The sequence below is a fragment of the Cervus canadensis genome, chromosome 20 (assembly GCF_019320065.1).
Source record: "Cervus canadensis isolate Bull #8, Minnesota chromosome 20, ASM1932006v1, whole genome shotgun sequence".
In the NCBI taxonomy this organism is placed as follows: Eukaryota; Metazoa; Chordata; class Mammalia; order Artiodactyla; family Cervidae; genus Cervus; species Cervus canadensis.
Window position 1 is genome coordinate 40,078,835 of NC_057405.1, and position 250,904 is coordinate 40,329,738.

A 250,904-nucleotide genomic window follows, 5' to 3' on the forward strand; every position below is an offset into this window, starting at 1 on the left:
AGAGACAGAGAGAGAGACACACACAGAAAACATAATGGAATGAATATGTTATTTCCTTACTTACAGGCAGGCTTCCAAAGTTAGTCCTCTAGTTGGTATTCATTTGTGATAAACAGGTATAACAGATTATATCATTGATAAAGCAAAGCATCAAAATGTAAAACACAAAATGATTATATTGTGAGTTTTTTGAAAATTAGCAAATAGAAATATCCATTTATACTAATTTTAGAGAAAAATTTGTGTCTAAGAACTAGGCAGCAAATAATTTATCTTTTAGAAGAAAACTATTTATGCTTTTATAAGAAAACCAAAAAGCACAAGCCATAAATTCCCGTTGAGTAGTAACCAGGACCACAGAGTGAAGATCGTGTGTGACAGACTTCAGAGCAGTGAGCAAAAATCTGAAATATGGACTCCACAGGGGCACCTACTACCAGATATTGCCAGTCCTCATGAGGAAGACGGTGGTAGTCGACAGAAGCTGGCCCTTCAGAGAAAGGAATCTTTAAGAAGAAAGGGCATCCGCTGCCTTTCTTAATTGAAGGCTAGATTGACGTGGGCAGGCTTCTGAGGGAAATGTTTGACAATGTCAAATGTGTGTGAAGCCTGATACTGGAGACTCAGCTACTCATGAGTCAGAGTTAAACGGAGGAAAGTTTTTAATTGCCCTGGAATGCCTTCTGTCATTTGAAACGAGCTGGATTGCACCATTTCTAAATAATCAGTTGGTAAGCCAAACCTATGGAGTGACTTTCAACCTTTGGTTAAAGAAATGAGCACAGGCCATTTAGAGAAAGTAAGGAGGACAGAATGAGATTTTTCCATGACACAAATAGAACACAAACAATTTAAAATAAAGTGAACAGCAGTGCTGAGATGAAGTAAGATTAACGAACTAATAGTTCAATTGAGGCTTTTCCTGTGATTCTGAAGACTAAGTTTATCAAGTGAGCTTCATTTCTAGGTTATGTGATGGGATTACAAGGTCAGATGAAAGCAAATGCAATCAAATAGTCCCCAAGTTCACTTTCAGTGTTCCTCGTTTCTTTTGTATTTCTTCATTCTAAAGTTTAATAAGCCAATTCTTTACACACCTAGTTTGTTTTTGCCATATTTCTTCACCCATGAAGCTAAAAGTAAAGGATTTCTATTTACCCGCTAAGCTACTTCAACCAAGGCAGAGCTTGCAGTTTGTTAGCTAATATATAAAACTGTCTTATATTATGACATTCTGTCCCCCACCTTCCCTCCTTTTTTCCCCCAAACAATCTAGTTGCTTATTTATTTTTGCCTTCTATTAAAATTAATATGAAAACTTATAAAAGTTACACCTATCATTATTTTAAGGTCAAGTAATGAGTACTTTCTATCCTAATTAAATACCTATAAATTTACTCCCACTCTGTATGAACATATTATATTATATAATTTTAATTATTTTTCTTCTGTTTAACACCAATTTAGGTATCAGCTTTTCAAGTGTAAGCTGTTCATATCTGTAAATTAAGAAACAGAAGATCTTACGATGTGATTCTAACTTTACTTTCTCTCAAATATCCCTAGTCCTTAAGAAATAGGTTACGGATGATAACTGGCTACTTACTTCCATTTATATCTCTATTCACTACTCTATAAAAATTGGCACTGAGCAAGGCAATGTAGTATGATCTTTAAGTAATTAATTTTTTAAAATGAAATTGTTTTTTGATTTTTTTTTTGGTGGAAACCAAAAGTCATAAAAAAGCTCTCCTTGCCTTCTGAATCTTTTTTATATTCTAAAATTCAGCATAGATGACAATATCTTGCTCAGAGTCAACTACAGAGTATGTCTTAATGATTGTTAGTTTATGATAACAGCTGACAGAGCAGCTAGATATTTTTTTAATGCTCTAAGAATGAATATTTTTGGCTGCTAACTTGAATATTTAGAATATCTAGTGAAAATCACAAGGGGTAATGATCAGTATAATCAGGTTGGAGACGCAGCTTGGACTAAATGAAGCATTTTCTAGAAGAAAAAACTTTTCATGGTTTTTCATCAACTTATTTAAGACCAAGTCAGTTAATAATAATGCATATAGGAACAAGTGTCCTTGTATGCAAAACCAAAATAAGCTTATTTGTGCTGATCCTACAGTAATGAAAAGTATGAAAGTATATCCGAAGCTGTCACTGAAAGAAGCGAGAATCATCACTTTTAGGTCATCTCGAAAGATCCCAATAAATTGGTGAGATCCTGTTAAAGCAAATACATGTTAAAATGAGAAAACCAAAAAAAGAAGAAAAGCAAATGTATTGTTTGTAATATTTTGTCCTTTGAATATCCTGAAGAATGAGATGTGTACCTTTAGAAGAATGTCAGTTGCTTTGCTTTGGAAAGCTCTCTGAGTTCCACTTGAAACGCAAAGACATAGTTTATGAATTGGGTTTCAAATAAGTCGAAAAAGTTCTAGTAACTTTTCAAAATGAGGAATATACTGAGTTCTTAATGTCTTAAGAAAATTCATCAACTCTTCCAATAAATGGATTAAAAAACTTATTACCCCGTAAACATGTTTAGCTAGAGTATTTTTACTCTTCTTTTTGTTTCTAGTATGACATGAAATTAGTCATGGGGAATTTAAGAGTAACATCAATCACTAATCTTGCACTGTAGTCTTGTTTGAACATTTTAATGTGAGTTCTTAATGAGTTACACAAGGTATTACTGTTTTATCAGTTAACTACAGTGAAAGACTACAAAAGTGATTGACAAACGGAAATTCAAAACACAATGCTTTTTTCAAGTTAGAAGCCATATGGCGATACTGAATGGAGATGCCTTTGAGGGCAAAGTGAGGAGGGCTCTGCTTTTAGGCTACCTCCTCCCCGCTGTAAAAAATAGACACCAACCCAATGTTCTAGGGAAGTCCTGGGAGGAGCTTGCATCTTCCCATCAATTTTTGTTGTTGTTGTTTAGTAGCTAAGTCTTGTCTGACTTTTTTGTGACCCCTTGGACTGTAGCCTGCCAGGCTCCTCTGTCCATGGGATTTCCCAGGCAAGAATACTGGAGTGGGTTGCCATTTCCTCCTCCAGGGTATCTTCCCAACCCAGGGACCAAACCCATGTCTCCTGCGTCATCAGGTGGATGCATCACTGAGCCACCAGCAAAGCCTTTCCATCTACTGGTGGACCTAATTTGTTGTGGTTCCCTTTACCTGCAAATGGCATTGTAAGCCATAAGTCTTGCCTCTTCAGAAAGGTCAGACTTGAAGTCAAAAGCCTCAAGTCTAACCCTAGGTGTAGAATTTTGTATAAATCATGAGTGTTACCTGGAATTATTTCCTCTTTTGTGAATTAAGATTGCTTACTCCCTAACCCATTTATTCGGCTGGTATATGAACACTTTCTTTTGTAGGAATTGGGCAGCAAATACAGAACTGCCAACATGCAAAGAATACAGCTGTTGTAGACTCTTCTGACGTTAAAGCAACACGTGTGACTTTGCTTTCTGATCTCTGAAGTACCATGCAAATTCAAGAGGTTCTGGCAACCAAAGGCAGCAAGTTAAGGCTAAAAGTTTAAACCACAAGCACCCGTTAGGTTGAATGTGAGAATAAAATAAAAGATAAGTGTAGCCAACCTCTGATTATTCACAGATTGGCTAGAGTGTGTGATTATCAATGCCCTTTGATTCCCCTTCTCCTTCTAACTGCTAACTATTGAATATTTCTCTGCTCATTAACACCTGTCTAGTAGTGGGAAGGTGAAATGCTAATCAGCCAATTTGGCTAATTGTTGGCTGCTATGATCCTTTTTATTTTTTTGAAGTTGAGGTAGAGAAAAGTTGAAATCTTTTATTAAAATATGAGCTATGGACTTCTAAACTTTATACCACCTTTCCTTTCTTTTATTGCATAGATAAATTCAGATATTTTGTTTTCATGAAAGTATTGAAAAGAATGAAAAATCTAGTAATTCATCAGTTCTCAAGTGTCAATACAACTTTTCATTACATATTTCTTATTGACCAGTGTTTGGAAAATCTTAATCTCCTACAATAAAGCTTCAGGATTTAATAGTTGCAACTTCAAGTGTAGCCCTATATAAATAACTGCTTTTGCTAAGTGGATTTAGACCAATAGAGAAACAACTTGGAGAAAATGACAAGACTACCCTCCCCTTTGCTCTTGGTAGACATTACAGGACCCTCCCCACACCAAATAAGGGGATGAGGAATGTTCTGAGCATTAAGGGCACTAAGAATAAATCTGAACTATTATGGATAAGATTACTTCCAACTCTTTATTTTATGTTTTCTGACATAGATCCCCAAATCTGTAATTATCTAGGGAAACTGCGGGGGCTTAGGCAGTACTTTTGGTTTCTTTGCTTTTTTTTTTTTTTTTTGGCCTGTCTCTCTTTGGGACTAGTGAACTGGTGTGTGTGTGTGTGTATGTGTGTGTGTTCCTCTAGAGTGCCAAAAAAAAAAAAAAGTGCTGAAGAGTCCTAGGGAGATGAAGCTATTTTTATTCGAAGCTGATACTTCTGCCTGAGCCACAAGTGCTGCCTGGAAAGGGCTCAGGTTGTTTCCAGGGGGAGAACTCTGCAGAGAAGAAACCAAGTTCAACAGGACAACAAAAGAGCAGCAGGAACAGCCAGGAAAAGGAAGCGACCTCCCGCTTTCACACAGAGCCCCCATCAGAGTTCTCCAGTCCTAAAGTATCCTGCAGAGTGCCACTTGACCGGAATTCTTGCCTGCCTTTTCCTTTCTCCAACCACCATGACTGAGATCACGGCTGAAGGTATTGCTAGCATTTTCCAATAGTATAGACTAGAGGGTAAAAAAAGGTAGAAATTGACAGTCCCATTGATGGTCAATGTGTCCTCTTAGAATGTTGCTTTCAGAGAGTTATCTTGATCATTGATTCAACATGGGATCAGAGAAGTAGGTTTGGGAGCTGAGAAGTCTCCCAAACTGGCAGGTCTCTGTGTTGGGGAGTGAGAAGAGGTTTCTCTGAAATTTTGCATGTGGAAACTGTTCTTTGTGATGCCAGAGTTCCCACTAGTTAACAGTTATCACCCACAGCTCTATAAATAGCTATGGTCATACAATGTTAGGGCCAATATCTTACCTAGCAAAAATGACAAGGTTTGGGTACAAGGCTAGAAACCACAATGACCTTAAAATGTTGCACTTAATGTTTAAACCTAGAGAATTGATTTTGACCATTTTCACTTTATGAAATGTCAACTTGGAGATCTTAAATTTGTTTATACTTTTTAACTCAAGTATATAAATATGCACACACACATATATAAGATTTATATACCTAAAAAATGTGTATATGTGTAGGTGGGTATTCAGAGAAAAGGTTTGAAATTGCACAAAATCACTGTAGATCAGTATGATTCTAAAAATAAAGTAATTAAGCTTTTGCTTTTGATTCTTTTCACACACTCATGTCTTTTACCTCTACATGATAAATTCTATATGAAAATCAATATTTTCTGTTTCAATGCTTATTCTGAAAAGGTATATGTCACAGCTTAATTTTTACCTCTTTATTTTTAGACCATAATAGCAATCATTTCATTCAAATAGAATGTATGCAAAATATATGTACATATGTATATGTGTGTGTGTGTATATATATATGTGTGTGTGTGTGTGTGTGTGTGTGTGTGTAAGATTCTTTAAAACAACCTGAAACAGTTTGAATACAGACACAATCCAGTTCTAGTTGGGGTAAAAATTTGGGAGGTGGATCTAAAATTTGCTTCTGACAGCTGTAAGCAAATCAGACAGGTGGTGCTCTTCACAGCTTCCAAGTCTAATGCTGAGTTGGTTTGTTTTCAATCAGACAACTGAAAAAGAGAATGTGTGGTTTTGGATCTTTGGGCAGACATTAGAATGGGCACACAGTGATTTCAGAGTTTAAGACTTCCAGTCAATATTTATAAGGAGAATTGTCTTACTTTCACCTTCCACTAACAAATTTAGTCTAGCACCCAAATTAATAGAAATAATTACTGAGAGATTGCTATGTATCAGGCATTTTGCTCCAGACTTTATGTACTTATTTATACCTCACACAACTCAATTAAGTTGGCATTATTATCTCCATTTTTCAGACAGAGAAACTGTAATTCAAATGTTTGGAGACTTGCTGAAAACCACAGCATTGCTAAGATTAGAAGTCAGCTCCCTTAAATCTAGTTTGTGTTTTTTCATTTCTCTACGAAGATATCAAATTTACTCTTTACCAATTTTAGTTCACAGTTTGCTAGCTCAATATAAATAGCATTTTTCCGTATTCCTTAGATATTCTGCATCATGTGGCCTTTAGATTGTCTTTAAGAAGTCCATCTATAGAAATGTCTCACTTAGTCTTGCACAAGTTGTTAAATACCTGTGAATATGTTTCCCTTCCTCTGTGTGGGTTGTGAACGGCCGACTGATTCAGGGTCACTTGGCGGAAATGTTTTTTGCTGGCCTGTGGATTATGCTCTGTAGGCCTTTTGCTCTTGATTAATAAACATTTTTACAGGAAAATTCCTGATTATAAAATAGAACTTATGTTTCTGTTTTCTCCCTGTGGAGAATTTAAGGGATTCTCAGAAGACCTCTTGTCACCTGTAAAAATCATTGAATTAATAATAAATTAAAAATATAAAAATACCATCTAGGTCCTAGATGATGAGCATTTCCTGTAGTCTGGCTTTAACCGTTCATAGGATCTTTGTCATTTGAGTTTCACGGATTAGTTATACACTTTTTTCCTTTTCTGGGATGCCTTATTAATCATATTTCTCAAATGATCATTAGACTGACGACTCAGATGAGCTTACCTTTTAGGGTTAGTAGCATAGTCGTTCTCTGTGGCCATCCAAAGCGTCCTGCCTGCTGCTCTGCTACACTCTTTTTATTTTGTCTTCATGATTCTCACTTTTTGTGCCCCAGCTACAATAGCCTTCCTTCAGTCTTCTATAAAAGGTGTACTTTTGTGCCAGGACCTTGGCACAAGGAACAAGTTGTTCCATCAACCTGGAATATTCTTTCCTCTCATCTGTTACAGTTCTTATGCTGCCACTTTGGACGCATTATTGAAATGTAAGCACTGCATTAGTAGTCTTAGACATCTACTGATTGATTATTTTTCTCATCCACTGATCACAAAGTAAACAAACAGCTTGTGGCACTTAAGACAGAGCTGGATTAGCTCCTCAGGAAGCTTAAGGCCACTGTCCTCACCTGTTTTTGTAAAACTGAAGGTCATGGATATTATATGGCTCTCTTGTGGTCATTGATGATTGGGGGAGGTCTGAGAATAGTGTTCATGTTTTTTGTGGTACTTACTCAGCTATGATGCATGACTTACCTGTTTACCTTACTGAGTTCCTCACATAGATCATCACTACATGTCCTAAGCTGGATTATTTCATCTGACAGAAGAAAGGAAGTAATGGAATTGTGTTTCAGGTACAGAGCAATAGATTAGAACTAAAATTAGAACAAATTTGAACCCCAAAGGACATTAGGGAAACAATATATTTGATTCTAGCTATGATAAATTAATACAAATAATGATAATGATAATAACAACTCACTTATTCAGAAAACATTATATGTCAGATGTTAAGCTTGTAATAATGACCATTTAAACCTCAGGACAGCAAAATGAGATAGATACTTTTATCACTGCTGTTTATAGAGTAGGAAGCTGAGACTTAGGTTAGAAATTTGGCTGAATTCACACAGCTATATACAATGTAGCTAGGATTCACACCCAAATCTCTGACTCCAGAGTCATGTTGAATACTTCCTTTTGTTATGTGAGACTAGTACTTAGCCTGATGTTAATTCAGAGGTTAAGAGGGACCTGTACTAGACCCCTGTTCTGGTTTGGACCCTGCTACATTGGTTAGGTTAGGTATAGCTCCAGACTCCAAACAGCACTAAAACTTAGAATTATAAATAGCCTTGTACCTTCTTTCCAGAGGCCCAGTTATTCCTAGACAAGTGCCAAAGTTAGCTCTGCCTCCTGAGGTTCATATGAACTTTTAACTAGTAATTTCAGCATCTCTATGACAGTATGTATCACTCAAAAGGTAAAAAGAATTTTTGAGTAGTTTTGATAACAAAGTAAAATTTAGTTAATTCTTAATGACTTTGTTGAAATGGTGAAGACTTTTTAAAAAGTAAAGTATGTAATGTTTTCAATTTGCCAGTTAACTAATACATGTCATATTATGTTTTATGATAATATTCATATAATTGAATCTCCGGGTCCAAGAACCCTCAGAATATAGGAAAATATAAATTTTGTGCAATAGATTCAACTTGGTAGACATCCTATATACAATTAAATTAGCATTTGCTAGAAGAGTTAGGAAATTCTTTTTTTTCCAAGATTTTTTCAGACTTTCAACTTCTGAACTATTATACAACTTCAGGGTTCAGAAGGGTTTTTGTACTATGTATGGAATTCTTCTCTTACTATTAGTTGAACCACATTTTACTGTTCTGTAACAGACATTTGAGACGATTTGATGATCCAAATTTAGAGCAAAAATGGCCATTTATTTTATGTGCTGCACTGATTTAACACAAAAGTACCCATTGATGAGCTCAAGAGAAAAGAATTAAAAATTCACAGCCAGAATGTTCAACAACTACGCACCCAAGTTATATTATCCAGAGTAACAGATGGTGGAATTAAGAGGAGAAGATGCAACCTACATCATGTCTATGTTTATCTCACCAAACCCAGGAGTGGAGATGACTCCTGGGCGGGAAAGGAGACCTAAGTGGAGATGACTTGGGTGTGGGAAAGGAGGAAGAGGAAGCACTAGGTTCACAGCTTAATCTGTTCTGGGTTATGTTCTCCTGATCAAGAAAAGCAATGTGCCACCTACAGAATATCATTTTTAGCTCCAGGAACACATTTTAAAATTGTCATTGACAAGCCAGTACACTCAGAAGAGGAGGACCGTGATGGTAAGAGGTACAGTGAAATAAAAAGAACTGTTCTCAGTCAGATCCTTTAATTGAAGGTTAGATTTTTTTTTTCATTTTGTAGCACTAGAGGGCACTGCAAAGACCCATGGATAAAGAAGTCTGGAAGCCACAAAAAGGGAAATTGTGGGTGAAATATAAGGCAAGCATAACCAACCATTAAAACAACATCTAGAACTGACTCTTCTGACTAAAGACAGGGAAAAAAAGCAAAAGCAAAAGAAAACCAATGAAAGAAAAATAATACAACCTTGAATTTTCAAGAAATAGAAGAATGCTGCTGCTAAGTCACTTCAGTTGTGTCCGACTCTGTGCGACCTCATAGACGGCAGCCCACCAGGCTCCCCTGTCCCTGGGATTCTCCAGGCAAGAACACTGGAGTGGGTTGCCATTTCCTTCTCCAATGCATGAAAGTGAAAAGTGAAAGTGAAGTCACTCAGTCGTGTCTGACTCTTCGCAACCCCATGGACTGCAGCCTACCAGGCTCCTCCGTCCATGGGATTTTCCAGGCAAGAGTACTGGAGTGGGGTGCCATTGCCTTCTCCGATAGAAGAATGAGGAATACGTTACAAACAGCATCATATTATGCAGTCAGCACAACCCAGGCTATGGTAACCTCTACACCACAAATAACCTTCAAGTTAAGTTGCTAGGAACGTAAAGAGATACCAAGGAAGCCTATAGATTGAAAAAAATACAAAAACAGCAACACACCACAATGTGTAGAATTATTAGATCATGATTCAAACAAACTTAAAAATATCTATGAAATAATTGGAAATTTGATAGATGCTGGATTTTAGATGATACGAATAAAGCATCACATTTATGGTGGAATAGTAATATTGTGGTTATGTTTTGAAACTACATATTATTTGGAGATTGTTGTTGTTGTTATTCAGTCGCCAAGTCATGTTTGACTCCCTGCAAGATACATGTACTCAAATATGGATGAGATGACATAATATTTCAAATTTGTTTCTACATAATATGCCAGAGAAGAAAATAGATGATTTGTTAGTGTGGTAGGGATTGGCCATGAATTAATTATATTGGAACTGATGAAAGAGTACATAAGGTTTCATTATAATATTCTGTCTACTTTTGTAAATATTTGAGCTTCTCCATAATAAAGAGTTAGAAACAAAAGAGCAGAGCTGATGTTTTTAGTAAATAAATTTAAGAAAACAAATGTTTGTAGTAAATATAAGGTCAGTGACTCTCTTGGTCACCAAATTTATTCATACATGCAAATCACTCTCTAATTGAACAGTCTGTAGGTATTGAAATGGAAACCAAAACTGCTCATTTTAGAGGGAAGTGTCCAGAGACCTCCTTTATATTTGTAACAACATACCAGGAAATAATGATTTTCAGATATGTTTATTATAATATGGAAATCTGTTGCTTAGTTTCATAACATTTTTCGGTATTATTAGTGACATTAATGAGAGACTTTAGTTAGCAACAGATCAATCTTGAGATGGTCCATGTGAAAACCTGAGAAGAGATTAAAAACCGGATCAATATGATGCAAGAAAAAATAGCCCTAAAAATGCTACTGTCAGGAACATCATATTTACTGTCAGGGAATGTCAAAGTCTTGTGTGACTATGTCTTTTAAATATTACAGAAATTCTGAAAGGCAGATATCACAAAGACCTCATCAGTCTGACTAAATATCTCTATCTACTCTTTAAATTGAATTTAGAAAAGAGAAGAAAAGCAGAGTGTGAAAAACAGTGGCCCATATATTAACAGTTCACTAAAAAATCAGAGAGAAAAGCAGTACAGAGCTGAGGGAGGGCATCATTAAAACATTAAAGGCAATGTGATAGAGTAGGAAGTGTGTGGAGTTTCAAGTCAGAAATCCTATTTAAGCCCTAGGTCCACTACTTAACCTTAGGTGGTCTGGGAGGATGGGGGAGGGGCCATACCCTGGTTAGTTAACCTTGGTTAGTAGTGACTAGTAGGACCAGAGGAAATTTTCCAACTTTTTACAAGATTGTGCTCATTGGAGAATTAAACTTTTTTTAGTTGTTCAAACCATCCGTGATACAAGAATCTGTAAAATCGGTAGTGAAAGTAGACAGAAAATACATCTTTGTAACGTCAGCCCTAGTTGGGTTTCATTAAGAAGCTTTTCCTTGTGGCTTGTGTTATTATTTATGGTGCTGACTCTTCCCCCCTGCCCCAAGCACACAGTACTCATGGAAAAATGTTCTCCTTTTCAGCTTAAATGCTTCTTAATTTTTCCTATTTATTTTTGCTCATCATTGTGACTATAATTTAAAAAGCATGCTACTTTTACAATGCAAAAGTGAATTGAGGCTATTCTAGCTATTATTCTAAAAGCTTAGGAATCCTTAGAGAGTTAAAGTCTCCAATGCTGTTTACATTAATTTTTAATCAGTTAACAATATTTAATATGAAAGAAACTTAAAGCAGTGCGACTAAGCAATTTTAAAATCATCTGCATTGACTTTTGGGTTGAATATATCAATATGAAAGAGAATGCATAGATGGTTTAGACATTCCAGCCAAGCTTTTAGTTTTATAGTTACAGAGTTTAAAGTTTTATTATTTTCTTTTCTCCCTTCAGATAAAAAAAAAAAAAAACCTTTGGGGACATGCTTAATATATTTTTAAAAATGCATATTATTTAAAGTAACATTTAGAAAGAGCAAATTAGGGGGGAAAGCTTCATCTGGTAACTATGCATTAACATTATACGATAATTCTAAGTTTATGAGTTTGGGTTCTGTTCAACTTAAAGTTCTTAGAAGATCTGTCAAAGTTTTTTGCTCTCCCTATTTCCCATTTTCTTTCGATAATATGAGTATCATGCATAATGTCTGATAGGAAGTGCTTATTTGAATGTCACATAAACATGTATTGCCCCAAGTGAGGGTTATGCAGAGATAGATGAACTTCCTGGTCCAAAAAGATAGTATTTTCCATCTTCAAAGGAAGTTAAAAAGAATATCCTTGGCAAATGTGTAATGAATGAAGTCCTGCTTCTCTCTGTACAAGTTATGCTCTCTAAACATCAAACATCTCCACATCTCCATGCCCCAAGTCAAGCTGTCAAAGGCGCAAGGAATTTACGATTTTGAGAGTTCCTTTGGTATGTAAATGAGCTGTTTCCTCATAAACCTCAGAGTGTGTCTCACAAAGTATTTAAATATTGCATTTAAATGTATATAATTCAGATATTTTCTAAGTTAGTTTCTATGGCAGGGGCTGGGGCACATGGTTTTTCCTTAAACAAGTTAAAGATACAGTCTTGTAACCTAGGAGAAGGCAATGGCACCCCACTGCAGTCCTCTTGCCTGGAAAATCCCATGGACGGAGGAGCCTGGTGGGCTGCAGTCCATGGGGTCGCTAAGAGTTGGACACGACTGAGCGACTTCACTTTCACTTTTCACTTTCATGCGCTGGAGAAGGAAATGGCAACCCACTCCAGTGTTTTTGCCTGGAGAATCCGAGGGACAGGGGAGCCTGGTGGGCTGCCGTCTATGGGGTCGCACAGAGTCGGACATGACTGAAGCGATTTAGCATCAGCAGCGGCAGCAGCTTGTAACCTAAAGGGGAAACTTTTTTTTAGATGGCATGAGGCTCAATTCACTATGGCAGACCCACTGTGGTAGACCGGTTTTATCCTTGCTACTCATTTATTACATCATTCTCCTCTCCGTGACACAGGTTCCTGAAATGTTGAGAAAAACTAAACAAGGAAGAGCTCTTAATATTTAAAACTTTGTTCAAGGGCATTGGTGAGCTGGTGGATGGGAAAGAATCAGTTTCCACTTATTTATATAACTTTCAAAGTACATTTTTAGCTAGCTTTCCCTGGAAAATTTATTTTTGCTTTTTAAAATAAAATCATCATGTGATTAAAAGAATTTTCTGTTTGTGGTAGACATTTGATACAAATGTCAAGACAAAAATGGCAAATATTATATGATACTCTTTGACATTCAGTGTTGGAGTATTATTTTTTTCTGTGGTTATTCTTCTTTTTTTTTTTTTCTGTGGTTATTCTTATTTAACTTAGTGTAATTGCCTGGGGAAAAGCAGTGTACTATAAAATCTATGTTACCATTAAGATGGTAAAACATCAAGCTTGTGAATTTAAATCTGCAGAAGTATTAGGTGTTGCATTTAGAGAAAAACAAAATACATTTATTAAAAATATAGTAAAAATCTACAATCTATGGTATTATCAGCCTACAAGTGTATTTATAAAGCAGCAGGTCAAGTCAAAAGTTCAATTGTAGTTGATATTTTAGCACATATTACACATCAGACTGAATGCCAGACAATGGGGATGTGAAGAAGGATAACACAAGGTCCCTGGCTCTAATGTAGTAGATTTAAAAACAAGCAGGAAAGAGAAAAACTAATTTGGACAGATTTAAAAACATATGACTTCAGTTGGAATTTATGAATGATGAGTGTTTAGTTTGGTTGAACCAAGTCATGCTGCTGTTCATGTATCTTATGATTAGTGAGCATAGATCAACATTTGCTGAAAATAGTAACTTCAGAATGAGTCTTCTGTTCTTGACTGATCAGTTGCATTGCATGCACTGTTGTTGTGAAGGTGGCAGCCTTGTGACTGGCCAAGGGGTAAGGGGATCAAGAGTGGGTTTGATCAATGCAGAGATGAAGAAAAAAGAAATGGCTGGTAGGTGAGACTTAGTGGTTTGTGGGAAGAAACCCTAGGATAAGGTACAGAGTTACCTGGCTTAGAAAGTTGGTAAAACCCTGTATTTTTGTTAAGGTACCCTATTGCTATATTGAATATTGAAAAGGTTGAATGTCTCACATGCCTGATTTATTTTAAACTGTTTTGATTCCTGGTTTTTCCCTCCTATTTAAGTGTTCTCACACCATATCTCCACTCCTGCTTTTGATCCTAAAGCACTCTACTTTGAGCTAGTTTGTATTTATGGAGCACTATTTCCAATTCATGAAGAAATAATGAGATAATACTAACTGTCAAACAGGTACTCACTGAATATGTTTCTTCAGATTAATAGTGAAAAATAAGCTATAAAAATTAATTATATGGTCAGTGTTGTGCTAAGTACCGTGAGAACTATTGTTGGATGCCAGTGGTCTTCTCAAGGTGTCCTTTGAAGTTAATAAATTAAACAGTGAAGCAAGGCAAGAAGGTTTTCAAAGTGCTAGGGAAAGGCCTTTTTCAAGAAAAAGATAAAGGGACATGATCCTTAGTCTAAGGTTCAGAATATGTGAACAGGAATCTTTAATCTAGCTATGACTAGATTAAAGCAATAAGTTAACAGAACCCTCTGGAGACTTTATTCATAGTAATTGGAAGAGTTATATTACAAAAAAATAGTTTTTGAAAGTTGCCAGATCATTTCAGTTATCTCTTGAATTAAGTAGATAGATTTAACTGTTGAGTTTCTGTTCTGACTCTCTAGATTTGAAATGTCTTGTAGGTCTTGCTTAGAGTGAGTCTAGAATGGGTCCCTATCTTTGAGTGACACAGGCTGGCAGTACCCAGGTGTTTTGGAACAGAACATTTTATCTTTGTTCCATCAGTCTGTAATTCACCTGTGGATACAGAGGGGCAACACTTCTGACATCCCAAAGATATTCATTTTCTTAGTAAGTACTTACTTGTTTATATTTTGAGTATTTGCTTTTTCCAGTAACTTTATTCAGCTTGAGGATGAAATGTGAAATATTTATTAATCTAGCATTCAAGGAAAGATGAGATAGTTGTATATTAACCATATGATACAAGTTTAGAAATTCTAAGGTACCTAAAGTAAAAGTACAGCTAAAATTAGAAATAAAAAAAAAAAATTGTGAGATAGATGTTTTGGTTTCTTGTCACTCAAATTTAAGACAAAGTTTACATATATGAAAGAACTAGAGAATGAATTAATATATAACAAATAAACAAATTAGGGTTATGAGATATGATTATCAGGGAAAACTGAGACGCAGGAGAAGAGATGGACTTGGTTGACCAGGGACTATTCAAAAGGAGTAGAATTTAACTTAAAACTTGAAATATCTTTCTAATAAAAAGATAACAACATAACAGAAAAGCAAATAACTAAGTTTTTCACCAACATCCCTTGATGCTAAAAGTTTCAAGTTAATTTATTTAACAAACAATTAATTTATTTAACAATTAATTTATTTAACAAACAATTATTCAATATATTTTCTTTAAGTTAATATCTTGTCTTCAAGTTCTAAGTTGGTGAATCAAAGCTGGAAAAGACATACTCTACTGACATTGGGGGCAGAGAAGTCGTTCCTAAACATTGCAGGACAATTTGTCCTTACTGTGATTTTGACTGCACATACAATCCCAAACATTTTCCAGTGGCGGTGCTAAATCACAACTCAGTTAACAACCAAGAATCTAAGACAGAAATGAATAAAGGTCCAAATAATTGTGAAGGAGCTAGCATCAAAGTACTCACTTATGAGAAATCCCTGGCTTAGTTATCTTCCAATTTTATACAGAGGATTCTTTAGGTCAATATAGAGGATTTGGATTGGTAGGAAGGTTTTGTCAATAGTCTTTAGTCAGTTACCAACTAAGACTTATTATAGCCATCTAGTTCAATGATTAGAAAGTTATTTGGAAAAGACCCTGATGCTGGGAAAGATTGAAGGCAGGAGGAGAAGGGGACAATAGAGGTTGAGATGGTTGGACGACATCACTGGCTCAATGGACATGAGTTTGAGCAAGCTCCAGGAGTTGGTGATGGACAGGGAAGCCTGGCGTGCTGCAGTCCGTGGGGTTGCAAGGAGTCGGACACAGCTGAGCAACTGAACTGGACTGGGTTGAACTGGGATAGAATGAAATTCTTACTGAAAAAAATCTATGTCTGGTTGTCTTGATTTGCTATATTTAATTCTATAGTAGAAAGAGAAAAAGCACAGTAATTTTTAGGAAGTGTTAATTCCTTAAAACATGATAATTTTAAGGGTCAAAGAGATTCACAAGCTAAATGTGATAACACAATTCCCCCTTGAGAAAAATCAGTGAAAGGTGATGGCTTGTTTTCTGTGTCCTTGAGCTAATGAACTGAGAAGTGACAGCATAATTTGAGGAAAGGCACAGGTGGAAGCAGCTCTGATGGGTAAACTGAAAGTCAGTACTTTGCAAAATTGCCTCATATAGTTTTACAAGTTAAATTATAAACTTGAGGGTGGATTAAATTTCTTTACCTGATAGTCACCCTACATTATGGCATATTAAATTCTGAGTCGACTTAGAGACTTCCAGTGTGTGTGTGTGTGTGTGTGTGTGTGTGTTTAACTCATTTGCTACACTACCAAAAGGTCAAGTAGAGACTCACTTAAAATTATGTTGTTATATAAGACTTATCTGGAAGCCAAAATGCACAAGAACAGTATCTACAGGTGACCTGCTAATTAGATAGCAGTGGCAGTTTTTGAATGATACTGTCCAATTGATTTTCAAAAGACCAGCCATCGCATCATTTCAGTGTTAAAAGAAATAACATGAAACATTATAGATTTTAAAAAGTTTAAAATTTTTTCTTTAACATGCTTTTAAAAAATATAGACACAGAAACCTGCATACATCATGTATACATTTACATAACATTTACTAAACATTAGTGGAGTTGAGCCACAAAACATACATCCAAATCAGAAAACAACACTTCCATGACCTCTGAAACATATTCCCATCTGCCCAAGAATAGACTGATTCTCGCTGACTTTGCTTCCCAATCAAGACTACTGTTCTCCATCTCTTCCCCCATAAGGAACAACTATCCTTAACGGTTCTTGCTATATCTTTCAATATCATATAGTTTAATTCTGCCATGTTTGTTCTTTGCATAAATGAAACCACACAGCATATATTATCCTATTTCCTGCTGCGTTAGTTAGCACTGTTTTTATTACTCTTCTGTTTGGTTGTATGTAGATGTGCATGCGTGTGTGCTAAGTCGCTTCAGTTGTGTTCGAATCTTTGCGACCCTATGGACTGTAGCCCAACAGGCTCCTCTGTCCATGGGGATTCTTCAGGCAAGAATATTGGAGTGGGTTGCCATGCCCTCCTCTTGGGGAATCTTCCTGACCCAGGAATCGAACCCGTATCTCTTGAAGTTCCTTCACTGGCAGGCGGGTTCTTTACCGTTAGTGCTACCTGGGAAGCCTGTATGTAGCTGCACTTTATGTTATTCTGCTTGCTGCCCAGTATTTCATTGTATGAATGTTATAATTTGTTTATCATGTGGACTTTTTAAAAATTGAGGGCTATTATGTGCCATATTGCTGTAATCATTTATCTTTTTTTTAGTTTTATTATTCTGTGGTTTTACTCTCAATACATATCATTCCATGGCATTATACTGTGTGATAAAAAAGTGCATTAGGCATGAAGGAGACACCTTTTTCACTCAAATTGAATACTGTGTAGATTGTCATTTAGCTTATTAAATTCAGTTATTAGCTACTTGAAAAATATGGAGAAAGGTGACCTCAGTGGACTTCTACTAGAAGTGTCCCAGCTTGTTTTTCAGAAGAAGTCAACCTAGCCTAAGAAAATTCATATTTTCTGAATCATAAACTTTGAGAGCAGAGAATTGCAATCTATGTTTTAATAAACCTTTCAGATGATTCTGACACATGCTAAAGCTTGAGAACTACCTTCCTAGTTAATTAAATACAGACTTCTAAGCAAGTTCCTCTCTATTTCCAGTTATGTTAGAAATAAATATATAAATCATAAATCATGCATATAGTGTAGAGGCTTAAAATTAATACTCTAGAGCTGAGGATTCTTATGATCAATTAAGATCAATTAATTGATCAATTAATGATCAATATAAGGACTTGTCAGATATATAGAAGTAATCTCCCAAAGATGTGGTATACATATATAGTGAAATACTACTCAGTCATGAAAAATAATGAAATAATGCCATTTGCAGCAACATGGATGCCACTACAAATGATCATACTCAGTAAAGTAAATCAGAAAGATAAATATCATATCCTATCACTTATATGTATAATCAAAAAGATGACACAAATGAATCTATCTATGAAATAGAAACAGAATCATGTATGTAGAGAATAGACTGGTGGTTGCCAAGGGGGGCAGTGCTGGGAGAGAGTTGAGAATTGGGAGTTTGGGATTAGCAGATGCAAACTGGTATATGTAGAATGGATAAAGAGCAAGGTCCTACTGTTTAGCATAGGAAACTATATTTAATATGCTGTGATAAGTCATAAAGGAAAAGAATATGAAAAAGAATACATACATATTTGTATAACTGAGTCCCTTTGCTGCACAGTGGTAATTAATCCAACATTGTAATTCAACTATTCTTCAATAAAATTTAAAAAAAAAAAGAAAATCACCAAATGTATCTGAGACTATATAAGCAACATCTCAAGAACTGACATTTAGACCTGACATAAAAATATATTATGTAATAAATATTTATTAAATATCATGCCTCCTTATTGCCAATCACGGTGCTTGGAGCTGGGCTAGTAACAGCAAAAAAGAGTTCCTGTTTTCTTCTATGCTGATGTAGAAAACATCTATCTAATGACCATTCACCCTCACCAAGTTCTACATGTTGATCTCTCTGGCACTGCCAAGTATGACTAAATTCTTGGTGGTCAGGCTCCTTTTTTCTAGAATACCTAGTACATTTCTATTCAATGGACATGAGGTTTAATCAGTCTTCAATGACATTTATTCAGATATTGCTGCTGTTCACATTCAGGTGTAACTTAAGTTTCTAGTCTGCTCTCCCTGCTTTTAGATCAAGACCTCATGTCTTTAAAAGAAATCCGCTTCAGAAATTTAATTTTATCCATTTCATGTTCATTTTGTCAACTGAAACCCTAAAAAAAGATCCTATTCCATGGAAGTAGATTTCGATGGTGTAGAAAGTCAAACTCTGCCTCAGTGAGTGAGAAAAGAAGAATTAAGAGACACCCTCATTTTATACCCTCATAACTAGTATTTTGTTGTTGTTCAGCCATCCAGTCATGTCCAGCTCTTTACGACCCCATGGACTGCAGCATGCCAGGCTTCCCTGTCCTTCACTATCTTCCGAAGTTTGCTCAAAGTCATGTCCATTGAGTCGGTGATGCCATCCAACCATCTCATCCTCTTTCACTCCCTTCTCCTCCTTCCCTCAGTCTTTTCTAGCATCAGAATCTTTTCCAATGAGCCAGCTCTTCACATCAGATGGCCAAAGTATTGGAGCTTCAGCATCAGTCCTTCCAATGAACATTCAGGGTTGATTTCCTTTAGAATTGACTTGTTTGATCTCCTTTCTGTCCAAGGGACTCTCAAGAGTCTTCTTCAGCACCACAGTTTGAAAGCATCAATTCTTCAGAGCTCAGCCTTCTTTATGGTCCAGCTTTCACATCTGTACATGACTACTGGAAAACTAACATTTTACTACCTCTAAAAATGAATGTGAAAAATTTCTATTTGTGAAAATTATGAAAGTCATGAGTATGATGGACTATTCTTTTTTGTTTTTCAACTCAGTTTTTAATTTAAGTTTATTTTGAATCAAAATGTAAGAATGCATATAAGCTTTGTGGATATAACTGGAAAAATTCCAAATAGGTTGCAGTATCTTAAATCAATGTCTTTCAAAGTGTGGTCACCAGACCAGCAGCCAGAGGCATCAGCATCATCAAAGAACTCATTAGAAAGATCTACCATTCTAATTAAGTTAGTAATAGGTATATACCCCATATTTTCTGAATCATAAACTTTGAGAGCAGAGAATTGCAATCTATGTTTTAATAAACCTTTCAGATGATTCTGACACATGCTAAAGCTTGAGAACTACCTTCCTAGTTAATTAAATACAGACTTCTAAGCAAGTTCCTCTCTATTTTCGGTTATGTTAGAAATAAATATATAAATCATAAATCATGCATATAGTGTAGAGGCTTAAAATTAATACTGTAGAGCTGAGGATTCTTATGATCAATTTGTGTTTATGTGCCATGTGTGTGAGCTCAGTTGTGTCCACTCTTTGAGACTCCATGGAATTTTCCAGGCAAGAATACTGGATCCAGTATTCCTGGATCTACCTGACCCTCTGTCCATGGAATTTTCCAGGCAAGAATACTGGATCCAGTATTCCTGGATCTACCTGACCCAGAGGTTGAACCCACATCTCCTTCGTCTCCCACATTGTCAGGCGGATTCTTTACCATTGCGTCACTTGGGAAGCCCTTTATGCGCAATGTATCTTGTCACTCAGTCGTGTCTGACTCTTGTGACCCTGTGGACTATAGCCCATCAGGCTCCTTTGTCCATTTGCATTTTCCAGCTAGAATACTGGAGCGGGTTGCCATTTCCTCCTCCAGGGGATCTTCCTGACCCCGGGATGGAACCAGTGTCTCCTGCTCCTGTATTGCAGTCAGATTCTTCACCTCTGAGCCGCTGGGGAAGCCTTATGTGCAATAATAAGATTCTTCTCATTGATTATGAAATCTAAAGAATAGAAATGGGGAAAAAAATCAAAGAAAGTGAGAGCTATTTGTCTGGATAACAGTGAAGGTGTATGGAGCTCAATAGTCCAATATATGCCTACTGAAACTTACCTTTTGTCAATCAGCTTTTCCTCTGACCATATAGAATTTTTTTTCCCCCATATGCTTAGTCTCTAACCTTTGCATTCTTCATTTCTTTATTCCATCCTTTCCTTTTTATCCCCATTTTTCTTGCTTTAAGCTCCCATCATTTCATACTTGGAACCCTATATGTGTCCCATTTTATTTTTCACAAGTGGCAGGAGCAGTATGTGTGGTATACCACCACATATACGTTTTTTATAATGAAATTTTGATATCTTGATTCTTCTTCCACTGAAAAGTTAGATCTACTTTCCCTCCTCTTGAACCTAAACAAAACTTTGTGACAGCCTCAGCAAGTAAAATACAAGGAAATCGATGCTATATGATTTTCGAGGATAGATCCTAAAAGTGCCAGGCATATCCATCTTGCTTTCTTGGGATATTTACTATTGAAGTCATGCTATAAAAAAATTCAAGCACTCCAGGGCGAGTCACATAATGAGAGGAACAAGACCTTTGGCCAATAAACCCAGCTGAGCTTCCAGACAAACAGCCTGCACTAATTTTTCCAGCCGTGTAAGTGTGGTATCTTCAAAATGGATCCTCCAGTGTCAAGATGAGCCAACCTCATCTGAACACTTGTGGAACAGAGGCATGATTTTGCAGATTTCAGAGCAAATTAAATAAATTATAATTGTTTTAGGCAATTTGGGATATTTTGTTATGTAGCAACAGATAACAGATATACTGTATAATCTTCTGTGTAATCTGATCTCTAATGCATCTCTAATCCATGACTACAAAATTAAATCCATACTGTATTATCTTTTGAATAAAGGTAACACATTCAGTGTATAGTTGTTTCATCCAGGTTCAACATGATATTCAGCAATTGTACAATTGTTATACCTCAGGTTTATTATTCATTTATCCACATATTCATTCCTTTCAAAAATATTAAAGAAATGTTAACTATTATAACATGTTCTAGTCACTGGAGGTATGCTTATGGAAAAAAGGAAGAAGAATACAAAGGAGGAGAAGAAGTTCCTGCTGTTAATATATTCTGAACAAATTCTCAATTATGACCCTATTTGGAGATTTTGCAAATGGGAGTGAACATTTTTTTTTTTGTTTTGGTTATAGTGCTTAAAAGATGTCCTGGTTGTGGGCCAAGGAATTTAAGCAAATTTCCATGTTTAAGATCCTCAACAATACTTTGTTCTACTGAGCAGGCCTAAACACTTTATGTTGAGAAGTGCTCACAAAATGTCTGTGGATACAGAGAGAATATTAGTTATGGTATGCAAAATAACTGTCCTCAAAAATATCCATTCCCTTATCCCAGAACCTGTGAACATGTTATTCTACCTGGCAAAAGAATTTGCAGATGTGAGTAAATTACACCTAGAGGTGAAGAGATTATCCTATACAACTGGGTGGGTCTAATCTAATCACATGAATCCTTAAAAGTGGAGAGTCTTTCCTGGTTGTGGTCAGAGGAATATGTGACGTCAGGACTTGACCAGCCACCATTGGCTTTCAAGATGGAGGAAGAGGCCATGAGCCAAGGGATGTGGTAACCTGCAGAAGTCAGAAAATTTGCAGAGATGCATTCTTTCCCCTAGAGTCTCCAGAAAGGAGCATAGCCCTGGAAATGCCTAGATTTTAGTCCCTGGAGACTCACTGTGGACTTTTATACCACAGAACCCTAACTTAATAAATTTGTATTATTTTAAGCCACTGAGTTTGTGATAATTTGTTATGGCAGCAGTAGAAACTTAATATCGGAGAAGGCAGTGGCAGCCCACTCCAGTACTCTTGCCTGGAAAATCCCACGGACGGAGGAGCCTGGTAGGCTGCAGTCCTTGGGGTCGCTAAGAGTCAGACATGACTGAGCGACTTCACTTTCACTTTTCACTTTCATGCATTGGAGACGGAAATGGCAACCCACTCCAGTGTTCTTGCCTGGAGAATCCGAGGGATGGGGGAGCCTGATGGGCTGCCGTCTATGGGGTCGCACAGAGTCGGACATGAGTGAAATGACTTGGCAGCAGCGGAAACTTAATATGCCAATGTTTGTCTGATACCTGCAGCTCTTTCTTGGGCACTAAGAGACAAATTTCCAGAATCCTCATAAAAATTTGACATAGAATAACTGCAAAATTTTTCCACCAAAATTTTTTGCAAAGGCACGTTTTAAAATACATAGGTCTCCCCTTTGTATAAGAAACCTTAGACTAAAAAGGAGTCATCCTCTCAAGGTGACAATTGGTACAATTAACATAGATTAATGACTAACTAGGTTGGTCTTTCTGTAGAAATGTTTGCTGACTTTTCTTCCAATAAATGGAGTTTCCTAGTCAGTAATAACTTTCTCTCTAATAACCAGCAAATTTAGAGAGGCACTTCATTTTTGTTCATGTTTTTCAGAAATGGACAATTGAAAATCATAGGAAAGAGGAGCAATATTTATTTCTTCTTGAAAGCTCTACAGTTAGTCTGCTTCCGTTCAATTCTATGCTATTTCTGACACACAAACTGTGATTTTTTTCTATAATCAATAGCATTTGCATATATGTGTTTAGTTGCACAGAAAATATAATACATATTGTCCACAGTGCCTTGAAAATTATAAAGTAAACTTCTTTAAAATGTTCCCTTAGCTCTTAAGTGAGGACACTTTGCCCTTCTTTGGAATGGGTATCCTTCACCTTTCCAGGTTTGCACACACCAGGAAGCTATGTACATTTTCCACTGGATAAAAGCCTATTAATAGAAAGCTGACACTGCTGCAGTTAAAAAAAAAATTCAGGTCAGAGATTAATTTCATGGAACCCACAGTCGTGTCAGCTAAACATGATCTGTTTGTGGTAGGTAAAAGATGTGAGGTTACTCTGCTTACTGTTCAAAGTAAAATAAATATGTCTTTCTTTTATACTCAGATTTTGAAACTTTCCTTCTTTTGTTTGAGACTTTTAACATACCCTTGCATAAAGTTTCTGCAGATTTTAAACTGCTGACACAATCTTTGTGCTGAAACATCTTCCAAATAACACCCATCAAAGAAAAGAAGTGGTGATCACATCATGGGATTCAAGATGTGAAAAAAGAGGAAATTAAAATTCTTGAAGTAATAAAAGTTAGAAAAGTTAAACGTGGAACTATGTAAACAAAATTAGATTTGCAGGAAAGCAAAGTTTCCTTAGTTTGACCTGAAGAAACTGAATGTCCATTAAAGGGCAGAATGCTGGTGGTTATATCTTTGTTGATAAATATTAAAGGACAATTTTTAGAAAGGAAAGAAAGCAACTTCAAAGTCAAATTGTAAGTGATAAGAAACCGTAAATGTGTAATATTTATACAGAATTTATGCAGTATAAATTCATGTGAAAAAATATTAACTATACATGTATTTGGGCTTCCCTAGTGGCTCAGCGGTAAAGAAATCTGTCTGCTGTGCAGGGGGTGTGGGTTCAATCTCTAGGTCAAGAAGATCCCCTGGAGTGAGCATGGCAACCCACTCCAGTATTCTTGCCTGGAGAATTCCATGAACAGAGGAGTCTGGCAGGCTACAGCCCATAGGGTCTCAAAGAGTTGTACATGACTGAAGCAATTTAGCATGTGAGCACGCGCCATGCATACATGTATGTATCTTGTGATGCAGAGAATAAAATGTGAATTTAAAGTTGTAATTAATATGGAGTTCCTAGACCATACGACACTATGAATAAAGCACTAAGAGGAAGTATTTGGTAACTGTATCATAAAAAGTTATGATTTCATGATTGATATTCTTTGATAAATGTATTTTAAACATTTATTTAAAATATAATAGTAGCTTAAGGTCAGCAGAAAATAATATTTTTATTTTAGAATAATTTTGTAAGTATACCTTATTTTCTAAACTTTTCATTCATCTTTGCATTCATATTAAAAGGATCAACCTGAGGTTATTTTAAATGATAACCAAGTATTGTCCCATGGTAATATTAGTATGTCCTTTGAATTGTGGAGAGTTTGAAGTGATTTATACACACCTAAGCCATTGCTTCCCAAACTTTGATATGTGTATGAGTCACTTGAGGCTCTCATTAAAAGGCTGATTTTGATTCTGTAAGGATGAGATGAGGCCTGAGGATCTGCGTTTCTAACATGCTCCAGTTGACGGGGATTCTGCTTGTACCTGGATCTCATTTTGCAAAAAAAGATCTAGAGCATTTCAAGGGATGATTGGGGAAGAACTCTGCTTTTGGTCTTAGTAACTAAGCTGAAGTGAATAAACCAATGAGTATCCTGGGAGAGAGGACTAGGATGAGGAAGAACATTTTTTAAAACTTGTTTTTCATTTGACTGTTTAAAGGATATGTAGGAGTCTTTATAATAAGAAATGTTCATCATTCTGGCTTACTTGTATGCCATCCAACTCATGTTTATTATCTGTTTGTAGTGGTAAGTAGTTTAATTTCTGACAAATCTTAAGAAGAGTTTTTTCACCCTTAAATGATATTTCTTTGTTGCTTATGATGACTTAGATTTTGCAAAGGGATACAAATTGCATGAACTTTTATTTAAATGCTTTTGAACACTTAAAAATTAATAATTATTATCAATTTACAGTCATTGAATATCACTCAGTATTTGGTTTTAGGCTTCACACTTTCAAAATGATCGAACACATATCTCTATATAATGCACTGTAGACTATCTCTATGCTTACCTTTTTAAAGTTTCAATCTGAATAAATGAGGTTTTAAGCAGATAACATAGCTGATTAATAATGTTGATGACATTAATTGATTAATGCTGAAGGAGATTATGTTTTCTCTTTAAGATGATAGGTTTTGAATTCCTTATAATAATTAAGAAACATCAAACTTGCAAAAATATATTTAAATACATTTACTCATTAAACTGCTGGAATTTCTAAGTTTATTTCAGTTGGAATTAAAAATGATTCCTGGTATAAATATAGATTGAGACTTTGTTCATGTTAGTTCTGGCATCACTTGACCATCCCTAAATCATGAGTGTTTTTTCTAGCACACATGTGTTTGAACCATGTGAGTCTTAGATTTGGTCACTGTCTAACATTTTCTAATATCTCCTGAAGTGAAGGATGATGCAGTTGCCTTTCATACTTATTTTAGGTCACTATTCACCAAATGTATCACTTTTCCTTGTTATTTAGTGCATCTAATTTTATCCTTACGCTGAATTCAGTTATTGACTGTGTTTCTGTGACTAGAAAGTATATTATAATGATAAAATAGTGAGAATTGTGAGAAAGTAGAGTTGAAACAGTTTTCAAGGTCATTTCAAACAATTTCATGTTGAACTACAAGAGTTATTCATGTTATAAAATTATGTGCCTGGAAACTACTTCTAGTCTTTCTCCTGTCCCTAAACAGAAATATACTTATACTATAAGAAATGTCAAAGAAAATGAATATCCATCTTATGGTTAAATATTTCCATTCAAGGGCACTCAACATTTTTCCTTAGAAAGCTATTTTTATAATATACTCATGTCAAGATGTCCTCACCTAAATCTCTTCTGTTAAGATTTAACACAATTTCCTCTTCTATTTTTGAACTTGAAAATAGCAGGTCACCATTCTCTTTACAGTGACCCTTTGTCTTTTAGAACACTAATTTTACATTGTTCTAGGCTTTTTACTTAACAATTTGAAAGTGCCAAGAAGAAAAGAAGATATTTCTCCATATGCTGTACATTGTTTTTCAGTCATTTAGTCATATTAATTTCTAACCTATAAATTCCATATAATGCTATTTTTTGAGAATGTATAGATGTGATATTTCAAGCATTTATTTATAGATAAAGCAAAGGTGCTGACATAAAAAAAGAACCCCCTCCCCCAAACCAATCAAAAAGAATGTCAGCCTTGATGCTGTTTGTGCTTACTAACTAACTACCGACTTTGTGAATTGAGAATGTTTGATGAAAAAATTGTGTGAGATCAATCAGTCATAGATTTTAAACTCTTGTCCTCCCTTGTACTCACAATGTGATTCATGTTAGCTTTCTGAAATGCAGTTTTCTTATCTACATTAGAAAGGTTATAATGACACTTCATAGGGCATATATAAGCATAGCTCATTTTATTGAGCTTCACTTTATTGCTCTTTCTAAATCTAATTTTTTTTTTTTCACAAATTGAAAGTTTATGGCAACTTTGCATCAGATAAGTCTACCAGCATCAGATAAGTCTACCAGCACTTGCTTACGTTTTGTCTCTGTGTCACATTTTGGTAATTCTCACAATATTTCAGATCTTTTTTTCTTTTTTACTATTATTCTATTTGTGATGGTGGTTTGTCATCAGTGATCATTGATGTTACTATTGTAATTATTTGGGGGCAACACAAAGAGCACCCATTTAAGACAGCAAACTTAATTGATAAATATGTGTGCTCTGACTGTTCCACTGATCAGCTGTTCCCCAGTCTCTCTCCTTCGCCTCAGCCTTCCCTACTCCCTGAGACTTAACAATATTGAAATTAGGTCAATTAATAATGCAGTGGCCTCTAAGTGTTCAAGTGTAAGGAAGAGATTCATTTCTCTCACTTTAAATCAAAAGCTAGGAATGATTAAACTTGATGAGAAGCACACGTTAAAGACCAAGATAGGTGGAAAGCTAGGCTTCTTGTACCAGTTACCCAACTTGTGAATGCAATAGAAAAATTCTGGAAGGAATTTATAAGTGCTACTCTAATGAATATATGAATGATTGGAAAGCAAAACAGACTTATTGCTGATATGAAAAAAGTTGGTGTGTATAGGATATCAAACTAGCTACAACATTCCTTTAAGCCAATGCTAGTCCAGATCAAGGCTCTGACTTTTTTCAATCCTATGAAGGCTAAGAGAGGTAAGGGAGCTGCAAAAGTCTGAAACTAGCAGAGATTATTCATCAGGTTTAAGGGAAGAAGCCATCTCCATAAGACAGAAGTGCAAGGTGGAGCAGCAGGTGCTGCTTAGAAGCTGCAGGAAGTTATAATATCAAAATCTGGATAAGATAAATTCATGAAGGTGGCTACACTAAACAACAGATTTTCAGTGTAGACTAAATAGCCTTCTGTTGGAAAAAGATGCCATCTAGCACTTTCCTAGGTAGAGAGGGTAAATTAATGCCTGGCTTCAAATCTTCAGCAGACTGGCTGACTCCCTTATTCGGGGCTAATGCAGCTCTGGTGTGTGCTTAATGCTGTCCTTAGTCACCCAGTCTTGTCTGGCTCTTTGCAGCCCCGTGGACTGTAGCCCACCAGGCTTATCTGTCCATGGGGATTCTCCAGGTAAGAATACTGGAGTGGGTTGTCATGCCCTCTCCTCCAGGGCATCTTCCCAACCTAGGGATCAAACCCAGGTTTCCCCACATTGAAGGTGGATTCTGTACCCTCTGAACCACCAGAGAAGCCCATAAATACTGGAGTGGGTAGCCTATCCCTTCTCCAGGGGATCCTGGAGTTCAAATCCTGACCCAGGAATTGAACCAGGGTCATCTGCATTGCAGGTAGATTCTTTGCCAGCTGAGCTACAGAGAAGAATAATAATGCAGTTGGTAACTTTAAATTGAAGTCAGTGGTTATTTACTACTTTGAAAACCCTAGGTCCCTTAATAATTATGTTAAACCTAATCTACCTGTGCTCTATAAATGGAACAATAAAAGCTGGATGATAGCACATCTGTTACAACATGGTTTATTGGATATTTTAAGCCCACTGTTAAAACCTACTGCTCAGAAGAAAAAAAAAATTCCTTTCAAATATTACTGTTCATTGACAATGCAGCTGGGCACTCAAGAGCACTGATAGAGACATAGAAGGAGATTATGTTGTTTTCATCCCTGCTGAGAAAACATCCATCCTGAAGCCTATGGATCAAGGAGTCATTTCGACTTTCAAATCTTATGATTTAAGAAATGTATTTTGTAAGGCTATAGTTACCAAAGATAGTTATTCCTCTGATGGATCTGCTGCTGCTGCTAAGTCAGCGTCAGTCGTGTCCGACCCTGTGCGACCCCATAGACGGCAGCCCACCAGGCTCCTCCGTCCCTGGGATTCTCCAGGCAAGAACACTGGAGTGGGTTGCCATTTCCTTCTCCAATGCATGAAAGTGAAAAGTGAAAGTGAAGCCGCTCAGTCGTGTCCCACTCCTAGCGACCCCATGGACTGCAGCCTACCAGGCTCCTCCGTCCATGGGATTTTTTTCCAGGCAAGAGTACTGGAGTGGGTCGCCAGTGCCTTCTTCGTCTGATGGATCTGGGCAAACTAAATTGAAAACATTTTGGAAAGGATTCACCATTCTAAATGCCATTGAGAATATTTGTGATTCATGGAAAGAAGTCAAAATATCGACATTAACAGGAATTTGGAAGACTTGAGTCTAGCCTCAGTTTGGATGGCTTTGAGGGCTTCAAGAATGAGTGTAGAAAGTAACTACAGTTGCAGTGGAGGTAGCAAAAGAACTGGGATTAGAAGCAGAGCCTGAAGATGGGACTGAGTTGCAATCTCATGATAAAACTTGAATGAAATGAGTTTCTTCTTATAGATGAGCAAAGAAGGTGGTCTTTTGAGATAGAATCTGTTCCTGGTGAAGATGATGGGAAGATAGGTTCTTGAAATGACAACACAGGATTTAGAATATTACATACACTTAGTTTATAATGCAGTGCAGGGTTTGAGAAAATTAACTCCAATTTTGAAAGGAGTTCTACTCTGGGTAAATTTATCATCATTTAAATGCTATCATTTAAATAGCATTGCAAGTTATAGAGCAATCATTTGTGAAAGATAGTGCTAATAGATTGGGTAAATTTCATTGCTGTGTATTTTACAAAATTGCCACAATGACTCCAGTCTTTATCAACTACCACCCTGATCAATGAACAGCTATCAACATTAAGCCAAAACCTTCCACCATTAAAAAGATGATGGCTCGCTGAAGGCTCAGGTGATGATTAATATTTTTTAGCAGAAAAGTATTTTTAAATTAAGGTGTGTATATGGTTTTCTGGACATGATGTGTGTTCAATCACTCAGCTGTGTCCAACTCTCTGTGACTCTATGGACTGTAGCCCACCAGGCTTCTCTGTCCATGGGATTTTCCAGGCAAGAATACTGGAGTGGGTTGCCATTTCCTTCTCCAGGGAACCTTCCTGAACCAGGGATTGAACTCACGCCTCCTGCATCTGCTGCATTGCAGATGGATTCTTAAAGCCACCACACATGCAATAGACTTAGTGTAAACATAACCTTTACATACACTGGGAAAACAAACAAACAAAAAAAATCACATGGCTTGCTTTATTACAGTGAACTGGAACCGAACCTGCAATATCTTTGACATACGCCTGTATATGAAAGTGCCCAGTACTGCATGACACATACTAGGACAATATAAACATTAGTTTATTTATTTTCTCTTATATTGATCAAACATCTTTATGGGAGCTTTGAAGAATCATGCATCTGTGTTGGTGTATGTATAAATCATACACACATGCAATCAATAATACATAAACATTATTTTTACCTCTGTCTACTCAGATAATAAAGATTATAATATTCCTCTAATTTACAAAAGTTACAAAAGGGTCAGTTGTTTCATTGTTCTTTTTTTAATTCCTCCTCACATCTTGTGAATATAGTGTAACTTTTGTTCTTCTTAGTCTGATTTTCTTGACTATTCTAAAATTATTGGCATTTTTTTCAGATTTAAAATTTATAATAAAACCTCTAATTATACATAAAGTTTTTGCATTTGAATTTTCTTCCACATACTAATCTCATTTTACTATTTCACAAGAATTATGAAATTCCTGAAATAATTTAATTCTTCCAGTTCTAAGAACTTGTACAAATAACTAATGTAAATTGCATGTTTCCAGGCGTAATTCAGCTTGGCAGGCCCTTGTATAACTTTTCTGTTGCTGTGTAACAGTATTACCACAATCGAAGTGACTTAAATCACCATATATTTATTTTCTCACATTCTCTGTGTTAGGAATCTAATCTGGGCGTTACTTAGTTGGATCTTCTACTTCAAGGTCTCTCAAACATGCAGTAAAAGTGTCAACAAAACTTGAAGTCTCATTTGAGGGTTAAATGGGGGAAGGATCTCTTCCAAACTCACAAGGTTATTGGCAGAATTCATTTTTATGACCATAGGACTGGCCTCAATTTCTTGCTGGTTCCTGGAAGACCCTGTTGGCTAGATGTTGCTGTCAATCCCTAGGGGCTGTTTTTAATTCCTTGCCACATAGGACTCCCAACATGACCAACAGGAAAAAAAAAAAAAAGTCTCCTAGGAAAATCAGGTGTTACGCTATTATGTAAGGTAACACTTGATCCTTGGAAGAAAAGCTATGGCAAAGCTAGACAGCATATTCAAAAGCAGAGACATAACTTCACTGCCAAAGTCCATATAGTCAAAACTATGACTTTTCCAGTAGACATGTATGGATGTGAGAGTTGGATCATAAAGAAGGCTGAGTGCTGAAAAATTGATGCTTTTGAACTATGGTGCTGGAGAAGACTCTTGAGAGTCCCTTGGACAGCAAGATCAAACCAGTCAATCCTAAAGGAAATCAACCTGAATATTCATTAGAAGGACTGATGCTGAAGCTCCAGTAGCTTGGCCACCTGATGTGAAAAGCCAACTCATTGGAAAAGACCCTGATGCTGGGAAAGATTGAAGGCCAGAAGAGAAGGATGTGACAGAGGATGAGATGGTTGGATGACATCATCAACTCAATGGACATGAGTTTGAGCAAACTCCTGGAGATAGTGAAGGACAGGAAAGCCTGGCGTGCTGCAATTCATGGGGTCACAAAGAGTTGGTCGCAACTGAACAACAGCAACAATAGTGTACACATTCCTTCATTTTGTTGCATCCTATTGGTTAGAAGTTAGTCCCCGGTCATGTCTACAATCCATAGGAGATTATGTAAGGACACAACTATCTGAAGATGGATATTACAGAGGTCATCTTAGAACTTGTCTGCTACAGCCTCTAGAATTCGGGATCTGATCTTCAGTTGAATAAGTCAGAAAGCTGTTTATTAATCAGGCTTAGTTGAAAAATTAAATCTTATGAGACTGAGTTAAGACATGAAATATGCTTTTATTTAATTATTTATAAATGGTTTTGCTTTCCCAGGGACCATAATATTTGGGTTCAGTTTATTTTAGTCCCTTCCTGCATTTAGGCACATGGATAATTTAATTAAAAGAAACTTTACTGCTAGAAATAGGACAAAGGAATTTTCACAGTCCTGAGGGATGTGTCTGAAAATGGGAGATTCTCATGGATTAGGACTTGTACCACTAAAATACAGCTTCTACAGTGACCTAATTGTGACGACTGGCCAGTTTGGTACTGTTAGGTGGGGTTGAATGAAATAGAAAAATTTTTTCTTGTTCTAGTTTTTTCTGGTTATCACATCAGATCTTTCATGGATCATTTTATCAAAAGCTTTGCTTCAACATATCTTCAAGATGAAATCTGATTTCCTAGGTGTATTTGAATCTAAGAATCCCACTTGGGTGCTCAGGGGAGCTTAATAGTGTTTACCTTTCGTTAAGCACTATGAAAAGTCTTAGGGACTAGACTTTTAACCTTGTTCCCGGAAAGTCCCTATACTTGTATAAAAAGAAAAAGTAGGGTTTTGTGTTCTTGTTATGAATTAACTTCTACTCATTCCTCAAATTTTATCTTGGTTGTCTGTGCCTGTGTTTAAGTCTCCATTATAAGATCTTATCATGCTTCCCTGTTAGCTCAGATAGTAAAGGATCTGCCTGAAGTGAGGAGACCTGAGTTTGATCCCTGGATCGGGAAGATCTGCTGGAGGAGGGAATGGCAACCCTTTCCAGTATTCTTGGCTGGAGAATTCTGTGGAGAGAGGAGCCTGGCGGGCTACAGTCCATAGGATATTACAGCACTCATGTCTTCTCTGTAGCTTTTATTATGATGCAATTGTCCATTTGAATGATTATTTCATAGATGCCTACGTTACTTACTAGTCTTGGCCCAGTGAAGGCAGGCAGAGACCATAAGGAAATTTGCTCACCTTTTGATCCCAAGTACCTAGCAAAATGCCTGGTGCGTGCATGTGTGTGTGTGCACATGCTCAGTTGGGTCTGACTCTTTGCAGCCCCATGGACTGTAGCCTGCCAGGCTCTTCTGTCCATGGAATTTTCCAGGTAGTCATCTTGAGTGGGTTGCCATTTTTTTTTTCCCAGGTGATCTTTCCTAGCCAGGGATTGAACCTGAGTCTCTTGGGCTTACTGCTTTGGCAGGCAGTTCTTTACCAGCTGAGCCACCAGGGAAGGGCTTTGACACATAGTTGCTGAGTGAATGCATATGTGAGCATCTGGAATGAGAGTTTTCAGGCTCAAAACTCTCCCTTTGCCATATAAGTGATGTTATCAAACCACAGGAAGCAACAGAATAGCCCTGGTTTGATGCTGAAACTTGTGTTAAGGAGTAAGAGAATTCATCATGAGAATGGCTCTTGACTAGGGCTTAGCTATGGTGCTTTTTGATGTAATCATTTTCAACTTTTTCTTATTTAATATTTTTAATACCTGGCCATTTACCAAGATGCTATTAAAAATAGCACTTGTTAAACTTCAGTATATTTTTGGATACCTTTAATAATTATTACATAGTCTGTTAGACAAAATCAACTAGACAAATAAAAATTAAAGCTGTATGTAAAACCATTTAAATTTATCACTTAACACTTTCTTCTCTGGATTGCAACATTAATTAAATTGACTAAAATTGATCTTTCAATTTTAATTTATTGAAGTAAGTTATTTTCATAATTTCTAGTTTGAACTTTGTTCTTTTCTTGAAACTTTATATTTCATCCATCCTTTGAACAATCATGTACTGAGCACTTCTTTTAAAGCCAGATATTGTAGAATATGATAATGATAGAGATTAATGGGGAGAACAAGCAGGAATTTTAATGTAGTATAATGAGAACTATAAACTTTATATGAGAACAGTTAAGATTTATGTATATAATACCATGATAGCATATACATGAAATGCCAGCCCATGGCAGTAGCGAGACCAAAGTAGCAACATTCCCAGGAAAGGATTCCATTAGAAGAGATACTTTGAGGAGAATCTTGAACCAGTTACAATCAGCTAGGAGAATACCAAAAGGAGGACTGATTGATTTCCCAGTTTTGCTTCATCTATGTCTTAACAGTTTTTAAATCCTCTAATGTATTTAATAATTTAAGTCATTCAAACAATTACTTTGAAATTGGCAGGATAAATTTATTCTTTTTTAAATATCCAATTAATATAATTTTAGGTATAAAAGTAAGAAAATACAGTTAATATCTTGAGTAATGTCTATAATTTGATTTCTTTCATAAAAATTTACTGAGCATCTGTTTATTTCAGTAAATATAAATTTTCATTAGTATTTGGTTGGCTGTATTGTGTTTCATTATATTGTTTATTTAGTCAGTTCTTCTATTTTGGGCATTTAAATTGCTCAAATTGTTTGTTATTATCAACAATATGGAAATAGTCATGTCTTTGCTTAGCATAATTCATGATTAATTACTTTGTAAAAATTTAAAGTATGATTTGAAGGTGTGTGATTTTTTTTAAGCTTTTGGTAATATGTTAACACATTTTCCTCAAAAAATGTAACCTAACATTATTTTACTTTAACTTTTTGAGAGAAAATACTGTTTTATAGATTTATTTTCTTATCCCATTTTATCAGTTCTAATGTTTTTCCAGGTTTTTTAATTGAAGCACAGTTGATTTACAATATTCTATTAGATTCAGGTGTACAACACAATGATTCTGTGTTTTTACTGATAATACTCTGTTAGGAATTATTACAAGAAAATGGCTATAATTCCCTGTGGTTTAAAATATACCTTTGTTGCTTATCTATTTTAAACATAGTAATTTGTATCTCTTAATTCCATACCCCTAAGTTGCACCCCCTTCCCTCTCTTCTTTGGTAACTACTAGTTTATTTTCTGTATATGTGAATCCATTTCTGGTTTTTTATAATCTTTTTTTTTTTTAGATTTCACATATGAGTGAAATAACACACTAACCCTAAAATAACACCTGATAACACACAGTATCTGTCTTTCTCTGTCTGACTTTTGTCACTAAGCATAATACTCTTCAGATCCATCCTTATTGATGTACATGGCAGAATTTCATTTTCATGGCTGAGTAATATTCCACATGTATAAATATATGTGTGTGTATATATATACACACATATATGCACTTGGGTTGTTTCCATGTGTAAGCAATTGTAAATGGTGCTGCTATGAACATTAGGGTTGTGTATCTTTTTGAATTAATGTTTTCATTTTTTTCCAGGTATATACCTGGGAGTAGAATTGCTGGATCATGTGGTAGTGTTATTTTTTGTTTTTTGAAGAACTTCCATATTTTTTTCTGTAGTGATTGTACCAGTTTGCATTCCCACATCCTCTCCAAAGTTTGTTATTTGTAGACTTTTTGATAATATCCATTCTGACAAGTGTGAGGAGATATATCGTTGTTGTTTTGATTTGCATCTTATCATATATATGTTAGCTATCTGTACATCTTCTTTGAAAAAATGTCTATTCTAGTCTTTTGCCCATTCTTTGATTTGAGTTGCATGGTTTTTGATATTGAGTTATATGAGCTGTTTATATATTTTGGATATTAATTCCTTATTGGTCATATCATTTGCAAATATTGTCTTCCATTTTGTAGGTTGTCTTTTTGTTTTGTCAGTGTTTTTTTCTGGCATGCAAGATTTTAAGTTTAATTAGGTCCCATTTGTTTATTTTTGCTTATATGTCTTTTGCCTTAGGAGACAAATCCAAGAAAATATTGCTACAATTTATGTCAGAGTGTTCTATGTTCTCTTCTGGGCATTTTATGGTTTTAGTTCTTATATTTATGTTTTTAAAAGAACACTTTTTAAGACATATTTTTTTCACTAAGCTTGCTGCCTTGGAGCTTTTTCTGAGAATTTTTCTAAAGCTGTTGAAATTTTCATGTTTTATAATCATACTCTGATTCTTCATTATTCTGTGACAATCAAGTACACTAAATATAAGTTGTGTTAAGGAGGCAGAATATAAGAAATAACTCTTCACATATTTTTGAACACCAGTCCATAGATAATGCGTGCACTTAGAATTGGGAAAATACAAGTATAGGGAAGTGACCATTCACTATAAATGCTTGAAACACGAAGGCAGTGAAGACTTGAAGGCCTGATTCAGTGGCTCACCACTGGGCGATGCTCTCCAATGGATTCATTGGTATTGAGTGATGACAACCTAATGGTGAATGTATTTATACGTCACTATTGGGCTTTCCCTGACATTTTCATATAAGGCTCTTTTTGGTAGTACTTGCAATGAACAAGAAGGATAGAATGGGTATTTTAACCTTGACATTTTTTGCAGACAAGAAAACTGAAGCTCAGATTAGTTCCTGACTCAGTGAATAATGATGATAATGATAACACTTATATTTTGAACATTTATATTGTACCTAATGCTGTGCTAACAACTTGCTAGATATTGTCTCATTTAATCCTTATGACAACTCCATAAGACTATTATTATCATCATTTACACATAAGAAGCATGAACACTGCAGAGGTATAATGACTTGCTTAAGAGGTAAAAGCTTGTGCATTTAAATACTGCATTTATCTCAGGCTTCTAAGTTCAACCTCGTGTTTTCACTTGCAGTCAGTAAATTTGGGGGTGTATTTTGGCATCTTATTGACACTTACCTCTTTTTAGTAAAAGTTATTTTGAAAGCGTGAACCCAATATATGTACCTGATGGGTTAGGTGTTTAGAATAGAACAGGCTATTAAGTTGTGGAGCAACTTATCAGTAAATAAGAAAGAAGGTTCCATATTTTCTTAAAAAATAAAAATATTTTCAGGATACAAGCCAGAACTTATAATATTGGCAAGTAAACATCTTTTATTGTAATAAAATTTTAGTAAAATACAAGATGTGGATCGAGTTTGGTCAGAAAGACAAAATCAAGTTTTATATTTTTGCTAATTGCCTCACAGATAAGACTAAGTCAGGATGTTCATTCCTAGTTCCAATTGTGTGTCTATGATCTTAGTTTAGAGTATGTTCACGATTCATGAAAAAAATCAAACTTGGACAGAAATGCAAGCATGTGTTTTTCTATGTCTTTCAAATTTCTTTTGTGCTGATTATATTTAAAAACCACCATGCAGGAAAAAAAGTCACAATGAATAGGATTATGGTTGTAATTAGATTTCAATAGCCCCATGATCTAACCATTTTGTTATACATTAACCTCTGGAATAAAAAAGATCTGAGTTCTAGATACTTGAAATTTAAATAAGAACTGATATTAAATTGAATAATACATCATAAAGTCAAAATTTAATTTTGTATTGCTGCATAATTTTATAAATCTAAATTGCATGCTTATTTTAAATATAATCACTGTCCTTTGGCTAAAGAAATAGTATGAAGTCATTATTATGGAATAAATAACATAATGACTAAATTGTGCCTTTGTTGTTGTTTTTGAGGTGTTTATCCTGGACTGGACTGTTGTTACCAGTCCATAGGGCATATGGAAATTATGAGAGTCTTATTTTGAAAACAGCAGTTTCCAAAGTCTGTCTTCATAAGTGCGGGGTGAGGGAAGTTTATGGTAAGTATTATGAATTTATGGAGCTCAGTTTCTCTTTGTTGCTAGCAGCATCTTCATTCTTTTCCCTTCATTTGGTGATAGATTGAGATAGGGTAACTCCTGGAGTTAGCTGAGTTGGGGGAGGCAATAGATTCAGTTAAACTTGAACCTTTTCTTTTTATTCAAACTCACCTTGAAAACATATTCGAATGTACATTTATTTCATTAGAATATAGACAGCTTGAGAATAGGGACTATATTTCTAGATCTTAGAACCAGTGTCTGACATATAGTTGCCTCAGAAGACGTATAGTTGCCTCACTATTATTCTTAATGTTCTAGTTCAAGCTGATATAACTAAGTCTTAACTATCTGGGTTCTGGTCTTGACACCACTGTTTTCCAGTTGTTGTTGTTGTTTAGTCACTAAGGCAAGTCCGACTCTTTGCAAGCCCTGAACTGCAACACATCAGGCTTTCCTATCCTTCACTATCTTCTGAAGTTTGCTCAACTCATGTCCATTGAGTCGGTGATGCCATCCAACCATCTCATCCTCTGTCGCCCCCTTCTCCTCCTGTTCTCAGTCTTTCCCAGTGTCAGGGTTGCTCCCAATGAGTTGGCTCTCCGCATCAGGTGGTCAAAGCACTGGAGCTTCAGCTTCAGTCCTTGCAACGAATATTCAGGACTGATCTCCTTTAGGATGGACTGGTTGGATCTCCTTGCAGTCCAAGGGACTCTCAAGAGTCTTCTCCAACACCAAGCTCAAAAGTATCAATTCTTCGGCACTCAGCCTTCTTTATGGTCCAACTCTCACATCCATACACAACTTCTGGAAAAACCATAGTTCTGACTGTCTAGACCTTTATCGACAAAGCAGTGTCTTTGCTTTTTAATATGCTGTCTAGGTTTGTCATAGCTTTTCTTCCAAGGAGCAAGAGTCTTTTAAGTTTGTGGCTGCAGTCATCATTAGCAGTGATTTGGGAGCCCCAGAAAATAAAATCTGTCACTGTTGCCATTGTTTCCCTATCTATTTGCCATGAAGTGATAGAACTGGATACCGTGATCTCCATTTTTTGAATGTTGAGTTTTAAACCAGCTTTTTCACTCTCCTCTTTCAGCCTCTTTAGTTCCTCTTTGTTTTTGCCATGAGAGTGGTATCATCTGCATATATGAGGTTGTTGATATTTCTCCCCGCAATCTTGATTCCAGCTTGTGAGTCATCCAGCCTGTCATTTCACATGATGTACTCTGTGTCTAAGTTAAATAAGCAGGGTAACAATATACAGCCTTAAAGGATTCCTTTCCCAATTTTGAACCAGTCCATTGTTTCATGTACAGTTCTAGCTGTTGCCTCTTGGCCTGCATACAGCTTTCTTAGGAGACATGTAAGGTGGTCTGGTAGTCGTATCTCTTTAAGAATTTTCCAGTTTGTGGTGATCCACACATTCAAAGGCTTTAGCAGATGTGTTTTTGGAATTCCCTTGCTTTTTCTATGATTCAGCGAATGTTGATAATTTGATCTCTGGTTCCTCTGCCTTTTCTCAATTCAGCTTATACATCTGGAAGTTCTCCAGTACTTTTCACAAAATCTCTCTGAGCATCAGTTTCTCTTCTCTCAAGTGAGAGTGGGATTAGCTTCCCAGTCTTCCTCAGGAAGATCAGTTGATATGATTCATATGAATTTGGATTTATAAATTCTGAAATGTTGCACAAAATATGATATTGCTAGCCCAACAAACAAATTAAAACTTTCTTAATGGTTATTTATTACCTACTGACCTACAGTTTCTCTGTCCATATTGACCAAGATGGGGACTGCCACAGGTTGTGGCCTGCAGAATACCTGGTCAAAGAAGCAAGAAAGAGTATTGTCAACTAAGAAACACAGAAGGCTGCACATAAGAAAAGGTTTATTTGGGGGTCTTAGGAATCACAATTTGGAAGACATATATCAGATAAAACGAAGAGTATTCTGGAGAAGAGAAAGAGTCAGAGGTTTATAAAGGCAAAAATTACAAGGTTGTTAAAATTGTCTGATAAGAATTACGACTGACTCTGATGCAAGAAGGGAAATATTTGTCCTTAAGGGACAGATTGTCATGAGTGGTTTAGGGTAAATGTCCATGAGTATCTGGAACACTGGGCAGATGTTCTAGATGCCTACTTTAAGACTGTAAGTGGACAATGTTTAGATTCCATCTAGGCTAAGATGTGCGTAAGTCACACCCTTTCTCAACAGCCTCCTGGCTCATTTCTAGGGAGCTCTCTTACCAGTACCAACTCCATTTTGATTTTCCTTTCACAGTATAAATCTAGCATGTTCTCTCTTCAGCATGCCGTGAGCTCTGGTGTAGCCACTGTGAAGGCTTAGAAAGGACGGTTCTTTTGTTTAGTACAAATGAGTCATTTAGAGTATCTGGAGCCCTGACCAAGACCACCATTGGATTCTCTTACACTTGATTTAGTGTTGAAGAGACATAGTGCCTACCATGATGAAACCTGCTTTCTAAGGTACAGAAAGGACTGCAACCTTACTCTTAAATCCCGGTGGCTAGGTATATATCACGCTTGGGTGAGCAAAAGGTGTCAGTGGTGATATAACAAAGCATTATGTCGTTCTTAAAGAGCTAATCAGTTTTGGTCCTTAGAAGTCAGAGTGCCAATGGCATTTTTTCTTATTTATAAAATGAGAATTCTGTCTCCACTATACATCTAGGAAATACATAATTTTTGCACTAAGATCTTTATTAAAAATCTATATGCAAATACTTAATATGTATCACCTCAAATTTGGTTATGCTATACTTCAGATAGTCTTTCTTGGCCTGTCTTGTATCCTAATGCAAATAAACTTGTCAAGTATGGTTAGTAAGAGAGACTTAGGAAAGGGTAAGGAATCAAGCGGATGTAGCACAGTTTTTAAAAAAATATTTTCACATTTGGAAAGTTTCAGTTGTGTTGAGTTATTCAACTGGTAAGTTGAATTTCAGTAAGTGGTATCCAATAGATACCACTAAAAAGTCTGCTCTCCAGAGTTTATGTTTAGAAAGCAAAAAAAGAGGGGGGGCACTAGAGTTAGTTCTGTACTTAGGAACACTTCCCAACAACACTTGTAATTATCTGTGAATGTGATGGTAGTTGCTCTCTTTTCCTCAGCCATCTTCTTCACTATGAGTTGGTAATATTTTTAACACAAAGCTCTGAATTTTCTTCCCATCTCTGCGTGTATATCTCCACCTAACCAAAAGTAGACAGATGAGGGTGAGAAGCTTCAGGGAGCTTACGTTCTAACTGGAGACCCACAGGCACCTGCAGTATAACATGTGCTTATGTGCTCTGTTGTGTCCAGCTCTTTGTGACCCAGTGTAGCCTGCCAGGCTCCTCTGTCCTTGGAATTTGTCAGGCAGGAATGCTAGAACAGGTTGCCATTTCATGCTCCAGGGGATCTTCTCAACCCAGGGGTTGAACCCACATCTCCCGAGGCTCCCGCATTGGCAGGCAGATTCTTTTCCACAGAGCCACCTGGATAGTTCTCTAGGTCTTAGATAAATGCATGGAGCAGGTGGTCTGAAAGCATTAAAAAGAGACATTTTTAAGTCACCCTGGAGGTTTATATATAAGACTTTAGAAAGATCTGAGGCTTAAGCTGACTAAGACTTGCGCCCATTCCTCATGTAGATAATATACAAACATATTAAAAAGCATGAGGATGTCTACGGTTTTATTTGTATAACAATTCAGCTGCATAATATTAGAAAGGTTTTGATGGGCATACTGAGACCATAACCAAACTTCATAACATGCTTTAATTAAAATGGGGAAATACATTTGTGCTCCAAATAACCACCTTATGAAAAAATCCTTCGGGACCTAATGCCTGTTTAGAATAAAGAATAGCACCAAATTGTGGCAGAGATTATCAAAAACTGCAGTACTGTGCTTTTTGTAATTGGCAGCAAATGCATTAAAAACATTATGAGTTTTTCATATGAATGAAAATGCATGATTTTACCCATTATGCATTCTGAACACTGGTTGGAGAAATACATTCTGAGTTGTTTACATCTGTTGGCCTTATTTTAATGGTAGTTATGAATGAGTTGAACATCAGTTGTATACTTTGCAATGTAAAGTCTCTTTAAAGAGATGAACCTCGGAGCCTCCAGGGCTTACATTCTCAGTTATATAACCCCAATTATTATATACATGAAAAAGCAGTTTAACCTTTGTACTTCAGAATACCATGTACAGAGCTAAAAGAATGAATGGATGGAGCTAAAGTAATTTTCCTCCTAAGACGTTTTAAGAAGCCATATTTTTATGGAAGCATGTTTATCACTATTATCAGCAATACATTAAGGTAGGGGAGGTTAGTAATAGAGGGAAAGGAGAAAGCTATTGTGCCTGACACTGTGCTAAAAAATTTATTCTTCTTGACAGTCTTCTGAGGATTTTAATGATCTCGGTTTTATACATGAACACTAGGGTAGAGATAGTAGTAAAGAGAAAAGCCAGGATTCAAACCTCAAACCCAGTACTAAACCCTACTTTTCTGTCACTGTGTCATACGCCTCCCCTATACCTCATTAGTCTTTTTAAATGTTAGCTTAAAGTATTTCCTGATTTTAAAACCACTTAATATACACACACACACAAATATTTTAAATTTTATTTATTTATTTTTGGCTCTGCTGGTTCTTTGTTGCTGCACGCAGTCTTTCTTTAATTCTGGCGAGTGGAGACTACTCTTGAGTTGCGGTGCAGTGCCTTCTCTTGTTGCGGAGCACAGGCTCAAGAGTCTGCCACTTCAGTAGTTGTAGTACGTGGACTTAGTTGCCCTGAGGCATGTGGCATCTCCCCAGATCAGGGTTCGAACCTGTGTCCCCCACATTGGCAGGCGGATTCTTAACCATTGGACCACCAGGGAAGTAACCACTTAATATATATTTTTAAGTTCTTACTTTATCTGTTACTCTCCTCCAAGAGCAGGGATTGGCAAACTTTTTCTATAAAGGGCCAAACGGTAAGTACTTTAGATGTGGTGGGACAAATGATCTAGGTTGCAACTACTCTATTATGTACCTTAGCAGGAAATCATAGAAATAGACAAAAGACAAGTCATAAACAAATGAGTGTGTTTGTTTTCCAATAAAACTGAGTCCTGAAGAGAGAGTAAGAGGTAAGAGGGACAACTGGATGAAGTCATTTCGGTCTTAGGCTGCAGACGACTTATATGCACAGAAAAGAAAGAGGACACAGTGTATCCCAGGAATCACGGAAATTTGGAGTTGGCCAGAGTATATAAAGGGCTTCCCAGATGGTGCTAATGGTAAAAAACCCACTTGCCAATGCAGGAGACATAAGAGACACAGGTTCAATCCCTGGATCCCCTGGAGGAGGGCATGGCAACCCACTCCAGGATTCTTGACTGGAGAATCCTGTGGACAGAGGAACCTGGTGGGCTACAGTCCATAGGGTCACAAAGAGTCGGACACGACTGAAGTGACCTAGCACGCACAGAGCATATAGACGGAAGGGCTGAGTGATGGTAGCCGGGGTTGCCTGAGACTCGGTGTGTGCAATTCTTTGTGCTCATGCCTTTTGTCAATGTTAGGGTTAGGTCTTGGTAGATAACAGAGCCTCAAGGGTAGAGATAACAGTAATATGACCTGTTGGTTTTCTGTCATCCGCTTGAAAACCCTTTTAATGCACTTAGGACTTTGCTGTTGGTCACATTCCTTCCATGGCACTTGCTGAGCACTGTGGTTTTCCTTGAAGAGTATCACTTTTTCACCCTCAGCTGGTCTTGATCATTGTAGGGGTGGGACTTGACTTACATTTTCAGAGACTTGTAGGTAGGTGCAGTGACGCCCACGAGGTCCCTTAGTCACTGCTCCATCCCAGTCTTCTGCTGTTGACCTGTGGCATATTCTTTGTCTTTTTAAAAAAATATGACCTGACAAATCCTTTCTAATTACTCTCTCCCGTCAGAAGAACCAAAGCCGTCTTTAAAAGAAGACTAAAAGAATATCTGAGTGCTTTTTAGTTTCTCATTTAGGTTTGTAAATCTATTTATGGAAAATCCACTTAACAGCTATTCAGTCTTTCATGTGGATCCATTGCAGAACCAATTGATTTTGTCCCATTCACCAGTGACTTTATAGATCATAGAATCTGAGGCATGCATGACTATAGAAAGGGCCATATGAAAAATAATAAAATTCTATCTCTTAAGTGTCACCTCAATAATGAGTATTTTTTAAAGAAAAAAACTTCTATTCATAAGGTCTGTGAGAAGTACAAATGAACAGTAGAATAAATTAATAAATGATTTCATTAAAATGTTCTGCATTACATAATCAGGACAAATTTTATAGATTATTTTCAATTTCAATTTCATGAGAATCAATTTGTAGGACACCAGGGAATGTTTCTATTCTGCTCTAAACATTTTTGTAGTACTGTGGAGGCAATGGATTCAAAAATTGTCTTTTTTATGAATGAGGAATTATGGTTCTCACAGACTGTTTACCTTAACATTGTTTCTATATTACAGAGGCATATTTTGGGCTGGTATCATATTCTAGACTTATTTTTCTAGCTTGTTTGTTTTAGGCTTCGCAATTATTAGTCCGTCTTGTTAGAGAATGAAATTTGATCATTTGGCAACTGAGAATTCCTTAGGATTGACAGATAAATTGAAAAGTTTGTTTCTTTTTTAAATATGAAAGATATGTTATCTAAATAACTAAAAAAAGTTCAGATTGACTTTTTGACATTTCACATTATGAATTTTAAATTGTTTCTTAACCTAAAAGGATTTCCTGTAGTGTAAGTATTGAGGCTAGTATTGGGTTGGCCAATAAGTTAGTTTGTTATTTTTCTTTTCAACCTTATGAAAACCTCAAATAAGCTTTTTGGCCAATCCAGTGGATTTTGTTGAGTAAATTTTCTTAGGATCAATCAGCAAATATTATAGCCAGGATTTTACTCTGCATAATTGTGTTTATGCTTTAGGCATTTTTTAATTATTAAAATTTTTTTTCTTTTTCTTGGATTAGTGAAAGAAGCATTCTTTGAAGAAACATTTTTACTGTAAATATTTTAACTTAGCTACAATTAAGCTTTTTATGATGTTATAATTAAATTAAACAAAGGCTATAACCTATAATAAATTTTTATCTGAAACACCCATAAATGTTGATTCCTTTGGCTAAAAGTAAAATGTGTCATCTTTATTTGCATTAAAGTTTATGGATTAAAGGAAAAGGAATAGAATTATTTAACTGCTAAATATCTAGTTAAAGTGCTTCACTCAAAATGCCAGCAAATTTGGAAAGCTCAGCAGTGGCCACAGCACTGGAAAAGGTCAATTTTCACTCCAATCTAAAAGAAAGGCAATGCCAAAGAATGTTCAAACTACCATACAATTGTACTCATTTCACATGCTAGCAAGATAGTGCTCAAAATTCTTCAAGCTAGGCTTCAACTTAAAGTAGGCTTAAAACTCAACATTCTAAAACTAAGATCATGGCATCTGGTCCCATCACTTCATGGCAATTAGATGGGGAAAGTGGCAGATTTTATTTTCATTTTCTTGGACTCCAAAATCACAGTAGTTGGTGACTGCAGCCACAAAATTAAAAGATGCTTCTTGGAAGAAAAGATATCACAAACCTAGAGAGCATATTTAAAAGCAGAGATATCACTTTGCCAACAAAGTTCTGCATAGTCAGGGCTATGGTCTTTCCAGTAATCGTGTACAGATTTGAGAGTTGGACCATAAAGAAGGCTGAGTGCTGAAGAAATGATGCTTTTGAACTGTGGTGCCTGGAGAAGACTCTTGAGAATCCCTTGGACAGCTAGGAGATCAAACCAGTCATTCCTAAAGGAAATCATCCCTGAATATTTACTGGAAGGACTGATGCTGAAGCTGAAGCTCCAATAACTTTGGCTACTTGATGTGAAGAGCTGACTCACTGACAAAGACTTGATGCTGGGAAGGAATGAAAGGAGGAGGAGAAGGGGGCAACAGAGGATGAGATGGTTGGATGGCATCACTGACTCCATGGACCTGTTTGAGCAAACTCTGGGAGACAGTGATGGACAGGGAAGTCTTGCTTACTGTGGTTCACGGGATCACAAACAGTCGGATATGACTTGGCGACTGAATGGCAAAGACATTTGGTTCAAAGGATCTAGTATTTCAATTTAGTGAAAAATGAATAATTTGGACAAGTAGTGGCCTTATTGTAATTACCTTGGGTTTTGATAGTCTATCATTTCATTAAAATATGTTGATGGCATATGTCTGCCTAACCTACTATGTTTGTGTTTAGCTGTGCATACAAATGTTTAAATACACACACATACATATATTTGTTTTTTTAATTTAACATTTCTCTAACAGAGAGAAAGTAATCAAGAGCATTATTTCCAGAAGTAATTACTTGAATAATTTCAGTTACCTTTGGAAGCCAAATGCTCTTTATGAGTCACTGTGGCTTCTGAAATGACTGAGTTTTATTCCGGGAAATAACACACACACACACACACACACACACACACACACACACACACGCACACACCCAGAAAATCTGGCTTGTGTGGTTGTCTTTCATTTCCCTGGAGCAGAGATGCTTTATAAGCCTAAAGCAACATAATTATGATCAGTTTTAGGACTAGAGTGTTAACAGTTACGATTTTCTTATGAAAGTTGCCTTAGCAAAATTTTTTTTATGATCTGATTCTTTTTACAATCTCTGGAGTCTTTTATAGGAGGCACATTTCCGCAGAACTAAGATGCAGAAAAGATTTGATGCCATCTTTGAAGAACCTCCTCTAATACTGAATCAAAGGGCTTAATATTCATATTTGAATATTTAATGCATTTCCCCTTTTGTTATAACATTACAAGGGAAAGTGATTTTTATGCAAGAAAAATGATCCCTAAATTGTTTCTCATTTCTCTTCTCCTCTAAGATGGAGAGAGACATTGGATGGCAAGAATCTTGTAGAGCACAACGGTGGAGCTATGTTCCTCCAGCTAAAGCTGCTTAGTAGTTTCTAAAAACACATGCTATGGGGCAACCACAATTTTATAAAGCTCATTTTACCGAATTTGCTATGCCTTGGTAATACTAATGCAGCTGCAATGGTTGGATAAACTTAGTCAAATAAAGCCTATAAAAATGCTCAATCCATAGAAATAACTGCTCTGAGTGATCTAATGTCAGAAATATGGGTCTGTCAATAGTAAAATCCTATTCAGATAAGCTTTTCAAATGATAGGTTAGGGAATTTCACCATTCTGTATAATACTGACAGACCCAACACATTGTGGTAACCCTGGATTAACTCTGAGGAAAGTGGCCCTTCTCTCCCAGTCCTTAACATGAATACCAAAGTCAAGTCTGTGTGTGCATGCTAAGCTGCTTCAGTCCTGTCCAGGTCTTTGTGACCCTGGGGACTGTAGCCTTCCAGGCTCCTCTGTCCATGGGATTCTCTAATCAAGAGTACTGGAGTGTGTTGCCATGGCCTCCTCCAGGGGATCTTCCTGACCCAGGAATCAAACCTGCGTCTCTTAATCTCCTACAATGGCAGGCAGATTCTTTACCACTAGTACCACCTGGGAAGCCCACCCAACAGTAAATACCAAGTAGATTCTTAGAGAATAATGGCCTAGTTTTCCATTTATTTCTTACTCCTTGAGGTGCTGAGGATATAATTTTATCTTCAGAATACAGAGTAAAATGACTGCTCTTCTGCTCGATAAAAACTGAAATGTAGATAGGTGTGAAGGGGCTAAAAGGAAAAAGTTAATCCATTCATCATTTTGTTTATCTCTTTGCTTTCTCATATTTTTTGTATCAGAATTTTAATTGCAAAGAGAAAAAGTCTTTTTATTAGTTGCCAATGAGTGGCATCCTCCTTCCATACAATTTAAGATCAATTTTAAGTCTATTTGGACAAATGATTCAGAGAGTGAAATGTTAGAGACTAAGCGATACATAATACTTGAAAGCTCTGATAATGAGTAGTCTTCAGAAAAGACTCCAAAGAGTCTTTAACTCTTCAACTGGTTCTCTTTAACGCCTCTGTTTCCGTTTCCTTTCATATCATATGTGCAGCTTAATCAGCTGTTTCTAAAACCCTATAAGTTCCCTAGAAGATTTGTATAAAGTATTGTTTGTGTTTACCTAATTGCTTGCATTTTTCAAATATGGGCATGGATACCTTAATGTTCCTTTCAGAAATACATAAAAGAGCTTCAAGCTCATTTGAAAGTCCTTTGAAAAGCACAGGAAGCTGATTTTTTCCCTATAGAGTGGATGATTTTTTTAAAAAATCCACAGCAAATCTTCGCTCTCTAATAAATTTTTCAGACTGTATTTTATTCATAATATGTGTTTTTCTTCATGGGGTATATGGACTCAGTTCAGAAAGATGACAGTTTGGGCTAGGTTATTCTGATTGGTTCTAAACCTATCAAATAGCTTAATGAAGATTTGGGTTCAAGTTAAACAAAATACAATATCGTATTATAATGGTGTCCAATTCTAAGCACACATTTTTTTTCTCACAAAATTTAAGTATTTTACTTCACTCAATATTAAAAAATTCTAAACAGAGAAAATGAATAAAGAAAATGGTACATGTATATAGTGGGCTATTAGTCAGCCATAAAGAAGGAAATAAGATAATTTGTAGCAATGTGAATGGACCTAGAGATTGTCATGCTGAATAAAGTAAGTCAAAGGGGAAAAGCCAAATATCATATGATATCACTTATATATAGAATCTAAAGAAATGGTACAAGAGAACTTATTTACTTGGTTTCCATGGTGTAGTGGTTATGACATTCCCCTAACATGGGAAAGTTTCCCCCATTTGAAACCATGCAGAAACAGAAGGGTATTTTTGGGATTCCCTAGTGGTTCAAATGGTGAAGAACCTGCCTGCAATGCAGGAGACCCGGGTTCAATCCCTGGGTTGGGAAGATCCCCTGGAGAAGAAAATGGACCTACTCCAGTATTCTTGCCTGGAGAATTCTGTGAATAGAGGAGCCTGGTGACGAACTTATTTACAAAACAGAAATAGAGTCACAGGTGTAGAAAACACACTTACGGTTACCAGGGGGGAAAGAACAAGGAGGAGGGAGAGAGAAACTGGGAGATTGGGGTTGATCAATAGACACTACAATATATAAAATCGATAGCTAAGAATGACCTATTGTATAGCGTAGGAAACGCTTCTCAATACTTAGTAGTGACTGGTATGGAAAAAGAATCTAAAAAAGAGTGGATATATGTATAGGTATAGTTGATTCAGTTCACTGTACAGCAGAAACTAATGCATTTTAAATCAACTGTACTCCAATTAAAACTTAAAAAAAAAATCTGTGTCTGCTTTTAATCCAAATATGGCAATAGCATTAATTCTGGAGTGACCATAGACAGTGTCAGTTTATATTACTAATAATTACAGATGCATGAAAACAATGGTACATCATTGTAATTTTTATTTATTTTAAAAGCCCCTGAGGTACTCAATAAAATCAGTTATGTCCCTACTTAATGATTATATACTCTAAAATATCCTTAACCATATACATGCACATATGAAAGTTTTATGCTATTGAATTATCACTACTTTTCCAACCAGTGGATACAAATTTCCTTATAAATAGAAAACACAGGTTTACTTTTATTTATATTTGTGTGGTGTGAGCCTAGTTGCTTCAGCTGTGTCTGACTCTTTGTGATCCTGTGGTCTGTAGCCCACCAGGCTCTTCTGTCTGTGGGATTCTCCAGGCAAAAATACTGGAGTGAGTTGCCATGTCCTCCTCCAGGGGATCTTCCCCACCCGGGGATGGAACCTGTGTCTTTTGTGTGTCCTGCATTAGCAGGCAGGTTCTTTACCACTAGTGCCACCTGGGAAGCCCTTATTTATATATAAGTATGTCAAAAATGTGGACTTCCATCATAGCCCCGTCGGTAAAGAACCTGCCTGCAATGCAGGAGACCCGGGTTCAATCCCTGGGTCGGGAGGATCCTTTGGAGAAGGAAATGGCAACCCACTCCAGTATTCTTGCATAGAGAATCCCATGGACAGAGAAGCTTGGCAGCCTACAGTCCATGGAGTCAAAAGAGTTAGTCACAACTTAGAGACTAAAGCAACACCATGTCAAAAATAGGGCTTCCCTGGTGGCTCAGATGATAAAGAATTCACCCACAATGCAGGAGACCTGATCCCTGGGTCAAGACAATCCTCTGGAGAAGGGAATGGCTACCTACTTCAGTATTCTTCCCTGGAGAAATCCATGGATAGAGGAGCCAGACGACAGGTCACAAAGAGTCGGACATGACTGTGACTAACATTAACTATGTCAAAAATAAACCAGGTTGATTCATGAAACAATTGCCTAAAAATTCACTCAGAGAAGTAAACTTGAAAGTATTGCATTTCTTCAAAGAACTTGAAAGTTCTTGCATTTCCTTAAGTTTCCTGAAAGTAGGTGATGCAGTGTGAAAAACCAATCGTTTTTATATGACTATAGTTTTAAGCAGTAGCATTCCTTGAAGTCATTATTATTATTACAGAGTACCTTCAAATGAAAAAAGTATAAATATGCTGTGTGCTCTTTTGGGTCAGGGAGGACTGTTACACTCTCTTAATGGAAAGAAAATAAAAGCTATTGTGACACCACATTGGTAGGATTCAGACTCCTCTGAGGTAAAAGCAGCTGGAGATGATTAATTCTTATAGAAGAGTTGATTTCCATGAAAATTTAAGAAAAATAAAGTAAAAAACACACATTTGAGTCAACAAGTTGTGGAAAGTTAGTGATGTTGAAGCATTGAATTTAGGATTTTTTCCCAAATTGAAATAGTAGGTTCATTACTCAGTCCTTTTCTCTTTCAAGGGGTTTGTAATTCAATGCCAGTGGGGCTCTTTAGCAGGAAAATTTCCGGAGCTAGGTAAAGCATTTCAATTATATTTGGCACAGGAAGAAAACATGTCAACCCAAACATAAAATACTAGAAGATTAATTTCTCAAAAGAACTAAATATAGCTCATGGATCTTATGTCTATTCTATTTAAATCATATTTGCTAGGAACCAGTGTCTAATATTTCTTTGCCTAAAATTGAATCCACAGAATTTGGGAGATTTTCTGTCAATCCTGTATTCAAACTTCAAACTGAGAAAATCAGACACCAAAATGACTTATCTTCTTGCATAAGAATTTCTGGGCTCATGAAATCAGGATGGCTTATTTTCCTGAAATGAATCTGACTGAATCTCTCAAAATCATTGCCATGAAAAAGTCACATCGTGGTTCTTGTTGATTAATTTCCATCACTAAGCTTTTCCACTGACATTTTGATTTGGGTTACTTGGGCATGTACTGGTAGTATGGGGCCATGGCCTTGATTTCCTTTAATTTAGTATGAAAGATATAGCTCTATTAAAATAGCTTTGTCTATTAAGCTTAATTATATTAACATTTGTTTGAGTAATTTTTAAATAATCGAACAGAAACTTGCAGGCTATGGACTGAATTGTGTCCCCCATGTTCACATGTTGAAGCCCTATTTATTCCTCAGTGTGATGATACTTGGAGATAAGGTGTTTGGAGGTAATTAGATTTAGGTTAAGTCATAGAGGTAGAGCCCTTATAATGAAATTAGTTCCCTTATATAGTGAGACAGTATAGAGCTTGCAGAGCTCTCTCTGCCATGTGAGCACCCAGTGAGAAGGCCGTAATCTGCAAGCCAGCAAGAGAGTCCTCCCCAGAAACTAACCAGGCTGGCACCCTGATTTAAGACTTCCAGCCTCCAAAACTATGAGAAAAGCAATTTCTGTTGTTTAAGGCACCCAGCCTGTGGTATTGTGTGATGATCCCTAACTGACTAGGAAAATGCACCGTCACGTATTTGTAACTTGATCCTCAGCACTTTTAGTCATCTGCACACTTATTCTGCCTAATCTGCTTGTAGAAACCTCTCCCAGATGTTTTACCTTTTGGAGATTTAACAACCTTAATAATGTTTTAATTGCCTCATTGGAAAGGAGTGTCTCTTCTTAATTATTGTCATTATTTAGTAAATAAAAGCTTTTTTAGTCAAGGAAATTGAACATCTTTTTCTCTGCCCCACTCATGTGTCCTCCTCTGTGGAAGCCTTAATTAATTATTTTGACCAACTAAACTTGCCACTTCTTTTGAAATGCACCCTGAACAATTTTTTTTAACTTTAATTTTTTTTGTTCTATACAATTTTACTTTCCATTTACAACCCTCACAAAATATTGGCTATTTTCCTTGCATTGCACAAAACAACTTGGAGCCTATCTTACACCCAGTACTTTGTGCTTCCCACCCTTTTATTTCCTCTCCCCCTCTCCCCACTAGTAACCACTAGTTTGTTCTCTATATCTTTAAATCTTCTTTTATGTTATATTCATTAGTTTGTTGTATTTTTAGATTTTGTGTATAACTTACATCATATAGTATTTATCTTTCTCTGTATGAATTATTTCACTTAGAATAATACTCTTCAAGCCCCACCTATGTTGCTGCATGCTGCAAAATTTCTGAATAGACATGCTTTTACTTCTATCAGTAAACATATATCTTAATTCAACATTGTCTCATGTCATAAAAATATATTTTGGTTTATATTTATTTCTGGATCAAAATTGTCAGAAATAAAACCCACTGGCCCAAACCCAGAGAATGGACTTGAAGACACTAGGTGCAGTAGGAAGCAAGGCTTTAATGATGGTCTTGCAAGATCGGGTGTCTGGTGAGCAGGCACAACCAGTGTCGTTACAACAAGCAATTTTGTCTCCTAGCGTGCAGTTGCCTCCCCCAGTTCCTCATTGGCTGAGTACTATGGGGTGAACAGTCTTCTAGGATGTTGCCTAGATTTATTCCCTCCCTCCTCCGTGTTTCCTCCTTTCCTGTGCACCTATCCATTCTTAGGTTTTGCATTCATCCATAGAATGAATCTGCGTGAAACCCTATTCCTGTTCTTCTGTTTTGAACTCACCAATAGAATGAACCCGCATGAAAATCCTAGGCATCCCACCCTCCCTTTGTTTGCCCAGACTTTCCAGTTTTCTAATCCTTACAAACACTACATACATCAGTAAGCTGTTAGGCAAGTTTGGCTGGTAGTAATTTTTCCGCTCAAAGCCAAAAACCCTTGAAAATGGACCACTTTAAGTTTTTTTTTATTTCTTATAAATTCATTGCATCCTGCAGATCATTCTAGCTGTAGAAATAGATGCTATTTATCATGACATTTTCTTTAGTTGATTTTCTTTAGCAAAATTTATGAATTTTTTCATACTAAATAAGTATTTATTGCAGCCACACTGTGTAAAATAAGTGCTGTGCTAAGGTCTATGAAAGGGTAAATGACTTGCTTCCAACCTGGAACTTTGCTGAAAACAGAAGAAAAACTAAAGAAGAGTTGGGATAATTTCATCCATGTATTGTGTTAATAAAAAATGTTATAGAATTGTAAATAAGAACAGTAGTGTTCACTTAATAAGATCAGGGGAATATCATTATGGAGTTGAGATTTGAGGCAATTTTTGAAAGAGAATTTGGCTTTGAAGAGTGGAATTTCACCAGAATTGAAAGAGACACATGTACCCCAATGTTCATTGCAGCACTGTTTACAATAACTAGGATGTGGGAGCAATCTAGATGTCCATCAGCAGATGAATGGATAAGAAAGCTGTGGTACATATACACAATGGAATATTAGTCAGTTATTAAAAAGAATGAATTTGAATCAGTTCTAATGAGGTGGATGAAACTGGAGCCTATTAGACAGAGTGAAGTAAGTCAGAAAGAGAAACACCAATACAGTATACTAACGCATATATATTGAATTTAGAAAGACAGTAACAAAGACCCTATATGCAAGACAGCAAAAGAGACACAGATGTAAAGAACAGACTCTTGGACTCTGTGGGATAAGGCAAGGGTGGGATGATTTGAGAGAATAGCCATGAAACATGTATATTACCATATGTAAAATAAATGACCAGTGCAAGTTGGATGCATGAAGCAGAGCAGTCAAAGCCAGTGCTCTCAGACAACCCAGAGGGATGGGGTGGGGAGGGAGGTGGGAGAGGGGTTCAGAATAGGGGGGACACATGTGCACCCATAGCCAATTCATGTCGATTTATGGCAAAAATTGCCTCAATATTATAAAGTAATTAGCTTCCAATTAAAATAAATGAATTTAAAAGAAAAAGAGTGGAGTTTCTATTTAAAAAAAAAATAGAAATAAAAAAGGAATTAATCAGAAATCCTTACCCACTTTAGATTGGTAAAACAATGTATTTTAAGTTCAGTACATTTTCAGAAAGTGAATTCTAGTTATGCACTTATCATTGGTTTTCACCTTTAAATTCAACTCGCTATTTGTCAGAAAACAGGTTTTCTGAATGGAGAGGAACTGCTGTGTCGAAAAAGAAAAGTTCAAAAGGTAGGGGAAAAATAGGCTTACTGGTGCCAATACAAGAAGAGACATCTATTACCTGGCAGTAAAGAGTATGGGGAGGTGAGCTAGCAGGTCACAGCGAGAGGTCACTGCCCAGGGAGAGAGATCCTGCCTCTCACCCAGATCACAAGGGAGTTCTTCCTAGAAAGAACACTTTAATATTAAAATTTGACCTTGACCAGAACACCTCATTTCTTTAGGACCATAATAGCACAACCACTTAAAAAATAAGAGTGAGATTTGAGGTTTTCTTTCAGAAATGATTTAAGAAAAAAAGAAAAGCTAGATATTTAGATCATTCTGACTGATCATCACTCCTTATGACACAAACAAATGAAGGAAAATAATTATTTACATTCCTAGCAGAAGCAAAACCATCAATCAGAATTCCTGATGACTGGTAATGTGGACTCAACCAAATTAAAAGAGTTTATATATTCTCATATAACTGGAAAGTCCAGCGATCAATCTGGCTCTAAACATAGCTGGCACCATGAACCCACATGGCAGTGTCTGGACTCTGCCTGTTTCCATCTAGCAGCAGACTTCAACTGGTGGGCTAGAGAGCGACTGGCAGATCCTACCAGCTTGGCAACCCCAGCAGAAAGAGTGTCCTCCATCAGTTCCATGAAAAATGAGGTTTCTGATTGCCTCATCCCTTCACAGTCCTGGGCAAGATGAAATACTCTGATGGCCAGGCTTGTCTTAAAGGCCCATTGCTATGGCTGAGGGAGGGTTCATTTTCTAATCTCAGCCCTGGAAAAATAAATTCACTTGCAGGAAGAGTGGAGGCAGTGGGTAGGTAGGAAGGAGTGGTAGATAATATAAAATAGAGGTGTGTATCTCTCCATCTCCCAGGTGGTGTAGGTAGCCAAATCATCCTCTGAAATATTATAATAATCACATGCCCCAGATCTGGGGGAAAAGATGGCAATTTAGGACTTCCATTGAAATTGGCAGGGGGTCAGTTTCTGGTTTAAGACAAAAGCAGTTTTTACCTTGAAAGAATACATAGTTTCTTTTAAAGTGCTTAGAATTTACATTCTTCTAAAAATTATGTTAAATTACTACTCATGGCTTACTGATATTACACACACATATATATATATATCAATGAGAATATCTAGGATTATTTTGATAAAGATTGTTTTTGTGAATTGTCATGATTTTTCTTGCCCTCAAAAATCCATTTTCATTCAATTTATATATATAAGAAGAAGCATGATTTAGATGTTACAGATCTCTATGCATATGATACATAGACATTTTCATTGTAGTATAGTTGATTTATTAATACAATGTTGTGTTAATTTCAGGTGTACAACAAAATGATTCAGTTATACATATATATACATATATAATTTCTTTTTTAGATTATTTTCTTATATAGGGTCATCACAGAATATTGAGTGGAGTACCCAGTGCTATATAATAGGCTCTTATTCGTTATCTATTTTATATATATAGTGTGTGTCCATCCCAGGCTTCTGATTTATCACTCCCTGACACATTTCCCCTTTGATAACCATGTTTGTTATCAAGATTGGATTTATTTATTTATTTATTTTTTGTCATCCTTGCACAGGGGCCATGCTAATCTTCTCTGTATCGTTCCAATTTTAGTATATGTGCTGCCGAAGCGAGCACTCAAGATTGGATTTATACATATAGACATTCTTCAAACACTAGGATTAATAAAATATAAAAGTTAAAAAATGTATAAATCTTTACTCTTCAACTTTCTTTGCTTAAGGATCTTTTCAATAGAGTTTCTCCAAAATTGTTACTTACGTGCATGTTTTCTGGAACACTGAAAAATATAGTAAAGGTCATTCTTGTAATTGGGAATTACATTCTTAATATAATTTTGAAATGACATTTTTTTTCTTGGATAGTATATACTCCCCCTGTCTTCTGTGCTCTCTAATTTTTGAAGAAAAAATTTAGTGTTAGAATTTTCCAAAAACCACATCTCACAATTAAATGTGAATTCATAATTAATGCTTTTATAAAGTGGATATGCAATATTTTATTTATACCATTCTAGAGTATGGGCGTCTTTCTTGAGCATCCTGGAAAAGTGCATTGCTACTGTCCCAGAGGAGTAATAATGGTCAAGTGTGCATGGCGGTTTCCTCATCTGATTAACAAGGCATGAGGAGGTTAAGTGAGTTCTTTCAGAAGGCTTGTGATTTATTCTTCAATGCATAACCTGTCTGTGAAGCTGGTCTTTGGAACCACTACATAGACAGCCCCTAATTTTATTTTATAGAGCAGAGTCTCTTGGCCCTCCAGCCAGAGCCCCACTTCCTTTGAAGCTGATTCTGGCTATCTGGCAATCAAAGTAATTTGTATGAAATAAAAAGGAAAGGAATGGAAAAGTAGTCATGGAAAATAGTCATTTACCTTACTGTTCTGCTTCAGTTGTGAGACACCAACTTTCAAGAAGCATCACCCATGTCAAATTACTCAGTAATATTTACCTCTCATTTTTTTCTGCCGTATCAATAACTAGCTCTTGTCATCTTCAAAGTGCTTCTCAAACATTAAATAATCTCAGATTACACACTCTGTTCTTTTCATTTATCTTGACCAGCTGTCAGAGAAGGCAATTTATTTCCCCTCAATTTTATTCCTCTTGGCTGTACATGTGTGTGGCTTCTGTAAATAAATGTGAATGGAAATTGAAAGGTACAAGCTAGTGTGTTTCCGTAACAAAGGCAACACATAATTTTCCTTAAACAAAATAACCTTCAGATTACTTTCAAATTGCTTATGGTTTTGTTGTTGGATACTCAGAATATGTTTTCATCACTTTTTAATCTTAATTCTTAAGTAGAACTTATGAAGATGTGAAGATAAAAGAAATCAAAAAGATTTTAAAAATTGCTTAGTGTTAACTTTATTTTTTATTTATTTAAAATATCATACCATAATTGTTTAGGCAGTACTGTAAGGTGAAATAATATTTAGAATATACATTAAAAGCAGTTCTTAAAGCATTTAAAAGTCCTATTTTAACTCTAAACTTGCATTACTTCCTGAATTTATAGTTTCTCATTTTTTTCTGATAAAAAGGAGAAAATGTATAAATTCTTACTATATTAAAATTTTCTGTCTTCTAAAACTGTGACCAGGGTTCAACTAATTTTGTATCAAATTTCAGTAAGTTATTCATTCAGTTTCAAGCTACCAAGCAGCTGTGTACTACATTGTCTGCAGAAATACTCTCTAATACACAGTTCACTGAAGTGAATCTGAAGAGCAAAAGCAATTCTTCCCATGTTCTTTATGTAGCTGTAGTAGAAAGCCTTCTGAGGTTAAAAATTGGGAGATTAGCAACATATCAGCTTTCAGGTGGGCCTCTCCTAAACACTTACAATTCACTTATTCTCCAGAAAATCATTATTCCAAAGATTTGATTCACTTGTAGCCCCACTTGAGTCTTAAATCGCATTTCAAAGCACTTCTAACATTCATCCATTTTCAGAACTGCCATTTAAAAGTGATGGGAATTTGGCACCAAAATCAATGAGAGGATATGATATGAGCTCTTTCTAATTTTTTCTTCTTTGAACACCATCTCAAGTACAGTCTGTGAAATCTGTTTTTTAAAGTTATTTTTCCATCTTGGTATCATTTCAACTAAATTGAGTTCTTGAGTTTGAGATATGTATTCACATAGTTTTTCAGAGAAGGAGATTCATTGTTACTATTGTTAATTTATACCTAAAGTTGTTTTAAAATTTTAATTAAATGTTTTTACTGCTGATGTTTCTCATCAGCTTTTTACTCTTAAAAATGTATGCCTAGATTTACCAGTGTCATCTCAAAATAGTTGCGCTAGTTATGTCTGTTTATTATTGTTATTTAGTCGCTAAGTCATGTCCTACTATTTGTAACCCCATGGACTGGAGTCCACCAGACTCCTCTGTCCATGGGATTTCCCAGGCAAGAATCCTGGATTGCCCTTTCTTTCTCCAAGTGTTTGTTATTAATGCCTACTAATATATGTATGGGCTTCCCTGGTGGCTCAGAGGTTAAAGCGTCTGACTGCAATGCAAGAGACCTGAGGTCGATCCCTGGGTTGGGAAGATGCCCTGGAGAAAGAAATGGCAACCCACTCCAGTATTCTTAAGCCTGGTGGGCTACAGTCCACGGGTCCCAAAGAGTCGGACACAACTGAGCGACTTCACTTTCACTTTCAATGTATGTATACACTTGAATGTGTTTGATTTTCTTTCCCCTAGTCACTCTAGATTTTATGTCATTTATTTTATTTTTTTTTAATATATAGGGGAGGTAATTACCATTTTATGGGTAAAGAAACAAAAGGGTAAAACTTTATTAACTAGAATACTTAATTTTGCATGTGGTATTTTCATTTCTTCCGTCAACTAATTGTCTTATGAACTGGATTTATACTTTAAGTATCTGGTGTACACATCTGTATGAGGGTTCAAGCTTTATTTTTGTACTTTTAAAGAATTCAGTTACACTCATTATTTTTGTACTATAACAAAAGTGACTATTTTTATTGATCATCTCTCTTAATTTTGTTAATAGGGTAAAACAGCATCCATTAATATGAATCAATTAAAATACATGTTCCTTTTTTCCTATATTAAAAAAATATATTGATTAGAAAAGACAGTGAGGGAATTATAACATTCTTTTTTTTTTTCTGGTCCGTTGAAAGTGTCTTAGCCTAATGTATATGCTTATGAAGTGGAAATAAATGTCTGCATTTATTTAGGAGTTAGGCCCTCAACCTTTGCTTCCAAGGTTAATCTTGCACTTTTAGGCCTTCCTTTTAAGGACATTAGTGGTTATAATCCTAGCTGTGGAAATGGTGGTCAGTGTAATGATGATAATAATGAAGATTATTCTAAGAGTAATTCCATCTAGGTGAAGTTTATTTTGTGAAAAATGTCAAAAAAGTTTCTGGTTAGGAATGGAAAAAAAAACTTAAAAAAAATTTTAATGTCAAAGAAGCTTGAAAATTTGCTTTTTAAAAAAAGAAATTGGGAATATAATTTAGAGATAAAATTGAAAATATTTTCCTATGCATATTGAAATATGATTAATCAAAATTTTCAATTTCCTGATATGTAATTCTTTAATTGTTACAGACAGTGTAGCTCATATTTAAAGTATATGAAATATGTTGTTAAGCTGTGATGTTGGCAAAAATATTTGGATTGTTAGAAGTGTTTTTTCTCCTTAGTACTTAGGCATTTACTTCATTCACATTTGTGTAATTTCTGGTTGGTCTTCAATTGTTCTTAAATAAAACATGATGTATTTATTTCAAATTATCTCTATGTTTCCTCTTGAGATAACTTTCTATGAGTAAAGTTTATCGATATAATCATATATGCCTGCTCTACACTGAGGGGCAACTTTCTGGGCATGCAAAGGCAGCAACTTTACAGGAGAAACATGAGTTACAAAATTTTTAAATGTTTATACATAAAAATATCATTAAAAAGAAAAGGTAAACAGTTGAAGGAAAAAAATTGTAACGTAAGTTTAAAGATTTAAAGTAGTACTATCCTATAAGTGTGTATTTATTTTTAAACATGCATGTATACATGCCTGCATACATGTAAGTACATATAAGTATAGACACATGCATATATGTATATGTACATTTGTTGTTGCTTTAATCATGAAATCGTGTCCCACTCTTTTGCGACCCTATGGACTAAAGCCAGTCAGGCTCCTCTGTCCATTGGATCGTCCAGGCAAGATTACTAGAGGGAGTTGCCATGCTCTCCTCCAGGGGATCTTCCTGACCCAGGGGTTGAGTCTATGTCTCCTGCATTGAATTATTTACCACTGAGTCACCAGGGAAACCTATATATGTACATATACATATATATTAAACAAAATACTTACATATACATTATATATATGTACATATGAACACAATTTAATAAACCACCAAAAGGAGCTTTCTAGAAAAATGAACAAAAAAGTCACAAGATAAGAAATATAAATGAAGAATAAACATATAAAAAGCTTATCTCTAATAATCAAAGAATTGCCAATGAAGTTAAATTATCCTACTATGTGATTACACATATTTTGAACACTGGTAATACCCAGGGTTGTCAAGGATAAGGAAACAGACCACTGGCATATACAATTTTCTAAAATAGACTTTCAAATATATGCATATATTCTCAAAAGATATAAAAGTAATTATTTTATTTACCCAGAAATTCTATGTTCAGAAAATTCTCCTAACAGAAAAATCATTAATAAGTGCTGAGAAAACTTGTGCCATGTTCCAGGATAGAATGCTGTTTGACCAAGTGATGCATAGCCACAGAATGACATGCATGTAGCCACTTACGTGGTGTTTCATGGAATACATGCAGCAAGAAAACATGTTTATTATATATCGCCTAGTAAAAAAATAATGGAGAGTATGATGATGACTTGTCAGGAACAAATAAAACATGTTTATGTATTTATTTGCATGTGCTGAAAAGTAGGTATAATTAGAACAATATGTCAACAGTTGTTTTGAGGTGCTGAGAACACAAATCAACTATTGTTTAATAAAGAATCCACATAATTATCTATTTATTTTGCTATTTTTTATATTTTTGAATTTTCAGTCATAAATGTGTAGACTTTTAAGAGCAAGTATAAAAAGTTTTTGGATATAATAAGATTTTCCAACATTAATCTCTTAGATCTTCTGTGCCTCTTTCACAAATAAAAATGAATGACATCAATAGAGGGTCAATTATGCTGTTAAACCAGGATATCCAAAAGGACTTTCATCCATTTGAACTATTTTATCCCTGATTTTGTTTTTCTCCCAGAGGAGATATTTTGCTTGCATTTAGACCTGACATATGAACCTAAAGAAATGAAAAAGGTATTAAAAAGCAACTTGACCAAAAAAGCCATTGCCCTTGATGGTAGTGGATAAAGGCAGTGGTAAGGGAGATGTAAAAATGATTGAAGGTGATGACAAAGTTTGTGGCCCGGATGGCAGTATTTATGGAACTTAGGAGACTAGGAATGCCGATTATGAGGGCCTATGGGTATCAGAGTGGAGGGTAAATGCTGAGGAAGTAAAAATGTGGTAATGGACAGGGAGTTTGGCCCTACCACTAAGGAGGTGTATTCTGCCATAGAAAGTGCAGTAAAAGAGCTATATATACTTATATGGTCTGTGTTTTGTGAGGGTTTTTTGTCATCAATATTTGATGTGAAATTCTAAACTGTAATTCTCCTTTCTCAAATGTTTAATTAGGAAATGCATCTACAACCACAACTGTGATAGACAGCAAGAATGGATCTGTGCCCAAGTCACCTGGAAAAGTGCTGAAGAGGACAGTCACAGAGGACATAGTGACAACATTCAGCTCCCCAGCAGCCTGGCTTCTGGTCATCGCTCTCATCATCACATGGTCAGCTGTGGCCGTTGTTATGTTTGACTTAGTGGATTACAAAAACTTATCAGGTAAGGTCTGTGAAGTTTGGCTCTTACGTGAAAAGAAGCAGTGTTTTCTCCAGCTGGAGTTTTGTTTCTCTTTGCCCCACAAATAAAGCATCCTACTACAAACATGCTTGAAGGCCACTGAGGCCAGTTCCCATCTTCACCTTTCCTTCTTTTCTTTGTCTATTTTCCTCATAGATCTCAAATGCAGTCTTATTTGAAGAGCTGATCAAAAGCTGAATACTGTAGTCCCATGAGGATAATGATTCCGAAGCATGGTGGTGATGGATATTTGGTTTCGGAATAGGGATTTTATCAACCAATAATAAAGGATAATTTGTAGATCTTATACTTGGTTAGTACTCCTTTATAAAGGAGTAAAGTGTAAGGAGTAACATAAAACTAAACCAAACCAAATAAAGCACTTTTGGATAAATGGAAAATTGTGTAAGTCCCCTCACCATCTGGTTCCAAGCTTCCTTCGCAGGTATTCTCTTTGCTCCTCCCATTGCATGCACACCCAGTCACTCGGTCACTCAGCATACTCAGTCCACCCCATGGACCAGCAAAAGTAGTGGAGTGGGTTGCCATGCCCTCCTCCAGGGGATTTTCCCAACCAGGGATTGCACCCACATCTCCTATGTCTTCTGCATTGGCAGGTGAATTCTTTACTACTGAGCCACCTGAGAAGCCCTTGCTCCTCCCACTAAAATACCCTATTTTGAGTTTTCTAATTATTTGTAATGAGATACTATGACCAGCCATGTGTTTTTATAATTTGAAGTGAAATAGGTATAGCACAGAGCTTCCCAGGTGGTGCTAATAGTAAAGAACCCACCTGCCAATGTAGGAGACATGGGTTCAATCCCTGGGTTGGGAAGATCATCTGTAGGAGTGCGTGGCAACCTACTCCAGTACTCTCGCCTGGAGAATCCCATGGACAGAGGCACCTGGCTGGCTATAGTCAGGGGATCGCATAGAGTCAGACACGACTAAAGTGACTGAGCACATACGCATGCACGAATATCACAAGTAACGAAATTTAGATTTTCACTGTGGCCTATTCAATATCTGAGTATGCTGTTCATCTCTTTGTTCAAGGTCTTTTTGTATTTTTCAAATTATATTTGTTTATTTCCACATCTGCTATGCTCTATTGACTGAGTTCCTTGAGGGAAGGAATCAGTCAGGTGCTCTCTAAGTATTAAATGAATTGATGAATGAGTTTATGCTGATGCCTTTGTATCATAAGCAAAAACATTTCATCAACCCCTTAATGTGCTCGTTCATATTTGCACTGAGCACCCCCCAACCCACCTGTTCTTTCTTTAGTAGGAATGGAATCAGTAGAATGCAGAAACTGTTAAGTTGCATTCTATACACTAAGAGATCCTCTATTTCTCATTATGGTGTTTTGCTTATTCAACAGTTATTATCATCAAGTATCTACTATATGTGCCAGAAAATGACTAAGTAAAATGACTTAGTCATTTAACTAAGTAAAATGACTAAGTAAAAAAAAATTAACTAAGTAAAATGACTAAGCTAGTAGGAGTAAGGGGAAATCATAAAAATATATGCTTGGATTTATTGACATGGAGGTGTGAATGAGTTGACTCTGCCCCCATAGCATTGTAGCTGGGCTAAAGTGAGCATGCGCATCATAAAACAGAGAGACAAGTCCCATGATGTCAACCAAAGCAAAAGGGCTGTTTATATAGAGCCATAAGCATCTGCTTTAAATAGGCAGTTGTTTTGATACTTTGTGTAAGGCAAGCTCTTAAGAGAATATACTGTTAAAATGTGAATAATATAAAGTATGACCTAGAATTTTAAATGAAAATCAGTTGGTTACATTCCTCTAGGAGATTTCATTTCCCTTGAGCCTAATTGACTGTGATATTTCATCCATTCTTTTTTAGAATTTCATTCATTCAAATTTTAGAACCAAATATGGTCATAAAATATAGTTCTTCAATTTTTACAGTAGATGTATTTTAGAATTGAATGTAAATCTAATATTTGTAAAGTTAATATTTTAATAAGTGTACTAAAGAAATTACTATTGAATTTGTCCTTAATTACTTGATAAAATGAGCAGCTACATGTAATTAGACTTTCAGGTTAGATTATTTGAATGCAAGATACACTTATAGTCCACAGTAGAGCTTCCTTGGACTATTGCAATGAGGAACTATGGATAATGCCTCTGTTACTGGTATTACATTTGATTGGCAAAAAATAACCTCTTTCTTCTTTCGAGAAGTGCTTATTAAGTACATCTTCTTTGCAAAGACTCTTCCTCCAGTTCTCTGTGTTTATTAATGATTTAACCATCTCTCCATTCCCTGCAAAAAGAAACTGGAAGTCATCTTTTCAATCTGCTGGGCACCTGATCAATCACCATACTGTATGCCAGCCAACCTTCACACCCCTCATAAATTTGCTTCCTCCTCGCATGGCCACGGTCTCCATTACTACGCTTTAGACCTTGATTGTCTTTCAAGGGTGCTAGTGCACTTTCTTCTTGCCTGCCTCATCCAGTCTCTCCCGTTTAACATTGCCCTTAAGGTATCTTCATAAAACACACATTTCATCATGTATTTTTGCCAAGTACAGATTCCCTGGCATGAAATTCAAGTCCTTGGCTTAGCCCTTTATTTTCATCTTGTGATTCCGCTCACGTGCCCCGTTTGACCTCCCACGGCTCTCACCTGTTTTCTTTGCCTAGGAAAACATGCTGTCTCACTCCTCCCCGCCTCCACTCCTTTCCCCATTCCACGATCCAGTATAGCAGAAAGTGTACGAAAGAGGCTGAGAATGATTACTCTGGTACTGGATTTCCTCACTGTTATTAATATTAAGCCTGATCTTGGAACTTTCTAGCTGTTGTGATGTGAGAAAAGTTGCTTAGAATTTCTTTGCTTCTGTTTCATCATCTAAACAGTGGGGATAATATAAGTTCCTAGACAATAAGATTATTAAGGAAATCATTATAAATGAATTTATTTGTGGAGTGTTTAGAACAGAACCTGGTTTATCACAAAGTACTGTATACATTTTAATATCACTAGTAAGAGATTCATTCCTCTTTTCTTGAAGGATGGATTCATCCCTTTTTTGCTAAACGTTTCCGGATTTCCTAGGAAAAATTCGCTGTGCCATGCTTTCCTTTTCTTAGTCCCTTATGGGCACTTGCATTATCAGCAGCTAACACATTGTGTTATTAGTATCTGTTTACTTGTCCATCTCATTCAGAAACTTAAACTTATTCAAGGAAGAAACTCTCTTATTCATCTCTGTACATGAGTGTCTGTCACATAGCATATTTTCTGCTGTATATTGCTTAAAGGAATGAATAATGCTGATATTTTGATTTTGAAATAATTCCTTAATTATGAAGAAATAAACATTTATAATAAAAATTTTATTAAAGCTGGATGGCTTTTGAGCAACTTTAAAAATTAATAAGTAATTTAATTTTTAAGTAGTTTTAATTTGACAAAATTTTGTGTGTGTTAGTCGTTCAGTTGCATCGTACTCTTTGCTACCCCATGGACAATAGCCCACCAGAGTCCTCTATCCGTAGAATTTTCTAGGCAAGGGTACTGGAGTGGATTGCCATTTTCTTCTTCTTCAGATTTTGGGACTTCCCTATAGCTCAGTTGGTAAAGAATCTGCCTGCAATGCAGGAGACCAGAATTCGATCCCTGGGTCAGGAAGATACCGTGGAGAAGGAAATGGCAACCTAATCTAGTATTCTTGCCAGGAGAATGCATGGACAGAGGAGCCTGGTGGGCTACAAATTTAACAAAATTAGAATAAGAAAATTAAATATGTTTATAAGATGAAATGATACTTGTCATATTTTGTAATAGTCATCTATGGCTGCATAGTAAAGTAAGAGGTTTAAAGAATAATAACTCACCTTACACAGTTTCTGTAGGTCAGGAATTTGGGGATGGCTTAGGTGGGTGGTTCTGATGTAGGGTATATCTGAGGTTGCTATGAAAATGTTGGCTGTGATTGCAGACATCTGAAATTTTTTCTGGGGTTGAGGAGCCATTGGCAAGATGTCTCACTCATTCAGCTGTCAAGTTAATGCCGGTTTGTCCTCAGAACATGACACCTGGTGTCTCCAGACTGAGTGATCCAAGAAAGAGCAAGACAGAAGTCACAATGCCCTTTATAACCTACACCTGCAAATCACACACTGCCATTTCTGCAAAATCCTTTTGGTCACACAGTTCATCCCTACTCAATGTTGGAAGAGACTGTGCAATGGTATGAGTGCCCACAGGCAAAAATCACTGGGGCCAATGTGGTGCTTGGCTCCCACATAGTATATTGTCAGAAAGTTATATTGCCAAGTTATGTATATTAGGATAAATGCTTATATCTAAAGAAGCAGCGTTCGATTCTCTTACTTGACAAAGAGAGACAGGTGAACAGAGAAGGATGGTGTATTGGAATGGCTGGTATAATGGGACCATATCTAGGAAAATAAATATTCTTCAATGGATTTGAAGTCTTAAAAATCTCAAAACTGAAATTCTCAAGGATATATATATATGTGTGTGTGTGTGTGTGTGTGTGTGTGTGTGTGTGTATTCTTCAAATAAGAAATTCAAATACTTTTTGCTATAAAATTTGAATAATTAACTTCTAGAACCTAAAGAGTAAAAGTTTAAGGACATTGTATAATTACAGCATAAAACTTCTAACTCATATTAACCACTGGTTGGATAGGATACATACACTTATATTAAAAATTCTGATTTCTTTTCTCCATTTATTATGTTTTTAACCTCCCTTTTTAATGTTGTTTTTACAACAACAGCGTTTTTACAGAAAAAAAAATCATTCACTTCACTGAGAACTTCAAAATGCAAATGATTCTCTTATGTTTTTAATGCTATTTTTAATTGGTACCTTTCAAATATTATTACTATGATGAGGCTTCTATGCTGCATGTCTTTGAAATATGTGTTGTTAATGTTTAAAAACAGGTTGGTGGTAGAAGAAAGCATATCAGAAGTAGTTCTGAGGGCCAGGCAGGTTTACTATCCTTGGGCTCTGAATTACTCTCTGGCACTGGAGAAAAGTAGATAAACAACTCCAAGATATTAAAAAATGTTTACAGAGAAATGAAAATCTGTTTTCATAAGCAAGTACTGGATTGGGAAGAATGATTCTCATCTAGGCAAAATTTTCTCAATTCCTTATTTTCTGAATTTGATTTGGTTGATCTGTGTATAATCTACTTGTGAAATACTAGTAGAAGTGGCTTTTAATATGTGCTTAATTCAAAAGACTGGGTTCACTTATCTCTATAGCCTACAAGTTAGCATTACTAGGTGGCTACGTTTTCTTGTCTGTAAACTAGGGATGGCACCTTGATTCCTGGTCTGCAAAATTTGTGACTTTGCTTCATCTTTTCAAATAGGACACATTTTAGGACACCAAAATCAGACCAGATAAGAGATTTCACCTACCCGTCACTTCTTACTAGATGTAATGTTGAAACACTATGCCAATAACTCTATTGTCTACTTTGATCAGAGTAGAGTCACTATAAGTAATATAAAATAGGGAATTTATTTTATGTGACTTGCATATTCATGGGAGCTGATTAAGCAGTCTAGATGAGGCTGTTGTAATATATCTGGTACAGGGTCAGAAGTCAACAGAGTTGAAGATAGGGTAGAAGAGAAACATATCTTTTTCTTCTCTCTTTCTAAATTCTTGGCTAGGGCCCCTCTAGCAAAAGACAAATTAACAAGAGAAAGGCATTCAGATTTATTTAATATAAGTTTTATGTGACATAGGAGCCCTTCGTAAGGAAATGAAGACCTTAAGAGGCAGTTAGACCTGAGCATTTTAGTGCTTGATTTGATGAAAAGTGGTAAAAAATGTGACAGGACCAAAAAGGGTCTGAGCTAACTGTAGCGAGCCGGAGGACACAGTGAGGCCTGTTCATTCAGATTTCTCTGGACTTTCGGGGACAAGGACATTGCTTTCCTCTGGGCATAGTGGGAGCCCTCTCACAGGAGGGTTTTATGACCTGCTTCAGAGGAAGATCAGAAAATTCTTCTTGCACATGCTCTTTGTCTAATTCTTCCAACTCTGTATGCTGTGGAGCCACAGATTGGGGTAGCATATCCTGAACCCCTTCACTGAAAAGGACAGATGGAAATAGAATAGGGGAGACTAAGGACGAATGGAACCCTCGTTTGGCTCTTACCACCTCTAATTACGATGATGTGGGTGAGCTTCAATATAAGCTGGTGCTTTCCACCTTGGGAGCACACAAGCCTTAGAGCAGGGTTTCAAGATGCTGAAGGAGGAAATCCAGTGGGAACTCAGAGATGCAGGCCAGTGCTGTCACCGGCCAAGATCAGCCTGTATGTTGGTCTTAATGTGCATTGCATGAGAGGTGACAAAGCCTACTCTGCACCACCCTTCAGAGAACAGACAGTGGCTAGGACTTCTATTTTGTCTTCCACAGCTCCTATAAATCTCTTTCACACCCAACGGTTACCTGGAACATTTGTATAAGGGAATCCTGGAAACATAGTCCGATTAGAGATTAGACAGCACACGAAGCCACACCATAGGATGACTGTATCGTCCAAAACAGGACACCTGCAAGAGTGGAATGGAGAGCACAAGACTGCTAGAGGCCTTGCCCCCAACCTTCTGTAGACTCAGCCAGGAGGTCCTTCCAGAAAACAGAGGGATGTCCTGATAATTTAATGACTCAGGATCAGAATTTGGGGTCTTTGTTGGTACTCCTTATAGACTTCTTTGTCTTATTTACAGATGCAAATTTCTCTCTAAACAATAAATGCAAGCAAATAGGATTGCTAAAGAACTGACTACACACTTAGAGGCCTTTGTGGATGTTAATGATTTTCCTCCAGGTCAGAATGTACAGGAATAAATTGTAGTGATTTGTGGCTTTTCTTAACTTAAGAACAAGGGTCATAATTTATTAGCATCTTCATCCATAAGAAGGGAAAATCATTATATGGCTATATCCGGGGAATCTCAAAGCACATAAAGTGATTTTTTGCAGGCATTCCACAAAATATTTCAAAACAATTTTCAAAAAATAGAGAAGATAATCTATGTAAAACATACCTGCTTGGCACATAGGAAGCACTCATTAAATGTAACTTGAATTTGAATCTTATTACCAGGAAGTAAGATCAGTAATCTGAGAAGAGAGCCAGCAAGAATATGATGGTAAGAAGCATCAATTTCTTATGAAAGTCTTGCAGACATCTCCTGATGTGCCTTTTAAATAGATTTTCTAATGAGGTGTGCCATTTATCTACTGCTCTTGAAAATTAATTTCCCTGATTTTTCTTCCCCTGGCACTTAGCCCAGTAAAACAGGTGCACTGTTTGTCAGGGTATGAGTTTAGAGGAGCAAAATGACTTAGGGAAGACCCAAAGTCAATCAGAATGTTTAAATTTAACATTTAATAGTTATGTATATATGTATATGTGTGTCTCTGTGTGTGTGTGTACAGAAATGACTGTGTGACTGTATATATATGAATATATTATTGCATTTCAGGAGACTTGGAAAACTGGAACACTAAATGCAACATTTTAGACTTTATCAGTTCTCCTGTGTACTGAGTTTTCAAGAATAGTTGACATTTTGTGTGCTTCTTATTCTGATTCAAGTCTTATCTCCAACCCCACATTTTCTGTTCAGTGTCCCAGGCTTATTTAGTCCTCTTGGTCACCATATCTAAAAGGATACATTTCATTACTTAATTCCAATCTGCTCTTAAACACCTTAAGGAGATAGCAGTTTTTGTAGTCCAATAGTTCGCAGATCCTAATCAAATTTTGTTGATTCTTCATGAAATGAAGAGAAAGATAAAGAAAAATTTATCCACTTTAAAGATGTGTCCTTATTTCTATTATTTATATATTTTTTATCTTAAAATTCTCTTTTGAAATGATGATAATGACAGGTACTGTTTCTGTTACAGTTTTTTAAATGACATTTTCTTACAAAATAAAAAGTTAGCAATTCGATGTTGGGCTCCAGGTTTTTGCTGGTGGCAGTTTTCAAGGTCAGAAAAACCCAAATTTGATACCAATGCTCTATTCCATTCATTTGAACCTTGGCAAATGATACTGTATATTTATAAATGCATCTAGTTGGATACAATTATAAATCATATCAAATGTTAATACCCATTTTTCAATGGTCCAACTATTAAATATCTTTTCGTGCTGTGCTTGGATTCACTTCCTTAGTGAAACCTTTTCTGAACTTTCAGTGTAAATCAAGGTACTCTATCCTAATTCCCCATTATATCATTTACTCTACTCACAGCACTTATTACAAGTTGTATATCTTTGATTGTATGTGATTATTTATTTAATATCTCTCTTCTCCACTGATCTGTTAGTTTTGCAAGGAAAGTGACTGTTTTATCTGCTTGATTTTTCTAGTACTTAGAAGTGTTTAGCACTGTGAGCTCAATAAACATCTGAATGAATGCTAAGATGAAAGAATGAATATATAAGTAAATAAATAAAGGAAAATGTGGTAGCATTTTTTACACTCTGAATGCTGAGTAATGAGCATAGTTGTTCTTTTTGATGACTTTGAAAGTGTTAGGATTCACTTTGTAAACTTCTGTTTCCCTGATTGAAACTTAAGCATCTCACAGTAAAGATTGTCTCATTTATCTTACTATTCTTGTTAGCCTGCTGACTGCCTGCCACACATTGTTCAGTACAATTTGTATGAGCTTAACAGGAGTTATTTGCTAAGCATATATAGCCAGCAAACAAGCAAAACCATACGACAGCAATAATAAAAGAACACATGGCTTTCAAGACCCGAGTGAAGTGGTGGAGTACAGGCTCTGGACCGAAGCCCTCACTGCAGTTAGTAGCTCTGTAGCCATAGAAGCATGAGTTGTCTGTGCCTCAGTTTCATTCTCTGTAGGCAATGATAGTATCTGCTTCATGTGGTTCTGTGAACACTGAATGAGGTAATATATACCAGACACTTGGAATTTTGAATGGCACATAGTAATTGTTAGATAAATTGTAGTTAGTATTATTTTAATTTATTCTTCATGACTTTAAGCATATTCAGTGTTTCAGAAAGATGAATAGGCATATTTCAAAAAGATGGATTGACTACATGCTTTCCAATTTTAAATATCATTTGAATATACATAGATTTTCCCAGTTATACAATAGAAATACAATGATTAAAGTATTCTATTTTATTTTCACACTGAGGGAATGTTCTAGCCTTTCTGAAATAGTTTGTTATTTTTGTATGATAAGTAATAAGTACATAATTCATGACCATACATGCTACATTTTAATGTGGTGAAAATAACTTTAAAATTATTTCTTTGACTAACATAGTGATAGAATAGCTAAAGAGAATGTATAATCAAGAGTTTCTCAAACCAAACCTTGACTTGATGAAATACATGTTTATTAAATCATTGGTCAGAATATGCTAATTGCTATGTTAACCTCAAATTTAATATCTTTCTTCTTCACTGGTCTGCTAAGTTTATAACATACTGATCCAAGTAAGTCATATAACTGGAGTACTATGGTATTTTAACTCTTCTTCTGCTACCAGAAAATTAACTCTGTAGCTTGGAAAAAAATATGTAGAAATTTACTAATATAAATCTACAGAAAATTTGCTTTCTCATTCCTTATTAATTCATGTAACAATTGGATTGTATTTATATTTCAAATATAATATACTTTTCTAAGAGGAAGAAAGTTAATTTTTTCAATTGATATAATAGCATCCACACCATGCTTATTAATAAAATATAATAGGACTCTTAAATTTTTCTATAGATGCTTGATAAGAATAAAAAGCAACAGCCAAAAGTTGTTTGTGATTTTTATTTCAGAATAAAAAATGCCCTTGGATATAAAATGACATGGATCTAGCTCCAGCTAGCTGGAATTATTCCAGGCTTAAACATCTGCAATGCAATTTTGCCAGCAAAAAAATTGGTTGATTGGGGTCATATTGAGAAAGAAAGGTGAAGTGTACATTTATTTGCATTAATGCTTCTTACTACCTCAAAAAGTAACAGTTGAGGTACAGTAAAGGACAACTTAGAAACATACTGTGAAACTGTTTAACACCGACATAATCACACGATTTAAACTAAAGTTGCTTGTGTTTAATTTTATTAAGTTTCCACACAAGTGCACATTTCTAAAATATTTAACTTGGTTAATAGTGAAGATGAGTGTGGGAAAATTTCAGTTGCAAAAATGTTGAAAATCAGAAGGAAAATGCCTCAGATGTTGAATGGCAAAAATTAGAGCTATACTCTGACTATTCAGATGTAGATTAGAAAAAGTCACAGTCATTTCCTCAGGCAGTCAATAAGACAATGAACTCACTAAGTCAGTCAGTTCAGTCGCTCAGTCCTGTGGGACACTGCAACCCCATGGACTGCAGCACGCCAGGCCTCCCTGTCCATCACCAACTCCCGGAGTTTACTCAAACTCATGTCCATCGAGTTGGTGATGCCATCCAACCATCTCATCCTCTGTCGTCCCCTTCTCCCGCCTTCAGTCTTTCCCAGCATCAGGGTCTTTCCTGATGAGTCAGTTCTTTGCATCAGGTGGCCAAAAGTATTGGAGTTTCAGCTTCAGCGTCAGTCCTTCCAATGAATATTCATAGACTGGCTGGATCTCCTCGCAGTCTAAGGGACTCTCAAGAGTCTTCTTCAACACCACAGTTCAAAGGAATCATTTCTTCAGCACTCAGCTTTATTTGTAGTCCAATTCTCACATCCATACGTGACTACTGGAAAAAAGCATAGCTTTTACTAGATGGACCTTTTTCAGCAAAATAATGTCTCTGCTTTCTAATATGCTGTCTAAGTTGGTCATAGCTTTTCTTCCAAGGAGCAAGCGTCTTTTAATTTCATGGCTGCAGTCACCATCTGCAGTGATTTTGAATCCCAAGAAAATAAAGTCTGTCACTGTTTACATTGTTTCCCCATCTATTTGCTATGAAGTGATGGGACTGGAAGTCTTGATCTTAGTTTTCTGAATGTTGAGTTTTAAGGCAACTTTTTCACTCTCCTCTTTCACTTTCATCAAGAGGCTCTTTAGTTCTTCACTTTCTGTCATAGGGCAGTGTCATCTACGTATCTGAGGTTATTGATCTTTCTCCCAGCAATCTTGATTCCAACTTGTGCTTCCTCCAGCCCAGCGTTTCTCATGATGTACTCTGCATATAAATTAAACAAGCAGGGTGACAATATACAACGTACTCCTTACGAACTCACTAAAATTGCTTGAAAATCAGGATCCTAGTTTTTCTTTGCTTTAAATGCGTCTAAGTATCTACATCTGCGAGTATTTTGTTTTTTTTTTCCAAAATTATAACTCAAATGTGTTTTATTTTTTAGTATCTGATGCACTTCAGGGGCTTTGTGTTCACCCTTTATCTTTTGCATCATTCTCACTAACAGATGGAGCAGCCTGACCTTGCAATCTAATACGGGCAGTATCCAGAGCACAGAGGGAGGAGAGAGAGACAGGAAGAGGATGATGAGAGAGGTGGAGAGAAAGGGAGAGAAAATGATTTGGGGATATGTGTTTATCAGGAATATTAAAAGATATACTAAGGCAAATTCAAAATGTTAAGAATATGAGCAAAAGGTGATTCATATCAGACTGCACCAAACCACAAGTGGTTAGCAGTGCTCTGCTGACAAGACCTTGGAAAAAAACTTATATAGAGAAGTGTGCTGTATGCTGTCGTGTCTGACTTTTGTGACCCCATGGACTGTAGCTAGCCAGGCTCTTCTGTCCATGGGATTTCCCCAGCAAGAATACTGGAACAGGTTGCCATTTCTGTAGAGTATAGTTCCGGCGAGGAAGAAAAGGAAAGACGACCTCAACAGAAGTAGGTTACCTTTATTCAGGCAAGGAGGGGCGACAGTCGGCCTGATGACCAGGCTGAGCGCCGAGAGGGATCAGGGAGGCTTCAAACTTATAGGGAGGTTTGTGGAAGCGATAAGGGAAATGTTAATCAGGCGGGATATTTTGAGTATTCTTTTGTTGAGATGACATTTGTAGTTGGGCAGGGGGTGATAAGTCTTCTGGGCAGGTGAAGGGGGTGCAAAGTTCCCGGACAGGGGGCGATAAGTCTTCTGGGCAGGTGTAGGGGGTGGAAGGTTTCTGGACAGGGGTTGATAAATCCCAGATAGATGCAACCGGCCTGGAGCATCAGGGTGGAACTAAAATTCTGTTTTGTTTTCTCCGAAGTTAGATGATTCAGCAAGGGGCCTTTGAGACTGTTGTTCTGTTTTCTAGGCCCAAAAGACTCCTTCAATTTCCTACTCCAGGGGATCTTCCTAACCCAGGAATGGAACCCAGATTTCCTGCATTTCCTGCATTGTCAGACCGATTCTTTACCAGTGTACAGCCTAGGAGAAATTGTAAAGTATCTGCCTGCAGTGCAGGAGACCAGGGTTTGATCCCTGGGTTGGGAAGATCACCTGGAGAAGGGAAGGGCTACCCGCTCCAGTATTATTGCCTGGAGAATTCCGTGGACAGAGGAGTCTGGCAGGCTATAGTCCTTGGGATCACAAAAAGTCGGTCAGGACTGAGTGACTAACACTTTCACACCTAGAAGCAGGGGCAGAAGCAAAGGAAGGGAGTCATTTGATTGGCTGCAGCCGAAGTCTTTGCCTTATTTGGGAAGGGCTAGTTGACTCTTTGCAACTTGTTGTCCTTAGATCTGATTTCTTAACCTTGAGGCATTTAAAGGCTTTAGTTTTTGTTTGCTTACAAAGGCTGCTATGGTCTTAGAACCACCTGTCTAATGGCTTTCTAACAGAGAAGTACAAGTTACTGCTTCAGGAAGATCTTGCTTTTTAAAAGGGATTATTACTCTTAAAGAAATATGTGTGGGGGGGAGTGTGGTATGATAGGAGAAGGCCTCATGAAGGTGTGTTTTCAATGTTGCTACATCTAAATGTTTCTAGGTTTAAATGACATCTCATTCCTGTATCTTCAGTCTTTGCTGTATTCCCTCTTTCTGTTCTACATATGTTTATGTGTTTTCTAACTTGAAAAAAACCGACAAATTTCCCTCACTTCCCTATATCCCTATTTAGCTTTTAATGCAAACCTTTTGTTTCTGTCCCTGTAGCCAAGCCCCTCTAAGAGATAATCTGACAGTATTCTATCACTCTGCTGAAATGCTTCAAATATACACTTGATTTCTAAATAAAGAAATGGAACAGATGAACAAAAGAACAAGTTGCATAGTTATCTTCATCTCAGTTAAATCTTGCAGTACTAGAACTGTTGACTGACACTTGCTTGTTAAAAACATGACCTCTTATGATTTTTATTCTTTTCCAATTGTTTTTATTTTATTTTTATTTAAATGTTTTATTTTTTGTTGTATAGCCTGTTAACAATGTTGTGATAGTTTCAGGTTCACAGGAAAGAGTTGGGGGGAGAATGGACACATATATATGGATGACTGGGTAGCTTTGCTGTGCACCTCTTATGACTTATAAACTTCTTTAGCACCATTAGCTCCTTTCCCCTGTTAGACAATACCACCTTATTCCATTGCTGTGGTGACTTTGTGTTTCCCATACAAGTGATGAGGAAGTTGCCATCATATTTAGCCTGCTTATCTTCAATATATGGCTTTCAGTCTAATAACAGGGTCAGCCCTTCCTTAAAATGGTCAGATAGTTAGATTAAAGCCCAAAAGCAGTGATACAGTTCTAAACAATTAAAGCATCCAAGGTAAGTTTTAAGAAATGCATTCTTCCCACCATAGGAGTCAGTAAGTGATTTTTATCTTGAAAAAAAAAAAAAAAAGAGCTCATCAGTGTTTTTATTTTCCTCTTAATTGACCTACTTGCTCAGAAGTTTGCTTATAACTGACCTTCACACATAATAACTTCCCAGTTCACATCTTTGTCCCTAATCGCTCCCCAGTTTTAGAAAGATAATCAGATGGAGCATCAAACTCAAAATTCCTCACTGGGCTGATTGTATTTCTTTCTAGGCCTGCCTCCTAGATTCCAAATCCAGTTTCCTGTTTCTTCAATTAGAAACTCGAGACTCCTCACACTCTTTCCCCACTACTCATGAACATTCAGTGATCAAAAAGAACTGATTCAACTTTCTAAATGCCTCTTGATTCTGCTTGTACTCTGACCTTGTCTCCATAACTCCTGCCTTGCTGCTGCTGCTGCTAAGTCACTTCAGTCGTGTTAGTTTCCCCCAAGTTGTTAGAGTAGCTTCATATTTTCTCTTTGCCTCTAATCTTACTTCTGCCTCCTTGCTCATTCTTCGGCCAGACTACTGCAAATTGAAAATCTCATTTTATTATTCCCCTGTTTAAAATTTTAGATGTATTCCTTTACATGTAAGTATGTATATGAAAGAAATACATGAAATAATGAAAGGATAAGTCAATATTAACAAAATTAGGTAGCTGTCAAAAGAAGAGGACACTACAGCAAAGGATCAGAATAGCAACACAATTTTCTTTCTTTCTTTTAAAATTATTTATTTATTTGTCTACGACACCGGGTCTGAGTGCAGCACTCGAGATCTTCAATCTTAGTTTCGGCATGTGGAATCTAATTCCCTGACCGGGGGTTGAATATGGGGCCCCTGCATTAGGAGCACAGTCTTGGCCACTGGACCAACAGGGAAGTCCCACAATTTTCTTAAGATGTGCTCTTAAATGGTTTTTGACTTAGAACTCATAAACAGCTTTTTATATTTTAAATAATTTAAGCCCTAAAATCTGAAAACACACTGAAGTAAATGAATCTAACTATATATGAAGTTATTGGCATAACCAGAGAAAATAATTACTTCAAGTAACTTTAAAACATACAATTCAGACTCTCTGTCCTTATTGTGGTATAGTTCAAGTACAAAAAGAAACAAAAAGAGATCTGAAACTCCATTTGCTGCTTTTATTGTTATTAGTATTGATGTCATTTCATTTGAAATTCTTATTGGTATATGGTAGAAAAAATGAAGTAATTAATTCAATCAATATTATTAAGAAATGAGATTTTCAACAGAAGAGAAGAAGTGTATCATAGCTGAAAAGGTGGGCGAAAATTCCAGATTTTATTTGGAAATATCACTGTAAACACATGCCTTTTTTGAAATTTAATATTTCTTGCCACAACAATCCAACTCAATGAGAACCGCTGCTGATCAGATTTTAGTCTCAAAATACCATTTCCCAATAAAAAGAACCATGACTCCTTCAAGAAGTAGCTGATTCCAGAATTTGGGAAAAGAAAGATAAAAACATACTTTGGACATTTTTTGACCTCAAACAAAAAACTACCAGACAAATGATGGAAAAGACATGTTTATTGAAGTATTTATGAATCTTGGATTAAGAATTTAAGCATCTAAGATTTGCTTTAAAATATTTAGTAAGCCAGAAAAAAGAAAAGGGGTGGAAGAGAAGAAATATATAACTGTGAAAATGTTGATAATTATTGAAGCTACATGTGGTGAATTTGTGTTGTGTCCCTTTGGCTAAGCTAAGACTGTGTCTTCCAGAATTCCCTTGTCTGCATAGTTGTGGGTTTGTGTGAGCCCGAAGATCCATTGTGTGGGACACTTGAGAAGCAGAGGCAAGCAGGACCACGAAGGTCACTGCAGCAGACCAGGCACGTTTGCACACGTCTGTTGTCACTGATCCCTCGGCTCACCTTGCCGGCCTGGTGACAAACAGCTCCTCCTGCCGCAGCCCCAGCTCCTGCCAGAGCCTCCTTTTGGCTTCGTCAGTCCTGGCCGAGGTGCACAATTAGCTCCATGCGAAGCGTGACAGCTTCTCCTCTTTGCAGAGGGAGGCTTGGAGGTCATACGACCGATGCAGTTTCTGTTGTGTTATCAGCCTTTCCAGGCCCCAGATTCCACCGCCTCCTTCACTTTTCACCCCGTTTTGGTTCCCAAGTGCCTCTTGTTCCCTGTTCAGACCTCAGCACCACAGGCATTAGTAAAAATCATTCATAATGTGGTGACTATTAGAAGTACCGTAGGAATTTTATGAATCCAGCTTTTTATATCACCATATTCTGAGGGTCATTCATTGAGGGTAAGGATAAGAGATTATAAGGAATTTCACCCTCTCTACGCTATCTGTGTAAAAATCTAGTGGAAGGAAAATCTATACAAGAGACACTTGATATTGAAGTTAAATTATTTATGTAATTCAGGGCAGGAGATTACATACAACTTTTCACAATGTTTTTATACTTTTAAAATATAACATCTGTTATTGAGTATGGCATTATCATGGTCCTCATTTGTAAAAGATGTCATTTAAACACATCAAAATGAGATTTCGTCATGCACTTTTCTCTGCAAAAACATATGAAAGATGCTGTATAGGAGCATCTCACAAATTACTCATAACTTAATTGTGTTCCTTTGTGATAAGTCACTTTAGTCATGTCTGACTCTGTGTGACCCTGTGGACTGTAGCCCACAAGGCTGCTCTGTCCACGGGATTCTCCAGGCAAGAATACTGGAGTGGGTTGCCATGTCCTCCTCCAGGGGATCTTCCCCACCCAGGGATCGAACCCAGGTCTCTTACATCTGTTAGTGGTAGGTGGGTTCCCTCCCAGCAGTGCCAACCCAGAGTTCCTTCTCAGAAAGGAACAAATCTAATATTTATATTTCTTGCTAAATGACAAAATGTAAATTAATACAAAAATCATTTTAACCTATATATTCAATTTCAAAGAAATATTGCAACATAGATTAAATTTCATATTTTTGTCCATGTGAGAATCTGTTACTTAATGCAAAGCATGTACTACGGTAGTTGAATTTAATTTTCTTTGGCCTCTACTCCATTTTATTATTATTTTTACCTTTGCTTCTTCCAAACCCATATCAGTCATATCCACTCCTATTAACTCTTCACTGTAAATCATTTTGAAGTGCTACTATAAGTGGTTTTAAGGAGAGGATATTAAAAAATGGGCTCTCAAAATACCTCTTGGATAGACAAGCTATTTTTAGAAAAGCTATTTTAGGGCCACAATTTTTCACTATGTTGGTTACAACAAAAGTGGCTTACTGGATGCCAAAATATCAGGTGTTCTCTCTAGAACTGAAGCAGTCATACAAATATATAGTTATTTGCTGAATTTTTCAAGAGGAAGTAATGGGAATATTTTGTAATTCCAATTAGTGTAAGTTTTACAAACTTCATTTGAAAGGATGTAAATACAGTTTAGAGGTTAAATATGAAGGAATAATGTTGCTATATCAAACATTTCTTGAATTTTTGACCTCCTTGGATGTGTTACTTCTCATTTCTTGTATTGGCATTATCTTCAATTTGAAATGAAATAGAGAATATGAAAACAATAAACTTGCAAGAGAAAAAAGGAATGCAAAAGACTATCAGAGCTTGAATGGGTCTCCATTGTGATGATAACAGCTAAAGATGACAGTTCTGACATCATTGAGTTTAGCCAGATATGTTCAAGGCTGTTGGTCTAACTTGTGAGAAATTTGGAAGTTACTTCACGCTGGACCTAGAACACTTAAAATATAATATCTTGAGTAATCATCACTTTGATGAAGACAGTGACCTTTCTGCTGCTGTTTAGTCACTCATTTTTAGTCATGTCTGATTCTTTGCGACCCCGTGGACCATGGTCCACCAGGCTCCTCTGTCCATGGAATTCTCCAGGCGAGAATACTGGAGTGGGTTGCTATTCCTTCTCCAGGGGATCTTCCCGACCCAGGGATCCAACCCAGTTCTCCTGCATTGCAGGCAGATTCTTTACCACTGAGACACCAGGAAAGCCCAATAACCTTTCTAGTAGATGTGAAAGCACATGTTTTTGTTCATTATTTCTTAAATGTCTGTGCCTAGTATCAGTAATGCTGGAGACTCAGGGGCCCAAAAGAGTCAGAGGGCAAGTAAATTCACTGAGTGCTTTTTGTTTCTAATGTGTCCTGGTTAAAAATAAGCTGAATCAGTATTTTGACTTTATATCCTTAGGAAATAGTTGACTATTCTGAATGATGTGAAATCTCAAGATTTCTTGTTTAACAAGAATTTGTGTTTTCTCAGTTACATTTCTGCATAATAAGAAGCCTGATAACATAGTGGAGGCAACCATTATTTTCTGACAGCATTCAGATCATTTAATCTTTTTGTCTTGTTTTTCTTCCCTGTGTTTCCCTTCCTCCACTGCTGATGGGTGACTTGGGAATGGGAAACCACATAGATAGCTCTATTTTCCACTGGTAAAGTTCTAGGGAATTCTGTTTACCCTGAACAAAAACAGTAATATCTCAGGACATCAAGCAAAAATTATTGTGTAACTCAGAGCATATTAAATGATGCATAATTTGCTAATATTTTTCTTACCTTGATCAAAATTTCACCAACAGAGATGAAGTGTTCAAACACTTAATGGCAGAAAAGGAGAAGCTAGACATTTCAAATGTAATAATTTCTTTAGGTCTGGAATCACCACTATATATTATGAAATAACACCCCTCACATATCAAAACTAGATAGCAAACCCATAAATGGCAGCACTATGTTAGTTATTGGGCTTCCCTGGTGCCTCAGCAGTAAACAATCTGCATGCCAATGCAGGAGACACAGGTTTGATCCTTGGGTTGGGAAGAATCCCTGCGGAAGGAAATGGCAACCCCCTACAGTATTCTTGCCAGTCCACGGGGTTGCAAAGAGTTGGATGCCACTTTGTGACTAGACAGCAACAACGTTAATTATATTATGTTTCAGATATTTCATATAATAAATGCAAAATAATTTGTGTTAAAAGAATTTTATATTTTAGTCAACTTTATATTGAGTACTAATATGTGTAAGATATACACATCTGCATATATGTGAGTGGAATTTTTTTCTCACTTAGGTAGAGTTTATGACACTTAAAAAATCCTTAGCTCAGGTTGGATCCAAATATTTAGATGTGAATATTTTCTGGGAGATCAGAGGCAAGCACTAGTTGTTTCCTGAGTCCTGAGGAAAGCAGTGTTTGGATTTCGCAGACTCTGACAGTGTTGCCTGTGAGGACGTGGGGACTAAGTGATCACAGGGTGATATTTATCGCGGTGCACACTTACTGCCACGCTGCACTGTGCTGTGTGTGCTCCGCCGTTTCCGACTCTCTGTGGCCCCATGGACTGTAGCCCGCCAGGCTCCTCTGTCCTTGGAATTTTCCAGTCGAGAACAGTGGAGTGGGTTGCCATTTCCTACTCCAGGGGATCTTCGCAAGCCAGCGTTGAACCTGTGTCTCCTGCATTTCCTGCATTGGCAGACAGATTCTTTACCACTGAGCCACCTGGGAAGCCCAGACTACCGTATGTGTGAGTTAGATGATTCTGAAAATTCAGGCAGTTCAGTTCAGTTCAGTTGCTCAGTCGTGTCCGACTCTTTGTGACCCCATGAACCGCAGTGCGCCAGGCCTCCCTGTCCATCACCAACTCCCGGAGTTCACCCAAACTCATGTCCATCGAGTCGGTGATGCCATCCAACCATCTCATCCTCTGTCGTCCCCTTCTCCTCCTGCCCTCAATCTTTCCCAGCATCAGGGTCTTTTCCAGTGAGTCAGCTCTTCTTATCAGGTGGCCAAAGTATTGGAATTTCAGCTTCAACATCGGTCCTTCCAAGGCATACCCAGGACTGATCTCCTTTAGGATGGACTGGTGGGATCTCCTTGAAATTGAATTAATAATTATCTAACATTTGCTACATATTTTGCTGTATTGTAGGCACTTTACACCTAAGAGTTTATGTATAGTAAGGTTGAATGAAGCTCAATAAATAGCATCTGGCAGAGACTTATGGGCAGAGGGTCAGAAGATGCCTACAAGCTTGGTTGTGGGATGGTTCTCTGGCCATCCTGTGGAGTGACTCAGAGAGACACTGTTGCTCTTTCCTTCTTTAAGGAATGCAAGAGGTCAGCCTTATAGTGGAGGGATCACTTCTTTGGGAATGGATACCATGCAGTCAGAACTAAGGTCCCAAATATCCCAGGGGCTACTGGAAATGACAGTTGTGCAACCTTTGAAGAACTTGAGAAAGATGAGATCATACACGGTGCCTGCTGCTGAGGGGAGGAGAAGCCACTAACCCCAGATAGCAAACTGGAAAGAGCCCTTGGGTCATTCAAAATTCAAAGGCAATCTTGCTTCTCCCACAATGACATTGATTAATTACCAGGCACTTTCCAATGTGCTTTGAATGTATTATCTCATGTAATACTGATGTCAGCCTTGTGAAGTATTGGTACTCTTATTGTCATTTTTCATTCTAGCAAACTGAAGCACAGAGTACTTTGGTTTTGTATCATACTGTATAATACTGTTGGCCAGAACTAGACATATTATAAATTGAGGTATGAGAAGGCTGAATATAGAGACAACAGGCATAAGGGGTTGAGGTCTTAGCTTAGACCAGTGACTTCAGAAAAGGAGACATATCAATGAATTTTGTAGATATGGCAAAAGTTAATTTTCTCAACACCACACAGCATGCAGGTGGCATAAACACTAGGACTAAGTCAGATGAATAAAGCACTCACTCTAGTTGCCAAATTTAAGAGGCTCCAAGCAACTCAGTAGTTAAGATGCCAGTATTTTAATACCATCTCTAATATTTAAAAACTAATGCAAAAATTTGGGATAAACAAAATTGTAAATAAAGACAGATGCATTATTACTGATTTTTTCCTTTTGTCTCTGTCTTCATTATTGCATAGTTCAGCACTAGATAGGGCAGCTGAACTTGAACACTGTCATTCTGAACTCAGAGCCCGTGCTTGCAAATGTCATTTGCTGATGCTTTTCAGGATTTGAAAGATAAAGAGCCAGTTATATGTAAGACTGATGGTCAAAGATAATGATGAAATCATAAACTTTGTTCTTTAGGAGTAAGGCAGAGAAAATGACTAATTTAATTTCCTGTGTATGTTCTCATTTAGAAATGAAGAATCTATATAGTTTGGCTTCAAAGACACTGGATGAATAAAAATCTTATTTAACTTAAAACCTTTCCTTGACTGTCTTGCATCTCTTGGCAGTCTTTTATCAGTGCCAAGAATCCGATTACTGATTATAAGGAGCCTTGCATTCAGTGGTATATTTTTCTGTAAGAAACATAAGAGACAATTAAAAGTGAGTTGAATATTGAGAAACAATTCTTATCTCATATAACAGAAGCTCAGGAGGTAGGGAGATAATTCCAGGATCTCAGTGCCTCAGCAATGTCTTACTGAGATGTTGGATGAAAATACATCATACTCTAGAACCTATTTTGAATTCATGTTTTTGTTTGTTTGGTAGCAGTATTGTATAGTAGTTGAGTCATAATCTGAAGACAGCAAAATCTGGTTCCATTACTGACTAGCTATGTAGCCTTAGGCATCTTATTTACATTCCCTCTGTCTCAATTTTGTCTTTAAAATAGAGATGCCTACCTCACTGGGTTTTTGAAAAGAATAAGTGAGTTAATGTACATTTAAGCTCTTAGAATTGTATCTGAAAGGTAATATACACCCTAAAAGTGTTAGCTACTACCATTTTTATGATTATATTTTTTATAGTGTATGTAATTTAACTCATGGAAACATGAGAGGTAGGAAAGTATGATTAAAAAAGAAGGCATCTATAAAAGGTTTAGTTGCATTGTATAATATTATTCCCACTGATGTAATTTGGATGTGATGTCTGAGAGAGGGAATCAGAATTAACATGAGGACTGCTATCTTTTTTGAGATATATCTATCCCTATATGTTTTTAAAGTTGTCATTCATTTGACTGAAAATCAGAGGCTGGTCTCAAGCCAGCATTTTTTTCATAAAAATAACGCAGTTGACAATTTTAGAACCCTACAATATGCATGTCTGCAAAGTGTATGTGTGTGTGTATATATATATATATATATATATATATATATATAGTGCATTTAAGCATAAGGATAATTAAACTATCTATTTTGTTGGATTTTATTGTTAAGTTCCTCAGTGAACACTTAGAAAGAAGAGGAATGGGGAAATGGTCTCAATCTATTCAAATCATAAAAATCCCATTTGCAATATTCTTCCATTAGATATAAAATATACTACTTCTAAAAATGCCTTTAATGGTGCCAGGACAATCCAGTTTCTTACATATAGTTCTTTTAAAATTCTCAGTTGCAATTATAAAATTCCATTTCATTTCCTTTCTCTAAGGTTTAATCTCACCTTTCATAGTACCATGTCTTATTCACATGAAACCCTCCAGAATGCAGTGAAATAAGGTCCAAAGAGTAAAGTTATGCTGCCGTTGATTCATGGAAGTACATTTCCCTGGGACTAGTTGTAACTTGGCATCCCTGTGATGGGCTGTGAATCCTCTGAAACAGAACATAAAATTAAAATTTTGCTCAGAAGTCTCCTCTCTCATATTATTTTCCCTCTCTATGGGATCTTACCCATCAGCATAAAAATAGAATATTCTTCCCTCTTGAACAGTGCTAACAATGAAAACCCCACTATGGTTCCAGTCCTTCAACTATTGCCCAATCTCTGTCATTTACTTTACAGTAAAATATATTTATTATCTGTAAGTTCTTCACATTTGGTCTTGAATGTATTTCACTGAAATTGCCCTTTGAAGGTTACTAGTGACATCCTCATCATTAATAAAGTCTTAAGTTCTATTCTAAGTCTTTGTCTTTCTTGACTTATCAGCAACATTTGCCAACTGCTCACTTTATCCTCACTGAAACAATTTCTTGACTTGATCTCTAGTACATCATACTCTCTTTTTTTCTTTCCTCTCTATTAATCTGTCTCTGTGGGTCTCTTTCTCTGTCTATCTCTCATCCCTCCTTCTCAGAATTCATTGATGATTTTTCTTTATCTCTCTGATTTGCCTATCTTCTTACTGGTGGATTGTTCCTAGTTCCACTTCCTTAGCGATCACATAGCTTTGAGTTCTTTCTATTCTCTGTTGAACTTCCAAATTTCTATCTTCAACTAGAACTTCATTTTTGTAGATCATATTAAGCTATACAGATGTCTACATCTCCACCTAAAGGTCTAATTGACAACTCAAATTTAACACGTTTAAAAATTAGCTACTTAGATACTCTGCCCAACAGACCCTGTTTCTCTCTAGTTCTCCCCATTTCGGTAAACAGTAGTTTCATTCTTCCAGTTTCTCAATCTGACAGCCTTGAAGTTACTCCATACCTCTCTCTTTCTGTCACATCCAGCAGCCCATACTGTCAGTCTATGCCATCAATTCTGTCTTTTAAGTACATTCAGAATCCAATCACACCTCATCACACACAGTTACCACCTTCTGTATGGGTGATATAGAGATCACCATCTTCTTCCTCTTGGATTATAGATTGTTTCACTTGGCTCCTTATCTTCCTGTTTCCAACCTGGCATTCTTTCAATCCTCAACATGGCAAATGAAGTTATATAAATCAAATCACTTTTTCCTCTGCTCAAACCTTCCAGTGATTTCCTATCTTAATCAGAGTAAAAGCTTCATTTTGGCATACTTAACCTTTAGATAGTATAATATGTTGATATAATTCTAGTCTCTTAAGATATCAAAGGAAGAGAATCCCTGAAAAGCTTAAGTAGTTTTTAAAATTAAGAAAGACATAAATCTAAAAGTTAATTATAGATTGTTGAAAAATCAGATGCAACCCAGACCATATTTCTGGCTAGATCACATTTTCAATCAGATCTTAAAGGCTACCCTTATTCCTTCAGAGCAATTTTCATGTAGCTAGAATGAAAATAACAACATGTTGGAAACCCATAATATGTCTATTTACTTGCTTGCATTTTTATTATTTAATCTTTCATTTTACATACAGTTTATATCCCTTAGGATATAAGAAAGGAAAGATTTACAGACTTCAATTTTTTCCTAATACTATCCATTGAAGTTACTAGAAGTTCAAATGCTTTTTTTTATTTTTAGGTACTGGGATGTCTAACAAAGATAAAACAATTGAATCTAACTGAAACTTGATATGATTACTACCTTGACAATTCTAGATATTTCCTGATGTATCATAAATCATAATAAATGGACCTATCAATTTTACTTTAGTCATAGCTATCTTAGTCAACTCAGAACTTACTGTTTGTCTAAAAATATACAGAGCCATTTTTCCATGATGCTTTCCAGTACAATATAGACCAACAATGATTTCTTCTGTTCAGAACATCTGTAACTCAGGATTGCTACAATTTGGATAACATAATACACATTACTTTAATTCATTCTTAATTTTTCCCTGTGCTGAATGCTTACTTGGATTGTAAACTTCTCAAGGGTAACCCTATAGTGTTTGGTACCAGATGTACCCAATAACGTCTCTTTTTAATTGAACACACCTGTATACTATGACAAAATTAATTTCTTTTTATGAGCAAAAGAACTATTTCCAAGCAATATTTAAATTAACGAAATTGACATATTTATTGTGTTAAAAGAATAAATCAGGAAAATCAGCTTTTTTTTTTGTTTCTTTGGGAATAATTGCAAAACTTTTCTTTGTTTTTAATTACTTTTAGCAAGCTCTATTTCCAAGATTGGCTCAGATCCTCTAAAACTTGTACATGATGCTGTGGAGGAAACCACCGACTGGGTCTATGGCTTCTTTTCTTTGCTGTCTGACATCATCTCATCTGAAGGTGATGAAGAAGATGATGATGATGGAGAGGAGGACACTGATAAAGGTACAAAGAGCACAGAGACATCCAACTGCTGGGTCTGCTATTTGATATGTATAATAGTAGTTCCCTGGGGGCTCAGACAGTAAAGTGTCTGTCTGCAATGCTGGAGACCCAGGTTCAATCCCTGGGTCGGGAAGATCCCCTGGAGAAGGAAATGGCAACCCACTCCAGTATTCTTGTCTGGAAAATCCCATGGACAGAGGAGCCTGGTAGGCTATAGTCCATGGGGTCGCAAAGAGTCAGACACGACTGAGCAACTTTACTTACTTACTTAAATTTCTACACAAATGCGCACTTGGGTCAAGCTAAACCAAAATGAATACATTTCTGAGTGCAAATTGCCTATCAACAGGTTGCCAAACTCAATAAATTGGTCTTTATGTGGCTTTCAACTTATAGATTATCTGCCATTATGGCAAAGATATCAAAATTAAATGCTATATTAGAGTACTACAGAGAAACTTATTAGGCAAACCTACAAAACCACAGCAGAAACTCACATTTATATGCTTTTTCAAGAAAGAAATAGTTACTATTTCCCAAGTTTGAAATAACAATAGTAAGACTAATTATGCATATATATATATTATACATAAAATTTGTATTCATAAATAGCAGAAAGCAATCCTACTAAAATCATGATGAAAGTAAATTGATTGAAACAAATGGAGGTAAATGTCACAGCAATTATGCAACTAACCTATTTACTCTCTGTTATATATAAATGAACAAAAGGAAATAACAAACTTAATCCACATGTAAACTTCTATTAAGTGGATGTGAAAAGAACAAGTACTGTGATTCTGCCTTTTAGATGACATTTTTAAGATCAGCTTTACTCATCAGAACTTGCGTATTCAGCCTTGACTACCAGGAAAGCTCTTATTATTTTAGCCCTTTCTATGACTTTGTCTAAATTTGTATTTGCTTGGCCTCTGTCAGAAGTTGAGATGAAGAGCAGAGCACTGAAATGAGCATGATATACAAACCATAATGTATAATTTGGATAACTGCCACAATTTTATTGAACTCGTAAAAGTGAAACTATCTTAAATAAATGTACATAGGCAAAGTTTATATTAAAGCTTGGAATTTGGAAGGCAAAGTAATATATAGACTACTATTATCAAAATTAATAGATGTTTTATAAAAGAATGAACAAAAGCAAATGGGAAAATTGAGAGGCAATTTTATGCTCTGCTGAAAATTTTTCTAATTTACTGTTTTTGTCTTCATTTAGGAGAAATAGAGGAGCCTCCCTTGAAAAAAAAAGGTTAGTTGTTTCACCTCTGCAAAAAAAAGTATTTTTTATGGTAATGTTGATTTTCACCATGACTCAAATAGATTTTACTTTGTTGTGGACTTAATTTGTTTTTTTTTCTTTTTCTTCAGTTATTATCAGTATTTTATTCAATTTTAGATGAGAACTATCGGACAATGTGGCTGATATAATATGGAGGAGAATAATCTTGGAGGCAGTATATATCATGTGTCCTCATAAAGCAATTGAATCATCTGAGTGTGGTTGATTGTGGTTCACAGGGATCCCTTGAAGGAATAATCAAGGTCTTCAGTCACTGAATGAAATGGTCACAAATCCAAAAGATGGGAGCAATATAACTGGGAAAGGGAGTTAGAACCATGAAGGAAAAGACTCAGAGATTTTACAGGAAGGGGTAGGAATTATGTCTAGAAGGAATAATAGAAAGCAAAGTATAGTATCCTGAGGTTTATTTTGTATGAGAGAGAAACATAGAAATCACTCTTAATGCAATCAGTTATTGTTCCACATAACTAATTGGAGAAGGAAATGGCAACGCACTCCAGTGTTCTTGCCTGGGAAATCCCATGGACAGAGGAGCCTGGCGGGCTACAGTCCATGGCGTGGCTAGAGTTGGACATGACTTAGCACCTAAACCACTATTGTTCCACTACTGTTCCACATGCTGATCAGTAGCTCTTGGGTGTATTTGTTACAGAGGGAAACTTGCTGGCTTCTATTGCTATCTCCCTAGACCTATTGTGGATGCAAACAGTAGGATCCAAATTTGGAGCTTTGGCCTTGCGTAACAGATGATGATCACCTCACTGTTTGGAATAAAATCTGCTTAGTGTATGTATGTTAATTTGGAAAATTTGAATTTATAACTTGTCCAATAAATGATAAATTAAGTAGTGAAACTCAAATGTGGGAATGCCATCTAGAAATGAAAGTGTTTATGAAACTATTGAGAGGAGAAATACTACTCACAAATCCATGATGAGAACCCAAGAACTCAGACTTGGTCATCAAATCTGGGTTTCGAGACTCTAGATTAGTTTATAAACTTCTTGGGGTAAAAAGTTAAGTCTTTTTATAGTGGATCTCCAATGGATAGTGCACAGAACATAGTCAAAGTTTAATATAATGAGTTACTAGTCATAGTCTGGAAATTACAGTTTATGTATATATTTAGTCTGTTTAGATGTGGGAAAGAGGAGGACAAATGTTTTCCTACTTATAAATTAAATTCTATGAGAATATCATATAAGATCACATTCTTCATAAATCAATATCTAGTATTTAATATAGAATCTGTTCATTACTTTTGATTTGAATTTCCTGGTGGGATTATTTTAAAATTAAGTTTTATGAAATGTTTACCATAAATGTCAAATGCACATAAAGCTGTTCGTTGTTTCTTAAATTATTGCCTTACTTTACCAAATCAACAGAGAAACTATTAAATAATTGTTTAGGATGTTTTTTTTAAATGTCAGTAATGATCATTAGTTCAAACAGTCTAAGGGATATATATGTTTAAAACCATGTACACTAATGCCTTCAAGGATTACTAGAAAGAGAATTGACTAATATCACTTGAATATATTTTCTTAATATTATTGTTCACAGAGTTACATGAGAAAATGGACATTTAGAGAAACATGTTATACACCCTACCTTGTTACAGAACCTGTATAATAACAACCCTTAGTTGAAGTGGACCAAAGGAAATATATTTCACTACAATTAACATATTTTATTTAAAACCTTTTCTTTTGTAGAATCGTCATAGAAATGAGTTTTTAATCAGCATGTAATATTTTGCAAAACATTTGTAATACATATTCTGCTTTTAAAAGCATATTTTTGTATTATTATTTGGGGAGAGATTCTATGAGCTTATCTCTACCTTATGGATTATTTTATAAATTTCACATTTTAAAATTGTATTTTAAGAATTTTTTTTAATTTTTATTTATTTATTTTTTTGTCATACATTGATATGAATCAGCCATAGATTTACACGTATTCCCCATCCCGATCCCCCCTCCCACCTCCCTCTCCACCCGATTCCTCTGGGTCTTCCCAGTGCACCAGGCCCGAGCATTTGTCTCATGCATCCCACCTGGGCTGGTGATCTGTTTCACCATAAATAGTATACATGCTGTTCTTTTGAAATATCCCACCCTCACATTCTCCCACAGAGTTCAAAAGTCTGTTCTGTATTTCTGTGTCTCTTTTTCCGTTTTGCATATAGGGTTATCATTACCATCTTTCTAAATTCCATATAAATGTGTTAGTATGCTGTAATGTTCTTTATCTTTCTGGCTTACTTCACTCTGTATAAGGGGCTCCAGTTTCATCCATCTCATTAGGACTGATTCAAATGAATTCTTTTTAATGGCTGAGTAATATTCCAAACAAATATTTTAAGAATTTTTTATTGTTTTTATATAATCTAGAATTATATTCTCTAAAAATATGTGATTTTCACCTGTCTAAATGAGTATTAATCTTTTCAGTAGTACTCTTTCCCATGCAGATAAATTGAATAATATTTAACCATTTTATACTACCTAAATTATCAGGTTGTGGCATTGTTTATTTAACTGTCCTGTGTCTATATGAAATATTTTGTTTATATGTGCTAAAAATGTTGGTTTCATTTGTCCAGTTCTAGCTATTTTTACCAAAATGAAAATTCAACCACCTTGTTATTTATGAGTGGAGTTTGCATTTCTAATTTGATAAGGAATAATTGTCCAGTCACATAATCTCAGGTTTATAGGATTGATTATTAAACAGGTTATTAATATGGATGATTCTTTAGAATCTTCTCCTCTGTGGTTTATGTTGTTATATATAAATATAGCTTTAGGATATTAAATGTAGTACCTCAGTTCAGTTCAGTTCAGTCACTCAGTCATGTCTGACTCTTTGTGACCCCATGGACTGCAGCATGCCAGGCTTCCCTGTTCATCACCAACTCCTGAAGGCTACTCAAACTCATGTCCATTGCGTCGGTGATGCCATCCAACCATCTCATCCTCTGTCATCCCCTTCTCCTCCTGCCTTCAACCTAGTGTCTTTATATTCTTTACTCATATTTATTTTTCAGCTTGTCAAAATTTAAATATTAAGTCCCTTTACCAAACACTCCAGGATGAGGATCAAAGACACCAAATCATTATAAAATATGTATTTTTATCATTTAATTACTTAAAACTTCTAACTACGAAAACCAATGCCATTGTAAATCACATATTCTAGAACAGTTCCATGCTATGTATGGTGGGTGTGCTTTGTTTACCTGGAATCACCCTGTTCAGTAGCATTCCTCACAGCAGGGTAAACATGGCTATGTTATCACCCCATCTTCTAAGGGATAAATGAGTGCCAATAGCATTAAAGGAATCAAATTAATTTGTATGCTTTCCTAAAGCTGATCTGCCTAAGGACATCTCCAGAGTTATCAAATATTCTATGTTACAAAATAAAGAAGTGCCTTTCACCCATCATCAAATTGCTAGAATGTCAACCAAAGAAGCCAGTAGGCTGCCCTGTCCTGTCTTGCATATATCTGCTAAAGGAGAGTGGCGGTGCTGACACTTAGTTGTTCTGTGTCATGATGGGATGGTGTGAAGTCAAAAATAAGGTAGAGTCAGATACAGGCGCAATGACAAATTTCGTGATTTTGCCTTTCATTTAGCTGAATAATGTGAAAGAATGCATTGCTCTTGAGGGAGAGTCCCTTGAGAACAAAACAAAAAGAATATGCATAGGAAATAAACACTGAAAGCTAAAAATGGCTTTTAAAAATTTAAATGTAAGCAGTTCTTTTCAGTTATTTTCAATATTTGTTCCTAGGAAGTATGACTGCTTTGAAAAAAAAAAAAGTACTTTGAAACAACCAAAGCAGTTTGAGTTTAACACTGATTCTTTTAAATATAACTGGATATTTTCTAAGGCAACCAAACTGTTAAAGATGTGTTGAATAAACCCGTGGATGTCAAATTTCTGTGATTCATTTCAGACTAATTCTGAATAATTCAAAAAGAAATTTAAAACCTAATTTATATAATTATATTATGAAATATTTAATCTAATTGAAGTCAGACCTTATCATATTTTATTTAATATAAAATGCTTAATATTTTGTGAAGGGCATGGCAACCCACTTCAGTGTTCTTGCCTGGAGAATCCCATGGACAGAGGAGCCTGGCTACAGTTAGTGGGGTCACAAGAGTTGGACACAACTGAGCCACTAACACTTTCATTGACAAAAAATTAAATTATATACTATTTGCAGGACCAATTCACTATGTGTATGTGTGTGTGTGTGTTTATATATCTATGAATGTATGTGTATATATGTGGGCTTCCCTGGTGGCGCAGTGGTAAAAAATCCACCTGCCAGTGCAGGAGATACAGGGGATACAAGAGACATGGGTTCAATCCCTGGGTCAAGAAGATACCCTGGAGTAGGAAAAGGCAGCCCATACCAGTATTCTAGCCTGGGAAATTCCATGAACAGAGGAGCCTGGCCAGCTACAGTCCAGGAGGTCACAGAGAGTTGGACATGACTAAGCGACTGAGCACATACACATACACACACACGTATATATATATATGCATAATACATTATGCAACATTTATTCATTATATGTATTTTCTACCTCTTATTAACAAAAAACTCACTATATGCTAGTTGCTCAATAAATATATGTATCGCTTCTCGGCCTTTTGGCTAAGATCAAGTGTAGTATCTGTTCTTATCAGTTTAATAAATATATGTAAATGTATGGATTTAATATATATTCTCTTCTGCCTATAAATTTTTTTCATGATATCTAACAAAATTATAGGAGTTAATTTCCTTTATATTTAAAACTTTAAAAATTATTCCCTAAAGTGAAGCATCAGAATTTAGTATCCTCCTCACATATATATTTCAGGAATATCAAACTTTCAAAAAGACTCTTAGCTTTATAAACAATTCAAAATTTTACCTCACATTAATTCAAATAAAATAATGTGCAGTAGAATAATGATTTGTCTTGTTTTATAATATGTTGTAAAGTGAACTTATATTAACTCCAAATAATTTAAACATTTTCATCTATTTATAATAATTTATCTTCTGAGTATGTTACAAAATTTATTGCTTCATAATAATTTCCTAAAAATACCTGCTAAAATTGTTTTTGAACTGAAAAGCAAAATTATATTTTTTTTGACAAGGAGTAAGTTTGATTTGTTCCATGTTCAGTTCTAATAGTTATCAAACTAACTCCTTGTCAAAAAAAAAACCAAAAACAGACTGGTTCCAAATAGGAAAAGGAGTATGTCAAAGCTGTATATGGTCACCCTGCTTATTTAATTTGTATGCAGAGTGCATCATGAGAAATGCTGGGCTGGATGAAACACAATCTGGAATCAAGATTGCCAGGAGAAATATCAATAACCGCATGACACCACCCTTATGGCAGAAAGTGAAGAAGAACTAAAGAGCCTCTTGGTCAAAAAATAAATAAATAAATAAATAAAGAGCCTCGGTGAAAGTGAAAGAGGAGAATGAAAAAGTTGCCTTAAAGTTCAACATTCAGAAAACTAAGATCATGGCATCTGGTCCCATCACTTCATGGCAAATAGATGGGGAAACAGTGGGAACAGTGGCTGACTTCATTTTTGGGGAGTCTCCAAAAATCACTGCAGATGGTGATTGCAGTCATTATATTAAAAGACGCTTACTCCTTGGAAGGAAAGTTATGACAAACCTAGACAGCATATTAAAAAACAGAGACATTACTTTGTCAACAAAGGTCCATCTAGTCAAGACTATGGGTTTTCCACTGGTCATGTATGGATGTGAGAGTTGAACTATAAAGAAAGCTGAGTGCCAAAGAATTGATGCTTTGAGCTGTGGTGTTTGAGAAGACTCTTGAGAATCCCTTGGACTGCAAGGAGATCCAACAAGTCCATCCTAAAGGAGATCAGTCCTGAGTGTTCATTGGAAGGACTGATGTTGAAGCTGAAACTCCAGTACTTTGGCCACCTGATGTGAAGAGCTGACTCATTTGAAAAGACCCTGATGCTGGGAAAGACTGAGAGGAGGAGGAGAAGTGGACGATAGAGGATGAGATGGTTGGACGGCATCACCCACTCAATGGATGTGGGTTTGGGTGGACTCCAGGAGTTGGTGATGGACAGGGCGGCCTGCCGTGCTGTGGTTCATGGGGTCACAAAGAGTCGGACATGACTGAGCAACTGAACTGAACTGAACTGAACTGAAGTTTGATTTGAGTAAGAAATTTGAAAACAAAGACTGACTTTGCCCGTTAGTTAGCATAGCAAACATTTTCCATTAGTTAACATAGGAAACATTTTCCATAAATTAATTGAGCAGCAGCACCAAAGTTTAGATGAAATATACCTACAACAAGAATTACATCTGAAACATAAAGCAATATCACTTTTTCAAAAATTATTACAGTTTACAAATTTTATTGAGTTATAATTAACATACAACATTATGTTAATACAACTTAGTGATTCATTGTTTTTATGCATTATGAAATGATCACTGAAGTAAAACCAGTTATTATTCACTGCTGTACAAAGTCGTAACAATATTGACTATATTCCCTATGTGTACACTATATTCCTATGATCATTTATTTTACATTAGAGGATTGTACCTCTTAATCTCTTTCATCTATTCCAATTGGCCCTCGCCCCCTGCCTCCCCCTTGTAGTCTCAAGTTTGTTCTGTCTGTTGGAATCTAAAACACAAACAAAACATAGTAGAAACAACAAAAACCAAGCAATCCAATTTAAAGAATGGGCAGAGGAGTTAAATAAACAATATTTTTAAAACAAAGTTTAAAATATGTGTCTATTTAACATAGGCATCTTAGCATTTTTCTGTTTCTTTTTTCAAAAGTAAAATACTGGTTTCTCTCAAATCAAATTGATTTTTCTTTCATATTCCTATATTAGCATTCATGTGATACTGACTTTTGAGACTGCATAAGCATTCATAAAAAGTATAATTTTTGTTGAGTATAAAGCTTTTTAACTTTTTTGTACTAACATGTCTAAGTACAACATAATGGATTATACTTATCTCTTTTTACAGTTAATTTTTACTTAAACCTTAGTCTGTGATAAGTCTGTATATAATAATAATCATTGCAGCATTTATGTTCCTTGAAATACGTGATTTTAGAAGACAATAATTGTCTCTTAACAAGAAACTACATCTTATAATGTCATTTCTTGACATTCAGCTTTAAAGTTAAGGCAGCATACTTTTAGTCCTTCAGAACCATATATACTCGTTTTAGGGGGAAGGAAAAATTGGTCTTCAATTTTAGGGACATAGAGACTGTATGAGATAAATCATCACCTGCCTTTAAAGAAAGAACCCAAATCCCCTCTATATTATGTTAAATTTCCTTTTTTCCCAACTGTTTGCTCTATGAACCAAGGAGCGTCTTGAAGTTTGAACAGGACTCAAATATGAAGGCTGATATTCTGTGAGATTATTCCTGATGCATGCCAATGGCAGAGAAAGAGGCTCTTCTTAGAGCAAAACAAATTACATCTCCTTATAATTGTGTTTTAAAATTTCCCTAAAGCTCCTGGGGTTGAAAGAGTCCAGTAAATTTAAACTCAGTTCTTTCATTGTGTATTTTTCTCACTTTATTGAAATCTGCAATAGCTCTTTGCAGTCAGGGTGAATAAGAGAGAGCCAGGAAATTTGAGCATCATAAATATTCAAGACTCTAGGATGAGGCCATTCAGAAGGTTGTATCACGTCATCAGGAGTAAGATAGATGGACACGTTTCTGTGCCAGAGATTTCAATGCATCAATCTTTGCTGGCAGCTTTGGTGCCTTACACCAGGCTGAACATAAAGTGTCTGAAAAATACTGTGCATGAAAAAAGGAGGAAGAATGGAAAGGTGACTAAACTTGTTAAAATTCATAGCCCCAGAATATTGGTTACCAGGTTGGCCCTAGTAACACTGTTAAGTATATACATTTATCTTTGGACTGCTTATCTAAATAAGTCTAGATCAAAACTCAGCTCCATTACTGCACTACTGCATATTCCCCTTAGGCTGCAGAAGGAACTCAATGCTTTATCTTCTGCTTGTCTTTCCCAATATTGATCAGGCTTGTGAGGACAGGAAGCAAAACCCGGAGAACAGACAGTGGGCCTGGAGATGGGATTAGAATGAAAAAGACTGAGGAGGCTGAGGTAAAGTGAGATCTGACGAATGATCCAGAGATTCACTTTGCTAGGGAGTTGCAGCTGTAGCAAATTGTGGATCCAAAAGAGCTCATTTCTACCAAGGCAAGCAAACTGGAACTAGAATGTTGGATATAATGATAGTAACACTGGAGCTTAAAGGAGCAAGCCTGTTAAAGCAAAGGATTAAATTTTGGTGCCAACATCACAGAGAATAAAAAGGCTGAGACAGCTCAGCTGTGGTCTAACCATTTTAAGTAGTTCCTTTTGGAAATAAGGTTGGATAAGTAATTTAAGAGCCTATGAATGAGAATAATATTCAAGATGCCAAAGGAATATTTCACGCAAAGATGGGCACAATAAAGGACAGAAATCGTAGGGACTTAGAAGCAGAAGATATTAAGAAGAGGTGGCAAAAATACACTGAAGAACTGCACAAAAAAGGTCTTCATGACCCAGATAACCATGATGGTGTGATCACTCACCTAGACCAGACATTCTGGAATGTGAAGTCAAGTGGGCCTTAGGAAGCATCACTATGAACAAAGCTAGTGGATGTGATGGAATTCCAGTTGAGCTATTTCAAATCCTAAAAGATGATGCTATGAAAGTGCTGCACTCAATATGCCAGCAACTTTGGAAAACTCAGCAGTGGCCACAGGACTGGAAAAGGTCAATTTTCATACCAATCCCAAAGAAAAGCAATGCCAAAGAATGTTCAAACTACCACACAATTGCACTCATCTCACATGCTAGCAAAGTAATGCTCAAAATTCTCTAAGTCAGGATTCAACAGTACATGAAACGTAAACTTCCAGGTGTTCAAGCTGGATTTAGAAAAGGCAGAGGAACCAGGGATCAAATTGCCAACATCCTTTGGATCGTCGAGAAAGCAAGAGAGTGCTGGAAAAATATCTACTTCTGCTTTATTGAGTATGCCAAAGCCTTCGACTGTGTGGATCACAATAAACTGTGGAAAATTCTGAAAGAGATGGGAATTCCAGACCACCTGACCTGCCTCCTAAGAAATCTATGTGCAGGTCAAGAAGCAACAGTTAAAACTGGACATGGAACAACAGATTGGTTCCAAATCGGGAAGGGAGTCCATCAAGGCTGTATATGGTCACCCTGCTTATTTAATTTACATGCAGAGTACACCATGCTAAATGCCGGGCTGGATGAAACACAAGCTGGAATCAAGATTGCCAGGAGAAATATCAATAACCTCAGATATGCAGATGACACCACCCTTATGGCAAAAAGTGGAGAAGAATTAAAGAGCCTCTTTATGAAAGTGAAAGAGTAGAGTGAAAAAGTTGGCTTAAAACTCAACATTCAGAAAACTAAGATCATGGCATCTGGTCCCATCACTTCATGGCAATAGATGGGGAAATAATGGAAACAGTGAGAGACTTTGTTTTTTTGGTTCCAAAATCTCTGCAGATGGTGACTGCAGCCATGAATTTAAAATATGCTTACTCCTTGGAAGAAAAGCTGTGACCAACCTAGACAACATATTAGAAAGCAGAGATATACTTTGCCGAAAAAGGTTCATGTAGTCAAAGCTATGGTTTTTCCAGTAGTCATGTATGGATATGAGAGCTGGAATACAAAGAAAGCTGAGTGCTGAAGAATTGATGCTTTTGAAGTGTGGTGTTGGAGTCCCTTGAACTGTAAGGAGATCAAACCAGTGGATCCTAAAGGAAATCAGTCCTGAATATTCATTGGAAGGACAGATGCTGAGCTTGAAACCCCAATACTTTGGCCACGTGATGTGAAGAACAGACTCATTGGAAAAGACCCTGTTGTTCAGAAAGATTGAAGGGGACGACAGAGGATGAGATGGTTGGATGGCATTACTGACTCCATGGACATGAGTTTGAGCAAGCTCCCGAAGTTTGTGAAAGATAGGGAAGCCTGTCGTGCTGCCGCCCATGAGGTTGCAAAGAGTCAGACGCAGCTGAGCAACTGAACTGGGTGAGAGTGTGTTAGGTTTATACGTTTTTTAGATTCTTCTCTCTTCGATTCTGCATGTTCCCTCTTTCAACATCATGAGACACTAAGGTGCTGCATTGAATTGCCAGCAGTTTGCTAAAAGTTTTACCTATTCCAGGTTATGTTTTTCCTTTTAGAAAGGTTTGTTGAAAAATGCAACAAATGATTTTAAAAAAGCAAAGCAGAAAAACCATCAGGGATTCTCAACTCTGCATCAGATTCAAATGTTGTCCTAATTAAACTTATTTTTTCCAGAAGAGACTAAAGCCCATTTCAGACTGGCTTACTGGAAAAGGTTATTGGTTCAAGTGACTAAAATTTACAAAAGTAGAACTGGCTTTAGGGATGTCTAGATACGGCTTTTTCTATGGTGTTATTAGTAAATCTTTTCTTCTCATTTACTGATTCTGCTTTCCCTTGTCTGCTTTGTTTGCTTGATTCTCTGGCAACCTTTCCTGTCCTGGTTGCAATTATGGTTACCAGAAACTTGAGGCCAAAATTACTTACTTTAACAACTCTGGAGAGGAGCTTGTGCTATTTCCCATCTGTTTCAGCCAAAGCAATGTAGTTGACTCATTGATCCATATTGAGTAACATACTCTTATTACAAGCAATCAGGGGGTCAGGGATGTGCAACAAGCACTTTGTCAAGACCTAGGGAATAGACCCACTCTTGAAACTAAAAATTAGGTTTGTGTGTTTAGTCACCCAGTTGTGTTCGACTCTGTGAAAATTAGGTTTAGTATCACCCAAATACTTGTATTGATATTGGAAAAGGATTAGTTCCTAAGACTAAAAGAGGGTCACTGTTATAAAAATTGATTCCATTAGGAAAGTTACAAATATCCAAAATACCTAATTTTTACTTTTATTTTTATTTTTAATTTGAAATCCCAGATCACTTCCCACCTCAGAATTTCCAGAGTTTGAGTTGTATTTTTTTTTTTTAATCTCCACAGTGTACTTCTAATGCACACTCAGGGTGAGAACCATTGCAACCCAATGATTAATTCTAAAAATAAGGGGTTTGGGGGTTTCCCTGGTGATTGAGTGGTTAGAGCTTGCTGCTTTCACTGTCAGGGCCTGGGTTTGATCCCTGCTTGGGGAACTAAGATCCTCCAAGCCCTGAGGCAAAGCCAAAAAAAAAAAAAAAATTAAAAATTAAGAGGTTTTGGTGGCTTAGATGGTGAAGAATTTGCCTACAATGCAGGAGACCCGGGTTTGATCCTTGGGTCTGGAAGATCCCCTGGAGAAGCAAATGGCTATCCATTTGCCTAGAAAATTCCATGGACAGAGGGGTCTGGCAGGCTACAGTCTATGGAGTTGCACAGATTTGGACATGAATGAGCAACTAACATGTGTTGTGATACCAGTAAGGGAGACAGTTGAGGGTAAGTGGATAACTGCATATTTTGTTTACACATAGTGACTGTTTTTGTATATGAATTTGCTGTTAAGAAAATACTAAATTGTGAAGGATAAAATAAAAACTAATTCTATATCATTGTTGCATTGACCTAGATCATTGAAATAACTGTTGATAATTGATGCCCATCAGCTGAACACATCAACATTTTGAACATGACTGAGATAGCCTCAAATAAACACAACAAAGAGATGTTTGTGTTAGTTCCCTTTCTGCTATTAACCTACTATGGTTAAATTACTTAACCTCAGTGGTTCTCACATCTGTAAAACAAAGATGCTAGATTTACAGATGCCCAGGTCCTTTCCACCTATGATTTTTTTTACTCTGTTGTTGAATTGTGCAGTCATATGTTAATAATTTTTCTAAGGGTTTCAACTGGACTAGGACCTTGTGACTCAAAATGTGCTTAATGGGACAGTAGTTTTAGCATCAGCTGGGATTTAGGAATGCAGAACCAGGCTCCACCTAGACCAAATGATTCAGAATCTATATTTTAGGAAAATTCCCTAGGCAAGTCATATTCCCATTAAAATTTAAGGAATATTGGTTTAGACAGTAGGTTCTACTTCTGACTGTGGTTCTGAAACTACTTCAGAGTTAATTTAAATTGGAGATTCCTAAAAGGTTTCTCACCATGAAAAACACATACATTTGTGCTATAGCTAGGAATATGTTTTAAAATTTCTCCAGATGATTTTGACGTATAGCCACATTGATCTTGTCTAGTATATCATCAAATATGAAATACACATATGAACCAAGCCAAAACTTATCCAAATCTGTAAACTCCACCAGTAATTATCTTCAAAAAGGTATTATTTAATCATTTCCACCTCTGTCTGGTTTATGAACACATGGGAAACAGTTTCTCATTTTATTTTGTTGTTGTTCAGTCGTAAAGTCCTGTCTAACTCTGTGACCCCACTGCCTGCAGCACACCAGGCTTTTCTGTCCTCCACTATCTCTCAGAGTTTGCTCAAATTCATGTCTATTAAGTTGGTGATGATATCTAACTATCTCATCTTCTGCCATCCCTTCTCCTTTTGCCTCTAGTCTACCCAGCATCAAGGTCTTTTCCAATGAGTAGGCGCTTCACATCAGGTGGCCAAAGTATTGGAGCTTCAGCATTGGAGCAACAGTCCTTCCAGTGAATATTCAGAGTTGATTTCCTCTAGAATTGACTGGTTTGATCTTGCAGTACAAGAGACTCTAAAGAGTCTTCTCCAGCACCACAATTCAAAAACATCCATTCTCCGATGCTCAGTCTTCTTTATGGTCCAATTCTCACACTCATACCTGACTACTGGAAAAACCATAGCTCTGACTATAAGGATATGTGTCAGCAAAGTGATGTCTCTGCTTTTTAATACACTGTCTAGGATTGTCATAGCTTTCCTTCCAAGGAGCAAGCATCTTTTAAATTCATAGTCACAGTCACTGTCCAGAATGATCTTGGAGCCCAAGAAAATAAAATTTGTCATTGATTCTCCTTATTCCCCTTCTATTTTCCATGAAGTGATGATACTGGATGCATGATCTTAACTTTTTGAATGTTGAGTCTTAAGCCAGCTTTTTTACTCTTCTTTCACCCTCATCAGGAGGCTGTTTAGTTCCTCTTCACTTTTTGCCATAAGAGTGGTATCAGCTGCATATCTAAGGTTGTTGATATTTCTCTCAGCAATCTTGATTCCAGTTTGTGATTCATCTAGCCCTTTGTTTCACATGATGTACTCTGCAGATGAGTTAAATAAGCAGATTAACATAGATAGCCTTGTCATACTCCTTTCTCAGTTTGGAACCAGTCAGTTTTTCCATGTCCAGTCCAGTCCATGTTGCTTCTTGATCTGCATACAGGTTTTTCAAGAGACAGGTAATGTGGTCTGGTACTCCTGTCTCTTTAAGAATTTTCCTCAAAAAAAAAAAAAAAAAGAATTTTCCTCAGTTTTCCTTTGACTGATCCACAAAGTCAAAGGCTTTTGCATTGTTAATGAAACAAATTTTTTTTTTTTTTTGAATTCCCTTTCTTTCTCCATGATCCAACAAATGTTGGCAACTTCATCTTTGATTCCTCTGCCTTTTCTAAACCCAGCTTATACATCCGGATGTTCTCAGTTCACATACTGCTGAAGCCTAGCTTGAAGGATTTTGAGCATTACCTTGCTGGCATGCGAAAGAGCACAATGGTTTGCTAGTTTGAACATTCTTTGGCATTGCCTTTCTTTGGGATTGGAATGAAAACTGACCTTTTCCAGCCCTGTGAGCACTGCTGCATTTTCCAAATTTGCTGACTTTTTGAGTCCAGTACTTTAATAGCATTGCCTTTTAGGATTTTAAATAGCTCAGCTGAAATTCCATCAGCTCCACTAATTTTGCTCATAGTAATGCTTCCTAAGGCCCACTTGATTTCACATTCCAGGATGTCTGGCTCTAGGTGAATGAACACACCATCATGGTTACCCAGGTCATTAAGACCTTTTTTGTATAGCTGTATATTCTTGCCACTTCTTCTTAATATCTTCTGCTTCTGTTAAGCCTTTACCAATTCTGTTCTTTATTGTGCCCATCCTTGCATGAAGTATTCCCTTGATATCTCCAGTTTTCATGAAGAGATGTCTAGTCTTTCCCATTCTATTGTTTTGCTCAATTTCTTTGCATTTTTTCATTTAAGAAGGGCTTCTTTTGTCTCCTTGCTATTCTCTGGAACTCTGAATTCAGTTGAGGATATCTTTCCCTTGCCTTTTGCTTCTCTTCTCTTTCTTTCCTATTTGTAAAGCCTCTTCAAATAACCACTTTGCTTGGTTGAATTTCTATTTCTTGGAGATGGCTTTGGTCACTGCCTCCTGTACAGTGTTACCGACCTTGTTCTTAGTTCTTTAGGTACTCTGTCTAGCAGATCTAATCTCCTAAATCCATTCATCACTTTCACTGCATAATCATAAGGGGTTTGATTTAGGTCATACCTGAATGGCCTAGGGATTTTCCCTACTTTTTTTCAACTTAAGCCTGAATTTTGCAATGAGAACCTTACGATCTGAGCCACAGTCAGCTACAGGTTTTGTTTTTGCTGACTATATACAGCTTCTCTGTCTTGGCTATGAAGAATATAATCAATCTGATTTAAGTATTGACCATTTGGTGATGTCCATGTGTAGAGTCATCTCTTGTGTTGTTGGAGAAGGGTGTTTGCTATGACCAGCGTGTTCTCTTGACAAAACTGTGAGCCTTTGCCCTGCTTCATTTTGTACTCCAAGGCAAACTTGCCTGTTACTCCAGGTATCTCTTGACTTCCTAGTTTTGCATTCCAATCTCCTGAGATGAAAAAGACATCTTTTTTTGGTGTTACTTCTAGAAGGTCTTGTAGGTCTGCATGTGTGCCTATGTGCTAAGTCATTTCTGTCATGTCCAACTCTGCAACCCTATGGACTGTAGCCTGCCAGGCTCCTCTGTCCATGGGATTCTCCAGGCAAAAATGCTGGAGTGGGTTACCATTCCCTTCTCCAGGGGATCTTCCTAACCCAGGGACTGAACCTGAGTCTCCTGCAGCTCCTGCATTGCAGGCAGATTGTTTACCACTGTGCCACTGGGGAAGCCCCGTAGGTCTTCATAAAACCTCAATTTCAGCTTCTTCGGCATCAGTGGTTGCAGCATAGACTTGGATTACTGTAATGTTGAATGGTTTGCCTTGGAAACGAAGTAAGGTCATTCTGTCTTTTTTCAGATTGCACCCAAGTACTGCATTTTGGACTATGAGGGCTGCTCCATTTCTTCTAAGGGATTCTCACCCACAATAATATATATAATGGTCAGCTGAATTAAATTCACCCATTCCTGTCCATTTTAATTCACTGATTCTTAAGAAGTCAATGTTCAATCTTGCCATCTCCTCCTTAACCTCATCTAATTTACCTTAATTCATGAACCTAACATTCCAGGTTCCTATGCAATATTGTTCTTTACAGCATCAGACTACTTTCACCACCAGACACATCCACAGCTGAGCATCGTTTCTGCTTTGGCCCAACTGCTTCACTCTTTCTGGAGCTATTAGTAATTGCTCTTCGCTCTTCCCCAGTAGCATTTTAGACACATTCTTACTTAAGAGTGCTCATCTTCTGATGTCCTGTCTTTTTGTCTTTTTATATTGTTCATGAGGTTCTCCAGGCAAGAATACTAGAGTGGGTTGCCATTTCCTGCTCGAGTCGACCATGTTTTGTCAGAACTTGTCACTATGATCCGTCCATCTGGCTGGCCCTGTATGGCATGGCTCATAGCTTCATTGAGTTATATAAGCCCTTTCATCATGACAAGGCTGTGATCCATGAAGGTGTTCTCATTTTATAAATGGGGAAGATAAAATTTGCAGAGAAAAATAGGGAAAATACAAAGCAGAGAGGAAAAATGAATTAACCAGAAATTACTGGGTTTTTGTGGAAAAGGAAATGGCAACCCACTCCAGTGTTCTTGCCTGGAAAATTCCATGGACAGAGAAGCCTGGCAAGCTACAGTCCATGGGGTCGCAAAGAGTCAGACACGACTGAGGAACTCACACACACACACACACACACACACTGGGTTTATGGAAAAAATGAGATTGCACACACACATATATATGTTTTGCAATTTTTACAGGGGTCAATACTATACAGTGCTGAGATTATTCGTTTTCTTGAAAAAGTTTTGCTTATTTTAGAAAATTTTGCCAAGTAATCAAACATACAAACATATTAAAATAGGATTATATATGCTTATACATATGTATATAGGTATGTATGGGCTTCAATAACCCTGAAGGAAACTGTCCTCAATATTTGCCTATCACTATACCTGGAATGTTTCCTCACTTATTCAAAAACACTAGATGCATTAAGTAGGAGAAAGTATTCTTTTTCACCCTTCATTAATGGTTAGTAGTGCACTTTCCTCAAAATTTTTGTTTATCAGTGCACTGGAAAATTATAAGAATCATTAAAATACAAACAGCTACACATCATTTGGTATATTTATATAAAATACTGAGAATTCAGCAAAATATTCTCCTTCAGCATTTCTTAACTAGCCACTAAAGAGATAACTAAATTTGTTCAGTTATTTATCTGAACTTTTGTGTCCTAATAACAATTGGCAAAATCTTACAAGTGTAGATTCCATGTTCAAGTGAATAAATAATTTGAATTTTTAATATTAGAATAAAAATTATTAAAGATATTTTATATTGTCTAGCATTTGTGAGATATATTGAGAAAACATCTTGACAAAAGGCATTATTTAAAATCCACAACCCTCAGAACAATTTAATAAACTGGGTTGTCATCTAAAAGAATTAGGATGGTTGCCTTGGTGACAGAGATTATCCTTTCAATTTCTTGAGTCTGTCATTTTAAAATCTTGAATAGATAATATTTTTAATTTATTAGCAGTGTGTCATATAGAGAAAAAAATTGTGTGCTTTAAACTATCCATGTAAGACTTAAACAAATTTATAAACTGCTCAACAATAAACTGTGTTATGATTTTAAGTAGAATAACAATTTATAATAAGTAAAATACATGTAATATAACAAAATAATTCAGTAAGTCTTTACTGCAGTAAACTCATTCTTTGGACTTATTTAGGACAATCTATTTTACTAATTCTGGTCCCATTCGTTGCTGCTGCTGTCAACCTTCCTATTTGTTTTTTGTACATATGGCTGGCCTCTCTTCCTAAGTTAAATGTGAGTGTCAATCTCAGAGAGTCTTGGGAAAATTGGTTAGTCTGTGATTAACACTGCACCCTGGGAGATGTAGAGCTTAGATAAATACATTTTGATGGAATTAAACAGTCTGAAGATGAAGGAGGATAACCAAACCAATGAAACAAATTTTCATTTCTCATTGGGAGTTTTAAAGATTTTGGCTATTATGTGCTGCATGTTCCTGAGGAGAACGAGAAAATTCACCATTATACATAGAAGTTCCACTTTGGGCCACCAGGAAGATCACTAAAATTTATATCTGTCCTCTTAGGTATCCAACAGAAATATATACAACAAATGCCAACATGTCACTATTCTACATATACAATACCATAAATATATAAGCAGTGTTGTTACACAAAATAATGCAGATTATCACTTAAATGCCATAATCACAAATAGGAAAAACTGAAATGAAATATTCCTTAATATGTAGACCAAAAGAAATAGAAATTTTTACCCCCTTCAAGTTAGACAGGATAGCATATCCCACTTTAAAACCTGTTTCAACTTCTTTTTTCTGTTAAAATGAACATGGTTTTAATTGTCAATATTTTATTATAGGTATAATTGTCAATTATATATGTCAGTTCATAGTTGATATCCTGTGTGTAAGCATCTATAGATAACTTAAGGCAAAGTATTAAAATGCTCAGTGCCTTTAATTTGATTATTATTTAGCTTTTCAGTGTTCCAGGAAAACAATATTAAAAAACCCTAACTTATTGACACCCATGTTGATGACTGTGGGAAAAAATGCTTTAAAAATATATTGGTAATATGCTTTTAATTTTCTTCCATATCTTTGTATGGCTTGATGCTGTATTTTTATTTCATATTAGTCTTGAATGATATTCCATGTCTGGAGGCACAACAGTGTATTTCTTCACTTACCTGCTGAAATATACCTCAGTTGCTTCCAAGTTTTGACAATTATAAATAAAGCTCCTGTAAACAAATAAGAATAAACCCTACCTTTTGTGCAAGTGTTGCAATTTACAATATCTTTCATATACATTTTAAAATTTTCACCAATAGTAAAATTATGCAACTTTCTCCAGCATTTCTAATAGAAAGTAAAAAGGTTGAAAAATGCAACATTTTACTGTCTCAAAATTTTCAACCACACGTATTTTAGTATTTAAGTCGTTTGAGCATTGTGTCATAAAGAACAGGTGAAATACTATCTACCACAACTTTCTTTGTTGTGTAGGAGTTAATAGTTTATAATTTTACTCAAATATTTATTTTTTAACTTAGTATGTATTTATCAAGTAGTATGTGCCAATTATTATTGAAAATTTACTGTGAAACAAAATAGACATAATTTTTGCCCTCAGAAAATTTAGAATTTAGTAAGGGAGACAATAATAATAATAGCCAATATTTACATAATGTTTATCAGATGTCAGGTGCTGCTCTAAATCCTTTACATTTTAACTTATTTTATTCCTCATGTGAGTCTATGTGGTTGTGATGGTTTAGTCACTAAGTCATGTCCAACTCTTTTGTGACCCTATGGACTATATAGCCTGCCAGGCTTCTCTGTCATTGGAATTTCCCAAACAAAAGTACTGGAGTGGGTTGCCATTTGCCTCTCCAAGGGGTTTTCCCTATCTGGGAACTGAATCCAGGACTCATGCATTGCAGGTGGTCTCCTGCATTGCAGGCAGATTCTTTACTGAGCCATCAGAGAAGCCTAAATTTATGTAGTAGGTACTATTATAAACCTCATTTTCCAGATGAGGAAATGAAGTTTTCACAGCTAGTAGGTATGAGAATTATATTTGAAGGGAGCAGATTGACTCAAGCATTAATTATCTTCAACACTAAACTGCATTTTAGTACATGCCAGCAATGATACTATTTTTGTGTAGATCTTTTAATAGTTTATGTGTCCAGAGTTTTCTAACAAAATGCATTTTAATTATGCCAGAATTTTATTAATTTATGTCATTTTAGTATGACAGTTATTTAGTATGACAGTTATTCAAATAATCGTTTAATGACTACTGCAATCCAGAAATAATGAATACTCTCAATAATATTAATGTTTATTTTTTTCTCAGCATCATAATAAGTTATTACATCTCCTTCTCTTGTTTCTGAGCACTTCACAAGTCTGATGCTGAGACTAATACTTCTTCAGGGACGTTGAACTGTAATCCAATTACTTATTTGGCATTGGACTTTAGAAAAACAGCCTGACCTAGGAGGGTATATTTTTTATTATCTCCATTGAGTTATAACACATGAAAGCCAGAGTTTAAATTCTCTGGATTCCTTTAATAAGAAAAATGTCTAAATGCCTTTAAAGCCTAGCAAAGTGAGATGAATAACAATGAGAATCTGAAAGAAGACTTATAATTTTTTCTCCACTTCTCATATTTACACATACTTCCCTACAGATAATGAGAAATGTGATTGAGAAAGTCAGGACTAGCGAAAGTAGTTGGAATACACTTCCCATTTCTGTGGAAGTAACCTGCCCTTCTCTTAAGTACCCCTTGTATCATTACAAACACAGTAAACGCTAGTGGAGAACTGATTCATATCAGTTAAGGTTACCAATAATTCAATAAAGCGAAGGGTTTCCTTCCATTGCTTTCTGACGCACTGAGATAACTGTCACTCTTTCCCATTTGTTTTTCCCTTCTCCAATTATCAAAATTTTAAATTGACCTCTGTACCTTTAAGGACCTATGGATAGTCTGACACCTGGGACTGAAATACTTTGACTTCCTGCTTTTTAAGACACAAAGCAATTTCTCAGGTTTACTGTTACCAAATGGTTTATCATTCCAACTAGACTTACCTGAGACTTACCACATTCTCAGAGACACTGGACTGTAACCTAAAGTAAAGCACATACATTTGGAGGTAAATAATGACTGCTTTGACCTTTTTCTTTGTCCCTTGTATCCAGAACTGGCTCAGGTTTAGTGAACTATTTTTAAGGAGTGTCAAAGTTAAATGAAACTTTATGCTACTATGCATTACTGCTGTGTCGCGTAAGTAGAGGCATTCCCCTGTCTATAGACATTATTGAATAACTAGAAGCTAGTATTAATATATGAAATTTTATTTTTCTTTGAGGTTTGCTGGAAGACATAGGGTAATAAATTTCTACTTTACTGACTTGAATCTTTAAATTTAATTTTCTGTTCTCACACGAATGGCCCTTAGCTGGCAAGAGCAGTTGGGAGTAAGAAATTAGGCATTATCTGTTTATGAGAAAAAAGATCTTTCTGAAGTCTAAATTGGTAGCATGCTGTTACTCAGTTGGGCAGGAGCCTGGATGGTCATCATTTCCTGGCTGAAGTATAAGGAGATAGAACTGGCAGGCACACTGTGTGGAGGCTACATTGGCTTCTTTGGACATTTGATAGCCATGGACGGTGACAATAGTGATGTAATACAATCCCCAAAGAAAATGTAATGTTGCAATAAAACATGCAGAGACATTTAACTTATCCTTAAGTTTGAAAAGTAGGGGCAGAAAAATTTTCCTTCTTCTCTTCTAGGTTTTTTGCTGGTCTAGTAATTAAATTGATATAAGACAGACTAAAAGGAGAAAAGTGAAGTTCATACATATGGGAACCCCATTAAAAATATGAAACCCGAAGGGCAGCCAAGTGTTTAAGACTTAGATGATTAGCATCCTGAGCTCAGGAAAGGGAGAGTGGTCTGAGAATACCAAGGGAAGGAAGGCCTTTCAGAAGAAGGGACGATAGATGTTTGGAAAACAAAGATTGTCCTGTCTTACAGATAAGTTTCTTGTATCTCTGGTTATAGCTCTCTCTTTGGTACAGGCCGTCTTTCCATGTATATTTAGGCAGTTGAGGGGAAGGTAAAGAGCTTTTTCTGAATCTACTGGGCTTTGATTGCCTTATGCCGAAGAGATGTGTTTTACAATAGCAAAATCAGTTCCAATACAGAATCATCAGAAATAAATTTCTTTTGTCATCTATAAGCAAAGAAATGTATGTATGTATGCCTTTACAAAGTTGGTTGTACCTGTCTGCACTTACATGTACAGAAATACTAAGTCTTCAAGAGATCATCAAATTTAAAAAACTGTTGATGATGTTTTTGCAGAACATTGTCTATGTAAGTCATTATATTTCACTGTTAGCTGTAGAGATTTGTATGTTCACACACTGTATGTGTGTGTGTGTGTGTGTGTGAGTTTTAATCTGGGAGTCCCACTTTCAAAAAAGACAGTGGAGCTGTCTTAGTTTATTGAAAGCTGAAGCTCAGAATCAGAAAATGTTAGGACTTTGTCCTTGAGACTGTAATGAGCAGGACCCTCAGAGGCTCCCTGGACCAAAAGCCTCTCTGTATCACCCATTTCTTGTTTGTAGGGGAAAAAAGAAGCTTTAGTCTCTGAGGCCTTCTCTGAGTTCCAAATTGCAGACTCAAGCAATTACTAATTAAGGAAGTGAGGAGACACAGAAAAGTAGTCAATCTAGAAAAGTAATGATAGCTTCAACAATAGTTCAGTCTCAGAAGATGCAACATTTCATATAAATTTTTAATTTAGAATGTTTCATCCCATTTCTGTATTCAAATTAATCCCCTTTGAGAATAAGAAATTATTTCTTAAGGATGACTCCCTTGGTGCTTGCAAAGACCACTCTAAATCTTTGACCACTCTGAGTCATTTTACTTAATCGGACTGAGTTATACAAGGCACCAGTCTTCTTCATTGCTTCTGATGGTTTAAATAGGAGGGAGGAAGGAGAATGGTATGGGCAAGGGAGCATTTTCAGTTTGGCTTTATAATTCATTTATAGAAGATTTAACCCTGTAGATGACCTGAAAAGATAATTTGCCCTCCTCAGTACCAGACCAGTACTGTCCAAAACTAATAGAGTGTGAGCCACACGTATATTTAAATTTTTTTGAGTAGCCACATTATAAAATTGTAAAAAGAAAAAAAAAAAAAATAAGAGCTTCCCTAGTAGCTCAGCTGGTACAGAATCTGCCTGCAATGCAGGAGACCCCAGTTCAATTCCTGGGTCTGGAAGATCCCCTGAAGAAGGGAATGGCTACCCAATCCACTGTTCTTGCCTGGAGAATCCCAAGGACAGAGGAGCCTGGTGGGCTGCAGTCCATGGGATCACGAGGAGTCCGATGTGATTGAGTACAGCACAAAAAGAAAAATATGGAATTAATTTGAATAATATTTCTTATTTAATCTATAGTATCAGAGAATTTCTTCTTTCTTCCAGGAAACCTGTTATTAAGACCTTTCAATAGCATCAGACAAGCCCACCCAGATGATCCAGAATCATGTTATTTAAAAATCAGTAAACTATGAATTTTAATTATATCTGCAAAATACCTTCACAGCAACTTCTACATTGGGCTTCCCTGATAGCTCAGTTGGTAAAGCATCTACCTCTAATGTAGGAGACCCCAGTTCGATTCCTGGGTCAGGAAGATTCTGCTGGAGAAGGGATAGGCTACCCACTCCAGTATTCTTGGGCTTCCCTTGTGGCTCAGCTGGTAAAGAATCTGCCTGCAATGCAGGAGGCCTGGGTTAGGAAAAACTCCTGGAGAAGGGAAAGGCTTACCCACTCCAGTATTCTTTCCTGGAGAATTCCATGGACTTTGTAGTCCATGGGGTCGCAAAGAGGTGGATACAACTGAGCGACTTTCACTTTCAGCTTCTAGATGAGTGTCCATTTGAATGATTTGGGATCGTAGCCTAGCCAAGTTGACACAGAAATAAAACCACCACAATATGTCCAAAATAATATCATTCCAATATGTAATTAATACAAAAATTATGATATATTTTATTCTTTTTAGTATTAAGTCTTCATAAACCATTATGTACTTAGATTTATAGCGCATTTCAATTCAGATTAATCACATATCATATCCTTAACATGTACACATGTCTAGTGGCCACTGTATTGGGCAATACGGGTCTAGACAGTGACAAAGAGTGATTAGGCTATTGCTCTAAAGATATAACTTGTCAATAAAGGTCATTTGACAGTATCTAATGACATTCTTTGTGGTCATGACTAGGGGTAGTGTAGCATCTAGAATCCTTTAATAGGGTGCTGTGGTGCTCAGCACTCCACAGTGCTCACAATAGCCCTGCCCACCTCCAAATAATGACTTTTCCCAATCCAAAAATCAGTAATGCTAGGATGAGAAACCATGCTTTGGAGTAAGATCTGGAGACAGAAGGTAGAGATTAAAAATAATAATAATGAGAGATGCTGGAAGGTAAATGTTTCCTATGCTCTTTGGAAATCATTCCACGAACCTTGAAGACTTTCTTTGTTTTTTTTCCAGAAATATAGCTGGAAATCTTAACTTCTCTGTATCTCCATTGCCATTTTCAAAGTCATGAAGGGGATAAGAGTAGAAGAGTGGCTTTATAGATAGTATAACTGATTAATGGGGAAAATGAGGGGAGGAGATCTTCACAATGTGATGATTTCTTTAACTGGTGAATGAAAGAAGCTGTCTTCTCTGAAGATTTCCTCTAGTTGATCTTGATTTTAGACATCCAGAAAATTTATAAAAATGCAAATTCAAACCTACAAATGGAGAATTTAGAATATGTACAATAATTAGCACCATTTCAGACCATCTGTGGAATAAAGTTGTGATAAATAAATAAGTAAAACTCATTAGCATTTTTCTAAGAAACACCATGGTATTTAAGACCAAGTCTCTTTTCAGAGGTAGTAATCATATTTGCAAACTCTAATCTCAAATTTGCTTCTGTCTAAGTTAACTACAAATTCAGAATTAACTATATTTTCTGAGCCTTGGCAATGTATATATACTGAGCTAGCAGCAAATTGAATATATTTCTTAAAACCTGATATTTAGAAAAAATGTAACAGCTAACTAATTCTATGAAATGTGTCTATCTGCAGGCAGTAATTATTGGTTAAATGCAATGCCAAATTTTGATTCTAAACATGGCTTAGAGTCAATACTTCTGAGATATATTTCTTATTAGATAGTTACAGTTCATTTAACAAATTCTTAATTTAATATGTAAAAACTAAATCTTTCTAAATCTAAATGACATTTTTACTAAGGAGTCTTAATTTGTATTGAGAGTAATTGAAATAAAATGTAATTATAATTTGTGATCAGATTTAGCACTGAAAACAGTGGCAACACTTATTGATGTAAGTTTTAAGCTTTTTCAATAACTCTAATTTTTAGGTAGCTTCAAGTTTTTCCTTATAAGTCCTAAAACTTATATCAATAAATGAGGGATTTATGTGGCAATATGTTTCAATGATTCTTTCCTTTTAGATACCTATAAATTTGTTGAATAAAATAATTTGGACTTCATGGTAATATTATGACATTTAGATCATAGTTGTGATTTATATTTTGTATGTTCTCAAAAAGAGTTTTTAAAAGCAAATCATAATATTTCCTAGAAATACACAAAGAAAAGACTGAAAAACTGGAGAAACCTGAAAGGAAAATACAAACTAAAGGTAAGTGTTGAATTTTGTGTTTAATCTTGTTTTTTTCAGGGTATATATTTTGTACATTTCCATAAGAGAATGGAAAATTTTTATATTTAGTGCCCTTTTGTCTTAATTTTTCATAGTGTTTAAGTAAATTTACTTCTAGGGAAATTCTCTAGAAATATATAATGGTTAATTATTGGCTCAAAATAACTTCAAAATGGGTAACAGTCTTTCAGTTATTTGCAGTCAGCTTTTGTTTATTAAGCTAGGACCACAAGCATATATTTTGACCTATTAGCAAGCAATTTTCCTTCTTTAATCAGTTAATATAATAAATCTGAGTTCGGTTCTTTTTAACTTCAATGTTTTTATGCCATGCAATACCTTTGAAATCGTCAGCATAGAAATACAAGTTTTATCCTATCTCACTGATGACTGCTGTGGTCTCAGAGCTTGCTTATACAGTCTTAAGGGGTAGATGGACAATGACAGTGTGATAATTAATATCCTTTTCAACTCAACTGAATCTAGTGACTGAAATCTTGTGTTTGAGGCATATTAATAATGGCCAGCATTGTCTTGCTCATCTTACAAGCATCACTTTTCTAGCAGTGACCCATGTAGTCCTACTGCTTAAAAAAAAACAAAACACTTATAGGAAGCAAAAACGTTCAAAAGGACATGTTTATTAATATGCCCAAGTTTCCCCAATGGTCAATCTCATGTGATACTGGGTGAGCCAGAGCAAAAATAAAAACCTCTTTGTTACTGAATTTGTGTGATACAGACTGAAAATGAAAGAATTTTCCTGGATAAAAATTGAATGTTGTCTAATATTTATTATGTCAAAAACTGACTAGTACAAAATGATCTGCACAAATATCAAAGTTGCAAGTAGTAGTTTCATATAAGCTCTAATTAAGCTGAAATTATACCAGTATGTGACTCTACATTAAAATACCATGTTTTCTTTTTTAATATATTTCATGTACTTCCTTTTTGTGAAGAGTTCAAATCATTCTGCAAATATTATGTCTTTAATCCTAATGTTTGAATTGGTTCCAGATTGGTCAGCTAATCTTTATACAGTCAGGGACAATGAAGGTTGTTACTCAATTGAAACCTATTTATATTTGGACTTAGGGAACTAATGTCTTCTTTCTGCTCCCCTTCCCTTTTTGGTTCTTAATTCCTTCAGTCAGGGAAATTGGATACAGCTCTTGGCTATGGATTGACTAAGCTAGCCATCACTGAACTGGTTATGTGTTTCTATCGGCTGGAGGTTAAACAGAAACTCAACTGGTTCCACATGATTGGGGTGTCTGCTGTTTTATCTTGCAGACTATACTACTAATCTAATAGCAGTGCTGCTGGAGTGGATGTGGTGATCCAGATGGTACCATTTGCATTTTGGACCTGGCTCTATTAGAATCCTGCTGTTAAAGACTTTGAGCAGCGGGCTGTAGAGTGGGTTTATTAAACGAGTGAGTTTTGCATAATTAAAACAGTGAATCTGGCTGAAGTTTAAAATAAATTTCTGAAAGGCTGGGCTAGAGATTAGTACCTGAATATATTTCCTGAATAGATGAAATATATTTTGGGAAAGTGAACATTTCTCAAGAAAGAGAAAATAGAGCTTCAGTTGTTCAACAGTGAAATAGGCTTCAGAGATACTTTTTCTACAATTTTTTTTTTTTCGTGCAAGTATGAACAAAAGATTTCATTTTACTGCTTCGTTTCCTCATCCAGGTAGAATAGGATAAGACCTGCTTTCTGTTCCCAAGTAGTTTAGTGAAAATAAATGTGGTTTTATAACTGCTCATATGTATAGATAAATATTTTCTCTATGCCACATTCCATGTCAGTTATGGTTATGTATGATAGATAGTTAGGAATTTGTTATCAAAGCACTTTGAATTCTTATAAGGAAAGGTAGAGTATATCCAAGCTAATAGTAGCCTGCAATGATTATAGACAAGCCAGCAACTAGCTGAATCTAAAGAGACATGTTATGCAAAAGCTGGTGTATTAACTTCTGTTGCATAATATGTCTTCATTCCTCTGTATTCTTTGTCCTAAAAATTAACATCACCATTCACCCATCTTATTCAAGCTAAGAAGTTAGGAGTCATTTTGACCTGAAGTGGTACTCACCCCTGACTGGACCTGGGTGGGTTCTAAAGTATATATATCCAGGCCTTCCCTGGTGGCTCAGTGGTAAAGAACCCACCTGGGAATGTGGGGGACATGGGCATGACCCCTGTTCCAGGAGGATCCTATGTGATGTGGGGCAACTAAGCCTGTGTGCCACAACTACTAAGCCTGTGCTCTAGAGCCTGGGAACTACTGAGCCCATCTGCCACAGCTACTGAAGCCCACGTGTCCTAGAGCTCATTCCCAGCAAAAAGAGAAACCTCCGCAATGCAAAGCCCACACACGGAAACTAGAGAAAAGTCTGTTCATCAGTGAAGACCCAGCACAGCCCAAAATAAAATCTGTAAAATTAAAAAGAAAGAAAAGAGGTTGTAATTTTTAAAAAATCCAGTAAATAAATAATCCAATAAATAAATAAGTATATATATATGTCTATATGTCCATGCAGATTCCATCCTGGTTCCTTTAATGTTTGGTTTGGGAGGTAAGGCTGAAATTCAAGTCAACCTCTTCAGATGACAAGTCATGGTTAGAATGTAGTCAGTTAAACTCCTGGCCTAGAGTTCAAGCATATCCCACAGAAGTTCTCTGGGACCAGCCAGTATGTTAACATAACTTACACCTGAATATCATTAGGTAGAATGTGCACCCACAATTTACCAGTCTCCTCCGTCCTCCCATCACTGCTGGAGTAGATGTTTATCTGCTTTATCTCTGAGGGCATTTGAGTTGCAGTCCCTGACATGTTGGTGTCTTTCAACACCAAAGCCCAGTCCTGCTTGGCCCCTTGTCACTCCCTTTTCACTCTAATTTAGTCCATTCTCACCTCTCCTCTCCCATTACTATCCCTTCTACAATCATCTACCAATTAGGTTGTGACAGTCACTTCTTAAGTGACTTCTGCATTAACCTCTCAGGCCTCCCCTGCATTAGACCACCAGGCAGTTCTCTGTTCATGGGATTCTCCAGGCAAGAATACTGCAGTGGGTTGCCATTTCCTTCTCCAGGGGATCTTCCTGACCCAGGGATCAAACCCAGGTCTCCCTCATGGCAAGCAGATTCTTTACTATCTGAGCCAGTGGAATGTGTGGAAGCCCACATTAACCTCTCAAATCCATACTAATCATACTCAGGGGCTTAAATCCATCTGTTGTCATCACCGTGCTATATAGAGAGTTAACAGCCACACTATCTGTCATGAGATAAAAGGCCCTCATTATGATCACTAACAGATAGCCCTACACATTTCCAGCTTTGTCCACTTCACCAGTTACCTTCCTTACTCTGCAAACCTCCTCATCAATCGCTTCCATCCCCACCTCTCTCCTTGCTCCGCACCAGCACAGCAATCCAGACCCCACCAACACCCCCAGCCCCATGCCACAGACTGAACTGTCGGGCAGTCCCTAAGCCAGCCCTGCTGCTGTCTCATAACTCTGTGCTTTTATATGCCTGTCCTCTTGACCATCGGTCATAGGGCAGGCTTCTGCTCACTTCTTTGATTCTCAGATGGAAAGTCAAATCCTTCAGTAGGCTTCCTTTGCTGTCGCTCACTCTGTGGGCATTTAGTTACTTCCTCCATGCTACTTTACATCCATGCCTTCAGCCTTTAAAGCATTTTGACACCAAATTGTAAATGTGGGTATGTGGATCTAACTCACTGAGAGAAGAAACAGTTTGGCTTATATATTCTAGGTCCCTGTTGACATTTGCTCATATGATTCTGTGTTTCCTTATCAGTGAACAAAGAGATTCAGACTCAGCAGTCTCTCAGGATCAGCTCAGCTCTGCGTTTGTGTGCTTTTGTTAGATAAAAAATCATTCTAATATCCTCTGTCCCAAACAGTTGCCTGATGTGGGGATTGACCCCTGCTTCAGTTCCCCCACTTCCCAAGAGCAGGTCCAGTCCTGCTAACTCTGCTGTTTCCCCCCTACTTCCTTCATCCTACTGAGTTTTGTGTAGTCCTGTATATTCTTTTTCAGTGGTCAGGTATTCCTGCCCGCTCTCAGCTGGTGTTCTGCAAGATCTCCTGTGTCTGAAGGCGTATTCCTGATGTGTCTGTGGAGAGAAATGTACTCCACTTCCACCTACTCCTCCGCCATCTTCTGTCTCCTCAAAAATCATTCTAATATCTCTAAAGTGCTAAACATCCAAAACACACTCAACATATGTTGAAACATCAATGAATTAATTAATAAAGCATTCAATTTCCCTATTTTGTTAATATTGACTTGATTTTGATGGAGAGCTATTTCATATGCCATTTCTGTGTTTATTTTCAAATATATATAATTATGCAACTTTAACTGGGCCACTGTAATGTCAAATTTGTTTGGTCAGAGGCAATTGAAGAATTTAACAGTTCCATATTAAAACAAAAACTATCTGTAACATGTAATCAGAAAAACCCACAATAAGTGTATAATATAATAATATAGGTTAAAGTAATACAGATTAATTTGGACACTTTGGAAAGTACAAAAAAAGAAAGAAACTAGCAAAATTCAATTATCCAGTGAAAAATAGTAATTCATTTTTTGCTTCTCCCCCTTTTTTTCCTCCATGTGTTTACTCTTTTGAGTATTATCGTATTTCTTTTTCAGTCGCAAATTGTTGGTTTCAGATAACAGTAGGCTTCTACCTAACTATTAAACATGTCAATATATTCATAGAACAAAGTAAACCAGAAAAGACTAGAACTTGATGATAAACATATAACTAGGTGAGAGAATTTTGTCTCTCTAGAATGACTCCTAGACAATAGAAGGGCCTTTTAAGCATTCAGAGCAATAGGTGTCTGCTTCATCCACTTGGGTTGTGAAGTGTTCATGTGGAGAACTGACCTTCAGGAGTAGGAGGTAATTTACAAGGCAGAGTGTGTGCTGAGGAACAGCATGTAATTAACATCTGAGTAAGCCAGTTGGTAGGAATGGAGGAGTGACCTGGCAGACAGATGGTGTAAATAGAAACACTGGCTATAGACATTAGGCAATAACACATATTAATTTATTTATTGCATTTACTTTGTGCCAAACACTGTACTGAGCACTAAGAATTCAAAGAATAGGACTGAATCCAATGAGAGACCTAAACAACCAAGTACGCAGTGCTCCAAAAAGAGATGTCCTGGAGGAAAGTGAAAGTGTTAGCTGCTCAGTCGTGTCCGACTCTTTGCGACCCCATGGACTATAGTCCACCAGGCTCCTCTGTCCATGGGATTTCCCCGGCAAGAGTACTAGACTGGGTTGCCATTTCCTTCTCCAGGGTATCTTCCTGACCCAGGGATCAAACTGCTGGTCTCCTGAATTACAGGAAGATTCTTTTACAGTCTGAGCCACTAGGAAATATCTTGGAGGAGAAATGCTATTTGAGGAGACAGCTGGTTGCCTCAGTTTCAGAGTAGGTTTTCTGGCATGGCCTTAATTTGAGATTTAGGTGTGCACTCTAGAACCTTAAACGGAAGATGTAACAGCTAGTTCAGGGTGTCAGTCCTCAAGGAACCCGGTAGGAATTCTGCTAAGGGAGCACAAGAGGAGTCCAGGGATTAGTGTTAGTATTAGTTTACTAGGGCTGTCGTGACAAAGTACCAAAAACTGGGTGGTTTAAAAGAACAGAAGTTTCTTGTCTCCCAGTCATAGAGGCTAGAAGTCCACAGTCAAGGTTTCAGCAGAGTTGGTTCTTCACAGGACTGTGAGGGAGAATCTGCAGGCTTTTCCCAGCTTCGGTGGACTGGGGTCGGGGAGTGAGAGAACTGGAAAGGTGTGCTGGCTTTCGTTGGCTTGTAGACAAATCATTGCAGTTTCTGCCTTCAGATTCAAATGGTGTTTCTTCCTGGGTTTCTGTCACTTCTTGCTGTGTTCTTCTTTCTTTTTTTTTTTTTTTTCATTTATTTTTATTAGTTGGAGGCTAATTACTTTACAATATTGTAGTGGGTTTTGTCATACATTGACATGAATCAGCCATGGATTTACATGTATTCCCCATCCTGTTTCCAAATTTCCCCTTTTCATCACAACACTAGTCATATTGGATTAGGACCTGCCCTCCTGACCTCATTTTAACTTGATTACCTCTGTAAAGACTCTGTTTCCAAATAAGGTTACATATCTTTTCTCCATAACATAATTAAACCTTAACAGTACCACATGCATAAAGTCAGCAGACCTTTTTAAAAAAGGGTTAATAGAGAACAATCATCCTGATTGACTGGTTTAGGATTGTTTCTGAGAAACTATTATAGGACTGGAATCATAGACTGGCAAGGGATTTGGCTGAAGCTGAGACTCAAATGCCAGAGAGGACAGGGCATTAAAATGTATCTAAATATCCTGGAGCCCTTTATGAAAGAGCTCTCAAGTCCACAGATTAATTTAGTCAGCCCATGTTGTGTAAACTTACTTTTGCCTTCTCTCAGCTGGACTTAATTGACTCCTTAAAGTGCAAAATATATTTTATTTTCTTTCTGGCTGCTGTGTATGATAAACCTGGAAAATGAGAAGGCCCTATACAAAGCTATACTTCTCCTCCTCCATAGTGATTATTCTTTTATGAGGGAACAATTATGGTTCTGACTGAGGCTATGTAGCCCCAGGTGAAGGAGAAATTACTCCTACAATTAAATCAGATTTGGGAGTAACACCAGTCCTTTAGAATTAAAAGATCTATTTTGTGATTGAAAGCGTATGTATCAGATGAGCTTTGTAACTTTAGATAATTTGCCTAATCTTCACTTTAATACATAAATAAGTGTAATTTTACTATGAAAAAGAAGTGTGTGCATTATTGTAGGCTAAACTGTCGATAACGTGCTCAGGAAATCTAATAGCACACTTTGGCACATAAGAACAAGTCTGCACAGGACCTGGGATGGACAAGACAGCATGATCTTGTGGGGAGAATACTAGTTTAGTAACAGAATAACTATGTTTTTATTCTGCTCTACCGTGGACACTTAGGCAGCTGTATTTTCTTATTCATGGACAAAGAAATTCAGGCTAATTGATCTCTTAGGTTCTCCCAGCTCTAAAATTGTGTGCTTATGTTAAAAATGATAAATTCTTCCTTTAAGAAAAATGAAAAATACAATCATAAAGAACTGTTTCTCTACTCAAGAATGCTTTTCTACTGAGTTCATTATCATCATTTAAAGTGTGTAGATCATTTTGTCTTAGCACAAAATGAAGATTCAACACATTAAAATTACAAAGAAGAAGCACACAGGAAGAAGCATACACTATCCAGGAGTACATCTGGCATTTTTATCTAGTGGTGGCTAAAGCAAAATTTTTTAAAATGGGTTTAAAATGAATGTGTATCTTGCTCTTTCATAAAAAATGATGAATGGAAACATGAATATATATGAATTTTATGAAGCTGTTTAAAATGTTGACCTATTTAAAACTTATAAACCACTTCCGTGCTAATACCTCCCACAACAGAAGTGCCAGAAATCTGAGAAATAGATCAGTTAATTAAAAGAAAACTCGGTGAGGGGAACTTCCCTAGTGGTCCAGCTTTTCAGACTCTGCACTTGCAATGCAGAAGGTGTGAGTTTGGCCCCTGATCTGGGAACTAAGATCCCAAATTCCAGACCAGGGAATTAAAATCCCAAATGCAGTGCAGCATGCCAAAAAATAAATAAAAGTAGTGATAAGAATAATAAGGTATTTTTAAAAAAGAAAGAAAAATCAGCGAAATCTGTTACAGGTAATTGTGCTTCCCAAATGAAAGTGAAGTGTTAGTCCATCAGTTGTGTCCAACTCTTGGTGACCCCACAGACTGTAGCCCACCAGGCTCCTCTGTCCATGGATTTTCCAGGCAAGGATTCTGGAGTGGGTTGCCATTTCCTCTTCCAGAGGATTTTCCCGACTCAGGGATGGAACTCAGGTTTTACACTTTGCAGACAGATTCTTTACCATCTGAGCCACCAAGGTGCTCCCCAGATTCTTTTACAGTTCAAAGGTAATGGGCTATCTGATTCTTTTTGCTTTAGATACACAAGATTAGTCCTGTCCAGTAGCTCTGAAATCAAGTATGAGTTCCAGAGTTTTGTTGAATTAAATTTTCTTGCTAACCATCAATTAAAGAATAGAGTAGCCTATATAAATCAGTAGTTTAAAACATTCGATGCCACAACTTTTGAGTTTGAACTAAGAGCAGAGAGAACTGCAAAGGATTCTGACATCCTGGCCCTTGATGCCTACTGCTTGGCCCCTTGGGGGTGTAGTGCCCATTAAAAGAACCCAGGGTCAGCTCACTGTGAGCTGATACACTTCAGAAAAGGACACAGAGTCCGCCTGGCAGGTTGCCAGGACCGAGAGCTGTCAGAACACAGCTGGCAGAGAGAGCTGGAGAGGGGACACACGGGGAGGACAGAGAGGCACACTCTGGAGTTGAGCTGAGCTGAATGTTCTGGTCAGGGAAAGGTCAGAGTCTGGGCAAAGCGCAGGAACAGCGGGGCCATGCCAACTCAGATGCCAAGCATCAGGTCCGCTCCAACTGGTGTATTCCGTTTGTTTTTAATTATCAGCATGCCGAAGGGACTTTTGTTTCTTGTAAATAAGGATGACAAACAAATTAAGCTCTAGCAGGTGCAACAAGCTTATTCTGCTCTGAGTTAAAACTGTCCTAGCTAAGATGTAACTTGCCAACAGAGCTGGTGACGAGAAAGGTACCTTTTTCTTCTTCCATATGAAAACTTCTGTGAGTTCTAAGCAAAGAGACGCAGGACCTAATGTAACTGTTGTGGCAGATTGCTTTTATTTTAGAGGTATTATTAAGGCAGTTATTGATGGTGCCACTGTTTTGATCAAAGCAATATCAAACTTTAGTGTCTGAGCTCAGTCTTGACAAAGTTTCAAGTTTTCATCCAAGGAATTTCAGTGGCTGTCTGCTGTGGTGAACAGCTCCCTAGAGCATGTGGTTCCAGCTGCTTCACTGAGCAGTATTATGGTACCATTTCTGAGGAGGATAATGAAATTTCAGCATACAGGACTGTGTCTGTAAATCAAAACTTAGACTGTGAGGAACTGGATTTTTCCCCAGGGTAATAGGAATAATGCATTAATATGCTAATTTGAGCTGAAATCAGCCCCCTTGCTCTTTTGATTTCATATTAATTCTTCCATTAATGCCCATGTACACGTCAATCGGAAAATCCTTTAGTGGAATGGACAACCAGCTGTCCAAGGTGCCTGAGGTCTGGTCCTTCACAGAAGCAGAGACACAGATTAGGTTGTCTCCTGGGGGTCTAGCTAACCAGGGTTCCAAAAGCAAAGCTTATCTCATGCAAACTTCCTTTCCTCTAGAGAAACTTTGAAAGAGGCTTTGTTCTTGCCAGGACTTTCTTTTGGTTTTCAGCTTAATTAATAGTGATCCAAAGGAACCAAAGCTATCTCCGGCCATGTGTGAGTGCTGAGGTCCTCTCTTATTTTATGAGGTTTTTATATTGAACTTAGAAAACCCAAAAGAATCATTGAACGTGGAAAGTAAAAACAATGTCTGGATGATCTTTTGTTTCTTCTGTTTCTCACTGAGATTTAATTATTTAAGAATTTTTTTAATGTAAAAAATGTTAATGATTGGAAGCAAGCAGTGCATATTATATCTATACAACATCACCAGTAAATAGAATTGTACTACATGGTGAAAATAGCTCTTCCTATAATATTTTAGAAATTTGCTCATTCAGGAATATCTAATGAGTCCACCATGTGACTGATACCATGTGATGGCTAGGATAAAAAATAAAATATTAGGGCATAGCCTCTAAAAAGAGTTCACCTTCTTGGGATAAGTGGAGATGAAAGAACACTCTGCAGAGAAAGAGGCATTTGAGTCAGGCTGAAAGGGTGTATGAACAGAGGAAATGTGGGTGTGAGAAATCTAGAGAAATGTAGGTGATGGCACAGCAGGCAGAAATGCAAAGTTCCATTTGTTTATGGAACTCCAAGCATTTGTTATAGGTGGAATGTAAAGTTCATGGGTAAATTCCTCATACATAAGACTGGTTTGATAAGCAAATGTCAAATTACTGGAATAATAAGATATTTTTATATTTGATATAGTACCTACCATGTGACAGATTATCATGCTAGGCAAGGAGGGAGATACTAACACTTTATCAGATCAACATATGATCAGATTTTCATGTTAGGGAGGCTACTCTGAGACTCAGAAAAATCAAAATCTAAGTGTTCAAGACACTATTCAGGATATTATTGTAATGACATTTATAATAATAATATACCCAGGAAGGATATCATAGTCCATCTTTTGAAATGGTCTCTTTCCCTTTCTCCTTCCCACTCCCCTACTAGGTTAATTTCTTCTCATCATTCACATACTTAAATCTCATTTCTACCAGCAGACCTTTCCCAAGCACACAGACTAGATTAGGTCTCATTTTATACATTGATATGCTTCCCTGAATATTTTCTTCACAGCAATTATTCTAACTGCAATTAACTACCTTTGTAATTACTTATTTAGCATCCATCATCCATTGTTGACAAGGATGAAGTCTGTCTTGACTAGCCAAGTCTTTAACACATAGCCAGTGCTCTTTCTGTGAAAGTGAAAGTCGCTCAGTCATGTCCAACTCTTTGCGACCCCATAGACTGTATAGTCCATGGAATTCTCCAGGACAGAATACTGGAGTGGATATCCTTTCTCTTCTCCAGGGGATCTTCCCAACCCAGGGATCAAACCCAGATCTCCCACATTGCAGGCGGATTCTTTACCAGCTGAGCTACCAGGGAATCCCTAACACTATCCCTAACTCTAACCCAATTTCTATGTTTTAGTGTAAATAAATGGTAGGTTGGGTATGTAATATTGGATAGAAGATAAGTAAGAGGAATATTTAAAGGTAGAATTGAAGAAACTTGGCAAATGAACAAAAATGAGAAAGAAAAGATGAATTCTGGATGAGTCCCAAGTTACTAGGTTGGATAATTGGAGGTGCCATTAATAAGAGTTACGACTAAATTATAGGGAAAGATTATGACTTAAATTTGAGCCCTACTATATTAATTAAGTGAATCATAGCTCATATTGAATTACAGTTTGTTTTCTTTGTAACAGTTTGGCGTCATTCTAGTCTCACCTCAGTATAATTTCAAGAACTTTTAGTGAGGAAATTTTCTGAAGAAGATTAACATATATTGCATATACTAGATTGAGTGTTCTTTGCTTCAGATTCAGAGTATCTCTGTATTTTTGTCTTTATATTTTTAGTATTTCTCCAGTATTGAGTTGCCTTCTGGGGCATATTAGCATAATACATTTTGGGGCTTCGCTTGTGGCTCAGCTGGTAAAGAATCCACCTGCAATGTGGGGAACCTGGGTTCAATCCCTGGGTTGGGAAGATCCCCTAGAGAAGGGAAAGGCTGCCCACTTCAGTATTCTGGCCTGGAGAATTCCATGGACTATACAGTCTATGGGGTCGCAAAGAGTCGGACATGGCTGAGCCACTTTCACATTTAAAAAAATTTTCCAATTCATCAAACTGAAGTTAAACATTTGGAAAAGTTTAGGGATATTCTGCAATCAGACTAGTTTCAGTGTGAATTTGACCTTAGTTATGAAATAAAAATAGAAATGTAAAATATCTATAATTATCTTAACATTTAAACCTATGTAAAGCTTCTTACTAATTGAAGAAAAATATCCAAAGGCAGTAGATAATTTTTGACATCAAGGACTGCCATGCATCTCATCTCTTATTCCCTTTATTTAAATGAAAAATATTGTCTTTCTTTTCAGTTACACATAAAGAAAAAGACAAGGTAAAAGAAAAAGAAAAACCTGAAAAGAAAGGTATGGATTTATTCTTACTGCTGTTTTACTCATTGGCCTGTCACTGTTTACCTTTTCTTCCTTATGTTAGATTTTAGATGACCATGAATTTATTTTTTGAAATTATGATAATTTTCCTTAGAATCAAATGTAAAAAGAAGAATTTCTGGGTTAAAGGAAATAAAATACTTAAGACTCTCTTGAAATCCATTGCCAGTTTATTTTCTAGAAATCTATCAGTTTTTCCCCTGGCAGTTCTGAGGCTGCTTTTAGCCAATGAGGATATAATTTCAAAAAATAATTGCTAATTTGATAGGTTAAAAAATATAGTTTATTACTTTAACTTGCATTCTGTGATTACATATTAGACTGGACTTAAAAAGATTTTTTTAGCTTTTATTTGCTTAGAATAAGCAATGTGCACTCACTGTTTAACATGTAAAGATACTTTATGAAAGCTTACTCCTGCCTTGCTCCCACCCTCTGATCCCATTTCTCTACCCACACAAACACACGGTAAGCTACTTTTATGAGCATCTTTTCAAAACTTCATTTTGCATTTATAAGACAATATATATTATTGTCTCTCCCTATTTTTACATATAATTTAGCATGTCCTATATTCTAGCTTTATAATTTAATAATACATCCTAGATGTCTTTTCATATCAGTAAATAGATATTTCCTTCAATTCTTTTAAAAATGCCGCATAGTATTTAAATGGAGATATTTAAATATATATCTTAAGCTATATTAACTCTATCTTTTGATAACTTATTTTTGTATATTGAAAGATTTAGATATGATTTTTAGTGATACAGATTTATGTAACTCTTCACACTTACTTCTTGTTTCTCCTGATGATATGTGTGTGTGTTAATTGGCTATATGTTACTGGCCTATTACATTTACAAATGCATTTCTCAGTGTCATAGATAATGTAAGGGTTTCTGTCTGTGTAAATAGACATGTGTGAGTATATATGTGTGATAAGCATGTGTGTATTTATATTCTTGAATTTTTATGTGGCTAGATATGTTGATATTTTCTTTTGGTATTTCTATTCTTGAGTCTTCATATAAGGATTAATTCAATAATTAGTAATATCTCTCAAGTTTTAAAAATTAAGTTCATATTTAACTTTAATTCATCAAAATCCACTTTAACATGATATAAAATTTTAATTTAGTTTTTTTTTGCTTTTGTTTTAAAGTGGATCATGTCTAGGATATTTAGGCTAGATATCAGCTGATTTTTGTATCTACAATACACGTAGACTACTGAAAAATTTTATTTTGTAAAGCATTCTACTTAGCTAGAATTTACAATGCTTAGGAATCACGTCAGTTGAAACATGCTTCATTCTTCTCTATTCTAAACTCACATTTGAATATTTGAACTAAATAGTTGCTCTTTTATTAAGGTTTACTTTGTGATAATATCCGTGAATTTCAATACAGTCTGTCTTCTCTGTTCTAGAAACAGGTGTCCTTTTTCTCCCAGCTATTGACTTACACAGAGTTATTGGCATCAGATTCTGTGTACTCTGACTGAAGGAAATAATCTCATATTTCTTGCTTTTTTTTCCAATCTTTACAATGGCTAGATACTTTTCATTAAAGTTAATTGAGAATTTGTTGCTGCTAAATCATACATTTGAAGGAAACTTACCCAAATTGAGACACTGAAACAGAACCGTTGTGTCCTTTTATTTACTGTATACCAATTAAAGGAGTTTTCTTTTTATGAGACAGTTATTATGCTGTAGCCCAATAACCTTGAATGTTATTCTTCCTTCAGCTAATATTTTCTAAACTGTTACCCATAACCCCAAGTGGTAGTGGAGATGACCATGGGGCAGGCTTAGGGGTGGAAAGGCTGAAACCCTGGAGGTGAAGGCGCCTGCTCTCTTGGAAACTCGATAGCTGCCACGGTCTCATGGACTTTGTCCTCTAAGCTTTCCATGAGGCTTGTGTCATCTCTCAAAAATTCTGGGGAAACCGTTCATAGACTGTATTTTAAGAGAATAATTATTTAAATATATGTTTTAAGCATATCGTTTTCCTTTTATAATACAAGTAAAACTGATGGATATTAATATTCATAGGATATAGTTAGAAAAATGAAAATAATTAGGGCTCCAGTTTTTTACCCTAATAATTTGACTCTTTCCTTAACCTGGATGTTTTAATTAAAATCTACTATTTTACCTTTAATTTTCTTTAATTTCTTTAACTCCCCTTATTAATCTTTAATAAATAGTATATACATGTTGAAAAATGTGTAGTGATTTGGATAACTATTAAACTGCACTGTTTAATACATTTGAAATATAGGAATAACCTTCACATGCTGTAGTACTTCTCTGAACTCATTTATTTAAGCCATTAAGAGACACAAGATTTTACTAGTCTATGTAAGGAAAATAAGAAATCAATACAATAAATTCATATTATCATACTACTTTATTTTTTTTTAATGCGGGCCATTTTTAAACTCTTTATTGAATTTGTTACAGTATTGCTTCTACTTGATGTTTTGGTTTTTTGACCATGTGGCATGTGAGATTTTCACTCCCTGACCAGAGATTGAACCCTCGCCCCCACATTGGAAGGCGAAGTCTTAACCACTGGACCTCCAGGGAAGTCCTAAGACACATTATTCTTAATCAAAGCTCTAATATTGATTTAATTATTTCTTTTAATTGTAAAGACAGAGCTTCCTCCTGATAAAATGATACATCTTTCCACAAATTCTTATAAAATTATTTTTTCTGTTTGTCTCTCCTAAAGACAATTCCAAAATATTGTTTAGAATGGTAACTTTAAACAGAAGGACGAGACTAGCTTTCAAATGCTTTCTAAGTCTTTATGCCAAGTCTTTGAAATTAACTTTTTTTATAGTTTTTATTAAATTGGTGATTTTTTAAAAATTCCTGAATTAGGTTCATTAATGTCATCAAACTAGCTTATGATTTTGGTGGCTATAAAAATGAGGTAAACAAAAAGCTTAGTCTTGAAATCTATTAAAAGTGTGTACTAATATAAAATTTTCTGCTTAAGCAACTCACAAGGAAAAAATTCAGAAAAAAGAAAAACCAGAAACAAAGACAGTGGCAAAAGGTAAGTTATACTTTCTGTTTTAAAAGCAATATATTTTGGGTAGCAGCTGGATGATTGTAAGCATTCAGCATTTCCTTTACAAAAAAATTTAATTTGACCTTACATTTGAAATTTAATATCTAAAAGAATAATAAAAGTGAATACTTAAAATAATAGAGCATTTCCGAACATGAGAAGAGATTGAAGAGCTTTCCTGTATGTGACAGGCAGATGGCCCCATGGCCTTCACCCCGTGGTGTCATGCCCCTGGCTGTGTTACATTATATGGCAAAAAGCAGTCTGCAAAAATAGTTAAGATAGATCTACAATATGGAGGTTTTTCTGAATTATCCAGATGGACTCTGTGTAATCCCCATGAACCTTAAGAAACATAGAGAAGTGACAGAAAAGAAAGATTTTGAAGTGTGAAAAGGACTCAGCCCCATTACTGGCTTGAAAATTGAGGGAGGCACATGGAAAGTGTAACAAGGGAATGAATCCTGCCAAAATGTTGAAGTGTGGAAGCCAGCCCTTCTTCAGAGCACGTAGCAATGCAGCCCAGTTGACAAGCTGGTTTTAGCATTGTGGACCCTAAGCAGAAAACCTGTTTGAGTGACATTGTAACAAGACTTTTGAACTATGGAAACCAGGAGATAATAGATCCTGGTTGTTGGGTTAAGTCGCTAAATTTGCAGTAGTTGCTAGAACAATGGCAAACTAGTACGAACATATCTGATTTACAGTTTAATCAGTGTTACACCTTAATTTTAATTTTAGGACACTAAAATGAAGGATTTCTTTTTTCAAGAAGGATAATGCATCATCTTGATCAATATTTTAAGCCAGTAAGGGCCTAAACTGTCTTGATAATATACCAAAGTAAAAAACAGAATATGAATGTAATGTTATAAACTTCGGAAGATTACAATAACTATTTTTTATTCTAACTTTGTCAGTTGTTTGTTTGATGTTAGAAAAATATAGATTCTGTATATTCAATCTTATCTACTAAATTATAGAAAGAAAGAAAGTGAAGTCGCTCAGTTGTGTCTGACTCTGCGACCCTATGGACTGTAGCCTACCAGGCTCCTCCGTCCATGGAATTTTCCAGGCAAGAGTACTGGGGTGGGTTGCCATTTCCTTCTCCAGGGGGTCCTCCCAACCCAGGGATCAAACCTGGGTCTCTCGCACTGCAGGCAGACACTTTACCATCTAAGCCACCAGGGAAGCCCACTAAATTATAGATTATATACAAAACATAGTTTCTAAATATTCAGTCCTATCTACTAAATTCAATTTTCTTTCTCATATCTTATTTATATATATGTTAAAGTATAGTTGGTTTACAATATTGTGTTAGTTTCAGATACATACCAAAGCAATTTGGATATGTGTATATGAATATTTTTCAAATTCTTTTCCATCATAGGTTATTATAAGATACTGAATATAGTTTCCTGTGCTATACTGTAAATCCTTGTTGATTATCTAGTTTTTACATAGGGGTATGTATCCATTAAACCCATACTCCTAATTTATCCATCCCTACCTTCTCCTTTAGAAACCATAAGGTTGTTTTCTGTGTCTGTGATTCTGTTCTGTTTTGTAAACGAGTTCATTTGTATTATTTTTTAGATTCTTTATATAAATGATATCATATATGTGTCTTTTTATAATTTTATTTTTAATACATTTGTATTTGTATTGTATAATCGATTGACAATGTTAAATTGATTTACAATATATTATAATTTACAATATTATATTGTATTCAGGTATACAACATAATGATTCAGAATTTTAATAGATTATATTCCATTTAAAGTTATGATAAAATATTGACTGTATTCCCCTGTTGTACTATATAACCATGTAGCTTATTTACTTTATATTTACCTAGTCAGCTCTTAATTTCTTCTGGTATGTTTTTCATTTCAGTTATTGTATTCTTTAGTTCTGTCTGTTTCTTTTTTATATTTTGTAGTTCCTTGTTCAAATTATCATGATGTTCGTCTATTCATTAATTCAATTAGCATTCTTATTACTAGTGCTTTGAACTCTTTATCTGGTACCATTATCTCTGATTCATGTTGTTTTTTCAGAGTTTTTATTTTTTATTTTTTGTTGTTTCACTTAAATTCCTCTGTCTTCTCATTTTTCTTAACTATCTGTCTGAAATTATGTGATGCGGTAACCTATCCCAGTCTGGAAGGCTGTCCTTGTGTGGGAGTGCCTCTGTGGTCTGCGGTGCCCAGTGGCTTTGGTGGGAGGGGTGGATCTGATGTGAGCATGGGTGTCATCCTCCCATGTGTTCCGGCTGCTCTTCACCATGGTAGGATGTGGGGTTGGACATGGAGTGTCTAGGGCCAAAGCCAGGCACGAGCATGGGCTTCTTCTCTATTCTGAGGCTCATACCTCCCTGTTGAGGACTGGATCTGGTCCCCATTGCTGCAGGAGAAGCCCTGATAATTGAAACGGAGCCGGTTCTGTTCCCGCTGAGTGTGTGCTCTGCCAGCTCCGGGCATTGGCACCTTCAGTGCAGCGCAGAGCAGCGTCAGAGCCAGAGGAGCTGGAGCGTGTGGTTCGGGGTGCAGGCTGGGGTGGTCCCAGCACCAGCCGAGTTCTGGTCCGCTTCCTGTCTGCTTAAGTGCCAGGAATGACGGCTCTCACCGCGTTCGGATGAGCCTGCCCTGTCCTTTACAACTGCGTGTTCTCAGCTGTGGCGGCCTTTGCCCTAGGGTGGAGCCGCACCACAGGGCAAGCGTGGCTGCAGGGGTGTTCGGCTCAGGCTGGGGCACGAGCTGGGTGGTCACTGGAAACTGTCTAGAATCGCAGCCAGTTCAATTTTTTTCCTCTGCCTTGTTTCAGGAAAAAGTGAGCATGTGTGTGCTCTTCCCCAGCATATTCTGTTTCCTACAGCCCTGCTGTCAGTCCCACTGCTTTTCAAATCAGCTGAGGGGACTCATACTCCTGATGTTGGACCCAGGCCTGGGGTGGCCTATATGTCTTTCAAACTGCTCACTCCCCAGAAGGGAATCTCCAAGCCTGTGTAATCCTGTTCCTCTTCTGTGTCCTCTCCTAAAGATGCAGGTCCAACCTAATTGCTTCTCTTCCCTCCCTACCTGGTTTTGTGTGTATTTTTTTCAGAGCTTTGTTTATAAAAAGAGTCTTTTTGCCAGTCTTCAGTTTGTTTTCAGTGAGCATTGCTCCACATATAGATGTATTTTTGATGTGTTCGTGGGGGCAGGTGAGCTCTGTGTCCTCCTACTTAGCCATTTTATCTTCATATCTGTCCTTGTATTTTAAAATATAGGTTTTATGTGATCAATATAATTTGGAAATTTCAATCTAGTATCTTCAAGAGACTAAACATGTATGTGGATAAAAATTGGAATCTATTTTCAAAATTTAATGTTTATCTACAAAATGTAAAATAACTAGATATTTGAGGAAGATGTATTTTTTACTAAATTTTTCCATGAGAGAACCAAACATCATTTTTTGAAGATAACATGGATGAATTGAAACTTTAAGATAGTAAGGATGTTAGAGATTATCCCAATTAATTACCTAACTTAACAGATGAAGAAATTTACCTCTGGGAAGAGAAAACAATTTGGCCAGATTGAAAACTAGTATGTAATTGAACTAAGACAAAACCCCATGTGAACTGAATATAAATCAAGTATTCTTTCCAAAGCTAATTAAATAAAGTTCTTCAAGCATCAATTATTCCTTCAACAAATATTTATTTAATACTGTACTAATTATTTCTTGGTGTATAAAAATCACCACACAGAGAGTCTGGACATGGCTTAGCTCAGTCTTTTGCTTTACAGTGTCTCACAAGCCTGTGATCAGTGTGTTAGACAGGGCTGTGGTCCCATCTGAAGGCTCAGCTGGGGATGAATTATTTCCAAGTTCATTTAAATGACTGTTGGCAAGATTCAGTTCCTCAAGGCCTATTGAATTGACAGAGTCTCAGTTTTTGGAGGGGTGGCTATTGGCAGGAGCCATCCTCAGTTCTTGCCACATGAGTCTCACCAGTATTGCTGGAGTCATCAAATTCAGCAAGAGAAAGAGTCAGCTAGTAAGACAGAAATAGCAGTCTTATGTAGACTAACCATGGAAACCACATACTATTGGTTAGCATCAAATTCCTTGGCCAGTCCATATTCAAAGGCTGAAGATTGTACAAGTAAGCAAGTAGGATGCTTTGGGAGCCGTGGTAAGTCAACCTGGCCTACCAAAAATCCAAAATACTTTAATAAGAATACAAGAAACTGAGAGAAAGTTAAAAGTTGGCATTTCCTTAATGAATGAGACTTGATATAGGTTATTTCCTAACTCCAAAAAGGTATAGTTTGTTGGTATGTTTATTGCATAATATGATTTCCCTTCTTTGATTAAGATATTTTGATTCTGGTACAGATTGCTAATGGATATTCCAAAATTGGATCAAATATGCTGATGTCATTCTTTTGATAGGCTATTTTGTTTTCCATTTGACAAAAGTCATAAATTAACTGTCTTCCTAAATTGAGCTGGGTGATTTGAACATGACAATACTTTTTGCTTCATTGTTCATTAATGAACTCCTAAATGCAGTTGTCAGTTAAATTATTTTTGAGAAAGATCAGGAAAAGAATTTTGGCACAAAATTTAACAATACCTATCTAATTTGATAAAAATAAATTTATATTGGGTGTTGCTTTACTTTTATGGCATTTTCCACATTATATCCACATCATTGTTGTATTCTCATCCATTTTTTATTTTTAATGTGAGGAAACATTACCTGTTTCAAAGATAAAGATCACTAAAAATGTCTAAAATAGAGAAAATTTTGTTATTTTTATACTTTAAAAACCACTGATAAATGAATTTGTTTTAGATGTAGTCTTGTGTTTAAGAAAATGACCTGTGTTCATTTGTAAATTATAATGGCACTAAAAGTAAATCTCAATTTCATGTGTCTAATTTCATAGTACAAAGCTAAGGTTAAACCAGCTGCTACCTACAAGAAGTGATCAGGTGTCATTTAAGGTAACCACAATAATAATTTCACACATATGAAAGTACAAACAAAAAACTAGTTGGCAGATTTTCCAGGTTGTGGTCAAGTCCATCACTAAACACATATTTACATATGTAACCCATATGTCACTATGTTGTATACATGATCTGAAGATAATTTACTGTTTTCTAAAACAAAATTGTTCATTTATAACATTTATTCTTCATTTTCTCTGAAAAAAGTACTGTGCTAGACATTATGTTGCTTCAAAATGAATAGTATATATATAATTCTGATTCTCAAATTTCTCTCAGTCTGGTAGGGAAGACAGATATGTAAAAGCTATCTGTAATACAAGATAAATAGTAGGGTATAGCATGTATGTTTAAATAAAAGTTGAGACAAATCTAAGCTCGGGTGAATAAATGATTAATTCCAAAGGCAGAGTCACTTGTTGCATATGAATTGAGCACAAAGGGATTTATATATGTGTAAGCAATTGGCTTTGAACCCAGGCCATGATAGGCTCTCTGAAAGTGTTTGTTAGGTGATCATAGGTGAATTATATGACTTACAGGTGCTGTTGGCCCTCTCAAAGGAACTTCTTCTCCAGGCAGAAACTAATAAATATTTTCGTGTGGGGTCCTGAAACAATGTTGACTTAAAGTCATCTGGACAGAGGTGTTGGTTTCAGTCATAGCAATGTATGTGTCTGCTATAGGAAGCAGCAGAAAGCAGTAAAGGAGGCTTAGAAGTTTAAAGGGAATAGAAGAAAATCCCCAGTTGATTGTAGTCACAAAATCCACAAAGATATTGGAAGTTTGTGGAGTAATGTGGTGATTCTTCTATTAGAGTTTTATGGTCAGTAGCTTTGGGAAACAGGAGAAGGCAATGGCACCCCACTCCAGTACTCTTGCCTGGAAAATCCCATGGACAGAGGAGCCTGGTGGGCTGCAGTCCATGGAGTCTCGAAGAGTCGGACATGACTGAGCGACTTCACTTTCTCTTTTCACTTTCATGCATTAGAGAAGGAAATGGCAGCCCACTCCAGTGTTCTTGCCTGGAGAATCCCAGGGACGGGGGAGCCTGGTGGGCTGCCATCCATGGGATCGCACAGAGTCAGACACGACTGAAGCGACTTAGCAGCAGCAGCAGCAGAAGCAGCAGCTTTGGGAAACAGTGGATAGCATAATCGACCTCCTTGAAGACTCTTAATACATGTTAGCTTTGAGAAATTCCATAGAAAACAAAGCAGTTTAGCTTAATGTTTCCTAATTTATTTGATTATAGAAGTATCCCTCTACCCCTAACACAACATCAATATCTCCCTGCAAAGTTCTGAGGAAACTTTGGGAGGTGGTAGCTCATTCAATTAAATGTAGAACTGCAGATTATTTTGGTTTCATGAGCATTATCATGTTTATTCTTCTCCTTGCAGGACTTCATAATATTATCTTGTCTTAGTCTCAAATTATTGCTTACTGTACAAAGTCAAGAAACTTTATTATAATATTTTCATCAAATTCTTCAAAATGAATGACAGTAAAGTCTACCTATTACATAGGCAAATGACAGAGTCCAGCACTATAGTAGACTTACCATGAAGTCAAGGATTATGTGTGATCCTGTAAATAATGTCCTATGTGCAACATCTATTATAAACACTTTACACAAATGTACTATACTATTGTTGCTTTTTTTTTAGTTGAAAGATTCACATTCATTTGTTCACATTTCCAGTCCTCTTCCTCCAAATACATGTACTAATATAAAATTAAGAATATGAATATATAGAATATAAATCAAAATTCATATATATTCTAATTTATAGCCCTTTTTGTTTACTAGGAGAACCTGCCTGCCAATGCAGGAGACATAAACATGTGGGTTTGATCACTGGGTTGGGATGATCCCTGGAGGAGGAAATGGCAACCCACTCCAGTATTCTTGCCTGGAATATCCCATGGGCAGAGGAGCCTGGTGGGCTATAGTCCATAGCATCGCACAGAGTTGGACACAACTGAAGCGATTTAACGCACACACAGAGGCTTTAAAAGACAAATGAATTATTATTTTTGACACAGAATAAGCAGGAGCCGACATCTTAATTTCTCCTCTCTTTCCGTTAAAGTCAAACCATTAAAGACTGAATGTCTCTTGATTATCTTTTAATGGATTTTATTCTTTTGTTTCTAATATTCATTACCAGTACAAATCATTTTACATTTACATTCACAATAGTTATCTTTCAAAACTATTGTGTTGAAAATTTAGTTTCTTGAATGACTTTGAAGATAATTCATTTGTAGAACAAAATGATCACATCCATTTAAAAGGTCTCTTTCATTGGGCTTTTTGGTACAGACATGGGTTTTCACTAAGCATGTCTATATATACCTGCCCTGCAGAATCCAAATGCCTCCTTTTTGATATACTCAGTTCCTGACCACCTAAAAAATAATGTTTTTGTGTACAAATTAAGTAAATGTCCAACTTTCAAGTTAACATTTTTTTAGTACTCTAACATGCCACTTCATAAGCTGTATAAAAGTCAAATAATAGTCACAATTTATGTCAGTGACACAGTTTTTTAATTTGTTTTTCTTTTCTTTTTCTTTTATAATTGTTCTTAATAACTAATGAAAGATAAAATACTGCACTGGTTTAAAAATATGTATATATATATTTTTATTTATATAATTAAACTTTTATTTAACTCCATACAGAAGAGAAGAAAGCTAAGACTAGAGAAAAGACTGAAGAAAAGATAAGAAAGGAAGTGAAAGGTGTGAAACAGGAGAAAGTGAAGCAAACAGCTACTCAAGGAAAAGAAGTACAGAAAACATCACCCAAACCTAAAAAGGACGAGAAAGATGCTGCAGCTGTGTCCAAGCATGAACAGAAAGGTAAACATTCAGAGGAGGCGGCCAGAGGTTCTAAGAGAGTGTTGGGCAAGAAACAGATGCAGTGAAATTAAAAACTGAAAAAGATGAAGATCAGACTTCAGAAGGGAGTAAAAAATGTGTATAAGTGAATATGCATGAAAGGAAATGCAATAATTGGGGAATTAAAATTTATCTATAGAAATGCTAAACTGTGTTCACATATCTAAAGATGCATGTTGAAGCATTTTTAAAAGAGAATTTGCATTAGTATCTGAAATTATTTAAAGGAAACATACTCTTTGTCCTTTGTGTACTCTTTGAAGAACAACCATCCAGGAAAATGACAGCAAATTTATTAAAAGGTATATCTTCAAATCATATAGAATAAGTATCAGAAAAAGTATCCATACATCCCTGTAGCTCTGCAAGAGCACATAATTCAGAAGATACATTGAATTATTAAATCCATTTTGTCCAATGACTAAATTTATGACCTTAGAAAACTTTGTATCTTACATATAGTGCTGCTTTTCAGTAAGACTGATGTCAAACTTACATCCAGACTTCACAGAAATAGAGCAATTAAGTGGAGGTAGAATGTAAACTTGACATTCTTTAAAGAAAGGTGTTTGTAAACATAGAAGGGTGGAGTTTTAAGAGGTTCCCTGAGGACCTTATCTCAAACATCTCCAGCCCTTGTTGACTGTTTCCTTGCCTAAATCCACTCCTGGTTGAAAGTTGGTACAGTCTTCAGCTTCCCCACACAGATTGTGGGATCTTCTCTGGGCAGACTATTCCTATCAATGTTTTTTAAACATTAAAATGTTTTCCTTATTCTGATAGTTTCAATAATTTTAGTTGAGGGCTAAAGTTAAGACTTGTTTCTATAAGATTTGCATTTAAAAAGTTAAACATGTCGTTACTGAGTAAGCTATTTGGACCATGAAACTGAAAATAAGTTTTCCTACTATAAGGTACAAGGTATGGAATTTGAGAACCATGCTCTTTTTGTTTTAGATTCTACATAAAGATGAAATTATATTGTGTTTGTCTTTGTAATCCACTCTCATATTTTACCTTTGAATCACTTTTTTCCCTGAATGCAGAAGTAATATTTGGATATGTTTGTTTATATGAAGGAAAAGGTATCTTTTTTCAAAGTACATTTTGAAAGGGAAAAAAAAGAAAGGAAAAGTTTGTGTTTTTCTTTGTAACCCACCAATTTTTATAGTTAAGTAATTTTATTTCAAAGTAATATTTAAAGAGGCTTCCCTGATAGCTCAGTTGATAAAGAATCTGCCTGCAATGCAGGAGACCCCGGTTCAATTCCTGGATTAGGAAGATTCTCTGGAGAAGGGATAGGCTACCCACTCCAGTATTCTTAGGCTTCTCTTGCGGCTCAGCTATTAAAGAATCCACCTACAATGCAGGAGACAGGAGTGAAATTAAATCTTTGAAGCCCAAAAACCTTTCTTCAATTTTAAAGATGATTATATTGCCTTGAATCAATTGAAAAATTAATTATCATCTCTAGTAAAGCTGTATGTTTTTTATGCAATATTTTGGGTAGGAAAAATATAGTAAATAAAGAAAAAATATTTTGAATGGACTATTTTATTGTGCTAGAAAGGAAAATTAATCTTCTGATTCACTGACATTCTTATTTAAAATTATTATAAAGATCCTAAAATACTTTGCAGTTTAGATTGTCTTTTCAAAAAGAAAACAATCATACACAAAAAGAAAAGAATCACATGAAACCAGGTTAAATGTACCAAGCATATTTTTATTTTTTGCCCATAAATACAGCATGTAAAAATTCATTCCATTTATATATGGGAGTACCAAAATACTCATCCAGCAACTAAGAATATGAATTCACTTTTCAATGTTCATTTTTAGTATCTTAGTTATTTGGGATACATATTTTATTGATAGGGACTCATCACTAAAATATTTCCAAATGATACTATTTTCTGGGTCACATATATTGTATTTTATTCCTATCAGTAACCAGAATTATTGAAGATAACATTATATTACCTTTCCATTTTCAATTTACTAATTCCATTTTCACATCACAGAGCTATTTATCTATTAAAAGGATGCTCAACTATCACTTAAGAGTTGGAAATAAAAGCACAAATGTGATTTTATCAGCTAAACAAATGCCTTTGCTAAATTCAGGCTCTATATTGAGAAAAGCTGCCATCTCAATTAGATAAATGTATTATTAGGTAAATAATGGAAACTTTACCTCTAATAGCTTATCAGATATATAAATGTGTCATTTAAGAAATTAAGTTATGACTTCAGAGCATTTGTTTTTAAAATAATTGCACTATAGTTTTAACTCAACCATGATAAAGACACAGTGCTTTCTAAATTATCTACTTGTGAGGTGGCTTTGATTTTGAGACTTGTATTGGTTTTGATTTAGTAAAATAGTTATTTCTCCTTTAGGTAAAGGATTATTTATTTGCTCAGCTTGAATTAGACCTAATGAATTTGCTTTATTCTTGCATATAGATCTCTAATAGTGCTTTTTAAATAAATAGGTTCTACAAGTCTTTTATTCACTGGACACAGATTTTTATGTGTAGCAAATTATTTAATTATATAGTATACATGCATGTATATTCATACATGGTTATTTTTAAAACTGTATACATAAACACTATATTTTTCTAAAGCATCAGGAATAAGATTTTTTTATATATATATATACATATATATATATACATATATATATATATATATATATATGTACATGCCTATTCTAAACCTAAAACACACTCTTATGTGCTACATAATCTGTTTTTTATGGACCAGTCTGTTTAGAGTAGGATAAGAAGGGTCCGCGTGATCAAGCATTGCTCTCTGGTTTTCTCACAGGCTATGGCAAATTTGTGGGGAAGGAAAAATCAAACCTCCCCACTGCTATGCTCTCTCTTTCTTTTCTTCCTTTTTCTTCCTTTTTTAAACAACTATTCATGGCAGGCAGAGAAATTGTAGCTAATGTGAATCTGCCGTCGAGCGCCAGACCACATATGCCCCACTCTCATTAGAGGTTTTCTAAAATCTCTTTTCTGTTAACATTCTGCACCCTGAATGCATTTTCTCTCAGCTGCCACTCCACAGGGAACAACCAACAAGGCAGCAGCTGAATGACATCTATCACGCTCCCTGAGGATCGGAAAGGGGAGAGATGGACAGCATGTGGTATTCCTAGAAAGATGTTCATTTGGAGAAAAAAAATACTAAGAAGTGATGAGGAGATATAAAATTACCTTATGTGAATCACTGTCACATAACAGTGAAAGAATGGTAGAAGAGTTCAGATTTTCTTTAGGAAAAAATGACCTGTTTTAACATTTGAGTTGGATTTAAAGAAGCATTTCTGTAAAATGAAGTTTCCGAATTCAGGATGGCCTGGTTTTGCTTTATCCTTAGGCAGGTGAAGCAAACACACTGGGGGCTGCCCAACATATTCCTGTCTAGAATTCTCACACGCTGTTAAGGTCAACACATAGGACAGGTGGAAAGGAGCATCTTAATTTAAAATATTTTAAATGTCTTAACTTTGGGAATTCCCTGGTGGTCCAGTGACTAGGACTTCATGCTTCCATTGCAGGGAGCACAGGTTCTTTTCCTAGTAGGAGCACTAAAACCCTGCATGCCACAAAGTGTGGCCAAAAAAATTCTTAACTTTAAATATTGTAAAAATACTTTCATCTTCTTTGATATGCTGGTGCCATTAAAATGCAACATCACAGCATTATTTAAATATAATAGAAACCTCCTAAAATAATTTTCTAGATTAAAAAAATTAACCTTCTTGAATTCATAAGAGATTTTCTTTTTCAAATTGGAAGCTTGTAGGACTACTGGTGCATTAATTAAATAAATGACTTTTGGATCCAGAAAATAGTGGCATAAGAAATACAAACATTTTACATAGGTAATAATATGACATATAGCTTCATTACACTGTCAGCATTCAGTTAAAGAAGACCTTCTGAAGCATGAAGATTTTAGTTAATTCAATAAACTAGTTTACCTGTTACGTATACAAAACAACCTATCACAGCTTGGGGCCGAGCAACATATTTCATTTGGGGGGTGTCCAAACCCTTCAAATTGCAAGAAGTCCATGCATTCTAAACTTCCAGGATACATACTTTTTCCATTGTTGTTGCTGAGGGCTTTAGAGACACTAGAAATGATTGTCAAAAAAGAAATTTTGAGTGATTTTAGATTTGTTATTCCAAAAGTGGTGGTCTAATCTGATTCCTGTGGGATATTGGAATGCATATCCCTAGGGTCCAGACCCCATCGAACTGTAGGGTTTTTGTTTTTTGGGGTTTTTTTCCTTGGCCTGACTGTGCCAAGAAATCTGCATTTTAACAAAGTCCTCATCTTTTTGTACTTAAATTGCCCTTTGAGAACCACTTCTTGAGATGTAGAAAGAACACATCTAAAATGATCAGTCATTAGCGACTGAAAGAGGAAAGCCTGCCAATTTTAGGAAATCCTCACTTCCCAAACTCAAGCTTGCAATTTAAGGGAAATGTACTTTTCATCTTAGAGTCAAATGGCTCACTCTACAATTTCACTAAGGAAAAGGGTTATATCCAGAAAAGGGAAAATACCCTCTACCTTAATCTTCTCTGCTGTATCATAGGATTACCTGGTCCTGGGATGAGAATCCCCTGTTATTACTGTTAGTACATCCATAAACAAATAGATTCTTGGACTGATCTGAGAGCTAGCTCCCTCCTACTACCCACCTCACTGGTGATTGTTGATGGATTTCAACAGTCAAAATCCATGCAAATTTTGGAAACTTTATGAGTTTTGGCCTACTAATTTAGGTACTAATGGAAAGAATATACTGTTGCATCTTCTGCAGTAGGTGCATTTATTTTTTTCAAATACCTAGCAGAGTCTCATAATAAAATGGATTACTCTAAAAATACTGTAAAACTCTAAAAACAATGAGTTTTACAAAAATCCTTTTGCGGGGTATTTATATAGTAGTGTTTCATTATTTCATAGGTCTGATATATCAATACATAATTTAAAGCACCTAAGGGTATGTCATGTTGTATAAATTTAATAAACTCTCTTGATACTAAAGCTGCCTTTGGATTTATTGACTTAGTAAGATGCCTATTTAAAGACATTAAAATGTAAATTATTTTGAACAAGATTCATTTAATAATCTGCAAGCTTTAAAGAAGATACAGTAAGGCTTAGGCAGTGATTTATCAACTGAAATTTGGATTGGAATGACTACAGCATAACCTAAAGTTACGTGAAAATTTAAAGTTGGGTGGAATGTCTTTAATTTAGAAGGAAACAAAAAAGAACTTCTGAAATTCTTTTTGACAAAGTCTGCCCTAAAAGCTCAAATCTGTGCTTTTCTTGACTTTTCCCAGGGACCATAAACTGATCAAGATTATAAGATGATCCTCTAACTTACCCAATCAGTTACGTTAAGAATGGTGCATTTGGTGCTGTTAAGTTTGTTTTCCTGAATTTACTCTCTAATTGAAGAGAATCTCTATGTAGAAGACCTGACAGGTTGCAAAGGGGTTAACCCTCATGCTTCCTTTTCAAGAAACATTCTGCAGCTTCATTTAGACAATCAGGTGAAGGGTTGGGAGTGAGTATTTGATAAAACATTCCAAGTTTCTTGTGAAACTTCTGTTTATTTGGGAGTATATATGCAAACAATGAGAAAAATTGCTTAAATATGATGACATAATAAATTTGATGAAAGAGGTTTTGATTTTTAAAAACAACCACTATAATATCACTATGAACTAGTCTGTTTCAATTTTTAAGGGTATTTTTTTTGTATGGAATAAATGAAAACATGTTTATTATTATTTCTTTGTGTTCATATGTGTGCAAATTATTCCTTCACATAAAATATTGTAGTAACTAAAATAGAATTATACTACTTTGTTTTGTTAAGGCATTTCTCTCTAGAAAAAAAGAAAGGTATTGATGACATTTTTCATTGTTTTTTTTTTCTTTCTACTTTTGTCAGATCAGTATGCATTCTGTCGATATATGATTGACATATTTGTCCATGGGGACTTAAAACCAGGTATTCCAAATAATCCTTGTATTTGTCTGTTTTAACAGTCTTTGCTTTCAAGATTGTTTGTTTTATATGTACTAAACTGTTATTTTAATTTTTTTAAAAAAACTGCATAATGCATGTGTAGATTTAGAGTAAACCAATAAAAACCAGAAGTAATAACTGGCATTAGGGCCTTTAATTTTACTTGCTATGACTGCATGGCCTATTGCAAATGAAGTCAGTTTAAAGCAAAAAAAAAGTGCTAATATCTTTATGTACAAAAAATGCTAATATCTTCAATAATATCTTCAAGTGAGGGGTTGAATCATCTTAGTCTCGGTAAACTTAGAATAAAAGACCTGTGACAATGAAAGCATTCTTTTTTTTTAAGAAGTGAACAGAATACATATTAAAATCCATCATATTTCAAATATTGAATCTTATTTTCAAACCTTTTTCATTTTCTCACTTGCAAATGACCTTGGTTAACCACTCCAGAGAACTACTATTGATGGAGACAGTCAGTCTTGGAGTTAACAGTCAGCAAATGGGGAAGTCTTTTTACCTAAAGGAATGTATCTATCATCTCTCCTGTCTTTAAATGTTGCCCAGAGTATACAAAGGAATTCTTTGTTGTTGTTGGTTAGTCGCTACATTGTGTCTGACTCTTTTGAGACCTTGTAGACTATAGCCTGCCAGGCTCCTCTGTCCATATTTTCCACCTTAAGAATGCTGGAGTGTGTTGCCATTTCTTTATCCAAGGGATATTCCTGACCCACGGATCGAGCCCACATCTTCTACACTGCAGATGGATTCTTCATCACTGAGCCACCAGGGAAGCCCCATAGTAAATCCTACAATGGTGTTAAAGTATTAGTCGCTCAGTCCTGTCAGAATCTTTGCTACTCCATGGACTATAGGCCACCAGGCTCCTCTATGCATGGGATTCTCCAGGCAAGAATACTGGAGTAGGTAGCTATTCTCTTCTCCAGGGGATCTTCCCAAACCAGGAATTGAACCCCCAGCTCCTGCATTGGCAGGCGGATTCTTTACCACTGAGCCACCTGGGAAGCCCCAAGGGATTCTTTACTAACATCTTAATTAATAATTAGTAACTTAATTGCTTATACTCTGTCTTTTCAGATTTAAAAACTGACAGTACTATGTTCATGTTTGGGGAAACATTTCTAGGAAAATGGCATTGTTAAGGAAGGAACAAATTTACATTAGACTAATTGAGGCTGATTGTTTAAAGCAAACTGCATTTTGTTTTCTTCACTATTTTTATAGAAATCTTTCTAAAATGTACAATTACAATTCATGCATATAAGGACAAACAGGCATGTTATATCTAAAATATAAATATATGAAACATCTAGGTCCTTGCTTAGTTAATTTTAGTACCTTATTCAAATACATTTCCACTTCCTTTTTAATTTTCTTATCCTTTTTTAACTTTCTTATTGGATTAGAAACTGGAATAAGGAGAAAAATACTGAAAAATACAATTACTCATTTTGTAAAAATGAGTAGTGTTAACATATGTGATAGTATCATAATAAAATTAGATGGAAACATTGAGGAAGGTAGTTTAATATAGTGAAAAGAGAGAGCTTTTGGACACAAGTAGAGATATCATTCTTGACTCCATTCCTTTTTAGCACTGGACCTTCAGCAAATCGTTGAACTTCATTTGATCTTCAGGGCTCATACATTTAAAATTGGGATTATGTAACAAACTTACAAAGTTGTTGATAGAACATCTAATAGATGCACAACAAAGTACTTTTTTCTGTAATACATTTATTTCACCCCAGCCTGTCTGGACAAGCATTCCATCTAAAGGGAAGGTATCAACATTGACAAGTCTCTGTCTCTATACACCATTAACTCAATCTTTAAGTAGCAGACTGTTGCCCATTTTATTCAGCTGTGATAGTTTAAGAAACTTTTACTCTACTCTACTCTGCTTTTTTAAGAGACTGAATCTTGAAGATATCAGTTAGCTATTTACTTACACACAAAATGAATCTACACTGTTGATGAGTGTGAGTTTTTAATACCATCATCTGAAGAAAATGTGTTCTTTATTCCATTTAAACTATTCGTAGGAGCTACTAATTGATTATAAAATACAATTTCTAAAAAAATCACAAGAAGCAGATAACTGTGGGGTATCCAGTCAGTGACAGATGTTAACAGTTTTGTAATCACAATGCCATTTGTGTCTTTCTGAAAATTCAACAATGTGTTAAGATCAGAAGGACCAGTTAAACCATCTCTTCATGAGTTAAGGAGAATTTTGTTGTTGGGGAGGAAGGAAACTTTCCTTTACCTTCCTAGGCTCTTCTAGCTGCTATAACAATTGAATTGACATGAGAGAGCTCAAAAGGAGAAAATCAAATTTAATTTCATAGACATAGGAAGCCTACATACACTAGAGGGTCAGAGACAGAAAAGTACAATGAAGTATATATTGCTATCCTGAACTAAGACATGAAATAGGCACCCAACGCTCTGAAGGACAGGAGAGTAATTCACAAGACAATATAAAAAAGAGTAGATATTGGGCAGTTCGATGTTTGCCCTGACATACAGACGGGGCCACCTAGATAAAATTCTGGTAATAACTTTTTTTTTTCCTGTGAAAACCCCCCAGTTTAATTCCTTGTAGATAGTTACGGGAGGGGAAGTAATTTCTCTTGAGGTTGTAGGATCTCTGTTGTCCTTGCTCAAAATAATCCACAAGCCAAAGTGGCACATCTTGAGGAGGTCTGTTCTGAATCCCCAGGGTTCCCTTCTTTGGAACTTCCCCAGGAAGTTTCCCAGTTCAGAATTTGAGTTGCTAGATTGCTGTATCTCTCTGAACCAGTCTCTTAGTATTGAAAAGAGGTCATCTCGGTTAAAGTTGTATCCGTTTCCATGAGGCACAGGTGGGCTCCCAAAGTTAGGCCTATGGTGCAAGCAGTCAGATATTTAATGAGACATTTATATGGAAACAAAAGAAAAATAATGGTTAGTAATTGGAGTAGACTGCAGACCCAGTTTCTGAACTCCAACTCCAGTTGAGAAAGTTTCTAGATGTCCAACTTGAAGCATTTTAAGAGGGAGCAGGGACAGGCAGTGACAACCTGATGGATTTTTCAGGTTTGCAGTTTGAACGTAGCTAGTGATCTTTCTGATTGGCCCTAGCAATAGGCATGAGGATTATCTGTATATGAGCTGTTATGGTGATTTCTCTGAAGTTTATATCAAGTTGTCCAACTTTAGTGTGCATGTCTTTGGAAAATGGGCAGTTTTTGTTCTCAATGATTTCAAGTCAAAAGAGTGGAAGAAAAGTTGGAAAACTTAGTTTGGAAGATTGTTGCCAAATATTTGGTGAAAACTGGAAGAATTCAGGAGGAGTCAAGTTTATAGTTATAGTCAAAAGACAATGGACAGTAGTAGAATCTAATACCCACAAAAATATATTACTGAAACATAATTTTTCTCTGTAAAATCATTCTCATATCTATCAAATATAGCCAAATTAAGACTAATCTCTTTGCAAAATAAGTCATTTCAATAAATTTGGGCCAATTATGTATATAAGTACAGTAAGAACAGTGATCATATAGATCAATCATCATCTTACCTGTTTTTGTTCTTGTTTTTCTGACAAATTTAGTATAATAGTATAACAAATGTATAATATGGTACTTAATGCTGGTAACTCTAAAGACATGCCTGTATTAATTAAATTACAAACTTAAACTTTTATTTACCAAAAATTATAGTAGCTCCTGTGAACCTGAAAAACATTTGAGTTAGTTTCTACTGTATCTTTGAAAACATACTTAATTTGTATAGTGCTTGTTCATTTTAATTTTTATTTTTAATTATAAAGTAATTGCTTTACAATGTTGTGCTGATTTTTGCTATGTTTGTTTTTAAGCCAGTTAAATTGAACTCTTTTATAATTAATTTTAGTAATACCACTCAGAAGTAGAAAAATACCATGTCTGTAATGTACATACATATAGATAGACATAAAAAAGAGACCTTATGATTTTCATTAAAAATTTTTTTTGAACAATAATTTTGGGCAAGGGTGCTTATATAGCAATTCATATTTTAAAAGCCCATTCTATTTTTTAAACAGTTGAGTATTAAGATTTGGAGATGGTCTAGATACAAGTTCCTACAGAGATTACAAGACTTTTGCAAGGGAGGTTAGGAGATCTATGAAAAGAAATGGGTGGAATGTGAACTTCCTCTAGAAGTGAATTTCCAATTTTGCAAAGATTTGTAAGATCAAAGGCTGATCAACCATCGAACTACATCATCCTCAATTTGCTTCTTTATGTCAGGGAGACTTCTACGTATGTCTTAAATAAAAATATTTATATGTTCTGCTCAGGCAGTTTTGTTGGCATGTCCAATTAATAGTGCTTGAAGGGCAGATTCATGTGCTTTCTGTTTTACAAAACTAGTTAAAGGAAACATCTCCCAGTGAGATACAGTGTCCATCCCCATAATACAGTCAGGAGAAAGAGATACAATAATGGTATATAAAGCCTGTTCAGATTTATTGGTTCTCTTATAAACTTTTATCTTAATTCCATTAACTCTTACGTTACTAATTATAGCCTCCATTAGGATTTCATGAATAAATTTTAGTTTTACAGTATTGAGTAGGGGAAGTTTTCCCAGCCAGACATAATATCTATTCCCATAAAACATTCAGGTAAGTTGCCATTACTTCTTTACATAAAGCTTGTTTAAACATTCTCATTTTTATAATCTTATCAACTCTTACATTTCTGTATTCTTTCAATCTAATTATAGCCTGAGTCATAGGCTCTACCAGTGGATATTGGTACCAGTTCATGGGGTTCCCATATCAAGGGTTTCCTGGAAACTTCTATTTTCTATCCCCAGACCATTTGAGTCATTTTTCTGCAGAAGGCTTTGGGCCCCCAGTGAGGGGTTAAGCCAAAGAATCCTGGTTCCTTTGTCAATCTTTAATTTGATTAACTGGCTGGTTGCCCCTAGTGATTGTTAATCAGATTTCTCACAGTAATCTCTGCCTTTCAGCTTTTCAAATTTCTCCAAACTGGGATAAACAGATGAACTTGTCTGGATTTCTTTAAATCCAGTTGCTGGATGAAAGGGGGGACATTCAGGCCCACCCAGCCTTTGGTAGCTATATGAAAACCTTTATGGTAACCATATCAATGTCTGTTTAATTCATCCTGATGCTGGGTGGCTTTATTAAAGGTTCGGGATATTGTTCTACCTGTCCAAAAATAATTTTGGACAAGGAATGCAAAGGAAAACACACAGAGAGAGAGAGAGGCATAAAGAGAAACAAGAAAACTGTTTATTAAGAAGCTAAAATATGTGCTCAGAAAAGGATGTGGGTGTGCTTGCAAGTGAGGAGTGCCCCTCAGGTCTTCTGATTACCCTTTTTATTTCATCTTAACCTTTGAATAGTCATGAGTTTTTTTCTATTAGGTGCAGAATATTCATTGATGGGGCTTCCCTAGTGGCACAGATGGTAAGGAATCCGCCTGCAGTGTGGGAAACCTAGGTTCAATCCCCAGGTTGGGAAGTTCCCCTGGAGGAGGGCATGGCAACCCACTCCAGTATTCTTGTCTGGAGAATCCCCATGGATAGAGGAGCCTGGTGGGCCACAGTCCGTGGGGTCACAAAGCGTCGGACAGGACTGAGCGACTAAGCACAGCACACATTCATTGATGAGAAAGTGGAGGCCAGGTGATTATCTCATTTACTTACATCAGCTTTGGTTCTTGTGCACTGGACTCCTGAAGCCACCACACACGCATGCTGAGAGCTATTTTCCCTTCAGTTTCCCCTTACCAGTTGAATACTATACCTGGAATGTTGTATGGTGGTCATATGAAGCCTGGACATGTTTATTGAGCACGCTCAGACACGCTCTGCTGGTTCCCTATTCAGACATCACAAAGCTTAATCAGAGTCTGCTTTATGTTCTTGTTGCTGATGCCATTCCCCAGTGGCTTTGCCTTTTTGCCTACATGAGTGTTGCTGGAAGGTTGGTTCTAGTTTCATTGCAGAAAGAATTCAGAGATGAGACAGGGAGGTCAAGAAAGCAAAGCAAGGATTTATCTAAGGGATACTATACTCTTAAAGAGAGAACAGACAGTGTAAGTTGAGCAGCTGTACTGTTCATGAGATGTATGGTTTCCTGCCCTTTGGCCCATGTACCCCATTCTCTGTTCGTACCTAGCTTTCTGCCTGCTCTAACATTCCCCCTTCAAGGAGTCTGGACCCTTGAAATCTTTTGAGGAGCAAAGGGTCAATAGTCCATCTTCTGTAACTGCTTCAAGCTGAGTGTGGGCACTGTCTCTACCTTTGGGTGCAGATCCCCTTGGTATCTGTCAGAGATAGGGGCGTTGGAGATGGAAAGTGGGGAACAGAAGGAGGCAGCAACCTTGTGCAGTGTATGTGAACAGTTCTCACCTTTAGGTAGGATAGGTTGAAATTCCTACATCATCATTTGAAATTGGAATTTTCTGAAGCCATGGGGTTTCTGAAGCACCTCAGGTTTCAATACAGCAGCTATTAATAGGGAGAAATGGGACTATATCTGGGTATAGTTATTAGTTATATTAAACATTTTATTGTTGTTCAGTCACTAAGCCACATCCAACTCTTTGTGATCCCATGGACAACAGCACGCCAGACTCATCTGTCCTCTGCTATTTCTCAGAGTTTGCTTAAATTCATGTCCATTGAGTTGATGATGCTATCTAACCATCTCATCTTCTGCCACCCATTCTCCTTTTGCCTTCAGTCTTGCCCAGCATCAGGGTCTTTTCCAATGAGTTGACTGCATCATGTGGCCAAAGTATTGGAGCTTCAGCTTCAGCATCAGTCCTTCCAATGAATATTAAGTGTTGATTTCCTTTAGGATTAACTGGTTTGATCACCTTGCTGTCCAAGGGACTCTCAAGAGTCTTCTCCAGCACTACAATTTAAAAGCATCAATTCTTTGGTTCTCACCCTTCTTTATAATCCAATTCTCACACACATACATGACTACTGGAAAAACAATGGCTTTGACTATACAGACCTTTGTCTGCAAAGTGACATCTCTGCTTTTTAATACAGTATAGGTTTGTCATAGCTTTCCTTCCAAGGACTGGTTCCAGGCTTCCCTGTCCATCTAGTGAATCGACCCTAGCCAATATGGGGGTTAGCTACCCTCTCCTCCCACCATGGCAGTCCCACTGGCCCCAGCATCCTGGGGCCCATGTCCTTCCTGGAATCTGTGGTACCCAGGATGAGCAAACTTTCCTGAAGGCTCCTCTACAGATTCTAAGTTCAATGATTAATCCTTCTGTTCCAGGGTATGTTCCCCTGGAATGGCATCCTCGTCGTTCTAGGACGTATTTAGTTAGGGAACCATCTTTTAAATAAAAGGGTGTTGAAAGTCTTAGTTGCTCAGTCCTATCTGACTCTTTGAGACCCCATGGACTGTAACCCTCCAGGCTCCTCTCTCCATGGGATTTCTCAGGCAAGAATACGGCAGTGGGTTGCTATTTCCTTCTCCAAGGATCTTCCTGACCCAGGGCCTGCGCCTCCTGCGTCTCCTGAAGTGACAGGTGGATTCTTTAGCGCCTGAGCCACAAGTTTCTGAAAATAGACACTGGCCATTAAGGGAGGTGGTGTAAAGCTTTCTCTTCTCCGTTCCTTTTTGTGGGCAGTGCCACTGGGCCTCAATTCCGCCCCCTACCCCCCACCCAAGCTCTTTCCAGCAAGCTATGCGAGGTGGCCCAGGATGGGGTAGGGCAGCAGAAGGCACTATATCTGTACTTACAGTGACAGAGGTCCCGAGGGCCCTGTGAGGACCCTCCCAGACCATCGACCCTGAGGAGGTAAGCGCAGTGGGGGCATGGGTTAGCACTGGGGCTTGTCCCCTGGACACGGCCATCTCCCATCTCCGCTACCCATCCCTGCCCAGGCCACCTTACCCCAAAGGGCGGGACGGAGTGGGGGGCGGCCCGTGGTGGGTGGCAGGGAGGCTAGGGGGACGGGCAGACCACCACGAGGCACGTTATGGCCGCAAATGATGACTGCCTAGCCGCAGCCCCCTCACGATGGGCCCCACTGCGCAGTGCACCGTCCGGAGACCTAGGCCGCTTGTGGCCCGAGGCAGCTCCTGAAGGGATGGCGGCAGGGCCTCTCTGCGGATTCTCTTACAGGGTAGGTAAGGCCTCGCTTTAGATTTCCACACAATTGAACAGAAGGACAGTTAAATGATGGATAAGGCAAACCCAGAGGGCAAGGCTCCTGTGGGTTCCCGGCGCCAGATGCCAGTGAGACAGGCTGGAAACTTCCACACGTGCCAGGCACAGGAAAAAGTGCAAGACCTAGCGGTGAGGCTGCAAAATGCGGGGCAGGTTTCTTTTTCGCCATTCCCAGCTGAGTAAGGCGCAGAGGCAAGAATGGAGTGAGGCAAGGAGGCAGAGAAGATAGTCAGGCACGGGTGGGCCAATAATACCCCCTGTAAGGGCAGCCGCGGGGAGGGGGCGGTTTTCTGGCTTTGTGTTTTACCTGTGTGCCAGAAAAGCCGTGGAAATTGCCTTGAGGTCGGCGGACAGACCTCTCTCTATTCACGACTGACACATCCTCTTGCGGGAGATTTCTCGCGGTGAGGGTCCTGTGGCTTCTGCGGCTCAGCGCAGTACCACTCCTTGCTGCAGTAGGTCTGAAAAGGCCACCGACAGAAAGAAAGCGGAGAGAAAGATGGCGGAAATCAGGCAGCTCCTCTGGAGCTCAAGGGAGGCGGAAGCTTAACCAAATTCTCCGCCAGTTCTCACCAAAGATGTTTCCAGAAGGTAGGCTTTCTCTCATTACAGAAAGAATTCAGAGATGACAGGGAAGTCAAAAAAGCAAAGTGAGGATTTTTTTTGATAGAATGCTGTCAAAGGAAAAGCAGACAGTTATTAGGTGAGTAGCTGCCCTGAGCTTTGCCTAGCTGGTTATGTGGAGGGTAGAAATGAAGGGGCGGAATATTCACCAGGGAGGGAGGATTTTTGTGGTCTTATTCCCAGATTTTCGTTCTAGCTCCACCTTCCTGAGGGAAGGAGGGATTTTTATCTTTATTTAGTCTTGATCAGGAGTGTCTTGGCATCAGCGCATGATGGGAACTTATCTGTAAGGATAAATTTTGTAATGAGAGCGTAATGAGCAAAAGGTTACTAGGAGGATGCTAGTAGACTCCTGCCTTTTCCCACCTTTCTTTGTCTGCCTCCGGGTCACTTATCACCCCCAAATGTGGTTTCCTGCCATTCTGGAGGTTCCTGCTTTTCTTTGTCGGCCCAAGGACCCCAGTTGATTACTGTTAATATGTATGACTTCTTGCCTTTTGGTACATGGTGGCCCCTTTTCTCTATTCTTATCTAGAAACTGCCTTCTCCAAAATGAGGAGCTGTCCTTGGGTCCAGTCCTATCTCTCCTGCCTCAATCCCTTTTTAATAATAAATCCCATCTAAAGATTCCACCCTGCAGGGATGAGTCTGGAGACTCTTTCTTTCTGAGTTCTCTTTGTTCCATCTCTTTCAATACTTGCTTTATATACCTTACTTCTTAATAACCCTTTAAAAAATTTCACCTTGTTGGGAAGAGTCCCTTGACTTTCCCCCGAAAGCCTCTTTTCATTATCTTGTTAATTAACCTAATGTTTTTATTAGCATCGATGAGACCCATAAGGGAAATCTGAGACTGCTTCTTGAAACTTTTTTTTATAATTAGGGGAGTTCTTAAAGCTAGCCATTATATTGCTTTGTATCCACTTTTTAATTTGGTCTTTCCACAGGTACTAATAAAACATGTTTGACAGCTCTCTAAAAATTTAACAATTTAGAAGTTTTTCCAATTCAGAAAATAGGATCTTAATAGTGACTCAAACCAATTAGACTTTCTGTGGCTTAATCATAGGTGCAAGAGGTGTCCCCAAAGGAGAATAAAAAGAGATGCAGCCCTCGAAAGACCCAAAAAAGTTCGCTCCCCAAAGTAGTCTAAGAAAGTAGAGAACTTTGTTGCACAAGCAGTAAGGATGATGTAGTGCCTGCACTGAGCTACAAAGGTGCTATGAAAAAGCTTTTCACAAGGTGTTATGAAAAAGGCTTCTTATAGACTGGGATCCTTATGATAAACTCCCCTGACAATGGGCATGCCTGGACAAAGAGATGCTAGTCAAAGCCACGGTTGATATCTGCACTTAGGACCAACTGGCTACAGCTGCTCTAAATCCCAGTCTGTTTGACTGACTGAGCAAGTGCAGATAGTTACATCAACCTTCTAGATGGCAAATACCAAAGAGACTATTCTCACAGGTCATAAAGTCAAACAAGCGCTCAGGACAGAATAGGACAAAAGAGACAGATAACAACAACAACAAAAAACCAGCGACCATCTCTGGGAAAAATATGGATCAATGGAACCAAGAGTACTCTGCCAGATTTTCCAGTCACTAAGTCTAATGAACTGGCTCTACAAATAATTTCTCCTGCTAATTAAATTTTTTATTAAGGAAAAAAAGACCAAAAAACACTTACCACTTGTCTGATGTCCTAGGATCTCTCAGCTGCAGCAGCCTTGGAGGGAGCAGAGTCCAGCCAGGAAAGTTTATCTCACTAAGACAGCTGTTTGGGCGGACAAAAACTTTCCTCTACTCTCCTAGGCTGTAAAAATTACATTGACATGAGACAGATTAACAGGGAAAAATCAAATTTAATTTCATACTTATACAGGAATCGCCCCCAGCTATACATAAACACAAACACACACACACACACCCCTACATACAGGAATCACCCCGAGCTACACAGATACATACACATATACATACATATAAATACAGGAATCACCCCCAACTACACAGATACATACACATATACATACATATAAATACAGGAATCACCCCCAGCTACACATATACATACATATAAATACAGGAATCACCCTCAGCTACACAGATACATACACATATACATACATACAGCAATCACCCCCAGTTACACAGATACATACACATATACATACATATAAATACAGGAATCACCCCCAGCTAGACACATACACACACACACACAGAAATCACCCCCAACTACACACACAGCTCAGAGATCCCACATACCAAAGAGGTTCACAGACAGAAAGGTAAAATGAGTATATATTGCCACCCTGAGCTGTGGAATAGGGCCAGGGCCTGGGGGTCTCAAGGACAGGAGGATAGTTCACAGGACAATACCAAAAAAAGCAGGTTTTAGGTACTTAAATGATTATCCTGTCATACAGATGAAGACACTTAGATAAAAATTATCTCCTGTAATAACTCTTTTTCTGGGAAAAATCCCCAATTTAAATACCTGTATTTATTTAAGGGAAGGGCAGTAATTTCTCTTGAGCCTATAGGATCTTGATTGCCTTTAGCTCAAAATAATCTACATGCCAAAGTGGTATATCTTGAGAGATCTGTTCTGAGTCCCCATACTATTAGCCATACAGAGGAGTCCTTCTAAAGTCATATATAAACATTCTCTAAATAGCCATGAGTTCAAATCTCTAGCACTGTGTAATAATCAAACTCTTTAAAAAAAAATCCCCAAGTGCCATAGAATTAGATTTCTTACTACCATTCATTGACTTTCTAGTTACCTTCATAATTTGTTTCATCTGCCTGCATTCTTGACTTTGAAAGCTCATTGCTATAATGTATAAGAAATTAAAGAATATGTAAATCACTGTTTCTTGTCTGGAAATGGAAGAAGTTGGAGAATGGAAACATGTATGGTATGCTCATTGTTTCATATAAAAATTATATAAAGCTTCATAAGTGTACAGAAAGAAAATTAATAATACTATCTGTTTTGGTGAGATGGTACATAAGATGAAGTGAGAAATCACTAAATATGGCTCACATTTTCAGAAATAAGGAATGAGAAACAAGATTTAATATGGGCATATTAATTTAGAGAAAATGCAAGTGATAAGATTTTGACTCTGACTGACAATTACAGAATAAAACAATTCCTGCCAAGTTTATTGCTCTGCATGTATCCAGTATTTATAAAACATTTGTGCTTCCATCTGTTTCTGTTTGGGATTAGTGGAACACCTGTTATTGTTTAGTTAGAGTTTGTTATTAATTATTGGTAATGAGTTTTTAAAACTACAACTTGATTTTTCCCTGTGGGATAAAGTTTTTGTTTTTGTTTTTGTATAATATTGTCCAACCCTCCAAAGTAGCCCAAATTACAGCTCAGATTTGAAAAACCTTGTTAAATGTGCTAATGCCTTGGTGGAAGTCTCACATTTTGCCTTTTTATTCCATCAAATAAAATCCTCTAACTAATATAGTCTTAAATTTTTTTAGCTATCTAAAGATGAACAGATTTGCTCTTTCTCTGGAGTGAATATGCACTATTGTATAGTCAGAAACAATCCCCACCTCATTTACAGGGACCATCTTAATTGGGCAGAATGAACTGTAAAGATGAGATCATTTTGTTGTTTTAGATAAAATTCTTTTATGCTAACTCACTCTATGAAGTGAAGTTGCAAGTGTTAGTTGCTCAGTCATGTCTTTGCAACATGTCATGACTCTCTGCAACATCATAGATTATACTGTCCATGGAATTCTCCAGGTAAGAATATTGGCGTGGGTTGCCATTTTCTGCTACAGGGGATCTTCCTGACCCAGGGATAAAACTCTGGTCTCCCACATCGCAGGCAGGTTATTTATCATCTGCACCAGCTGAGAAGCAAGAAGTTGAAAAATTAAGAAAGTTGAAAGCAAAAAGTTGAAAAATTAAAAAAAATTTACACCTAGAAAGTTAGTATTTGCTATTAAGGCTGAAACTAAGCAACTTTAGAAGACAAATGTCTATAATGTATAACTTTAGGATATTCTAGACATTGAAGAGTTTCTTTCTTTAAGAAATACCTTCGCTATTTTCCTGTTGTTGGATATCTGGGTTATTTCCAGTTTGGAGTTACTGGTGAATAAAACTGCTGTCAAATATAAATAAATACCTTTGCTGCTGCCTTTCAGTGATCTGACAACCCCACCATGATATCTCCTGAATGTGTAGATGTTCATTGTAACAAGATACATTTTGAATAGTCCCTAACCTTCTTTAGGGAGGAAGGAGGGGAAGAGGAAGAGAGAAAGAGAGAGATCCCATCCTTCCATGGGGACTGTTCCGAAGCCGATGACCTCTACTTTTCCTGTAGAGCTAGAGAGTCTAAGTTGTCATTTTCTTTTTTCAATTTATTTTGTATTTTAAAATTTTTATTCAGTTATAATTAATGTATTGTTATATTAGTTTCAGGTTTACAGCATAGTGATTTGATATTTTTATGAAATATTATTATGAAATGATAACCACAATAAATCCAGTTACCATCCATCACCATACAAAGTTTTTGCAAAACTATTGACTATATTCCCTATGTGCACATTACATCCCCATGATTTATTTATTTTATAGCTGTGAGTTTCTGCCTCTTAATCCCCTTCAACTATTTTGCGCATTGCCTGACCTGCTCCTCTCTGGCACCCACCAGTTTTTTCTCTGTAAGCATTTGTTTCTGTTTTATTTTGTTTGTCCATTTGTTTTATTTTTTATAGTCTACATATATGTGAAATCATGTGATATTTTTTTTCTTTCTCATTTATTTTGCCTAATTATAATAACTTCCAGGACCATCCCTCTTGCCTCAAATGGAAAGATTTCATATTTTTTTATGGCTGGACAATGTTCCATAAATATATATATATATACACATACTATATATCTACATCTTCTTTATCCATTCATCTATTGATGGACACTTAGGTTGCTCTCATGTCTTGGCTATTGTAAATAGGGCTGCAGTGAACATAGGCGTACATATATGTTTACAGATTAATAATCTTATAAGAGAACTATTAAAACTGGTCAAGGCAGACATTGGTTGCCAGACTGAGACTCAATTTACAGTGTCTTTTGTCTTTTTGCTTCTGTTGTTTTTAGAAATCCATAGTACAGATGTTCAAGGTAGAAGCCTTTAGATTTATTAACCTTTATCAACTTTCCAGTAACTCCAATTTCCTTTTCCATATTTTGTGGCTAAGCATATTTTTCTTAAGTGACAGCCTACTGGTAGTTTCATTTATTTAGGCAGACTCTTTAAAAGAAGTATCATGATCTTGCTAGGCATTTTCATTCTCCCCCTTAATCAACTTCCACTTGGGCCAAATAAATCGCATGCATTGCTGGACAGAGTCAACTAAGTTAAACAAGAGACACATTTCTATGGGTAAGAAATCACGTGGCTTACAGAGTCTTTTATACTCAGTATAGATAAAGAAATCAATTTAAATGTCCTGTACAAGGACCAGGGTTAACGTGCTTTCACTTAGTAATTTTAACACTTTTTTTTCCGACTTTTCATCTCTGTAGCCATTATGATTAAAGTTCAATACAAGTTAAAGTTTATCCCTTAGAAGTTATCCCACCATTGAAATTCCAGCTGCTGTCTGACTTTTGCTTGAGTCAAGAATTTATGTCAAGGTAATTTATTCTACTTTCAGTGTCATTTATTCTCTTAAAATTGAAGGTATTCACCTACCAAAATCTTTTCTGACTATAATAAGGTATTCTTTGTCAGCCCATATTCCAATTCTGTGGGTTTTAAGACCATAGCTAGAAAGAACCTCAAGGAATAAGTTAGTATGCTCATTTTATTAAGATCCTTTTCTTGAACTTCAGTGGTGCTTAACTGCATTTTTGGTTTGATCCTGCTGAGAAGAGGTCAAATGTAATTGCATTATAGTCACTGTTATTTAATGGTTTAATCTAATGTATTTCAGAGCTCAATTGGCTGTATTGGAGAAGACTAGGTAAAATTTAGCCTTGCTGTACTCTTCTCTAAAAAAATCCTGCTTCTAAAAAATATACTCACTTTAGTTCCAAATATCTAATTATTTCTGCAAAGCAAAAGCTTTGGGAGTTTTGATGTTTACTCAAAAAGCAATTGTTGATTCTGCTCTCTAAGCTGATAATCCAGAAAAGAGATAAGACACAGTACAAATAATTTTATAACTGAGGATAACTAGATAGACATACAATAGATGTTCAGAAAATGTAAATGTTAATCTCAGGATACTAGGAGTAAATAGTTATCTTCACTTATCATCTGGACCTCTTAATGTTTTTTAATAGTTTAAATCATTTAAAAATTGTTTGCAGAAGTAAGGTTAAAGGAATGGTGAAAATTGTGATTAAAAACTTAAACATATAAAAGTTAAATGTTTATTTGATCAATTCTCTGGTTTTGAAGGTGTACACACACCAAATGGGAAACATCTTTCAAAAGGAACTGAACTGCTCATCAACTATCATGCATAACCTTACAATGAATCCACCTTGTAGATACCAGTTCCACATTTCAAACATCTTTAATAGACCCTGGGATATTATTACTTCAAATTCTTTCAGAACGTGCATCATCAGAATGCAGCAATTGAATTTTTGAAATTTTTGATGGCTCACAATTTTGTTGAAAAGATGTCATCTTGATTCCATAATTGAAAAACATTTTTATTTTTAGATTTATAAGCATTAATTAGAATGATAAATCCAATAATCTTTAAATTTATACATTAATAATCCTTTTGACTTCCTCGACATTTGTATGGTTTAAAAAAGCATAAATTTTGGCACACAGATTTTATGAAAACACAAAAGAGTACTATGACATAACGTTTCAATGAAATGAGATATTTTATATTCTAGTCACAAACTATTGCATGATAAAGTCCTAGCTGAAGAACTAATTGGATGAGGGTACCACATTCCCTTTTTGAATGTGTTGTTCCCTCATTGATTCTTGAATTTGAGAAAATTCATTTTCATGTGAAGATACATAGTCTTAAATTTCACTTGAATGGTCAGTTTCAATTTCATCCTAATCATTAAGGTTTAGTGTGCTACAAACTGTCTTTTGCATTCATCTTCTGATCCACCCAGTAACTTAAATATCTTCCTTTGCCAATATTCTTCTCTTTGCAGTAATGGGTGGGAAATAAAAACTCTAAATTCTAAACTGTATTAAATGAAAAAATAAAATAAAATAAAAAATAAACTGTATTAAATGAAGCTAAAAATTATAGACCATAACAATTTCTCCAGACTTTTGTACCTTTTTAAATAATTATACAAAACTTTAGTCAAGACAGTGAAAAAAAAAAACGAATGATGAAATAATGATTTATTTTATAATTACATCATTCTTCTAGGCAATCTCATCATTAGTCTATCTTCTTAATTTTTTTCTTTTTACAAAAATTGTTGGGAATAATTAATGATTAATGATGAAATAATTCCCAAGTTTACAAAATAGAAATTGTTCAAGATATAAGAAAAATAAGATCGGGAATATCCCATAATGTGTCCTGAATTTTTAAAACTGACCAGTAGTGCCACATGATAATTACAAGATAGGATGAATTTTATTGTTTAAAAATAATTCATTTTTCTTTGTTCCTTGGAAGATCTATAAAAATAAGACATGGAATATTAGTCTTTGTGAATAGTGAGAATAGCTCCAAAAAAGAAACAAAAAAAAACAAGATTGGCTTCATGGACCCAGATAATACACTGGGAACCAATGGGGAGAATAGAAAGGTGAGGACCAGCTTTCTATTAAAATAGGATTTAAATACTTTGCTTGTGGGTTTTTTTGTTTGTTTGTTTGTTTGTTTTTAGCTTTTTGTCTTAAGAATTTTTTTTATAAAATTCATTTCTTAAGGTTCTTAAAATGATAAGGTAATATGTACACATGTCCTTTCCCAAGCTTTTTTGTTTTCTCTTTTACTATGGAAGTTTACTGCCAAAGGATAGTGCTTCTAATATGAATGTTCAGAGAAAATCTTGTGGAAGAGGTAAAAATTGAAATGCACCTTGAAAAATGGGTAGGATATGCCTATGTCAACTTAAGGCTAAACACATTTAAGGCTGAAGGGATACTAATTAAAGCACAGAATCACAATATCTTAAAATGTTCTTTTGTGAGTTTCAATTACTGAGTATTTAATTTTTCCAGGTTCTTAAAATGGGCTTCCCTGATGGCTCAGTGGTAAAGAATCTGCCTGCAATGCAGAGACGCAGGAAATGCCTGGGTCAGGAAGATCCCCAGGAGAAAGAAATGGCAACCCACTCCAATATTCTTGTCTTGAAAAATCCCATGGACAGAGGAGCCTGGCAGACTATAGTCCAAAGTGTCACAAAGAATCAGACATGACTGAGTGACTCAGCACACAGGCTCTTAAAATAATCTTATTTAATCCTTATAGAACTTTGAGTGTAGTGTTTTATTATCCCTGTTTTATATAAATAGATGAGAGAGCTGAGGCACAGAGAGTTCAAGTGTTTTGTGCAGATCACACACTGCGTGGACAGAGAATTTAAACTCAGGTCTGCCTAATCCTCAAGCCCTCCGGAGTAAGACCAAATCTGTCAGCTTCCCAGACATAGACAAGGAACTGCCAGTGGTTCACTTTGATTGTCATGAAAGGACCTAGAAAGAGAAACAAAATTGGAAATGTTATGCAAGATGGTTCAGACAGAATGAAATTGGAAGTACAAGTATGTCCAAAGAGAGGAAGTAAAGCTTGACCTCAGGTGGTATGACGATAACTAAGTTGATTTTAGAAATATCACAAAGGTAAACTCATAGGATTTATCAATACTGATAGCATAGGAGAGGAAAGAGAAAGCTTATTCAGAGATTGTTGACCTGAAAACTGCAAAAGATGCTCTAAATAGGAAGTAAAGGAAGAGAGTGCCCACTGGTAGGGGCAGAGCTGGAGAAGAGAACTTTGAATTCACTTATTCTTAAAGCCACAAATAGTATTCAGTTGCAAAAGGGGAATATGTGAAAATTCCAATCCAAATGTCATTTGATAATCATCCATAAGCTAAATACTAAAGTTCATTCTGGGTACTTTCACACACTCATTTAACTCTTAGAGCAAATAACTCTGAACTAGGCTGTTAGAGGATCAGTGTGGCCTTCCAGGGAGAGGTCAGTTGTAGAGACAGAGTTGCCCAGACAGTGAGTGAAAGAAGTCAGAATATAAACAGTATCTTCTGCATGCTCAGCGGTCCCAAAGTGAGCACAATAAAGGACAAGAGAATACTTAAAGATGATCTCTCTTTTAACAAGTATGGTGTATGATTATTTGAAAGAGTGAATGGGAACTAATAAAGAGAAAGTTTAAACTTGAGAAATTTCATAAAACAGACACTAAATATTACAAGTTTCAGAGGAGGTAATATGCATCTAGAACTTGAGAGATGGATAAATTTGACTCACTGTTGAAGAATACATAGGGCTTGCTTTGTGTATGAATGAAAGAGAAAGTGAATGAGGACATAGCAGTGTGTGTGACTTCAATGTGTTTGTGTGGTGATGATGATACCAGACTGGAAAGAGGATAAAGTAATATTAGAAAACATTAGGGCATAAGAAGTGATGTTTGTGGTGATAGATTACAGACACTTGGTCGATCAGGCACAGCTGATTTTTGTCATGGACGAGAACCTTGGAAAGATTAAAGCAGGATAGTGACATGAAACCAGCATTTCAGAGATGTGATCAGGCAGTCCTCTGCTTAAGGTATTAGAAACAGAAGACAGTTTGTGGAATATTGCTAAAGCTGTTGAGTTTAAAATATAATTTGGAAGGAGAGTCACAATTCACAAGCCATTTCCCACAGGTGATGGCAACTGTGCATAAGTGACTTAAGAAATTAATATTGCAACTCAAAATGCTACAAACTATCTGACAATTTAAGTTCACACGAGAGGTAGAAACTTATATGAGGTATCAATATAAATAAGAACAGTGAAATATGTGTGACTGTGGACCAAAACCAACAGTAAGTAAAATGCTAGAACCAGACCTGTTCATAACCTAAAAGAGAGCAATAGCTCCCTTTTTTTTCTTTGACTGATTTCTGTTGTTTTGCATCATTTTATTTCTATTCTTCAAAAGTAGCCGTGTAATGCATGGACGTGACAGGGAGTGAGAATGCGTGGCTCAGCACACAGACTCCGGAGCCAGTCTACTTGGTTTCAGATCCAGGCTCTGCCACTTGCTTGAAATGATAACTTTAGTCCAGTTACTCAACCTCTTTAAGTCTCTGTTTCCTCCTCTGTCAAATGAGGCTAATAATGGAATTGTTGCAGAACACACAAGCAGATGGTCAAAGCACACCAAGAATCCAATGCTTTCCAATTGTTGGCTCTTCTTTACTAACTGAACACATATCCAGGGTTGTTTGATAGGGAAGGGGAAATATTTTTTAGAACCACATCAACAGATAGCATACTAGACCAAATTTGCCTCTTCTAGTCATCCTGTCTTCTATCCTTGGTTCTGCTACCTATATAATATGGGTGCAATAATATGTAATTTATAGTGTTAAATTGAGGTCCATATAAAAATCCTGCATTATATGCATTAATGAGTTTGGTTTAAATGTCTTCTAGATGAGCTCTATGAACATCCATCTATCCAGATTCTATGGATAGGGCAGTAAACAAAAATATGCATGATGCCTCTTTCTCCTTTAAAATAGGAAAATTGATATTATTTTACTGGGTTAAGGTATAGAATAGTTTATGCATAGACACATATGCTTAGAACACTACCTAACCATAATATGTACTATTTAAATGTATAATGGTATCAGTGGCGCCCAAATATAGCAAAATTATGATTTTCTGCTCACCTCTTCTTATCTTTCTGATTTAATTATCACATATTATTATCATTCACTCCCTAGCAAGTCTCCCTTTACTGCCTTATATACACCTTCAATAAAAATTTACCTTTAAATCCCTGTTGCCTCATACCTTGCCAGATACATGCTGTGTTTACTGAATTGAATTCATGATGTATAATATTTATCTCGCTGAAAAAAATTATTGATGATCATCCCAAAGCAGCCGTTTTAATTCATTCCTGGAAATAATCCCGTTATTTAGAAAGATGACAGGTTTCTAAGCATTGCAAATAGGCCTTGTATAAAGATACTTAAAGGAGTTATTGGTAGTGCCTCTAGAGACAGAGGCTCAGAATTAACAAAGCTGGGTTTGCTGTGTGTGTCAGTAAACCACAGACGGCCTATAGAATTAGACAGAAGTGAGAAAAAAGAGAGAGAGAGGGCCTACACCTCATCACTGGTGAGCATAGTTCCTGGACTTGGCCCCATGAGAGTTGTTTTGTGATTATTTGAAGTATGGGGAATCAGTTTAAAATAAGTGTATCCAATTTTCACAGTTGTCTCAATCAACCCATGAAACGTTCGAGTCCTTATAAGCAACTAGAATGTGCAGAAATAGACCCAGGCACTTCTGAGTGGCCACGATTCCTCTGGCACTGCTTGCTGCTCCTGGTCGTTGTGATTAAGGGCGTTAGGTTTGGGGAGAAGACAGGTAAGTAAGTAAGTGTTCTCCCCACGACATAATGTGCATATTACTTTCTCTTTGCACCGAAGCCCTAACATTTCATTTTCTCACGTTCTCAGAATTTTGTCTCCTCCCCTTTTGAAAGGTGTCAGATGCTAGAGGAATGTCTTTGCTGTGCGGGAACTTTTCATTACAGTGTCGGTTTTGGTCTCACCTTGTCACTATTAATGGCATGGACCTGCTGTCAAATAAGAATAAATTCCTGCTCAGGTAGCCTACTGGGACTATTCAAAGCATGTTCTAAAATAGTCTGAAGAGGAACAAATAATACAGAGTAACTTGAATTGCTGCATGAGAAGCAAGGAAAATTAGGGCTTAATCAAAGAATTATCAAACTAATTAGGTGTTATTTATTAATATGTCATGTCTTGTAATAATCTTATCTGTCGTTTATATGCAAGAGCGCAGATTAAAAAAGCATTCTAGTGATTATGTGAATATATTCTCCTAGTGCTTTTCCAAGGTTCAATTGGGTGGCCCAGTAGATAAAGAACAGGGAATCTAGGATTTTCTAACCATTCAAATAAATGCATAGTTCTTAACCCTTTTCTTAAGCAGGTCTTATTTTATTTTATTATTTTAAAAGAAGCCTTTATTTTATTCATAGATGGAAATAAATATATCCCATACCTATTTTGATATAAGTAACTATAAACTAAGTAGTTTGATACAGCTACTTTCAGAGAGACCTAATTTGGCAACCAAATATTCCTTGTCCATAGCTTTATTCCTGCATAGAATGTTTGTGCACGATGAAGACAATAATGAATTTTTCAATGTTAATATTAACTGTACAGGTTGTAGATTGTTGAACCAGTTGCTCTGGTTTTTTGGTCAGTTCTGTGACACAGTGTTCACACATGACTGCTGGTCTAGCCTGATGTATTTTGCATTTTGGTGCTCTAAAATATTCTCTGTTGAGTCAATGATACTGTTATTCCCACATGGTAGTAATAATTATCCCACATTTGAAGATAATACATTTTGTCTATCTCCTTCTCAGTATCTAGGTTGACATGTTTAAAGTCATCCTATCAGTCTCCCAGCAGTTACTGGGCCCCTGTATGTGCTTAATCACTCAGTCATGTCCAACTCTTTGCAACCCCATGGACTGTAGCCCATTAGGCTCCTCTGTCCATGGGGATTCTCCAGTCTAGAATACTGGAGGGTTTGCCATTCCTTTCTCCAAGGGATCTTCCCAACCCAGAGATCGAACCCAGGTCTCCTGCATTGCAGGCGAATTCTTTACTGTCTGAGGCACCAGGAAAGGCCAAGAGTACTGTAATGGGTAGCCTATTCCTTCTCCAGGGGATCTTCCCAACCCAGGAATTGAACTGGTATCTTCTGCTTTGCAGGCAGATTCTTTTACTAGCTGAGCTGATAGGGAAGCCTAGTACAGATCCCTAGTATGCATTCAATGCTAGTGGTGGTAACATGATTTTCAAAGCAAAAGAAGCAACACTCTTGTCAGAAATTATTACAAATTAAACAATGAAGAGTATTAAGAAAGCTTGGGGAGAAAATGAAAGAAGGTACTACTAATGACTAAACCATGTGATGCAGATTATACTCACTATGAACACCTAGAGAAGAAAGAGCCACAGAACCTCAGACAGGCTTGATAAAGGTGAAGTCCTAGTGTTTTGCCAATGTTTGTCTTCAGCTTTCTTCTGATTGTTATTATTAATTGCTTACAATGAGTTTAGTATTTATCCTTATATCCAACTATCTGCAACCCTTTGGACCATAGCCCACCAGGCTCTTCTGTCCATGGGATTCTCCAGGCAAGAATATTGGGTTGGGTTCCATTTCCTTCTCCAGGGGATCTTCCCAAGCCAGGAGTCCAACTCAGGTCTCCTGCACTGCAGGCAGATTCTTCACTGAGTCACCGGGGAAGCCTGATTCTTATTCAGGTGATCCATTTTTTTCAATCCAAGTTGGGGAAATGTAGTGGTATAATTAGATGAACTTTTTTATTTACAATACCAAATGAGAAGTCAATGCAGGAGAAAAACTGAACAAACATAGTCACTATCTATACAAGTGTGTCCTTCCAAATTAGACCCGACATCGGAAAAGACCCTGATGCTGGGAAAGATTTGAGGGCAAGAGTTCTCCTTGACACAGAGGATGAAATGATTAAATAACATCACTGCCTCAATGGACATGAGTCTGAGCAGACACTGGGAGATAGTGAAGGACAGGGAAGCCTGCTGTGCTGCAGTCCATGGGGTCGCAAAGATTTGGATGTAACTTAGTGACTGAATGACAATAATACTTTAGTGTCTGTCCTTTTGTCATTCACACTTAATTATTTATGTTGCATTTCTTAAACCCCCACTACTTTATTTTTTTTTTAATATTATGGCTATGTGGTTGATATGTGCCCTCCTGAAGAAAAAACTGTCATCTATAAATCACCGCTTTTGCAGCTACTCACGCTGTTTATGTAACAGACACATGTTTAGGAGACAGGGTTTGTAATAATTGAGATCTCTTATACAAAGTGAGGAAAATAGACATAGAAGAAGCACCAACATTGTCATATTGAAACATCCAGTGAGAAACAAACTGATGATTTAATCTTCTTTTAGATGGAGGTTACATAAGATGTAAACCTTTTCCATTTTCTATTATTCATGACAATGATTACATTAATAATGATTTTTTTCCCCAGAGGGATATTTTTTGTGTAAATTATAAATAGCCTCCTGGCAGACACTGGATAAGCAGTGTGCATTGTTTTAAATGACACAATATCAATTATACACAATTTAAAACAGGAAGAAAAGTTGGATGATTTCCAAATGTGTCATTCAAGTGAGAATATGTTTGTGAATTTAATTGTGCTTTCATTCTATTACTTAATAGTTATTAATATGTTCCCATTTTATCCTTTATCTATTAAGCACAAGCATTGAAATATTTAAATTTGTGTTATGTGCTTATAGTTGAAAAGATAAGGAGTTTTATAATGTTTATTAAAGTAACCAGTAGAAAATTCTTTCCTAAAACAAAATGCTACCCCTTCTTTTCTCTTCCTAAGGTAAATTCCAAAACCAGGATATTCTTTATTAATTGGTTCTATGGTTCTTCCTTAGGCTTTTCATATTTCTTTGAAATGCTTTTAAACATGGAATGGTTTCATGTGTCAGAGAAAATACAGGGGGACAGGAAAGAACTTTTCCTACAGATGTATATAAAGGATAGAATAATGGCAGTATCCCTTCCCTTTGCCAAGTCCTGTGTGGTGTGGCCTTGGGGGTGGTTGAAAGATATCAGACTGATTGTATTCTGTTTGAATGAGATCTCTGTATAAAAGAGAATCTATGCTGTCTTTCAAATTCGATATAATAGCTTAAAAACGTACCTCCCTGTATTTGAGGATAAGGATAAAGGAAAGATACAGTGAAGCTTGAAAACAATGGCTTGCCTAGAGCTGGAGAAAAACTCAGGAAGTCATACAGACGTTATTCTGTGTCTACCCTTAAAAGATTTTGGAGGCTTGTTAGAGATGGTCATGACAACACTGATGATGGAAAACATTCACCACTTGACCGAGAGCTAGCAGTGTACCAGGCATTGTGCCGAGTTGCTGCACATGGATCATCTCGCTGAATTCACACTAAACCCTAGGAGGTGGGTTAGAAGTTTCCCACCTCGTAGATTAGGAAATTGAAGCTAGAGGACATTGCAGAATTTGCTCAGATAGATAGATATTGTCTCCAGCACTATAGGGAGAATTATGTTTTCTGAAAAGGGGGTCACTGAATCTTAGGTTTTCTTTTTCCCTTCCTTTTCTTCACTCTGATTTGAGTGGTATAATTTAAAACAAACTCGCAATCTCTATTTCCATTATAGTTTACACTTGACACATACTCCTAAATCTTGCCAGTACAACTGCCAAAGAAAGCAAGCAATTTGCTGATAACTCTTAGCTGCCCTTGTTCGTTTTGTCAGTGAGAGGAATCTGGTATAGAAAGTCCAAGCAGAGTGATCTGTGATTCTACACTCAAAGGCATAGATGACTTCTCACCAAAATTACTGGAGGAATATTAGAATATGGTTTACTTTAAAATTTCCTGGGTATCTATTAAGCTGCCCATAAGTCCTGATAAAAGATCACCCAGTTCCATCATTAGATTTTTAGGCGAATTTTATTCTCAGTAGTGAGAGTGACAGCAAATTGAGATAGAAGAGAACATAGAGTAGATTTATCTCTAAGGTTGTTGGTAGGTCCTGAAGTTATTGAGAATGAAAATAACAGATTCTAGTAGTTTAGGAATTGATTTGGCAATTGACTATGCCAGCTGTTCTCTGTCAATAACCTCTTTGGTAGAATCCTCAAGTCAAATAGTCAGAAAAGATTTGAGACAGAAGGAGACATTATTTCTTCTCCATGTTCAGATAGTTTACAAAATGTCTAGTCTCTTACCTCTTAAGAAGGGAATTTGTTATACTGCTTGAAAGCTGTTTTAATGAATTTTGCAAATGTATTTTTGCAAATATTTTGGGAGCCCTCTTTTTTTCTCTCAATTTCTCAACTAGCTACTCACATTTCTAATTATCAATAATTTATTGTGACTTGATTTTCAGTCTTTGAATAGATCAATAAGTTGTGTTGGGTCTCTGAAAAGTAAACCTGAATATAAAACCTAAAGTATTAAATTTCGAGAGTTATGATATATTCAGTCAGTAAGTTCATTCACTCAGTTGTGTCTGACTTTTGCAACCCAACGGACTGTAGCATGCCAGACTTCCCTGTCCATCACCAACTCCCAGAGCTTGCTCAAACTCATGCCCATTGAGAAGGTAATGCCATCCAACCATTTCATCCTCTGTTGTCCCCTTCTCCTCCCACCTTCAATCTTTTCCAGCATCAGGATCTTTTCCAATGAGTCCGTTCTTCACATCAGGTGGCCAAAGTATTGTAGTTTCAGCTTCAGCATCAGTCCTTCTAATGAATATTCAGGACTGATTTCCTTTATGATGGACTGATTTGATCTCCTTGCAGTCCAAGGGACTCTCAAGAGTCTTCTTCAATACCACAGTTCAAAAGCATCAATGTCTTCAACACTCAGCTTTCTTTGTAGTCCAGTTTTTATATCCATAGATGACTACTAGAAAACCATAGCTTTGACTAGACTGACCTTTGTTGGCAAAGTAATGTCTCTGCTTTTTAATAAGCTGTCTAGGTTGGTCATACATTTTCTTCCAAGGAGTAAGCGTCTTTTAATTTCATGGCTGCAGTTACCATCTGCAGTGATTTTGGAGCCCCCCAAAATAAAGTCTCTTACTGTTTTCCATTGTTTCCCCATCTATTTGTCATGAAGTGATGGGACTGGATGCCATGATCTTTGTTTTTTGAATGTTGAGTTTTAAACCAGCTTTTCCACTCTCTTCTTTCACTTTCATCAAGAGGTTCTTTAATTCCTCTTCACTTTCTGCCATAAGGGTGGTATCATCTGTGTATCTGAGGTTATTGATACTTCTCCCGGCAATTTTGATCCCAGCTTGTGCTTCATTCAGCCTGGCATTTTGCATGATGACTCTGCATAAAAGTTAAATAACAGGGTGACAATATAAACTCCTTTCCCAATTTGGAACCAGTCTGTGTTCCATGTCTGGTTCTAACTGTTGCTTCTTGACCTGCATACAGATTTCTCAGGAGGCACGTAAAATGGTATGGTATTCCCATCTCCTGGAGAAATTTCCACAGTTTGCTGTGATCCACACAGTGAAAGGCTTTGGCATAGTCAATAAAGCAGAAGTAGATGTTTTTCTGGAACTCACTTGTTTTTTCAATGATCCAACAGCTGTTGGTAATTTGATCTCTGGTTTATCTGCCTTTTCTAAATCCAGCTTGAACATCTGGAAGTTCATGACTCATGTACTGTTGAAGCCTGGCTTGGAGAATTTTTAGCATTACTTTGCTAATGTGTGAGATGAGTGCAATTGTGCGGTAGTTTGAACATTCTTTGGGGTTGCTTTTCTTTGGGATTGGAATGAAAACTGACCTTTTCCCATCCCGTGGCCACTGCTGAATTTTCTAAATTTGCTGGCATATTGAGTTCAGCACTTTCACATTTCACTACAACTTTTTGCTGAACTGTCAACTGCAAAATGTTGGATCCCACAAAAAAAAGATACCCCACATCCAAGGGCAAAGAAGAAGCCCCAGCAATACTGTAGGATGGATGAAATTGCATTTACAATCAAGCTAGATGTTCAAATGGTTCAAACAAACCTTGTGCACACCAGGACCCAGAGACCCCACAGAGACTGAACCAGAATTGTGTTTGAGTGTCTCCTGCAGAGGTACAGGTCAGCAGTGGACTGCCGCAGGGGCAGGGGACCTGGGTGCAGCAGACCTGGGTATGGCATAAGCCCTCTTGGAGGAGGTCGCCATTAACCCCACCATAGAGCTACCAGAACTTAGACAGGACTAGGGGAAACAGACTCTTGGAGGGCACAAACAGAACCTTGTGTGCACCAGGACCCAGGAGAAAGGAGCAGTGACCCCACAAGAGACTGAGCCAGACTTGCCTGTGACTGTCCAAGAGTCTCTGGTGGAGGCGTGGGTCGGCGGTGGCCTGCTGCAGGATTGGGGGAATGAGTGCAGCAGTGTGTGCGTGGGATCTATTGAAGGAGGTTACCATTATCTTCATAACCTTCACCTCAGGTCAAACAATAGGGAAGGAACACAGCCCCGCCCATCAACAGAAAATTGGATTAAAGATTTACTGAGCATGGCCCCACCTATCACAATAAGACCTTTCTCCCCCTCAGTCAGTCTCTCCCATGAGGAAGCTTCTATAAGCCTCTTATACTTATCCATAAGAGGGCAGACAGAATGAAAACCACAGTCATAGAAAACCAAACTGATCACATGGACCACAACCTTGTCTAACTCAGTAACTATGAGCCTTGCCATGTAGGGCCACCCAAGTTGGACGGGTCATGGTGGAGAGTTCTGACAAAACGTGATTCACTGGAGAAGGGAATGGCAAACCACTTCAGTATTCTTGCTTTGAGAACCCCATAAACAGCATGAAAATGTTCCCTTGATATCTAATTTTCTTGAAGAGATCGCTAGTCTTTCCCATTCTATTGTTTTCCTTTATTTCTTTGCATTGATCACTGAGGAAGGCTTTCTTATCTCTCCTTGCTATTCTTTGGAACTCTGCATCCAGATGGGTGTATCTTTCCTTTCCTCCTTTGCCTTTAGCTTCTCTTCTTTTCCAAGCTATTTGTAAGGCCTCCTCAGACAACCATTTTGCCTTTTTGCATTTCTTTTTCTTGGGGATGGTCTGTGATATATCAAATGTACTCATATTTAGGAGGGTTTCCCTGGTGGCTCAGTGGTAAGGAATCTGCCTGCAACTCAAGATACTTGCAGGAGAAGTGGGTTTGATCTCTGGGTTGTGAAGATTCTCTAGAGTGGGAAATGGCAGCCTACTCCAGTATTCTTGTCTGGGAAATCCCGTGGACAGAGGAGTGTGACTCCAGTCTATGGGGTGGCAAAAGAGTCTGAGCAACTGAGCAACTAAACAACAACAACAACGTATTTATGGATATGCCATGTTATAATGACCAGATTGGTACACAATAGCCTTATTACTTCTATTTTGGTAGCAATGATCAGTTAAACTAAATGAATAATAGCTCATCACTTAATAGTCAGTAAGTTAGCATGTGCCAGGAGGAGGGCCATGCCTAGAGATGTAAATAAAACTTGAGATTTTTAACTCAAAATTTTATTGAAATTTTATGTTTTCTTAAAAATTATCCCTTTTTAATTCTATTGAATTATACCCTAAAGTTTTAAACATAAATATAATATTTTAAGCATTTGTCATATTTGAAAAACTTGATTTCCAGTGAAATAAGGCACTGTTATATTTCTGTCACTCAACTCCTTAGAGAATAGGCAACTCAATTTTGATAAAATATGTTTGACATTGGAGAGCAGCATTTCAGAGACCTAATTTGAATTAATTATTACTTTGAAAATTGAATTGACATAACTGATGGTCAAAAGCATGCACTATTTATATTCAAATCATCTTCAAATGAAACAAGAATTAAAATGTCCATTACAAATATCATTATGCCATAATATAGGATACTGCACTTAAGATCTATTTTTTTAGTTATTATGAGTATCATTGGCTATAGAATTCTAAAGCCTAACAAAACAGTATTTGCACTGAGTTGAAATTGTTTACCATTATTCTAGATTTCATCATTTACTTTATTTGTTCCTGTGCCTCATTGCTCTCTCTAAAGTAAATGCAAACAGACAGCATGCTGCTGTGATGAGCACTGAATTGAGACTCTGCATTCATGTATCCTACTTACGTGTTACTTAGGTCAATGTAGCAAGTTGCTCAGTTTCTTTGAGTTTCAGGGTTCTCAGTAAATTCTTAGTTTCTTCTGGTACTGATATTCTTTTCGAGTTACATGTGTAGGTGTGTAATTCTTTAGGCTTGAAGCATACCACAATGGGTAATTTACTATAGTCTTTGCACTTGAGGGTAACTGTAGATTCAGAATATATTGCATATATTATATCTTGATTGGGCTGTTTAACTAATGAAGCTACTTTTCTTTATCTTTGAACTTTCAGCTCAATTTTTCCCACTAATGGATAAAACTATTAAAGTTTCACTTTCATGGAATGGTACTCATAAACAAATTGGTAAAAGTTCTGACAGAAAGAAAATGAATACTTTGGCCTGGAACTGTAAATAATTGAAAAATAGAAAGCAAAAAATAAATTTTATCATGTGTTTTGTTGGAGGTATTCTGTACTCTACTGAGATCTAAAAATACTGTAATTTGGTTTGTTCATATTCAAACACACTAGAAACAGTGTAACAGAATAGCATGTAGTAACATTCATTTATTCACTTATTCATGTAATCATTTTCTTTTAGGTATTCATTTCCCTTAACTAAATATGTATGGATATTCCAGACTCTGTTCTCAAGATGCTCATAGTCAAATGATGATTAAAAACAGAAACAATACCAATAACAAAAAATCCCAGCACAGACTTGTAAATAAACAAGTGTATTGAGAATCAGGAGATAAGTGTACACTGGTTATTCTGGGAACATGAGAGTTGTGAAGAGTGTGGGTAGAAGGGAATCAAGGAAGAGATTAAAGACATTTCATTAGATGACTCCAAGGCGAGTAGGATTCTTGTATCCTAAGTACATGAGGTAGTTTTTATTTTTATAAATTGAGACTGCACTCTATCTAATATGCCTCATAATCTCTTTTCATATCAGCTCTGACCTTTGTACTAAAAGAAAAATTTACAATTCATATTACCTATTTGCCTATTTTTTCCATCTTTATTGTCTGCCTATTGCCTCATCTTATGTATAAATATGATTTGCTCTAGGGTTGACAGAGATATACTTTGGATAGCTAGAAGGAAATATTTAAGAAAAATGAAGAAATAGTAATTCTGCAAGTTTTGAAAACCTCCCAGTTGACAGTCTATCTAGAATTGTCAAAATGAGATCAGGGACCTAGATGGGTACTTGAGGTCAATTTAATATCTAATTAATGTTAAGTAGAATATGACCAGTTTTCTTCACAGAAAACTATGAGACTTAATCTTAGGAAATGGATATTTAAAGATCTTCTAAGAGTTATCAGTCATTTATGACAATGGGTAAAATAATTGGCATTTATCTTGACCTTCCAAATAAATATTCATTAAATAGAAAAATAAAATGAAGTGAAAAATGTTTATCTTAAATGCTTTAGAAGTATAACCTTGGTTAAGCCACTTTTCCTTCTAGAGACTATTTTTGTCCACCTGAAACATTAGGGTGTTGAAATAACTGATTTCAAAGATCTCTTCCATACCCTAAAACTCTATGATTGTGATTCCATGCATCTATTTTTATTAATTCCCAGATATCAGGTATTCTGTCATAACCAAGGTATAATAATAAAGAAACAATGATATGATCTTAAATCAATCTCATTTCCTTTTTTAGTTGGCTTTTCCATGGTAAAATTATTTCTAACTTATAAATTGGAGATGAAAAAGAAAACACACTAATATTACCTTTATCATTTTTAATCAAAGGAATTATGAAATATGTATTTGACTCCTATTCCTTGCTTTCCATCAAAGCAAATATGCAAATATGTAGTAGTACATGGAAATACTAGGGAAACTTTTTATCAGGATGCAAAGAAACCTTTCCAGTAGAAACATTTTGGCCTGGAGGATGCTCTTTGATCTAAGTAGTTGAAGCTTTTGGTGTTTTAAACACCCTTATAGTAGGGTTGCCTTACCAAATTATACTAAATAATCCATTTGCTTAAAAGTTTTCTAAAATCATGAAAAAAAATCTTGAAAATTAATTACCAGTATGCTATACTTTTAGAATAATCCAACAAAGCAACTATGACTTGTACTTCAATGTCTTCTATATAAATCCTTTGGCAAAATGGAAAACTATGTAATTCAAGTGACAACAATGACTAAGCAATTAGTTCATAAATAGCATCTAGCTGAGTGAACAGGAAATTTCCTGCCCTTATCTGAATATTTCTCATTTGTTCCCAGATGCTCAAGCCAAATTGTCAGTCATCTTTGATTTCTTTCCTGCACTTACCATATCAAATTCATTTTTAAAAAATCCTACTGTTTGTGTGAAAATGCACTCTGAATCCATCCATTTATCTACAGTTTCTAAGTTTTTCATTGACCATATCTTTAAAAGTGCCATCTGTTACTCTAAATAGCACTCCTTATTACTCTTCCTTGATACATTTTTAATAAGATGCTTATTTTCATTTTACTTATTTACTTGATATTTTTTCTCTCTGCACGGTAGAATCTCAGCTCTGTGAAACAGGTGATTTTGTTTGTATTGGTCCTGCTATAACTCCATATCCTAAGAAAGTTCCTAGAACTAAATAGGCACTCAGGTACATTTTTTGCAGGAACAACTACATCTCTACTGCAACACCTAGACCAAGCTCATGTCATCTCTCACCTGGGTTATTTCAACAGTTTCCAACTGATCTTCTGCTGCTTCTCATATCTTTTCCTCTGCAAGCATTATTTTTGTTCACACGGCAGCCAGTGAGTTTTTAAAAACCTATATGTCATACTAAAACACTTCAAAAGTTTACCATTACCCATAGAACAAATCCAAACACAGGAACAGCCCAGAGTGCTCTGATATGAGCCTGTCACTGCACCAATGACCTTTAAGCAATCCAGGCTGTTCCTAGCATAGGCATTTTAACCTGCCTTTCCCTGCCAGAAATCCTTTCATCCAGCCTCTTCTGAGGTTTGCTCCTTTGTATTCAAGTCAGAACTTGTGTCTCCCCTTAGGAGACAGAGACCCTTGATACATTGTGCAGTTGCCCTGCAGTTTGTGTACTTACACAAAGGCCCCGTGCTCTTCTTTCATCTTAAGATTTGGACTGGAACTGCAAGTGACCCGACCAGTTGGGAAGAGCTGCCTCTTAATTTTGCACTAAGCAAGCCCTCCTCCTCAAACCTTGCCACCATGGACAGCACACACACAGAAAGGAGACAATTTGAGCAAAGCTTCATAGGTTAGTGGAGTTCTGCTCAATACTAACCCAATTCTTCCTTTTCTAACCAATTTAGTATCCTCTCTTTCTCACAGTCATTGTCTGCCTCACCACTCTGTTTTGATGTCCCTCCATTTCTGAGATGTGAAATTAGCAGTCTTGCTTGTTTGTTACCTAGCTCCCTTCATCTTTAATGTAAACTTTATAACAACACAGCCCTTCCCTGTCTTCCCTGTGGTCCCTCACAGATTTCATTTGTACTGTTATGCCTAGGAACCCTCCCAACAACCCAGCTGGAAGAGACATTACTGTTCTTGTTTCACCTTGAAACATCTGAGTCCTCAGTTAAGTGATAATTCCTGTTTAAGTGTATCCTTCACAAGATCAAGTACAAGGGCTGCAAAGTTATATATGTAGAATTTAGCAATACACAAGTGGGAGTTATAAAGATGCCTATGACTGAAGTAAAAACCTTGGATCTGTCCACCTCATACAAACTCTTGAGCTTCAGATTCCTTATTCTTCATTTCATAGGCAAATTTACCAAGTCTGGGATTATTGTATGAGTGATATCTTAATTTTTTAATAAGGAGGGTGGAAAAGGGAAGAGTGACTGACACTCTAAACACCTCTGCTCCATTCCCTCCAAAGGGACAAGGCAGAGAAAGGAACCCTCGGTAAAGAAACTTGAAGGTCAACTTGTCCCTATTTTAATAAAGACACTAGCACAATTACTACGCGTCTCAGCCTAAAATGTAAACCATATTTTCATTTAATTGTAATATTTGTTCAATTCTAAACTTTGAAAATATTATTCTATATGTTACAAAAATAGTCTAGGAACCTTGTGCCAACAAATAAAAGCAATACTATTGCTTTAACATACTTGGCAATCGTTTTCTTCCTAATTTCAAATTTTCTCAATTTATGTTCATCATAGATTCCCCAGGTGGCTCAGTGGTAAAGAATCCACCTGTCAATGCAGGAGACACAAGTTTGATCCCTGGGTCAGAAAGATCTCCTGAAAAAGGCAGGAGACGGCAACGTCCTGCAGTTTTCTTGCCTGGGAAATCCCATAAACAGAGGAGCCCAGCAGGCTCCAGGTTTGCAAAAGGGTCGGACACGACTTAGCAACCTAGCGAACAACAACAACAATAGATACACAAATCCTTTAAATACTATTGACAGAATGAATTGGGATAGGTGTTTGTAATTAATCATATTTTGTACTTTTTCAAGATGTAAATGAATTTTAACTCAGTGGTCATTTAGAAGAGTGACACTCTCTCTGTCATGAGATCTATCACTTCATTGTTTGCAGCACAGGAGGCCTTTTAGAGTTTGGAGTCTCCTAGATGCACTGGGTACCTCCTTGAAAATGCAGCTGGGGCCCAAGGGAAAAAAAATGGCTATCAATCATGAGAGTAAAAATTATCCTCAAAATTTGTTTCAAGATTCAGGAGGTAGACTTTAGTTATCTAGAGATGGTTTAGAACTAGGAAATTTCCTTTAATTAAAAAACTAGGTAAATCAAGCTTCAGTATTGTGAATTGCTTTTTCCTTCACATTACCTGAATTCTGCTCATAGCTTCCTTCTTGATTTGAGATTCTGAGTAATTCCATTCATTATTTCTAGCAAAGTAAAGAAAACATCAGTAATTTAGATCATTAGGAGGAATGCACATTGTATGTCATCCCCAGTGGAATTTGACTAAACCGAAAGCAATCATATTGACTTGAGTGAGAAAAAACTCAGAACAATAAAATATTGGCAGATTACAAACATGAGATTCAGGTATTATGGAAATAAGCCAGTCAAAATCACTCACAGAACAAAAATAAAGCCAATTCACTGTGTTTGAATGTCAGAGGGATTTTCAGGTAATAGCTTGTAAAATGAAGGGCACCTTTAGAGATCCAATGTAAATTTCAACAAGGTAAATTCTTCGTTTAGAGAGTAACAATCCTCAGAAATTCCAAAGAAATATATTCCTAATAAAATGATAAGCCTCTTTCCTGTAAATGAGTTCTGCTATTTCTGTCATGTTTAATTTTATCTGTTATTATGTCTTTGTTGTCTTACTTCAAAAGTCTGTTTCAAGTCCTCTTGTGTAATTAGGTGGGATATAAATTGTAAATACATTGCAGGAGAAAGAATATTTTGAGTTTTTACCATGTGTTAGATGTTTCATTTCTTAATCTTCACAACAGCTGACAAAAACTCTCCCCATTTATAAAGGCCATGAAGCTTGGATACTTCATGACATTTTCAAATTCACACAGATTATAGACAGTGGAGCTGAAACTCTCATATTTATTTGATTCCAACCATGTAGTCTTTATAATAAACAGCTTGCTTTCATTATAAAATTATATTATTATAAAGTTATACTATTAATATATCCATAAATTATTATATTTATATAGAAAAAATAATCTCTAATTTCAATAGCATTTTCTGACATTATTTGAACATAAAAAAGGCCTTTTCTGTAAGTCAGTACCAAAGAGTCGGGTGTCATTCTCAAGTATGACATGCCTGATTTGTTTTGGTGACCCTTAACAAAACAAAAACTTGCCCTGAGCTAATAATTCCCCTGCCAGAGCTACCTAGCTCTGTCACTCTAGAGGCAAAAAAAAGAAAAACAAAACTGTGATTTTTTTTTCTTTTTCTCTTAGTGCTACTTCCCTGCTGAGTCCACTGCCTCACCATCATGTGGTTGTCCATTTTAGATTATGATATTGTTTATTACAGTTGTAGAGAATTTCTGATATAAACTGCACTTTGTACTTTATGTTGCAGAAGTACCTGCTGATTGTTTTAATAGTTCTATGTATCTTGGCATCCAGGCTTTTTTTTTTTTTCTCACTAGATAATCGCTGTGTGCTATCCCTCCCTCTTCTCCATTCTTTACTTGGGAAACTCTTTTCAGGCTTCTAAATGCAAGAATCTTTCTGTGACATCTCCTCTTTTTATATTATTTCCTATCATCACACTATGTTATAATAATCTGTCTGTAAATCTGTTTTAGCCATGATATTGGGAACTTCTTACAGGCAGAGTTGGAAATTAATGATTTTTCTGTGCTGAGATATAATAAGTGCTCACTGAGTTAAAAAATAAAATAATGACTTCAGAGTTCCTCCAGGAAAATATAAGAAGATTTTGTAGTCTAAATTATAAACTATTCTCTGTGGAAAGAATTGAATACATTCAAAAATAAATTCCTAAATGGCTGATCAAACTATAATCATACGTTACTGCTGTTCAAGGAAGTATTTGACAGCAGAGAAATCAGTTTAGTTTGAACAAGCAGGATCCCTTGAAGATATTTTTGAAAGCCTTATTATTTAGAAATAATTGATTTATGGATGTTCATGGTCACTTGTATTTAAGCTTTAGTTATTTAATTGACTCCTTCCTCAGTCTAGATTCTCTGTAGATTTTAAAAGCTACAAAATACTATCCTATTTTAGAAACATTTTTTCAAGAACAGCTCTCAAGCGATTTGGGAGAGAATCCTCCCTAGTGTGCATCCCTTTGGCTTGCAAAGATGGTGGAAAGTCAGGGTGGAAGCTCCGCTCCTCTGTCTCTCTTCATCCTTACATGTGATGGCCCTTTACACGTGACTGTCTTTACCTGCCTTAGGTAGTCTGAGGGGAAGTTTCAGCACCTCAAGTCCACTTCTTAGGAGCTGAGCCCCTGAATCCCTGTTCACTTCAGTTTAAATTGCAAAATGAAAATTATACCTGCATTCTAAGCATCTTATGAAGATTAAATGACTTCATACGTCAAGACTGTTTGGGATCATTCTAGGCATACATATAGTAAGGACTGTATAAATATTAGCTAGGGAAAAATCAATGTGGTACAAACTCCTTTGTTAATGTGCCCACCCATCCTTAGCTTTTCCTTGCTTACTTTAAAATGAAATTTCATGTTACATTGTGTTTCCATCTTTGCTTTCATTAGGAAAATAATCAGTACTAATATGGATGTATACTTTTCTAGATATATGGCATGGCCTGCATGAAAATATGCTTTGCTTTTGTGCATATGGGCATGCTCAATAATCCATCTGGATGGGTCTAACAGCTAAAAGTAAATCCTTCAGTGAGTAGCAACTAACCTCTTCTACTCAGCTTGAGGGCCTGGAGTTCCTCCCTTCTTGCCCCCACAGAAGGTGTTCTGTATGCAGCTCTGGCTGTTAATCCACAATTCACCAGAGCAAACTAATTTTGACAAATTCTAAAAAAGGAAGACTTCCAGTAAGCAGGCAGGTCTGCTAGCATTCAATGATATCTAGCTGTCAGTGAGATTTTAGAAAGTGCATATATATGCCCATGTTGATTCTTAGATTTAAAAGACACACATAGCAGGAGTTTATGAAATGAAAATGAATGATAAAAGATTTTGCAAGCATTTCATATGGGATCATATGTTAGTTAATGTTTACAGTTCATGGCCCGGATGGTTTTGTTTAATTAAAGAAATCACTTGGGATAAGGAAGTACTCAGAACAATTGTGAGATTTTATGGTTCATAATAAGCCCAGAGGTGAGGGAGGCTTTTAAGTTTCTATAAAACTGAATATATTTTCCCTTTGGCCCATTATTTACTTAACTGCGGGTCATTTATTTTGGCAGGAGAAAATGTACCTGTTCAATATCAAAAGGCCTATGAATTTTAATTTTCCTTTATTGCCTTATTAAATCACTTGAGAATTTTTAGTTAAAAGAAGAAAATGGTGATTTTTCTATGTATTAGGGTTCCTCTTAGCTTCTGTGATTTCAGTTTCCATAATTTGAAGTGCATATTGAAAATAAATTGCTTTATTTGATTACATGTAGGTTTTTCCATTAATAAAGTCCAGTAGATATATTTGACATTGTATATGTATCTAAGAAAAGAAATATATTCAGAAATGACTCTGAAGATAACTGAATCTTTGTATGTATCTACTTAAAGATCTCACCTAATATCAAGTGTCTTATTGCATAATAATATGAATTTATACTTTGGATTATGAATTATACATGTTGGGGACAGATCTAGCTATTTTATTTGTGTATATTAAATTTATTAATACTTTTTTTTCAATACCTATTCCTGCATTGCGTGCACAGGACAGAGTCCAGCCATGCCACCTCCATTACCAACAGAACAAGCTTCCAGACCCACTCTGGCATCACCTACTCTTGAAGGTCCCACTCTGGCATCACCTACTCTTGAAGGCAAGTATTTTATTTTTCCAAAAATCATCTCTATTGTAGATAGAATGTAGAGAAACAAAGCAAAATAGTTGTTGCAGCAACAAAATCCACCTTTTCTCATAGTTTTAGTATGTCTAAGCTACAGTTTACTCTTCCTAAAAGTACAATTTACTCCTATTTAGAACACTAAAAATTTCTTCCTAAGATTATACATTGGTGGCCATCAGCTTCCAGAAGGACGACCAGCTTCATACTCTGGAAATCAAGCCAGGAAGTATAGGGTCAAAGGGACAGATAATACCTTGTAATTCTTGAGTAGGAAACTCAAGAAAACTTTATATGCTCATTATCAGGAATTATTCACTCATGTTAACCTATTCTCGCCTCTATATCTTATTTATATTCTGTCCCCTAAATCTAATCCCAAATAAATTTCCAATAATTAGGAGAAAATGTTGGATATTTTCAGCTCATCTCATGCATCCTCCAAGCCCCTCCTACAAAGATGACCCAGGCCCTATTGATAACCTCTTGTTACTTAGAAAGATGGCAGTAACTTTGTGCCTTAGGAAATAACATATGATTAACAGCCTGTGTCCTACAGTCACACAGATCTGGGTCCAGACTCTGGTTCTGCCCTTTTCTCCCTGGATGACCTTAAATGTGATACCTAAACTTTCAGACTTTTTATTAGTAAAATACTGATACTCATAATAGTAATACTACCACAGACAGGTGTTGTAAAGGTAGAATAAAACTGTAACAATTGCAAAAATTTTATTATTGTATTTGATAGTGATGAAATTAGGAGTTTCTTTAACTTCATTTTATTGGCTTTCTACAACTATCCACAAAGAATAGTTTGTAGATCACCAGCATCAAGATCAAGTGTAAAGCTCATTAAAAAATACATATTCCTACCACATCTTCGATCTAGTGAATCAGATTCTCTGGCAATTCAGAGAGGAAAATTTGTATTTTTAACAAACTCCTCAGTTGAGTCTTACATACATTAAATTTTAAGAGCTTTTAGCTTATGTTTATGTGTAAAAATTACTACAAATCCAAGCAACTGTTTTACACCAAACATATAAAGTTGGTAGCCTGCTTCAAATAGTTTTTAAATTTATTTTTATTTTTTAATAAAATACGAATGCCTTGGTGAGCAATACATTGTCTAATTGACCACAGATCCAGAAGTCATTTGGCTATACATTTATATTTCAGTGAATACATTTATTTATGTTATAGTCAGTAGCCAGGGAAGGATTTGAGTAGCTGAGCAGGTGAAGTTTTCCTAAGTTTAGATTGAAATACTAGCATGTTCTATGTACTTTTCTGGCAAGATTCTGACCAAATTATGCCTGTGACTATGCTGTATTCAACTCACATTTATTTAGAATATTTTTATGTTGGCTATAGGTATACGCATTTCTCATTCGATGTCTTAAAACCCTGTAGATATTATTATCAATGATTAACAAATTTAGACTTGAAGTTTTTTTTTTTTTTAAATTAGTAAACAGCAGGACTTGGATTCTAGCCCTGACTTTCTAGATCTATACCCAGGAATTTTTCTGTCACATTACTATGCAGACTTTGGAGTTTGAGAATTATATCTCAATGTTTTCTGAGACATCAGCTTTAGTAACATGAAAGCGTAACATTTTGTGCTTCAGATTTCAGGTAGTTCTGTGATAGACATTTATCATCTTCTGATGTCAATCAAGAGTACCCTAGCAATGTGTATCAGTATTTAAATGTACACAGAGATCACCTGGGGATCTTTGACAATGAAAATTCTGATTTGGTAGGTCACGGATAAGGCCTGAGATTCTGCATTTTCACCAAACTCCCAAATATTGCTGCTGCTTCTGGTTCAGTACCTCATCTGAGTAGTAAAGTCCTACCTGATTTAGGAGGCAGGTAAAGAGCAATTGAATATTCCTAAAAATGCTTTCAACTTAGTAGTAATCACCTAAATGACCTACTACTGGGCAAATGTCCTTCAGAATAACTGGAATGGCACACATGGAAAAATTTTAATTGCTAGTTGTGTGGGAAAAAAGCAAAAGGTTTCAAGCCACATACCTAAGCATTGTAGAAAGGCAAGAGAACAAGAGAAATGCCATTGGGATTGAGGGAAAGGTTACATTATACTTGTAAATTATAACAACCTTATTATATATTATATGCAAGATATTTTGAGTTGGTCAGCTACAAATTGAATGAATTAGCAGTTGCAAATTTCAAATAAAAATTCCATACAATCTGTAAGTCAGTACTGTATCAGTACCAATCTGAAGAAAAGAATTTGTTTAGTTATTAGAGACCATGATTTAATGAAAAGTTCATGAAAGACTTTACTTTTGAGTCCAAATAAGCAACACTTCTTGACTATTTAGAGAACGGTCCAGGTAGAGTCCAAGGTTTGAAACTTTTGTCTCCCATCCATCTAAGCTAAAGACATTTATTTGGCCCACGTAGTCTTTGATTTATTGATTTTTAAATGTGATCATTTTGATAGGGTGATGGTCTCACTGCCTCCCTTGACTTTCACACCTCCTTCTCCCACCACTCACTTGGGTCTAGACTTCCTTTGCATGTGAGACAATTATGTGAAGACAGCTTCTTCTTGATATGATAATTTCTTAAATTCCCTATCAGCCTTAGTGTCTTAGTCTGCAAGGGCTGCCATAGCAAAACACTGCAGACTGAATGGCTTAAACAACAGAAATGTATTTTCTCACAGTTCTGGAAACTGGGAGTCTCAGGTCAGGGTACCTGCGACTGGATTCTAGTGACAGCCTGTTTCCTGGCTTGTATGTGGTCTCCTTCTTGCTATGTTGTGACATGGCAGAGAGCACACGCTGGTGTCTCTTCCTCTTCTTAGCAAAGAAACTTCTGTTGGATCAGGACTCCACTCTTGCGATCTCATTTAAGTTTCATTACCTGCTAAAGGCCCTGTCTCCAATCCAGTCATATGGAGGGTTAGGGCTTCAACATATGAGCTTTGGAAGGACTCATTTCAGTCCATAGCACTTGATAATCTTTAAGTTTAGTTAATGTAAAGCAACTTGAGTGTTTACCTCATATAATTTGTTTAGTTTAATAAGTTGTTTAAGTATTTCTTTTTTAGTAATCAATGATTTTCCCTTTTTCATTTCTATCCTGTATGACTTCCCAACACCATAAATCCCTAACTTGCATCATCTTCTATACATGCTTATAACTGATAGGATTAAATATTTTCAAAAATTTTTCTTAACTGAACTCAAATATAACTGAGTTTATGCTGAAGGTAATAAAACAACAAAAAAAACACTCATTATTGGTTATTGATGTATATCAATTTACCTAGCTAGTAAGTAACTGACTTAGAAGAAATTTATAGTCCAAAAGCAAGAAGGGAGGGAGATCAGAGTTATATTTCTTCTGACATTTGGACTATAATAGCTTATGTGACTTGAGATAATTAGACAAAAAACAGACAAGTAACCATCTTACTGTCCAAATGTTCACAGAGCAAGAGATAGCCTGTAAATAATACTGTCACTTTTACGTTTCATCAGATTCTAATTCTACTGTTGTTGTGAAATGGACATAAATCTGGGGACTCCAATTCCCCATTCTAAGGCAAATTCTGATAGGCAGATTATTCAAATGTTTGACTCCACCTTAGCTCCTGGAAAAGGCTCATACACCGTCATGTAGCAAATGTTTTGCCTATCAATCTGTCCCTTGGAAAGGAACGTGTCATTTGTTAAGTGGGACACTTAGGTTCTGCTGTTATATTTAAAGAGAAATATTATTTGACATTTTATCCTGGAGCCCAATACAGTTTAAGTGAATAATCTAGCAGTATTGCAGGATTACAAGGCTTTTGTTAGTAGTATCCACTTTTTGTCTGCAGAAGGCACAGTCTTTGCCCCGAGCATGCTGGCACTGAGCAGCTTCCCAAGGAGCCCACATTATCAGGCAACACTGAGATCATGGGCTTTGTCAGCGCTTGCAGATGTGCTGCCTGGGACTTCATTAACATAATTGATTAGGAGCTAGGACATATTTAGTATTAATCAAGCTGTTTTTAGTGAGGCTGATTATGCACAGTCCTTGATGCACTATTTTAGTCTGGAACTTCCTTAGGACCAAGTTGCAAAAAAATGCTATTATGTAAAAAGGAACTTATATGTGGCACTAACATATGCTCTTCGATTTGAGGAATACAGTTAAAACAGGTCAAAATGTAGGAGCTTAAACATATTTTTCATTTTAATGTTTAAAAGAGGAGGGGTTATATATAGACTAGATTATTAAGTTTGCTCACAGGAGATTGGAAACAATTTAGGGTTTTATCAGTCAAAATCTAAAAAAAAAAATCATCTAAAAATAAATTTTAAAAAACAGACCTTGTTATGGGCGAAAGCATTCTGCACATCTATGAAGCTCTTAAACGCTTCCCCTGTGCTTTAATAGTGCTTAAAGCAATAAGCTTCTCGCAACACTTGCTTCTCATTCTGTGAAGTATCTATGAACTCTTATCTTGGGTTACTTCTCTAAGGCCTGAAGGTGTCTCTGGTCTTCCTATAATTTCACTCCTCTCCCCAAACCACACACTTTGTACACCATAATGAAATTATTGTGCTTTGAATCTTCAGAAGTAAAAACTAACTGTATATTAAATCAGTTGTTTGCTTTGACTCCTACTACCATGGGATTCTCCAGGCAAGAATATTTGAGTGGGTCACCATTCTGTTCTCCAGGGGATTTTCCTGAACCAGAGATCAAACCAAGGTCTCCTGCATTGCAGGCAGATTCTTTACCTTCTGAACTACCAGGAAAGTCCTTAACACTATATGTTTTAGAATACAGTTGGCCTTTGTCCAGGGAAATTGACTATAGCATCATTGAAAAGATCTTGTATAATGATGATTTCATGCAATCATTTTGGTCATTGTTGTCAATTCACATTTAATTATGGACATAACTTACCTGGAACTAACTTAAATAGAGAACCACGTTCAATATAGTATTAATTCTTATGATCTTTCAAACAGTGTTAAATTTTGCAATGAATTAGTTTTTCTATCTATTGTGAGCTCTCATGGGCTGAAAGACTTGCAAGTTCAAGCCACTGTAGTTACCCATACATTCCACAAGTGGGACAGGTCTATGTGAGTAGCTCGCCTGCTTCAACAAATGGTTCCTTATTATATTAACATCACAGGTGGTTTTAACCCTTAACATGACAGCCTGTTTATCATGTTTGTCAGAGCTGTTTTTCTTAGGAGAGATTAGTCTGACTGCTCTAGGAGAGAGTCCTCCGTGACGAAACAAAAGAGCTTCAGGCAACATTTTCCATCCACTTCCAAGCATCCAAAAAATCTGCTTCATTAAATCTTTGTATTAGTACAATTGCTGGATATGATCCTGTTATTCTTTAATCACTGTTTCCACTGGGAAGCAGTGACAGACTATATTTTTGGGCTCCAAAATCACTGCAGCTGGTGACTGCAGCCATGAAATAAAAAGACAGTTGCTGTTTGGAAGAAAAGTTCTCACCAACCTAGACAGCATATTAAAAAGCAGAGACATTACTTTGCCAAAAAAGGTCGGTCTAGTCAAAGCTATGGTTTTTCTAGTAGTCATGTATGGATGCGAGAGTTGGACTATAAAGAAAGCTGAGCGCTGAAGAATTGATGCTTTTGAACTGTGGTGTTGGAGAAGACTCTTGAGAGTCCCTTGGACTTCAAGGAGATCCAACCAGTCCACCCTAAAAGAAATTAGTCCTGACTATTCATTAGAAGGACTGATGCTAAAGCTGAAACTCCAATACTTTGGCCACCTGATGTGAAGAGCTGACTCGTTTGAAAAGACCCTGATGCTGGGAAAGATTAAAGCCTGGAGGAGAAGGGGACGACAGAGGATGAGACGGTTGGATGGTATCACCAACTCAATGGACATGAGTTTGAATAAACTACAGGAGTTGGCGATGGACAGGGATGCCTGGCGTGTGGCAGTCCATGGGGTCGCAAAGAGTCGAACACGACTGAGTGACTGAACTGAACTGATTGTTTAATCAACATTGCTGGAAATTTTTTTCTCTCCTCCTATTCAACACAACCCCCTCCACCACTACCAAAAGTCATGTTTTATGTTCTCAGTGATCCCTGAAGAATTAAAGACTTTCGTCCACATGTGATTGATTACTGGACATTTAATGTAAAATGGCCACACTGCATCTACTCTGGCAAAGATGTGGAAAGAAGATGTTAGGTGATCTTTTATTGGATATATATCTTATACTTAAATTACTTTTAATATTCCGTTACAAACATAATTTGCAGTAATAGAACCAAATAAAGTAAGGTGAACTACTACTATATACCCTATCTTCTTCTTGAATAAAGATATGACTGGTACTTAGTTCTACAGTTGTGAATATTATAAATGAAGTTACACAAAAGTGGGCAAGAGGACTGTCGAGAGAAGATTAAAGTCCCAACTTCCAATTGCAGCTTTGACACTAATCAGTTATTTTATCTTTGACAAATGGATTGACTTTTTAGAGCCTCCATTTCTTCTGTCAACTGTGGAGACTGAACTTACATAATCTCAGAGATAATTTTCTGCTTTCACACCCAGAGATCTCAAGCTTATTTTTTTCAGGCTGGTGGATTGGTAGTAAGCTGAATTAAGAACAGAGTGAAGACTCTATGGCTTGGCCCAGTGTTTAAATAGCTCTTGTAGATGTGTTAGGTTGTGACCATGGTCTGGATACAGATGTCAAACGCAAACGGGGCAACCAGGCATGTCCCCATGAAATGGATAATACTATGAAGCATTATTTTCTGAAGTTCAAAAGTGAGTTGTACAGGTCATAAAGGCTGTGAAAGTTAAGAGGAAGATGAGATATGATTGAGGCAAGGCTATGTGGTCAAATTACAAGACTTGCATTGGGCCATAAAGAGTAAGTTGGTAGTATTTGTATAGAGGAGAAAGGAGCAATATAAGAAACTTATTATGAGATAATTTCTTACCGTAGGATGCATTCGAGGACAATGTTCTACAGGAGCTAGTAACATTTTATTTACAGTTCTATTAAAGTAGGAACTTTATCATCTTTGCTCTTCATTGAGATATATCCTGAGAAGCAAAAAGCATAAAATAATAAAATAGAAATTTGGCTCAGGTTCTCATTCCATTAACTCTATGACACAGTAAATCTTGTTGAACTTTTGGGCAATACAATATTTTCCTTTGTTTTGAGGTGAACTTAACTCATATCTTTGTGCAGTTTTTAATGGAATTGACCTCCAATTGTAAATTTTGATAACATAGGTAAACCATACTACTTTTAGGGCCTCTTTTACTTAGAAAGTTGCTATGAGGACTGCCTGAAATAATGTACATAGCAACTTAGCACAATTAGGTACTGAGCTATTAGTTACTGTTATCATTTTTTTAATCAGCAAATTTGTACATATAGTAAATAATTAATTTTCATGGTAAATTTTTATTGATATCTGTAGAGGTTAATATGGTAATCACATTAATGTCATTAGTGAACAATTGTGAAACTCTATAAAATTTCTTAATATAGGACTCTGGTCATATCCTAAAGAATTTTGTACACAAAACTGAATCATTTACCCCTCCTCATAGACTGCATGAGCCTTTTTTTTTTTTTTTGATAGAAAAATTCTTTAATCAAAACAAGTTTACATGTTGACACTTATGGCTTAACTAGAATAAATTTGTCCAAGTTTAAATTGTGTAAGGACCAAACAGATGTGATATCCAGAGTTCCGTCAGAACAGTGGGTCCTAGTTCCATTGTAAGGCCTCTCAAAAGCAAAACTCCAATTACTGAAATGATTCCAAGTTTTCATCTAAAGATGAAAAAAATTACCCGAGAGGTCAAAGCATACAATGCATGTCACATGCAAATACTGGTATTTAAGCCTTTTCCCCGTATTCCTAGTTTCCAAACATGAGAAGCATATTAGCCTTTTAAAACAACGGAGCAGAGGAGTAGTACAATTAGATTTTCATTTTCGATCACTGAGTCAGCGATAAGTAAGGTGATGAGTCAGTGATAGTAAAGGTGAATGATGAAGGGTAGAGCTTGGAGGTGTAGAGGTAAGAAAAACTTAGGAGGCTACTGTTTATAAGGAAAAATCATGCTACTTTTGTTATGAACAATCACATTTAGCCCTCAAAATAATTTCAAGCAGTGAATATGATTTATATCATTTCAAGAGACGATCAGAGGAATCAAGTAAATTGCCTAAGATAACACCATCATAACAATGGTATAATTGGAATTGGAATTCAAATGTCTCATGCCCAGGATCAGTCTATTCCATTATCGAGAGCTAGCAATTAAAAGGTAGGGCTGAGCATAATTGCTAAAGTCTTATCTGACCTGGGTAAATGAATGGCACTTAAGAATAAGAACTGGTTTGGGGAGACGATAATGAGTTCAGTTTCAGACTTGCTTAGTGCATCAGGGTCCCTCGAACATTCAAAATGGATGATTAAGAGTGTTTAATGAATATAGTGTTTATAAAGGTTTGAGCAGAGTTATGGTGAAGCACCCCAAGCTTGACCAACTCAGGATGGCTTTATCAGTCCTAGGCCTGAGGAGTCACCAAAATGGAGAGGTTTACAAATCCCCAAACACGGTAACTCTAAGAGAGATATGCCCAGCCAGAACTATGTCCTTTAGTAGAAAAACATATCATCAACAATTTGTAAAATTATGTATATAATATTCTCAGGGAGGTAGTTGGAGAATAAATATCCAACTATCTCTTTTTTTTCCCCTGCTCTATTATCTCTTGATATTTTTCCTATTGACCAAACTAACCTGAATCCAGAGGTTGTATTAATCCTTGGTTAATCCGTGAAGGTGAGGGTGGATATTGGGCCTGGAGAGAAAATGAAGATTCTGCCATGTGTTGAGCAGCATGTTAAGTGGGATTCACATAAGTGGTCATCTCTAGCAGACAGCTGAAGCTAGGAATCAGGAGTTCACAAATGAGAGAGCTACAGACACTGAAGTCAGAAACTTAATCTGAGCATAGCATTTCCTGAAGCATGTAGTGGGGAATTCTAGTTCTAGGTTATTCTTGGTGAAAAAGAATTCGTAGTGTAATACATTGGGTCTGCATAATATGTTGTATTTCCTTTTTGGACAGTCTTAACTGATACAATTATATTAAAAAAAAACTATGAAATTCTTATTAGAAAACTGTTTAATTATTTTTAACCTCAGTGACGCTCACAATTTGTGATCGGAGAAGCATTACTGTTCCCAGTAATACTTACTGAGCTCCCAAGGAACAGGAGATCTTAAAAATATCCTGTGTCATACAAATTTTAGTTTTGAATGTAACTAAATGGCAGGCCAGTCATGAGTTTGAGTGAGGTTTAGGGTATCCAAGAAGGAAAATGTGGGAATAACATTGTCTTGGAGTTCTCCAGAGAAATAGAGCCAATACAATATATGTGCAGACACACAACTGCCCCCCTACACACACACACACCCAGGGGGGCAGGGAGAGGGGAGAAATAGACAGTTATTCTAATGAATTGATTCATGTGCTCATGTGATTTGGGGTGCTAGTAAGTCTGAAGTCCATCAAGCATGCCCGGGAAGAGTTAATATTATTTTCTCAAGTCCAAAGGCAAACTAGAGGCAGAATTCCTTCTTCCTTAGAAAATGTAAGTCTTTTCTCTTAATGCCTTCAACTGGTTGGCAATCTACTTCACTCAAAGTCTACTGATTTAAATATGAATCACATCTAGAAAATACCTTAGAGCAACAACTAGAATGGTTTTGACCAAATCACTGTTACTATGGTCTAGTCAAAATGAACCATACCAAATGTCATCACATAAAATTAACCATCAAAAACATCAGCAGAAGACAGACTAGAAAGCCAAATATGAAAACAATAATGAGAAAGGAAAGGGTACAACAAAGCCAAGAGCCCCAGAGAGATGGATATGACAAAAATTGGCCAGGGTCCTTTAGATTTGTTGATTAGAAGATCATGGTGACCTACTGCTATACCCTACCCATAAATGAGGGTATAGCAATCAGAAGTCTGAACTAAAGATCCACTAGTTCATATTAGTTTCTTAAACTCTCTGAGATGACTCAGCTTCCTCATCTAAAAAGTTTTCTTTTCAACATAATAATCTCAAAATTCTGTTTTATCTCCACAATTTTATCATGCTTGAGGCTTTTATTTCATTCATTTTCCTCCCTACACATTTATTAGAAGTAGGGCTACTCCCTACTTCTGAGGGGAAAATGAATCATCTATTTCAGTCTTAATGTTTTTCCAACATTTTGTTGTTTTTGAACTCTATTTTCAGATGATTTTAGGTTAACAGAACAATTGTAAAGATAATACATAGATTTCTAATATATTTTTCCTCTAATGTTTTCATTTTACATAACCACGATTCACCTACCAAGACGAAGAAATCAACTTTGGTACACTAGTCACTGAATTACAGACTGAATTCAACTTTCACCTTTTAATTATTTGTAAAAAAATTTTAAAATTATTCTTACATACATGTGTGATGAGGACACAAATATTAATATAAGTATTCATTGCTTTTCCCCACCACCTAATGCCAAAGGAATATTCTGGATATGCCTGGTCAGCTCCTGAGTGTTTTTATTATACTTAGGACTCAGGATATGCTGGTTGAGCGGAAAAAAAATTTGGAAGAAGCTCAAATAATTAAATTAATTCATGTTTGAACAAGGGATAGTCCCCAGAAGAAAACATAAGATTTGGACAGTGAGAAAAGAGCTCAAGAAGAGAGTCAGCATGGGCTGGAGTAAGTTTTTAGTTTGCTTTCCAGAAAGAGAGGCTTCCCTGGTGGTTCAGATGGTAAGGAGTCTGCCCTGAATGCAGGAGGCCTGAGTTCGATCCCTGAGTTGGGAAGATCCCCTAGAGAAGAAAATGGCAACCCACTCCAGTATCCTTGCCTGGGAAATCCCGTAGACAGAGAAGCCTGGCGGGCTGCAGTCCATGGGGTCCCAAAGAGTCAAACACGACTGAGCGACTAACACTTCCACTTCCAGAGAGAGAAGGTTTTTGGGAGAGCTGCTATGATGAGAGAGGGTTGGGGAGTCCAATAAGGAGAGAACCTTTAGAACGTTTTGCTTTAGGTCATACAACATTAGCAATTTTGAGAGACCTCAGGAAAGGTTTAAATGCGTATTCAACTCTTCCTTGAATTTTAAACTGCCACTTCTTTTCATTGCAGCGCTGTACAGGGCCAGGCATGAGGGAACACAGTTATGTGGAGTTAATATGCTGGAACAAGTACAATTCAGTTTAACAATTGACTAAATTAAGGGGGAAAAAAAGAAACACAAAAAACAAATAGGTGGAAGAGTGTCAAGAGAAAGGAAATGTAATGACATATCCCATATATGAAGTATAATGGCCTAGTGGCTCAGATGGTAAGGAGACTGTCTGAAATGCAGGAGACCCGGATTCAGTCCCTGGGTTGGAACGGAAGAGTCTGGCAGGCTATAGTGCATGGAGTCGCAAAGAGTCGGACAGGACTGAGCGATTTCACTATCACTTTCATGAAATACAAATCTGCATTTTTTGTTGTTGTTCAATCTCTCAGTTGCCCGACTCTTTGCAGCCCCATGGACTGCAGCTTGCCAGGCTTCCCTGTCATTCACTGTCTCCTGAAATTTGCTCAAACCCATGTCCATTGAGTGGATGATGCTATCCAACCATTTTGTCCTCTGCCACCCCACTTCTCTTCCTGCTCTGTCTTTCCCAGTATCAGGGTCTTTTCCAATGAGTCAGCTCTTCACCATTAGGTGGCCAAAGTATTGGAGCTTCAGCTTTAGCATCAGTCCTTCCGGTAAGTATTCAGAGTCTATTTCCTTTAGAATTGACTAGTTTGAATTCCTTGCTGTCCAAGGGATTCTCAAGAGTCTTCTCCAGCACCAGTTTGAAAACATCAATTCTTGGGCACTCAGCCTTCTATATGGTCCAACTCTCACATCCATACATGGCTACTGGAAAAACCATAGTGTTGACTATATGGACCTTTGTAGGCAAAGTGATGTCTCTGCTTTTTAACATGCTCCTTAGGTTTGTCTTTTAGTAGACATTAAATATTCTAAAGAAACTTGCATCTCCAGAGTTAAAACTTTTCTATCTTATTATAATAGTCTTGATTTCCCATTATTAATTAAAAGTGCTTTTTATGAATATCATTAACTTTACCCATAAGATAAAGAAGTTATGTTTTTCTTCCCCTATACATCCGACAGTATAGCAAGGAATGTCATCTGATTTGACAGTCCAGTAGCAATATTCTGGAGATCCCCAGAATAAAAAATTAAAAAAATCAAGAGGTGACAACCAAGAATCAGGGATGAGTAAGGGGCTTTCTGTTGATGAAGGCCAGCTTTTTGGCTCAGAGATCTTTCATAACTTTCATGCTGATATTAAGAATTAGATTTTTTCCCCTATATTTTGACCAAAGAGAAAATTAGGGATGAGAAGTTTTGTGAATAAGAGTGAATGTGATTTTTATAGCTTCCTTATTATGAAATTTTAATTGGAACCTTCTTGTGCCAGCAACTTTCTCTCAGAAAGCATTTTACAAGAAAGAGCCAGGTCCCTCCAAAGCTCCAGTTTATAAGTATCATTTTTTTCATCATAAAACATTTATTTGCTATTTGTGTCAGCTTAACCTAAATGTTTCTTTCTGTTTTATAAACTTCTTAGAATCCCCATTGAGATTCTTCATTCTCTCTAGTACCGATGGAAAAAGTGGCTGCACTGTTAAAGCCAGGTCTGTTTTTACCCAAATGGAATAAGGAGTCTTAGCAATTGTTCACATGATAAATGGTGACAGATACTTGCTTAAATTATGTAAGAATTTTGTGTAAAAAAAATCTGATCTACTAGACTAAACCTTCCTTATATTAGGAAGAAGACAAAAATTACATTAATGGTTTGGTATAATTTATGAAACAATGAAACTTATGTAGTCTATCATTTGAAGTAAAGTTGAAATCCATATATTAAAACAATTACAACTGGAAGAGTTGTATTCTTTGAAGGAGCACTTATTTCCCTTATAAATATTGATATGCATTAAGCTTGGGCTTCCCTGGTAGCTCAGTTGGTAAAGAACCCACCTGTAATGCAAGAGATTCTGGTTCAATTCCTGGGTCAGGATGATCCGCTGGAGAAGGGATAGGTTACCCACTCCAGTATTCTTGGGCTTCCCTTGTGGCTCAGCTGGTAAAGAATCCACCTGCAATGTGGCAGATCTGGGTTCAATCCCTGGGTTGGGAAGGTCCACGGGAGAAGGGAAAGGCTACCCACTCCAGTATTCTGACCTAGAGAATTCCATGGACATCCATGGGGCCTCAAAGAGTCAGACACGATTGATCGACTTTCATGCGTTAAGCTTAATTTCAAGACTTTAAAGGCTTCAATTAAGAATCTGACTTATAAATATGCCCAATATACCAGTTAACTTTTGGTAATTTTAAAGTCAAATTTTATTTCAAAATAACTATTGAGTCTTTCTAATTTATTTAGTAACTGAAGCCCTAAATTCTCAAGGATCTGTTACAAAATAGCCATATCTTTGAAATGGTACTTTAGAGTAATGTATGCTTTGATTTTAAATGATAACCAACTTTTTTCTTAAATATCAATAACTTAGTCACATACAGGAAAAACTCAATTCTCTGATGTTTCTAGGTATTCTTGACACTTGAAATGCAACAAACTACTTTTGCAATTCATTTCCTGCTACAGACAAATGTAGGAAACATATATAGATAAAAATATGGAAAAGGTAATTATATGTAAATAATATGACTTTGAAAATTGACATTTACTAGAAATGAATCTTGTATTTTCCTTACCCTTGTAGAAAGATGCATTAGAAAATTTGTACTAAAATATCTTCAGCAAGCAATGATTCTGCATAAAAACTACATTATAAAAGGGTTAAAAAGTTTTTAGATATACTCCAAATGATTGTAGCACCAAAAAAAAAAAATTCGAGAAGAACAAAAAAGAAAATGCAAAATATTCTCTTTGAAGCTATTCAGAGATGAGTGTGTGGATGGAGAGCTTCTCACTTGAGTATAAGACTCAATAAACTTTAATTGAGCATTTGCTTCCCAGAATGTAAAAGCATTGAGAGGAAAAATAAATACCGGAAGGAAAAAGAACAGATGTGGCCATCTTTATCTATATAAACATAATCCATTCAAAAATAATGCAATCATTTTATTGTTTCTAAAGTTTTTTTTTTTTTTTCATTTTTGAAAGGCTTGGGCACAATCTTTATCCATTTCAAATGTGAATTTTAATTAACAAACTTTGTTTGCAATTTGAAATATATCAAATAATCTTTCCCTTTGCAGTCTCTTTTGCATACTAAATTCAGAAACAAAATAATTTCCATTATGTCAGAGCACTTTGGCTGTGAGAGACCCGAAAGACAAGTTTCACAAGGATGGGTTAAAAGCTGGCGCTTCTTTTCTGCCCACGCCTCAGTTCATTTGTAATTTTTTGTTAGAATAAGTCTACTGCAAACTTCATATTCCATATTGTAGGGGAAAGAACAGAGTTTTCAGTGATCCTTAGTTTTAAATCCTTGTTATGTCACTTACATGATTCGTGAATTTGGACAAGTTACTCAACTTTCCTGAGCCCATTTTATCACGTAAAGGATATGTAGACTTTCATCTGAGAACTAAGTACATATTCTAATACATATAAGGTCATGTGCTGTATTCTATTATAGTATTCTATATAGTGTAATTTTCTATCACCTTAAAATCAGTTTGATTAAACCAAACTAACACAATTTTTTGGCCTTATTCTGATCATATAAAATAACTATTTATGTTACCGAGTCCAAGCACACTCTGCTCACTGCACAACAAGCCAATATACCTGAGAGACAAGATACTGAGGCAAGGAATACGACTTTATTTGGAAAGCCAGCTGATTGAGAAGATGGCATACTAATGTCAAAATAACCATCTTGTCAGGGTCTGGATGCCAGGTTCTTTTATAGAACAGAGAGTGAGAGAAGTTGAGAAAGTGAAGTAAAATGCCGTTATATTGCAAATATCTCCTGGACTGGCCAACCTCAGGGAGGGCATGTGCTAACCTCTTTACTCTTGGAGCCATTCACAGGCGGGCAGGGTCAGAGAGTATATTAAAAAGCAGAGACATCACTTTGCCAACAAAGATCCATATAGTCAAAACTATGGTTTTTCCAGTAGTCATGTATGGATGTGAGAGTTGGACTATAAAGAAGACTAAGTGCCTAAGAATTGATGCTTTTGAACTGTGGTGTTGGAGAAGACTCTTGAGAGTCCCTTGGACTGCAAGGAGATCCAACCAGTCCAACCTAAAAGAGATCAGTCCTGAGTGTTCATTGGAAGAACTGATGTTGAAGCTGAAACTCCAATACTTTGGCCACCTGATGCAAAGAGCTGACTCATTTGAAAAGACCCTGATGCTGGGAAAGATTGAAGGCTAGAGGAGAAGGGGACGACAGAGGATGAGATGGTTGGATGGCATCACCGATTCAATGGACATGAGTTTGAGTAAACTCCAGGAGTTGGTGATGGACAGGGAGGCCTGGCGTGCTGCAATGCACGGGGTCGCAAAGAGTCGGACACGACTGAGCGACTGAACTGAACTGAACTGGATTGAACTACCTCCCTTAATCAAACTGAAGTGTTAATCTCTCAGTCATGTCCAACTCTTTGCAACCCCATGGACTATAGCCCACCCACCAGGATCTTCTGTCCATGGAATTTTCCAGGCAAGAATACTGGAGTGGTTAGCCATTCCCTTCTCCAGGATGTCTTCCCAACCCAGGGATTGAACCCAGGTCTCCCACATTACAGGCATATTTTTTACAATCTTAGCCACCCTGACTCCATCTATAACGTCCCTAAATCCTTGTAACTGTAAACTTTATCCCTTGTTAGTCTCACAACCCAAATTCCTGGAAGGAATAGTTTAAAATTCAAACCCTGACAAAGGGTTTGACCTAAGGTTACATAATCATTTGTTGATTAACTGAACCAACTGTTTATGTAAGGCTCAGGGTAGTCACTGGAAGATGCTGTAGAATTTCTGGTTGTGACTTGTTGTTAGTAGCTGATAATGAGAAAAACTGGCTTCTAAGAAAAGTTCAGCATTCACTAAAGGAAAAATCAAGGCAAAGACTGGATTCAGGTTCTGAAAAGCCAGTTTACTTTACTCTGTATAACTCAAGTAAAGAGCTTTGCTGTTACAGTAACTTAATTACAGTGTAAAGAGCGGTACGCCCACCATGTGTCTATAATGTTGCATTCCTTCAAGAGCCCCAGATAAAATTTGGAGGCGATTTTTGGGGAAAAGAAGGAAAACATGAAGAAGAGTATTTTTAATGAATCCTTTTTCTTTCTTAGTCTTCATTGCAATATGGTCACACAATCCATTGGGGCACTTGACACCCACCACTCAGCAGCAGCCAAAATTCCTCTTAAAACATAACTCATCACAATATAATTACTCTGCTTGAAACCTCTCAGTGACTTCCTACCTTACTCACAATAAAATGGAAAATTCTTGTTGTGAACAAGATTCAATGTGATTGTCCCAGCCACATCTCTGACCATTTCTCTTCCCACTCTCCTCCTAAATCCACCGCTCCAGCCACTCTGGCCCTCCATGCCGGAGTGAATATATGCCCTTCTTCAAATATAGCTAGACTGCTCCCCTTTCAAGATCTTGGCACATATTTTTCCTCTGCAGGAAAATTCTTCTCCCTAGTAGCCTACTTTTGTTCAAGCATCTTTTCAAATGGTGCTCATTCAAAAAGGTATACCCCTGTTCCTCTTCAAAAAAAAAAAAAAAGCCACCTCCCGTTCCCTCATACTCTAATCCTCTAGACCTAGCTTTGTATTTTTTTCTGACTCCTATTATCATCTGACTTTATATACACATATATATGTATTCTATATAATGCATACATATAAATATAAACATGTTCATTAAAACTAAAAAATGGACTTTTCTCTAGCCTTAAAAAATTTTAAGTCATGGCAATCAGAGAACATAAGCAGCTATTTACAAATTGAAAGCTTTTTAAGTTAACTGTTCTCAGAAAAATTAAGAAATAGATGCAAGATGAGACATACTTCCTTTGGAGAAATAAAGGAATAGACAAGTGAAGAGAGACTTGAGTATATTCTATTCATTCCCCCTGCCTTTTGTGGTTGAAGACAGAAGATTTGCTTACAGTTACATTATGCAGAAACTACTAGTTATAGAATAACTGGAACCCACTGCTTCATTCCAACACATTGCCCCTTCGTAACATGTTAATTCCTACCTATTTTTATCTTAAAGTTTCACAATATGTAATATTCCTGATACAGCCTCCCTCAACACAGAAAAATAAGAATTAATGTGCATTTACTCAGATCAATAAATATCGCACTTAGGAAAACTGAAGATTTTATATGGTCAGATTTTGATTGTTTCAAAAATATAGTAATATCTGCTATCATTATTTTTTTGAATGTCCGCTCTTGTCCAAGCACTTGGCTCAGGTTCTTCACAGTAAGTCGGCAGGGTAGATTGTACTAGTTCCATTTTTCAAATGAGGCAAATGAAACTCAGTATCACAGCACGTTGCAATGTCACAACCAGAAGGGGTCAGAGCCAGAGTTCAGACCAAAGTCACACTTGCTAGCACCCTTCCATTGTCTCCTGTTTCATTCCTCTCTGTAGATAACAGTGGGAAACTCTGATAGTCGTTAGTGTAATTGAGCGTATCTGTTCATGTGAAATTTTCCATGATGTGCTGTGACTGGGGCCCCATGTCCACCTCTGCCGCTCTAAAGAAACAAGGTGACCGTGAAGAGGTGTGTTGGAATGCATTGTTATGAAAGAGACACGTCCTTATTTACTTAACTGGGACCAAGACTACTTCAGTCCTGGCCACAGAGAGTTAGAAAAGCATGTAAATTTGGATAATCCCTACACAAGAAAGGCATGAGGGGGAAGAACAAAACATAAGATGAAAATGAAGCATTTGCATTTGTTTGCTCGTTTTGCTAGGAACAGGCATCTTCAAAAGCTTTACAATTATAATTAACTATTGTGCATTCTCTGGCTTTGAGATGGCATGAAAACATTTAAAAGCAAGAGAAAAGCCCATTGTAAAGGCTTAGGAAGTAAAAAGTAAGTCATTTAATTTTTCTTTCATCTGATGTTAATTTATGCAGAAGCTAATAACATATTTGTGGCTCAGAGCTGCTTATTGTGGAGAGGATTTCTCTCTCAGCCAGTCTTTCCTGTGATCCCCACCAGATAGAGCCATCATTTCCCGGCCTATGACACTTTTTCAGAGAGAGGCAGTAAACTGATAAGTTCACACTCTATGGACACACTTAATTGCGAACCCTCTGAGAACCAATGATATAAAATGTCCTAACTCTTCTCTAGCTGTTACTAACAAAACAGCAAACAACTGGAGGAGAGCAATGAGGAGGAAATTGGATATGTGGGTGCATAGTCAGGTGGAAAGAAAGGAGTATTGTTGACTACTGAAGGAGAAAAATGTCATGGGAAGGAGAGTCTTCATATAAAAATCATGGGTTACTTTTATACCCAAGAAGGATATAATTAAATTGTTGTACCTTTTATAAATGAAAAACTTAATTTCTCTGCTGCCAGATCACCTAGAGAATAGATGGTAGTACTTGAAGAAATGCAGGGATCTTCAGAAGTTGATATTTTAAATAAATTAACCATGAATAAAAGTAAGTCCCATAATGACAGCTTAAAGGTCTAATTCATAAAAATGTTATTAAAGTACATTATTTATACCTGCTTTTTGTGGATTTCTGTTCTTATTCATGACTCTTTCAGTGTATGGCCATAATCACAGGAAGAGTGTATAATGGAAGCGTTAATCAATCTGAACTAAGGCAAGGATACTGTATCACCACAATAAAATCCCAGCTATATTAATATAAAGGGTAGAATTTATTACACAAAGTAATTCTCTTTAAAAAAAAATGAAAAGAATGTCTTCCATCTTATGGTCTCAAATACCTACTTTCATTCCTAGTTTAATATAAGATGAACTAATTGGCATGAACTTTTTAATAAAATATTTATTCATCTACATTATGAAACTTAGAGACTCAGATACTAAGTTGGATACTAAATTGTGATCTTATCATGACTATGGCATTGATTTTTAAGATAGGCTAAGAAATATTTACAGTTAGTCTGTGTGTTAATTAACTCCTTTTCTGGCACGTGGCATCCGATGGTGATGTTTATTAGCAAATGCCAACTTAATTTTCTGGCATATGTATCTATTTAGATAAGATGGAAAATTTCCTGCAACATAAAATTTCCCCCAGAGAAGCTGAAAGTACTGATACTTAAATCAAAAGTATCTTTATTCAGAATTTTAAACATGATTTACATATTTAATATGGATAAACCTTTAGGAGAAAGCAAAGTAGAATTCACTTGGTTTATTTCTGACTCTAGAACTATCAAAATGTGACTTCTTGACTTCCTACTTCTGATTAGATGAGCTGTAATGGTACACTGTAGATACATTTAGACAGAGTGTGAATATATTTCTCCCTACCACACTAACTTATCTCTAGGAGTCATGAAAAGAGGTTCTTTATAAATTATACTTCTGACACTGAAAGAAAGTGTTGTCTTTGATCTTGTAGGTAAAAAATCTCTATACCTAAGGGAATGAATTAATTCCTGTACTTAATAAGATGCAGTCATTAGTAGGCAACTTAAGCATTCATACTAGAACTACACATTGAATTTCTTCAGCATAGTAACAATCTCATAATAGTTCTGGGTAATGAAAATCTTTGAATGCCTGGCATTTATACTTGAGTTGAAGAGACAAATGACAAACAAAAACGTATTTCAAATATAAGGTAAATCGCACTACTAACTGAAAGTAAAAATCAGCCAGTTTCTGACATTAACTGTGCCTATAGCTGCCTCAAACCTAAAAATACTGAATATTCCATTTTAACAACTGTGTGCTTCTACATGATTTTGTTATTTGAAATGAGAGCACTTACCAGAAAAATGTCCAGGGATGTCTAGTTGTTACATGGCTATCACTGGCCACCATTTGAGTTTACCTTCTGCCCCTCAGACCAAGGTTTTCTCAGATCTCTGAAAGAGAAATCTTCCATGAAGAAGTCTAGAGGCCCCACAAACTGTCAAACCATTCTATGTGTCAGTCAGATTTACTGCAACCTCTGGGTGAAAAGATAGTCTGAGCACACGGATTGATATAGCCACTCAGAAAGAGCAGTGGGAGTTATTCCCCAGTACAGTGCCAGGCAGATGTCACCAGACTCCACGTGTCTGTTGACAAGAGGCAGATTTGAAAAACGGTAAAATCAAGATAGATATCATCAATGGCCTACTGCGGGCTTCCCTGGTGACTCAGGCAGTAAAGAACTTGCCCACGATGCGGGAGGCCTGGGTCCGATTGCTGGGTTGGAAAGATCCCCTGGGGAAGGGAATAGCTACCCACCCCAGTATTCTTGCCTGGAGAATTCCATGGACAGAAGAGCCTGGTGAGCTACAGTCCATGGGGTCGCAAAGAGTCAGATACAACTGAGCCACTAACACACACACAATGGCCTAATGCATTATCTCTAAGGAGACTGAACATATGAAAACAAAAAGTAATTCCTTTAGCTTACCTGCAGAACTGTTCCTCAGAAATTATATTTTAATTTCCAGTATTAATATCTTACTTTAGGCACTAGACAAACAATTGTTTGGTTCAGAAAGCTTGAACTATCTTTTTCATTTTTTGTAAAGAATATTAGCAGCCTACCATTGCATGCACTTGCTGTGAGGCAGCCACTGTGCAGAATGTTTTGTAAACATTATCTAACTTTAAAGGAAGTACTGTTATTTTACAAAAGAGGAAAATAAGGCTTAGTGAGATTAAATCACTTGCTCAAAGTCACGAAACTATCTGGAGGCAGAATTAACTTTAACAGTAATCCTTCTTTCAAAACTTGATTTTCCTTTTGTACTAAAATTTCCTAAAGGAAATATTTTAAATTTCTTCTCTAGAAAAGCAAGAAGAAAAGAAGAAAGCTGAGAAGAAAGTGACTTCTGAAACAAAAAAGAAAGGTGAGCAATTTTAAAGCTAACGTATCTTAATTAGTATCCATTTGTAATGTTACTGTTAAAGCTGTTGTTTTCTAAGAAAGAAATTCCCTTTTTCTGTCCTGCATATAGGGTTATCGTTACCATCTTTTAAAATTCCATATATATGTGTTAGTATACTGTATTGGTGTTTATCTTTCTGGCTTACTTCACTCTGTATTTTAGACTCTGTGGGAGAAGGCGAGGGTGGGATGTTCTGAACGATAGCATTGAAACAAGTATACTATCAAGGGTGAAACAGATCACCAGCCCAGGTTGGATGCATGAGACAAGTGCTCAGGGCTGGTGCACTGGGAAGACCCAGAGGGATGGGATGGAGAGGGAGGTGGGAGGGGGGATCAGGATGGGGAACACATGTAAATCCATGGCTGATTCATGTCAATGTATGGCAAAAACCACTACAATATTGTAAAGTAATTAGCCTCCAACAAATAAAAATAAATGAAAAAAAAAGAGAAGAAATTCCCTTAACAATTTTATTGTTGTTGTTTTTAACAAACAAATATAAATATTCCAAATAAAGTTGAGATTGATAAATCTTTAAAAGAAAATTCAAGCCTACACACTCTTAAAATGTGTTGCTGATTACTTTTTTCCTTCCTTAGTAATGATGCTCAATTCTACTTCATTACTTTTCTTGATTATATAATATATGAATATTACTATTCAATTTAGTTTAATAAAATTATCTATCAAAAGAGCCTATTTTTTAATATGTGGGAAAGAAACTAGTTGATTGGTTTGCTATTTTGTTCTTTTTGAGTGATGTTTTTCAAATAGTGCATCTGAAGTCCCAAGTGATCTCAAGACTTTTCTAAGCTTTTGACATGCTTGTGGTAACCTGATAACCCAGAAAACATTCAATATACCCCTTTTAAAATCCTTTAGAAAAACTGCTGGATTATATCATAATTAACAATGCTATCTAATGTTCATACAATCATGAGAGATTATTTTTTTGACTTAACAAAAACTTGTTCCTTCCCTGAAGGGAGGGCACACCAAAACCACTGTTCTGTTACAGAGGTGTTAGTTCACTCATATTTGATGTGACTATGACTCTAATTTAGAATCACTGTATACAAGATGAATTGGTTGTTAATGGCAGTAAAATGTGCCCTGAAATAGATGATAAACAGACGTTTCTAATGTTTTCATTTTACTGCCAGAAAAAGAAGATGTCAAAATGAAAACTGAGAAGGAAACTGCCATGGATGTGAAAAAAAAAGGTATTGTACTTTCTTTGCTTCCTTGGATTATGTTTAGGATACTCGTTAATGAAGGAATCTTGGGTCAGTGTAAACAGATTTAATATAGGTACTTAAGTCTGTCCATGTACAGGATGTCAAAGCAAAACATGCTCAGGACAAGGTTAAACAGATAAAGAAGACTTTTTCAAGGTTATTGCAATAGGAGAGAGAGACCAGTATTTATTCTGAACTCCGTTTCTTTGAAACCAAAGCAAGAGAGTTTTTAAGAGCTAGAAAGGGGTGGAGGTATTGTAAGCCATCTGTGTTTGCTGATTGAGCTTACTCAGAAACAGACTGAACTTTCTCTTATTTTCAAGTCAGGAGAGTAGTTCTGCAACTTGGAGCAAGGCACCCAAGGGATTAGGTTCCTACCCTCCTACGGAACCTGGAGATGGATGTACTGTCTTTCTTGACGATTATATTTCAAGGAAGTGGCTCCCACATCTCTGAAAAAAACACTCTGGGTTGTAAAATTGGAAGAAGTCTTTTAAGAAGATTTATGTCTTGAAAGAGCAGAGAAAAAATTTACAAGTTTTCTAAAGTAAATGCTATGAGAAAAGAAAGGTCAGGAGCCTAAGGACCAAAAGGTGCCTTTCTAAGTTTAGTGAAGCTGAGGAGAACTTTAAGGCCATCTTTGTCAAGACATAATGAAGCTGAGAAGAGCTACATAGTTTAACTTGACTTTACAAAGATGAGAAGTGAAGAACACAAAGATAATCATGCATTCCATGAAGATGTAGTGTTGTTCAACAGTGTAGATCTTTGCTTTACATTTAGTTCTGCTTTAACTCTTGTTCAAACATGAATATCTGCTTTTATTCAAGTTAAGCTTAAATCTAGGTGAAAAAGATAGTTGTCTCAAGTATTATCGTTTGGTGTATTTTCACCCCAATATTTCCTCCGCTACTGTCAGTGATGCTTGAAATTCCACCATTAGAGAATCCCCATTTCTTTGAATTATGAAAGAATTGTCCTCTATTAAAATGCAAATCTCTTAGGGCCTTTGTGCATGGGGTAACAAATGAATTCCTCTGAGCTATATTAACACAAAGCGAATGAGATTTCCTGATCTTCCCTGTGTGATAATAAGCTGAAAACAATGCCATTGAAAATGAGTCAGTAGGTAAGCTTAAATGAAGGTGAAATTGAAGAGAGCTCCAAGGTAGGACATGGTGTGGGGAGAGCAGACTGGGCTGGATGCCATTAGTGAAGACTTCTCTTAAGTAGTCATAGCATTGGTTGGGGAAAAAAATGTGGTAAGGGACTCTGAAAAAGGAGATCATAGGATGACAAACTAGATATTGATTACTCTTAGTAAGTAGTAAATAGAAATTACAGAAAACCTCTACATCGTGCTGTAAGTAGGGTAAAAATTTTGTGAAATACATGACTGCCTGGCTCATGAAATAATCCAGGAAGAGACAGTCATGTGTTCTCTGATTTGGGGACTTGACTGCCAATTACTTTGAACTTGAATTATTATTATTATGTTAATTTTATTATTGAACATTCATTTATCTTGTTTTAGTTAAAGCATTCTTTATTCTCCTGGTGAAATATGTATCTTATCATAAGAAAGGGAAAACATAGTTCTGACCACGTGATGATAGAGTTGACTGCTTGTCACTGTATCTGTGACAGCTATATGATTGAGTGCTAAAGAGAAACAAGATTTTACCTGGGCAATCAGTTTTACTGAAGTGTTTGCAGAGGAAAGTTTTGAATTAGAATTGTCAAAGTCTTTATCACAGGTGTGAAAATGCAAACTCCTGAAAAATGCTTTTGGCAAAACGCAATGGTGTGCATGTGGTGGTAGTTTTGATTTGAATTTTGTTTTTGAAGGTAAAGGCACCACACTTTTTGTTCAGAGTGATGGGAAAATCTGATGCTTCTTTGCTACTGGGAGACCTGTGTTATTAGCACAGAAGTCGTGTCAGAGCGAGATTGTACACCACTGGCCAGAGAACTAATTATGCCAGTATCCTTACCTGCAAGGCCAGCGCTCATCCACTGAAGCGAGGACTGAACTGGGTGACGGCACAGCGTATCTGGGGAGGGCTGCTCAGCAGGTGTGGAAAAAGCAAGCTTGTCCCTGGAATCAGTTTTCAGTTTGTTTATATGTAATTTTTACATTTAATTACATGAAATACTACTGGCTTTTACCAGTCAGCTCAAATTCCTGATTAAAATATGCACAAGTTATTTGCTTGCAAGATCTTAACTTCCAAATGGCCTTCCAGGTGCTTAGTGGGAAAGAATCCTCCTGCCAGTGCAGGAAACCCAGGAGACCCAGGTTCAATCCCTGGGTTGGGAAGACGCCTTGTAAGAGGAAATGGCAACCCGCTCCACTATTCTTGCCTAAAAAATTCCACGGACAGAGGAGCTGGGGGGCTACAGTCATGGGATGACAAACAGTCAGACATGGCTGAGCAACTGAGCGTTAACAAAACTTCTACATACTCAAAATTGTGTGTGTATGTGTGAGAGACAGACAGACAGAGATATTCAATTAGTGTTGATCTCCAACTCATGTTTCTTCTTGTGCTGTGCTGTTCTTAGTCACTCAGTCGTGTCCGACTCTTTGCGACCGCATGGACTATAGCCCGCCAGGTCCTCTGTCCATGGGGATTCTCCAGGCAAGAATGCTGGAGTGGGTTGCCGTGCCCTCCTCCAGGGGATCATCCCAACCCAGGTCTCCCACGTTGCAGCTGGATTCTTTACTGTCTAAGCCACCAGGGAAGCCCATGTTTCTTTTCAGAGTTTAATAATTCTCCAACTACGTTTTCATGTGAGAGAAATATGCTTTAAAAACAGCCAGTTTGAAACTAATTATGAAAATAGTAAAAATTTCTAGAGATAATAAGAGAAATTGAGAATAACCTAAAATCTTAAAAAGCTGCAATTGGTATGTTATTTCTTCCTAAAATAGTTAGAAGAACATGACAGAATATCTGATAGCATTATTCTAGTCCCAAATAGTAGCAAATCTGCAAGATGTAAAATATGCCTAGATGCTTATTTAATATATGGGTTTTATCACAGTATTTTTTTATATTTCTATTAACATTCACATTAGTATGATTATATATCATATTTATATGTTATATTATTATTTTATTTTATTACATTTATATTTTACTATTATATAGATGCAAATGAATTTAAGGCTTAAGTTCTACTGTTTGATAAAAGAGCTTCTAATGCATGAAACTGGTAAATCACACTTTGTTAGTGATCTATTAGGGAAAAGATAGGTGGGATTTTATAGGATATAAAGTTGCCAGTCCATGAATTGAAACTGGATAACTGATACATTGGGATTTAGTATAATAATTTCTTGTTTGTATATATTTGAAATTGTCCATGGTGAAAAAACCCGAATACATCATTCTAAAAATATTGATTGAAATGAAAAAAAAATCACCAAGATATTTTTACAATGTTATGAGATATGTTTCACCCTGAAGAAATACTATTTTTAAAAAAGCAAAGAAGAAAGGAAATAAAAACTTAAAATCTTCCTTATGTTTGTATCAGGCTTAAGTGCTAGATATACATACCACTCTAGATAATACAAGCGGTAGGGGTTATGTAAAGGGAACTGGATGCACAAAAAATTGTAAGGACAGGAAAAATTGGTATCAAGAGACTACATTGGATTATGGAGCAACAAGGATTATCAGTTGTCCCGGAAACGGCTTTGTTCTCCAAAGCTGCCTCCAGGCCTGTCTTTTCACACCCACAGACTAGATGCTGAAAGTGTTGAGGCCAGACTCAGCCACTTACTCACATCAGAGTGACCTTGTTTGCCGAAGCAGTCCTGCCTTTTTTCAGTCTCCTATAGGAGCATCTAAATAATAAAATTTAATATGCTGCAAGGGAGTCCAGAAGACAGGTTTTTTTTTGCATTCCAATTTTTCATATTGGAAGGAGGGAAGAATGGAAGTTGAAAGAGACTATCCAATGTGTCTGTAATAAAGATTCTTTCAGAAATGCTGTAGAAGATAAAATTCATATATGAAATGATTTTGAAGACTTGAATTGTACAATGACTAAACCTACCTTTGAGTTCCCCTAAAAGCTACAAAAGATGGCTCAATCAAACAACATAATAAAATTGGGCAATTTAAGGTGCTCACAAGACACACAAATGTAATTTGTTCTCTTCCTAAATTGTAGCAACGTGATTTTTTTCCCTAGAATTATCTGAATAAAAGTATGAATGATAAAAAGGATCCTAATAAACCAGACTAACTTTTCTGAAATAAGCTACTAGAAAAGGATTAATTCACTCATTTATTCTTACATGCATTCCTACAGGAAATAGTCATTAAATGCCTATTATATTGTACCAAGGGCTTAGTATACCTAAAGGTGGATAAACCAATTAAGCCCTGGCCTAATGGAGCTTACAGTTTGATATGGGAGGCATACATTGACTAAGAAAACATAATGTCCACAGGTACAACACGGGGAAAGGAACTTGGAGGAAACAAATCTGGGGCAATAACAATGGGAACAATGGGTTCATCGGCCTCTCTCAGAGACATTTATTTGTAATCCAGTGTACTGGAAGGATCCAGCCATTGATGAGGACATCTTTGTGTGATGTGTGAATGTGGTGTGTATATGATAGTGTGTATATGTATGATTTGTGTGAGAGGACGTACAAGGGATCAGGATATGCAGGGACATGTGTACGTGTTTGCTCAGTCATATCTGACTCTTTGAGAGCCCATGGAGTGTAGCCTGCCAGGCTCCTCTGTTCATGGAATTTTCCAGGCAAGAAATACTGGAATGGATTGCCATTTCCTTCTCCAAGGCATCTTCCTGACCCAGGGATCGAACCCATGTCTCTTGAGTCTCCTGCACTGGAAGGCAGATTCTAAACTACTTGCACTATCTGGGACATGCGTAGGTGTTTGAATTTATTAAAAGTGTAATGGGAAACTCTTGAAGGGTATTTACAGTGAAGAGAAATATTTTGATTTGTGTTTAATACAGGTACTTTCCCATTTAGATAATAGGGTTAGAGGGAGAAAAGAGAAGAGGTGTACCAATGAAAAGATGGTGTCATTTATTGAAATGGGGAAGCCTATATGAAAACAGCTGTGATGGAAAAAACCTAGAATTCAAGTGTCTTGTTTCAGGTATATGTGACACAGCATCATTCATTTTTTAAATTTTTATTAATTTATTTTTGGCCACACTGTGCAGCATGAAGGATCTTACTTCCCTGACCAGGGATTGAACTGGTCCTGACATTGAAGGTGCTGAGCCCTAGCCACTGGACCACCAGGAAATCCCCCCAAATTCCTTTCATTTTCTCAACTTTTGTATCAGAAACCATTTTAAGTACTTTATACATACTAACTCTGGAGAAGGAAATGGCAACCCACTCCAGTATTCTTGCCTAGAGAATCCCGTGGACAGAGGAGCCTGGTGGGCTGCTGTCCGTGGGGTCGCACAGAGTCGGACACGACTGAAGTGACTTAGCATGCATGCATGCATTGGAGAAGGAAATGGCAACCCACTCCAGCATTCTTGCCTGGAGAATCCCAGGGACGGAGGAGCCTGGTGGGCTGCCGCCTATGGGGTCGCACAGAGTCTCGACTGAAGCAACTTAGCAGCAGCCAGCAGCATACATACTAACTCATTCAATCTTTATGAGAAATAAATAAGCTCTTATAATAATCCTTATAAAATTGAGGCATTGAAGACACAGAGGGGCTTTCCAAGTGGTGCAGTGGTAAAGAGTCCACCTGTCAATGCAGGAGGTTCAAGAGACACGGGTTTGATCCTTAGGACAGGAAGATCCCCTGAAGTAGGAAATGGCAACCTGCTCCAGTACTTTTGCCTGGAAAATTCTTTGGACAGAGGAGTCTGGTGGGCTACCATTCATGGGGGTTGCAAAGAGTTGGAATTGACTGAGCTACTGAGCCCAGCACAGTAAGACACAGAGAGGTTAAGTAACTTGCTTCAGATCACACAGTTAGTAAATGTCAGGACCAGAACATTAACCCCCAGTGTGGCTCCACAGCCCTTATACTCCGAACAGTCAGAGAGGCGGGTCTGGAATTCAGAGCAGATACTATAGTGAAACCATAGAAACAGCAATCCATATAGATCTCAGTTATCGTCCTGGGAACACGTGAGATCACCTGGAGAGATTGTGTCAAAAGAAGAAGAGAACAGAATACAGAATTAAGACCTGGGGAATTCCCAACATCTAGACATTAGAAAATGGAAAATAAAATAATAGGGACTGAAAGGAATTGCTGGAGAGGTTAAAAGAAAAGCCAAAGGGTTTGGTAATAGAGACATTTCAGAAATGGATGTTTCAAGAAGTTAAAAATTATCAACTTGGCGAATGTAACTTAGAAGTCATGATGTGATGACAGAAAAGACAAGAGCAGTGAAAGGATAAATCCAGATTGGAATGGAGATCCAAAAATGAGAAGAAAGTAGTGAGTTTCTTTCTTTTATATGCATGTGTGTGGCTGTATAAGGAGTAAAGAGTCTTCAATTTTGCTTTGGGAGGTGAATTTAGTGCCTGATAAACAGATTTGTGAGAGACTGATGCTTAAAGGGATGAGGTATAACTGAAAACATAAGAGATAGATAATTTAGAATTAATTGTTTGATAAGCTCATAGGTAAGAAAAAACCTGCCTTTTTTAGAGATAGCACCACAGACATGCCAGTAGTAAAAAGTTGATACTTTCAAATTATGAAGAAGCATTCATCTAGATTGCCTTAGGAAGGAAGGTATACATTTGCAAGATATACAATATAAGATTAGGAGCCTGTTGTGGTAAAACTAAAACTCCAATAGTAATACATTCTAAATTGAAAGACTCATTTTTAGAAAATATGTGTTTGTGTCCTTGTTGCTTACTGAATGGCAAAAGGTAAGTTTGTGAAATACAGCAATGTATTTAAAGAATCATTCATTTCAAGTGGGAGGGGACATGGGTAGACATATGGCTGATTGATGTTGATGTTTGGTAGAAACCAACATAATACTATAAAGCAATTATCCTTCAATTAAAAATAAATACATTTTAAAAAATCAATTATATTATGCCATTAGAACTTACATTAAAATACCTTTGTGGTAATAAGTTAACTAGATCTGATTAATCCAGCTTGTGCTGTTTAAATTAAAAATCATATCTATTTTCATAGAATATTTTCAGTTACTATATAAGAAGGAATAAAGAAAGTGAAGTTGCTCAGTCATGTCTGACTCTTTGCTTCCCCATGTCTGTAGCCTACTAGGCTCCTCCATCCATGGAATTTTCCAGGCAAGACTACTGAAGTGGGTTGACATTTCCTTCTTCAGGGTATCTTCCTGACCGAGGGATTGAACCCAGGTCTCCCATATTGCAGGCAGACACTACCATATGAGCCACCAAGGGAAGCCCCATAAGGCAGATGTTATTAAATTCTGAACAAACTAAAACCTTTAGCTATTCGATTTCTCCATCGAGGATCTTCCTTTGTCATTGAGAAACTGCAGAAAATACTTTATAGAGCCTTATAACTTTGAACATAGCATTAAAAACTATGCCTACCAAATATAGGCTATCATCTTTTACTTTAAGAAACCTTTTTAATATGTTTTTCTACCTACCAGAGCTCAAAGTAATTTACAGACTGTGACAATATATTTATTTGTAATTAAAAATAATTTTTGAAAATTTTTTTTGTGTAGATACAGTTGGCAAGATAATATATAGTATCTTTCATATGTGTTCATTGTTAAGTTTCAGTTTAAAAGAGCAACCTTCTATTTTCCAAACTTGTATTTTGAGAAGATTATAGCTTTTATGTTCACTCCATCTTTTTTTTTATTTGAAAAGCACTTCCATTTTCTAGGAAGTTATCTTGTATTTGAATTTTGTATGTTGTACATACCCACTTGGGCAAGATTTGACAAACGCATCAGCTTGTCATTATTTGTTAGACAATTTGAAATCTAGAATAATTTTTTTAGGGTTCTGTGTATTCTGTGGCAATTTACCAGTTAATATCAATTATACAGATACTTCACACACTTATGAGTGATATTGGAACAATTATATTAAACTTTAAAGAGATTCAACCAGTCCATCCTAAAGGAGATCAGTCCTGGGTGTTCACTGGAAGGACTGATGTTGAAGCTGAAATTCCAATACTTTGGCCACCTCATGCGAAGAGCTGACTCATTTGAAAAGACCCTGATGCTGGGAAAGATTGAGGGCAGGAGGAGAAGGGGACGACAGAGAATGAGATGGTTGGATGGCATCACCGACTCAATGGACATGGGTTTGGGTGGACTCCGGGAGTTGGTGATGGACAGGGAGGCCTGGCGTGCTGCGTTTCATGGGGTTGCAAAGAGTCGGACATGACTGAGCGACTGAACTGAACTGAATGCTCTAGATGAACTTATTTTAAAAACTGTTCAGATGAGTAAATAATTGGGACTCTGGCATAAATAGGACCTAATCTAATTAGTAAGTTCAAGACTTGATTTCAGGTTGCTCCAAAATTATAGGGCAACAGTAGATTACTTTTAAATAAGCTTTTCATTCCCAAATAGATTAGGGTGCAAGTCTGAGTTCAGGTGATGGCAGCTTGACTATATTAAAAACATTTACAATGCTTCAATTGCTTTAAAGTCAAGAGCATCTATTTTCCAGTGTTTTGTAATCACAGAAATCATGTAAGACAATAGTTGCTCATTCTTTTGAGGATGAGTTTTGTACTGAAAAGTCAAAACGGAAAAGTTTTGTACTGAAAAGTCAGCTGACTTGTTACCTCTGATGATCCTAGATTGCCTCTTACATCACATCTAGATTAGCCGGATAGAAGCTAAAATACTTCAGAGGGATTTAACGTCATGACATGCTGTGGGATCTCTGAGATAATCCCCCGTGTTCTAGCTTTCGTTTGAACAGTACAAAAGTGTGCCTGGGCTCAAAGCAGAAAGGACATAAAGGAGTTTCAGTTTAAAAAAAAGAATTTTAAAATAATTTTTTAAAACTCAGAAAGGGAAAAAGTTGATATTAAAAATTATTCAGGAGAAATTTTATTCAGGCCTAGGAAAAGTAAACTAGTATACAAGAAGACTATTTTTAAATCTTTTTAATGTTTCTTATGAAGAATCCAGACTACCCTGTCAATGAAGACAGAAATAAAATCAACCCTAAACTTGAGTATGAGGGAGTTGTGTTCTGATCTGTGAAGTTTTTTCAGCAAGAAGAATTGAAATACATAGGAAAAAGAATGAATAAGTAGGCTATTTCTTCCCTGTATGCATCCACATCATGATATTTAAGTATTTCCTGTACCCATATTAGGTAAGTTATTTTGATTGCAGTTTATATTCAGAATGAAGTATTTTCTGAAGAAACAAGAAACAAACAAAAAAATTTAAAACATTTTCTGTTCCAAGCACCATAAATTAAATTTTAATGAGATTATACAGAGTGGGACAGGAAGTGAAATGTTAGAGTTTTTTTTTAATACGGTATAATTTTGACCAGTTTATTGGAAAATTATATAGCCTGAGCTTCCCTTGTGATTTTAGCATATAGATGCAAAATGCCCAGTAATTTTTTTTGTGTCATGCATCCTAAAAATCTATAAGATTTTTCTTTCAGTAAAAGTAAAGCTTAAAACATTTCAAAATGATATCTCACTCAATTCCATCTCTCTTGGAATTCCAAAAGCAGATATTCAAGATAATTTAGTAAGCTGTGCCAACGTGAGGGCTTTCCAGGTAGCTCAGTGGTAAAGAATTCATCTCCAGTGCTGGAGCCACAGGAGATGTGGGTTCCATCCTTGGGTGGGGAAGATCCCCTAGAGTAGGAAATGGCAACCCACTCCAATAATCTTGCCGGGACAATCCCATAGAAAGAGGAACCTGAGGGCTACAGTTCATGGTATCACAACTGAGCAACTAAACATGCATGCATGTGCCATATAACATAACCATGGTAGGAAATTTACCATATATACCAAGTGAGGGACTATGCAAGGCCTGAACACCAAGGAAGCAGGAAATCTTGGAGACCCTCTTAGGATCTTGCCCATCACAAGTGTTCTCATGAATGATCAGGTCACATTAATGAAAGAAGCAATGGAAGACAGAGTACTCTGAATAATAATCCTGGAAGGAATAAATTAGGAGTTTGGGATTAACAGATACATACTGTATATAAAGGGCTTCCCAGAAGGCACTAGTGGTAAAGAACCTGCCTGCTGATACAGATGTAAGAAATGCGGGTTTGATCCCTGGGTCGGAAAGATCCCCTGGAGGAGGGCATGGCAACCCACTCCAATCTTCTTGTCTGGAGAATTCCATGGACGGAGGAGCCTGGCTGGCTAATGTCCATAGGATCGCAGAGTTGGACATGACAGAAGTGACTGAGCACAGCCAATATGAATTATTTTTATCAAGACACTTTAAAATGATAGTAATGACAGTTAAATTTATTCACTGCGCTCTCATTTAATCCTTACAACTCTTGAGGTAGGTATTATAAAACCTGTTTTATAGAAATGGGAACTCAGGGTTAGAACAGTTGAGTGTCTTGGCTGGGCTTACTAGTTAGTAATGAAGTAAAGGCACTAAGAAGTTCACCAGATAAAGCTCACCGTCTTTAACCACTTGACATCTTTTCCAGCTCTAGGAAATGCTGATTGTAGATTGCCTTAGTGTCTTTTACTTTTCTTTCTTTCTTCTTCCTCTTCTTTTTTTTTTTTATCCTAATTCTCTTGAGATCATATTGCAGATAGGCATTAAGAAAGGAGGAAATAAAGAAGATGTAAGTCTGATTCCTTTTTCTTGTAGAAATTATGTCTTCTTTCCTTCTTTCACTCAACAAATATTTAATCAGTGCATAACATCTGCAAGGGAAATTTGCTAAATATTGAAGACATAGCAATATAAAAGATGTGGTATGTGCGTGCTCAGTCATATTTGACTCTTTGTGACCCTGTGGACTGTAGCCCATCAGGTTTCTCTGACCAGGAGATTTCCCAGGCAAGAATATTGAAGTAGGTTGCCATTGCCTCCTCCAGGGTGTCTTCCTGACCCAGGGATAGAACCCATGCATCCTGCATTGGCAAGCAGTTTCTTTACCACTGAGCCACCCAGGAAGCCCGAAAAGACATGGTACTTGTTCTTAAAGACCGTAGAAAAGAGGCAGATGGACATTTAGAAGGGTTTGTGAGCACTATCACAGTAGGGCAAATATAAGAGCTCATACTGAGTGTAAGTATAGAAATTGTGTCTCTTTTAATATGTTGGTACCTGTTAGAGATTTAGAACAGGAATGTCACAGGCTTATGCAATAAGGCATTTGACCTAGATGCATTTATCATATTTTTAAACAGTCAGGAGAGTGGAACTCATAAAATTTTAACAGTGGTTTATCACTAGAGATACTTACTTTCACAAATGGCAGACCCTCTGAAATAGAGAATTTACTGGTTTTTGCAAATACAGTTTCAGAGTGAAGTGTCTTTGAGTTCATCTTGACCTAGGGGTCAAATGATATCATTAGGATGAGGTTTATCTCTCTTCATTTTTAGACTGTTTCCTTGACATTGGCCCCCATGGTTACAAATTGGCCATATCAGATATGGCCTGCCCTGCATCCTCTCCTATTCATGTCCTATGAGAAAAATAGTAGATTGGCCTCCTGAGCGCTCAAATAGAAAACCTGAATTGAGTCATATTGGTCCTTACGGATTTGTTCCTGAGCTAACCCTTGTGATGAGAGTGAAGGAATAATCTGATTATTTTAGCTTAGACCATCGGTTCCTATCCCTTAATCAGAACAATTAAATAACTTGTCCAAGATATTTGGACTGAGAGTGGAAGGATGAAGTTGATTCCGTCAAAGCTAAATTAGGATGATAACACCACAATGAAATGGAATAGTTACTACGTGAGGAAAAAACCCAGTGACATAAGAATTCCCTTCAAGAAGCTATTTCTAGCTAGTGGAAAGATGGATCATTTTATTTTATTTTTTTAATTTATTTACAGAATAGTATAAAGAAATTTTTTAGCTACCATCCGTGAAGAAAATACTTAAGTGTTTTACAAAGCAACTCAAAACAGACTAATGTAATATAATGTAGTCCCCCAAAAGCAAATGAAATGGCAGATTTCATCAATCAGAATATTATGGTCTAGAGTAAAGAGTGAATTCTTTCCACTGTACCTTGTAGTATTAGAACCTTCCTTGGATAAGGTCTTTAATTTTAGAAAAGATTAAAAAAAATTAAACCAGATTATATTCTGAATGGACTACTTTGGTAATGTAGGCATTTACTATGGAAACAAGAAACCAGAGTGGGTGTCACCATGTTTATAACTTTAATATGCTCTCCTATTTAGGTGTACTTACTCTTTACTACCCCTGAGGGTTGGGACTCAATGGTTGAAATTAAAAAAGATGCTATGGGATGTTCAAGATAATATAGGAAGTCTTTTCAGTCAATGAAGTCTAACATTCCAAGTTTTCAAGCAAGACAATGGGTATGTCTCCGTGGAGGTTAATCTTACGAGGAGAATAATTATGTTAAATTTAAGGAGACTCATAAGATTGTATTGTTTCAAAATTAAATATCAGGCTAAATTAAACTCATGTCTGAATTAACTGTTGAAATGAAGGTTTTTTAAACAATGATTTTAATTTGGCCATTTGTCAAACTCCTAGCTGATTATTATTATTTTTTTAAATACTGGCCAAGAGTTGATTCTAGGAAATGAGGTCATAGTAAATGTTCACTGTATATAACCTAAATTCAGACTCTTTCTCCTGTCTGTCTACTATAGCATAAAACATTATTCTGAATCTAATCAGAGTATGTTTTATTAATGTCTGCATAAACCCAGGACATTATGAAAAAAGAAAGTAAAATATGCAACATATATGGAAAAATGATCAATTGCCCTCAGGGTAAAGAAATATCTTGAAACATCTCAGAAGGAAAACTCCAGTGACAATGAACTTAAAGCAGAAAAGATAGTATAACAATCATGATGCAAAAAACAGGGGAAATAAAGCTTTCAGACAAGAGTTTTCAAGCTGGAAAATATGAATTGTGATTATGTTTTAGGAAGTTTGCCTGTTACTTATGAAGAAGACATGGCAGAGCATATATAATACTTCTGTAATCAAAAGAAATATTTTTCCCCTTGAAGCAATTTCAGTTTTAGGAGAAAAAACTAGCAATTATGTAAGTCAATCATAGTCCTGTTAGCTATGTTTTTATAGAACAAAAAGTCAAAGAGATGAACAAATGAAAAGGCCATTGCTAAAATACCTCAGAATCAGAGGCAGATAAAAATAATTATCCTGAATGACACTGTGCCAATGTAAAGTTGGGTACATACTCAAGTTACACAAATCAAAGGGCCGAGAAAACAAACAAACAAAAAAAACACAAAAAGGCATTGAACATGTGAAATATGTCTATTAAAAGAATAGATGAAATACTTGAGCCCTCTTCTTCCTAAAAATAGGTATATTCACTATATTTATATTATTAGAAATTTATATTACCTATTATTGCTCTATTATGCCTCACATCCAGTGGTTCAGTGGACATTTTTCAAGTAAATACTGAATCTTTTGAAATGGTGCTGCCAAGTGATTCTGTTATCTTTTTAGGAATGGAAGCCTAAGAGTTCGCTCTCTCCTTTCTGAGGCTACTATTTCCAAGTTTTTGTCCCCTTTTCAATCATTCTGCACCCTTTCACCCTTTTTCTCTATCAGCTGAACATCTTGTTTCCTAGTTCCCTTAGAAAATAAAAATTAGAAGAGAGATTCCATGAACTCTGGCCATGGAATCCACTAACATACTTCATCCATCTCCTTAACGGCTCCTGCCTTCTTGGCTGAATACAATGCAATGCAACACAATACAATACAATACAGTAAAATGTTCATACAAGAACAACTTTTGCACTTGTACACAATAAGCTATTTTGGTCTGCTAGCTCAGGAATGTTTCTCCAGCAATTCTTTGCTCTGCAAATTCATTTTGACTTCTACTGGTCATTCCCAGCAGCCTTTAATGTGCTATAACATCTCTTATACATTAAAATGCACATCCTGTTGTTGACAGCAATTTGTCTCAGATTATTGTCCCATTTCTCAAATCCCCTTTAGAAACTAAGCTTGTTATGGGTTGTCCACACTCTTCTTCCAGTCTCGCATGTACTCACTGTATGTAGGCTTTTGAACTCACACAATTCTCGTTAAGGGCACTGCTGACCTCCACATTGCCACATCCAAATGTGAATCCTCAGTTCTCAAGAGCATTTAATGGCTGATCCCTCTTTCTTCACTCAGCCTCTTAAAAGGAGACAGTATTTTCTCCTTTAACATTCTGGTCACTCCTTCTAGGTTTATTTTTGCTGGTTTCCTTCCTTTCTTTCTGGCATCGAAAAGTGGAAGCAACCCAGGGCTCATTCCTGTGTCTCTTTCTCTGCACTCACTTCTCATGTGACCTCGTACAATTCCATAGTTTTAATACTATCTTTAGGATAATGAGTCTCAAATGTATGTCTCCAGCTCTTATATCTCCCTCAGTTCCACACTCACCTATCCACTTTCCTATTACATATCTCCATTTAAATATTTATTGCACATGCCCAAATTAATATGGTTTATAAAAAATAAATCTTCATGTACATATACCCTAATGTTCCCTACACTCTCTTTTCCTCTTGTCAGGAAATTATTGTGACATTCTTTTCTGCTTCAGCCCAAATCTCTCTAGTCATCAGTGGCTCCTTTATTTCTCTTGCTCAATCCATTGTTAAACCCTGTAAATTTTACCTTTGATATAGAGGACCTTTCTCACTGTCTTTAAGAACTATCCTCATTCAGGTACTATCATCTATTTCTGTAGGCAAAGTCATACTGTAACAATATAACAACAGAAAACCTAAAAGTTTCGGCAATTTTGACAAAATTTATTTCTTGTTCATGCTACATGTCAAAAAGAGACTCCACTCGTTATAGTTATGGAGACTCCAGGCCAATGGAGACCTATCTCCATCTACTTCTACCTCTATTGAGGCTTCCATCTCACTCAGAGTAAAATCTAGTTTCCACAGCGCTGTAAAAGGCTTCATGAACTGAGGGCTCCAGATAACTCCAGGGTAGCACTTATGTATGCCAAGGTATGTTCCTACCATTTCTAAGAATTTGTTTTTTTCTAATAAATTTATTTTATTTCCAATAGTTTCAGCATTTGGGATTCACAACTATATGCAAATATGAATTTGCTCTTTCAAATTAACTTTAGCCTCACTCAAGTTTTTATCAAAAAGAGAGCTACAGTCAAAGTGAGATCTTTTAGCTAGCAAGTGGTTTTAATAAAATCACAGACAGAAAGCTAATTAATGTATGAGTTATTCTTCCTTACTTATAGCGAGCCCGTAAAAATATAATGCAGATGAAAAAAGCCAGCATTTCAACCTTATTATGAAATGGTCGCTGTGAAAGATTTAATCTTAGTAAGAAAGCATGAACGTGTGAAAGTCAGTGTGAAAGAAGTAGGCCAGAATAACCAATTAGGAATGGGAAGGGGAGGTAAGGCAGGAAGGAGTTAAAGACTGGGAGCTGAGAGACAGATTTCATTCAGTTTGATGCTTTGGTCAGCTCAGTTTAGTCACTCAGTCGTGTCTGACTCTTTGTGACCCCATGGACTGCAGCACGCAAGACTTCCCTGTCCATCACCAACTGCTGGAGCTTGCTCAAACTCATGGCCATTAAGTCAGTGATGCCATCCAACCATCTCATCTTCTGTCATCCCCTTCTCCTCCTGCCTTCAATCTTTCCCAGCATCAGGGTCTTTTCTAATGAGTCAGTTCTTCGAAACAGGTGGCCAAAGTATTGGAGTTTCAGCTTCAGCATCAGTCCTTCCAATTAATATTCAGGACTGATTTCCTTTAGGATGGACTGGTTGGATCTCCTTGCAGTCCAAGGGACTCTAAAGAGTCTTCTCCAACACCACAGTTCAAAAGCATCAATTCTTCAACACTCAGCTTTCTTTATAATCTGACTCTCACATCCATACATGACTACTGGAAAAGCCATAGCTTTGACTAGACAGACCTTTGTTGGCAAAGTAATGTCTCTGCTTTTTAATATGCTGTTGCATTTAAATGATGCATTGGTAACCCTAGGCATAAAGTAACCTTAGATGCCATGGAATCCAGTCATGGAGGGTTTATAAATAAGATAAATTAAAAGCAGGCCAGTCTTCCCTGTCCTTCACTATCTCCCAGAGTTTGTTCAAACTCATGTCCATGGAGGTGGTGATGCTATCCAATCATCTCGTTCTCTGTTGCCCTCTTCTCCACCTGTCCTCAATCTTTCACAGCATCATGGGGTTGCAGAGTTGAACATGACTTAGCAACTGAACAATGACAAAAAAAGAGAAAAAGACTCTTAGCATTCTTACCTGGTGAAATATTATATCAACAAAATCTGGCAGTAGGCAGTTAATTTTTCCCTCTGATACTTCTCTTCTCTTGTCATCATGCTCTTTTGGTGAATGGCTGTCCTCTTTATCTCTGACCATGTAGCTCAAATGAGGGCTCAAATTATCATCACCAGTGTACCTACCATACCACCCAAGAGTGTGGATGCATGGCCCAAGCTGGTCCAGAGTCTTGTCTATGGATATTTTACAAAGGACAAAAGAAAGATGATCTCTTCCTTTAAGGTGGTAAAACTAGGTAACGTGAGTCCAGGGAATGTCATTGGTTACATTTACACTCTTGTTGTGACAGACAGTCTTGAAAATAATGCTGACACACAAAGAATGAAGGTAGAATTTTAAAGATATTTCAAACCTATGGTCCTGGTGTCCCTGGAAACTACCTTTTCCTGACCTCCTGCCATTAGGTTACATCATTTTGTTAGTTCTTCCATTTGTTCAAGTTAGTTTATGCTGGGATTCTGTCATTTCCAACCTAAATATTCATTACCAAATGATATTTCCATGCAGGTTTAGAATAGTTATAGCATTCTAAAAACTCAAATCATGCAGGTCGATAAATTATATCAAGAATTTTATGTTTGATGAATCTTGTGTTGCTGCATGAATCCTTAAAATAGGAAAGAATTCTTCTCTGATATTTGTTCATAGGTGCTTGTAACATGTTAGTCTGCTTTAGAGAGTGGAAAAAATATGTATATATTTAATTAGACCTGGAAAGGAAACTATATTCATCAATTCAGCACTTGCTTGCCAGAAAACATTTGTGTTAATATAGTAAAAAAATTTTGTTATTAAAAATAGGGGTGACTCATATGTATTATTTTATAAAGAATAGTAGAAAATAAAACCCAAATGACTCTTTTAATTTTATTCTGAGTTTAAACCTGCCTTTCTTTTTGACTTTTAATTTGAAAAGATGTCATTTTATAACTGGAGTATAAAATTAACAACATGTTTATCTCTCCAAGCTATTAAGAAACACTGTGAGTCAGCTGAAGACAAATGAGAGATAATACAACATCCCATAATGCTGTTATATTTATTAGCTTCTCTAGTAACTGTAGTTAGAAAGAGCTCACTATCCTTTCTGTTGCAAATGTACTTTATTCCTATTATGACTTTTTTGCCATTTTTGTCCTAACAGCCCCTTAAAAACACATATCCTCTCTATTATAATCTTCAGTATCTATTATAGATCCAGGAAGTTTTAAAAACCTATGATAATTGTCACTATTGAGATAAGCAGAGGAAATTAGAAGGGTTTGTAATCTAGAATTGAGCTTTAGGTAGTAAGTACTGAAAATACCAAATGCTTCTTTTGTTAGGCATAACTTTTGCTATATAACCTTGTACAATTTTATTCAACTATTATATCTTGTTACTCCTGTGTAAACTGTGAGCAGCAATGATTTGCCGTTACAATCTTCATGTGAAGATCATGGGGGCTTCATCAATTATTTAAAAAATATTTAGAGTGCCCACTATTTTGTGGGGATCATTTGAATTCTGATTCATCATGATGAGTTCTGTTCAAACTAATTTATACAAAAAGATTCACTGGATTACTTCCCTTGGGAGTCCAAAGGGAGGAATAAATGGTATTATCCTGGCTTTCCATCTTGATTTCTTTCCGCCCACCCCCCATCTCTCATCAGTTTATTCCTTATCTGTAGTCTCAGGTAATCTCCCTACACCTTGTTGCAAAATGATTTTTGTAAGCTTCAGGCTTACATTTCCTTTAAATACTAAATCCCAAGGAAAATCCTGTAACTCAAAATTCCCAAGAAATACACTGTTTAGCAAAACTTTGGTCACATGCTCGATGGTGTGGGCAGAGCTGGGTTATGGGTTTTCCCTCCTATGGCTGAGGTCCCGCGAGAGGGATTAGGTGGAAAGAAGACAGAGAAAAGTCCATGTAGAGCATAGACAAAGAACAGAAAGGGAAAGAGTGGGAGGTAAAACTGGGAAACCAGGTACCGATTAAAAAAGGAAACTGATCATTAGCTTTGAGTGTATGCCTAACTAATTTACACTTCATTTGGCCGATAGTGGAGAGCCGCTGGAAGTATAAAAGCAAGGGATTGGAGTGATCATATGTGTGTTTATAAATATGTGTATACATAACATAAATATTAACCTGCTAATATTTTGTCAGGGGGAAAGACCAAGAGAAATACTAATTGGAAAGCAGTCTTAATAAATACTATAGAGTTATAGAGTTCAAGTCTATTAAAATAGTGCTGGTGAGAGATAAAGGGGGGCTGACCTAACATGATGTATTCAGACAAGATAGACATTCAGAACTTTATAAAGGGAAATGACTTACTGTGTGGCAACCAAGGTTCAAAGCAAGACAAAAAACCCATATCTGCTAACATACTCTCTTTAGCAGATAGTGTTCCCTGGAGAATTTCAAGGTCTTTGTTATTTCCTGTCTTTTAACTGGAAGAAGAATGTTGTAGTAAATGAATATAAAAGAAGTATAGGGAAATGGGTTTCATCTTGTTATAATGACTTTAAATAACACCCTTGTTTTCATGTCAATATTTAAGTTAGTTGGTTAAGTCAATTTTGTTAAATAATGTTTTGGGGAACCAAAGAATATTTCCTTTTTCCCATTGTTAACAATTAAAATATCTTTTCATTAATTTTTAATGTGACTTCTCTGTTAGGTTGCCTCTAATCTAAAAATAATAAAAAGAGAGAGAGACCATATCTGTTTTGTTCAACACTGAATATACAGCACCTAGAATAATGTGAGTATAAAGCAGATGCTGAATACATTCACTGAATAAATAAAAGAAGCGTCTTCTGTCAAAGGAGAAGTATTTTTAGTTTTATTTCCTTTAAAAAATATTTGCCTCCTGCCAGTGAAGTTTCTACATCCACTTTGTCTTTTTCTCTTCACTTATGCTCACTGTGGTCATGTCGAGAAAAGCTAAATATTGTATTCCCAGTCTCCTCTGCTGTATGTGGAGCCTTAATTAGCTTTTCAAACACATTGCAGATAAAACCTATTAATCCTCTGACCTTCACTGAATTCAAAAGTTTTTGTGTTAATTGTTTTGAGAGAATAATAGACAGTTTTGCTGTTAGAAAAGTCGTGGCGTCTCCTCTAGAAAGACAGTAGAACCAGAAAGAAGACTTGAAAGGATGCTTATATCTGAGCTGCCATCCTTTGCCACCATTACACAACAAAAGGAGAGTCACTTCTAAACTTTATGGAAACCATTTATTTACTTACAACTGTAAAACTGCCTTTAAAAATGATTTCTTTCCAAAAGCAGCACATCAGAAATTAGGTTGCTTGAAAGAGTTGTAATTTCATATATTTAAGCTATATGAGAAAAAAAGCTAAATTTATCCCTACCCATTACTATTACTTGCATTATTGACTTAAAACTTCAGGATTCCCCTGTAAGAGATTGGCCCAGTCATGTCAAGATTCATGTCTAATACTTTTAATGTTTTAACCATTCAGATACTAAAGACAAACTGATGAAAATTACTACCCACATTTTGCAGATGAGCAAAAAGGATCACATATTCATTTTTTTTTTTTTTTAAGAGTAGAAGATCCTACTGCTTATGTAAGAAGGGATCGGCACTTGAACTCTGTCCTCTCTGATTCCAGAACCAGGGTCAAAGCCTCAGTGATCATCAGCAACTGGGAGGCAGGGGGTGCTTTAGGATCACTCAAGATCAAGGTGACATACATGCTAGTTTGCATCTGTGGTACTGGTATAATTATCACACTCCCTTTCATTCTCAGAAGTATCTGGTATAGACAATTGCACCCGTATCTAGGCAGTTTTTTAAATCATACTTTTCCAGAGATTTAGAAAGGTCAGGCACCAGGCTGTATCACCCACTCAGAGATTATGATTCAGCAGGCTTGGTGTGGGGCCTACTGGTGATCCTCAGGTGATTCTGTGCTGCCTAGAGTGATCTGGTAGTCTGCTTGGACTACCATAACAAAGCACCATGGGCTGGGTGGCTTTAACATTAGACATTTATTTCTCTCAGTTCTAGAGATGATGAGGTCTAAGATCAAAGGGCCAGCAATGTAGATTTCATTCTGAGTCTTCTCCTGGCTTGCAGACAGCCACCATCTCACTGTGTGAGCACAAGCCTTTCCTTGTTGCATCTACATGGAGAGAGAAAGGTCTCTGGTGTTTCTTCTCATAAGGGCACTAATCTCTTCAGACCAGGGCCCTAACCTCATGACCTCATCTAACCCCCACTTACCTCCCAAAGGCCCCATTTCCAAATATCAACATATTGGGGGGTCAGAGCTTCAGCATGTGAATTCGGGGATGGCCGGGGAACATAAGCATCAGTTAATTACACCAAATAAAGAAAACATTCATTTAGGCCCATAAAGGAAGTGGCCATTAGCAATGAAATAGAATACTCTGCTGGGAGTCAGAAGCCTGAATGTGAGGTCTACTCCTGCTACTGACTGTGTGACCTTGAGCAAGTCCCTCATTATTCCAGGCTTCTGTTTTTTCTTTTCAAACTAAGGAGTCTGAATAGTATCAGTGGCTCTCTGTTGAGGTTGGGGGTCAGGCCAGGGGAAACGAGTATCTTGGGAGAGGACACTTTGTCAAACTACATGAGATTCCAGAAGGCACCTCCGTGGGAGTTGGGCATGTGTGAAGAGGTGTTCTCTTTGACCATCACTGCTTTTAGAGTACCAGTGTTGATGTTGGAAGAATGTCATCATCATCACTTACCTTGGAGCAGGAAAAAGGAGAAGTTAAAACTTGAGTAGATGACCCTTAATTCCTCTTTCTAAACCTAAACACTTTTTAAAAACTTTATGATTGGATTTAGCAACATCTTGATTAAATAACTTGTCCGTCGGGTTTGGTTTGACCACCCACACACAAACAGCACACACAATATGTGGAACAACAGCTGAAGACGTATTTGATGATGTGAGCAGAAATTGATTTTTTTAGTCTCTTTCCTCCTGAGTTGCTGGAGGACAATAGTGTGAATATCCACCCTTCCTTGCCAGCTGGCTCATGTTCCTAAACCAGGGATATAACTGTCACACTTACGCTACCCATTATGACAAGTTGCCTCTGATCGAAATTATTACAGCATGTCCTTATTAGTGTCTGAATTCTACTTGCATTTGTGCATTACACCTACCCAGTTCTGGATGAGTAATTTTACTTGTGAGAGCCAAATAAGCAAAATGTAGAAATAGCCTTGGACAAAAATAGCTGCTGTTACAAACGTGATTTAAGGGCTGAAATGGTTCAGATCATCATCCCTGGTGTCTTTGCTTAACAGAGGCGGCCAGGAGGGGTTATTGGTCTCGGAAGTGGAATATAGCTGTTGCTCCGTTGGAAAAAAAGTCACTCCTCTGGCAGCTACTTCTTTTTCCACAAGGCAAATACTGTAATATGAGAAACTGGAGAGGTGCTATGTGCAATAGGCAGTTCAGCTTGGAGAGCCGTTGGCAGTATTTTTCTTTCTGCCCCTTGCCGGCTGTCCTTTAGCATAGGTTGAAGGCAAGTGCTTTGCCTTTGACATTGTGCATTTAAATGCCAGCCTATGCAATTTACAGTACAAAAGGGCAAAGATACGTGGGGGAATGAGGGGAAAAAATCTTCTCTCCTCCCATTGGTTGACCTTTTGGTTCTGCTTTATATAGACATTAAGAGAGCCCCTATGACCATATTTCCGATCTTCAAAACAATCACAAAAATAACTCCTCATACAATGCTATTTATATACACTGCTCCTCCTGGCCTTCATGGATTAGAATATAAAGAATAATTTTCATCCCTGAGACAGATAGCCATTCCTGTCTCAGCTGAAAATAAAATCAAATTGCATTCTGTGGTGCTGGTGATGGGGTCAAAAAATTAATATCTGAAAAATGTGTAAAAATAAAACCACAATTTCACATATAGAAGTTTAGGACAATAATACTATCATCTGAAATGTATATTTAACATGCTTACCGCAGGTTAATTTAGAAACTTTCAAGTTTTAAGAGATCATGATGTAATAATCTTACGAAACAAGTATCAAAGGAAATGTCAACCTGTGAATGGCATTGGTGCAAGGAAAATCTGTACTCTTGACAGACGATTTGTGTTGATTTAGTAATTTTCTAATTCTTCCTAGATGTTCATTCATTCATTCTTTTGTTCATCTTTTCACTTATTGAGTCTTACCATGAGAGTTAGTCTTCCAGGTGCTGGGAAATAATGGTGAAAAGACCAAGCTCTTGCCCTTATAGAACTTTCCAGTCTAGTAAAGGAAACAGACAATAAATGTCTGTTTATAATGTCTGGTATGTAACAACATGTTCAGTTGATAAGTGCTAGGAAGAATTATAAGGCTAAGGGCATAGAGAGTGAGGAAGGTGCTGTTTCCTGCAGGGTCATCTGGGAAGGGCTGCTATCAGAAGAGAGATTTGAATGATGTGAGAGAGTGAGCTGAGCACAAGGCAGTGCAAAACATTCCATGTGAAAGAAGGAGTAAATGAAAATGTCCCAGAGAACAAGGGACAGTAAAAGAGGCAGTGTAGCCGGAATGGTGTGAGCAAGGAGGGAGTGCTAAGAGGTAAGATCATCACGTTGTGGAGATCTGGATCTAAAGATTTTTAATCCCCAGTCAAATGAAAAGTGAGAGTGAAAGCTGCTCAGTCATGTCCGACCCTTTGCGACCCCATGGCCTATAAAGTCCATGGAATTCTCTAGGCCAGAATACTGGAGTGGGTAGCCTTTCCCTTCTTCTAGGGATCTTCCCAACCCAGGAATTGAACTGGGATCCCCTGCACTGCATGCAGATTCTTTACCCACTGAACTATCAGGGAAGCCCTTCCAGTCAAATGGGGAGCTTTCAAAAGGTCTGAGTACATATCAGTTTAAGCAATTAAAAAGTGAAAATAAAAAAAGTAGGAATGATAAACACATTCCTCAAGTCCTCTGTTGGCAGGAAATGTTTTTTTTTTTTTTTCCTTTTAATTTGCCTCCTGCTCTGTTCCCTTGCCTCTAGTGACTGTTAGTCACTGAATTTTGCATACAAAATTCTTCTTTCAGAAAAGGAAAAGTAGTGCCATCTGATGGCCACACTTATGAACATCAGTCTTGTTTTTTTTTTTTTTTAAGCATCAGTCTTTATCTTAGAGTATTTGCAGAAATGAAAGCATTCAGGCCTAAAGGTAACTAATGAAGCTTTCAATAATAGTCATCACCCTAGGTAAATGTATCTATTGAATACATATACAACTAAAATGAATTTAGAAACTGCTAATGCTATTTAGAAACTGGCTGATGCTATTCTGTGCTACACGCAATCTTTTAGTTTAGTCTGACACTTATTTTTGTCTATATATGTAATTCCATTCACACAGGGGTATTAGGCAAACTCTTACTCAGTTGAAATGAGTCTAATGTATAGTCATCAGTGACGTACCATCTATCTTTCATATGTATATGACTGTAATTCTCTTGAATCCCGAGAGAGACTACATCATATTCTATTTGGTATAGTAGTATTGTTGGAGTGTGTTTATTTGGCTAGCACACAGACTTCTTTTACATAGTGTTCACCTAACACGACTGAGGTGACTTAGCAGCAGCAGCAGCACCTAGTAAATGTAAATAAATTTATAGGAAAGAAATAGCTATGTTTTAGTGTTACATATGTTTATGTCAAGGGCTGTGGACTCAAGTTTCCTGGGTTTGAGTCACCTATGATCTTGTGGATAAAACTTAGTTTCCTCATCTGTAAAGACAATAACAGTTGTCACATCATGAGAGTTTTCTGAAGATTAAATGAGAAAACCTAGGTCGGATACCTAGTGCAGTATCTGACATATTATAAGCAGTCAGTACATATTAATAGTTCCTATATTTATCACTATTATGAGTTTTATTTATTCTGCTTAATATTCTGAAGGTCAAATTATATCTCATGGAAAAGTTTGTGTGAAAAAAATTAGTAGCTCCTAAAGATGTGGATCATAATAAACTATGGAAAATTCTGAAGGAGATGGGAATACCAGACCACCTGACCTGCCTCTTGAGAAACCTGTATGCAGGTCAGGAAGCAACAGTTAGAACTGGACATGGAACAACAGACTGGTTCCAAATAGGAAAAGGAGTACGTCAAGGCTGTATATTGTCACCCTGCTTATTTAATGTATATGCAGAGTACATCATGAGAAATGCTGGGCTGGAAGAAGTACAAGCTGGAATCAAGATTGCCGGGAGAAATATCAATAACCTCAGATATGCAGATGACACCACCCTTATGGCAGAAAGTGAAGAGGAACTAAAAAGCCTCTTGATGAAACTGAAAGAGGAAAGTGAAAAAGTTGGCTTCAAGCTTACCATTCAGAAAACTAAGATCATGGCATCTGGTCCCATCACCTCATGGGAAATAGATGGGGAGACAGTGGAAACAGTGTCAGACTTTATTTTGGGGGGCTCCAAAATCACTGCAGATGGTGATTACAGCCATGAAATTAAAAGACGCTTACTCCTTGGAAGGAAAGTTATGACCAACCTAGACAGCATATTAAAAAGCAGAGACATTACTTTGCCAACAAAGGTCCGTCTGGTCAAGGCTATGGTTTTTTAGTGGTCGTGTATGGATGTGAGAGTTGGACTGTGAAGAAAGCTGAGCGCCGAAAAATTGATGCTTTTGAACTGTGGTGTTGGAGAAGACTCTTGAGAGTCCCTTGGACAGCCAGGAGATCCAACCAGTCCATCCTAAAGGAGATCAGTCCTGGATGTTCATTGGAAGGACTGAGGCTGAAGCTGAAACTCCAATACTTTGGCCACCTGATGCAAAGAGTTGACTCATTTGAAAAGACCCTGATGCTGGGAGGGATTGGGGGCAGGAGGAGAAGGGGACAACAGAGGATGAGATGGCTGGATGGCATCACTGACTCGATGGGCATGAGTTTGAGTAAACTCCGAGAGTGTGTAATGGACAGGGAGGCCTGGCTTGCTGCAATTCATGGTGTTGTAAAGAGTCGGACACGACTGAGCGACTGAACTGAACTGAACTGAAAAGATGGTTTAGTCTGATCAATCAATAAGCATTTGAGTAAACATCTTCTTTGTAGCAAGCACTGGTCTGGTATGTCCAACAAATATGTGCTTTACTGAGAAGAATTGTAAACTCCGAAAGGGCAAGTTTCTGAGGGTTTAATCAATGTGTTTCCAGAGCCTAGAATGGCATCTGGCACAGAGTACACACTCAGTGGATACTTGCTAAGTAAATGAATGAAAAAGAACTCCATAAATATTAAAATTCTCCAGTTTTACTTCTTAGTCATGTAACTACTAAAAAAAGGAACTTCATATAACTTTGTTTCTTGTATGTGGGTAGTTTAGTTGCTAAGTCGTGTCCGACTCTTGTGACCCTATGGACTGTAGCCCACCAAGCTCCTCTGACCATGTGATTTCCCAGACAAGAATCCTGGAGTGAATTTCCGTTTCCTTCTCCAGGGGGTCTTCCCAAACCAAGTAGCAAACCCAAGTCTCCTGCATTGCAGACAGATTCTTCTCTGACTAAGCTACCATGTAGACTTATGTAAAACTGGCATGATGTTTAAAATTATATTATTGTTGTTATAGTTTCCCTAGAAAAATGTTTCAGTATTAATGATATCCTGAGCTACTGATTTTTCAGCAATAATCAAAAGATTCTTGCATTGTTAGTTGGAAACAGGATCCTTAAAGGGAGAAATTTTGGCACAACTATTACACAGATTACTGAATTTGTTTATATTGGCTTTTTCCCTAATATATACATGTGTAGTAAAATGGAACTTACATGTATACTTTCTTATTTCCTATTTGGCCAAAACTCATCTTTACAATATATGGGCTCAAGGATTCATTTTTCTGAGACTTAAGAAAAGCTGATATTTGCATATACATTCACTAACTGTTAAATAATCTCAGCACATCATCAACTACTTGCTAATATTCAATATATGTCCATGGAAAACCCCCCTTAAACAATGAACTTCAGAGTACCAGAGCACTGTGAACATTTTTATTCTGTAACGCACATATTTTTCAGGTACGCCTGCAGATCCTGTAGAGTGATTTCTTATATAGTACTTACTCTGCATTTTAATCATGCTTCAGTGGTCTCTAGAATTTTTAAAAACTCTGAATAAAAAGGATCTTGTAACCTTAATGTTAACCTTGATCAATATTTCAGAAAGTATTAAGAAAGGATTATTTATTGGGACCTAGGGGAAGTGCTAATCGCAAAGACCCAGCATGAGTTCACCACAATCAAATAAGGATGTAAAATGAACCTTAATTCTTTATCTGAAAGTGAACTGGAAGATTAGAGAGATTATGTACACTTGGTGAATGTGTTGCAAAGCTTTTGAAAGGGTGCCTTGTGATATGTGATTAAAAGGGAGAGAATGGACTGAATACAAGGGAGAGCTAGTAATCCTTTGGACTTCTACTTACCAACTTGATAATAAACTACTCTCAACCTGGCAGAGACCTCTAGTGATGTGTAGAGACCTGCACCATTTCCTGAAAGTATCTAGATTTAGTTATCTTTGATAATAAGCTTGAATTGTGGCACTATTAAGTATTTATTGGTAGGAGGCTCATTCATGACTCATCAGTGGTTTATGAAACATTTGCTATCGTAATAGGCCAGCACATCTTCAAAGTCAATAACATTTATAACAATTTTATGTGAAAGAATGCTTACTGGGACCTATATTCACTTACCAGCAGGCTATATCAAATACAACTCTGTTTTTGAGTTTTTTCTGTACAATGCCCTAATTATTCTTGCAGAATTTGCTTTCTTATCAGGGCTGTGAAGTCGTCAATTCAATCTCACCAGAAAAAAATCAATGCTTCTGAGTGCTTTAATTGTGTGTGCTAAGTTGCTTCAGTTGTGTCCAACATTTTGTGCCCCTATGGACTGTAGCCCGCCAGGCTCCTCTGTCCATGGGATTCTCCAGGCAGGAATACTGGAGTGGGTTGTCATGCCCTCCTCCAGGGGATCTTCCCAACTCAGGGATTAAACCCTTGTCTTTTATGTCTCCTGCACTGGCAGGTGGGTTCATTACCACTAATGCCACCCTGGAAGCCCTCAAGTCACAGCATTGTTTTTTTAAAAAAGAGTCCTCTTAATTTTTTTTTTTTGTCATCAATATTGTCTGGCACTTCACCAAGTTGTTATTTCAGATATAGTCCAAATTAGAGTGATGCTCATAATTTGATGGTTTTTATCAGAAAATACAAGTATATATAGGTCTCTTGCCTTGAAGCATTTCTATTAAAAAAAAATTTGTTGGAATATAATTGATTTACAATGTTGTGTTAGTTTCAGATGTACAGCAAAGTGAATCAGTTATACGTGTGCATATATCCAGTCTTTTTTAGGTTCTTTACCAATATAGGCCATTACACAGTATTGAGTAAAGTTCCCTGTGCTATACAAGAAGTCCTTATTAGTTATCTATTTTATATCAATATATAGTAATATGTATATGTCAGTCCTAGGAACAAATATAGAAGGATGTGTCCAAGCTTTAGCTCAGCACTTCCCTCAGTTCTTACTCCAAGACACCTACCTGATTTAGAAGCCTGAGGTGCTTATATGATTGTCATTACTACCACTGAGAGCTTGTTCAACACTATGTGATGAAACCATTAAAATGATGTTTTCAAAGTCTCATTGCATAGTTTCTAGACTTTCAAAAGATTTTTATCTTTAAAATCACATTTCTCCATGAATTGCTGTTTATTATGTCTTGACTTCTTATTTCTATTACTCTTTTTTTTACTGTGCTACTTTCTTTGTTTTTTTAAAAATACTCATTTTTAATTGATTGATGACTGCTTTACAATATGTGTTTGATTTTTGTCATACGTCAACGTAAATTAACCATAGGTGTACGTATGTCCCCTCCCCTGTGAATCGCCCTCCCGTCTCCCATCCATTCCCGCCCCTCCAGGTTACTACAGAGCCCCAGTTTGGGTTCCCCGAATCATACAGAGAATTCCCATTGGCTCTCTGTTTACCTAGGTCAGTGTATATGCTTTCATGCTACTCTCCCCATTCATCTCACCATCTCCCTCTTCTCCTCCATCCTTGTCTATAAGTCTGTTCTCTGCGTCTCCATCTCCATTGCTGCTCTGTGAACAGGTTCATCAGTACCATCCTTCTAGATTCCATATATATGTGTTAATATATGATATTTGTTTTTCTCTTTCTGACTTACTTCACTCTGTATAATAAGCTCTCAGTTCATCCACCTCATTAGAATGGACTCAAGTGCATTCCTTTTTATGGCTGAGTAGTATTCCATTTTATGTATGTACCACAGCTATTTTATACATTCATCTGTTCATGGACATCTAGGTTGCTTCCATGTCCTGGCTATTGTAAATAATGCTGCAATGAGCATTGGGGTACATGTGTCTTTTCCAGTTTTGGTTTCTTCAGGATATTTGCCTACAAGTGTATTGCTGGGTCATATGAGGGTTTTTATTCCTAGTTTGTTAAGGAATCTCCATCCTGTCTTCCATAGTGGCTGTATCAATTTACATTCCCACCAGCAGTGCAAGAGGGTTCCCTTTTTCCACACCCTCTCCAGCACTTGTTTTTTTGTGGAATTTTTGATTATGTCCATTCTGACCAGTGTGAGGTGATAGCTCATTGTAGTTTTGATTTGCATTTCTCTAATAATGAGTGATGTTGAGCATCTCTTTATGTGTTTATTAGCTCTCCATATGTCTTTGGAGAAATGTCTGTTTAGGTCTTTTGCTCACTTTTTGACTGGGTTGTTTGTTTTTCTGATATTGAGTTGTATGAGTTGCTTGTATATTTTAGAAATTAATCCTTTGTCAGTTGTTTCATTTGCTATTATTTTCTCCCATTCTGAGGGTTGTATTTTCACCTAGATTACAGTTTCCTTTGCTGTGCAGAAACTTTTAAGTTTAACTGGGTCCTATTTATTTATTTTTGTTTTTATTTTCATTATTCTAGGAAGTGGGTCATAAAGGACTTTGCTATGTTTTCTGTTATACAATGTTCTGCCCATGTTTTCTTCTAAGAGTTTCCAGTCTTATATTTAGGTCTTTAATCTATTTCAAGTTTGTCTTTGTGTATGGTGTTAGGAAGTGTTCTAATTTCATTCTTTTACATGTAACTGTCCAGTTCTTCCAGTACCACTTATTGAAGAGATTATCTTTTCCCCATTGTATATCTTTGACTCTTTTGTCAAAGATAAGGTGTCCATGTGTGCGTGGGTTTTTCTCTGGGCTTTCTATCTTGTTCCATTGGTCTATACTTCTGTTTTTGTGCCAGTGCCATACTGTCATGATGATTGTAGCTTTGCAGTATAGTCTGGAATCAGGTAAATTGATTCCTCCAGCTCCATTCTTCTTTCTCAGGATTGCTTTGGCTATTTGAGGTCTTTTGTGTTTCCATACAAATTGTGAAATTTTTTGTTCTAGTTCTGTGAAAAAGGCCATTGGTAATTTGATAGGGATTGCATTGAATCTGTGGATCATTTTTGGTAGTATAATCATTTTCACAATATTGATTCTTCCAACCCAGGAGCATGGAATATCACTCCATCTGTTTATGTCATCTTTGATTTCTTTCATCAGTGTCTTATAGTTTTCTGCATACAGCTCTTTTGTCTCCTTAGGTAGGTTTATTCCTAGATATTTTATTCTTTTAGTTGCAATGGTAAATGGGATTGAGTTCTTAATTTCTCTTTCTGATCTTTCATTGTTAGCATATAGGAATATAAGTGATTTCTGTGTACTGATTTTGTATCCCCAGACTTTACTGAATTCTCTGATTAGTTTTAATAATTTCCTGATTGTATCTTTAGGGTTTTCTATGCATAGTATCATGTCATCTGCAAATAGTGGGTTTTACTTCTTCCTTTCCAATCTGTATTCCTTTTATGTCTTTCTCTTCTCTGATTTCCATAGCTAGGGCTTCCAAACTGTGTTGAATAATAGTGGTGAGAGTGGGCACCCTTGTCTTCTACATGATCTTAGACGGACTGCTTTCTATTTCTCACTATTGAGAATAATGTTTGCTGTCTGTTTGTTGTATATGGCCCTTATTATGTTAAGATAGGTTCTTTCTATGCCCATTTTTGGAAGAGTCTCTATCATAAACAGGAGCTCAATTTTGTCAAAAGCTTTTTCTGCTTCTATTGAAATTATCATATGTTTATTATCTTTCAGTTTGTTAATGTGGTATATCACATATATTGATTTGGATATGTTGAAGAATCCTTGCATCTCTGGGATAAACCTGACTTGATCATGGTGTATGATCTTTTTAATATGTTGTTGAATTCTGTTTGCTAGAATTTTGTTGAGGGCATTTGCATCTATGTTCATCAGTGATATTGGCCTTTTTCTTTTTTTGTGATATCTTTGTTTGATTTTGGTATTAGGGTGATTGTGGCCTCATAGAATGAGGTAAAGAGTTTGCCTGCAGTGCGAGAGACCTAGGTTCCATCCCTGGGTTGAGAAGATCCCCTAGAGAAGGGAGTGGCAACCCACTCCAGTATTCTTGCCTGAGACAATCCCATGGATGGAGAAGCCTGGCGGGCCCCAGTTCATGGGGTCACAAAGAGTCAGACATGACTGAGTGACTAACACACACACACAGAAGTATACGAATTAGCTCTTCTCTAAAATGTTTGACAGAATTCACCTGTGAAGCTGTCGGGCCCTGGGCTTTTGTTTTTTTGGGAGATTTTTTATCACAGTTTCAATTTCAGTGTTTGTAATTGGCTTGCTTGTAATTTCTATTTCTTCCTGATTCAGTCTTGGAAGGTTGAACTTTTCTCAGAATCTGTCCATTTCCTCTAGGTTGTCCATTTTATTTGCGCTACTTTCTATGTAATGTGATTTTTTTTCATTCCCCAAGCTCATCCCCCATCAAGTAAACATATGTAATGATATGTTTGATCAGAGAATTATAAAACATTTTAGACTTTTTTTTAATATTCTAACCTACTAGAAGCAGCCACATTTTAAAGTTGCTATTTATTAATATTACAATTATTTTTTCTTTATTCCTGAGTTATTTTATATTATATAAACTTGAAATTTTTTTCTGATTTATAGTGATAATTTAATTTAAAAATGATATTATTTTGCTTAAATTGCTATTCCTAACATTTTTACTAAAAACTTTCCATTCTTGGGCATTATTAAAAGTTTTATGTTAGACTTTTGTTTTGGCTGAACCCTTTTAAAAACTGCATACAATCTACTGGTAAAGATATGTAATCAATACTGATCAGATATGTTGCTTAAACAATATTAGGAGACAAATAAAGATGTTTACAACTCACCAGGAAGCCATACCACAATTACTAGGGGATTTTGAAACCTAGAAAGAAAAATGTGACATTTATCAGAAGTTAGATAGCCTATGAGCGCCATTCAGCTAAACATTTTGTATTGATAGAAATGTTCCATATTGGCATTGTTGAAAATAATAACTTTTCATCACATGTGTTTTTTAACTCTTGAAGTATGACTGGTGCTATTAAGAAGCTGAATTTTAAATTTTTTTTAGTTTTATGTTTGAAAAAACAGATGTGACTGTCAGTGGTACCCTATTGACCAGCATAGCCTACTCTTTACATTTACTAGGTCCTTCCTTTGCTCCCTCCCCACTCTGGTATTTATCTGAGAACACAGATAATAAGTCCTAGTTTATTTAACATGGAGATCAGTTAAGATTCTTGTGCTTCCTAAGAGCTGGGTAAGTTTCCTTGGTGTTCTGGTAATCTTGCTCTTGGGGAGAAAAATATAGCACTGAGTTATCATTTGCTCATTTCCATGGTGTAAACAACCCCATCATGGCCATTTTGAAGCAATCAATGTGAAATCAACCAGCTGGAAATATTTCTGAAAATTTAGTTAATGGCTCTCCTAAGTTTGTATGAACTGGCTCTAATGTACCCATGCCCCGTGAAAGTTCACAGCCCTCCCACATTTGCTCTAAGATTCCCCAGTTTTGTATGATCAACACCACTCCTGGCTGCGAACCCTGTTCTTACTTAATTGGTTCCGTTGGTGCGAGTTCCTGTGTGCTCAGTTGCTGGGTTGTGTCCCACTCCTTGTGACCCCATGGACTATATAGCCTGCCAGGGTCCTCTAGTCCATAGGATATTCCAGGCAAGAATACTGGAGTGGGTTGCCATTTCCTCCTCCAGGGGATCTTCCTGATCCAGGTGTCAAACCTGCATCTCCTGCAACTCTTGGATTGGCAGCCAGATTCTTTTCTCACTGAGCCACGGCAACCCACTCCAGTGTTCTTGCCTAGGAAATCTCATAGATGGAGGACCCTAGCAGGCTACAGTCCGTAGAGTTGCAAAGAGTCAGTTAGTAGGTTGGCTTGTTAATGCTCTTGATTCTGTCCTTGTTTCTTACTAGCATTTTAATTTCCACAAAATCCATTCATGCAAACTATGTGAAGAGTTGATTTTTTTTTTAAAGAAGTTTCTGGATGGTAGAGTATGTGTGAGTGTGTGTGTCTGTGACCACTCCAAGCAATGGTAACAAATACAGATTGAATATTGGATGTCTCCGCTATGTAATGCCCTCCGGATATTGTTTGTTGTCCTTTCCCTGGTAATCTCCAGCCTTGGGTAATCTCTGACTCCTCTCCAACTTTCATTTTTCCTCACTTGTCCTCATCCCCTCATTTTTGGATCACACTCAGGAATTCTAAAACTTGACATTAAGTGATTAAAGTAATCTACCCATTTCCAGTCTCTCCTCCTAGACTCTCCCTTTAGTATCCAAACTCATCACTTTGCTTAAAAGGCCTTTTATTTACCAGGATCAACCTTCCTTATAAAGCAGTTATTCATAAATTCAACAATATTTATTGAATACTGATTATATGCCAGGTACTCTTCTGATTGAAAATATCAAAGCTGGCCATCTATTACATTTGCAGTGAGTATAATAATTGTCATAATGCTGAGTAGAGTGCTAATATATGTTGGCATTCAATAGATGTCATTTAAGCAAAATGTGGGCTTCCCAGGTGGCGCTAGTGGTAAAGAACCCACCTACCAATGCAGGAGATATAAGAGACACGGGTTCGATCCCTGGGTCAGGAAGATCCCCTGGAGGCAGACATGGCAACCCACTCCAGCAGTCTTCTTTGGAGAAGCCCATGGACAGAAGAGCCTGGTGGGCTGCAGTCATAGGGTCACAAAGAGTTGGACATGATTGAAACGATTTGGCACACAGCACAGAACCATTTAGAAACATTAAGGGAAAGAAAGAAATGATGTGATCCTCAGAAATATTAAGCTTTTCAGTTCTTTATTTCATAATGAATAAGTTTATCTGTTCCTTCTAATTGAAATCCTATTTCACCCCCAAAGTCTTTTCAATCATGATATTTATGACTCTCAAGTATATAGACAATGATGTAACCCATTTTCATTTTAACAATGTTGTGCATTTTTAATTAATACAAGCATACTTTTCCATTGACCTGTGTTTGTTGCTGTTGCTTCTGCTATAAATTCCCTAACTATACGTTGTGGGTACACAGTAAATATGCATTGAAGTCACTTTTGGATTCAATGAAAGAGAAAATAAATGAAAAGTACAGTGTTATAGTTAGGCTTAATCATATATTTTGGATTATTTTGCTTTTTGATGATTATTTTGTTTTTACTGTACTATTATTTGGTGATTTTTACAAGTACATTGGGCAATATTTTATTGCCCTGATGCTAGGTGCTTGTAGCAGAAGAGGGGAGATACAGAGGTCTGTGTGACTTCCTACTCTTGGGCATAGACATGGTTCAAAAGTCTGTCTCTCACACCTTCCTACTTACTGCTCTAGGTCTCCACAACCTCAGTTCTAGTCCAGAACACTGTTACCTTTAGTCTGGAGCATTGTTTTATCCTCCTTGGCTGATTCTGAACCGCCCATAATCTACACCACATAATTTGCAGAGCAGGAAGTCATATCGTTCACAGGTGCTTATTTTACTCTCCACTTAATTTGCTGAAGCTTTCCTTTGTCCTTAGGATAAAGTCCAAATTTAAGGGTTTTGATGTCTCTCCCTCTCTGTCTCTAGTTTCATCTCTTGATAACTGTTGCCCCACACAAAATTCTCTCCAGTCATTTAGTCATCCAGTTCTCTCTTACATTCTCATTTCTTTCAGAGGCTTCTTTCTTTAGAAAGGTTTTATAAGATAAAGACCATATTTTCACCTTATGTTGAACCCTTATCTTCACCTCTCCATCTCTTCTGTTTTGAATACATGTTGAAGTATCCAGTTATTATTTCCATAAAATATCATCCCTTCCTGCCCCTCTGGGTAGATTGGTGTTCTGTTCCTACAGTGGAACATAATGCACAGTGCTAGACATTTAATTGTCTCTCACTGGATCTCAGTCTTGTTTTTTGAAATCAGTTTCTTGGTTTTAACTGACAGAGCTGAGTACAATGTAAAACGTATATCATGCTTCTGTTCAAAATTAAGGAGAATTAATGAGCTACCCATAATTAGGAAACTTTGTTTCTCTGCTAGCATTCCACAGTGACTTGGTGGAAGGCATACATCTGCAAGTGTCTATTATGCGCAAAGTATTGTGCTCAGTACTTTACATATGTCACCTCATTTAATCCTCAGAGCAATTTGAGCCTTTGAAAAACCTAAGCATGCTCAAGGATATAAAATACTACAGTGGTAAGGCTGGGATTCTAAGCTTAACTTTTTGAATACAATATATGTGTTCTTTTCACCAGTCCACATTGTTCAGAAAGCTGAATTGCTGACTACTATCCATCTTGTTGGCTGAACTGAAGAATATGTATATTAAAGAGCTGTGTATACTATAAATATTCTACACAGAGGGAGCTATGGGTATTCAATAAGCATCTATTGAATAAATGACTATATAGTATTAATAACATCATTAGTGTTAGCAAGAAGCAAAAAGTATTTATTCCTCATTCTGTCATCAAATATGTTTAGAAAACAATGAGTTAGCTTAAATTGGTTTCTACACTGTAGGATTTCAGTGTGGAACATATCATGTTAAAGTCCTGAAAGGTAACATCTTTGACCTTGAATTCTTTGTGGAGAAGAGCATCTGTCAGAACAAGGATTCTATGGACCACTTATAAATTAGCTGTAAAATTTCTCATCAGAGAATATTACTCTTAAAAATGTGTTCTGCCATGTAAATTGAAACAAGGAGTGTGGATGACTACTTCTGAGGTTGCAAGGTTGGAAATTAATTTATACATGTGGGTTGCAGAATAGCTCATTAAGTTACTCCTCTCAGAAATAGATATGACAAGAGAAAAATGGTGCATCTGGAAAGTCTGTTCTCATTGCATGTGTAGATTAGGGAGAGAGAGAGAAACATATGTGAACAATGAAATCACACACAGAAGGTACAGATATGTTAAGAAAAGTCCTGACGAGGTACAATGCAGGCTCAAAGGAATGAGAGAGAACTTGCTCTGTGGGGATCAAAGAGGTTTCCAGGAATGACAGTGTATGAGGTTGGGTGAAAAAGAGTAGTTGGATGTGAAGATAAAAAGAGAGGAAAACAAGCACAAATAAGAGTATGGAGGCGAGCCCCCATGCTATTTTTATATGTCTGCAGTTCCTAAAACATGCTGGATTCAGTTGGGTGTAAGCAGTAAGCACCTTTGTTCTTTCAGTGACTACCACTGCAAACCCCTCTCTCTAGACTTGCTTTCCTCTACCCCATTGGGTGAAATCTGAAAAAGACCTTATATTTTTTCCTGATCCTGCTCAGAATAAAAACAATGGTATTTTCCTACAAGCATTTAAGTCTTCCATATCCAGTCTAATAGGAAAGCTCCCAACATCCACCCCAGGTAAGAAGTTTCCCGTTGGTCAGCTTGAACTTGCCCTGAGCTTGGAAGCCTGTAAGTGTGGGTGGGGTGCCCTGGGCTCCCTGTCCCTCACTCTGCTCCCTGGCAGCTGATGGCCACAACACCCAGCCTTCCTCTCCTCCAGGGTCAGAGCAAAGGGGAGGTAGCAGGGATGACGGACACAATTGTACTTCACTGCCTCAAGTGCTATATCCGACTTTGGTGCCTTCTATCCTAGTGTCAGATGTCTAAAACCAATTGATCCCTTCTCTCATGAGGTACTACTTTGGATTCTTTGAAATCTCTCCACTGGAGCAACCTGATTGTTGTCCCATAATTGTGACTGGCCTCTGGTAGCTAGCTGCTTAAGAACCTTCAGTTTCCTCAACCTGCTGTTATTACCTTATCCATCTTTGCTTTGCTGCTGTGGACCACTCAAGGGGCAGTGTCTCATCTTAGACTTTTCCAGGTGTCAGACAGGTGCAAGTGCATGAATCTCTATCCCCTCAGTCCCCATTTTAGAAGACATATACCAAGATTTCCATAGCTCTCCAACATGATTTAAGGTAAAGGAAAAATATCATCATTCTCTCTCTCTCTCTTTCTCTTTTTTTTTTCTCTCTCTCTTTCTGAGTATGCAGAAAATATAGCCTAATGATCACTCCACACAAATGTTTTCATCTTTCCAGTGAAGGATTCACTTATAATAGTGAACAGGTCTTTTTTGGTTAATGTTTATTTAATGGAAAATAGGACTTTTTAAAACCTTGAATACAATGCCCAGAAGTTTCTTAAATCCATCAATAATACCCTAGTGTGTCATAAGTGCCTTTTCAGACTGTTAAATACAGTATCTGCTTTGATTCAATGATCCGCTTTTGAAGATTAACCTGTCTGCGATGACTATCTAATGTTCATGTTTAGTTTCTCATGTAAACCTGTTTTTTAAAATGTATCTCTGGGATTTTGTTCATTAACACATACAAATGCAAATTATACATTATTTATGCAGAAGTTTGATCCTATTTATGGAGCATGTTATAATGCAAATTCATCAAGGAAATGAATAATGTCTGAATATTGACTAAAATAATAGCTGTCACCATAATTAATGACTAAAATCTATAAATTCATAAATCTATATATCACCTCTTCTACACTAGAAAAAGTGAAAATCTATTGAGAATCTTACATCAGTTTTGATGTTATTAGACTCTCTTATTTAACTAAAAATATATTTTTGTGTGATTTAACTTATTATTTAGTAGCATGGGGCTTCCCTCATAGCTCAGATAGTAAAGAATCTGCCTGCAATGTGGGAGACCCAGGTTTGAACCCTGAATCAGGAAGATCCCCTGGAGAAGGAAATGACAATTCACTCCTGTATTGTTGCCTAGAGAATTCCAGGGACAGAGAAGTCTGGCGGGCTACCGTCCATGGTGTCACAAAGTCAGACACGACTGAGCAACTTTCACACACATACACACACACAAATAAAAAGTTACATGCCATTAATTTAAAATTTATTTCTGTAGTGTAATAACCCTTCTCTCTATATATGATGCATATAATAATTCAAATATCATTGTCCAGGAGATATTTGCTTCCCAGGTGGTGCTAATGATAAAGAACCCACCTGCCAGTGCGGGAGACCCAGGAGACCCGAGGTTGATCCCTGGGTCGGGAAGATCCCCTGGAAGAGGAAATGGCAATGTATTCTAGTATTCTCGTCTGGAAAATTCCATGGACAGAGAAGCCTGGCAGGTTTTAAAAAGTCCTATTTTCCACTAAACAAACATTAACCAAAAAAAAACCTATTCACTATTATATGTGAATCCTTCACTGGAAAAATGAAAACATTTGTGTGGACCCCACTGGGTCGCAAAAGAGTCAGACACAGCTTAGCAACTAATTAACAATTAACTAAATATCCTAGCATGTAGGATATTTAAATATTAGATTTGCACCCCAAATACATGCTATACCATTGGGCTTCCCTGATAGCTCAGTTGGTAAAGAATCTGCCTTCAGTGCAGGAGACCCCATTTCAATTCCTGGGTCAGAAAGATCGGCTGGAAAAGGGATAGGCTGCCCACTGTAGTAATCTTGGGCTTCCCTTGTAGCTCACCTGGTAAGTAATTCGCCTGCAATGTGAGAGACCTGGGCTTGATCCCTGGGTTGGGAAGCTCCCTTGGAGAAGGGCAAGGCTACCCACTCCAGTATTCTGGCCTGGAGAACTCCATGGACTACAGTCCATGGGGTTGCAAGGAGTCGGACACAGCTGAGTGATTTCACTTTCATTGAGAAGTTGTCAAGTTAACTAAATAACTTTAGAATTCTTAGTATAAAATTTTCATGTAATTGAAACAAATTCATGTTATTTTTAGGACTGTGTCTTTTTCATTTTTTCTTTTTTAGTGTAAAGGGGTATACAGATTTTGACTTTAGGAATAATCAGGAACAGAGGGGTTAACTGCCATCTGAAACCATCATAATTTAATTTTTTAAAAAGTATGCCAATGCCTGCTTGAATGGAATTAGGAATGCCACAGTTTAAATTCTTCAAACATCAAATATATGTATTACTACCTTCAGATCTATTTCATATCTGAACCGCTTCTTTAAGACTTTAATTTAAAATCAACTATATGGTCCCATTTGTAGGATAACTTTGAACATTTGTGTGCATAGCATGCTGTGTTCTTCATGCATTTCTTTATTTGGCATTTATTGAATTCAAAGATACCATTGTTCCTATCAATACACAAGAGAAACTCATGCTCTGTTTTCAGATATTCCTTAAGTGTTAGATCTCAGGAGAGACTCTCAAAGATTATCTTCCTTTTTTAAAGCCCAGCAAGCTCCTTTTAACTGAGACAGTGGTTTATAACACTGAATGTAAATCATATGAAATGATTTTTCTTAGACCAAATTAATTTGTTTCACTATTTTGACAATCCTCTAACATATAAAAAATCGAGATTAAGAAATTTTTTTTCTTTAAATGATCTGACTTCAAAATTATTAAAATATATTATAGACTTTAAATGATTAAAAAGAAAAATTCTGAGAACAATTCAAAGATTAAATTCATCTGAAGGCAACCAAACTCAATAGAAGTAAATAAATTACAAATCCAAAAAAAATAAATAAATAAATTACAAATCCAAAGTTAACTAAAAAGTAGTAGAACTAGATCTTATTCTTCTATTTTTGGTTAATACAATTGCTCCCATTATTTGGATATTTTAAGGATTATTTTAAATATAAAGAATTTGGAGATAAATATATTTATCCTCTATCAAGATCACTGTTTTATTTATAATTAATATTCTTTTTCCACTTTGTAAAATTAGTTTTTACTAGAGTATAGTTGCATTATAGTGTTGTGTTAGTTTCCACTGTACAGCAAAGTGAATCATCTATAAGCATATATATATCCCCTCTTTTTTTGATTTCCTTCCCATTTAGGTTACCACAGAGCAATGAGTAGAGCTCCCTGTGCTATTCTGTCAGTTTTAATTAGGTATCTGCTTTATACAGTGCTGTATATATGTCAGTCCCAATCTCTCCATTCATCCCACCATGCCCTTCTCCCTTGGGTATCCACACGTTTGTTCTCTATGTCTGTGTCTCTATTTCAGCTTTGCAAATAAGTTCATCTGTATCATTTTTCTAAATTCTGCATAATATTATATGATATTTTCTTTTCTCTTTCTGACTTATTTCACTCTGTATGACAGTTTCTAGGTCCATCTAGGTCACTATAAATGACCCAATTTCATTCCTTTTTATGGCTGAGTAATATTCCATTGTATAAATGTGCCACATCATCTTTATCCCTTCCTCTGTTGATGGACATTTAGTTTGCTTCCATGACCTGGCTATTGTAAATAGTGCTACAGTGAACACTGGGGCACATGTATAATTAATATTCTTGTAATAACAATACACTAATTTAGCATGATACTACAATATTGACACTATTTTATGCCCCAAAAGATAAGTAATTAAAGGGCAGCCTTCTATTTTGTTTTTCTTGTTACATTAAATAATGCATTTCTTTCTTGTTTAAGTCAAATAATGCAGGATTTTCTATAAATTACTGTTTGGGTTTCCTGGCAACTCAATGGTGAAGAACCCACCTGCCAAAGCAGGAAATGTGGGTTCTATCCCTGGGTTGGGAAGATCCCCTGGAGAAGGAAATGGCAACCCACTCCAGTATTCTTGCCTGGGAAATCCCATGGACAGAAGAGCTTGGTGGGCTACAGTCCATGGGGGTCACAAAAGAGTCAGACATGGCTTAGCAACTAAACAACAACAATAAAGTACTATAGAAATTAGTTGTTAGTATTGCCATTGTTATTTTTTTGAGGCCAGAACTGTTTGTATTAAAAGATTTGCCGATGTTTATATATGGCTATCAAAATGATTTATAGCAAGATAAGTGAGAAATTATCTTCTGTTCATTATATATGTATAATATAAAATAAAATATATAATAAATATGCTATACCATTTTAAACTTTATATTAATTTTTATAGTTTAAAACTCCAAGAAACAATGACATTAAATGAAAAGAGTTGATAAGACTTTCTATGTTGAAAACATGCTGGATTAGGAATCAGAATGTTTATGACTTAGCATATGATATGTGACATAGGATTGTGATAGGATTGTGACATAAATCAAGTGAAATAATTTATGCAAAGGATTTTGGAAATTCTATTGATGCACAAAAATTTGAAATTTTTTTTTTTTATTCAAATACAGAAGTAAGCTTTACAATATTTTGGTGAGCACTTTCTAGAACTTAAAGTGTCATACAGTATTGATGCCTGTGAAAGACACTTTTGTTGATTATAGTATGCAGAATATTCATAGGTTTTGATTTTTTTCCTTTCTGTTATTCTATTTTGGCTTTTTGCTTTAAGAAATATCTGATTATGATTTTAATCTGTATGTTTCTGTTTATCTGATCTTCTAGAAAATTCAGTAACTAATGGATGAGGAATCTGTAAAATTTTTAGAAATTTGAGTAGACATATATTCCCAGGACTGATACAGAGAGTCAAGTATGGGCAAAGATAAATCAATATTTTGAACATTTCAGCACAAAGTACTGAGGTACCACCACTAAGTTTCTGCCCACTATTCAAGAGATAGAACATCCTTCTTGGTATTAATCATCTATTGAGTGTTCTCTGGTTCTAGAGCTTGAAATTTGGGGTTAGATATATGTGCTATGCTTAGTGCTAAGTGCGGTGCTTAGTCACTCAGTCGTGTCTGACTCTTTGAGATCCCATGGACTGTAGCCCACCAGGCTCCTCTGTCTGTGGGGATTCTCCAGGCAAGAATACTGAAGTGGATTGCCATGCTCTCCTCCAGGGGATCTTCCCAACCCAGGGATGGAACCCTGGTCTCCTGCATTGCATACATAAGAGGATTGCCATTAATATGGGACCATTGGTGGAATGTTCAACCCTCCTGTGATAGCATTTTCCAGTAATTTGTCTGACATGTTATCAGGGGTTTTTTTGAAACTAAGTTGACTTCTAAAATTTCCAATCACTATCTAAGCTTGTTTTAGAGATATTTGATTATTACTAAATCTCTGCTCTGAGGATTTAACATGTTAGCTTCTACTGCATCCTTAATTTTTACTTTCTCCTTCCAGTCCCAGCATATAATACAGGAACTTATTCTGCTTGCTTCTTAGATTTCTCATCAGTGTTAAAGTCCTCAAAATATTTCATGCTCCACAAAGAGTCAATTGTAATTTCATTTTTAACATAGATTTTTGAACTCTTCTTTAACTTCTGAGCTCAGATGTATATAGTAGTCCATGTTTATGAAATTTCTCCTGCCATCAAATGGGTCATGTGGAATCCTGTCCATCTGCGGGGTGTTGGAGATGGGCTTCTTGGAAGCCTTACAGCTGCAAGAGTGGGTTTCGGTTTAATCATTTGTTAGAAGATTAATACCCTGCCTTTTACCAAAGTATGTGGGAAGGTGTTTTCACTGACTTGCTCTCAAATGCCTCTGTGCATCTTGCTCCAGTAATTGAATATTAACTCCCTTATTTGTGCATATGAGCGTGGATTTTGAATATTCGAAGGTAGACACCGGCTGCTAAAGTAACCCATTATGCTTCATTGGCTGGTCCCCAGGGAAAGCAATACATTTGCTGCAATATGTGAAAATGTGGGCTTCAGAGCAATGTCAATCCTCAGTAACTTCAGCTTGTCATTTTACTGTTAAGAAAACCTGTAGGCTTCCTTTTAAGTATCAATTTAAGTTTAAATCTGCATCCTTGACATTGGGAACTACTGTTCCCGAGAGGTGTACATAATTCCCTTCAACATTGATGGAAAGGAGAGCACAAAGTTGTGAAATATCCTTCCAGGGAGGACAACAATGTGAAGCCCGTTTATTCCTCTGGATTGATCATGTGTGAACTGCTAGTTATAACATTTGAGCTCTTAGAGCTCTGACACAAATGTGCTCTAAAGAACAGATCAGCACGAATTATAATAAATCCTCGATCTCTAAAAAAATATCTAGGAATAAAATATATTTAGGAATAAACATAGATGACTATCTATGACTCTTGCAGTGACATTTCCTCCTAAATGTGTAGTGCATATTATCCCAGAGATAACAAAAAGCAAATAAAAACACCTATGTTTAAACAAATAATTAATCGTATACTTTACATAATAGATTAGAGGAAAAACCTCAAACATGTGGCATCTACCATAATACATAGCTTCAAAAATTAGGTGTCACTTCTTCGAAGTATTTTGCTCTTTATCAGTGTTAATAAAGGCCCAAGGATAAGATTAAAATCTTTATATCAGATAGAAGAAAATAATCAAATATTACTTTCTGTCTTAATTAGATGTTAACTATTTGCCAAATAGTCCTCTTTAGTTTTAGAGGAAAAAAGATTGCCCTATAATCTTGATATATCAGAATACTTACACACAGTATTTAATAATGAAATTTTATGCATTAAAAAATCGAGTCATTTGAATAATAAATTGAATCTCAAATATTTTTCTCATTTTTTTCTCTCAACTGTCATCTTTTATATCAATATTTGCTACTTGTTTTTACATTTTTTTCAATTATTCCCTTTAGTAGTTTTTTCTTCTTTTTATCCTTTTATCTCAAATTTTTTCTTTATTTAATAAAATTCAATTTTCAGTTAAATTGAATGTGTTTTGAATTTGGATGTCTTCCTTGTACTCATATTTGATCACAATATTGCCCTTGCAGGAAATAGGTGGGCTTGATTCACATTTCAGTAGAGTAATTTTGATTTCTAGAGGAAGAGATGCCTTTCTGTCCATCTGTGCATTTTACTATGCCCTCTCTCACATTGTGGGATCTTTGCCACCTAAATAGCTTTCCCACTTCCAAGACTTTTTTTTTTAATTCATTTTTTGGTTGCATCATGGCATGTGGGATCTTTGTTCCCTGACCAGGTATGGAACCTATGCCTTCTGCAGTGGGAGTGTGGAGTCCTAACCACTGGCCTGCCAGGAAATTCCCCCAGATGTTTTAATATTTTTATCTCCATCAAGTTTTTCTCTGCTCTCTTCAAATAAAATAGGAGTCCCTTATTTTGAAAACAGTACTTGCTTGATTTCCCTGCTACCTTCAAGCCACTTTTTCCCCCTGTGGTTTTTTGCCACATTTGTCAAATAAATGATTTATATGCTTCACCTTGATTTGGTCACTGCCCACCTTAAGCCCTTAAAGACAGACATAATATAAGCCGTGACAGTTGACTTTTCCTTTTTTTAACTCAAGTGCCTGACTTAAGTTTTTATTTCAGAATCATCCTCTTCAAATAAGTGAACACTTTCTAGATGACTATCGCAGAGAGGTACCTTGCTCTGGGCTCACACCCCACTTCCACACTCCAGGCTTCTTTACTGTGTATTTATTTTAAGAGATCTTGGTTTAGTTCAATAACTGAGCAGTTGGGCCGCTTGTTTTTCTCTCTTCCCAGCCTTCAAATTCCTGCTCTTACGTTTTATATTCATCAATAGTGAGCCCAGAAAAACCTTGACCCCAACAAAGGCAGAGCTCCAGGCTTGCTAAACCTCTCTCTCTCCTTCTCTTTCTCCTCAAGAACTTGTTTTGTAACCCTCAGATTGTGTCATGTAATTTCCGGGATTGATAAATAATGTTTCCGACCCCTCACTAGTTTCCTGGTAATTATTGCTGAAGGTGTCTTGCACTCATACTAAGAATATCAAGGCCTGTCCTGGCACAGCATAGGTTATCGATAGGCCATGACCAGCAGAAAACAATAGTCTTCCTGCTATTTGCATCCCAATTCCAAAATCATGTTCTAGATACAAAAATGAACTCTCTTTTTATTTGATCCTGAGGTTTATTTTCTCATGTTTTTAATATCCTCTTTCATTGATCTTGTTGAAATCAACCTCTGCTTTGTTCTTATACCTTATTAACCAGCATTTTTCTCAGGGTGACTGGAGGCCTTCTGTCTGTCCGTTGGAGGAACCGTTCCCTCTCACTCTCAACAGCATTCGTTTACCCTCATGCAGATGGTGTGAGAATCTCAGTCTCTCTTCAAAGGTCACATTTTCTCCCAGTATCTACCCTGTGTTTTCACTTGAAGTTATACTGTTGTCTCAAACGCAACGTGTATTTGTGTTATGAGCTTCAACTAAATTATATTAGAGCCAGTTCTGTTTATCAGGCCCCAAACCTGTCATATTTTAATAAACAGCCTTCTTTTTCCTCCTCAGTGCATGTCAGGCACATCTAGAGAAGAAGAAAAAGAAGGCTGTTAAATGTCTGACTTATTAGTTTCTTTCCTTTCCACGAGCACTCACTTAGTCTTAGACATTATCCTCTTGCAACTAGAATATTTTGGTGACAGTTTACCTGGCCCCTGTGCTTCTTTCTCCTGACAATCACAGAAAGTCTTATCTCCTCAAAACATTGCTGTGTAACTCCCTCACCCAAAAATGTAATGTTCTGAGAAAAAAGCACATCTCATTTACTGAGATTTCAAGGTTATTATTTTGACCATAATTTACTTTTAGAGAATTGACAACTTTTATTTTTACTTCTCGTGAACACAAAGGAGACTCTTCTGCCCCAGCCAGATGGATCCATAATCCACGGGAATACTGAATCAGTAACTCAGTTTGTAACTTTCTTTCCCTTACCCCTGTGACTCTGTACTTCCCTTCAGTTCAGTTCAGTTCAGCTCAGGTGCTCAGTCGTGTCCGACTCTTTGCGACCCCATGAATCGCAGCACGCCAGGCCTCCCTGTCCATCACCAACTCCCAGAGTTTACTCAAATTCACGTCCATTGAGTCGGTGATGCCATCCAGCCATTTCATCCTCTGTCGTCCCCTTCTCCTCCTGCCCCCAATCCCTCCCAGCATCAGGGTCTTTTCCAATGAGTCAACTTTCCTTCAAGCCTTACCTATTTCCTGCCTCCTTAAAAATTACCCATATCCAGAACTCAGATTACTATATTTTTCATTTAGCATTTTCCAGGTAGTATCCCTAACCAGACTATGGGTGGAACTAGTCCTTACACTGAGTATTATGGTCCCTGTCCCCAGTAAGCATGAGTGCAATAAATACTGAAGCAAGAATGAGTAATGGAACTCAGTAATTATTTGGAGAAGGGTTTTCTCATTTAATATCAAATTGGGAGTTGTTCAACTTTAAACTGTCTGTTAAACCTGAGGACAAAGTTCAGCTGAAAGTGTTTCTTTAAAAATATAACTTAATTCTTCTTTAGATTGCTTGACTTAGGACTCTCTGTTAAGGATTCTTTTTGGAAATCATGCTAATTTTCAGTGTAATAGATCTGCATTTTATAAACTTTGCCATTTTTACAAGAAACATAGATTCTCTTTGAAGCGGATTATAATATCTTCAGATTTTGACATCTGCAGTATTGTAGAGGAAAAAAAGATTCAGTGAGTGTGAGCAGTATTATTAGGATATTTGCTACCCATTTCACTTAGAATTTCAGGCGTATAACAATGCCTTTTATAAACAACTTGTCTCCTAATCATTATTCATGTATCCATACAAAATCATTAACTAGATGCCTTCCAGTGCCAAGAACTGTGTTAAAGACTTAAAAATAAATCAGTCTTTGCTCTCAGTTTTTGCTTCCATTATCCATATATATATATACACACACACACACACATATATATATATTTTTCATATGGATACATTTACATTTAACAATTCTTTTTATTTATAGCATTCCCTGATTGGGTAATGAGATAAAAGAGATATGTGTGTATTTCTTATTTTCTAGAAAATGAAAAACAGAATAGTAGTATTCACAAACACTGTTTACTAATATTAGAACAATACGGGCTAGTGATTTTTTATTATTAAACATGTATTTCTTTATTTTTCCAACAAAAATGGCTTTGGCAGGTTGATACATGACATGTTGAACAATATTATCAATGAATGGATTTAATTTTTTATTTTTAATTTGTGGATAATTGGTTTACAGTGTTGCGTTGGTTTCAGCATAGCACAGCCTGTGTGAATAAGTATACATATGTCCCCTCCTTCTTGAACCGCTATCGCGCCCCCGCACCCCAACCCACCCCTCTAAGCTGGTCACAGAGTACTGGGTTTAGCTACCTGTGTTATAAGAGGCTGGTGGTTTTAAGGGCTGAATTTAGATCATGATGCTCTGTGAAATCACTTAGTGAGGAAATCACTCTCCATTTTATGTACAAGTTATGAGTTGGAGAATCTATCAACAGCATATCTTAATTTTTAAGACAAACTTTACCTGAAAAATATGACTGAACAGTCACAAATTTTGTTTTCTTGATATGTTTATGTATTAATATATATAGAATAAAATAGTTTATTTGCTAGAATAAATTATTGACATTTTAAAAATTTTGTTTTATTTTGCTTAAAGAGCCAAAATCAATTTTGGGTGAGAGCATAACTCACTCATAGGGGGAGTAGAATAATTTTTCCAAATCATAACATTTATTTCAATAAAAGAATCAAGTTTCTACTTGATTCCTAATTGTTCTAAGAGAATTAGTCCAAAGTGCTTGGTCAAAATATTTGCTTTTACGATTTGATCAAAGAAAAGAGAACATTATTTGATTGTAAGGGAGGACTACCAAGGTAAGCCTCAATAATAAAAATAAATAAGAGATTTGCCATCAAAACATAACATAGGTAATTTTTTCTGGGTCTTCCCGGTGCACCAGGCCCGAGCACTTGTCTCATGCATCCAGCCTGGGCTGGTGATCTGTTTCACCTTAGATAATATACATGTTTCGATGCTGTTCTCTCGAAACATCCCACCCTCACCTTCTCCCACAGAGTCCAAAAGTCTGTTCTGTACATCTGTGTCTCTTTTTCTGTTTTGCATATAGGGTTATCGTTACCGTCTTTCTAAATTCCATATATATGAGTTAGTATACTGTATTGGTCTTTATCTTTCTGGCTTACTTCACTCTGTGTAATGGGCTCCAGTTTCATCCATCTCATTAGAACTGATTCAAATGGGAAGACCCAGAGGAATCGGGTGGAGAGGGAGGTGGGAGGGGGGATCAGGATGGGGAATACTTGTAAATCCATGGCTGATACATGTCAATGTATGACAAAAACCACTACAATATTGTAAAGTAATTAGCCTCCAACTAATAAAAAATAAATGAAAAAAAAAATAACATAGGTAATTTTTTCAAATACTCTTGACTTTGTTCATAGTCACTGATTTTAGAAAGGTGTTGTAGAAGTAGAAAGGGACCTAGAGTGATCATCTGGGACTGCCTTTTTGCTTTAAGCAGATACATTGAGGACCTCTCTAAAACAGATATGTGTCTGGCATCCCCAGGAATGGGACCTCACCGCTTCCCATGGTATCACATTCATTGTTTTACTATCTGTATGGCAGGAGGCTTTATCTTGATCTAAATGGAATCAGCCAGACTTGCCTCAACATGCCAAATATTTTTTAAAGTGAAAGGCCAAATGATCTGTGTCTCATTCATATCTTCTCTTTCTATTAAAACAGGTTTCCTTCTTTTAATTGTTTAAATAAATTTATACCTTGATCTTCAACTCTAAATGGTTAAATGTTTAAGGAACCTGCCATTCTTAAACATTCAAAGATGCCTTGAGAGGAAATGCCCGATTCTCTAATTTTAAATATTCTCACTGATATTTTCCAGTTTCTTTTCTCCTTAAGCTTGCTTCTCTTCAAATAATAAGGAAAAATCTGACCTCATGTGTATGTAGAAACTGTAGGTAGATTTTGACTTAAAATTAATTAAACATCAGAATTATTTTTTTCAAATTAAGAAATACTTAATGATTTTTATGGAAAACATAGTCTGTATTCTTAAAGATTAAAAAAAATCAGGACTATATTTTAGCAAACCTTGAAGAATCTTTTTTTCCTCTGAATTAAACTCAATAATACTATGCTACTAAATTAAAGGCTATTTAGAGTCTAAGGCAAATACAACATACAAAACGCATTGCTTAATCAGGTAAGATTTTCTGGGAAAAAAAATAGTCTAGCTAAATTATGCTCCCTATTGTAGTGATGCTGCCAGTTTATTCAGATTTTTAACCTCTAGCAATAACAGATTATTTTGATAAATTATTCATATTTCTGCATTGTGCACCTTTTGCAATTTGCATATCTGGCAGCAAATAGGCCCACCTTTCAGGCTTCAGTCCCTGTGGTCAGACAGGATGGCCGAAGGCTGCTTCATGATTAATTTCATCTCGGTGGGGTTATTATCATACTGAAATGAGCAATACCCCTGAAGTATGCTTTCCTGGAGCTACAAGCACAAGAAGTTTAGTTAGCTTAAGAGTTCTTAAGTGTATAGTAACTTTTAGCTTAATTACCAACCTTTTTCTACTTGGGGAGTATCTACACCTGAAAATAATACTGGATCTTATAAGACTCGAAAACAATGATTTAGAGATTGATTTAGCAGCTCATTGGATTGCAAGATAATTTGTCATTAGTTTCTGGTATATTACTTGAAAAGGATGTTTATTTTTGAAGGATCAAGGAGGTTTTTATATTGCTGTTTCACTTCTGAACTAATAAATATTAATTTTTATTCTGGTTTGTGGATAAGTCATTTGATGTTTCTATATTTAGTTTTCGCACCTAACAGTCTAAATGCCTTGTACTATTGCATAATTAGTGACAGGCAGGTTTTAAAACATGTTTCTAGTCCTTTTTAGAAAAT

The 250,904-nt window shown here is 36.5% G+C and overlaps 1 protein-coding gene, 2 long non-coding RNA genes, 1 other non-coding gene and 1 pseudogene across 15 annotated transcripts; 3 read left to right on the plus strand and 2 right to left on the minus strand.

The window, feature by feature from the left end:
* Positions 1 to 4,501: 4,501 nt before the first annotated feature.
* LOC122422595 (triadin-like) lies at positions 4,502 to 201,274 on the plus strand. The gene is made up of 11 exons (XM_043439032.1): positions 4,502 to 4,787; positions 61,120 to 61,329; positions 85,950 to 86,114; positions 87,352 to 87,384; positions 112,221 to 112,280; positions 124,177 to 124,230; positions 127,272 to 127,331; positions 135,054 to 135,233; positions 178,569 to 178,676; positions 199,852 to 199,911; positions 201,117 to 201,274. Exons 1-11 carry the CDS (start codon positions 4,766 to 4,768, stop codon positions 201,257 to 201,259), a joined length of 1,095 nt encoding a protein of 364 aa, XP_043294967.1. The 5' UTR covers positions 4,502 to 4,765; the 3' UTR covers positions 201,260 to 201,274.
* LOC122422974 lies at positions 55,382 to 55,490 on the minus strand. Its single transcript, XR_006264058.1, has one exon. It is a non-coding gene; the product is annotated as a U6 spliceosomal RNA (small nuclear RNA).
* LOC122422950 lies at positions 92,103 to 92,207 on the plus strand (annotated as a pseudogene).
* Positions 148,378 to 199,090, minus strand: LOC122422597. 12 transcript variants are annotated; one of them, XR_006263897.1, is made up of 7 exons: positions 198,834 to 199,087; positions 185,696 to 185,801; positions 151,896 to 152,021; positions 150,356 to 150,490; positions 149,307 to 150,256; positions 149,153 to 149,202; positions 148,378 to 148,968 (listed from the first exon to the last, which is right to left on the minus strand). It is a non-coding gene; the product is annotated as an uncharacterized LOC122422597 (long non-coding RNA). The 12 variants fall into 12 exon arrangements; XR_006263904.1 differs by adding an exon at positions 175,013 to 175,073 and having other exon boundaries at positions 148,378 to 150,256; positions 198,834 to 199,090; XR_006263901.1 differs by having other exon boundaries at positions 148,378 to 149,757; positions 149,890 to 150,256; positions 198,834 to 199,083.
* A 22,950-nt stretch (positions 201,275 to 224,224) lies between the features above and the next one.
* LOC122422598 lies at positions 224,225 to 241,115 on the plus strand. Its single transcript, XR_006263905.1, has 3 exons — positions 224,225 to 224,235; positions 240,799 to 240,809; positions 240,983 to 241,115. It is a non-coding gene; the product is annotated as an uncharacterized LOC122422598 (long non-coding RNA).
* The last annotated feature ends 9,789 nt before the right edge of the window (positions 241,116 to 250,904 follow it).

Bases quoted from the DNA above. Each gene is read 5' to 3' on its own strand.
- LOC122422595 (XM_043439032.1), top strand. From the start codon at position 4,766: ATGACTGAGATCACGGCTGAAG. The intron at 61,330-85,949 runs GTAAGGTCTGTG...AATTACTTTTAG, and splicing joins GGATTACAAAAACTTATCAG to CAAGCTCTATTTCCAAGATT. The intron at 127,332-135,053 runs GTAAGTTATACT...AACTCCATACAG, and splicing joins AACAAAGACAGTGGCAAAAG to AAGAGAAGAAAGCTAAGACT.